This window comes from Hypanus sabinus, chromosome 4, assembly GCF_030144855.1.
Source record: "Hypanus sabinus isolate sHypSab1 chromosome 4, sHypSab1.hap1, whole genome shotgun sequence".
NCBI classification, from domain to species: Eukaryota; Metazoa; Chordata; class Chondrichthyes; order Myliobatiformes; family Dasyatidae; genus Hypanus; species Hypanus sabinus.
Window position 1 is genome coordinate 50,881,588 of NC_082709.1, and position 288,358 is coordinate 51,169,945.

General features: G+C 40.6%; 1 protein-coding gene across 1 annotated transcript; it reads left to right on the forward strand.

Annotated features, from left to right (window-relative positions):
• Positions 1 to 6,844: 6,844 nt before the first annotated feature.
• On the forward strand, positions 6,845 to 183,685 carry LOC132392750 (collagen alpha-3(VI) chain-like). The gene is made up of 52 exons (XM_059967060.1): positions 6,845 to 7,096; positions 35,773 to 35,870; positions 37,097 to 37,705; positions 48,813 to 49,412; positions 52,975 to 53,583; positions 57,701 to 58,300; positions 59,437 to 60,003; positions 63,920 to 64,516; positions 67,153 to 67,749; positions 70,621 to 71,217; positions 72,954 to 73,550; positions 76,126 to 76,722; positions 82,144 to 82,740; positions 93,066 to 93,668; positions 95,530 to 96,132; positions 99,648 to 100,250; positions 101,705 to 102,307; positions 104,370 to 104,704; positions 106,484 to 106,562; positions 107,079 to 107,227; positions 107,324 to 107,416; positions 109,971 to 110,024; positions 112,806 to 112,877; positions 113,001 to 113,027; positions 114,365 to 114,409; positions 114,510 to 114,563; positions 121,096 to 121,158; positions 121,828 to 121,893; positions 122,135 to 122,188; positions 123,767 to 123,802; positions 127,622 to 127,684; positions 127,794 to 127,856; positions 129,012 to 129,074; positions 129,187 to 129,249; positions 133,703 to 133,753; positions 135,676 to 135,711; positions 135,803 to 135,865; positions 146,001 to 146,063; positions 148,279 to 148,311; positions 148,707 to 148,743; positions 148,857 to 148,868; positions 148,949 to 149,442; positions 152,411 to 152,495; positions 157,099 to 157,788; positions 160,953 to 161,046; positions 161,143 to 161,180; positions 163,970 to 164,224; positions 167,508 to 167,567; positions 169,424 to 169,594; positions 169,713 to 169,766; positions 180,682 to 180,852; positions 182,718 to 183,685. The coding sequence occupies exons 2-52, from the start codon at positions 35,801 to 35,803 to the stop codon at positions 182,756 to 182,758; spliced, it is 12,876 nt and encodes a 4,291-aa protein (XP_059823043.1). The 5' UTR covers positions 6,845 to 7,096; positions 35,773 to 35,800; the 3' UTR covers positions 182,759 to 183,685.
• The last annotated feature ends 104,673 nt before the right edge of the window (positions 183,686 to 288,358 follow it).

Sequence of the window (288,358 nt, forward strand, 5' to 3'; positions counted from 1 at the left end):
ATGAGCTTCTGTCACACTATAGTTAGATAGATAGATAGATAGATACTTTATTCATCCCCAAGGGGAAATTCAACATTTTTCCAGCGTCCCATACACTTATTGTAGCAAAACTAATTACATACAGTATTTAACTCAGTATAAATATGATATGCATCTAAAATCACCCTCCCAAAAAGCATTAATAAATAGCTTTTAAAAAGTTCTTAAACAGTTTACTAAAGTGCATTGAGTGGTAACTTAAGCTCAGTCCTAACCCCGGCACTTTAACATGTCTTGCCCCTGGTGGTTGAATTGTAGAGCCGAATGGCGTTGGGGAGTAATGACCTCTTCATCCTGTCTGAGGAGCATTGCATTGACAGCAACCTGCCGCTGAAGCTGCTTCTCTGTCTCTGGATGGTGCTGTGCAGAGGATGTTCAGGGTTTTCCATGATTGACCGTAGCCTACTCAGCGCCCTCCTCTCTGCCACCGATGTCATACTCTCCAGTTCTGTGCCCACGACAGAGCCCGCCTTCCTTACCAGCTTATTAAGACGTGAGGCGTCCCTCTTCTTAATGTTGCCTCCCCAGCACGCCACCACAAAGAAGAGGGTGCTCTCCACAACTGACCGATAGAACATCTTCAGCATCTCACTACAAACATTGAATGACTCCAGCCTTCTGAGGAAGTACAGTCGACTCTGTGCTTTCCTGCACAGGGCATCTGTGTTGGCAGTCCAGTCTAGCTTCTCGTCTAACTGCACTCCCAGATACTTGTATGTCTTAACCTGCTCCACACATTCTCCATTAATGATCACTGGCTCCATATGAGGCCTAGATCTCCTAAAGTCCACCACCATCTCCTTGGTCTTGGTGATATTGAGACGCAAGTAGTTTGAGTTGCACCATATCACAAAGTCCTGTATCAGTTTCCTATACTCTTCCTCCTGACCATTCCTGACATACCACACTATGGCCGTGTTATCAGCAAACTTCTGCACATGGCAGGACTCTGAGTTATATTGGAAGTCTGATGTGTACAGGGTGAACAGGACTGGAGAGAGCACGGTCCCCTACAGCGCTCCTGTGCTGCTGACCACCGTGTCAGACCTCAACAGTCTCCCAACCGCACATACTGCGTTTTGCAAAAGCTCCCTGAGTTTCTGGCAGACTTTCCTTCTTGAATTTAGCATGGCTGTGAGAATTAAGAGATGCCATGTAGAGCACAGTAAAGGGCGAAGAAGAAGATGGAAGTATTCTCAACAGAAGACAGTATCCATGCTCTTTGTTGAAAACTTCATAAGTTCATCTACCTGACCTTCAGCAGGATTGACAGGAGGTTTCTTCATGTAATTCTGTGTAAAATTTGCCAAATGCAGTGTCCATAATGACAATTTCAAACCAGTTGCATTATCTCTGACTATTGTTGTGTCCATACATCTTATTTTTTTACTTAGGTTTGTTACTGCAAACTGATATTCTCTATACAAAGAGAAGCAGCAGACAGGGCAAGCATGAGGGTAAGGTGAAATAGGGTATTTATTAGTCGGAATCTGAAGAACTGCCCAGCTCCTGCTAATAAATAGCATGTTTGAATGGCACCTAATGAGGAAATCAGCCCCACCCGACAGTAACTGAAATAAATGAAACCCTCTTTAAAGACAGTTAAATAAAAATCTGATTTAACATCAGCTGAGGGGAAGGAAATTCTCAGTTCTGTGACTCATCCAAAAGATAGAGCATGAAGTATGGTTATTATCAATATTCTCATGAGACCTCAAGAAGTGATGAACTGAAGTAGTCTGCAAATTTTTGTGCTAGATCCATTTTTTGTGGATTGGAAAAAGGACCATGGTGAAATATTTTAATTGTAGGATTTGGATTGTAATCAGCTGTGGATTTTCTCGAAGTATGTAAAGTAATAGTTGTCCTGCAGATGAAAAGTTAAGCAGAATTCACAGTGAATAGTATTATTTGGTCTTCCACTTGAAACATGAGCAGTGAATTAATTTACATCATTTAAAATTTTTGGCTTTATTTCTTATTCTTAGTGCTTGGCAAATGCAACAAACAATTCTTTAACCCTTAAGGGAGTCTCAGCAAAGTTAGGCTGTAGTCATTTTCAGCATGGCAGGAAGAATCAGCACGGTAGGGGAAGGTCCTAATTGCCAAGCTAGTCTGGAAAGTTGGATTGCATGGGGCCCAGGCAGAGATAGCTAATTTGATTCCTAGTTTGCTCTATGGTAGGAGGTAGAGAATGATAGTGTTAGGTTATTTCTTGGACTGGGGGGCCTGTAAATAATTGTGTCCTGCAGGGGCCGAGGCTGAGAGCTTTGTTCATTATGTACAGCAATGACAGGGATATGAATGTACAAGGCACAGTTGTTGAGTTTAGGGATGATATTAAAATAGGCAATATCATAGTGAAATAACTATCAAAATTTGGAGATCTTGATGGCAAGGAGTGGGCTGAAGTTTGGCAAACATCTTTCAATTCAGGTAAGGACTCTCTTCCTAGGAATATAAGAGTTTAAGGGGTGACATAAAGAATATAAAATCATGAGGGTTATAGACAGGGTGATTTTTTACCTAGGAAAGAGCGACTAAAATCTAGAGGGCATAGGTTTAAGAGGAGAAGTGAATGAACTAGAAAGCATCTGAGGGGCAACTTCTTCAGAGGTTGGTGCATATATGGGAACTGCCAGAGAAAGTGACTGAGGCTGATACAATAACCATTTTAAGGATGTTGGAGGGATATAGAGGGATAAGGGTCAACTCAGGAAATAGGACTAGCCTGCTGGACACTATAGTCAGCATTGACAAGTTGGCCTGAAAGGTCTGTTTGCATGCTGAGTTACTCCATGGTTCTAAGCTAAACATGCAAGTACTGGCTCTTTATGATAGCTTGAATTCAGTTGCTCTACATTGTTGGTCTTAAGTTTGCTGACAACACCAGAGTCATCATCACCAAAGGTGGTGATGAATCAGCACGAAGGAGGGAGATTGAAAATCCGGTTGGATGGTTCCATAACAACAGCCATTCACACAGCACCAGCAAAACCAAATGGCTGATTGTTGACTACAGGATGAAGAAACCATAGGTCCATGATTGGAGATGGAGAGGATGAATACATTTAAATTTATTGATATAAATCAGTCAGCAATTTCCACTGTCCACTTAGCAGCCATAACTAAAAAAACCATATAGTCAATTTGCTCTACTAATTCACAAGTTGCACTACATTCCACTTCTCCAACAGAGAAAGCAGAGATCTTTGATGGACACCACATTGAGAAGGCTATTAAAAAGGAAAACTTTAATTTCTAGAGACATCCAAACAGAAGCAAAGAAGATGTGTTTTAATTAAGACTTAAGTTTCATTAGTCGCCCCCTAGGTATATCAGGAAAAAATGTCGAATTTCTGTATTTCATAACTGAACTTATAATGATATGACAAATCTTATTGCCAAATAACTTCTCTGACAGTGAAAGGTTAGTGCTACATGCTTGGGTGTTACATGCATTCTTTCAGTATACATTGTTGGAGAGCTTCTTATATTTTTACTTTCTGTCCCTTATCTACAACATATCTTTAATTCTCATTAATTTTTTGATACTTACTTTTACAAAAGCCAGGATGTTCTAGTCAGCGGTTAGAAGAAAGCTGTCAAGCAATGCAAATCTCTACCCATTTGATGATCTTTTCACTTTTGGTTTCGGAGTCAAGAGTTTTCAGTTGGGGTTGGCATGTCATGACAATTGTCACTGTCATAGAGTCAAGTTGCATGGAAACAGGCACCTTACAACCTATTAATATTAATCCTATTTTCCAGAGATTTGTAAAAGGTTATGAGAGACTCTGTTTCCATCATTGTGACGTGATGCATTCCAGGTATCAACATACTCTGTATGAAAAAGGATCTCCTTGGTTCCATGCTAAATCATTTATCCTACATCTATTACTCTGGTGTTATCTACCTCTGATGTGGAGAAAGAATTCTTGTAATCAACTCTATTTATCCCTTTGTAATTTTGTATACCTTGATTCTGCCCTCAAGCCTCCTCCACTTCAATAAGAGCGGACCTGGCTCCTCCAATTTTACCTCATAATTCAAATGTTCCATCTCATGCAATATACTGGTGAATCTCCTCTGCATTCTTCTCAGTGCTATTACGTCTTTCCTATGGTGTGCAGAACTCTAAATGAAGATCGACCAATGATTTATCACAATTTGTTCAATGTATTGACTAATAAAAGTCAATGTCATATATGCTTTCTTATCTACCTGGCCAGTCATTATCAAAGATCCTTAGACTTGTACACCAAGTCCTTTAATTCCTCCCTAGGATTTATGGTGTGTATTCCAACCTTTTGTGATGTGATTAATTTTGATAGGTAATTAATATTTTACATAGATCAAATTAATTTTATTTAATACATATGTTTAATATGTTTCAGAAAACAAAATAAAGAATGACACGCAGGTGAGACTGAGTTGGAAAAAAAATGTTATTGTAAAACCAGGACACTTGCAAGTACAAGTCAGATGAATGACAGCTTTAAAACATATTTTCAGAGCAGACCAAGTCTTCCATAGCAATTAATTATTAATAAATAATTAATATTCAATTTCATTTCTACAATGCAAAGTAATTATTTTTCATCACAAACAGAGCATCAAAGATAAAATCTTGTGACAAATTACTGAAGTTTCTGAGTTAATTGTAGAGTATGTGGCAGTGACAGCTGCTAAATAGGAACTGATGAAAAGCCCTTCCAGGTATTTGCCATTATCAACAATAATGGATGGCAGAATCTCCTAAATTTCATTAAGAAATAAGACTCTTACTAGGAAATGGTTATCACAGGAGAGCCCAACTTTAAATACATGGACGGAAATTACAACAGACACTTACAAAACGGAGAAGATAACAGCATCTGTTAATCATAAGCTAGAACAATTTGATTCATACTGAGAAAAATAGTTTAACTACATAATGCCTCATAGGCCTGATTTTATTCTCACAAATCAATGAATATGTTGTAAAACAATCACTCCCTACTTGTAACACGAGTGAATCTGCAGATGCTGGAAATAAATAAAAACACAAAATGCTGACAGAACTCAACTGGCCAGACAGCATCTATGGGAGGAGGTAGTGACGACGTTTCAGGCCGAAACCCTTCATCAGGAGGGTTCTCTCTACTTGTACATAGTTTTTTTCCTTTTGCTTGTTTTTTTTCTTTCCATTCTTTTCTATAAGTGCGTACCTCAGATAAATACTTCGTGGAGATTTGTGATATATATGATTATATGATATATATGTACAGTTTGAAATACATCTTATGGAAATGTTTGTTTGATGATGAACTTCAATAAAAAATAAATTACAAAAAAAAGAAATAAGAGCAAATGATGATCTTCATGTCTTGCTGTCGTGGATTCAGATTCATATATTAAACTTAAGAATTTTCATTTCTTGCGTTAGAAGTTATCTGAGTATTCTTCTGCATGAACTGAAGCAAGCACCACTCTTCCTTAATTCATATATAGAGAAATTTCTTTAGCCAAAGGGTGGAGAATTTGTGGAATTTGTTACCACAGGCAGCTGTGAAGTCCAGGTGGTTGGGTATATTTATTTAAGGCAAAAATTGATAAGTTCTTCATTGGACTGGGCATCAAAGGTTACGGGGAGAAGGCCAGGGAGTTGGGCTAAGGAGGGGAAAAAAAGGATGATCCACGATTGAGTGGCAGGACAGACTCAACCGGTCAAATGGCCTAATTCTGCTCCTCTCTCTTGTGATCCACATACTGTACACACACACACACTTTCTCTCTCTCTCTCTCTCTCTCTCTCTCTCTCTCTCTCTCTCTCTCTCTCTCTCTCTCTCTCTCTCTCTCTCTCTCTCTCTCTCTCTCTCTCTCTCTCTCTCTCTCTCTCTCTCTCTCTCTCTCTCTCTCTCTCTCTCTCTCTCTCTCTCTCTCTCCCTCTCCCTCCCTCCCTCCCTCCCTCCCTCCCTCCCTCCCTCCTTCTCCCTCTCCCTCCCTCTAGAGGGCACCATCTAAGTCAAACGCTAATAATTTTAAACTGAATACATGCATCTGTATTCTGCAGAAGTCACTGGCCTAACCTAAAACAGTGGATTGCGAGAGTTACTCTTTTACTGTCAATCCCAAGATGTTGGCTGTTGTCTCTGCTTAATCTTACTGTTAAAAAATTATTTCACATGTGCTAATTTTCATTCGCTGTGTCTCTGGCCATTGTGAAATTCCAGCTAATTGCTTTTGAGGTATTTGGCAATCTTTCTTACCGCTTACAGGATTTCCCTGTTTTGCTTCAGTGAGAAATATGGCCAAACCCGGGTTCAAATTATTAACATATATCAAAAGTGTAACACTGACGATACTAATACCGGGGAACACCAGTCCTTTAGGTAATCCTTCATCATTACTCTTTACTTTCTGCTGGCTGTACAAATCTGCGTACTTCGCCGCCACTGTTCCCTTAATCTCACATCCTTAAAATTTGTAATCTTTTGTAAGTTCTTTCTTTTTATTGGTCTTCTCGTCCGGCAATTTCATCGAATTTTAAATCAGAACCATTCATAAAATTCGACAATTGATATCACTGGGCAACTTGATGCAAAGCGGCGCATATTCGGCGTGATTTATAGCAGGAGAAGACCGTTGAAATATTATGATAAATGTTTTTACTGGAAGAAGTCAGGTTAATAGAACAAGGGCACCGTAAACGCCAAAAGCAAGAACTATCAAGGATTTTAGGGGGAAAATAGGTTTGGAGAGGCGCCCAATGACCTCAGTCGGTTGACATTTCAGACTCTTTGGTCTGCTTTCAATTTGCGAATTTGGTCGATTTGCGGGCGTGTCGCTGAAAGTTGGAGATCGCCCAGCTCTGAGTCGATCCCTCCATCGACTCAGCTCTGAGCTGCTCTGCAGGTAGTCCCAGATTCCAGTCCCACTTTCACCAAAACGTAGTCTCCACATAAAGAAATCATCCGTGCTGCAAGAAGCACCGCTGGGTGACAACCGGCTTCGCACTGAGATGCCCAGAAAGTGAAAACTGAAGAACGCTTCGACTCTCCCACTACGAGCTGAGGTAGGGGTCAGTTTCAGCAAACCGTAATCGCTTGGGCTCTGAATTACTTTGCTTCTCCTGGCGTTATTTGAGGGTAACTCGCTCGTAATGTATGAGTTTAGCAAAAAAAAAATCGATTTATTAATAGTTCGTATTTTATTTCAGTGCAGATCGAATTGTTCAGGAACTGCTTAACTTTCCCATGAGAAATCCCCCGTAAGTGTTTGGTGTGAGTGTTTAATTTCCCATTTAGCTTTAACTTCGAGTTGGGAGTTTTCTCTGCGAGGTTGAGCTGTCTGTTGTATTCTGCTGACACTAGGATTATTTTATACACAATTACCACCTGATTTAATTCGTGTTATAAAGCCATGCATTTTTGTTGTTCAACGGCCCACGAAAGCATTACTTACTCCCGCCTGTTGGCTTGAATTAACCTGGTTTAATTCTATCGGATTGCTAGGCGTTGCGTGCAGGCTGGAAAACGGTGGCTTCGGTGTAAGGAGACGGGGACCCTCCGGCAGACCGCGGAAAAGGCGGGGAACAGACAGGTCGAAAGAACAGAGGGGGCGGGGGGACTAAATGAGGAGGGGGCTCTGGAGGAGGGAGACGTGCTGAGAAAGAATAGATATAATTTGTCTATCGCAGTACCGGAGAGGAGGGGGGTGGGAGCGAATGAGATGGAATGAACAAAGTCGAGTTTGGACTTAACCATTACGTGTTGCTGACAGACCCCTTAAGTAGCCTCGACATAGGAATAAAATTGCTCTGGCCTATTGCACTCTACGCCTGCATTTACATGAGACTTCCCACCAGTTTTTTTCCAGGTGCATTCGCTCAGTTTTGTGTTTTTTTCTTATCTCGATACATTCCAGCCACACAATCTTCGAACTTCAACTATTTTCTTGCCGTGCACTCGTTGTAACCTGAATGATAAAAGGCAATTTCACATATAATTTCCTGCAACCAATTAAAACAAACAAATCCATCTGGCTTCTTGTTCTGTAGTCTCGAGTTTTGTTTCCCCTTTCTTTGCGATGTGACATTTTCCGCGTGCATCATGCGAGATTGATACCAGAATTCAGAATGAGAGCAACTCGGGATTAACCCGCATCCCAATGAGTTAACAGGGTTTTTTTTTGTTTTCTTATAAAGCAAGCGCCGTTTGTAAGATTGAATGAAGCCTTTAAAGGGGGTGGTGGTGATGAGGTCGCCCCTTCAGAATGTCCATGAAGGTTCCCAGCCATCCAGCTCATTGTATAACAAGCAGAATATCAAGTAAATCAAGGCAATTGGATTTGCTGTGGAGTCCAGAAGACGTCTTGCCGCTCATCCAAGCGGCTTCTTCAGTTCTGATCCGTGTTTATAATGCAGAAAACTACCCACCTTGTCTTCTAGACAACACAGCAAGTCCAGTGGCCTTGATTTACTACTGCTTGTCGTAGCTCCTTCAGGTTAGGAACCACTGAGGGAAGTGACTAGGTCGGTGGTGCAATTCCAGATGGCAACGGGAGCTCTCACGTTGACGCAGTCCCCGCCTTCGGGGGCCACAGATAGAGGTGCTATGGGCGATTCATGAGGTGGGGGTGGGGGAGAGAAAAAGAAACGTCCACAGGTCAGAGAACAAAACGGTAAACTTGCGCAGGATTTCCTTAGACTGAGGTCGGGAAATAGTAAAGGCACAATATACTGTTTTCCTCGGCGTTTCATGAACCGCAATTATTTGTGCTTATACCTTTTTCAGAGTGCAAGGCGAAGCTTTGTACTGAATCGTCGTTGATATTGTGTGGGTTTTATCACTGAGAATCCATGGCGGACGGGACATCTCAGCAATCCCGCAAACCTGGTTAATGATCTTCACACTGAGAGTGGAAGCTAATGGTGAAAATGAAAAGGGCGGGGTGGCGGGGTTTATGTACATCTGCCGGGTTGAATAGCGGCCCCCGTGAAATAAATGTTGGATTAACCGTTTTAAGAAATAATAATGTTTTAGGCGGCAAAACTGGTGTGCCGTTTTTTTTGTTTTAATAAATCACGTTGATCGAGCTTCCACGGGAATTGAAGGATTAGCGGAGAATAGTCTTATCGGAGTAGTGTGAAGAATGACTCTAGCGCGAACTAGTGCTGGTTCCATACTGAATATGAAGCAGGGTTACAAGAATGTATATGATATATATATATATATATATTTACACACACACACACGTTTATGTTTTTTAGAAAGAAGCAAGGAACTTGGATATCGGGGGTAGAAATTTGGTGTCAGACGTGTTGGCCAACGAATGGTTCGATTATTTTAATGATCTTATCTTGTCCTATGTTGGGGAACTGTAACTTCTCAAGGGGAAGAACCGGTAGTAGGATCGCAAAATACTTACTGACTCTCTTAAGGAGAGGGCTCTGAAATGGATTCTGGTACTTCAGTCTCTACTTGTTCCGGCAGCAGCCGCCATTTCTGCTGTTGTTCGGACATAGATTAGCAGAACACGGTACAGGCCCTTCGCTCCACCATGTTGTCCCGACCTGTAGTGGGCTCCATGCTCTTGCCACTCTGTATAGCAAAGAATCTTACATTCCTTCAATCACCTTAAAATTGTGCCCACTCATTTTGGTTAATTTCCGCTCTGGGAAAAAAGGCACTGGCTTCCAACTCTGTATATGTGGGTAGAGATATAAAATATCTATATAATATACCTTATAACTACACACTTAATTGTATTTCTCTTCTCCACCACTACCACCAGATGGATAGAAGTTAATTGAACTGTTCCTGGGCTAAATTAGATTCATTGCTGAAGAGGAATTACTTGCAAACAAAAGTAACAGAACATGCTGGGAGTACTTTGATCATCCAACACCCGTGAGGATAGAAAATAAGCTATATTTCCACATACACGACCTGATTGGGGTATTTCCAACATCCTGTTCGTGTTTTAGTTTTAAATCACCTGAGGCATTTTGTCTATTCTTCTAAAATCCATATCTTAATACTTATTTATAAATAACGCATTCTAATCTACGTCCTCCAAATATCCCCTAACGTTCTCTTTTCCTAGTCTTTAAGTAGGAGTTTGCCAACTGAAATTCACAGGTTTGTCTTAGTTCTCTCTGAGACGGTCCCTATTTACATTCTTTGGCAAGAAATACTGGCGATTCGTCGGGCCCCTTAAGGTTCTTACTGCTTTCGGAACGGTGATGTTTTTAATACGTGCAAAATAAGCTCAATCGATTCTATCACGGCAAGTAACAAGATAAAGAAGAACACTAATTACATTCCCAGACTAATAGAGGTGGAAATGTCGAATGTGCAAAGTGCATTGGGCCGCTCTTACAGCCGAGTTGATTGTCATTAAGTTGAAATAGATATTCAGCTTGTTGAATGCAAACGGCGTTGCGATGCTGTTCACGTGGGAGCCGTACAGTCTTCAGATGTGGCCAGGTCTTGAGTATTGTGTTTACCTCGGGCAAAATACTAAACCCCCAAAGTTGTGTAAGCAGATGGCTCGTGATGGAGAACCGGTTGAAGAATCTTCTACCATCAACCCCCCAATTAAGTAAATGGGGACACGTTACAATAGTATAAAAACATTTCAATTGGAATAGGGAGGTATGTTTGCAATCCCCAAAACCACAAGTGCAGATATGTGGATGGTGATAATTTCCCATTGCATTAGGTAATGAACAATTCTAGCGCTGAATGGTATTTGCAAGGGGATCTTGGTTTTCTCTCTCTTGGTGAGTCAGGTGGATCGAATGAAGACAGCAATGCGAGTTGGAGTGTGAAAGGGGTGTGATTTGGCTATACGGAGACTCTAGGGAAGTGGACGGTGTGCATTTTGGCGTATTTGCAATAAAATATGACCACGAAGGAAAAGACCACGAAATAATTGATACGATGGAACAAGAATACATTTTCTTTTAACATGGGGAATCAAAATGGAATGTTCAGAAGGATCGAAACAATACTAGTTTTTTTCATGTAGGTGCATACGCCAGTATTCCGAAAACTTCCCTTCCTAATATTTTCAAGTCATTTAAGAACCATTTGATATGCAAAAAAAGTAAGTTGCACCTACCAAGCCTGTAAATAGAGTGAAATATGCAGGATACAATATATTTTACTGTAAATGGTCGGTATGGAACGGGTCTAGGCTGCACTGATAGGAACCCGAAGCCCATCCTGTCATTTTATTCTACATGTTAACATGTTGCCTGGATCTGGCCCACTCAGCCTTGGGAATCCCATCCGATCTACCATCCAGAACCTTTTTTGTGGATTACGCTGCTAGGGGCAATACTTTCTGAACTACCTTTGTCTCGTTAGAACACATTATAAGATTCACCCCTCAGCATTTAAGTTGAAATTCCAAGATTTTGCAAGCTGTCTCGTATTTCTGACTGTGATTCCCAATACTATGCGTGCTTGCTTACTTTTCTCCATTGCCTCAGTTTGTTCATCCTTTAGTCAAGAATGTTAATTAAACACACGGACCTTTCATGAATATTGTCCATAGCTCATCCACATTAATTTGATCCTCAAGTGATTATCTCTGTACAGCTGCTCATCTCCAACATTTTGTGTGTATTTTAGACTTCCAGCATTGTAGTAGTTTGCTTTTATATTTGCATTTTGTGTTCGTTTTACCCACCCCCATTCTATTCTCCTGAATTCTTAATACTGCACTGCTTTATTATACAATTTATTAGAAACCAGGCAGAAAGTTTATTCATCTATCTTTGCATATAAAGTGCTAAAATATGGGAAATCGGCTTGCCTGTGAGGTACCGAGTTTTTATTTATCCTAGGTACATCCAAGGTTTTTTCAATGGAATGGTGAATCATGGTTTCTTTCCAATTTTCATTGACTCATCATAGTAACTACTGTATATTGTATGATGTATGACAAAACTACTTACATCATATTTGCACCCAATGGAAATGGTTGCATCAAAATATTTAACTGTTAATGACATCCTTGTACATCTCCCAATTTATTGCAAGCCTTTACATAGTTGTGTGCTTCATTTAATACAAGTAATTTAGCTTCATCTGAAATTGATAAAATCTGATTTCAAAAAGTGTGCTGAAAAAGAGATTTGTGTGCAAATCCCCATTTATTGATAATGTCCTTTGTAAGTTAACAAATTAATATTTATTACAAATTATTGCCTTATGTCATCATGATTCATTCATTCAAAGTTACATTTGTTTGTGCAACTTTGTCAGTGATTTCCACTAAGCATTAACTAAATGCAGGACTTAAACCATGGAAGAAAAGATAATATGCATGTATTCATCTGGGAAATATGATCTCAGCTTCTTTGTGGATATTTTAATTTTCTGCTCATGGTTGATTTTGCATTTTAATATTTCCATATACTTGGAGTTTTGTTTTCTCATGTTAATAATATAAACCTGAAGGTGATACTTGTGTGTTCCAAAATTAATTTTTGGTGAAAGGATGAGGTGAGTCAGTGGTGGGTGCAGGCAGAGGGATGTAAATAAGTTTATGCAGGATATATAGTAGTCTTTCATCATTTTAATTGGAAACAAATGTTTTTATTGTGGCCATGTATATATTTAATAAAACTATATTCCATTGCCCATGATTGTCTTCATACATATAATCTTTTTCAAAATTTTAAAATCATGTTGGTATCCTATCAGTGGGATTAGAACATTTCTCTATTTCCTTGTATTGAAAAGAGTTTCTTACATACATGTTAAAACTCTTCCTTACACTTATCTACCTGTATGCTTCTATTGAATGTACCTTACCATTATTAGAGAGTCTGATTGTATTCAGGATGACTTTTGCACTCTCCTTCTATGGTTTCTGAGGCCAATGTAATACATGAAAACCTCACTGCAGTACTGAAATGATGAGGTGGGCAGCTGGGTGGATTAGGAGCATATGGGCTTCAGATGAAATGACTCAAATATCTTATTGTCAATCTGAATGCTCCTTCTCTTTTGAACATTTTGACTATTACTACACTTATTTAAGGCTATTTTGAGAGCATTTTGAATCTTCTTTGTATACCTCTCTGTATTTCATCATAACTCAACCCAGTATGTCTATTTCAAGAGCCACATATTGGGCTTGTAAGCAATATGGCCTGACCATTGGAGCTAATTGAGTGTTGTTGGTGTTATGGTGCTGGGGTTGTTGATCTGGGAAAAGAACTGTTGATTTCCTTCTCCTGCCAATGTGTAGGAAACCAAGTATCTCAGTTGCATGGTATGCAAAGAGTTTTATGCCATGTTTGAGGTCTTGATCTTAAAATGCTCTTTTCCTTGTATAGGCAAATACTGCTAGTAAGTTGAAAGCAAAGGTAAGTTCAATTCCTGAGGGCAGTGTTAGTGAAAAATGACTCCTTGGATTTTTCCGTCATACAACATGTGTTTGAACAGATGAACTATAATCTTCAGAGGGTGCTGTTGTAAGCCAGGGACAGATTGGTACAGAATTTCTGTTGTATGGATTTTAAAGTGTAAGACCCACTTTTTAGTATGCTTCAGTGTATCAGTTGACAATAGATGAAGTGGGCAGGTCTCTCTGAGACAACCAAAAAAATCCAATCCTTCTCAGTTCACGGAATTAAGAGCTAATGTGAGATCAAAATGAGCCAATGTGCAGTGGTTACTGCCCCTCATCCTTGGAAACCTTCTGTGGCCAACAGCAAAGAGAATCTCCTATGGTTACTATGAACAGATTTGTCTCCCTTCTTACGGAAGTTCACAATTATGTCTCAAGAGACCCCCTGGCATGTCTTCCTCTTCTCAGTGAAAAACAAAGTTTTGAATTTGTAATTAAAGTTTCTCTCCACCATCTTTAGAATTTTGGTTGGGCCACCACACTCTCCTGACATTTTACTGTTTATCAGTTTGAAAATGGCCTTTTGAAGAAGTGGTGAGACCAGATCAGATATTTTTGTTATGGAGTGAAATCATAGGACTATAGAATTGCACAACACAGAAAAAATCCCTTTCAGACCACTCTTCACACTCATCCTATTTAATTGCATTAAATCAATATCCTTCTGCACTCTTCCACTCCAAGAACCTGTTCAAACATCTTTTAACTGTTGTTATTTTATCTAATCTATAACCTTCTTTGGCAGCTCATTTCATATACCACTGTCTCTGTGGGACTGTTAGATCTTTTTCAAATTTCTCCCCTGCTTTGGGAGGGGGTGGGGTAGTGCAAGAAAGTGGAACTCTATCCTATTTATGTCCCTCATGATTTTATAAACCTACAGTACATAAGGTCACTCAGCTTCTCACAGTTCAGTGAGAACAACCCAATCAATCCAGTACAATGCAACCCCCTATTTCAGGCAACATCCGAAGCAGTTAATGTGATGTTATTACAGCTTTGGTTATTGGAATTCAGAGTTCAATTCCAGTGTCCTTTGTAAGGAAGTTTAACTCACGTTCTTCCTGTGATTGCATGGGTTTCATCTGAGTAAACTGGTTTCCTCCCACAGTCGAAAGCTGTACCGGTTAGCAGGTTAATTTTCCTGTGATTAGTCTAGGGTTCAGTAGGTGGATTGCTGGGCCATTTGACAGAAAGGGCCCATTCCATAATGTATCTCTAAATTCAGATTCAGATGCAGTTTATTGTCATTTAGAAACCACAAATGCAATGCAGTTAAAAAATGAGACAACATCCCTCCGGAATGATAGCACAAAAGCATATGACAAAACAGACTACACCAGAAAATCCATATAACGTTTGGCAATCCCCAATCCAGAGTCCGGAGAGGCTGCTGCGTATTAATATCACGCTACCGTCTTAGCGCGTTCCCTGGAAAGGAGCTCCAATCCAATCCAAATAAGACCAAAAACTAAAGCTACAAGACCTGCACAAAACCACATAGTTACAACATATAGTTACAACAGTGCAAACAATAGCATAATTGATAAAAAAAAAACAGACCATGGGCACAGTAAAAATAGTCTAAAGATGTTAAAAGACCATAAGTTCAAAAGAAACCACCACACAGTTTCCACAAGTCCACAGGGTCCTGATAGACTCGTCATCCCACGCCAGCGGCAGAGGGAAATACCCCCGCTATGGACTTCCACGGCGCTACCTGACTCAGCCTCGCAGACGCAGCACACAATGAAAGCTCTCTGTCCGCAGCGGACTCCGAGTCCGTCGAACCTCCGAGCCTCCAACCATCCCCTCTGGCACAGCTTCTCCGAGCACCATCCTCTGCCGAGCATATTAAGACGCCCCCGCCAACGGCCATCGACAACGTGACCCCGAGGACTGGGAGCCTGTTCTTCCCAGCAGAGTCCCGGACCTCACAGCAGCAGCAGCAACAAAGAAGGTCTTCCTGGAGATTTCCCAATGTTCCTCCATGCTCCCACGTCCGTTTTTCATCTGATTATGATTGCGCACGGCACCCCACTGCACAAATAACAGATAATCAGCTCTGGAGTGGCTGCTGCAAGCTGTGTTGCGCCACCATCTTGTGTGTGTTGTATAAATGAATAATAAATAAAAAATTCTTATGAATTCCATCAAGTGTCTACAACATGATGTCCCAACTCTCTTATGCAATGACTCAGCCAAGGCAAGCATGCAAAATGCTTTTCTCACAGCCCTATTCCCCACCCCATTGCTCCTTTCAGTGAACAATGAACTTCCACCGAAAGGTCTCTCTGTGCTGCAGTGCTTCAGAGGTTCCTGTCACTTACCCTCAGTTTTTACCAGGACTTTAGTTCCCAAAATCCACTGCTGAACATCTGTTGGAACTAAATTCCACCTTCTACTGTTCTGTCCAACTTCCTAGCTGATCTATCACCTGCTGTATCCCCAAAAAACCTTCTTTGCTGCCTAGGACTCTAATCCTCATGTCCGATGTAAGCTTACTGATCAGACTGCCTACACTCTCATCCAAGTCATTTATATCTATTGGACACAACAAAACTTCCAGCACCAAAATATGAAGTATACCACTTATTACAGATTTCCATCAGAAAAATACCCATGCAGTAGTATCCACTGCCTCCTATTATCAAGCCAAATTTGGATCTAATTTGCTAGTGGACCTCTGAACCCTTGTTCCTCATCATTCTGGACCAGCCTACTATGTGAAACCTCATTGAATGCCTTAAAAATTCATGTAAATCTTATCTACCACCCTGCCTTCATCAATTTTCTTAGTTACTACTTAAAAAAAAACCTAAAATCTGTTCCCTTATTGTGTTACTCTTGAGAAATTCTACCAAGTGATCTTCCTCTTTGGCCTGAATGTCTCTATGTCTTTAATAAGTTTGCATTCATTCTTGGCTCTTGATGGCCTGGGCCCATAATGTTTCCATTGCAGATGGTATCAACTGTACTCAAGAATGCATTTAAGTTGTTGGATCATTTTTGTTCTTTCCAAGTTCAAGTTCAAGATTAAGTTCACTTATCATTCACCCATAGCCGGTAATCAGTATGGCTACCTTAATGGAATATCTTGCCTGACAAATATGTTGGAATCCTTTTAAGAAATAGCAAGCATGATAGACAAAGGAGAAATAGTTGATGTTCTGTACTTAGATTTTAAGAAGGCCTTGGACAAGGAGCTACACATGAGGCTGCTTAACAAGCTATGAGACCATGGCATTACAGAAACAATTTTAGCATGGATAAAGCAGTGGCTGGTTGGCAGTAGGCAAAGAGTGCATATAAAGTTGTTGGCTGTCAGTGACTTGTTGTGTTTCATAGGTCTGTGTTAGGAACAATTCTTTTTACAGTACATGTCAATGATTTAGATGATAGAATTGATGGCTTTGTTGCAAAGTTAACAGATGTTATGAAGATAGGTGGAGGGGCAGGTAGTTTTCAGGAAGTAGAGAGGCGACAGAAGAACTTAGATTAGGAGAATGGGCAATGAAGTGTCAGGAATGTATGGTCATGAACTTTGGTTGAAGAACTAAAAGCATAGACTATATTCTAAATGGATTAAAAAATACAAAATTCTGAGTTGCAAAGGGACTTGGGAATCCTTGTGCAGGATTCTCTAATGGTTAATTTGCAGGTTGCGTCTGTGGTAAGGAAGGCAAGTGCAAAGTTAGCATTCATTGTAAGTGGCCTAGAATATAAAAGCGAGAATGTAATGGTGAGACTTCATAAAGCACTGGTGAAGTCTCACTTAGAGTAATGTGAGCAGTTTTGGGACTCCTTATCTAGGAAAGGATGTGCTGAAACTGGAGAGGGTTCAAAACAGGTTCATGAAAATGATTCCAGGATCGAATGGCTTGTCATATGAAAAGCATTTGATGGCTTTGGGCCTGTATTAACTGGAATTCAGGAGAATGAGGGATGATCTCATTGACACCTACTGATAGTGCGGATGTGGAGAGGATGTTTTCTATGGAAGGAGAGTCTAAGACCAGAGGACACAGCCTCAGAATAGATGTCGTTGATAGATTTTTGATTGGTCAGGGCATGAAGGGATATGGGGAGAACGCAGAAGTTTGGGGCTGAGAGCAAAATTGTAACAGCTATAATGAAATGGCAGAGCAGATTTGAAGGACCAAATGACCTAATACTGCTTCTATATCTTATGGTCTTAAGTACTTATACATGAATATAGCCAAACAAAACACTGTTCTTCCGGGATCAAGGTGCTAAACACATTACCAACAGCATATAGCACATAGCACAAATAACACATCTGGCAACGATTTCACAAAAAAACATACAGTCACAAAGAAAAAGATAATAAAGCCCAAGTCCCTGACTGCCATGACTGTTCTTGATGGTAAGTATTCCCAGTCCAGTTTGTTCTTCCACAAACGAACACCAGAGGGCAGCGCCGAGTGAACACTGGAGGGTAGCACCAATGGGAGGGGCCCCAATACATGATGGATTCAGGTGCACTCACAGAGGCCCCTGTCCTCTCCCAAATTGTCCTGGCATCTCTTCCCCTGGGTGGCTTCAACAGGTGACACTGCCGCAGGATGGCCTGGTCCTTGCCACAACCGAGCCTCTGCTGTCAGTCTTGCCAAAGAACCAGTGAACCAGACTTCCAGGATTCTTTATTACCAATGCCCAACAGTGCATTGCATTCACAATAAAAATGTCCAAGATTATCACTTGCAGTGCACACCATCTGACGGTAAGCAGTAAGTCCAGCTTCATTGTTATCAAGAAACTCACTGATGGGATAGTCCTGCAGTGCTTGATGTTTTTAGTATCCAGTGGTAACTTGTGATAATAAAATGAGATGTACAAGATGAACAAATTCACCTTTGACTAGACCTGGAGTGACTGTTGCACCACTACCTCCGCTCGCCAAATGCTTTATATGTCATGGGTTTTCTAGTGGATATTAGTTTTCAAGTACTTAGAAACATAGAAACATAGAAACATAGGAGCCCTACAGCGCAATACAGGCCCTTCGACCCACAATGCTGTGCCAAACATATACTTTAGCAATTACTAGGGTTACCCATAGCCCTATTTTTTAAGCTCCTTGTACCTATCCAGGAGCCTCTTAAAAGACCCTATTGTATCTGTATCCACCACTATTGCCGGCAGCCCATTCCATGCACTCACCACTCTCTGCATAAAAAATCTTCTCAGTACTTACTTCCAAGCACCTTATAACTGTGCCCTCTCGTGTTAGCCATTTCAGCCCTGGAAAAAGCCTCTGACTATCCACACGATCAATGCCTCTCATCATCTTATACACCTCTATCAACTTGTATAGTTGATTCTCTTCCCTTGAAGTGTCCTTAAGTTTGCAATCTGGGAATTGTTTTGCTTATAATTAACTAGCTAGATCTCTTGGCCATGCTCTTCCAACCAGTGCCGATATTTCCTTCCAGAGAAAACCAGAGATTCTTCACAGGAGCCAGTTATAGTGTACATCATAACTGTGTATGTACATATGAATCCTGGTTCTTGTTGAGGGAAATTGTTAAGCACTGCCTGAGAAGAGCCAGTTTTGCTGGGTTCCTCAGACATTCAACATTCATCTTGTGGCAAAAGATCAGTTGTCATTGGAGTGAGAGCCCTAATGATTTCCAACCACAAAATGATTGGTTCTGTTCTCTGTTGGACCATTGCATAAACTGTTTTTTATGCAATTCCTATTTAACCCACACAGAGAAGACACCAACAATATTTTTATTGAGGAGGCTCCAGAGTACAAATTTCTGCTTTTACCAATAGCATTACTCCTTAATGTATACATTTTTAACTGCTGTTTACAGTGCCTATAAAAAATATTCACTCACCCCCTCCCTTTTCGTGTTTTATTGTTTTACAACATTGAATCACAGTGTTTTTAATTTAGCTTTTTTGACACTGATCAACAGAAAAAGACTCTTTCATGTCAAAGTGAAAACAGATCTCCATAGTCATCTAAATTAATTACAAACATAAATCTCAAAATAATTGATTGTATAAGTATTCACCCCCTTTTAGTATGACACACCAAATCATCACTGGTGCAGCCAATTGGTTTTAGAATTCACGTAATTAGTTAAATGGAGATCACCATGTGCAGTCAAGGTGTTTCAATTGATTGTAGTAAAAATACACCTGTTTCTGGAAGGTCCATCTGCTGGTGAGTCAGTATCCTGGCAAAAACTACACCATAAAGACAAAAGAACACTCCAAGCACTCCACGAAAAGATTGTTGAAAAGCACAAGTCAGGAGATGGATACGAGAAAATTTCCAAGTCACTGGGCATCCCTTGGAGTACAGTTAAATAAATCATCAAGAAATGGAAAGAATATGGCAGGGCTGTAAATCTGCCTAGAGCAGACTGTCCTCAAAAACTGAGTGACCATGCAAAAAGGGGACTAATGAGGGAATGCCACCAAGGGACCTATGACAACTCTGGAGGAGTCACAAGCTTCAGTGGCTGATATGGGAGAGACTGCATGTGTTGCCCATAAAGCATTACTTTAGTTTATTATATGTTGGCTTTAGTAATTAGTTTGTAATCGTTTTCTAGTTAAAGTTAAGTTTGTTGAAATTAAATTTGTTGTCTGTGATATATCGTGGCATGTGATGACATCACACCCGGTTTCGCTGCATCTTGTGGGAAAATGCCGGTTTGGAGCAACAGGAAGGAGGGGGCTTGTGTGTGCAGGATCAATGTGAGAAAAGTTTTCTTTCTACGCACTAGAAACATCATAGAAACAAAGCCGTAAGTTCATAAGATAATCGATATGTTGAAGTAAAAATTTTAACGCTGATTCTGTTAAAAAGTAATGATGGTTGATAAAGTTTATGTTCTTTGTTATTTAAGGAGTTGCGGATAGTTTGTGTTGAGGTATTTAAAGCAGTTGATGGCGTAGGTAGATTCTGACTGTATGTTGTACTTTAATGTAATACAGTTTGTTGTTGTTTTACTTTTCCAAGTATTTATGATGTAAATGTGATGCCAAGAAGGAAAAAAAATACTGTATATATTTTGTATTGTTTTATCAACATTTTTCACCATATATTAATGTGGAAGAGTGAACTGTAAATGGTTAATCTTACTGGAATCACGCCTCATTGACTCCGGTTTATACTTGGTGTTTAGTTCAGAGTTTTTACACCTGTGCAGGAACACTACACTGCACATACACCAACTGTTGCCCAGGTGTTTCACCAGTTGCAGCTTTATGGGAGAGTGACAAAGAGAAAGCCACTTTTGAAAAAAAAACTCACATGACTTCTTGGCTAGAGTTTACCAGAAGGCATGTGGGAGACTCTGAAGTCAGCTGGAAGAAGATTCTGTGGTCTGATGACATCAAAAGCGAGTTTTTTGGCCACCAGACTAAACATTGCATATTATCAAAAACACACCATCTCTACTGCGAAGCATGGTGGAGGCTGCATCATGCTGTCGGGATGCTTCACTGTAGCATGCCCTGGAAAAGTAATGAAGGTAGAGCGTTAAGTGAATGCTTCAAAATATGGGGAAATTCAGAAGGAAAACCTGATGAACTGCAACTTGGGAGAAAATTTATTTTCCAACAAGCTAGACCCCAAGCATAAAGCCAAATCTACACAGGAATGGCTTAAAAACAACCAAGTTAATGTCTTAGAGTGGCCAATTCAGAATCCAGACCTCAATCCAACTGAGAGTTTGTGGTTGGACTTAAGAAGTGTTGTTCACATATGATTCCCATGCAATCTGACAGAGCTTGAGTAGTTTTGTAAAGAAGAATGGTGAAAATTTTGGTGTCCAGACGTGCAAAGCTGATAGAGACCTATCCACACAGACTCAAAGCTGTATTTGCTGCCAAAAAGATTATTCTACTAAATACTGAATTGAAGGGGGTGAATACTTATGCAATCAATTATTCTGTGTTTTATATTTGTTATTAATTTAGATCACTTCGTAAATAACTGTTTTCACTTTCACACAAAAGTGTCTTTTTCTGTTGAAGAGTGTCAAAAGAAGCCAACTGTGAATCCACTGTGATTCAATGTTGTAAAACAATAAAAAATGAAAACTTCCAAAGCGGTGGATCCTTTTTATAGGCACTCGATATGAGGAATTCTTTACTGTCCTATTTTTGAAGTGGTATTAATGCTAAATTAATTACACCACTACAATAATGCAAACAGAATCTGAAGTATGATATTCATAGCTGTAAATCTCATACAAATATCATGTCTCACCCATGAATAGCTAAAGATTTGAAAGGTAGATAGAGTAGAACCAAGCATAGTGGTTATGGAGAAAGCTTTTTGCTTAGCTACATGAAAAAGAAGCTTCCTGATAATGGCAGCAGAGTGAAACATCCAACTTGTATCAAGAAGAACACCAAAGCCATCAATAACATTTATGTTTGTTGATGGCATCCAAATCTGCAGATAGTGGATGACTATGTTGAATTATCTGCTGTCATCTTGATTATTAACTACAGAAAACCCCAAAATACTCAGACCATGATTTTTTTTGGCTGCTGCCAACAGACAGAAGGTATAAGAACCTCAGGGCTCACACAGCCAGGTTCAAGAGCATTTACTATTCCCCTCAGCCATCAGGCTGCTGAACAAAAGGGGATAACTGCAGTCACTTGCCCATGCATTGAGATGTTCCCACAACCATTGATCTCACTTTAAGAACTCTTTTGTTTTGTTATTTCATGTTTTTGTTATTTATTGCTATTTATTATTATTTGCATTTGCACAGTTTGTTGTCTTCTGCACTCTACTTGATCTTTCCTTGATCCTGTAATAGCTACTGTTCTCTGGATTTGTGGAGAATGCCAACAAGAAAATGAATCTCAGGGTTGTATGTGCTGACATATATGTACACTGATAATAAAAAAATACTTTAAACTTTGAAAAGGCCAAGGGTTATTGCCATATTTATCCTTCAGTGCTCACTTTTGCAAACCATTGTGAAAATAATATTTAAAATCTAATCACACCATGTTAAGAACCAAAATGAACCTCACTATATATCTCCATGCATAGACCCAGTGTTTTGCAACACTTGCCAAAAAAAAGGTCAGCATACGTATGCTATTCGATGTTGATTAAGGACTTCAGAAACAAAAGCTTTTGAATGTTGTACTATTTGTTCCCTCTCCCATTATTTCCTTTTATACCTTCCCCCACATTTATTTAATTTATATACACAAAGCTAAGTAAAGCTCTGTGTAATAATCTCCCAAGTTGCTGCTATAAATGGTAAGTGCTGAACTTCAGCCATGATCTTCCATTCACATTACTTTACCGTGCTTTTCACAATCCTCTCATGACTTTGGTACGATATCATCTAGATATTTTTATTTCATGGTTTTCATTGGGAAAACTGCCATGCAGCCTCTTTCTGCTGAGGATTCTCACAATGTTAGCTTTCGTTGGTACCACTGGCATTTTGGAATTAGCCTAATGAGCTTTTGCTCAAAGGGCACTTGGCCAGGATTACCAACATTTCACTATTACAAAGACTATTTGATGCATTTCCTGAAAAGTAAATTTGATCTTAGAACGTTTCTCTTTTAGTGCAGTGGAAACGTAGTGTCAATAATTTTGGTACTGACATGACATAAACAATTTACACAGTGTAATAGAGCCCTCTCTCAATTCATGTTGTGGATGGTGCTGTTGCCTTTAGTTAAAGGCCGTGACTTTATACACAAAGACTTTAGAGAACTGTGGGTCATTTCCTGCAACTGCACTGAAGTAGGCCATTAAAAGGGAGACTACACCAGAGGCACACTTGCAACAATCCCATTTATAATTGATAAAAGGTGGGAAACTTGGTTCAGATTATAACAAATAATTAAAATCTTAACTACAATAGTGGAAGGTATGAGCAAGAACATGGCCTCTTCCATTTGTTCAAGGGGTGAAGCACAGTAGCCAGATTTGGCAGGAGCCTGTTATAGTAATTGATAAATCCTAAAAAGACCTCAAATGTTACACATCCTTTGGCATTTGAGCATCCACCACTGCTTGAATTTTCTCAGCACACTTGTTTAATCCTTATTTGTCAATGGTGTTACGAATGTAAGTGCTACTTGGTTTAAAGAATGCATACATGTTGCACTGTGCTCTGAGCCCGTAATCCTCTAACCTTTTTAACTTTGCCTGGAGATTTTGGTGATGTTCCTTGTCATCCTTACTGATAATATTGATGTCATCAAGGTAACACTGAGTGCCTGGGCAACCTTACAGCACCTGCTCCATAGCTTTCTGCCAGAGTGCAGGTGCCGATGCTTCTCCCAAAATAAGCCTATTATAGTGATAAAGCCTTTTGTGAGAGTTTATGATTAGAAACACTTTGGACTCTTCATTTTTCTTCATCTGTGGGTAGGTCTCAGCTAAGTCCACTTTGCTGAAGTGCTTTCCTCCAGAGAGGTTTGCAAAGATCTCCTCTGCCCTGGGCAGAGGGTATTGATCTCCTTTCATCACTAGGTTGATAGTGATCTTAAGATCACCACAGATCCAGACAGACCCATCCTTCTTGGCTACTGGGACCACTAGAGTTGCCCATGGGCTCCGCTCAATCTTGGAAAGAATTTCTTCATACTCCATGTGATCTAGCTCACTAGCTACTTTATCATGGGTGCTATAAGGAACTATAGATGAGCTTTGTAAAGCTTGGATGTGGCACTTTCATTCAACACTATTTTACCCTTGAATTCTTTGAGTTTTCTGATGTCACCCTTGAACACTGTTACGGCATCATCTGTACCTTTCTTAATTTTCTTTCAGTTGACAGGAGATTTGGCATGCAAATGGTAGATGGGTCTCCAGTCTAGTTGTAGTTGTCTCAGCAGGTCAGGGCCCCTTATTGCAGGCCCTCCTGTTTTTACCTCATACAAGCTCAATGTGGCTTGTTGATTGTTGTATTTCACTGTTACAAATATCATTCCCACGGGAGTTATCTTTTCTCGAGTATGTTCTCAGTTGGATATCTTCAGTATCTTTGAAATGCCATTCAAGCATACCTTATGGAATGACTGAAACAGCTGAGCCAGGGTCCAATTCCATTTTGATTAATTTGTCATTCACTTCTGATGGAAGCCATGTTGCTTGTCTATTGTTAGCTTTGACATCGTAAATCTCAAGGCTACTCAGTCCTGTGTCACTCTCATTATCAGATTTTTCATTAACAACATGCAGATTAGTAATCTTCTTGAACTTTTATATTTTTTGATTCCCTGTGCAATCCATTTGTTTTTATCTACCAGACATGCTCTTTCTATGTATCCTACTTTGTTGCATTTTCTGCAAGTTTCACCTTTAATCCTGCAATGATCTGGTGTGTGTGAGCCTCTGCCACAGCAGTAGGTTAATTTGTTCAGTCAGACAGACCACCATCTTGACTCCACATTTTCATTCACACTTTCTCTCATTCCTGACTGCAACTCAATTGTGCTTTGGTCGGAGCTTTCTATTGATACAGTGATTTCAATTACTCTTTTAATTGTGAGTTGTATTTCAGTTAGGAGCCATTTTTGAATGCTTTCTTGTAAGATTTCACAGATTAAGTGATCTCCTAATGCATCATTAAACCTATCACTGAGCTGACAATGATTAATTTCTTCAATTCAGCCACATATGCTGAAATGTGCTTCCCCATGTTTTGATTCTGCTTCTGAAATATAAAGCGTTCTGCAATCACCACTGGTTTCGATTCTAAATGTTCCTGCATTTCTTTCATGATATCAGCAAAGCTCACTTCAGCTGGTTTGATTGGAACAGTTCAACATCTAAACGAGTTGCATGCCTTTTTCATCCAATGCACTCATCAGCTATCCCAGTTGCTTTAAAATATTGTTGAATTCAGTCAGTATAAAATAACCAGTTATCTCTTGTGCAATTGAAGGTGTCTGTCTTTCTGATGTAGCCAGTTATTTCTTTTTAAAAGATTTATGAGTATTATTCCAAGGTATTCACTATCCCTTTTGCTGTGCTTCAACAGGTAGGTAGTCGTCTCAGATTTGTTTAAAATTCCTCGTTGCCATCTTTATGTTTTGTAACTCTAGAAATTAATCGAAAGAAAAATATGGAGTAAGTAAATCTACTTTGCTTTTACTATTAGTGGGGTGTGAACGTACAGTATGACATGCTGGCGTAATGCCATATGCCATTCACATACTTTTACATATAACCTATAATGCATTATGTAATTCCTTAATCAAACAATATATTTACAATGTTAGTAAAATATTAAATACTCAACAGTCCACAACAAAGGTAGGAGTTGTAATAAGTGCCACAGAACAATAGATTGTTTAACACTCCCTCATCATGGAATTGGAGAGATCTAATGTATATCTCAGATCTCATATCCAGTAAGCTCAGATGAGGCTGAAATAAATAGCATTGAAATAGAAGAAAATGAGAAGAATGGGAAATTAGGGGAAATTATCAGGCAAACCCCTTTCTAAAATTAAATATGATGCAGGATACAAAAGCAGACAGGGAACAAAACGGAGTCAGATATGGGATTATATTTACTTCTAGTAATTTGCTTTGTTGATGAGTAGATTTAATTATTAGTGTCTTCTTAAGTGAGGGAGAAACTTGTCAACTATTTAATTGCCTTTGCTTATTTTTGATTTTATTTCTTGAGCAAAAGACTCATGGTGGGTGCAGTAATGCATGTACAGTATCCTTAAAAGGCAAAAAACTCAAATGGAACATATCCCAAACTTCTGGGAAAGGAGCTGTGAGATATAGACAAAAAAAGCAATGGAATGAATGTTGTTATTATTATTTAGATTTAGAGGAAGTCTGCTACTTGCTTCTATTAATGTATGCCACTCAGAAAGATTTAATTGTGAGTTTAACATTTTTGGATAGCAAAGAACATTTGGAAGAAATTAAACTGGTTGGTTGGTGGTATTTGTGAGCAGAACTTCAATGGAATTGCAAATGTTGGCCATATCTTTCATCTGTTGTACACACTTTTAGTCAGGTAAAGTTGCAGGATACTGTGTAAACAATCAAAATCAGAAGATCATCTTACAGTTGAGGGATTAACAATGTGACTAACGGATATTGGTGATTTTAAAATTCAATTCTGTTTCTAAGGTTGGTTTAGAGTGATTTCAACAGCCTTAAAGATTATTATATTTTATTTTTTGTTCAAGTTTCCATGCACTGACTCCTGTTGGATGATGCAATATTAAGCTTGCTTTCTCTAGCTTTGTGGCAGGCTCATGGGCTAAGATGAAATGAGATGAAAAATGTCCCTCCGCTAATTGTTAGGTTCGGAAGAAATGAAGTTGGAACATTAACACAGAAAGCCTGACTAGAAATAATTGGTTTAACTCTGCATGGAAACGGGAAGTTAGGACTCAGCCATGTTGTGCTGAATTTTCTTTGCTTGGCTAATGCAATTTTTAATGAATAGGTTTTTAAGGTGCATTGGTAAGGATGGCTGTGATATGCAGCTCTTACAACGAATTGCATTTACAAAGCATCTGGGCAAGTATTTAAATTGCCAGGGCAATGAGGCTATGGAACTAATATGGGTAAATGGTAGCACAAGTAGTTGTAATGGCTGGCATGGACATGGTAGGCTGAAGGGATTGATTCTGTGCCACATGACTTTAACTCAGTTAAACAGAGTTTACAATTTTACAACTTTAAGGAGAGTCTACCTGAGCACTTATACCACCTCTGGAGATGGAACAAACATAGGGAAATGAAATTAGTATGGATGAGTGTTCATTGGTAGGCGTATAGTTCAATGTTCCCCTGATGCCCTGTCAATTTACAAATCACTGACTATGATCATTAATAATTATCCTGACTATTTCTTTATCAGATAATGAAACTCTTAACTGTCAAGTCCTGAAAGAAAAGAAACTGGTATTTTTGTGACACAAGAGCATCTGCAGCCACTGGTAATCTAGAGCAACACATATAAATTATTGGAAGAACTCAGCAGATCAGGCTGTGGAGAAGAATATGCAGTTGAGTTTCAGCTCTTCTTCAGGACTAGTTAGTATTTTAATAATAATTATATATTCATAATTCATCAGCATTTTAGTAATGATTATGAACTAAATTTAGCAGCTAAATGTTCTTAAGTGTTTGGCTAATGGAACCTAGAATGTAATTTAGATCAATTTAGTTCTCGAAAGAGAAGAAATATTACTGGGATTCTAGATTTGAGTGCAGTTGCATTTGAAGTAAACAGACTTAGGCCGCACACAGCAATCTATGCTAAACCAGTAACTAAGAAAAATATTACAAGGTCACTGAGAAGCATTAGTATTTACTGTCAACATGTACAAACAAGCTGGAGGACCTCAGCAGGTCAGGCAGCATCTGTTGAAATGAGCAGTCAACGTTTCGGGCCAAGACCCTTCGTCAGTCCTGATGGTATGCTTGTATATGAAATGCTGATGTTTATTCTCTTAAATCCAATGCAAAATAATTGTGATATTCATATGAAAACAGAAGGAATGTCCATTAGAATCAGGACGGTTACTCAAATTTATAGAAACTCTGCTTTTATTACGCTGGTGGGTTACTGATGAAATTGTGGTTTACATTGAGTCCAACACTTTTATAGCCTGACTGTAATTTATTGTACCTTATCATTGAATTTTATAATTTGCATTTTAAGTTAATATCACTTGAATTATCTTTGAGAAGTCCGGGTAGAGTGTCTAAGCATAAAATGAATTGCATCTTCCCTGCAATAAATTAAAAATATCATCATGAAAATAAAAAGTTTGTAGATGTTTAAACTTCAAAATATCCTTAGTAATTAAGGATTGAGAAAACTGAAAAATTGAGAAAAGACTGGATCACAATGGGCAGGTTCTCTGCCACTGGTGTTATTAAGGAATAGTGGAATCTCATGGTCTCCTGGATATCATGTTAGAACCCTGCCATTCCTCCATATGAGTCATTATCACTTTGCTGTACTGCATTGGCAAAGGTTGTCACACATTTCAAAATTGGCAGGTTAAGTTCCATTGTGTCTACGTGGCATCACTGTAAATGAGCTTCTAGCATTAAATATCATTTTTGTTGAATAGTTTCCATAACTCACAGTGGGTTTTAAATATGGTTTGAATCAAATACCTTTCAGATTTGAATTTGAAAGGCAATTGTATTTATTTTTCCAGCTTGCTTTCTTTCTCCCTGGATTGCTGTTGGAGTTTAACTCCATGCATAATAAAAACATTCCAGTACATTGTCATTCTGTGAAAATGGGCTGTTGATGACATAATTTCTGCAACAACTTCTGTTTTCTAATGTTCACAAGTTTATGCATTTCTGAGCAGGAGTCTCCTCACAACCAGATTAAAATTCCTCACTTTAGCATACATCAACTGAGGTCAAATGTAGTGGCCTAACTGAGACACTGAACTCTAAGCTACTTTAGCTGGATTGGCTCAGTACATCGCTTGCTAATGCAGTTGCCCATTAAGGTAAAAAGGGAATGTAGGAAAGTTTAATGATCACTAATGACAAGGATTGTATTTTGGACCTGCAGGAGCCTATGATGCAGTACTCAGTCAAAGTATCCTTTAATTGTGGAAATTCAGGATGTTGTCTGAAGCATTATGTTGAAGATGGGCAATGTTCAATTTCTGAGGAATTTTGGGCCAAGCTTCAGTTGTTCTATATTTCTTACGCTTCTCGTTACAGGCAAGTTGGAATTGGTGGGAAAAAATACTCGCGGGATATCCAAAAATTAAAAGAATCGGTTATTGTTTTTGAAGGCAGTTCTAAAGCAGTGAAGTAGTCCCAAATTCTAGTCATGAATGACTCTGATTTATATTTTAAAAAGAGCAACAAAATAGGAAAAAGCATTCCAAATTACTTAAGGTGGTTTCTGTTAATTGGGTATGGATGTGGTTAATAGTAACACTAAGGTATTGAGTCTGCAAGGAGTATCCCAAAACTATAATACATGGACCGCTCACGGTGTGAGCATTTCTTGAGCTGTCAATGGAAAGAGTTCAGAAACACTGTCTTTCCATTGTATTTTGACCTCTGCCCCCTACTAATCTATTGACATAACCACCATCTATTCCTCTGTGTGCTAATCTATTTGCATAAAAAATAAAACCGTTAATCATTGAGTGATTGAATTACTCATATGTACAACTAGAACATGCTGGAATTTGGGCAACACGTAGAATGAAAAATAGAATCATTGTTTCAAACTAACAACCTCCTTGACTAGGTCTGGTGAGAGCTGGTTAGCTTGAAAATGTATCTTGCTTCTCTCTCCAAGTATACTGCCGAGCACATATATATTTAACTTTAGATTTACAATATTGCAATTTTGCTTTCATGTTAATATAAAATAACATGAAAAACACTTACTGCATGTATAATATAGAAACTTGCATTATCCCAATTAACAGCTTAGGGTAGAAATGTATTCATTTTTTAATGCTCAGAATATCTGCATTTCCCTCTTCACCATATATTTCAGATTTTGTTACTTTCCTGTGAAATGGGCCATTTGATCCATTCTGTCTGTGCTAGTTGGCAGAGCATTCCTATTTCCCCACTAATTTTTATCTGCAATCATCTCTCCCTTCTTTTCCATTCACTGCCCACATTTAGAAGGTTGGACAAATACAATATAAGCAGCAGGAATGGACCATTCAGTCTTTCTGACCATATCTAGTCATTTGTTTAAATCAAACCAGATCCCTGCTCGGCTCCCTTTTTCTCTGCATGCTATGAGACTACAGTATTTGCAAAGAAAATCTCTCAGGTATATCTTTGAGTGCTAGAACTGAACTGGCCTTAGCATTCCATTGGGAAGTGAGTTCCAATTTTTTATTGTCTAAGTGGTGAAGTGCAAATACACCTTCTGGTTGATGATCCCAGTTAAATTTGGGGATAATACAAAGGTACTTGTGAAATGTTTATCAAGATGTGGTTAAAACAAGCAATTTTAGACCTTCATATTGCATATGTTGAAAACAGAGCAGGCTGGTGGAAGCTCTGCTGATATATAGACTTGATTGGACTAGCCTCCTGAGAGTAGGCTAGATGAAAAAGGAAAATTGACAATAAAAAAGACAGATAAGTGGTTTAGAAAAAAGTATTCATCAATGCTCACATAGAATTTTCAGAACACTAGACTGAAATGAGACCCAAGGTTTTGGTTCACAAGGCTAAGTGGTTCTTGGCTCTCTTCTGTCCCTGTAGAGTTCGATAAAGCTTTCTTCCCTAAATGTTCAGCTATTTCATTATGTTTCCCTTTAAGTCATGGGCATTAGCCAAGTATAATACTGCAGGAAGCCATTAATATGTGCCATGAATGCAAACTAAGTAGCTCTCAATTGTAAAAAAGTATAGGACAAAAGCATGCTTTATTGATAGAGGTGTTGGCATTTTAAAATAAAATACCAAAAATGTAGTAGGCAAGTGTTCTATCTGATGGGATCTCTGTTAGCTAGACCAGGAGGGTTGTGTGTTTTGATTTGCTGTCTGCAGTGATTCTTTTGATCTCAGCTGATGTGGCAAAATGGACTTTGCCTCTGTGACTGAGAGGTAGGAAAAGAAAAAACAATAACTGTAGGATTTGGAGATGTAAATGCATCAAATTGCTGTGAATTTAGCCCAAATGGTTTATACTCTGTAGCAGCCTGTAAATGAAAGTGTGTACTCCTTTTACTCCCTTCCCTTTGTGCATACAGTGCCACTGACCTCAACTTTTGCCCAAAAAAGTTCCACACTCTAACCACTCTCTAGTTTGAGTAGTTATGTTGAAACACTCATTTTATTTGATATCTGTTATCAGAGCAGTCCTTTGAAGTGTGATTCAATAACTTGCCTTTCTTCCAACATGGCTGCTTAATTAAGATGAGTGGAAGGCACACATCAACAGAGCAGCATCTCAAACTAACTAACCTCCTGGTGGAGGTTATAGTTAGTGAAGAAATAACCTAGCGGAGAGGAAACTGGAGGCAGAAAACAATCATCTATACTTTTATCCACATTGGATTAGGGAGACATAGCTTATCCCTGGCAGTTCACTGTGAATCCTTTTTCTCTGGTGCTCTGTTAACTGTAAAAACGTGCTTCTTTAGTGATTCTTCTCTCTGATTTTTCCCTTTCTAAAAGTCAGCGGTTCATGGAGTTGAGATTTTCATTCACTGCTCCTGTTCCCGGCTTACCTCATATCGCCTCTACAGTGTCAAAGGAGAAACTAATTCTCTAACACAGAACTGTGCAGACAGACCTTTGCCAAATGGTATTTTTGTTTCCTTTCCCATTTGGTTAGTTTCTAGTTTTCACTTAATCCACAGTTTCTGGCCAAGAACTATAAAGGCATTGTAAAGTAAATGGAGGGAATCGTGGTGCTAAGCCGTTACTGTGGTTCTCACTGCTATCAGGAGGAAACACAGGTAATAAATACAAGGCGTGATTGATAAGTTCATGGCCTAAGGTAGAAGGAATCAATGCTAGAAAACCTAGCACATTTATTTTTCAACATAGTCCCCTCCTACATTTACACACTTAGTCCAGTGGTCGTGGAGCATACGGACCTTGGACTTCCAGAAAGTGTCTGCAGCAGGGGTGATTGATAAGTTTGTGACCTCCTGTGGAAAGAGACGAGTTATACAGCTTTTGTTACATGTACATGCAGGTCAACTGTTTGAGTGATTATGCAGAAAGTTTGAAGTTAATAACTCATCTCCTTCTACCTAGGCCGCAAATTTATCGGTCACCCCGATGAGTTATTAACGACTGCTGGACTAAGTGTGTAAATGTAGGAGGGGTCTATGTTGAAAAATAAATGTGCTAGGTTTTCTAAAATTGACTCCTTCTACCTTAGGCCATGAACTTATCAATCACCCATCGTATTGGAAAACTTAAAGCTGTCTTCATCTATTGGAATATGTAGGACCATGCCTGTCCATCTCAGATTTAAATATTATAACTGATAAAAATTTATTTAGAATTTGCAGATGCAAATTCCAAAGTAGAAAAATAGAGGGCTATGTGGGAGGGAAGGATTTGAATGATCTTAGAGTAGTTAAAAGTTTGGTATGACATCATGGGCTGAAGGGCCTGTGCTATGCTGTAATGGTGTGTGTGTGTGTGTGTGTGTGTGTGTGTGTGTGTGTGCGCGCGCGCGCGCGCATGCCTGCATATGTGAAGAAATGTTTCCAAACATCACTTCTGGAAGGTCTTGCTGTAGTTTACAACAACTGCAATCTTACCAACTCTCCTGCCAATAAAAGTGGCATATGGTGTACAGTAATAGAGAGAGCTGGCACAAAAACAGGGCATACAGCTCACTGAGTTGGTGCCAACCACCAACCACCTGTTTACACTAAGCCTACAGTATTCACTTTATTCTTCACCCACATTTCTTTCACATCTCCCTTGATTCCACTGTTCAACTCCACTCTGGGACAATTCACAGTGGCCAGCCTGCTTGAGGTTGAGATGTGGGAGGAAATAAGAAAGTGAAAACTCCACACAGTTTAATGAACAGTTATTATTCTGTACAGGACATTTTCTTCCTTTGTCATCACCTGTCCTTTGTGAAACTGCATAGAATTTAAAACCATAATAGTTGTGCTATCTTCTCTACCAGATGATTGCCTAGGAACTGAAGGGAAATCTGCGGCTAACTTCCTATTCATGCTATCACATTTCCTTCATTAATTTATCATTACAGTATTTTGGTGGGAATAGATTCTTCTGTTTATGCATGCTATTTCCTCAGAGCTTTATTGAGTTCGCCAGACAAAATATCCTTAATGCAATTTTCCCTGTCTAAGTGGGCAATTATTTTGTCACCAACAAAGATCTCTATAAAAACTAAGCTTCTTAAAGGAACAGATAGGGAAGATGCTGTGAAATGTAAAGTTTGAAATTATGAGACGTAATTTTAGGTTAAATGATCATCATTCTTTTTCTTTTTGTCAGGGGTTTTGAATCCTTGCAACTCTCTAACTCAGTAATTGAACTTCTTCAAGGGTGACATGGGTAAATTTTCAGATATTGAGTGACTGAGAAGATATCGTCATTTGTTGGAAAACTGGGTGAACTCACAGAGCAGCCATGTTTGTTAGGTAGCTCAAGGGGTCATATGGTCTAGTCCCATTTCCATGTCTTGTTTTAGCCTGGTTATAGAAACCAGGCTTTGGCCTACAGTTTTATGGACTTCAGAGTCCTCATGAAGAGCCTCAACTCTTTATTTGTTTCCATAGATGCTACCTGGCCAGCTGAGTCCCTGGAGAATTTCCTGTATGTCACTCTGAATTTTCTAGCATCTGCAGAATCACTTGTGTTTATGGAGCTGCTTTTCCATTTGTTCGTGAAATAATGGTCTTCTCATTTTCTGGCACTAATAAAGATGCATGCAACATTGTGGCCAAAATTTCAATTTTTACCCAAACTTTTTAACAATAGTATGCCATCAGAGTCAGATGCCTTTTGCTTTGCTTTGTATTTTGCCAACTTTTCCACTTACTTCCCTTGGCTTCAGTGCATAAGAACGTCAGCATAGAAGAAATGGGAGCAGGAGTAGGCCATCTGGCCCGTCGAGCCTGCTCTGCCATTCAATAACATTGTGCTATTCCCTTCCATTAAGAAAATGCACAGATGTGGCATTTTTAATGTATCCTTCAGGATTTGATGAAGTGCTGTTTGCTTATTGTTTTCCCAACAAAATCGTGACACTCCATATATTAACACTCGGTGGGCACTTTATGAGCAGTACCTAATAAAGTGGAAAGTGAGTGCATGTTCATGGTCCACTGCTGTTGTAGCACATCCACTTCAAGGTTCAACGTGTTATGCATTCAGAGATGCACTTCTGCTTATCTCTGTTGTAACTCGTGATTATTTGAGTTACTGTTGGCTTCCTGTTAGTTTGAATCATTCTGCTCTGACCTCTCTCAATTAACAAAGCACTTTTGCCCATGGAACTGCAGCATACTGGATGAATTTTTGTTTCTCATACCATTCTCTGTTAACTCAAGAGTCTGCTGTGTTTGAAAATCCCAGATCAGCAGCTTCTGAGATACTCAAACCACTCTGTCTGGCACCAACGATCATTCCACGGTCAAAATCACTTAGATCATATTTCTTCCCCATTTTTATGTTTGCTCTGAATGACAGCTAAATTTCTTAACTATGTCTGCATGTTTTTATGCATTGAACTGCTGCCAGAAGATAGGCTGATTAGAAATTTGCATGAACGAGCAGGTGTACCTAATAAAGTGGCTACAGAGTGTAACCCAGCAGGTTAAAGCTACTTCTGTAACGAAAGAAAACAGTTAATGCTTTTAATTTTCGGCCCTTCAGTAGAACTGACATATTGAATCCGTTTGGAATATCTTTTCGTGTCAATTACTGAGATTTCATCTGACAGAGTGGCATGCTATTAACTCAAGTGGAAATGTCATTAGAATGTCTTGTTATTCTCATTATGCCTGAATATTTACAATTTGTCAGCTTGGGTTAGATGTCTTCATGAGAGATTGTGTGCAACATCCAAGCACTCGAGCCTATGTGCAAACCAGTTTTAATTCCTACAGAGTAACACTCAGATTCATTCTAGGACCAAGTAGTTCATTCTTTTACAGCACAATTGGATGTTGCCCCGGATTTCAGCATCTGCAGCCTCTCGAAGTCCATTCTTTGGATTAATAACCCCCACACTCAAATGAAAATCAAACTCTCGATCATCTAGTTGGGTTGCTATACAGCTAGATGTTCAACGAATAACACTTCTTTTTACCTCTGATATTTCTCTCGAGTTTTGCCCAGGATATTGACCTTTGATTCCAATGAGATCACAGTCAGAGTCCTGGAAGAAGAGTTTTAAGTCGCAAGTGTTATCAGACTATCTCGCAAAGCTGACGATATACAACTCGGACTGACCCCTTCTTGACTTCTCTGCAAAACTAAGTGAATAATATTCAAGCAAAGGAAATTTTGATGGCTATTTTAATTAAGCTCATTGATAATTTGCAAATGACTGAAGTTGTTCCGTATTGCTCACATTTTAACTGCCCACTCCTCCCCCCCCACTGAGGTAGATAATGATTTGTGGATACCATGAGTATGCTTTTATATCTTCACTAACACTGACAGACAATGCTATGTCAGGAAAAGGTAATAATATCTCTACCATGCAAACTAAGTTTGTTAATTGGATGTTTATGGTAAATTATTTCTTTGCAAAATTTATAAATGTGAAGGATTTATCTGATTTGGGTGCAATTTTATTTCCTGCTGACTTATGTTCATTTCCATTACAGGTCACAGGCCCAGCATATTGTTGCAAAAATGACCAAACTGCGTGTAGTGCCTTTAGTGGCACTCTTCAGCCTAATTTGCTTTACTCAAGCACAGAATGGTAAGAATTACGAAGATTCAGTAGGGTCACTTAAGGGTGATCAGCCAGCTCAATATTGATGAGTGTTGGCATTAAACCTGAGTCTATATAACCCATTATTTTTCAAGAATCTTTCAAGTAATTGTTATTTTAGATTATTTAACATTGATGGGCAATGTTACAACAGGAAATGACAATAATGTATTTGATAATGCAAAATGTTTCTGCTAAATGAATGTTTGATGACAATGATTTTATTTTGAAATGATCCAGTATGATGTTTAGTGGATAAGGATTGTAAAACAAGTGAGGAATATCTTGGGATAGATAGTTCCCCCCACCGCCATGATCATTGCTCTCCCCTCTGTGCCTTTTCAATTATGTTGTCATCACCCTGGAGGCTGTTAACCACACTTATTGTGATGGGTAGCTATGGAAGCCGATATGGGGCCAGACTGCAAAATGATTGTTTTTAGGGTTACAAGTGGAGACCTGGGAGCAGGTTTCTCCATCTCCCCTATCATTATGTTTTGCTATCCTTTGGGTCTATATCCAGGCAATACCTTTTTGAAACAAGCAACTGGATAAACTCAGAATTCATCCTTGTTGATAGTGCTGAACACAGTATATGGTCATATTATCAGTTCATACTCTGCTTATGAAACTTACTCCACTGAAATCAATGAACTACACTTTGGAGGCAGAATACTATGTAGGTCCTACAATATGACGTGTTTAGCACTAAATACGAGGAAAGAATTTTCAGGCGGGCTTTTCTAAAGGGTGATTTTATAATAAAAGTTCTGTTTATTTCATCTGTCTTTGCATTTGATTGTTTGAAAGCTTATGTTATTAAGGTTGCAGAGAAATCTTCCACAAGAGCAAAGGATTCCCTGGTGTGAGCTAAACCCTCCACTCTTGCCTCCTCCCTTAGTTGGGAGGTGTGGGAGGAGAACAGGGGATGGGTCAAGAGTTTGGGAACTGAAGGAAGATGGGGAGGGAAGATGAGAGTTTAAGATTTTGGGAGTGGGAGAAAGGTGGGAAGGAGGGAGGGTGAGGGATCATGGGCATTGTAGTTGGAAAGAGGTGAACCGAGCACAAAACCTTGGGCAGTTTAACCTTACAAAGAAAACATCAAACCGATCTGTAATAACATTCTGTAATGGTGCAGAATAATATTGTCAGTGTTTAGAGAAAAAAATGCCTCGACATTTAAGACAGTGCTAAACAGCTTTTCTTTCTTAAAGATGACAGAACAATTGCTGCTGACATAGTCTTTCTAGTGGATGCCTCTTGGAGCATCGGCCAGGAAAATTTCCAATATGTGCGGGAGTTTCTGTTCAGGGTTATAAAGGCTTTTGATATTGGAGAAAACAGATTTCGTATTGGCCTGGTGCAGTACACTGAAAAGCCTCAAGCAGAGTTCCATTTAAATACATATTTTGCGAAGCAGGACATCCTATTTCACATATGGAACATGTCTTATAAGGGGGGTGGCACAAAAACTGGACTAGCTCTAGAGTATCTAATCAAGGAGCAGCTCACTAAAGCCAACGGGAGTAGAGCGGATGAAGGAGTGCCACAAATTATAATAGTTTTAACAGACGGACGCTCTCAGGATGACGTAATCCCCGCGTCTCAGTCACTTAAGTCAGCCAATGCCTTAATTTTTGCTATTGGAGTTCAGCAAGCAGTTGAATGGGAACTAAAGGAGATTGCGAGTGCACCTCACGAGAGGTTTGTTTACCACCTCGATGACTTTGCCGCACTCGAGGGCATTGTAAACGGCTTAGTGATGAGTCTGCACATGGCTGCAGCACACCTATTATCTGATGGGATAATAAAAGACACTACAGGTAAAGAGTTAGCTGGTAGCAATGCTCCTTTGCTTATCCTACTCAATTTTTTTTTAAATATAAGGGAAAAATGTGTTCCCTGATGGTTCAGTCGCTAAGAGCATGGTTTATTAAGAGACTGAGCTATACAGACCAGAAAGATCCCAGATTCAATCCATTGGTCTGTGTTGAGTTTGCTGATCTCAGCCAGGGATCCAGTAAGGGTGCAACAATTGGCCTCAGCACCCTGGGTGAGGGAGGGGCAGAAAATCAGCATGGGCTCCCACTCCTGATTGCTACGCTGGTGGCACCTGGTGATGAGTGGTCAAGTGTGTGTGGATGGTGAGACCCTGGATGAACCAGTGTTTGATGTCTGGACTTTCACACAGAAGTGGCCACTTGGGCCAGGTTACCAGAGGATTTCCTTTACTCTACAAGGAGTCCGAGCCATCAGGAAGGGAGAAAAATTGGAGTGGGACAAAAATAAAATCAAACTTCAACATAGATTCAGATTTTGTGATACCTCTCAAATGAATTGGATTCTTAAATTAATAAGCAAAGAGCAGACCTACTACAGAATAAATGTCCTACTAACATCACTGGCCCTCATCACTGTATGTGTTTTTAATTAAACACCCATCATGCATCTATATCAGTGGCATGCTACAAATTAATAACCTATCACAACTAAAATGCACTGCCAATGTCAGAGCCAGGAAGCAGAGATACCATCAGTTTCTGTCTAGTAGCTTGAGGAAAGTGACCTGCCTTTCTGCATACAATAGTTATTTTCAAGAAATATACAGTATTTCCATTCTAGACAGGAATCTTTCTGAGGTGTTTTGCCAGAATTATATGGGAAAGATCAGCAGGGTTTTGGCTATGTGACATTTACAAAACTTAAAATTAATGTTCAAGTGAGTTAAATGTTAACTAAAGGGATCATTTCAAAAATTATATTGGGACAACTTTGTGTGTGACAAATATTGTAAGTAATCTCTCTAATGGGTTTGGAAAACTTCAAAATGGAAAAAATTAGAGTAAGTCAAACTGAATCGCACAAAGGAAGATTTAAGGAAAGAGATGGATGAGATAAAATGAATTGTTTAATATTCCTATGTTTTTGTTATATTTTAAAATTTGATTTCCCAATCATGAAAAGCTTCTACATTCCAAAGTAAAATTAAGAGAGTGGGAAAACCAAATAGAATTCAGGCACTATCAGAAAGAGATAAAGGAAAATTGACAACCAAGATCTCTTCTTTTCCTTGGTCCTGCTTTAAATCTATTGATGCACTTTTTTTTGGTAAAATCAAAGATATTTGGTTTTACATACATCAGGCAGGCACACCACACCAACAGCTGTATTTGCTTGAGATATCAAAATGCTCCATTGCAACAGACGTACAAATATTAATTCTCATTTGTATGCATTGGATGTTCTCAAATCTTCAGATGTCAGAACAAATTTAAAGGGCAAATCAGTGATGCTCTGATTTTGGGAGGTGCATTTAAGGTTGCTGTTGAAATTGCTTCAGGTAGCTGCCCTAGACCTTACTGTCACATAAAAGGTATCAGTCCCTTCCTTCATCCTCTGACAGATGAAGTAATGACAAGGCATCTGCCTGTCTCATTGATAATGAATTGAATGGAGATTATATCCCTAGATATTGTGAAAATGTAGGGCTGGGAATGTGAAGGAGTAATGATGAAGGAAACCTGAAAAATTAAAAATAAAATGACGAGAATTCAAATGCTGAAGAATGAAGTTTAGTCCCCAAATAACGTGATATTTTACTTCTGGAAAACTATGATGTGAAAAGAAATGGTAAAATGCAAGAAACTTTGGAGCCAATCGAAGAGTTAGGAAATCCTTTTGTCTTCTCAGTGCTTGATCTATCTGTTGCTATTAACATTCAAGAGCTTTGCTTCCACCATCATTAAGCTGTGTGCACACCATGTACTTTTACACATTTGCTTGTGTTGTAAGAAAGGCTGTGAAACAATGCACAATGTTAATCATAATTTAAAGGTTTTAACTTATTCTGCATTCTTTGATTTAAAACAGAAGTGAACATATGGTGATATGATGCACTTCAGAGTGTGGGTGCATTGATGATCGATGCAACGAAATGGGAGTTGAACCACGATTCAGTTTCTATTTCACTCTGTTCATGTTCACAGCCCTGTTAAACAGAGGAGGTACCAGAATGAGGTTTTTGCCATCTTTCAGTGGTGTGGAGAGGGAGAACAGAAGGGAAAGATTAAGCCTTCATCAACCACGGCAGCAGCTCTGCCAGCTAAAGATTGAATTCCAAACTTCTAAAACTGGAGATGAATTAAATGAATTGTGTGCTTCAAGGATCATCACAATGCAGAGAAATCATGTTAAATACTCCAAGGAAGGGTCATTTCCTTTGCTGTTATCTGACCCCTTCATCTGAAATGTTCATTGTTGGCACACATCACTGTGCTCTTTCAGATAGCTTTCAATGCAGTTCTTCATTAATCAGAAATGACTATCTTGGTTTGTATATCAGTTCAGCCCTTGGCTAACCAAACAGACATACAGTACGTGCCGTCGTAGAAACACCATGGCCCTGTATTCTTTCACCATTGAAATCTGGTTTGAATCCACATGCTAATGATGAACTGAATATCAATTTCTGCATTCCAATCCAGCATCCTCAACCTGAAACATCGTTTTTTTTCTTTTTCCATAGACACTCTTTGCCCAGGGATTTTCCATCATTTTCAGTTTTTGCTATTGAGATTATTATTCAACATAGATCTCTCCAATCTGCTCTATTTTGTAGATGCCCTAACAGACCTCAATAGAGACCACAGCTGGTTGAAGGAAATCCACTCCCCTGCACTAGTATATGTACATCAGGTTAACAGATGAGGTCAAGATTTAATTTTAACTTTTAAGCTATTAATCAGACAAACATTGTTGAAATTGCAAAAGGAGTAGTGATTATAAATGTGGAGATTTCAATAGTGTTTACAGAGGGGATGTTTGAATTTCAATGTTTGAAGTAAGTACAGGCTTGTTGCTCTGCAATTAAGATAACCCAAACACATTTTCTATGCTTCAATTTATTGGAGCTTTCTGTCTGCTATTAAATTTTTGAATTCTTTTCACTGAATCCAGAAAGAGAATTCATTTTATCAATGTCAGTGTCCTGCTTAGGTAGTTAGGTTAGAAGATTTAAATTATAATCTCATCAAGTGCAGATCCAAGATCAGGGAATGTAACTCAAATAAAGATTCATCATACTTTTTGCAACTAATGCAAAAAATGATTTGTTGCGCAAAAGGTCACATTTCAGATAATGGAAGGATTAAGTTAATATGAATGAGATTACAATTTCCATCCATAAGCTTCAAGCCAACAGTCACGGAATGTGTCTGATATGATGATTAGCTGCTTGGAAGAGATACTTGTGGTTCACAAAGGAACAGCACACGCACAAAACTATGGGAAGTAAGGGAGGAAATGGGAAAAGCAGGTACCAGAACTATTCAACAGAAATAACTTGTATGTCATAAATTAGGACAATGTTGCTCCAGCCATTCAGTAAGCTGTTCCTCCCTCTTCACATCATTCTGAATGGTACTATCCACTGTTGTCACCAGGGGTACCTTGGTACTAATTTAAATTCAAGAGCTATTGTGCAAGCCAATACATTTTAAAATGCTGCCCTATTTGGATACTTCATGAATCAAATAGAAAACCTTTTCTGTTTCTGTCACCAAAAAGATTTATGAAAATTGACCATTATGTTCACTTACAGAGCAGTGACTACATTTTAATTGTAGTTCATTACTTGTGATGGTGCTTGTGGGGTTGTTTGGCAAAAAAAAAGGTACTATATATATATGCTAGTTCCACACCACAGATCTTTTTGAAAGAAACATTTTATGAATTGTTTACCTACTCTGTAGCTCCATGAAGTGCTACTGCATGTATTCGTCAGCTCTCAGTGACAATGCTGATCAAAACATGGCCTGAGCAGAAATTAATCTGTTAGAGTACATATGGAAATACAGATGCTGGCAATGATATAGTCAAATTTGTCTTATTTTTCTTCACCCCCCCCCCCACCCCAGAGGGCTGCAATGTCTTCCTGTTTTTATAATCAGTCTTTGTGGACCATTAGCTTTGTTTAAGTAGCTGATGACAACATGGGGAAAGTGATTAAGTACAAGAAACAAAGTTAACAAACAACTTCATTACAATGTTAATCACCGCCCAAGTTTCTAGGTGTAAAATTTATGGACTACATAGCCATATAATGCAAATACCAGAGTGTGTACCAACTATTCAGTAAAACGAACACTCATTATTTTGACATATTTGCTACAAGGCACATTCTATTCTATCAATATTTAAGTATGCTAAATTGCAGAGTGGAGCTGGTAGCACCTTGAGTCTTGAAGCCACCCTAAAGGGCTTGTCCCTCTCAGAATCTAGCCCACTAGAATAGTTAATATTTGCAGCTTATGCACAGACATTGTGCAAAAGGCTCATTAAGGTCCCAAGTGCAAATTAGAGCCAAGTCCCACAATGTACACTCATTGTGCCATTTCCTAGCAGTGCACAGTCAATGACAGTTGCTAAACCTCAAGTGTGTGCATTGTTTACCCTGCAGGCATGATACATGAAAATATCATCATACCAATGGCTACTGATAACAGAAATCTTAAGATATGAGGCACTGTGGCTTTGGGATGATTTCCACTTCTGACATGAAACGGCACACACTTAATGTTGGGTGTGCTCCTTGTGATGTTCCAAACATTATAATTGGAGATTTGTGTGGGACTTGTCCACAATTTTCAATTCTCTCTGCCAACATGAGTCCATAATTGGTAAATGCACTTTCAAGGGTTGGCAGCAAGTTCAGCCCAAGCTCAGTGTGGCATTCAGCCACAGGAATACTATAAGATCATAAGACGTTAGAGCAGAATTTGGCCTTTTAGCTATCTGCTCCGCCATTTGATCTTGGCTGATCCGGTTTCCTCTCACTCACATTTTCCTACCTTCTCCCCATAACCTTTCACACCCTGACTTTGCAGAGTCTATCAAACTCTATCTTAAATATACCCAATGACCTGTCCTCCGCAGTCACCTGTAACAACTAAGTCCACACATTCACCATTCTCTGGCAAACTAAATTCCTTTTCATTTCTGTTCTGAATTTCTGAGTTTGTGCCCTCTGGACCTAGACTCCCCCACTATAGGAAACATGCTGTCCACATCCATTCTATCTACACCTTTTAACTCAATCAGTTTTAATGAATCCTTCTCATTCTTCTAAATTCAAGGAAGTAAAGGCCGAGAACCATCTCAACCATTGTATACATCTACATGAAACATTGTCATAGGAAAGCAGCATCCATCATCAAAGATCCCCACCACCCAGGTCATGCTCTCTTCTCACTGATGCCATCAGATAGAAGGTGCAAGAACCTCAGAACTCAGGTTCAAGTATAGTCATTACCCCTCAAGCATCAGGCTGTTGAATAAAAAGGGATAACTACATTTGCTTGCCCCATCATTGAGCTGTTCCCACAACCAATTATCTCACTTTAAGGGCTCTTTATCTCATTGTCACATGTTCTCATTATTGATTGCTATTTATTTATATTTGCACTTGCACAGTCTGTTGTCTTCTGCACTCTGGTTACTCTTTCATTGATCCTATTATATCTTGTATTCCATAGATTTGCTGAATATGCCCACAGGAAAATGAATCTCAGGGTTGTACATATGTACTTTAATAATAAAATGACTTTGACTACCTCTGCAGCATCATTTTTCAGTCATTATCTACTCTCATCTTTCTGTTTATATATCTGAAAAATCTTTAGGTCTCCTCTTTGTTATTATTGGCCAACTTAACTTCATATTTCATCCTTTCTGTCCTTCTGGCTTTTTTAGTTGTCTACAGCTGGTTTTTAAGAGCTTCCTAATCCTCTAACTTCCCACTAATTTTTGTTCCTTTATATGCCCTCCTTTTGGCTATTATGTTGGCCTTGATGTCCCTGATCAGTCATGATTGTCTCATCTGGTCTTTGGAATAGATTTTCTTTGGGATGTATCTATTTGGCACAATCCATATTGCTCCAAGAAACTCCAGCCAATGCTGCTCTGCAGTCATCCCTGCTGGTGTCACCTTCCAATCAACTTTGGCCAACTCTGCTATCATGCCTCTGTAATTCCCTTTATTCCACTGTCATACTAATACATTTGACTTTTAGCTTCTCCCTCTCAAATTGTGGGTGAATTCTATCCTATTATGACCACTCTCTCCTAAGGGTTGCTTTACTTTAAGCTCTCTAATCAAACCTGGTTCATTACACAACACCAAATCCAGAATAGCTGATCCTTTAGCGAGCTCAACCACAAAGTTCTTTAAAAGCCACCTCCTAGGCATTCTACAATTTCTTTCCGTTGGTATCCAAAATCAGCCCCAACCTGACTTACCAAATGTACCTGCATATTGAAATCTCCTATGACTATTGTAACATTGTCCTTTTGACATGCATTTTCTATCTCCTGCTGTCATTTGTGGCCAATGTCCTGCTCACTCTTCAGAGGCCTGTATATAACTCACATAAGGGTCTTTTTCACAATTGCAGTTTCTTTAACTCTACCCACAATGATTTCACACCCTCCAATCATTTGTCACCAGTTTCTAAGGATTTGATTTAATTTTTTACCAACAGAGTCACACCACCATTTCTGCCTACCTGCCTGTCCTTTTCATACAAAATCTATGCTTAGATGTTTTCATCTATAGTCTTGTTTCAGCCACGACTCCATGATGCCCACATTGTCATACCTACAAGCAAATTCCTAACTGTGCTACACAATAATCTACCTTATTCACTATGCTGCATGCATTCAAATGCAATACTTTTAGTGCTGTATTTGTCACACTTTCTGATTTTTTCCCCATTACACTGCAACACATCCACGCTGACTGCAATTCTGATTGCACACTGCCTCTGATTGTGTGCCATCTATCCCATCCTCAGCTCTATCACTTAGTTTCCCACCTCCCCAACAGTTTTAGCAAACCTTTTCACAGGGATATCGGTCCCCCTCAGGTATGGTGCAACCCGTACATTTTGTACTGGTCATACATTTCCCAGAGGAGATCCTAATGATTCATAAATCTGAAATCCTGCCCGCTGCTAAATCATCTTTTTCATACCCTCATAGGAAGCAATCCAAAGATTCCTACCCTGGTGATCCTGCTTTTTGGCTTTCTACCATGCTCCCTAAATTCTCTCTTCAGGACTGCCTCCCTTTTCCTACCTGTGTCGTTAGTGCCAATATGTACCAAGACTTCTGGCTGCTCACCCTCCTGCTTTAGAATGCCATAGACCCGATTCACAATATCAGCAGAAGGTAACATACCATACTAATGTCCCTATCATGGTCACAGAATCTCGTGTCTATATTTGAACTATGGAATCCCCTATCACTATTGCAGTCCTCTTCTCCCAACTCCTTTCTGAGTCATAAGACTCAGTACCAAAGACTTGGGCTCTGAAGCTTCCTCCTGGTAGGTCATCCCCTTAACGGTATCCAAAATGGTTCATTGAGGGAAACAGCCATGGGAGCACTCTGCACTAGCTACCCATTTCTTTTCTCTCTCCTGACAGTCACCCAGGTACCTGCCTCAACAACTTAGGAATGGCTACTTCCTGTAGCTGCTATCTTTCATCTCCTCAGGTTCCCGTATGAGCCAAAGGTCATCGAGCTGCAGCTCCAGTTCCTTAACTCGTTCTCTGAGGAGCTGCAGCTTGATGCACCTAATGCATATGTGGTTATCGGGGACTCTAGAGGTCTCTCAGAATTCCCACATCTCACACAAAGAACATAATACAGCCCCTGGAGACATTCTCACAGCTCTAACTATGAACTAGCAAAAAAGTATGAAGAATGAAGAAGAGGAAACTTATCAGATATGTACCTTGCCCAAGCCTCCCCACTCTAATACTGGTCCACTCACGCAATAGCCGCTCCCCTTGTTCCTATTTTATTTTTTTTTGCCCTCACTAATGAATCACAGTTTGTTTGGGCTGTTGGAAAACTCAAAGAGAATGCTCCTTTTTTAAAATCTCATTCACAGACCTGTGAGTTGCCTCTGCTCTCTCTCCTGATTCGATTGGACAACTGGAAAATACATGGCCTACATAACCTCTTTTTGTGTCACTGGTTGAGCTCCTTTGCTATAAAGATAAATATATGAAGAGTAACTATCCCTCTGTCTTATAATTTCTACATAAATCTATAGTTTTATACTTTTCTATGTTCACGAACTGGAAGAAATGACATTTTTCTACTGCCTGTCAAATAGGCACATAAAATACAGGTTTAAACAGTTGACTGATCCAAGTGCTAGTCTGTCCTGTCAATTATTCTTTGCTACCAGGACCAATTCATTCACAAAGTCCTAAATGGCCTGCAACATACTTATGTGATTTGTTGTCACTGAGTTTGGAGTCTGCAAATTTTCTCTGCTGTACATGAAACACGTTGAAGTCCTCAACTGGTATAGAACTAGAGTTCAAAATGAAGCTATTTGATCCATTAAGCTTTTTGTCAATACTACACACTCACCTCCCCATCTCCAAATCTTTTCCTCATTGCCATATCAATTTTCCTTTTGAAAAGAAGCAATTAAATCTGCTTCCAGATCTGTTCAGACTCACACATGTCAGTTAATTCAAACTTGTTTCTCAGTTCTTGCACCAATGGAAACAGTTCATTTTTTTTTGCTCTTCCCAGAACCCTTGACTTTGAAGACACCCAACAAATTAACTCAAAATGCTCTCTGCTCCAAAGAGAGTAATCTCAGTTTGTTTTATCAGTTCACATTTCTTGTGCCTGAACAAATGTCATTGCTGACCCGTTTACTCCTATGGGCTCAAATATATCTGACTTCTTAGTAATGTGTCATTTCGTCTTGTACCTTTTAGAGTCTCTTGTTCTTACAAAGCTTCTGTACCTTCATCACAAATTCCATGATGGTTGCAAATCAACCTAACAAATTTATTCTGATTTTCCTCTGTTAATCCATGCTTGTTCAGGTGATTATTACTTTGATCAGATTATTGTTTTCAGCATCTTTCCCACACCTGAAGTAGTAATTAGATTGTATTTACTTGAACATGCAGGTAATGTTTACGAACTTCTAGTCCTCTGCAACATCACAATGCCTAAGAAGGACAGAGAATTACAGCTAATACCTGCACAACTGTGACCCATATTTTCTCAGCGACTTTGAGCAGCTGACATCCATTTGTATTATCAGCCCTTGATCAATGTTCATCTTCTTCATTACACCTATGGACATGGGCAACGTTTTCTCCTTCATGAAAACAGATTATCTGAGTTTGCAATGCGCCGATAGATGGATCTTCTGAACACACTTCATAAATTCTTCTCCACTTCATTTATACTTTTGCTATCCCAAACTATATCATGACAGTTGAGGCTCATATTATCATATTCTATCATTTTGCATCTGTGCATAATTTTCTATGTGTAGAATTGGCATAGAAGTTTACTGATAACCTCTGTTATTTCTGAACTAGAGCACTATTCATAGATCCTATGCTTCTCCCTGGAGCATTCTCCTTCCAATGTTTTCTCCTATCAGAACTTCCATATTGCTATCTCTCTGTCCTTTACTCACTTTCCTGCAAATCTTGTCTGTACCCAGTCTTGTCCTAGTTTGATCAAGTTCCATGTAATCTCCTTAGAGTCACAATCCAGCCTGTAGCTCACCAACCACTTTTATCATTTACATAATATCCTGCATTTTCACCTCCTATTTTCCCCTGTTCTCTCCAAACTATTCTCAATTTGACTGTGTTGTTATCCAAACTGTACTTTGCTAATGCCTACTACATCCTGATTCCCGTTTCCCATCTCCACCCACACCCCCATCCCCGGCACTCCTATCACATTAGTTAACCCCTTCTACATGGCACTATTAACCCCTACAGTTTGGGGTACTAGTCTCATTTGGAACTGCAGCTCCTGTATTGTTAGAGGGCCACAGTTATCACATGTGCGTGCCATTATTGGTCCAATACAGTTTAGTAAAAGCGTTAATGCACTAAGAGCGGCTAACTCTTTCATCTCATCAGCCCACTTCCACTACTTGAGCTATTATCCCATGAGATTCTTCCCTGTTGTGCATTATCAAGCTTTGTATCAATATTACATTTCAAAATGGGGAGCAGAAGTGTCTACTAGTCAAGCATGAAATGAAAAAGCAGCAATCAACAGAGATGGAAATAATTAAGAGTAACGCTACAGAAAACCTTCCAAAAACGTCATTGCAAAATCTTTTCATTCTCCCAATTCAGAGGGGTTATGTGTTCCTGTCCAGATTTCAAATTAGGGGTTCTCCATTGTTCTTTACAGACAGCACTCTGTATTGCTCAGTTGATGTTAACTTCGTTCAGTGTCTTCATCTGACTTTCCTCCTCAATAAATGTCATCCAGATATACAGTTCAAAAGAAGATAAAAAGCTCCCGGAAGAGAAATGCAAAAAAGAAAAAAAAATGAAATGAATGTTGAAAATTATCCTGCTGCTTTATATTTTGAATTGTCACTTCTAGTGAGATTTTCATTCTCTGTTCAGCCAGTCGCCAGAGCACTGTTTTTAAGCAGCAGTTCCACTCCAATTTGTTTTTTTGTATTTTTGATATTTCCTCTCCCCCTCCACAATTCTGAGAGCTGAATGGATACTTCTAAATAGCTTTTTTAAAAAAATATATAAGCAAAACTTAATTAATTAAATATACTGCAAAAAAACCTTCCGGATCAGTTTGGTGGGGGAGGGGCTGGGGAGGGGCTGGGGAAATGCACAAATGAATAGCAATCTGGCCCAACAGTTGTAAGTATATAAAATAGTCAAAAAATGCAGAATGAAGCATAAACCTGGCAGACTGACCGACACCGCTTTATTTTAATGTTCTGTTCACTGTGATGAGTTTGATGCTGAGTTTTGGAGAGTGCTCAGCTGTTAATCCTTGCATGGAGGTCACCTGTTTTAACATGTTCACCTTTTGCATTTGTCTTTCTCTTTAAAGCGCAAGAATCGGCTGACCTAATTTTCTTAATTGACGGATCTGCCAGCGTTGGAAGTGTCAATTTTCAATATATTCGCGATTTTATCGTAAATTTGATCGACAATCTCGAGATCGGCCCTGACAGAATCCAAATCGGTGTGGTACAATACAGCGATGAGCCCAACACCGAGTTCTATTTAAATACATACTCCACGAAAACGGAGGTTCTGGATGCTGTGAAAAGACTTCAACCGAAAGGCGGAGAAGAAATAAATATTGGCGCTGCCGTACAATTTTTAGTCGACAATCATTTTATCCAGTCGGCCGGCAGCAGGGCATCAGAAGGGGTCCCACAGGCTGTAGTCATTATCATTTCTAGTGAGTCCAGTGATGATATAAATCAGGCAGAACTATTATTAAAGCAAGGTAGTATATATTCATTTTCTATTGGAGGTAGAGATGCCGACAATAATGAACTTGCTCTGCTTTCAACTGATCCATCCTTTACTGCCTTGATCACCGAATTCCGTGATATTGGTCAATTGCAGCAGCAGTTTTTACCAATGGTCTCGGCAGTGGCCCGAAAGGAAATATTTCTTGAACCTCTGGTGCAGAATGAAGGTATGTATGATCCAAATTTAGTCCCAACTGTTTGCAACCTAACAGGCATACAGGAGCCCCATGGTCAATTGGGAAGATTTTTGTTAATGACACTGCAGATGGCCACACAGAAATGTTACCAGCTTGGAACATCAGACTTTATGGATGGTCATCTTGTTAAAATTTAAGTAATTGAAAGTTATTGGAGATTCTGCAGGTGGGTAAATGCTGACAGAGGGGTAGAGGTAGGTAAAGAAATATTTATTTTAATAGGTAATTTGTTGCAATAGAATGTTTAACACCAGGCTGAACCAGAGATTTAATGGAGTAAGATGTTGTAGGGTGGAGTTGGGAGTGGGGAGGCTCATGTGCAGAAGAGCATAAATCCAACGGGCTGAGTGGTCTATTTTTCCATCTTAAACATTGAGTTGTGGAATACTAGCACCTTTGATTAAGGTAAAGTATGGGATGTGAAATATGTTAAGAAGTCAAAATCAATGCACTTTGAGGGCTTAATTGCTTCAAGTTCCTTTGTACATCTAAGATGATTCTTTCATTGAAATTCCCAGGTTCTTTGCCATGTGCTCTCAAAGTCAATGAGATCAATGACACAATTGTTTTATTTTTATATATCTTAATACGTCAGGCCGCTTTATCGGTGATTATAACATATTCTGCTCTGAATATTAAATGGGCTGAGACGGGCAGCGTGTTTGTGGAGTTGGTTTTCCCCCAGGAAAGCAAATTGGAATAATTGATTAGGGAGATACATTCTTCCAGGCTTCCTTCCCTAGTTGGTGGTTGAGGGATATATTTGGTCATACTGGGAAGCTGCTAAAGGTAGGTATCCTCCTTACTAATGCACACCCTTCTAAAGGGGCATGTTGCAATTTAAATTTGGGAATCTTCTCATCCACTGTGAGCTTCCTCATAGAGTATTCCACAAAACTTCCACATGTTATGTTGTCTTTCTTTCCAATGGCTCTAGCACAGAAAGATTATGTTCAGGTTTGCTGAGAAGAAGCATCTTGATTTCAACTGATTTGACAGTGGGCTTTGAAATCCAGTGTGAAACTATAGAAAAGATGAGAACTGATTTGGAAAAAACTGCCTTTTTTGTTCAAAACTTGATTTAGAATAGAATTGACAGAGAAAGACTCATCCAAAGGAACATTTAGGGAGTGGATGCTTGTCTTTCTGTCAGTAACAATACAACAAATTCACCCAAGCTCAATATGATGTTGGAATGCTTGCACTCATTCTGCACCATACTCCTATTGATGGCAATATCAGTTGCCCAGAAGCCATTATTGGAACTATTGCTGTGTATACTTCACCGAGACATGCAGTTGCATGTACAAAGTAGACTATGTCGAGGAATCTGTTTGCATCCAGACAGCTTCAGATGTGTGGGAGGACCACACAAAGTTTTTCCTCCTGTAGTTGGGCACAACTTCTTTGCAATTAGCAGTCCACCGCTAGGGAATCAGAGGATGAAGATTCAGGCCATTGGTGGACTGAACTGGAGAAAGTGGTTAACGGCATAATGGGTAATGGCCAGCTATGGTTTAAATGAGGAATCAGCAGTGGTAATGCAATGTTAACAGGCACTTATTGAGGTTTTGGGATACTTGGCAGCACATGGTAAAAAAGGCCAAAGTCAGCATAGTTTCCTTAAGAGAAAATCCAATCTGTTCAAATCCTTTGAGGAAATAACAAGAAGGATAGAAAAGGAGAATAGGTGGATTTTCAGTAGGTTTTGAAATGGAGCCACAAATGAGGCTTCTTAACATGCTAAGAACCCATGGTATTACAGAAAAAATACTAGCTAGCATGGGTACAACATTGGCTGATGGGCAGGAGTCAAAGAGAGGGAATAAAACTAGCTTTTTCTGACTGATGTGGTCTGCAAGTGTTGGTGTTAGGACTGCTTCTTTTTATGTCTTAGTGTGTCAATAATTTGGTTGATGGAATTGATGGCTTTGTGGCCAGATAATATGAAGAAAAGTGGAGGAGCAGAAAGTGTTAAGGAAGCAGGGAGGCTGTGGATGAACATAGGTGGATTAGGAGAATGAGCAAAGCAATGGCAGATGGAATACAGTTTTGGAAAGTGCATTGTCATGCACTTTTGGTAGAGGTATAAAAGTGTAGACTATTTTCTAAACTGGAAGAACATTCAAAAATCTGAGTTGCAAAGGGATTTGGGAGTCTTCGTGAAGGATTCTCTCAAGGTTAGCTTCTAGGTTTAGCCAGTGGTGAGGAAGGCAAATGTAATGTTAGCATTCATTTCAAGAGGGCTAGAATATAAAAGCAAGGATGTAATACTGATTCTTTATAAAGCACTGGTATGGCCTCGTTTGGAATACTGTGAGCAGTTTCGGCCTCCTTATCTTCAAAAGGACGTGCTGACATTAGCGAGGGTTCAGAGGAGGTTCATGAGAATGATTCTAAGGTTGAAAGGCTTTTCAAATGGGAAGTGTTTGATGGTTCTGGGCCTGTACTCATTGAAATTTAGAAGAATGAGGTGGGAGCTCATTGAAGCCTGTCGAATACTAAATGGCCTAGATAAAGTGGATGTGGAGAGAATATTTCCTATGGTGAGGGAGTCTGGGGCCAGAAGGCACACTTCAGAATAGAGGGACATCAATTTAGAACAGAGATTAGGATATATATACACACAGTATATTTTTAACCAGACACTGATGAATCTGTGGATTCATTGCCACAGGCAGCTGTGGACACCAGGTCACTGGATGGATTTAGAGTGGAGGTTGACGGATTTGATAAATCAAGGATCAAGGCATGAAAGGTTATGGGAGAAGGCAGAAGAATGTTGTTGAGAGCCATGATCAAATGGCAGAGCAGACTCAATGGGCCGAGTAGCCTAATTTAGCTCCTATATCTTATGGTTTTATGGTCTTATTACACTTCATTCCACTTCCACTTCATTCTGGGGGCACTTTAGGTTTTTGAAGGAATGGTTCAAAGTTGAGGTGATCTGATGATATAATCATATTTGGTAACTTTGTTTATTTTTCTTGTTTATATTTATCATCTTTGTTAAACACTGAAGGAATTCACAATTTTCTCTCATGGGATATGAAGATTTTACGAGTAAGTTAAGCAGAACTTTTCATCCCAAAATCTGGGTTTGAACCCATAACCAAAGGCTGTGAAAAAATTCTGCGTGAGAATGCTATTAAATCATTCATTTTCAATGAAATTCTCATGGGAATTAGTAAAATTCAGGCCAATACAGTAACAGGAGTTTCACTGCTTATGGAATTTTACTTGAAAATAAACTTAGAAGCAATCTATTTTCTATCACCAAGAAAATCGTGATGAACTCAAACTTCACAAGAATAGCCATTAAAAACTGATCTGTTTGCAATACAGTTTTGGGCTGATCAAGTTTTTCAAGAGAAGAGGATATATATTTTTTATTGAATAATTTAACTTTCAAGGAAATTTCAAGGTTGTATAGTTAAGTCCAAAGTGAATTTGAAGTTAACTTGTTTGTTCTTGTTTATTTGTAGATTTGGGAATATCTTCAAAATCAAACTAACTTAAAACTGTTTTACAGTTCCGGATAGGAGGAGGGACATTATATTTCTGATGGATGGCAGCTCTACTGTTGGACCTGCAAACTTTTTGAAAATGCGTGAATTTATCATAAAAGTAATTAACAGATTTCAAATTGGACCAAATGCGGTGCAAGTTGCTGTCGTGCAATACAGTGATGTTCAAAGAACGATGTTTAGCCTAAATAGTTACGCTAACAAACGTGAAATAGCTCCTGTTCTTAAAAAGCTGCGACCGATTGGTGGACCCTCACGTAACACTGGGGCTGCACTGGACTTTGTCCTCAGAGAACAATTTACCGCATCTGCAGGGAGTCGAAGAAACCAAAATATCCCCCAGATTCTGGTGCTCATCACTACTGGACCATCTGAAGATAATATTCGCTTCCCTGCATTCGAGTTAAAGAAAAACGCTATAATAACGTTCTGTGTCGGAGTTCAAGTGGAGGAGAGTAGCGAACTGTATGAAATTGCATTTGGCCCACATTTGGTGCTTGAGGTACCTAATTTCCAGGTTCTAATCCAGAAATCAAGAGAGGTTGCAACAACGTTATCCTCGTTAGGTCCTCCCATAGTGATTACTGAGGAGCCTACAGTTATCACAACAGAAGGTATTGGCATCTTGCATGTCATTTTGTTCCACTAACTTTATGTTTACAGTCCTATTGCTGTTGAGATGAAATACATTATTGTCTGCTTGGTGAAAAGAAACTGACATATTAATTTGATTTGAAGATGAAATGGAGTGATGCTTGCATTGAGAAGGGCGAAGTCACAGCAGGATGTCCATTCCATTACCAACTTGTTTTCATTGCTGAGAAGTGCACATATAAATAATGGAAGGATCTGTCAAACATGGGGACCTTTCAGCCCATAAGTAGTGTATAAAACATTGAACAAAATAATTGTGATCTCCTTTCTTTTGTGGACAGCAGTGCTTGAAGCCTAGTATGGAATTTAGCTGCTTCTGATAATCAGTTTTTTCTGTTTGTTTCAGAACTGGTCATTTGTCTTGTAAGATCATTAGCTCACTTTTTTCTCTCACCATGAATGTTGCCTGACCTTTCAAATACCTCCAGCGTTTCCCACTGTAGATTTCCAGCAGATGCAGTACCTACATCTCACAGCTCCAGCACCATAGCTCATTCATTCTCGTCCACTCTCCACCATCCCCCTTGTCTCCCTCACCCCCTTTATCTCTATCTCCTCCATTTTCATCTCTTTTTCCACAAGGGTCAGCCATGATTCCCAAATGTTAATCATCCTCTCTTTGACAGCATTAATCAAATTTGCATCAGGATAACATTGATCTGTCTATCATAGACATTCTGTTTGCTTTCCCCATTCCTCCCCTACCGTGCAACTTAAACACACACTTTTTTTAACTCACTTTTCCAGCTTAGATGAATTATTATTAGAAATAAAACATTAGCTCTATTTCTCTCTCAACAGATGCAGCTTGATCTGAGTATTTTCAGTATTTTCTGTTCAATAGAAAGAAACAGCTGGATTACCCATCTTTGAAGATTGTAACATTGAATGTAAAAACATGCATGCCATATTAACTAAAATAGAAATATCCAACAGAAAGAATGTACTCAATTGGTCTTCTCTTCCAGGAATTTGGTATTAGCATGTCTTTGTTCTGCTTATTTTTGAGCATCCTTCTTAACTACCCACCTTTGAAGTTTGATTGCATCCACCTTTGTTTCTTATGCTCTTGGCACTTAAAAATTGCAATGTTTAATTTTACATTGCAACCTCTTTTATTTCATTTTAAAAGTATAGTTGAATCGCTTCACACTTACCCCCTTTCAAATTCCATCAGCCCTACCTTTCCATTTCACCAGGCCTTCAGAATTTTGTGAATGTGCTTACATTTTAACTAGCCATAGATAGCTATGGAGGCCAAGTTATTGGATATATTTAAAGCAAATTTTGATAGGTTCTTGATTGGCAAAGGTGCCAAAACATATGGGGAGAAGGCAAGAGAGAGGGAAAATAAATCAGCCATGATCAAACTCAATGGACTATATAGTCTAACTCTGCACTTATGTCTTATGGTCTTATAATTCTAAGCTGCATGTCATCTGCAAATTTTGTTCTGTAAGAACTAATATCTATGCTGCTGAAATACATCAAACATTCTGGATTTTACTCTGCATTCTTTTTCAAATGCCTTCCCAAACTCCATAAGGTTATATTTCCCTCATCAGGCCCCTCCATTATTTCATTGAGAATGTATTCAAACCGATCAACCATATTTAACATATCTAAGAGTCAATTTTTTTCCCTAAATCATGTTCACCAGCAATTTTTGTGACATTGATGGATGTTTGATTTAACAGTGCAGTAATTTAATCAAGGATTGATGTCATTCTTGGGGAATTATTTTTCAAAGCAGTGCAACATGTGAACAGTCACTAAAGCTTCCATAAGGAAAAAAAGGGATGGCAAGAACACACCAATTACCTTTCATTTGGAAACTAATAACTTATTTGCCTCTATTTAAAAGATAAATATAAACACTACACAAATTAATTCTGAATATTACATCTACAATTAGTAGATACATGTGTCCCATGGTCTAATGGGAGTATTGTATCACTTGGCTTTCTTGCTATATATATATCCCATAGACCAATGTCTATCTGCTGTCATTGAGGTCTCCCTCTTGCATCTAATTTGGATGGCTGGTTGTGGGATTTTATAGCTGTCATTCAGTGGTGTCTCCTGCTCCACTAAGGGAGGAATAAGAACAAGATGACACAAAAGGATGTCACTGACAGACCCATCAAAGCTCACCAAAGCTCACTCCATCACAAAATCAACCTCCCCTCGATCTATAGGTCTCACTGCTTCAGGAAAGTAGCCAACATTACTAAAGACGCCTCCCACCATGGTCACTCTCTCTTCTCCCACTCCCATCATGTAGAAAGTACAAATCTAGAATACGTACACCACCAGGCTGAAAGACAGCTTCTATCCCACTGTTATAAAACACTTGTATGAACCACAACATACAATAAAGATGAACTCTTGATGTCTCAGTCTACTTCATTGCACCTACTTCTGCTTGCAACTTACCTGTCGACCCGCACTGCATTTGTAACTGTAACACTATATTCAGTATTCTGTTATTCCAAATCAGGTTGCATAGCACTAACATACTGTATGTCATGAAATCTGTTTTGTGACAGCTCATGTTTTGTAATATATTTGTATAGGTGGCATGCAAAACCAAGTTTGTCACTGCATCTCTTGACAATAATAAACTAATTATCAATTACCATTCTCTATCTTCCAACACAAGAAAATAAGACATGAACAAGGCTTCAGGTCCTTCAAGCCATTTAATATTGATCATGGCTGATCTAAGCTGGCCACAACTCCTCTTTTTTTACACCATTTACCTGTACCTTCCTGTTGCTCAAATCTACTAAATATTACCCTCCTCTATTTTTAATACTTACAAAGAACCAGCTTCCAATACCTGCTGGGACACAGAATTCCAAAGCTTCATTACCCGTTAAAAGAACAAATTTCAACTCAATGGGCTAAATGGCCTAATTCTGATGCTATATCTTATGATCTAATGGACATACCTCAGTTTTAAATGACTGTCCCATTAACTTGCAGCCATGTTCACTTGTTCAAGACTCACCCATTTGTTAAAACATCCCAGCATCTACCCAGTCACACACATTTAGAGATATCAATAATAGACAATAGACAGCAGATGCAGGAGTAAGCCATTCAGCCCTTCTAGCCTGCACCGCCATTCACTGTGATCATGGCTGAGCATACACAATCAGTACCCAGTTCCTACCCTCTCCCCATATCCCTTGACCCTGCTATCTATAAGAGCTCTACCTAACTCTCTCTTGAATGCATCCAGAAACTTGGCCTCCACTGCCTCCTCGGGCAGAGCATTCCACATATCCACCACTCTCTGGGTGAAAATGTTTTTCTGCATCTCTGTTCTAAATGGCCTACCCCTTATTCTTAAACTGTGGCCTGTAGTTCTGGAATCACCTATCAGCAGGAACATGCCTCCTGCCTCCAGTGTGTCCAATCCCTTAATAATCTTAAATGTTTCAATCAGATCCCCTCTCATCCTTCTAAATTCCAGTGTATACAAGCCCAGTCCAATCTTTCAACATATGACAGTCCCGCCATTCTGGGAATTAACCTTGTGAACCTACGTTGCACTCCCTCAATAGCAAAAATGTCCCTCCTCAAATTTGGAGACCAAAACTGCACACAATACTCCAGGTGGGGTCTCACCAGGGCCCTGTACAGCTGCAGAAGGACCTCTTTACTCCTATACTGAATTCCTCTTGTTATAAAAGCCAGCATGCCATTAGCTTTCTTCACTTCCTGTCCCATATCAAGGGGACGGGTTAATTGTAACTTAGAGTAGGTTATTGACAATTATTATCTGTTCATGTTAAAAATATAAAGAAGAAATATTAATTTTATAAAATTGCACTGGTTTTACCCTTTTGTCAAAAATTCTTGATATCTTCCTGTTAAATTTCATTTTAATGATTAGGAAACAACATGGCTTCTCTGAATGGGACAGAAGTACATACAAATTGGCCTTCAAGTCTGTTACATAAATTGGCTGCAATAAACATCTGATATGTCAAGTTACCTTTCCAGGTGTTAGATAACTTCGATTTTGTACAAAATATAATAGATCACAAAGTATCTTCTTTTTTTCAGTTGTGACACAAGCATTGAATCAGAGAGACATTGTGTTCCTTATTGATGAATCAATAAACGTTGGCCAGGCGTACTTCCCATTTCTCCGTGATTTCATAGGACACATAATTGAAGAACTGAACGTTGCAAGAGACAGTGTGCGAATAGCTGTGGTACAATTCGGTAGTGATGCAAGACTTGCATTTTCTCTAGACCGTTACAACACAAAGTCTGAAGTTTTGACCCATGTACGTAGGCTTCGGCTGAGTGGTGACAGGATTCTGAACACTGGGGCAGCACTGGACTATGTACGTGAAAACATCTTTTCCAGAGCCGCGGGGAGTAGGATAGAGGAAAACATTCCCCAGTTATTGGTAGTTGTTACAGCTGGAAGGTCTGAGGATGATGTTAGACGACCTGCAGAAGCTTTGGCACGAGGAGGCATTCTTACTATTGCTGTTGGAGTGAGGAATGCAGATGTGGAGGAGGTAAAGCGTATTGCATTCAGTGGACAAACGGCTTTCCAAGTAGATGCTTTTGACCGTCTAAGTTCCATCCAGGATGCTGTGGCATCATCTGCCAGATCATTGATTCATGGAGGAGTCACTGAAGTACCTTTAGGTATATTGTTTGTCAAAAAATGAGTAGAATTTGTTTTCACACCTTGACATGTTATTCAGAATGCCAGTTTTCTTAGTGGATAGTGCTAATTCATATTAATGTTAAGCTATAAACTTGCATACTTATGACCATTTTCAAACAATACCTCCAAATAACTAGTTTCAGTAGGCAAAAGGTTTTAGAATCCTACTACTTTTTTGAGAAATGCATACTTTGCTTGGACATTTTAGTTTTCAATATCAGAATATGCATTTTTAAGGCTGTAACTATAAGAAAACAAGGTATCTGTGTTAATGAGTCAGGTTATATTATTTGAAAGCAGGTTTATGTCCTATTAAGGGCTTCTAAGTCTAAATCTCGAGTTCTAGTTTAAAAAAAAGCAGCAGCAGCTGAGAAATTCCTCTGTCATTTAGTTTAAGCCCCTGCAGATTGCTTGGCACCTGCACTTTGTGTTCTTGGAGAATCCTACTATTGAAACAGGTAATTCAGTTTATATTTGTACTACTTCAAATCAGAGCAATGCCATGTCCCAGTTCCCTCCCTTACTCTCTCTCAGCCATTTAAACTGCTAGTACAGTTTTGTGATGTAGAAGTGATTGGAGGAATCCTACGTATCTCCAAGCAGAAAGTGAAAACCCCACGTAGATACCATAAGATTACAATTTAATCCATATTGTCAAAGATGTAAGAAAGCAGCACTAATTGCTGCACTGCTTCTCAACAGCCCTCTTCCTTAGTTTTTGAATTTTTCTTCTAGAGCCTGAAACAGAAAAAAAATGAACACAAAATATGGCTGTGACTGTGAAACCTGAAGGTCCAAAATCAAGCAACAGGTTTTATAATATCATAGCTATCTTGTAATGTCTTCAGGGGCAGAGTTTGTCTTTATTCCTGGAAAGCCCACATATAGTTGGTAGAGCCTGCATAAGTTATGGTAGCATTGGTGTGTTATATTCTGCATTTTGAAATTTATTCCATTAAAGCTAATTCAGAGTTTAACTACATTCCAAATACTTCCTACAATTTAAATATTTTAAATTCATGTTTCTTCATTCTATATGTTGATTTACTGTTATTTGCAGATTTTACTGGTAGATTTTCATAATGTTTCTATCAATTTTAAAATATTATTTTAGCATTGAAGAGGGACGTTGTCTTCCTAATCGATGGTTCTGATGGAATGGGGCAATCATTTTATCAAGTCCGCGAATTTCTGATAAAAGTGGTCCAGCATCTTGAGATTGGACCTGACAAAGATAAAGTTGCCGTGGTTCGGTATAGTTCTGACCCAAGTGTTGAATTTGGCCTTGATACTTATTTAACTAAAGATGATGTTCTGGAAGCAATTCGAAGACTCCCAGTAAAAACAGGAAGACCCCTTAATACGGGTGTGGCTTTGGACTTTGTTGCTAGGGATGTCTTCAGTGCATCTGCAGGCAGCAGAAGAGATATTGGTGCTTCACAGATTCTGGTGCTCATCACTGCTGGGAAATCTAGGGATGACGTTAGACCAGCTGCAGGGAGGGTGAAACTAGCTGGTATTGTGCCCATCACTGTCGGAGCCAAGAATGCAGACACGTCGGAGCTCCAACACATTGTGCATGACCCAGCATTTATGTTAATCATGAGGGACTTCCAAGATCTATCAGGCGTTCAACAGGATCTTTTATCAAAAATGAGAACAGTGGTTATTTTTGAGGAAGGTAAGAATCTTTGGTAAATTTATTCCATAATATTGTGTAAGTAGTTGTGAGAATATCCCTCTCCTGTTGCTTTCAATTTCCATAAGACTTCACTATAAGGTTTGAGAAAGGTTTCTATGGAATTTAGGACCGTAGCTATCCTACCTCGATGAATCATCAGAGCTGTAGTTGTTGGATATCTGAAATAAAAGGAAAAGAATTGCTAGAAAAACTCAGCAGGTCAGCTGCATCTGTGAGAAATAAAACTGAGTTGACTTTTCAGGTTGAAGAATCGTCAGAAAGCAAAGCTGGAAAGTATTTAAATATTCAAAGGTAGTAGTAAATGCAAAGTGGAGAAGCAAGTGTTTCTGCAGATGCTGGAAATCTTGAGCATCACACACAAAATGCTGGAGGAACTCATCAGGTCAGGCACCAGTCAAGGGATTGAGCTCAAGAGCCACAGGTAATGTTGTAGCTCTATAAAACTCAGGTTAGGCCACACTTGGAGTATTATGTTCAGGTCTGATAGGAGGGATGTGGAAGGGCACAGAGGAGATTTACCAGAACGTTGCCTGGATTGGAGTCCTATGAGGATACTTTGAGTTTTTCTCTTTGAAGCGAAGGTGGATGAGAGAGGTATATAAGTTGATAAGAGGCATAGATCGAGTGGTTAGCCAGAAACTTTTTGCTGGGTGGAAATGGTTAATATGAGGCATCATAATTTTAAGGTGATTGGGAGTAAGTGCAGGACAGATGCCAATGGCAAGTTGTTTACATAAGGAGTGCTAGATATATGAAATGCGGTGCTAGTGGAGTGATAACGGCTGATACATTAGGGACAATTAAGTGACTCTCAGAGAGGCACAGGGATGAAGGAAAAATAGAGGGCTAAGTGGGAGGCAGGGGTTAGATTGATCTTAGAGTAAGTTAAAAGGTTCACACATCATTGTGGGCTGAAGGGCCAGTACTGTGCAATACTAGTCTATATTCTATGTAAAGCAGTTAAAGAATCGTGTGGAGAAAGCTGACTTCTGTACTGAAGGTGCAGACCAGTCGTTGAATGGTGGAACAGGATAGGGGCAACATAACCTTTGTTTCTGCCACTGTGTTAATACCTGTTTAGAAGCAGATATAGCATGTCCTATGGACAAACTTCCATACCATTATTGCAGAAAAAAGAGGAATGTAAGTATAGGATGAATTGAGCAGCAGTGCTTTTCTCCAGCTTGTTTTCTTCCCTCTACCCACCTTCAACACCTCTCCCGTCCACTACCCATCAATAGAATATGTGGCCCAAGAAGTCATCTGAGAATATTAGTGAGATATATGCAAGCATACATTTCACCAGAGCTCCCACATCAGTTACATAAGAAGTGTGATTACATTCACTTTGGAGCCCTGCTTTCTCTTGGGATCATCATTTGGACAGGTTATGATGTTTAGTACCACATCATGATGACACCATAATAATGATCCAAGCATATGCCATTTTTCTGTCTTTTTTTTTTACTGACACACCAGAATGAACTCAATAGGACCAATGCCTAGACCTCAACGAGACTATTCACTCATTCCTTTTGCATACTTTGGTAGCATGAGATCAAATGATTTTTACGAAAAGGTTTCATGGACCCTGAAAAAACAGCATTCTTTTCTAGAAAAGAGTGAACAGTCGACATTTCGGGCCAAACTCCTCCTTCAGGACTGTAGTGAGGTTTGTTCAATCAGCCTGCTTCTCTGTTTCACATCACCATGCCAATGACACAAGGAGGATCAATACCTAGACACCAGTGACTGACAGAACCAGTTGAGACATCGGGGTTGTGGCCACTCCTCATACCAGCAGTAGTTATGAATATATTTACAAACTGTATTTGGAGCCACTGTTGCAAAGGAGCTTGGATTTACATAGCAGCCGAAAATAAAAGCAGGTGTAAACTATTTAGTAATTTGAGCCTGCTCTGCAATTCAATGTGATCATGACTAATAATTCCCATTCCGGATTCTCTTCCAGCTTTCTACCCATATATCTTGATCTCTGTGGCCCCGCAAGCAATGCATCACTCCTTAATTTGGGCTCGATACCTTTCTGTGCTTGAAAATTTCACTGATTATTCACCTTTCCCTTGCGAGATAGAACTAGTAGTTGCCAATGAGTTTTTATTACAACAAATCAAAATATTTTGAAAGCTAATGGGGCATGTGTAAGGAAGTTTTATAGGGAAAAGTTTTGTTTTTACAGAGAGACTGTCAGGAGGCTAGAAAGCACTGTTAGGGTAATAGTGGAAGCAGGTACAGTAGGAGGCTTTTGGGTACCCATTTGAATGTGGAGGGAGAGACTTAGTTAAATTTGGCATTGTATTTAGCACAGATATTATTGGCTACAGAGCCTGTTCCTGTTCTGTATTGTTCTATGTTCTATATTCAAATCCTTTCAGAAAAATTCCTTTCTTTCTTTTCTTTTTAAATCTTTTTATTAGTTTTAAACAAACATAAATGAAACATGAATACAAAATGTTTGAGAGTACATAATTAATAGTTTAAATAGACATTCAGATATATAATAATAAAAAATTCAGAACATTAATGAACAAAGAAGTAAAAAGAGAAAAAAAAGAACCCCCCCCCCCAAAAAAGAGAGAAAAAAAAAACAACAAAAAAAAAACACTAACCAACCAACATGGGCCATTGAATAATATTAAGTACATATATAGTAGTGCCAATAACTCTGACCTCCATCCAATTAATTAAGGATAATATAAGTAAGGTTTAGGAAAAGACAATTCAACTCATGTGAAAATGTTGAATAATCTTTCCAATAATTTTGTAAACAAGGACAAGACCAGAACATATGAGTCAATGAAGCAACATCAGAATGACATCTATCGCAGGTTGAGTTAAGATGAGAATAAAATCAAGCCAGTTAAAATTCCTGTTCAAAGATAGAACTGGTATAGCACTTAAAAAATTTAAAACAAATATTCTTAAGTACTTGTCAAATATAATGTGGCAGATGTGAAAAATTAAGTTAATTTAACATAGGAGGAATGCTGGGAAAAATTACACCTGTTGAATGGATAAAATAGCATTCTATTCATTTGAATATACTCTGCTTGTCAGAATTGGGAGCAGAGTTACATTAAAATATACTCTCCATTGGATTTAGAATTATGACCACAAGACAGATGACAGAATTTGGTCACTTAGCCTATGGAGTCTGGTCTGCCATATCGTCATGGCTGATACATTTTCTCCCTCAGCCCCAATATCCTGCCTTCTCCCCATATCCCTTAATGCCATCGATTAATCAAGATCAATCTACTTCTACCTTAAATAACCTAATGACTTTGCCTCCATGGCCACCCATGACATTGAAACCCATGGATTCACGACTCCCTGGCTAAAGGAGTTCCTCCTCATCTCCATTATAAAAGGATGCCTGTCTACACTGAGACTGTGTCCTCTGGTCTTAGGCTTTACCACCATTGGAAACATCCTTTCCACATCAACTCGACTGAGGGCTTTCAACATTCGGTAGGTTTCAATGAGGATACCCCTCGTTCTTCTAGATGTGGGATTGCTGATTATATAAGCACATAGATGACACTGGAATGAGGGCTACCAGCGAATTAAATAAACAGCCTCAAATGGTTACTTACATTTTTAATTGACCATTTTTAGGTAAGTTAAAGAAACAAGACCTTGAGCGTAACTGGCAAAACTAACCTTCAGTAGTCCATTTAGTAACGCCATCTTTTTGGTGATTGTACGTTCTGTTCTTATTTTCAGATTTATCATCTCCTAATTTAGTAAACACATGCGTTATTTTTTAATGAAAGTATGAAAATTAGTTTGTTCAGATGTAAAAATGTGTAAGATAAATCTGCAGCTTTTACAGAAAATGGCTATCTGAATTTTTTTCTTCCATTTCCTACAGAATCTGTTAGGAGGGATGTTGTGTTCCTTATTGATGGATCAGAAAACGTCAGGCCTGCTTTCCCTTCAATTCAGCAATTCATTTCCAGAATGGTTGACAATCTTGATGTTGGGAGTGACAGAGTCCGAGTTGGTTTGATTCAGTACAGCGAGGACCCCACTGTAAACTTCTACCTGAACTCCTATACAACTAAAGAGGATGTGAAGCGAGCAATAAGTAATACTGGGCCAAAAGGAGGCCAAAGAGCCAACACTGGTAAAGCACTGGACTATGTCAAACAGACCATCTTCACTACATCAGCTGGAAGCAGGGTGGATGAAGGTGTACCCCAGTTCTTGATCCTCCTCACTGCCAGCAGGTCAGCTGATGATGTTGGTCAGGCAGCCTTGGAACTGAAAGAGGCCGGGGTAGCACCTTTCGCTATTGGTTCAGGAGATGCAGATGTCATTGAACTGACACAGATTTCACTGTCCCCTGATTATACTTTCAAGGTACCTGATCTACGGAATGTGGAAGTACTACACCAAAATCTGGAGATGCCATTGACACGGCTGAACAAAGATCAGATAATTCAAATCACAAAAAAGATGACAAGAGGTGAGAATGCCATTTCTATTTTAAGGAACAATATTTCGGATCACAGAATATAATGAAATAAAGTATAAATGCTCCAAACCTCTCAACAGATCAAGCTGTATTTATAGAAAGAAAAACAGAGTTAACGTCTCAGATCTGAATGTTAACTCTGGTCTTCCTTCCACAGATGTCTGACCTGTTGTGTGTTTACAGCATTTTCTGTTTTTATTTCAGATTTCTCAATTTGCATTTTAATTTTTACAGAATGCAATGATAATACCAGCTCAAACATACATTATTAATGTGCCAGAATAAATTTAATTGGTATGAATATTTACCATGATATTTCAGGGCTATACTTCCCTTTGAATGACTAATTGTTAATTTGTTGAAGTCCAAAAATTCTAGCCGGATGATTCCCCCATGCCCATAATCTGCACATCCATTAACAATCCAAGTGATACAGAGCATCTTACTTTTTTTTCTGATGTGATTGCTACTACTAGTGATTTTTTTTCTTTACCAGAAACCCAGGTTTAAGATTTCAAGCCAACTCTGGAGCTTTAAATACCGCACTATTGTGCCACATAGAGAGGGAAAATGTTAACACAAAATCAATTACTTAGTTTATGGTGTAATGAAAATAATGATTAACGGTTGGGTTGCTTGTCTTAAATACTTCTCAGTGGCATTGGTTATATCCTGGCAGACTAAGGTTTTGTAAACCTGGCATTGAGAAGCTGGATAAATCATTAGAAATTCAAATGCCTCTTAAATTACTGAAGGTCAGAAATTTTGCTTATCTCTCTCATTATTTTATCTAAACAACCTCCTAGTACGGTATCTCCAAAACAGTTAGTTGCTTATAAAAAGTGCCCCATCAAGAGTGATTAATTGGGTAATTTTGCTTCAAGTATAAATTTTGAGTATGGTGATACATCATTAGTTTTCATTCAATGCCAATTGTAATTATTTGTTAAATTATATAAAACACCTTTTATTACCTTTGAAACAATTCTGTCAATGACATCATTATTGTTAATTAGAATGTATTAAGAATGAAGTACCTGTAAGATGGAACAATAACTTACTTACGTCTATTGCCATATATTATGTTAGATGTGCATGTATTTGCTTCAATAACACTGTACAAAGAGAGAAAAGTGCACTTATATAATGCCTGTCTCAAACTCTGGCAGCATTGAAGTATTTTGCAGTTAATTGACTATCTTGTGTTGGATGTTCAATAGTTGAACAGTTCCATTTAATCAGAGAAATGTTTGCAATATACATCCTGAAATTTTTCTTCTTCCCCAACATCCACAAAGACAGAAGAGTGCCCCAAAGAATAAGTGGCAGTAAAATCATTAGAAAGCCAAAGCCCCCACTCCACTTCCTCGCACACACAAGCAACAGCAAAGCATTGACTCATCCCCTCACCCCCTTACTCCAGCAAAAAACACCAGCACCCTCCACCCACCAAGCAAGCAATGGCAAAGCCCCTGAGAAAGACAATGATCTGCAGAACAACAAAAATTAACTGTTCATCTGACAATTCAACATACCACACACTCTCTCTCCTCAATAAGGAGACAGAGAGGTGTCCCCTTTCACAGCAAGAGGGAAGATATAACTTGCTGATTTTCAATGATAAAGTCTAATGCGTTCCTTTTTACTGAGTTCTCTGACTGGAGAATTGGCAGCAAACTTTCCCCTCCAATGACACAGAGAGAGAGGGATGGAGGGAGGGAAAGGGAGAGAGGGAGAGGGAGAGAGAGAGAATGTGATTGGCCAAGTACAGAGGCTGATCTGCCAAGTACAGAACAGCCGATTTGCTGTTCCTGAAGTTCCATTTTCTCCTACGATTCTTCAGTCGGTGGCATCTGCTTAGAATTGGCTTGTCCCCAGGGCTGCGAAGCTTCGGAACCCTGAAGGCGGGCTCATTTTCTAACCTGTGTCCTTGGGATTTCAAAAAGTGGCCCGTCCTGAGCCCCCAGAACTGAGTCCCTCCACCACAAAGAACCAAAGACTAAGTGTAACTCCAGATCAGGGTCTCTGACAGAACCCCATCCACCATGAAAAGCAAAAAGAGAGACATCAGAGGTAGAAATTAAGCAGTTTCCGCAGATGAGCTCAAAGGAGTCAATGCCACTGTAGCTCTGTCCTCTCACTATTACTGATATAATTGCATTCTAAATTTACAAAGATCTCCTGATCTGAAGTCAATGGTATTTATGCAACAATATTATTTATGAACCAAGATTTCATTTGTTTTTTTTAGAAAGAAAATGCTTTATCTTTCTCTGCATGAGTAGGTCCCAAAATCACATTATGATAAGAATCAGATTTTTTTTATATAAACTGAGGGACTGAGTATTGAACAGGCTATTAAAAATAATTTCCCTCTAGAATAATATGGTAGATTCTTTTGCATCCATTGATAGAATAAATGAAGACACAGTTCAATGTTGGACTTTAAAGTCCATGCAACATTCCCTGAGTATGGCACTGAACTGTCAGCCTAGAATTTTATGATCACTTCTCAGGAGTGAATATTGATTTATTCTAAAGAGAAAATACAAATGCAAAGAGCCAAATGACTTCCTTCATTGCTTTAAACAATTTAACTTTTACTGTGTATTACCTGTTCCCCACAGATGCTGCTAAGAGGGATGTTGTGTTCCTTATTGATGGATCAGAAAACGTCAGATCAGCTTTCCCCTCGATTCAAAAATTTGTTGTCACCGTGGTTAACAATCTTGACATTGGAAGTGACAAAGCCCGAATTGCTCTGGTTCAGTATAGCGAAGACCCCAGTGTAAACTTCTACCTAAATAGCTACACAACAAAAAGGGATGTGATAGATGTGGTAAATAATCTCAGGCAAAGAGGAGGGCAAAAAGCCAACACTGGTAAAGCACTGGACTACGTCAAACAGACCATCTTCACTACATCAGCTGGAAGCAGGGTGGATGAAGGTGTACCCCAGTTCTTGATCCTCCTCACTGCCAGCAGGTCAGCTGATGATGTTGGTCAGGCAGCCTTGGAACTGAAAGAGGCCGGGGTAGCACCTTTCGCCATTGGCTCAGGAGACGCAGATGTCATTGAACTGGCACAGATTTCACTGTCCCCTGATTATATTTTCAAGGTGTCTGACCTACGGGATGTGGAACTTCTACAGCAAAATCTGGAGACCCCTTTGACACAGCTACGCAATGAAACGATAATTCAAATCAGGAGAATTGCTCTTCAAGGTAAAACAAAAATCTCATTCCTAGTTAAAAGAAGACAAGCTTCAAACATTTATAATGAAAAGTTATTAATTTGATAGAATAAAAATCATAGTTATGCAAATTCATCCTTTAGTGCATTTTAGAAGTGTTAAATATTTTTAGAAGTGTTAATAAGGATCACCAATGTGATCCTCCAACTTAACTGGGTTATCATGAAGCTGTGGAACATCTAAAGTCTAGAGAGTAAGTTTAATAAGTTCTGAATTCCTCCAGAATTTTGTGTATGTTGCTTTGGATTTACAGTATTTGCAGATGTTGTGTCTATAATTTAATAAGTTATAGTATACCATTTAACAATGTCATGAATCTCAAATTTGAAGTGGTTGTGATGTGTACAAATCCATGCAAAACTGATCTGCAGCAGCTTCACAAGCACATACCATCAGATAAGCAGCAAGCACATTTATCTATTGCTGCGGACAAGTTTTTACAATCAAAGCAACATAGGGACCAAAGACGAATAATTGAGACCTACACACAAGATTGCAAAGTAGAGGAAGTGATACCTTATAAACCCTGTGAACAGGGGAAGAAGAACCAAGAAAGGGATGCAATAATTTGACCAATTTGTGGTGCTGTGGGGGAAAATGAGTTGGTCTGCAAATCTGCATTCTGATTGTTGACAATGTGAAAGGGATGTTGTCCAAGCATCGGATATGAGGCATTACAGAATCTAAAATATTCTCATTATGAAAGGTACACTGTTTATTTGAAAGAATACTATTCAAATTATAGTGGTATAATTTTTCCCACTCTCCTGACTCATACATTGTAATTGGTAGAATGGCTGGTGAGTAGATAATGTATCTGGCATTCTAAGAATCAACTAAGAATCACTCTCTCATTTCTTGTTTCTATCCACTTCTCTTTATTATATCCTTGCTTCTCTTTATTGCTGTTATATTATTTAGTTAGGCCATCCTTGCCAGAAAACAGATTCCTGGCAGGACTGGCATGTGAGAAGAGATTGGATCAATTTTATAATCACTACCATTCAGAAGATTCAATAAGAATCTCAGAAACCTCCAAAATCCTAGCAGGAGAGGAGAGACTAGATGCAGAAAGGACATTCCTGATGCAGGCTAGTCCGGGACAAGAGTCACAGGACTAAAAATAATGGATAAGCCATATAAGAATGATACTCTCACAGAGCATGATAAATCTCTGACATAGAAAGCAGTTGTAGCCAAGCTAATAAATGAATAAAAATGGGTTAGATATTGTTAGATAAGAGACAGAAATCTGGGATAGGATACTGAATTTGGATGATTAACCATGTTCATATTCAATAGCAGAGTAGATGTGAAGTGTTAAATAGCCTACTTCGCCTACACTCAGTGGCCACTTTATTAGGTACACCTGGATGTTAATGCAAATATCTAAGCAGTTAATCACATGTTAGCAACTTAATGCATAGAAATATGTAGGCATGGTCAAGAGGATCAGTTGTCATTCAGACCAAATATCAGAATAAGGAAGAAATGTGATCTAAGTGACTTTGCTCTAAATGACTTTGATTGTAGGATTATTGTTGTTGTAGACAGGATGGTATGAGTTTCTCAGAGAGTGCTTATATCGTAGGATTTTCACGCAAATGTTTCTAAAGTTTACAGAGAATGTTGCAAAAAGCATGATATGTCCTGTAAGCTGTATTTCTTTGACAAAAGTGCCTTGTTAAGGAGAAAATTCAGAAGAGAATGGCAAGACTGCTTCAAACTGACAGGAAGGCAACAGTAACACAAATAACCATTTATTACAACAGTTCACAGCACATCAAACCATGAGGGTCTTAGGCTATAGCAGAAGACCACAATAGTAAGTTCTACTTGTGTACCTAATAAAGTGGCCACTAAGTACATTTTCTAAGTCTTTATGATATATTCACCACAGCGCTGACTATCCTCATCAACATCAACAGATATGCACATCACTGCTTCATTACAACTACACATTTTTTGCTTGTTGACAAAGATCAAACTTAGCATGAACATCTTTTGCTGATGGTAAGAAACATTTTTCAATTTTAACTGTTATTTTCAGGCTAAGTATATAGATGTAGATCTTATGCAGAAATTCAACCTGAAATATCAACTATTTATTTCTTCCCACAAATGCTACTCGACCCATTGAGTTTATCTAGTAGGCTGTTTGCTGCTCCAGATTCCAGCATCTGTAGCCTCTTGAGTCTCTAAACTATATCTCCAACACTCTTATCACAGTCCTCCATTTCCCCTCTTTTATCTTCTTTCAAATGCTTTACCTTGGTACCAGTCTCTCTGTCAATCCCATTTAATACTTATCCTAATTAACCTCTGCAATGGGATGCTGGCCTGAGATCCAAGGTGTCCCTCTTGAATATGTGTGTCTTGACTGAAAATTGCCCCAAATACTTGAGGAATCTAAAGGCTGGATTTCTGCACTGTATCATAAACATGCAATAACCTCCCACGTACAAAATTGATCAAAATTCACCTACACGTGGTAGGTCACTATAATTAAGAACATGACTGGAGGATCTCAAGCTTCCACATTATTAAGACTTTGAGTTACTCCTGAACTATAAGTTCTAGATAAACTCCTTCTATAAAAGCCTCTGAGATTACCCCTAGCCAGCAGAGAGCTGAGCTTGTCACATGGGATGGAGTTGAGCGGGACATCATTGGAATCAGAGAAGAAGCAAAATCAGAAAGTAAAAAATAATAATAATCTAAAGACATACATCTAAATCAAATAGCAAAAATTGTCTGTGCTTTATGCAGATGAATGAGCACTGCTTTATTTATCCAACCAATATCAAGAATAAAACAAACCTGTTTGTTTTCTGTTTTGCAGAGGCTGCTAAGAGGGATGTTGTTTTCCTCATTGATGGATCAGATAATGTCCGACCTGCATTCCAATCAATTCAAAGATTCCTCTCCAGAGTGGTTGACAATCTTGACATTGAAAGTGACAAAGTCCGGGTCGGCTTGGTTCAGTACAGCGAAGACCCCACTGTAAACTTCTACCTGAACTCCTACACAACTAAAGAGGATGTGAAGCGAGCAATAAGTAATATTGGGCCAAAGGGAGGCCAAAGAGCCAACACTGGTAAAGCACTGGACTATGTCAAACAGACCATCTTCACTCCATCCGCTGGAAGCAGAGTAGATGAAGGTGTACCCCAGTTCTTGATCCTCCTCACTGCCAGCAGGTCAGCTGATGATGTTAGTCAGGCAGCTTTGGAACTGAAAGAGGCCGGGGTAGCACCTTTCTCCATTGGTTCAGGAGACGCAGATGACAGTGAACTGACAGAGATTTCACTGTCCCCTAATTATATTTTCAAGGTGTCTGATCTGCAGAATGTGGAAAGACTAGAGAAAAGTTTGGGCACCCCGCTGACAACACTGAGCAAGAAACTCATAATTCAAATTAGAAGAGTATTTCTTGCAGGTAAGAATATAGTTTGCAGTTTAAAGGAGAAGTATAATATATTATATAGTATAATGATGTATTATTAATTTGCTAGAATTATTAGCTGATATATAGTAGAGTATTTTTCCCTTAGTAAAAATAGTAAAAATGGTTGCTGGAAATTCTTGGGTTTAGGTGTCTCAGAAGTAACAGGAAGGGATTTAAAAGTGGTGGAGGAGTGGTATTGTCAGTCTCGGTTGCTATCACAGTTGCAGAAAGGGAGGACATCATGGAGGGGTCATCGACTGGATCAATATGTGTTTAAGTCAGAAGCAGGAAGGTAGCAATCACTATTGGGAGAATTCTATAGATGCCCCAAACAGCCCCCCCCCCCCCCACTCCCACAATAACAACAGAGACGCAGAGGAGCAGATCAGGAGGCAGATTTTGGAAAGGTGCAAAAATAACTGGGCTATTGACATGGGGTCTTCTGCTACCCTAATATTGACGGGCAGCTTTCACGGCTTGTACATTGATTATTCCAACTTTCTGCAATTTTTCCTCTTCTTGAACATACTTAACACATTATGCCCCATCTAATCCTTTCGCACTGAGGCAGTCCCTGTCAATATCAATGAAGTTACAGAAGTAATGATGGAGTAGGTGAAGAATGATAAAGTTATGAAAGGAATGAAACTGTAAGGCAGGAAGAGTAGCAACGTGACAAATTGAAGACCCAGTTTGGGAGGAGGGAGAGTAGTCAGTAGCTGCATTATTGTTAATTGCAGATAAAAATGGAAACAATCTTAACTTTTGAATTGTTGAGACTAGCAAGCCTTTGCTTTCAATGAACTATGTTCAAAGACTGTAGGAAGCTTCATTCCTGCCTCTGTGCTTGTTCATAACTTTTCAAATCATTTTGTAGTTCTATTGAAAGGTGTTTAAAGAGGAATAAAGATAGATGGCAATTTTCAGATCGGATATCCCTCAAGCGAGTTAGCATCAGAAATCAATGATTTTTCATGAAAACATTTAATCCTAATGTCAGACCAATTTGCTCAACAATTTTCATCCCTCCTGTTACTCCACTTTAACTCATGCACCTTTCCAATTTGATCTGGGTCCTCATTATTGCAATAGTCACTCAATGTGACTGTAGCTTACCAGCCATTTTTCTCTTTCCCTCTCCACTGGGACTACATGAACTCTTGTTTTGCTTTTTCCAATATGACCTAAACCTGCAGCAAAGTTCCTGTGTTTGTGCTATTACAATTTTCTATGAAGTCAGATATGTAGCTTGTACCCTTCTCAATGTTTGTTAACTAAAGTAATTTCTGCTGCATCATAGGCTCATGAAGCAGTTTGTGGTTATGGATCACCTCTACTTACCATACTTCAGTCATTTTGTTTATGGTTTAATTCTCTCTATAATCTTTCAATTTGGGACCTATCTCCTGCTTGGCAATGCTACTTAATGCTACATGAGGATGCTGGTTGTGTTCTGCTCAGGTCCAACTTGGTGTGTCTTATCAGAAAATTGGTTTCTGTGTACAGAATCTAACGGTTGCAATTCTTTCTTATGTCTGAATTTGCCTAGGAGAGGTAGCAAGGAGACTAAGCTGGAAAATAATAAAGATAATAATAACCTAACAAGAGAAGTATAATTTGTCGAACAATATTATTTGAGATTTGAGTACATTCATAGACAGTGCTGTACTTATCCAGCCAATGGTTAGGTACAAAACATAAACCTGTCCCTGATTTTTTTTTTGCAGAGGCTACTAAGAGGGATGTTGTTTTCCTCATTGACGGATCAGAAAAAGTCCGACCTGCATTCCAATCAATTCAAAGGTTCCTCTCCAGAATGGTTGACAATCTTGATGTTGGGAGTGACAGAGTCCGAGTTGGTTTGGTTCAGTACAGCGAGGACCCCACCGTAAACTTCTACCTGAACTCCTACACAACTAAAGAGGATGTGAAGCGAGCAATAAGTAATATTGGGCCAAAGGGAGGCCAAAGAGCCAACACTGGTAAAGCATTGGCCTATGTCAAACAGACCATCTTCACTCCATCAGCTGGAAGCAGGGTGGAAGAAGGTGTACCCCAGTTCTTGATCCTCCTCACTGCCAGCAGGTCAGCTGATGATGTTAGTCAGGCAGCTTTGGAACTGAAAGAGGCCGGGGTAGCACCTTTCGCCATTGGCTCAGGAGACGCAGATGACAGTGAACTGAAACAGATTTCACTGTCCCCTAATTATATTTTCAAGGTGTCTGCTCTGCAGAATGTGGAAAGACTAGAGCAACGTTTGGGTACCCCACTGACAACACTGAACAGGAATCAAATAATTCAAATTAGAAGAGTATTTCTTGCAGGTAAGAATATAGTTTGTAGTTTAAAGGAGATGTATAATATATTATATAGTATAATGGTGTATTATTAATTTTCTAGAATTATTAGCTGATATATAGTAGTGTATTTTTCCCTTAGTATGTTGACCGCTTTGGGTACTGTTGGGTGAGTACCCTAGCATGGGGAAACCACAGCGAGCTGGTCTCTAGCACTGGGTCTTGCAATGTGCCTCGGTATGGAAGGAAGGAGAAGAGGAGAATGGTGGTGATGAGAGATTCAATAGTTAGGAGAAGTGACAGGAGATTTTGTGGAGGTGAAGGAGACTCCTAGAAATATGTTGCCTCCTAGGTGCAAGTATCAGGGATGTATCAGATTGGGTCCACAGCATCCTTAATGGGGAGGGTTAGCAGTCAGGATTCATGGTACATCTTGGTACCAACAATTTAGGTCGGAAAAGAGATGAGGTCCTGTAAAGAGAATATAAGAATCTAGGTAGAAAACTGTAAAGCAAGAGCTCAAAGGTAGTAACCCCTGGGTTTCTGCCCGTGCCAGTTAGGGTAAGAATAAGATGACTTGGTAGATATCCATGTAGCTGAGGAATTGTTACAGACAGCAGGGTTTCATATTTATGGATCATTTGGGATCTCTGCTGGGAAAGATATAACCTGCACAAAAGAAGTAGGTTACACCTGAACATGAGGGGGACCAATATCCTTGTGAGTGAATCTGTTAGGGTTGTTCAGGAGGGTTGGCAGGGGTATGGGAACCAGAGTGATAGGTCAGAAGATGGAGCAGCTGGTGTACAGGTAGATGCAACGTGTAGAGAGCCTGGAAGAAGGATAGGTTGTGTATAGGGCATAATTGCAGTCTGCTGGTTGGGTTGAAATGTGTCTATTTTAATGCAAGAAGCAGCAGGAACAAGGGAGGATGAGCTTAGAATATGGATCAGTATATAGAAGTATGATATTTTGGCCATTATGGAGACTTTGCTTTCACAAGGGCAGGAATGATTGCTGGATATTCTGGGGTTTAGGTGTCTCAGAAGTAACAGGAAGGGATTTAAAAGTGGTGGAGGAGTAGTATTGTCAATCTTAGTTGGTATCACAGTTGCAGAAAGGGAGAACATCATGGAGGGGTCATCGACTGGATCAATATGTGTTCAGGAAGGTAGCAATCACTATTGGGAGAATTCTATAGATGCCCCAAACACCCCCCCCCCCACTCCCACAATAGCAACAGGGACGCAGAGGAACAGATCAGGAGGCAGATTTTGGAAAGGTGCAAAAATAACTGGGCTATTGACATGGGGTCTTCTGCTACCCTAATATTGACGGGCAGCTTTCACGGCTTGTACATTGATTATTCCAACTTTCTGCAATTTTTCCTCTTCTTGAACATACTTAACACATTATGCCCCATCTAATCCTTTCGCACTGAGGCAGTCCCTGTCAATATCAATGAAGTTACAGAAGTAATGATGGAGTAGGTGAAGAATGATAAAGTTATGAAAGGAATGAAACTGTAAGGCAGGAAGAGTAGCAACGTGACAAATTGAAGACCCAGTTTGGGAGGAGGGAGAGTAGTCAGTAGCTGCATTATTGTTAATTGCAGATAAAAATGGAAACAATCTTAACTTTTGAATTGTTGAGACTAGCAAGCCTTTGCTTTCAATGAACTATGTTCAAAGACTGTAGGAAGCTTCATTCCTGCCTCTGTGCTTGTTCATAACTTTTCAAATCATTTTGTAGTTCTATTGAAAGGTGTTTAAAGAGGAATAAAGATAGATGGCAATTTTCAGATCGGATATCCCTCAAGCGAGTTAGCATCAGAAATCAATGATTTTTCATGAAAACATTTAATCCTAATGACAGACCAATTTGCTCAACAATTTTCATCCCTCCTGTTACTCCACTTTAACTCATGCACCTCTCCAATTTGATCTGGGTCCTCATTATTGCAATAGTCACTCAATGTGACTGTAGCTTACCAGCCATTTTTCTCTTTCCCTCTCCACTGGGACTACATGAACTCTTGTTTTGCTTTTTCCAATATGACCTAAACCTGCAGCAAAGTTCCTGTGTTTGTGCTATTACAATTTTCTATGAAGTCAGATATGTAGCTTGTACCCTTCTCAATGTTTGTTAACTAAAGTAATTTCTGCTGCATCATAGGCTCATGAAGCAGTTTGTGGTTATGGATCACCTCTACTTACCATACTTCAGTCATTTTGTTTATGGTTTAATTCTCTCTATAATCTTTCAATTTGGGACCTATCTCCTGCTTGGCAATGCTACTTAATGCTACATGAGGATGCTGGTTGTGTTCTGCTCAGGTCCAACTTGGTGTGTCTTATCAGAAAATTGGTTTCTGTGTACAGAATCTAACGGTTGCAATTCTTTCTTATGTCTGAATTTGCCTAGGAGAGGTAGCAAGGAGACTAAGCTGGAAAATAATAAAGATAATAATAACCTAACAAGAGAAGTATAATTTGTCGAACAATATTATTTGAGATTTGAGTACATTCATAGACAGTGCTGTACTTATCCAGCCAATGGTTAGGTACAAAACATAAACCTGTCCCTGATTTTTTTTTTGCAGAGGCTACTAAGAGGGATGTTGTTTTCCTCATTGACGGATCAGAAAAAGTCCGACCTGCATTCCAATCAATTCAAAGGTTCCTCTCCAGAATGGTTGACAATCTTGATGTTGGGAGTGACAGAGTCCGAGTTGGTTTGGTTCAGTACAGCGAGGACCCCACCGTAAACTTCTACCTGAACTCCTACACAACTAAAGAGGATGTGAAGCGAGCAATAAGTAATATTGGGCCAAAGGGAGGCCAAAGAGCCAACACTGGTAAAGCATTGGCCTATGTCAAACAGACCATCTTCACTCCATCAGCTGGAAGCAGGGTGGAAGAAGGTGTACCCCAGTTCTTGATCCTCCTCACTGCCAGCAGGTCAGCTGATGATGTTAGTCAGGCAGCTTTGGAACTGAAAGAGGCCGGGGTAGCACCTTTCGCCATTGGCTCAGGAGACGCAGATGACAGTGAACTGAAACAGATTTCACTGTCCCCTAATTATATTTTCAAGGTGTCTGCTCTGCAGAATGTGGAAAGACTAGAGCAACGTTTGGGTACCCCACTGACAACACTGAACAGGAATCAAATAATTCAAATTAGAAAAGAATTTCTTGCAGGTAAGAATATAGTATGCAGTTTATAGGAGACATATTATTTTATATAATGATGAACTATTAATTGTCTAGAATTATTAGCTGATAGATAGTAGTGTATTTTTCCCTTAGTATGTTGACCGCTTTGGGTACTGTTGGGTGAGTACCCTAGCATGGGGAAACCACAGCGAGCTGGTCTCTAGCACTGGGCCTTGCACTGTGCCTCGGTATGGAAGGAAGGAGAAGAGGAGAATGGTGGTGATGAGAGATTCAATAGTTAGGAGAAGTGACAGGAGATTTTGTGGAGGTGAAGGAGACTCCTAGAAATATGTTGCCTACTAGGTGCAAGTATCAGGGATGTATCAGATTGGGTCCACAGCATCTTTAATGGGGAGGTTTAGCAGTCAGGATTCATGGTACATCTTGGTACCAACAATTTAGGTCGGAAAAGAGATGAGGTCCTGTAAAGAGAATATAAGAATCTAGGTAGAAAACTGTAAAGCAAGAGCTCAAAGGTAGTAACCCCTGGGTTTCTGCCCGTGCCAGTTAGGGTAAGAATAAGATGACTTGGTAGATATCCGTGTAGCTGAGGAATTGTTACAGACAGCAGGGTTTCATATTTATGGATCATTTGGGTTCTCTGCTGGGAAAGATATAACCTGCACAAAAGAAGTAGGTTACACCTGAACATGAGGGGGACCAATATCCTTGTGAGTGAATCTGTTAGGGTTGCTCAGGAGGGTTGGCAGGGGTATGGGAACCAGTGTGATAGGTCAGAAGATGGAGCAGTTGGTGTACAGGTAGATGCAACATGTAGAGAGCCTGGAAGAAGGATAGGTTGTGTATAGGGCATAATTGCAGTCTGCTGGTTGGGTTGAGATGTGTCTATTTTAATGCAAGACGTATCAGGAACAAGGGGGATAAACTTAGAATATAGATCAGTAAGTAGAAGTCATATTATAGGGGATTATAATGGTGAACTTGCTGGAATCATAAATTAATATATAATGTTCCCTTTTGACTGTGTGACATTGAATCATACATACTCCGCCTGCTATTGCAGGTGAGGACATTTATGTGATAGCAATTTATGTTGTGGAATTTTGAGAATGAAGAAGGTATTTCTGATTTAAAGTTAGGACTTTGGGTTGCATGATTTACAATGGAGCAGTAGTTGTATTGAAAGTTGGTAGGGGATTAGCTCTCTGATCCTAAGATTTCCCGGCTTTTTGCCAAGTGATCCAAAATACTGTTCTTTTGATTGGTGATGCTATACCTGTGAGGAAGAAAGGCAAGAATCATGTGTGCTATTCTTTCCAATTATTTATATTTGTTTTATTGTTTTAATTATTTTAGCCATTTAAATTATTTATTTCAATAGTCATAGTTTTTTATGTCAAAGCCCATCGAGAGCTTTAGTAATCTTGACAGAGGTATAATTGGGGATGCCTGTGGACATAGATAATCCTGCCCCCTCTGTGTCTCCTACTTGTGTCAACTGAGTCCCTGCAGTTGCCATGGGCTTTACTGCTTAGCATTATGACTATTCATTTTGGGATGCAATCTGGGATGTAAAGATGAATGTCAGGGAATGGTGATTGCACTCAGAGGGCGCAAGTAAGGAAAAGTCCATGTTTTTGAATGGAGCAAGCAGGAAAGACAGGAATTTAGGGAATCAAAATAGAAGGCAGATAGCTTAATAATAAAACCAGAATGTTTAGCAGTGAAGCTGGCAAATACAATAAGTGGCAAAAATTTGGGAATCTCTTCCCCGAACAACTGGTTAAGGCAAAGTCAATTAGTTATAGAGTTATGGAGACACACAGCCTGGGGAAAGGCCTTTTATCCCATTGAGTGAACAAGCACCCATTTCCACTAATCCTACACTGATCCCACTTTATACTTCATGTGTATTTGTTAACTATCCCCAAATTTTATCAAGCATTAAGTAATAGGGCAACTGAGAGTAGTCAATTAATCTACTAACAAATTGTTCAATCTTAAAACTTTTAAGGAAGACCACTAGGATAAGTAAGGGGAGTAAGCAGTCAGTACAGGGTTTCCCTGTTGTCATTCCCCTCAGCAACATGTATACCCTTTTGAATATTGCTGGGGGTATGACCCATCTGGGCAAAGCAGCAGCAACTAGGTCATCAGCACTGCGGTGGGCTCAGAGACTCTGAAGGGAATGGTAAAGTCGGGCAGAGCGGTAGTGCTAGGAGACTTGATAGTGGGATGAACAGCAGATTCTGTGGCCAGGAAAAAGAAGCCAGGGTGAGTTAGTACCTCCCAGGTTCTAGGGCTCAAAATGTCTCAGAGCAGCTGCTGATGTTTCTCAAGAGGGTGAACAGCTAGAAGTCATGGTGCACTTTGGCACCATTGATATAGGTAGAAATGGGGAAAGGGTTAATGTGAAATGAGTATAGGGAGCTAGGGTAGAGGCTGAAGAGCAGGATCTCCAAGGTAGTAATCTCTGGCTTATTCCCAGCACCATGTGCTTGTCAGGGCAGGAATTGGATGACAGTACAGATTAACAGATAGCTGAGGGCTAACAAAGTTTGTTCAGGGGGCAGGGTTTCAGATTTATGGATAATTGGGATTTCTTCTAAGGAATGTTTGACCTGAACAAAAAGGAAAGGTTACAACCGAACCAGTGGGGGGCCAATATCCTTGTGGGCAGGTTTGCTAGAGTTGTTGGCAAAGGTTTAAACTACTTGACAGGGGGAGGGGAACTTGAGTGATCAGGCTGAGAATGGGATAGTTGGTTTACAAGTCAACAGATTGTGTAGTGAGACTGTGAGGAAGGACAGGCAGATGATAGAGCTTAATGTGCAGTCAGTGGGATGAGGTGAAGTGTAACATGGGGAAAAACCAAAAAGGATGATGAACAAAGCACTGAAGATGAATGCACACAATATACAAAATAAGGAAGATGATCTTGTGGTGCATTTAGAGATTAGCAGGTATGTTGTTGTGGGCATCGCTGAGAGATAGCTATAATGAGATCATAGTTGGCATCTTAACAGCCAAGGATATACCTTGTATTGAAAGTACAGGCAGGTAGACTGAAGGGGTGAGTGACTCTGTAAGTTAAAAATAAAATCAAATCCTTAGAAAGAGGTGACATTAGTTCAAAAGAGTTAAGAAACTGCAAAGATAAGAAGACCCTGATGGGCATTATATAAGGGCCCCCAAATACATGCTGGGATGGGGAATATAAATTTTAATGGGAACTAGAAAAGGCATGTAATAAGAGAAATATTATGAAAGTCATGGGGGATTTCATCATGCAGATAAATTTGGAAAATTTGATTAGTACTGGATCCCAAGAGAGGGAATTTGCAGAATGCCTATGAGTTGGCTTTTTAGAGCAGAGCAGCTTGTGGCTGGCTGAGCACACTAGCGGGAAGATTATTCTGGATTTGGTGTTGTGTAATGAACAAGATTACAGGTAAAGGAATCCTTATTAGATAGTGATCATATTATGATAGAATTCACCCTGCAGTTTGTGAGGAAGAAGGTAAAGTCAGATGTATTAGTATTATAATAAAGTAAAAGGGAGGCATGAGAGAGGAGCTGGCCAAAGTTGTTTGGAAGGGGACACTAGCAAGGATGACAGCAGAACTGCAATGGCTGGGGATTTCTGGGGCAATTCAGAAGGCGCAGGATAGATACATCTCAAAGACAAAAGTAGTATTCTAAAGGGAGGATGAGGCAACTCTGGCTGACCAGAGAAATCAAAGACAGCAGAAGTGCATTATAGAGCAACTATTAGTGGGAAGTTAGAGGATTGGGAAGCTTTTAAAAAGCAACAGAAGGCAACTAAAAAACTATAAAGAGAGAAAACATTAAATATGAATGTAAGATAGCCAATAATATGAGAAGTTAAAGAGGTGAGAGTGGATACTGGACTGCTGGAAAATGAAGCGGAGAGGACTAGAATATATATAAGAGCAAAGATGTAATGCTGAGTTTTTAACATGGCATTGGTTAGATTGCACTTGGACTAATGTGAGCAGTAAGGACCCCTTATCGAAGCATTGGAGATGGTCCAGAAGAGGTGAATATATCGACTTCTTTGTCATGGACAGTTGTGGGGGCTAAGGTGTTGAATATATTTAAAGCAGAATTTGATAGGTTCTTGGTTATTCAAGGTGTCAAAGGATCCAGGCTAAAGGCAGGAGAATGGGATTGAAAGGGATAATATATCAGTATAGTGGAATGGCAGAGTAGACTTCTTGGGCAAGTGGCCTAATTCTGCTTCTAAATCTTGTCATCTTATACCTGTACACCTGCTTGCTAATACAGATATCTAATCAGCCTATCACTTGGCAGCAACTCAGTGCATACGGTCAAGAGGATCTGTTGTTGTTCAGACCAAGCATCAGAATAGGGAACGAACGTGATCTAAGTGACTTTGTTCCTTACGTGATTGTTGGTACCAGAAGGGATGGTTTGAGTGTCTTGGAAACTGCTTATCTCCTGTGATTTTCACACACAACATTCTCTGGATATACAGAGAATGGTGTGAAAATCAAGAAGACATCCAGTGAGCAGCAGTTCTATGGGTGAAAATGTCTTGTTAATGAGAGAAGTTAGAGGAGAATGGCCAGACTAATACAAGTTGGCAGGATGGGGAATTAACTCAAGTGACCATATGTTACAACAATGGTGTGCAGAAGGACATCTATGGATGCATAACATATCAAACCTTGAAGCAGCAGAAGACTACGAACATACACTCGGTGTAGGAGTTACCCGATAAAGTGGTCACTGAGTGTGCATACAGTGATGCACCATCAATAACTCACTCTGAGATGTAAGGCGAGATATCGGCTTTTATTGACTGGAAGAAGAAACAAACGGTGAGTGACCACCATACTACATCCTGGAGACTGAGAGGCCGGGCTCAGGCCTTGATGGCCTTTATACCGGGGTCTGTGGGAGGAGCCACAGGAGCAGTCAGCAGGGGGCGTATCCCGACAGGTATATGTAGTTCACCACATACAGTTAACATTTACAAATTTGCTTTATTCTGAATATTAATGGCTCATTGTTCTGCAACACCATGGTTACGTCAGTAAGTTAGAAGCTTTTATTTATGGTTTGGTTAACAACAGGTTGTAAACATGTTCATGAAGAGTGCTTCTTGCTTTTGCTTAGGGAACAAGAAAACGCTCTCCTCAATGGGGCTCAGAGGTTTGGAATACACAATGAAATTTTATTACTATTTAATACTTTTACTTTCTTCTAGTCTTGTGTCCAACTAACAACCTCTAAATCTTACCTTAGCTCCCATCTTCTTTCATCTAATAACATCCATGGCACAGCTGCCTCCTCTAATCTCAAATGCCAGTCTTCAATCACAATCACAAAGGCGTCTCCCATTGGTTTTTATTTCTTGGCACATATTTTGTATTCAGTATTACATTTTGTTCTTTACAGATTCTGAAAAGAGAGATGTGGTGTTCCTTGTTGATGGGTCAGACAATGCCAGAGGCACTTTCTCCTCAATTAAAACCTTCATCAACAAATTTATCGACAATCTTGATATTGAAGGTGACAAAGTCCGTGTCAGTGTTTTACAATTCAGCGAAGATCCGAGTGTTAATTTCTTTCTGAATGTCTATGAGACAAAGGATGACGTGAAGAGGGCAGTTAGTAACCTCCAGTATAAAGGGGGGAGACAAGCCAATATAGGTAAAGCCCTCAATTATGTCGCAAATAATGTCTTCACTCGTTCTGCTGGGAGCAGAGTGGAAGAAGGTGTACCTCAATTCTTGATCCTCCTCACCGCCAGCAAGTCCACTGATAATGTTGAAACAGCAGCCCTGGCACTAAAAAGTGCTGGTGTAGGTTCTGTCAGCATTGGTTCAGGAAATGCAGAGGACAGGGAGCTCAAAATGATTTCAATGTCTCCCAAGTTTACTTTTAAGTTTGACCAGCTACAGGACTCAGATACGCTAAAGCAGAATCTCCAGAGACCATTGAAAACACTGAACAAAGAACAGATAATCCAAATCTTGCAAGATGCTCCTAAAGGTAAGAGGAAAGAATTTTCAGTTATATTCATACTTAGATCTATTCATGTGCAGTATTTATAGTGTATAACATTCCTTTATCATGCCTTCAGCTAATCCAACTATTCCATGTCTCCTCGAACTCTTCTTTGTCCATTATCTCAACATTCAAAGGAAATTTATTATTAAATCATATATATGGCACCACATACTACTGAGATTCCTCTTTCTTGCAGGCATTCACACAAACAAATAAATACGGCAGAGTCAATGAAAAACTACACACAAGCATGTAAGGGCTGCAAACATCCACTCACCATCACTCTCCCCGTGTTCGCAATGAAATTGTTATATCTATACTCTGGAACTGTTGGTATGATCAGTTCTTATTATCAATAAGCATTTGGGCTTAGAGTTTATTCAAGTGGAGGCAATGTCAGAAATAAGCACATTAAAAAAATCAGAGCAGGAATTGGCCATTTGACACTTCAGGCCAGCGCCAATGTTGAAATGTATCATGGGTAATCTTATATATCAACACCATTTTCTCATCCTGTCTTGAGAATCTTTTAAAATCCAGAGGTTTTTGACAGGTGTTTTGAATGGATTCAATGTAATTGCACCGCCACATCCATCCAAGATTGACATTCACCATCCTCTGCATCCTTTCATTGGCTTATCCCTTACTGTACTTCTGAGAATGTTTTGTTTGTTATCCTTCTAAACTCTAAAGCAAACAGTCCAAACCTACTCAACTTCTCATCATGTGACAAATCTGCCATCTCAGGAATCAGTGCGACACTCCCTCCATAGCAAGTGATCCTTCTCATCGGAAAGAAGACCAAAGATATGCACAGCGCTTCAGAAGTGGTTGCACTGAAGCCTTATATTATTATAGTAAGATATCCTTACTTGTATACTCAAATCACTTGGAAAGGTGGCAAGCAAAACTTTGTGAGCTGAAGAGGTTGCACTGTTCTGTAACATTCTGTTGTCCATGCTCTATACAGGCCAAAAAATACCATTAGGTCCTTAACTGCTTGCTGCACCTGCAGGTTGGTTTTTAGTGATATGTAGAATACTTCCAGATTCTCTTGAACAACAGTAATACACAAAAACTCTTTTAAGTATTTCTGTCCTTTATGCTAAAATATAAATATTTCAAGTATGATTACTGAATTTCTTTGAGAAGAAATTGGTGAATAGGTTTCACCTGGAGTCTATTCTGACTTTTGTATTCTTAATAATATTGATGTAACTGCTTGTTAAAGAATTATTTCTTTGTTCATCCCTTGGACTCCCTTTGTTGTTGCCCTTTGCAATATTTCTGTGGATGCACAATACCTTTTACCCTCACACCTGTGCTTAGATCACCTATGAACACCATGCTTTTGCCTTCAAATTGATAGAATTATCCTGGTCATGACGGATAGAGCAGTTGCATCTTATTTTCAATTCTTATCTAATCTCAGCCATGCCCATGAACTTTGATTTTTTCTCTTCCATCCAATTTCAAGGTAATATTTCCTTGTACTTTAATATGCTTTAACATAACCCCCAAATAATTGCTACAAATCTGTAAAAAATATGGCTAATTATTTTTAAATAAGTTGTTTCAGTAAACAAATATCATATCTCATCCCATCACAATCTGTAGCTAAAGCTGCCGGAGAAAATGCAGTTTGAGTGTGTACAGTCTCCTTTGAGTTCCTTCATTACATGGAAATGCAAGCTATCAGGCATCAGTGGTATCTATACAAGGTCGACAATGGAGAGATTGAAGGGAAGGCAGAGTTAGGTCTAGTAAGGCTGAAAGAACGGACAGGCAGGGCCAGGCTCCTTACTTTCCCAATAAGCCTTGTATGGGGTACCTTATCAAATGATTTGTTGAAATCCATACACACTACATCTACTGCTCTACCTCCATCAATGTGTTTAGTCACACCCTCAGAAAATTCAATCAGGCACGTGAGGCACGACCTGCCTTTCGCTAAGCCATGCTGACTATTCCTATTCATATTATGCCTCTCCAAATGTTCATAATCCTGCCTCTCAGGATCTTATCCATCAACTTACCAACCACTGAAGTAAGACTCACTGGTCTATAATTTCCTGGGCTATCTCTTAGTTGGGTCATATTCTGCATGGAGATCGGTGACCAGTGGTATCTCTCAGGGCTCTGTTCTGGGACCCCTATCCCTTTGTTGAATAATGGAACAACATCCGCAACCCTCTAATCCTCCAGAACCTCTCCCGTCTCCACCGATGATGCAAAGATCATCGCCAGAGGCTCAGCAATCTCCTCCCTCCCTTCCCAAAGTAGCCTGGGGTACATCTCGTCTGGTCCTGGTGACTTATCCAACTTGATGCTTTCCAAAAGCTCCTGCACCTCCTCTCTCTTAATATCTACATGCTCAAGCTTTTCAGTCCACTGTAAGTCATCTCTACAATCATCAAGACCCTTTTTCATAGTGAATACTGAAGCAAAATACTCATTAACTACCTCAGCTGTCTGCTCCGGTTCCGTACATACTTTCCCACTGTCACACTTGATTGGTCCTATTCTCTCACAACTTATCCTCTTGCTCTTAACATATTTGTAGAATGCCTTGGGGTTTTCCTTAATCCTGCCCACCAAGCCCTTTTCATGGCCCATCCTGGCTCTCCTAATTTCTTTCTTGAGCTCCTTATTGCTGGCCTTGTAATCTTCTAGCTCTGTATCATTATCTAGCTTTTTGAATCTTTTGTAAGCTCTTTTCTTCTTGACTAGATTTACAACTGCCTTTGTACACCATGGTTCCTGTACCCCACCATCCTTTCCCTGTCTCATTGGAACGTTTCTTTGCAGAACTCCACGCAAATATCCCCTGAACATTTGCCACATTTCTTCCATATATTTCCCTGAGAACATCTATTTTCAATTTATGCTTCTAAGTTCCTGCCTGATAGCTTCATAATTCCCCTTACTCCAATTAAATTCTTTCAGAACTTGTCTGTTCCTATCCCTCTCCAATGCTATGGTAAAGGAGATGGAATTGTGACCACTATCTCCAAAATGCTGAACACACCTAACAAACTCCTCTCCATCTGAACCCCTTGCTCTAGGGATGTGCCAATCAATATTTAGGAAATTAAAATCTCACATCACGATAACTGTATTATTATTACACCTTTCCAGAATCTCTCTCCCTACCTGCTCCTTGATATCCCTGTTACTATTGGGTGGTCTATAAAATACACCCAGTAGAGTTATTGACCCTTTCCTGTTCCTAACTTCCACCCACAGAGACGCCATAGACGATCCCTCATTAAAATCCTCCTTTTCTGCAGCTGTGACACTATCCTTGATCAACAGTGCCACGCCCCCACCTCTTTTGCCTCCCTCCCTGTCCTTTCTGAAACATCTAAAACCTGGCACTCGAAGTAACCATTCTTGCCCTTGAGCCATCCAAGTCTCTGTAATGGCCACAACGTCATATCTCCAAGTACTGATCCACGCTCTAAGTTCATCCGCTTTCTTCATAATACTCCTTCCACTAAAATAGACACATCTCAAACCATCAGTCTTAATGCATCCCTTCTCTATCATCTGCTTATCCTCCCTCTCTCACTGTCACCAAGCTTTCTCTATTTATGAGCCAAATGCCTCTTCCTCCATCTCTTCAGTTTGGTTGCCACCCCACACCCCCAGCAATTCTAGTTTAAACTCTCCCCAGTAGCCTTAGCAAACCGCCCTGCCAGGATATTGGTCCCACTGGAATTCAAGTGTAATGCATCCTTTTTGCACAGGTCAGCCCTGACCCGAAAAAGGTCCCAACGATCCAGAAATATGAATCACTGGCCCCTGCTCCAATCCCTCAGCCATGCATTTATCCTCCACCCCACTCTATTCCTATTCTCACTGTCACGTGGCACAGGCAGTAATCCCAAGATGACTAACTTTGTGGTCCTGCTTCTCAGCTTCTTTTCTAACTCTCTGTTGTCTTTTTTCAGGACCTCCTCCCTTTTCCTATCTGTGTCGTTGGTACCAATATGTACCACGACCTCTGGCTGTTCTCCTTCCCACTTCAGTACATCTTTGACGCGATCAGAAACATCCCAGACCCTGGCACCTGGGAGACAAACTACCATGCGAGCTTCTTTCCTGCATCCACAGAATCACCTGTCTGACCCACTAACTATAGAGTCCCCTATCACTGCTGCCATCCTCTTCCTTTCCCTACCCATCTGAGCCACAGGGCCAGACTCCGTGCCAGAGGTGCAGCCACTGTTGCTTTCCCCAAGTAGGCCATTCCCTCCAACAGTACTTAAGGAGGAGTACTTATTGTCAAGGGGTACAGCCGCAAGGATGCTCTCTAGCCTCAGTCTCCTGCCTTTTCCTCTCCTGACTGTTACCCACTTATCTGTCTCTCCAGCCTCTGGTGTGACTACCTACCTATAGCTCCTCTCTGTCACCTCCTCACTCTCCCTGATCGGACGAAGGTCATCAAGCTGCACATCCAGTTCCCTAACGCGGTCACTAAGGAGCTGCAGCTTGGCGCACCTGGTGCAGTTGTGGCTGTCCGGGAGACTGGGAGTCTCCAGGACCTTCCACATTTGACACCGAGCACAGAAAACTGGCCTCACACACATACTTCCTGTCTGTATTCTACTCAGGCAACCTACCTCGCCTCGACCCATTAACATCTCTCCCTCTACTCCGTTGCCCGCTCCTCCAATGACTGCTCTATAAGGTGTCTTCTGTTAAACTCTTCTCACTGGTCACGTTGGCTGACGTCTGCACACTTGCACAGTCGTACCCTGATCAAACCGCTGAAGAAATAACCCTGTCTATGTTTCTATGTTTCCATGATATTTCCATTATGAACTCTGTTAATAATTTGGTTTATTATATCTCCTAAGGATTACAAAATGGGGAGCATTTCCAAAAGTACATTCACTTGTGGCTTGTTCAAAATTCTAACTCCACCCATTTCCATTCAACTTAGTCATAGTGTCAGAACTCATGGCTACAATAGAGACAATTAAAGGGGTAACTTTCCATGTAATCTAGGGTGAGTCTCCAACTTCCATCAGATCTTTGAACACTGGACATATGGATGAATTATTTGTAGATGCAATATCTCACAAAATTCTGTGTTAACAAACTCTGAATAATTTCCTCTTTATATGTGGCTGCTTGTTTCAGAAATCCATATTCCTTCTGGGATTTCTTAGCAGGACCTTGTATACACACCTCTCCTTGCATCCTGCCACAGTTGTGTGTATGTTTAGGGAATAATGCCTGGAATTCTAAAATAATTTGTCTGGCCAACGAGTCCTTTTTCATATCTTTAGCCTTTATGTACAAATCTCCAAATGTAAATATCCTGTCCTCATACTGTTCTTCTGGAATGTCAATAGGGATCTGCTCTCTATTAAACTGCCAAATCATATAATTAATCAGATCAAAACTCAAACCTGCTTTCCTCATAAAGTCACTTCCCAGAATATGTTCTTGAGCAGTCAACAAATTGATGAGCACAACTGAATGGGGCACACTCCAACTGTATGTTCAGTGGCGTAGTCAGCTCCCCAGTAAATCTAACTGAAATAAAAGTATCTTGTATTTCCCAACTTGGTGCATTGAATGTAGATGTATTTAGGGTGGTTCAAGGCCTCTGTGTCCCAAAGAAATTTTGTAGAGTGGCTTCCTACTCTAAGACTGTGATGGCTCACAGTGCATAATGAATGTCCTAATCTAGCTTCTACAAAGGGTCTACTCACACCATCCCACCTTATGGTGCACACCAACATCACTAAGGCTTGACAATATCATAGTGTACGTACGTACTAGGTAACTCTGGATACTATCATGCCCTCATATTTGCATCCTGGATATTACATTGCTGGTAATGCAATGGACATTCTAGGGGTGATGGAGCATTTGTTACATCCTGACCATTCCTAACCCATCTGGGTTGTGGGCAATCCCTACCAAGATTACCTTTGTATTTGCAATTGTAACATTTCTGCGGGGATCCAGATTTCAGATCAGAAGGAATGTAGGCTATCCAACTGCATCCTGAACCAACCCCTCTAATAGGTAGTGCTGTCGCGTGTGACAGTGATGTACTCTGATAGGGAGCCCCCCTCCCTTCATTCTACCACTGCACACCTTATTCTCTTATAGGGAGCATTTTAGAGCCGATGTCCCCTTAGTGCCTTCTTCCTTTTCCCAAACTCATATCATCGTTCTGAGAACCCATACTTCAGTGTGTGTGGAATCTGTGGGATCAAACATGCCACACATCTTCTGTTCTCCTCAGTACACGATGCCAAGGTCTTCAGCCAGTTACTACTCTGTTGTTGAGTCAAGTTCCGCCTATCCAATGAGGGACCATAAGCACTCGAGAAAACCGCCTCGACGTCTTCACAAATGCAGTGCGCGCGCTTCCTTTTCTGAGTGTGCACTTATGCAAACTCTTCAGCAGATCTCCTTGATTAGTTCCTACAGCTTCTAATATAGCCTGCTGTAAATCACCCTGGATGCCATGCTCCTCTGGCAGGGCTGAGTGCAACACTCAAGTTAGACACAGAGGGGTTAACTTCCGCTCCTCTGCTTCAGCTAATCTGTGAATTATCCTGTGCTGCTGAGTATGGTAGAAAAGTTCAAGGTTTGTCTCTCATCTCGAACTTTGATATATTCACAGCTATAGAACTCAATTGGGCCATGTCAAAAGAGGTAGAATACAGGGTAAAATTTGTCATCCTGGGCTTGGTATCTCTAGATCTCTCTCTTTTACTCTATGTGTAATAGGGGCAGGGAATGCTGAAGGTTCCACTTTCTCTTGGAAAATTCCACGGGGAGGAGGGTCACTTCTCCAATTATCCTCACTATTATAGTGTGTCACCTCATACTGACTTCTCAATTTCTCTACTTCCATAACTGATTTTTTACACTCCTCTTCTTCTTTCTTTCTTTCTCGTGTCATGTGTTCACACCGAGCCTGAAACTGACTTGGCTATCAAATTCACCTGAACCTGCTCCCTCGGCATTTCATTTTCTTTCTCTCTCTCGCTTTAACTCTTCCCTGTACACACATAATTTCTGCAAGATTCTGTTTTTCTCTCTTCACTTTCATCTTCCAGCTCACATCCCATTATAACACCTTTTTAAATACCTGATAATTTTTGATTTCTTTTCTCTAACTGCTTTCCGTAATGCATCCCCCAGGATCCTTGACCTGTTGCTCTCAACTATTCTTATCCACTCCTTATAATCAAAGCATTTTCTTAATATATAACTATGAAAGTAATCTCTCCAATCCTCTGAAATGCCTAGGTTCTTTTCGTTTTTCTTCTCTTTTCCCATTTTATTATAACCTAATTGGTGTTTCAACTTGAAACTAGGACCCCAGATTTCTATTCTGTCTTTTTGAGCTAACTGCAGGACACCAAAATCTGTTGACAATCATAATTGATCTGGGTTAGACAATGCACGACGCAACTCTGAATTGATCAAACCACATACTGCCAGTTGGACCTTCGGCATTTATAGCAGCAGTGAAGCTCCTCCATCTCTGGTGGTGTTCAGAGCTTCCTTCATCATGTCAGTAGCTTCCTGTCAGTTTTCACCACTGTCAGACATACAAGTCCCATATAGAGGCTCTAGAATACCATTGCACTCAGCTGCAGATGGATTCTTCATTGCTGTTCCATAACAATTTTGTATTAACAGTCAGGGTCATTAGTCCTGAGTTGAACCCCAAACCTGGAGGACCAGTGGACCATTCTTAGTCTGTCCTATATCCTTTGACCTGTTTGGCATGGGTGATCCTACCAAGAGCCAACACATAAAGCCCAGGTTCCAGCCAACATAGCTCTCCAGGTCATTGAGGCACACAACCTCCAAACCATGACTAAGATGTGGTCCTCTTGGAGGTAATTAATCAAAGCCTATATTTTATTGTCTCTGCTCAAATATTAATATAACTATATTGACCCTGGACTATCAAATTAAAACATGAATCCTATTGTTCTCTTTGTACCAATGCTCACTCAGACTATTTCTCGAATTTATAACATTGAGTTAGGGATCCTTCTTCTCCAAGAACATGATATGGAGTCCTTCCTTGCAACAGTTTGTCTCCACATTCTTACCACTTAACATTTGAAGCCCCTCATTCCTTATGTTCAAATGTTGTGTTTTTGATTTTATTGGCTCTGGCCAATTTGGCTAATGTGTATCAGCTTTCCATTGGCTCTTGTCAAAGCCAACATCATTTTATTGCCCTTATCACAAGTAAGAACTTGTAATTAATGACTCTATTCTGAATCAGAGCAGACCGACCAGTTATGAGGCTTGGGTTGTTCAGGTCAAACACAGATTCCCCTATTGATAAACCTGCATGTTTTATCTTGCCAAAAGAAAACTTCACAAATATCTTTTTATTTGGAAATTATCTCCAGCTCAGCAGATTATCAGGAGTATCATTGTGTCCACTTGAAGCACTTTGAGACACCCATTCTTGAGCAAGTCAGCTCATAAAATGGAAGTTACAGAGCTCCATTCCTTTAACCACATGATCACAAACAAAGACAATTGTTGCGTCTACTTCCACTGTCCTTGAGTCATTTTCTTCCATATTTTAATTTCTTCTTGGCCAACAATGATGTTTCCAAGCATCTAAATTCTTTGGACCTCTTGGTGGTAAAAATTGCCGATTTGAAAGACACTTTGGTTGTCTAACTTTTTCTCTTGTCTCTTCATATTGGCCATCTCCCCTTTATCTTTCAGTTCAGGTTAAGGGTCTGAAGCCTGACTGTCTGAGTTCTGTTAGCACTTTGTTTGCTATTTACTTAGTAATTTCAGTCAGAGCTGACAGAATGATTTTCATTAATCCTCACTGCCATTCCTCCCCATTGAAATAAATGGGTAAGATTCACCTATACTGGTTCAATGTAGAGTAAGATGAGTGTATTCCTCATCTTAAGATGATGGGAAATTGCTGTGGGAGCTGGTAAGACATCCACAAACTGTTGGTAAAAGCTTCAGAAGTGGAAGAAGTGCTTTTCTGATGTGGGATTATACCAAGTTATTATAATCAATAAACATGAACCTTACTATATATTGATGGTATGGTAAACCCCACCCATGGCATTCCAATGTGTTTTACATAGGGGAACAAAAAATTGTCACTTTCAATTCTCATCAGCAACAATTATGTGTGCAGATTTGTCCACTGTAGTTTCTAACAAAATATCATTCAATAGATGGGGAAGTTAATACTGAATCTGAGGCTACATTCCAGTAATGTACTATTGCTGCAAATGATATATTTTTTGGCCTTCCGATGACAAATACACCCAGAATTAACAAATAATTAACCTGTTAATTTACTAGATTTTGCCAGTGTAAGCAAGAAAAAAGTTAGCGCAGATTTGTGTCATCTCTTCTTCAGAAGATACAACATATTCCCTTTACTGGTATAAGGGTAGGGAAGGGGAGCCATAATTAACAAGAAGGGAAGTAAATCATTCAGTGTTTTCTCTCTGACCGGAGAATCCTTGTACATGAAAGTTGGTTTGAGCTTCCACACTTAAGTGCTCTGCAGATGTTCACTGCTCAGAGATGCATATAACTGATCCACATGACAGATAAACATAGAGTCAAATTATCGGGAAACAAGTCACTTGGGTTATTAAGTCAATACCAGACACTCATTTACAGTTGCATTAATAATGAACTAATCTCATAACGTTATTCAATCCACAGTTCTATTAAGGTTTCCCAAATTCTGCAGCCCAACTACACACTGAGGGCCAATTGACCTGGCAAGCAACTGAGGCAGGAAACCAGAGCACACACTAAGGATGTGCAAGTTTCTCACAGGCATCAGGACAGAACTCAACGTTGCTGGAATTGTGAAGCAGCAGCTATGGTGTCTGCACCAGTGAGCTGAACATCTATTGAAGCCTACGCAATTGTTACCTCTGTGTTTTTCAGTACTATTAATAGCCAATATGAGAAAATCAGGGGAAAGCAGATTTCATGCTGGATCCAAATTCATCTGCAGAGAATTAAATCTGATTCCTTTTCAAGACATCCTTGAAAACCTAAACAAATCATGTACATATGAGGATATATGTATATACACACATAATGTAAATAGTAGCTGCAGAAGATGGGACAAATATCTGTCATCCTTCTTGCCCAGCCAAGTGAAATGCCCCAATATTGTCTTAACAAATTCCGGAATTAATCAGATTATTTGGAAATCCAATTCTTATTTGTTCAATGTTGCAGGGTTTTGATTTCATTCCATTTAATGCAAAATTAAGCAATTGTTTATTTTCTGGATTTAGATGGCGACAAGAGGGACGTTGTCTTTTTACTCCATGGGTCAGAAAATATGAGAACGACCTTCCCTTCAATACGTTCTTTCATTTCAAAAGTAGTTGACAGTCTTGAAGTTGGCATTGACAGTGTCCGTGTTGGTGTTGTACAATACGACAGTAATGCCAGAACAGATTTCAAATTGGACGCTTACTCCACCAAACGTGAAGTTCAAGATGCCATCCGTAATTTACGGATTAAAGGCGGGCGGGGCATCAGAACAGGATTTGCACTACAATACGTTAAGGACAATCTTTTCACTAGGGCTGGTGGTAGCAGGATTGAAGAAGGTGTGCCTCAGTTCTTGGTGCTTCTCACTGCTGGTAAATCAGCCGATCGAGTTGAAGTGGCATCAACGACATTGAAAAGAGCTGGTGTAGCACCGTTTGCTATTGGACATGGACGTGCAGATGACGAAGAGCTCAAACAGATTTCACTGTCTTCTCAGTTTGTTTACAAGATAGCTGACTTGAGGAATGTATTGAATATACCACAAAGTTTATTGGAACCACTGATAACTCTGGATTCTCGCAAGATAAGAGAAATCTACGAAGGAACTGAGGAGGAAGCCAGTAAGGCTTTTTTATTTTATAATTTTAGAGTTTTTATGTCATGTTACAGCTATAAGTCATAGGTCATTTTGCCCATTTTCATGGTTCAGATCACCATACGACACAATGGATGTGGTAGCATAAGAAAGTGCAGAAGATATTCGCCAGGTGTCTGTTGCCTAGAATGGAAAACTTTAGTTACAAGGGAAAAATAGGATGGGCTGAATTTATTGTACATAGAAGGCTATATATGTAACAGTATTACTGCTTCTGGCGCTGTCATAAATAATGTGTTAGCAATGGTTAAAAGGTCAGCACAGCTTTGTGAGCTGAAGGGCCTGTACTGTGCTGTAATATTCTATGTTCTGTTTCTCTGGACAGAGCAATCAGAGGAAGTATTAGAATTGTTTTTAAAGGCATTAAAAAGGTAAGGTATAGAGGGAAACAGGCCTAATGTAGGCAGGTGGGGTTAGCCTAGGCAGGTCTCATGGCCAGAATGGATGGGTGACACACAAGCCTCGTTTCTGTCTGCAGGGCTCTATGACTCTAAGAAGCATTGCAGAGAATTGCTATCGCAATGCGGTTCAACTATATGACTCCATCTAGAGGTGTGACATGAGCTGGGGGTTGGTGTGTTTCAGTAGCTCTGATGAAGGTCAACTGCTCAACTTGCAACCATTTTTTTGGAAGCACAGTAGTACACCTGAGAGGGATGGATGGAAGTGCAGTCGAAAAGAGGGTTTTAAAAAATTGTTGAGATCCATTAAAGGCTACAGGAAAACAAGAAGTTACAGGGTGTTTGAAATATTTGCAGAGAGGTTTAAGACCTGCTGAAGGTTTTCAACAACTTCACTAAAAATGTACATGATAGCAGAAATCACAGGATGCAGAATTATGCCCACAATGTGAATATAGAGATGGTTAAAGTCAGCAGGAATGAGTTGTAAAGGAAGAAAAAGATTTACTTTAAATTGTCAAAATAAGAGGTCGGAGAACTTAACATTGGACTGGTAATGGGCTATAGTATTTTTGAGCAACTTGAAATAGGAAATTGTTTAGTCCTGGAAAATGATAGAACTGTTAAGTTTCAGCATAGGCAAGAGATTTGAGCATAATCATGCTTGAACTAACGGTGGAAGTAGGCAGTGAGAAGATGAAAAGATGGAGTTATATCGGACTCTGGTCAGACCCCACTTGGAGTACTGTGCTCAGTTCTGGTTGCCTCACTACAGGAAGGATGTGGAAACTATAGAAAGGGTGCAGAGGAGATTTACAAGGACGTTGCCTGGATTGGGGAGCATACCTTATGAGAATAGGTTGAGTGAACTCGGCCTTTACTCTTTGGAGCGACGGAGGATGAGAGGTGACCTGACAGAGGTGTACAAGATAGTGAGAGGCATTGATCATGTGGATAGTCAGAGGCTTTTTCCCAGGGCTGATATGGCCAGCATGAGAGGGGATAGTTTTAAGGTGCTTGGAAGCAGGTACAGAGGAGATGTCAGGGGTAAGTTTTTTTTACGCAGAGTGTGGTGTGGAATACCGGCGACAGTAGTGGAGGCGGAAGCGATATGCTGAATCCAAATTCATATGCAGAGAATTAAATCTGATTCCTTTTCAAGACATCCTTGAAAACCTAAACAAATCATGTACATATGAGGATATATGTATATACACACATAATGTAAATAGTAGCTGCAGAAGATGGGACAAATATCTGTCATCCTTCTTGCCCAGCCAAGTGAAATGCCCCAATATTGTCTTAACAAATTCCGGAATTAATCAGATTATTTGGAAATCCAATTCTTATTTGTTCAATGTTGCAGGGTTTTGATTTCATTCCATTTAATGCAAAATTAAGCAATTGTTTATTTTCTGGATTTAGATGGCGACAAGAGGGACGTTGTCTTTTTACTCCATGGGTCAGAAAATATGAGAACGACCTTCCCTTCAATACGTTCTTTCATTACAAAAATAGTTGACAGTCTTGAAGTTGGCATTGACAGTGTCCGTGTTGGTGTTGTACAATACGACAGTAATGCCAGAACAGATTTCAAATTGGACGCTTACTCCACCAAACGTGAAGTTCAAGATGCCATCCGTAATTTACGGATTAAAGGCGGGCGGGGCATCAGAACAGGATTTGCACTACAATACGTTAAGGACAATCTTTTCACTAGGGCTGGTGGTAGCAGGATTGAAGAAGGTGTGCCTCAGTTCTTGGTGCTTCTCACTGCTGGTAAATCAGCCGATCGAGTTGAAGTGGCATCAACGACATTGAAAAGAGCTGGTGTAGCACCGTTTGCTATTGGACATGGACGTGCAGATGACGAAGAGCTCAAACAGATTTCACTGTCTTCTCAGTTTGTTTACAAGATAGCTGACTTGAGGAATGTATTGAATATACCACAAAGTTTATTGGAACCACTGATAACTCTGGATTCTCGCAAGATAAGAGAAATCTACGAAGGAACTGAGGAGGAAGCCAGTAAGGCTTTTTATTTTATAATTTTAGAGTTTTTATGTCATGTTACAGCTATAAGTCATAGGTCATTTTGCCCATTTTCATGGTTCAGATCACCATACGACACAATGGATGTGGTAGCATAAGAAAGTGCAGAAGATATTCGCCAGGATGTTGCCTAGAATGGAAAACTTTAGTTACAAGGGAAAAATAGGATGGGCTGAATTTATTGTACATAGAAGGCTATATATGTAACAGTATTACTGCTTCTGGCGCTGTCATAAATAATGTGTAAGCAATGGTTAAAAGCAATGAGCTGAAGGGCCTGTACTGTGCTGTAATATTCTATGTTCTGTTTCTCTGGATAGAGCAATCAGAGGAAGTATTAGAATTATTTTTAAAGGCATTAAAAAGGTAAGGTATAGAGGGAAACAGGCAGGTGGGGTTAGCCTAGGCAGGTCTCATGGCCAGAATGGATGGGTGACACACAAGCCTCGTTTCTGTCTGCACGGCTCTATGACTCTAAGAAGCATTGCAGAGAATTGCTATCGCAATGCGGTTCAACTATATGACTCCATCTAGAGGTGTGACGTGAGCTGGGGGTTGGTGTGTTTCAGTAGCTCAGATGAAGGTCAACTGCTCAACTTGCAACCATTTTGCATTGACGAGTTATTCATTTAGCTCCAATGTACTTTTCTGGAAGCACAGTAGTACACCTGAGAGGGATGGACGGAAGTACAGTTGAAAACGGGTTTATAAAAAATTGTTGAGATCCATTAAAGGCTACAGGAAAACAGGAAGTTACAGGGTGTTTGAAATATTTGCAGAGAGGGTTAAGACCTGCTGAAGGTTTTCAACAACTTCACTAAAAATGTACATGGTAGCAGAAATCACAGGATGCAGAATTATTCCCCCAATGTGAAGATAGAGATGGTTAAAGTCAGCGGGAATGAGTTGTAAAGGAAGAAAAAGATTTACTTTAAATTGTCAAAATAAGAGGTCGGGGAACTTAACATTGGACAGGTAATGGGCTATAGTATTTTTGAGCAACTTGAAATAGGAAATTGTTTAGTCCTTCTGGAAAATGATAGACCTGTTAAGTTTCAGCATAGGCAAGAGATTTGAGCATAATCATGCTTGAACTAACGGTAGAAGTAGGCAGTAAGAAGATGAAAAGTACCCCACTTGGAGTACCGTGCTCAGTTCTGGTTGCCTCACTACAGGAAGGATGTGGAAACTATTGAAAGGGTGCAGAGCAGATTTACAAGGATGTTGCCGGGATTGGGGAGCATGCCTTATGAGAATAGGTTGAACTTGGCCTTTTCTCCTTGGAGCGACGGAGGATGAGAGGTGACCTGATAGAGGTGTACAAAATAATGAGAGGCATTGATCATGTGGATATTCAGAGGCTTTTTCCCAGAGCTGAAATGGCTAGCACGAGAGGGCACAATATTAAGGTGCTTGGAAGTGGTACAGAGGAGATGTCAGGGGTAAGTTTTTTTTATGCAGAGTGTGGTGTGGAATACCGGCGTTGGTGGGGGAGGCGGAAATGATACGGTCTTTTAAAGGAGTCCTGGATGGATGCAGGGAACTTAGAAAAATAGAGGGCTATCGGTAAGCCTAGGTAGTTCTAATGTAGGGGCATGTTCGGCACAGATTTGTGAGCCGAAGGGCCTGTATTGTGCTGTAGGTTTTCTATGTTTCTATGAAAACCATACTGCTTTCTTGTCTCATTCTTAACATTAGACCCTGTGACCCTCCAAGCACAGAGTTTTCATCAAATATCTGCCCTACTCATTGAATGTTGACAAACCACACCCCAGTAATACCCTTCCTATGTTCACTATTACTTTTCACCCTCTACCTAGGAATTTCAACTCTTCCAGTCTTCAACCTTTCTATGTCCACCTGTAGATCCTCAGCAGTTGATCTATGCTTTGACTCCTCTCGGAGCCTCCTGGCTTCTTTGCTTTGAGTGTTGTACTGGCACTCAGTTTACTAATCCAACCTGGCAGATATCAAAGGAAGTGTTTTTTTTTGATAAGCACAAGCATTTAACACTCACCTTAGTCTGCAGATCCACTTGACTTGAGGACATTTAATAACTGCCGTTGCTGTTCAGATGTACTTTCTGCAGAAAAGAATACTCCCTCACTTCTTTCTTACTCTTGTAGAGTTATTCAGAATAGAAACATGCCCTTCAGCCCAACTCATCCATGCTGAACAAGCTAGTCCTGTTTCCCTGTATTTGGCCTGTATTCCTTTAAACCTTTAACATTTCCAGCATTTCATCATGTAGCTGATTCCATCTACCTACGATGTGTGGAAAACTTGCTTCTCAGATCCTCTTTAAATCTTATCTTAAAACTCTCTTAAAACTGTGGCTTCCCATTTTAGACACCCCTAACCTGGATAAAATGCCACTTAGCCTCCTTCATTTCAGGAAAGCAGTCCAGCCTATCCAGTTTATCTGTATTTCTCAAGCATTCCAGTCCTGGAAGCATCCTTGTGAAACTTTTCTGTACTTTTTCTGGATTAATCACAACTCTCCTATAGTTTCACAACCGGAAATGCACACAGTTTCCCAGGTTTTGTTTCTACTAAAGTTTTGTCGAGTTGTAATTTAACAAACCGACTGTTGTACTTGTCCCCTATCTGATGAACAAAGCTTGCCAAATGCACATAATCTCAAGGTAGTCTGGTAACATATACAGTACATACCTTGATATTGAATTCACTTTACTTTGTAGGCTTTGTTCATCTAATACCTCTCAGTATATTTTATTTATTTTTAATTTAGTGATGCAATGTGGAGATGCCCCTTGCAGCTCAATGAGCCACAATGCCCAATAACCCACTCCAGACTAATCACAGGATAATCCACAATGACTAATTAACCTACCACACAGCATGTCCTTGGACGGTGGGAGGAAAGCAGAACACCCGGAAAAACTTCCTACTGACAGTGTAGGAATTGAACTCTGAAATCCTACACCCTGAGCTGTAATAACATGGTGCTAACTGTAATAGCATGGTGTCCCCTATCTAATTCAGCTTCACATTTTATCTGCTAGGCTCACCTGTAAATTGCCTTGGGATGCAGTGTGATAAAGATGCATTTTTGGGGTGCAACCTGTTGTTTCCCTTTGCAACTTTTCTATTGATAAAATCATTTAGCCCTCTATTCTGTTGTGGCTTGCAGATCTCGCTACTAGCAGCTGAGATTTTTGATTTTTTTCCATGTGAATTTTGTCAACATTCAGTATCTTCCTTGCAGATATTGATATAATTTTGTAGTTCCTTGAAAATAATAATAATACGCAGAAGAGTGCTCACCTTTCCTAAATTTTAGTGGCAACTACGCATGGGGAACTGTCTACAGAATATGTGTGCTCTATGCACTTAAAAATACCAATGTCAGTAATTTCCTGAAGCTAAATTACAAAATATATATTACTATAGATATTGTGAGTAAAGCCATCAACATTTTTTTTGTGATGCACATTGCCAACCATATAATGTGTACAATTCTTTTACAGGTGTCGACCCTAACAAGAAGGACATTGTGTTCTTGATTGATGGATCTAGCAATGTTGACTCTAAAGATTTTGCCCATATACGTGATTTTATCCTGAATATAATTAATAGTTTTGATATTGGACCCAACAAAGTTCGTGTTGGTCTGGTCCAATACAGCAACAATCCAAAAACCGAGTTCCAATTGAGGCAATACACAAATTTAAATGCCCTTCAAAATGCTATCAGACGAATTAGGCCGAAAGGAGGTTCACCACTTAACACCGGGATAGGTTTGGACTTTGTCTTGAAAACCCATTTCACCAGGCAGGCTGGAAGTAGACAAAATGAAGGAGTACTCCAATACCTGATACTCATTAATGGTGGAGAATCCAGTGACAGTTTCCAGCAACTCTTAGGGACATTACGCAATTCTAAGATCAATGTTTTTGGTGTAGGGGCAAAGAATGTAGATGAAAGAGAACTTCGAGAAATTGCAACAGTTAATTATGGTACCTATGTAATAAGTAGCTTCCAGGACCTTAAACGTGTGCAAGATCCTTTGAAACTTCGTTTGCAGATGGAAGATCCCATAAATTTTGAAACACCAGAGCCTCCCACTCAAGGTGTGTATCAAAGGCTAGGAATCACTGTCGCTAATATTAGTTGATTTTCTTTTTGATGTTGCAACATAGACATTAATCAGTTTCCACTGCGTTAACACTGTCACTAAAATAACAAGAACTGAAGGTTGTGTTATTTTTATAAGACCATAAAACATAGGAACAGAATTAGATTATTTGGTTCGTTGACTCTACTCCGCTATTCCATCATGGCCAATTTATTTCCCATCTCTACCTTATTCTGTCTTCTCCCCATATCCTTTGACACTCTTACTAACCAAGAACCTATCAACTTTCATTTTACACATACCTAATGACTTGGCCTCCTCAGCCTTTTGGGGCAATGAATTCCACAGATACACCACCCTCTGGTTTATAATATGTCAAAAAGTGAATTCAGAACTGTATACAGTCTTGCTATATTATTGAAAAGGATAGGCTTTCCTATTAGCAAAATATTCAACAATTTGAGTTGATGGGGGTTATTTTAATCCATGATGATTTTGTATTTACAAATCAATTCTTCGAATTTAAGTAAGAATACTAAAGCATAAATTACCTTTGCTTCAAGCAAAATAAAACTGAGCAAACTTCATTAGGGATCTTTATTTTCTGTCATATTTTGTAGATTGTGGCAACTTAAGAAAACTTTTAATGATCAGCAGTGTTTAGTAGGCACCTCTTTTGTCTCTTGATGTATTTGCTCCTCTGCTGTTTATGACTAATCTTGGGTTTAGTTGCATTCAGCATTTTCTTTCTTGTATTTGTCTGTCTTCCATCTAATGCTAACATTGAGTTGTTTTTTTTTTACCAAAGCTGTAGAAAGCCTTTAAGTGACATAGCCTTTTCACTTCATACATTTGTCAGTTAACAGCGTTGAAAGAGAGTAACAGGAAAAAATACTTTATTACATAATGAGCAGATTGGAAGTTCGGTGCTTTTAGTGTTAATATGTTATTTGCAAAGTATATGTTATTATAAATGTCATACATGTTGTGAGTAAAGAAACCATTTTTTGTGATGCACATTGTCAATCAAATAATACATAAAATTCTTTTGCTGCCTGTCAACCAAGAGGCACAACAGTTAGTGTTCAGAAAGGAATGCAGTAGCAAATGTATCTGATGAGAACAAATTAGATCTTACTATCATACTTCATGGAGTGCCTGCTCACAGAAGTTATCTGGGTTCATGCATGAATGAAAAACTGGATATTTGTGCATGATACATAATAAAACACACTTTGTGCATCAGATACCCAGCCAAATAAACTTGACATCTATGGACAATAGGTAAGAAACTGTGCAGAGACCGAAAGTAAACTTTAAGCAGCATGATTCATGGCACTTAATTGTCAACTGCAAATAAATTCATATAGTTTGAAAATCTATCATGCATAGTGACAAACATTAATGTTTCAATTTTCAAATTTTAATGTCTTCCTTCTTTTTTTCAAGTTTTGCCACAGAAAAAAGCTGACATTGTATTTCTGCTGGATGGCTCCATTAATATTGGAAGGCAAAACTTCCCTCGCCTCACTGGGTTTATTTCCGGCATTGTTGACGCTATCTACATTGGTGATGGATCAATCCAGGTGGGAGTTGTCCAGTACAATTCCGATGCCATTAATGAATTCTTTCTCAACTCATTCAGTACAAGAGAAGATGTTCTGAAGGCTATTGAAAATATACAGTTCAAGGGAGGCAGAATCTTGAACATAGGAGCAGCCTTGCGCTTTGCTAAAAATACACAATTTGTCAAATCAGCAGGGAGTAGGATTGAAGAAGGAGTCCCACAAATTGTTTTCCTTCTGATAGGTGGAAAGTCTAGTGATAATGCAATAGCAGCTGCAAGAGAGTTAAAGAATGCTGGCATAAAAATCATCACTGTGGGAATGCAGAGGGCACTCGAAGAAGAAATCAACCAAATAGCGAGTGAATTACCTGGTGTATTCAGAGTGTCTGACTTGAACAAACTTTCTGAACTAACTGAACAAGTCTTGCTGACCACAACTGACCTCATTGATGGTCCGCTCTGTCCAGCCGGCATTGATGTAAAAGGTAATGACAAAGTATTTACTTTGGGGCAGGATATAAGCAAATCAAAAACTATGACTGTGAGGTAAAATATATTACTTTTCTGGGTGCAGTGCCCTCAACAGATGGGAGAAGGGGTAATCTTGTAATGCACTGTCCAACTGGTATTCCATGCACAGTCCAGATTTTCCAACATTCCACTAATGCAAGTGATTGATTATTACATTTATCTATATCTTCAGCCCAATTCCTTCGGTGTCAACTGTGTAAAAAAACTGTTCATGTCCGAGTCTCCAATATGGTAGCAGTCCTTCAAAGGAACAAAATTTTGGAGAGCGAATACCAAATCTGGGTTATTGAATTTCTGGTTTATTGCCTATTGTGAGACAGTATGTGGTGGATGATATCTTGACCTCCCTGTGAGCTTTCACATGACTTGGAAATATTATGATGGAACAAAATTCTGCAGCTTTGGACTTGAAGAGTCCCGCTTGAGCCTGGCACAGGCATATTGGAACAAATGCTTATATTCTGGGTTGTATACTTTGAATTATAGAAATCTAACAGCTCAGAAGGGAGCTTTCAGTCCACACCAGTTTTTGGTAATCTACTCTATCCCATACCCTATCTCTTCCCCATAGCTTTGCAAGTATCCCTCTCTCTCAAATGCCCTTTTAATTTATTATCCCTCTCAACACCATTCTCCGGGTTTCTCCCCATAACCTTTGACACCCTACTAATCAAGAACCTATAAACATCTGCTTTAAATATCCCCAAGGACTTGGTCTCCACAGCCATATGTGGCAATGAATTCCACAGATTCACCACCCTCTGGCTAAGGAAATTCCTCCTCATCCCTGTGTTAAAAGTCCATTCTTCTATTCTGAGGCTGTGCCCTCTGGTCCTAGACTCCTCCACTATAGAAAACATCAACTCCACATCCACTCCATTTCGGCCTTTCAATAGTCAATGTATTTCAATGAAATCCCCTTCATTCTTCTAAACTCCAGTGACTATGTCTAGAACCATCAAACGCAAGTCATACATTAACCCTTCCCTTCCCAGAATTATTCTTGCGAATCTTCTGCAGACCCTCTCCAATGCCAACAGATCCTTTCCTAGATAAAGGGCCCAAAACTGCTCACAATACTCCAAGTGCAGTGTGACTAATGCCAGTCAATGGTACTTGAATCATTACTACATTCTACATTTAAAATTATTTTCTTTTTTTCATGTACCCATGGTATGTTTTGCACAACATTTAAAATCTTAGGAAGAGAGAGCAGCAACCTGCTGGTGGACTTTATGGGGTTGAACAGCAGTTGTGAAAGGCTGAGGGTCTGGAGTGAAAGAATTGCAGATGTTTATTGTTCCAGCATCCAGAATCTGCAGTTAAGAGTTATCAATTAGGAAAACAAATGGCCAGCACCTGGAATTCTGTGCACATGTCTCCGTAAAAGTGATAGGGGCATTGTTTCACCAATCATCAAATAGTGGGGCATCCTGGATGTATGCTCTCTGGAGGTTAAAAGAATGAAATGTGATCTCCATGAAGAATACAAATTTTTAATTGGGTTTGCCCAGATATATCTAGCAATAACATTTCATTTGCCTGTGCTGTTTGCATATTTATTATGGTAAAAATTTTATTTTGAGATGCATGCTAGGATAGATCAGATTTGCAATGTTAAGAAATGACCCTTAGAAAGGTGGCAAGAAAGTGTAAAAATTTGACATTTTTCCCCATGGTGAATCTTTGTTGTGCAATAACATATTTATTTGAAGGAAAAATCTTGCAACTTCTTATCTGGGAGAGGATTTCAAGCCATTTCACAACAGATATTTCTCCTTTTAGCAGAAAGCTGTAACTACAGAAAATATTGACCAGTCACATTGAGGAATTATCAGAACTTTCACACAGCAGATGAATATACCTAAGCAAATTGAAATCTCTGCAAGAAATTTCAATTTTTTAGTTACTGTTGTAGAGCAGATTAGGTTTGGGGTGATGTAATGCTCTCACACATTCTTAATTTTCTATCCTCCAATTTAGGTGTAATTTTATAAATTATTTTGTTCTCCACAGAATGCGACGTTGATGTTTTATTGGGCTTTGATGTCAGTTCGGCTAATGTATTTGAACAGGAGCCAGGTTTTAGAAGCAAAGTAGGAGATATTTTGTACAGTATCTCACAGTTGAGGCCTATTAGCTGCACTGGAACACAGCAACCTTCTGTAAAAATAGCAGTCATGACTCTTGGAGAGGATGGACGAACTCGTACCATTGACTTGGGGGCATACCGACCTGAATTAATGACTAATTTCATCGGATTAGCAGCTTCTGGTCCAACTCTCTTGGGAACAAGAACCTTAACTGCATACAGTGATGTATTTCAATCTGCTAGTTCTGGCCGAGTAAAGGTAAAGCTTTTAGATTTTACATTTTCATTTTCAGATTTCATTTAAAAATAAATCATTATTAATGGCAGTTTGCAAATGTTAACTGATAGAGGTCGATGTTCTACTTCTGTAATGTTGCTACATATTTTTAAATAGTGAAATAGTATTTCATGTTTTCATAGAAACATAGAAAACCTAGAGCACAATACAGGCCCTTCGGCCCACAATGCTGTGCCGAACATATACTTACTTTAGAAATTATCTATGGTTACCCATAGCTCTGTATTTTTCTAAGCTCCATGTACCTATCCAGGAGCCTCTTAAAAGACCCTATTTTATCTGCCTCTACCACTGTCGCCAGCAGCCCATTCCATGCACTCACCACTCTCTGCATAAAAAAAATTACCTCTGACATCTCCTTCATACTTACCTCCAAGCACCTTAAAACTGTGCCCTCTCGTGTTAGCCATTTCAGCCCTGGGAAAAAGCCTCTGACTATCCACACGATCAATGCCTCTCATCATCTTATACACCTCTATTAGGTCAATACACCTCTATCAGGTCAATGCACCACCATCAGGTCTATTTTTGTTCTATGATGAGGGCGGCCACGAGCAGAAAGCATTCAGATGAATCTAAATGATTGTCGGTCATCAATACAAAAAAGCTGCTAAAATTGTATCCACCAAAGCTAGACTGTGTCTGGTGCTGCTTCATTCATATTTTGTTCAGTGTTATTCCTGGGATGGCATGTCATCTCTGTCATGTAGACCAAAACCAATTTGCATCCAACAAGTCACTCAGTTACACATCACAGAAACAGGCCCTTTGATCCACCTTATACAAGCTGACCAAAGAGCCTTTACCCAAATTTGACCCATTTCCCCTTGAGCCTTTCCTATCCACGAATCTATTCAAATGTCTGTAAAACACTGTAATGTTTTAGGAACAGCTTCTCCCCTGCCACCTTCAGATTACTGAATGGTCCATGAACACTACCTCGTTATTCTTCTTCTGCACTGTATTTGTTTTTATTTTAACAGTATTTTTTTAAATGTCTTGCACTGTACTGCTGCCACAAAACATCAAATTTCCTAACTTATGTCAATGGTAATAATCCTGATTCTAATTCTATAAATTTCACCTGTTTCTACCACTTTCTCTGGCAGCTTCATACCCTATAGCGTCACAAAAAACTTGCCCTTCAGGTCTCATTAAGTTTTTTCCCACTCATCTTAAGCCTACACCCTCCAGTCTTAGACTGGAATAACCTATGGTAAAGACTGTAACTATCTACCTTATTTACACCTCATGATTTTATAAATCTCTATCAGATCACCCCTCAGCCTCCTTCACTCAAGGAAAAACAGCCTATCCAGTCTGTCCCCATAATTCAAGCCTTCCAGTCCCAGCAACTTCAGCACTAAACCTTTTTTCACTCTCTTGCTTAATCTCATCTTTATTACATTGAAGTGTACAGAATTGCATGCAGTATTTCAGATACAGTCTCGTTAACATCCTGTACATTGTGTAATATGATATCCAACCTGAGTACTCCAGTGCCTTTTCTGATGCAGGCATGCATGCCAAAGGCCACCTTCACTACTTTGTCCAAAATTTTAATTATATTCTGTGTAATTATTTACTTTGAATTTTTAGCTCTGATGACTTACTTAGTGTAATCAAGGGCATTGTTATCTTGCTTATTGATTTTAAGATTTAAACAATATATGTAAAGTCAAATTTAATCAGAATACCATTTAATCTTAAAATGTGAGTTTTGTTTATTTCCCCTTAAAGGCCATTATCCATTTTACTGATGGCATAGACGAAGACTTTTCTTTATTAAAGAGATATTCTGACACTCTAAGGAAGGAAGGTATAATATTTTGTCTCTTATTTAGAAGTTTCAATTTTGTTAGTGAAAACTTACAACTCTTGGCACTCTTCTGCTTCAGAAGAAAAATATTCTCAATTTTCTCTGGAGAATTGGGCTGCTAATAATTCAGTAAATGGTATATCACAGAGCCTCCTAATTTGTAAAATTTATGCATGAATTTAAGCACCGTATTTGTTAAGGGGATGGAGCAGCAATCTTCGATGAGAAATGCTTTTAACCAAAAGCAGGATAATTTTTCACCGTAACTTGCTGTTGAGATACAGCTTCACAATCAGGTTATTTGGCTACTAGGAGATCAAACATGGCACTACTTTTGCTTTCTACAAAACAGTAATTTAATTCACTCATCCTGACATGCCATAGAGGTATAACTATTTAAACATTAGTAAGTTCTGGGGAATCTTGACAGTTAAGCTGCGAAAATGTGAAAATACTTCTATTTGGTTTAACAAAAACAAAACATCTTTTGTTCCTGTTATCCCATGTGTCTAACAGGAAAAGTGCATTCTTTGATCCTGGTATCTTTGGAAAAAATGTCTGGATCTGAAGATCTTTCTTTGTTGGAATTTGGACGTGGATTTAGATACAGGAGACGCCTTTCTATCAACCAACATGATTTAGAATATGAACTGGCAGAAGAACTTGTAAGATCAACAGTTTGGTTCCAAATTTTCTTTGATTCCAGAAGATGTTAGTGCGGTCATCCTATTAAATGCTTAAACTGTGTATTGTTTTAATAGGATAACATTGCAGAGAGAGTGTGTTGCGGTGTCTCGTGTAAGTGTGCTGGCCCACCAGGTGACAAGGGTTTTCAAGGATCACGTGGACAAAAGGTAATTTTTAAAAATCTTCACATATCACAGCATTTTGATAACTTAAGATAAATAAAATAAGTTTTTGTTTCTTTTAGTGGTCTTTCCACTGTTCAATCTTGAATTGTTCACAATCAGTGAATTTGCCACGGGTACCTTTCAGTATATGATGTTCATTTAATATAAAGTTTTGTAATTACATCCAGTATTTGAATTTGGGATCAGATCCCCTCTCTCCCTGCTCCAAACATAAGAGAGCCAGAACTGATAAAATTACTATAACAAAACCAAAATGAAGTAACAGATTTCTTCAAAAAATCATTAGGTCTGAAAGGAGAGGACTAGTCCCTGAGAAGAATCTTTGGTAGTTGATTAAATCATGCTTGTGTCTTTGTGGAATTATTGGCAATGCTTTCTTTTTAAAATTAATGATACCACGGGGAGCTTGGTTTATAATGACAAATCGGGAAGCTCATTAACTCAACTCATTAACCATTTTGTTGTGATAAACACAAAACAGACCGGGCGCCACAACCCGGAGAGTGAACCCAACCAGCCTCATACAGATGGGGGAGGTGACCATCACACACCCTGGTTACATTTAGGGTGACCCACAAATACAGAAGCAAATAACTGTATAACCCAAGCTACAATGTAGCAATAAATGAAAGGGAACTTTCCACCGTAATCCCACAAATGCGCCTTCACACAAGAACAGTGCTGGTCACAATACTATTATTTAAGAACAGAAATGAGGGCCTTTCTAAAGGCACCTTAGCAGTCTGGCTAGCTAAATGCTGTTTTAATAGCTTTTAAGCCGACATGTTTGCTGGGTGACAAGGACAAATCACTCACTATTCCATGTTGTAATGTTGCAAAACAATATGTCACAAAGGAAAGGAAAGGATGTAGCATTGTTTATGAAGGAAGAAACAAAGCAGGTGCTGGTCACGATTTCGATGCGGCGGGCAGAGATATGGGATTGTTCGGTATGAATATTGAATAAAGAAGTAAAAAAAGACATGGGGACAGCAGTCAAAAGCTCCTAAGTAATAGCCACCTGATAGGGCAAAATACAAATGAGAACTCTCGAAGACACGCATAAAGGGATACAATTACCAAGTGTTTTTAATTTGTGTATTGATGGGACAAACTAAATTGGCAAGGGTATTGAAGAAGAAGAATTTGTGGAATGCATACTTCTTAGCCTACCAGATTATGAAACCTATTTGGAAACAGGCTACTTTACATTTTGTCACATGCTATGAGGAAAGATTAGTAAGAAATCTTGTGGTTAGGGATCCGATATGAAGTTATGTAGTAGAATTTCAGGCACAGTGTCAAGGTGAATATCCAAAGTTCAAATCCAGTGTCTCCAACTTAATGAAAGTACAAAATCCAAGTTCCAGCAATTTGTCTTCTTGCTTTCCATAACATCCTGGGATACATCTAGACAGACTCTGCTGATTATTCCACCTTTTATTCATTTTAGTTCTTCCTCCTTAATAACAATATTGGTATGTTCCAGGACTTACTGTTCACTCCCCTGAACTCACAGGCTTCATAACTTTCTCCACGGTAATATAGACAAGATGTATTCAGTAAAGGCCTTGCTCATTTCCTGTGGTTCCACGAATTGACTATCTTTATTATCCTTAGGAGGACCTACTCTCTCTCAAGCTACCATTTTAATACAACTATGGCATCTTTTATAACTCTCCTTTATCTTATTTGCCAGGGATAGCTCATGGTCCCATTTTTTCCTCCTCACATCTACAGCCCTTATAGTCCCCCAGGAACTTGCTTCCTTCTTTTTTTCTGACCAAATCCTTATTATTTCTTCTTAACCAGAGTCCCCAATTTTCTCTCACTTCTGAAGACTTTCCTCTTGCCATATATCCTTTTACATGCAACCAGCCGATCCTGATTAATTTTCTGCAAGCTCCTGCCTGATATCACCAAAATTATGCTTTCCCCTAATGATCTCTTCTAAGGGGGCTTTAAAGGGTGCGTGTCAAATTGTGTGATTTATAGAAGAGTTTCAAGATAATGGGGCATCATTTAAAACTAAGGTAGTAGAAATTTCTTCTCACAGATGATAGTGAACTTTACCCCATCGAGCTACAGAAGCTAGATCATTGGAAATACTGATAACAGACCAGGGAATTGAGGGCTATGTGGATCTGGCATGAGAGATGGACTGTTGTAGATCAGCCATTATCCATTGAATGGCCGGACAACCTGGAGTAGCCAGGGGGCCTACTCCCACTTCTGCTCACACTTTCTTGTGCTCTTGTGCTTACAAACAACAATGGAAGATAATATGCAGGATATCATGAGCTGGAAAATAGTCCATGGTACAATGACAGGCATGATTGAAAGACAGTATCAATAAACATAAAGATTCATTTCTGATGAACATTAACTGTAATTCTCTTTGCACAGATGCTTCCTTAGCCGTTGAGTGTTCCAGCATTTTCAGTTTTTATTTCAGATTTCCAACTTTTACAGGTTTTTGATTTTCAAATAAAGAGGAATTCTCTTTACATGTTTTTTTCTCTTCTTTCTTCTCCAGGGTTTACCAGGAACTCAAGGTATTCCGGGTTATCCGGGTGATGAAGGTGGAACAGTAAGTAAATTGAGGATTTATTATAGTCTTCACATCATAAGATAAAAAGTGCTTCTAATTACCTATTTTAACATCAAACTACACAGATGCAAGTTTTCATCTTTTCAGTTTTCTTTCAGAAAAACCTATTTCTCATAGTTGCTGCATAAGCCTCCACCTAGCTAGCAAACTTATCTGCCTTCCCAGCTCAGATAATGACTGTTGCATTAAACGCTAAGACACACCATTAACGGGGAACCAATGCTACATACAGTTGACTGTTTCAAACTTACAATTCTTAATACCAACTGTTGATAAACTATCTGATGTGGAGATTATCACAATCAAAAGTGAGATGTCCATACAATGTACACACAACTGAGGCTTTACAAGGCACTGGTCAAACAGCAGTTGGACTACTGTGAGCTACTTTGGGCGCCTTGTCTAAGAAAGGATGCACCAGCATTGGAGAAGATCCAGAGAAGCCTCATGAGAACACTCCCAAGAATGAAGGGTTTAATGTATGAGGAACATTTGATGGCTCTGGGCCTGTATTTGCAGGAGTTTTGAAGAATGATGAGGGATCCCACTGAAGCCTGTTGCACACTGCATGGGCTAGATAGAGTTGATGTAGAGATGATTCTTCCTACAGTGAGGAAGTCTAGGATGAGAGGGCAAAGCTTCAGAACATAAGGATGTCCCTTTAGAACAGAAATGAGGAGGAATTTCTTTAGCCAGAGGCTGGCAAATCTTCGCAATTCATTGCGACAGGTGACTGTGGAGGCCAAGTTATTTGGAGTATTTAAGGCAGAGGTTGATGGTTTGTTGATGAGTAAGAGGGTCAGAGATTACGGGGAGAAAGCAGAAGAATGGGTTTGAGATGGATAACAAGTCGGCCATGATGAAATGACAGAGTCAGGTTTAATATCACTGGCATATGTCATGAAATTTGTTATGCAGCAGCAGTACATTGCAATACAAAATACAAATGTAAAGTACAGTAAGAAGTATATCTATATTAAAAACAACGTTAAATAAGTAGTGAAAAAGGAGAAAAATAATGACGTAGTGTTTATGATTTAAATGTCCACTCAGAAATCTGATGGCAGAGGGCAAGAAGTTGTTCCTAAATCATTACTTGTGGGCCTTCAGGCTCTTGTATCTCCTTTTTGAATGTACCAATGAAAAGAGGGCATGTGCAGGGTAATGGGGCCTCTTAATGATGGGTGCCAGTTTTTTGAGGCATCTCTCCTTGAAGATGTTTTGGATGCTGGGGAGGCCAGTGCCCATGATGAAACTGGCTTAGTTTGCACATTTTTGCAGCAGCTTTTAATCCTGTGCAGTGGCTCGCCATACCATAGAGCAGCCTCAATGGGCTGAATCGCCTAATTCTGCATGTATGTCTTAAGTATGGTTTTACTGGGATAACGAGAAGAACAGGAAATTAATATGACAACCACCGCAGTCTGCAGTATGCTACCTGAACATAGCAAGGAGGAATTTTAGAGTACATGTTAGTTATTTTTGGGACCTGTATTATAATGAACCAATTTGAGAGCTGGCCGCTTTAAGTGGGCATTGTGCAATGCAAAATAATTAATTAATAGTTTTGAATGAGATCCCATCGAGAGAAGCAAACATAACATGATGTAGAGCACCACACACAAAATGCTGGAGGAACTCAGCAGGTCAGCAGCACCTATGGAAAAGGTCTTGAAGAAGAGTCTCGAAATGGTTACAGTTTTCTCTTTTCCATAGATACTGCCTGGCCATCTGTGTTCCTCCAGCATTTTGCGTGTGTTGCTTTGGATTTCCAGTATCTGCAGATTTTGTCATGTTTATAATATGATGAAGTTCTTTTTTAAGATGGACACTGATGAGAGAATTTCTAAGACATAGAGTTCTAAATCTACAGGAAGGAAATGAGAATGATATGAGGCAAAAGCTGGCTAAGATAGATTGAAGAGCATTAGTTATGATACTGATGGTGTCGTGGTAATGGCAAGCATTTCAGGAATGTGTGAATGAGCTATAATAATTGTTAATTTTTGTTTGGGACAAAAATAAAATGCAGGGGAGGACAGATGGCTCAGCCACTGTCAACATGCTAAATAGACATAGCATTGAATCTGGTCTGAAAAATAGGCCTAAGGATTAGGATCAATTTCCAATGATGGGAAGCATGGGTCAAAATTTGAGGATATGAGATAGGGCACTTGAGGCTGAAATGAAGAGAAATTTCTTCACTCAAAGAATAGTAAAATTCTCTCTACCATGGAAGGTAGTTGAGGGAAAATCATAAAATATGCACAAAGAATTATTAGGTACTAATGGCTAAATAGATCGAGGTCTATAGTGGGAGAGAATGAATAGACTACTGAATTTGAAAGGCAGCCATTTTTGTTTTGATTCACAGGGCAGGCTTGAATTCATCTGCAAGGTTCCTCTTTGTTTGTTAACTAGGCAACCTCCCCAAAAACTCAGCAGTCTTTTATACCTCTCATCTATCAGCTGTGCTTCTTAAGGCCTGGGAATCCTAGATGCTGAAGGCTGAAAAGACAGGCAAATGTGCCTTGACTTTATCAGGAGGAGCCAGACTTGGGACTTCCATATTGACTTGACACGATTAACATTGTGATATCAAGTGGTTCCTTCACCAAATTAGACAAGACCTCTGCATGAATTTTGTTTACATTTTTCCTGGTCTCTACAACTCTGCTCCTTTCCCTCCTTCTTATATGTGTTGGGTCCAACCATGCTGAAACATTTGAATTATTTCATGTCTTTTTTTGTTTCCAATAGGGTGACAGAGGTCCATCAGGTATAAATGGAACTCAAGGGTTCCAAGGATGCGAAGGATACCGTGGGTTTAAGGTAAAGTGTTAGAAACATTTGGATTAGATGAGATTTAATTAACTTTTTAAAAAGTGATTACATTTTCTGTACAAGTAAACACATATAAATACATATTTTATCTTCTTTTTATTATAAAAACAGGGTACCCGTGGATACCCCGGTGAAAAGGTATGTAGTGACTTGATTTAGAATATAGTTCTATATTAGCATGTTAACAGGTGACATTTAAGATATTCTAAAATATTGGGGTTTTAGATACCTTTCACAATACTACAAAATACTTAATGTCGGCTTCCCAAATGAGGAATGTTTTGCTGCCACTATTTGGAACAGTAAGTTACCCTTAGAATAACAAAATAGTAAAAAGAAACAGAAAGGGCTTTGATGAGACTGTGTGAAAGAGAATAAATTGTAGAAAACAGGGAATAGGAAGAATGGAAAATTGACTCCAAACTGGTCTGGACTTGATGGACCAAATTATTTACTTCTGTGTCATGATAAATGTAGGATAAAGTAAAGAATGGTGGAGAAAGAAGAATCAAGGAAAGGAGTCATAAAGTGGAAAGGCTGCCCTGCTGAAGGCCCAGGTGACCACAGTTATACAGTAGCAACAGAATACAAATCAGTATTTGTGCTTGTCAAATTTTTTGGCGTTCTGGTAGGGGCAATCCCATTAAGCAGAAGATGAACATTTTAACTGTAAGTTATGGTGAGTAAGCAAGTGCAGAGGATGCACAAGTAGGTTAAATGAATGAGAATCAATACAGGGTAGTGTGAATTTCACACCAGGTAGAGGATGGAAATATATCCAAGGGAAGTTGAAAGAGGCAAGGACATGGCTAAGACTATCATCAGATGCTGCCCTGAAATGGAACTCTGTGGTCTTTGCATTGAAGGTTGGAACGATATGAATTGTACAGCGAGTTCACTAAGTAATTTGGACCACCACAGCATCAAATATTAACAGCTGATTTTGGATTTTTTTAAAACTTTCGCAAATGGATGAAAAATAATTTCCACCCTCCATCACATGCCTTGGGCAATATAATTTCACAGGCAAGTAGCCTGCCAAGTTTCTGACCAACCAGACAAAGTAAATGAAGATTTGAAGGAAATAAAGCAGTCTAAACAAGGGAACATAAATTAAATAGTAGGAAGTTCAGTTTTGTGAACATTCCATTTGTTATAACAGTACATTTCTCAGATTTTATGTGCTAGGTGTGTAATGGTCAGGCTTTCAGGCAGTAGTGCGCATGCTAAATATAAGGTAGTGCACAGTAAACAGAACATACTGCCCAAAAATAAGAGTTATAGGATGAGATACTGATGAAGTCTATCAAAGTTCAGTTGACTTAAATTGCAACTGTTGTGTTTCTTGAAGGGGGAGAAATTTAGATGTAATAAAAGATCAAAAGGAAGGTAATCTTTCATTCAGGGATATTCGTATTGAACATTGTAATCATTTCCTGTTCTAATATTTACAATTTTCATTCTGCTTCCTCCAGGGTCAAAGTGGAGAACTTGGTCTTGATGGAATAGATGGAGAACAGGTATATGATGCATTTATCACTGTTAAGTTACCACTCTTTTAGACTTTTTTATAACGTCCCTTTGATCAATGTGATACTTAACTCTACATGTATTATTCAGGGAATACATGGAGTAATTGGAAAGCCTGGAGAAAGAGGGAGTCCAGGAGCACTGGTAAGTCAACTACATCCCATGTACCAATGACACAAAACTGGTTGTAATCTATTAAGCAGGTTGGCATTTAAGATGATAAGACATAAGAGCAAAATTAGGCCATTTGGCCCATTGAGTCTGCTCCACCATTCAATCATGGCTGATCTTTTATTCCTCTCCTTGGCTCCACTCCCCAGTCTTCTCCCTATAACTTTTAGTGCTATGTCCAATCTAGAACCCATCAATGTCTGGCTTAAATAAGCCCAACGGTCTGGCCTCCACAACTGTCTATAGTAACAAATTTCCCAAATTCGAAACCCTCTGGCTAAAGCAATTTCTCAGCATCTTGGTTTTAAAAGGACACCCCTCTATTCCGAGGCTCTGCCCTCTCATCTTAGACACACCCACCATGGGAGACATCCTTTTCACATCTACTCTGTCTTGGCCTATCAACATTTGAAAGGTTTCAGTGAGATCCCCCCAAATCTTTCTGAATTCCAGCGAGTACAGACCCGGAGCCATCTAACGTTTCTTATATGATAACCCTTTCATTCCTGGAATCACCTTGTGAACCTCCTCTGAACCCTCTCCAGTGCCAATATATCCTTCCAAAGATGAGAAGCCCAAAACTGTTCACAGTACTCAAAGTGAGGTCTCACCAGTGCCTTATAAAGCCTCAGCATCACATCCCTGCTGTTGTATTCTAGACCTCTTGAAATGAATACTAACATTACAATTGTCTTCCTCACCACCAACTCTACCTGCAAGTTAACTTTTAGAGTGATCTGTACAAGGACTCCCAAGTCCCTTTGCATCTCAGATTTCTGCATTTTTTCCCTGTTCAGAAAATAGTCCGCACATTTATTTCTACTACCAAAGTGCATTCCCGTGCATTGTCCAACATTGTATTTAATTTGTTACTTTCTACTTGTTACTATCTAAGTCCTTCTGCAGCCTACCTGTTTCCCCAACACTTCCTGCCCCTCCACCAATTTTCGTGTCATCTGCAAACTTGGCAACAAAGCCATCTATTCCATCATCTAAATCATTGATATACAGCATAAAATAAAGCGGTCCCAACACTGACCCCTGTGGAACATCACTAGTCACTGGCAGCCATCCAGAAAAGGATCCTTTTATTCCCACTTGCTGCCTCCTACCAATCAGCCAATGCTCTAACCATGCCAGTAACTTTCCTGTAATACCATGGGCTCTTAATTTGGTAAGCAGTCTCATGTGTGGCAAATTGTCAAAGGCCTTCTGAAAGTCCAAATATACAATATCCACTGCATCCACTTCATCTATCATACTTGTAATCTCCTCAAGTAATTCTAACAGGATCATCAGGCAAGATTTTCCCTTAAGGAAATCATGTTGGCTTTGTCGTATCTTGTCCTGTGTCACCAAGCACACCGTAACTTCATCCTTAACATTTCTCTCCAATGTTTTCCCAACCACAGAGGTCAGACAAACTGGTCTGTAATTTTCTTTCTGCTGCCTTCCTCCTTTCTTGAAGAGTAGCAAGACATTTTCAATGTTCCAGTCCTCTGGTACCATGTCAGAGTCCAATAATTTTTGAAAGATCATTACTAATGCATCCACAATCTCTACCGCTACTTCCTTCAGAACTCTAGGGTGCAGTTCATCTTGTTTGGTGACTTAAGTACCCTTAGGTCTTTCTGCTTTTTGAGCACCTTCTCCCTTGTAATAGTAACTGCACTCACTTCACTTCCCTCACATCCTTCAACACCTGGCTCACAATACTCATTTGCAAAATACTCATTTAGTCATCAGCCATTTCCTTATCCCCTGTTATTATTTCTCCAGCCTCATTTTCTAGCAGTCCAATATCCACTCTCATCTCTGTTTTATTTTTTACATACTTGCAAAAGCTTTTACTATCCAACTTTTGTATTGTTTGCTAGCTTGCTTTCATATATCATCTTTTCCCTTCCGAAGATTCTTTTAGTTGTTCTCTGTAGGTTTTTAATAGCTTCCCAATCCTCTATCTTCCCACTAATTTTTGCTTTGTTTTATGCCCTCTCTTTTGCTTATACACTAGCTTTGACTTCCCTTGTCAGTCATGTTGTACTATTTTGTCGTTTGAGTATTTCTTCATTTTTGGAATACATCTATCTTGCAACTTCCTCATTTTCCCAGAAACTCGGGCTGTTGTGCTCTGCTCTCATCTCTACCAGCAACTCCTTCCAGTTTATTTTGCCAACTTCTCTCTCATACCACCACTCTAATTTCCTTTACTCCACTGAAATACTGCTCCGTCAGACTTTTCTCCCTATCAGTTTTCAAGTTGAACTTAATCATATTGTGATCACTGTCTCCTAAGGGTTATTTTATCTTAAGCTCCCTAATTGCCTCTGTTTGATTACGTAATCAGTATAGCTGATCCCCTAGTAGGCTAAACAACAATCTGCCCTAAGAAAACATCTCGTAGGCATTCAACACTCCCTCTGCTGAGATCTGTTACCAACCTCCTCATTTTCCCAATCAACCTGCATGTTAAAATCTCCCATGATGATCATAGCATTGCCCTTTTGACATGCCTTTTCTATTTCCCTTTGAAATCTGTGGTCCACATCCCAGCTACTGTATATAATTGCCATCACGGTCCTTTTGCCCTTGCAATTTCTCAACTTAGCCCACAAGGATTTAACATCTTCCGATCCTATGTCACATCTTTCTACTGATTTGATGCCATTCTTTACCAGCTGAGCCACATCACCTTCTCTGCCTACCTTCCTATCCCTCTGATATAATGTGTAACCTTGGACATTCAGCTCCCAACTACAACCATCAACCATTGAGGCATAGGTGCTATTGAAGCGGTATTTTGTAATGATTATTATTTCCAGCACAAGTTTAGATGTACTGTTAACAAATGAATGTTTTATTTTTGAATGGGGCACGAATGCACAAGTGCGTGGATTTTGGCCAGTGAGAATAGCAGGACGAGTTTAAAAGGAAGACAGATTTACAGAGCGGGCGACAGAGTAGGAAGGCTTTGGCTCAATGGGGATTAGGCGATAAAGGGTCGAGGCCAGGTAGGTTGCCTGAATATAATACAGACAGGAAGTACGTGTGTGAGGCCAGTTTTCTGTGCTTGGTGTCAGATGTGGGATGTCTGGAAGACTCCCAGCCTCCCGGACGGCCACATCTGTACCAGGTGCATCGAGCTGCAGCTCCTTAGGGACCAGGTTAGGGAACTGGAGATGCAGCTCAATGACTTTCGTCTGGTCAGAGGAGGTGACAGAGAGGAGCTATAGGCAGGTAGTCATACCAGGGCCTGGGGAGACAGATAAGTGGGTAAAAGTCAGGAGAGGGAAGGGCAGGAGTCTGAGGCTAGTGAGCATCCCTGTGCCTGTACCCCTTGATAATAAGTATTCCTGCATGAGTTCTGCTGGGGGGATGGCCTACCTGGGGGAAGCAACAGTGGCCATGCCTCTGGCACAGAGTCTGGTCCTGTGGCTCAGAAGGGTAGGGAAAGGAAGAGGATGGCAGCAGTGATAGGGGACTCTATAGTTAGGGGTCAGACAGGCGATTCTGTGTATGCAGGAAAGAAGCACGGATGGTAGTTTGCCTCCCAGATGCCAGGGTTCAGGATGTTTCTGATCGCGTCCATGATATCTTGAAGTGGAATGGAGAGCAGCCAGAGGTCATGGTACATATTGGTACCAACAACATAGGTAGGAAAAGGGAGGAGGTCCTGATAAAAGACAACAGGGAACTAGGAAAGGAGTTGAGAAGCAGGATATCAAAGGTAGCAATCTTGGGATTACTGCCTGTGCCATGTGACAATGTGTATAGGAATAGAGTGAGTGGCAGGATAAATGCATGGCTGAGAGATTGGAGCAGGGAGCAGGGATTCAGATTTCTGGATCATTGGGACCTCTTCTGGAGCAGGTGTACAAAAAGGGCGGGTTGCACTTGAATCTCAGGGGGACCAATATTCTGGCAGGTATGCTTGCTATTGGGGAGAGTTTAAACTAGAATTGCTGGTGGGTGGGACCCGAACTGAAGAGATGGAGGAAAGGGAGGTTGGCTCACAAAATAGAGAAAGCTTGGAGAGAGTGTAAAAGGGAGGATAGGCAGGTGATAGAGGAGGGACACGCTCAGTCCAATGGTTTGAGATGTGTCTATTTTAATGCGAGGAGTATCATGAATAAAGTGGATGAGATTAGAGCGTGGATCAGCACTTGGAGCTATGATGTTGTGGCCATTACAGAGACTGGGATGGTGCAGGGACAGGAATGGTTACTTTGAGTGCCAGGTTTTAGATGTTTCAGAAAGGATAGGGAGGCAGGCAAAAGAGTTGGGGGCAAGGCTTTGTTAATCAGGGATAGTGTCACTGTTGCAGAAAAGGAGGAAGTCATGGAGTGATTGTCTATGGAGTCTCTGTGGGTGGAAGGTAGGAATAGGAAGGGGTCAATAACTCTACTGGGTGGTTTTTTTATAGGCCACCCAATAGTAACAGGGACATTGAGGAACAGATAGGGAGACAGATACTGGAAAGGAGTAATAATAACAGGATTGTTGTGGTGGGAGATTTTAATTTCCCAGATGTTGATTGGCATCTCCCTAGATGGGGTGGAGTTTGTTAGTTGTGTTCAGGAAGGTTTCTTGACACAATGTGTATATAAGCCTACAAGAGGAGAGGCTGTACTTGATCTGGTATTGGGAAATGAACCTGGTCAGGTGTCAGATCTCTCAGTCGGGGAGCATTTTGGAGATAGTGATCATAATTCTATCTCCTTTACCATAGCATTGGAGACAGATAGGAACAGACAAGTTAGGGAAACGCTTAATTGGAGTAAGAGGAACTATGAGGCTATCAGGCAGGAACTTGGAAGCATAAATTGGGAACAGATGTTCTCAGGGAAACGTACTGAAGAAATGTGGCAAATGTTCAGGGGATATTTGTGTGGGGTTCTAAGTAGGTACAGTCCAATGAAACATGGAAAGGTTGGTGGGGTACAAGATCCATGGTGCATGTTGTAAGGAGGATAAGAGGTGACTTGATTGAGATGTACAGGATAACGAAAGGCATTGATCATGTGGATAGTCAGAGGCTTTTCCTCTGGGCTGGAATGGCTAGCACGAGAGCGCATAGTTTTAAGGTGCTTGGAGACAGATACAGAGGAGATGTCAGGGGTAAGTCTTTTACGCAGAGAGTGGTGAGTGCATGGAATGGGCTGCCATCGGCGGTGGCGGAGATGGAAATGATAGTGTCTTTTAAGAGACTTCTGGATGACAAAATGGAACTTAGAAAAATAGAGGGCTATTGGTAAAGCCTAGGTAGTTCTAAAGTAGGGACATGTTCGGCACAGCTTTGTGGGCCGAAGGGTCTGTACTTTGCTGTATGTTTTCTATGTTTCCATGTTTCTAAGTACACTCGCTATATTATGAAATCTTTGTTAATGTTTATATAATATTTGTCTATTCATCTGCACGTGCCATTGTTTCCTTTCTAGTTATCTGTGTTTTTTTCCCTTCATGAAGGTGAGGAAATTGGCTGCAGATTGTTATCCATTCTATGTTATCCTCTGAATTCAGTGACTTGCTAAGCCTATTCACAGGGCTCAATAATATTTAGAACAATAATGCCAACACTTAGAGAAATTTGGATGGGTTCATGGATGGGAGGGGTCTATTATGACAGCACCTCACATACACACAACCTCTCACATCCAGATCTGAATTTGCCTGCTGAATAATGTTTTTTTCAGAGGGAATGCAGCACTTTTAGGACAGTAGCTTATTTGACTACCTCTTGAAGTCAATCCGGAATGGGAATTAACTGCTAGCCTTGCCAGGGTTTTCCAAAACTTCTTTAAATTAATGATATTAAAATATTACTGGATCTATGTCACATGTAATTTAAATCATGCACAAATGAGAAATGGTCTTTCCTTTAGCATTTCAATGAATGGATTCCATTTTTATGAAAAACTTCTAGTCACTATTGCTAAAACTGCCCTTTAGTTCCAAATTTAGATTAGATTACTCCTTGGAATTTTAAATACTGCAACTGCATTGGTGGGATTTAAACTTCAGTCTTGTATCCAACCTGTTGTATGCAGGTTCAGTAATATAATCATTCTGCTGCTGAGTGGTGATTGAAAGAGAAAGGTAAAAAAAAAGTACTGACAAGATGTTAACAAGAACTAATGGAGATGCATTGAAATATAAATAGTGCTATGTAAAGTCAGGTTGGATATAAATTAAAGACAGCCAATGCTGGGGTCTGGAGCAACAAACAGCCTGCTGGTGGAAATTGGTGAGTCGAGTGAAGAGATAGAAGGGAAGAGCGAAGACAATCTTGGAGAGAGGAAAAATGTTCACTGTTTAGGGGTTGAAATCCTACACCAGGACAAGTGAGCCAAAGCATCAATACGTCCTCTCTTCCCACAAGTGCTGCTTAACCCACCGAGCTCCTGCAGCATTTGTTGCCTCATCTTGGAATAGATATTACTAGAGGTGAGTGAATGAAAAAGAAAAGACATTACAAATTTAACTGTCTGGCCCATTTTCTTTGCAGGGTACAAAAGGAGCCAAAGGTGCAAAAGGAGAAAGGGGTGATATTGGTTATCGTGGTGATCCGGTAAGTTAGTCAGGTGCTTCCAAACCCTTTCTCCACCTGTTATATTTTCATGCATGTTATTACAACATGGAATAGCAGTGGCAGGTCATTCCAAAGTAAGATCCATTCATTTAATTCAAACTATACATTTGTCCCAATGTTTAGTCATAGAATAACCTAGTTAAGTTTATTTTTAAGAGATTTTGAACAGAACAGGTCAGTTAAAATGATCGGTAAATTATTAATTCAACAGTTTCTACCTTTCAGAAAAGTCAGACGGCACTGCTGATATGACTTACAACTATTTATTGAGTAACTTACAGCAAACAGCAAGTCTCATTGCCACAGATAGAATCAGAAATCCAGTTAATTTGCACTCTTGTGAAATGTACAAACTTGTAATTAAATTCAAGGTTCCGTTCCTCAAGTGAGACAATATTTTCTGCAGTTGTGGAATTTCTTGTGCCAACTAACAAATATAACATACTAGAATTGAGAAAATTAACAAAATTTTGCTGCCTACTGATGGAATTTATCTGTTTGTTATTTAAATAGAGAAGTTTAATTGTTTTATATATGAGAAAATATTAGGAATTATTGCTATGATCCCAACTTAGTTGTATAATGTTTTAACTTTAAAAAAAGGTGATGAATGGAACTGTTTAATCTTATGAAACTGTGATCTTACAGGGTGAACCAGGAAGCAGCAATAACCAGAGAGGACTCAAAGGGCAAAGGGGTGACTTGGGCTTGGTGGTAACGTATACATTATTTGAAATAGTTTTTTTTTCCAGTGTTTTTTTTTAATGTGTAATTGTGTTAGATATTAACATGAGTAAATTAGTTACAACCAAGTGATCAGAGGTGTAGGCGGTCCAAGGAGCCCAATGGCTTTCACCTGATCCTATTTCTGTTACTTAGATTAAACCAATAATGCCAAATGAACTCTAAGACAAAAGTGAATTTACTGCAACTGTTTGATTGAAATTTAATTTAGGGAGAAACTGGTGATGATGGACGCCCAGGGGAGCCTGGCCAAAATGGAAAAAAAGTAAGTCAACCACTTCATACACAGCACCTGGCATAGTAATGGAATAATTATTTTAAGAAAAATAAACTTTATTCAATGTGTTTGAACACATGAAGATCAATGGAAACAATATAAGCTGATGTAGGGCAGAGCTAAGAGATGCTGCGATGTTAGGGTCCTGTCTTACCGATTAGACTTTGATCTGCTCTTTCCTGTGAAATTACCCTTTCTTGCAACATATCGAGGAAATGCAGGGGTATTCATCCTCTGCCAGCCAATGCTCATCAAAACTGATTTCTCGGACAAGGTCTCACAGATACTTGAGCAGCTTGTCCGGTACAAATGGGCATTTCAACTCTACGATAATAATTATGTCCCATGTTTAAGAAAGGTGCTATGTACATGGAAATGCATTTTTAACTTACTTAAAATAATCGATAAATAAACTGTGGGAAATCGTAAGTTACTTGCACCTTTAGTCTGCCTACGTTTTTGAAATTCTAAGGTGATCCACGGGGTTAGTCAGCTTCATCATGGGTACTAGCCTCCGTAGTGTCTAAGGCATCTTCAAGGAGTGATGCCTCGGGAAGATGGCATCTACCATTAAGGGCTCCCACCAGCCTGGACATGCACACTTCTCATTGTTACCTCCTTCCTGTCTCATTGTCAGGAAGGAGGTACAGAAGCCTGAAGGCACACACTTAGCGATTCATGAACAGCTTCTTCCGCCCACCAACTGATTCCTAAATGGACATTGAACCCATGAACACTACCTTACTACTTATTAAAAATTATTTCTATTTTTTGCACTACTTATTTTAACTTAAATGTAATTGAGGTTTTTTTTTCTATATTTATTATGTATTGCATTATACTGATGCTGCAAAGTTAACAAATTTCAGGACATATACCAGTGACATTAAACCTGATTCTAATTGATTCCCCATCAAACTCACTTATGCATTATTTGTGATCAAATTACGGCTTTGCGATCCTAGTTGTTTATTTATTTAAATAAATGGAGGAAAACTAAATCCAAGCTATAGTGAATTTCCCAGATATTATTCCATCCCCTCGGCTCCAGGACCATGCAGTCATGAAGAAGGACAGTAATTGCTAGACATTTCATACGGAATATTGTACAGTTTGCATTCAGATCCAAATTATCACTTGAATTCTTGTATTGGAAAATTTACCATTGAAGGTTGCTGTTTATTCAGCAAGTTAGTTCCCTTTTCATATTAGTGTAGCTATTTTAGTAATGTTTAGCTTTTGTCTTTATCAAAAATAACACTGCTAATATAATTCTAATAGTAATTTCTTCCTGTTCTCAGGCTTAACTGATGATAACTAATTATCTCAATTGTGCAGGTGTCTAATTTAATAAAGAACAGTTCTGAATTTCAATTTTACTGTTTCTGTCTCTTTTTTTAATTATTATGCTTCTTTTCTTTAGGCCAAATATATTTAAATACTAAGTCTGAAATTTTCAGTTTTGTAATATTAGCTTGATTTCACTGTGTGTTATCGCTTTGTTAATAGAACAGACTGTTTATTGATATGTGTCTTCAGTAACATAGCCTCGTTCTCTCATTACAGGGAGTTCAGGGCCGCAGAGGATCAGCCGGAAAAAGGGTACGGTTTGCATTTTTGTTTCTTGCTAACAAAATGATGTTTAATACAAACTACTGGACACTGCAAAAGCAAAGCAGACTATGATGGATAAGATTGGATGGCAGTGAATGGAGACCTGATTAATTGGTTAATCCTCCAGAGGATTTGTCTAACCACATTGGGCTGAGAGAAATGTGTTTGAATGAGGAAGCAGTGCACGATGACGTTCTCTTCATTAGTGACCAAGCTGTAGAAGTAGAGAAGCCTAGCCATAAAGTCTGAAAGTTTGACAGCATGGGAACAGGCCCCTTAGTCCACGTAAACCAAGATGGTTTCCTGAGCCGGTCCTATTTGCATGCTTCTGCCCATACCCCTCAAAGCCATACCATGTCCAAGTAGCTTTTAAATGTTGTCAATGTACAATACTTGCCTTAACTACTTCATTTGTCAACTCATACCATATACTGAGCAGCCTCTGGGTGAAAACATTGCCCCTTTGGTTCCTTTTAAATCTTACCCCTCTCAGCATAAACCAATGCCTTCTAGTTCTCCACTCCTTAACACCTGAAAAAAAAGACTAACTGTATTCCTCTATCTATACTCCTCACAATGTTGCACACCTCTATAATATCATCCCTCATACTCCTGTGTTCATTTGAATAAAATCCCAGCCTCCTGAACCTCCCTTGATAACTCAGATCTCGAGTCTGGGTAATAGAAATCTCCTCTGCACTCATCCCAGTTTAATGGCATCTTTCCTAAGGCAGAGTGAGCAAAATGGAACACAATATTTCAAATGTGACCTCACCGATATTGTATATCACTGCATCATATTGTCCCAAATTCTGCACTCAGTGCCCTGACTGATGAGGACAGCACAACAAAAGCCTCCTTCACTACCCTGTCCACCTGTTATGCCAGGTTTCAGGGAACCTGTATTTGTACTGTAGGTCCTTCTGTTGAATAACACACCCAAGCCTTAGCATTCACAGCAAAAGTCCTAATCTCATTTGTCTTCACAAAATGAAACACCTCACACTCATCTGAATTACCCTCCACTTGCCATTCCTCAGCCCGCTTATTCAGCTGATCAAGATCTCTTGTTATACCTGATGATAACCTTAACTGACTATGAAAGCACAATTTTGCTGACAACCAACTAATTGATATAGATAACAACTAACAACAGCCCTAGCACCAGCGAATGGCAAACACCACTAATCACAGATCTCTAAATTGAAAAAAACACCAACCACCATCGGTCCCTGTTTCCGACCATCACGTCAATTGGGTACCATTTAATTAGGTCTCCATGGATCCCATGGAATGTCACTTTTCCGCAACAGCCTATCACACGGAATTTTATCAACTACCTCACTGAAGTCCATTGTGACCACGTCTACTGCCCTGCTCTCATTGAACTTCTTCCAAAAACTCAAATCAAATGTGTGAGCGTCTCTCCCTCTCTCACATGCACAAGGACATGCTGACCATCCCTAACTGACCCCTTTCCAAATGCCTGTATATCTTATTCCTCAGCATCCCCTCCAGTAACTTACCTACCACAGATAAAAGGATTGCTGGTCTGCAGCTTCCATGTTTGCTTTTGCAGCCAGTCCAAAATAAATACAGGACATTCACTCCTTCCAGCTTGAAAGCACTTCACCTGTCGCTAACATTGATACATACGTATCAGCCAGGGATACCACAACTTCTTCCTTAACTTCCAACAATGTTCTTGGAAATAATCTTGATCAGGCTCTGGAAATTTATCTGTCTTTATATGTTTTAAGACACCTAGCACCTCCTCTTCGGTAATGCCGACTATCTTCAAGACATCCCCATTAACCATATTGTTCTAAGACTTCATGAGTTTCTCCACTGTAAAAACAAGAGAAGTATTCATTGAGAACCACATCCATCTCCTGCAGCTCCACACAAAGATCTTCATTTTGTCTTTGAAAGCCCCTATGCTCTCTCTGTTTACTCTTTCTACTGTAATATAAAATATCTGTGGATTCTCCTGAATTTTCTCTGGTAAAACAATTTCCTGCCTCATTTATGCCCTTGTGATTTCCTTAAGTACCTTCATGGTAAGTTGTACTCTTCCATAAATTCACTTGATTCCAACAGCCTGTGTCTGACTTATTTCTCCTTTTTCCTGACCATACCCTCAATGTGTGAAACCACATCTCAGCTGAGGATCAGGGCCTTCAAGAGTCAACAGGTTGTTAAGAAATTTGGTGAACAGAGAGAGAATAAATGAATGCTGGCTGATTTCTGATTACTAAGTCAGTGTTATATTCTGTACTGCAAACCTCTGACCTAAGCCCTCCCCCAACACAATACAATAGTGCATCTAACCCTATACTAGGGAACTTCTGTACAGCTGCATGTACAGGATTCCCTTACACAATAATACAGATATGTAGTCTTTCTTCTCCCCAGCACTGTGTCAGCTCCTTCTCACAACTCTGTGATCCCTTTGATCTGATTTTGGAAGTTATCACTTCCCATATCCACGTTCATTATTCTGACAGATTCAGGTCTGAATTTCTCCAGTTATGTCTCTGTCTCTGCCGAATCAAAGTTTTACCTTGTTGGTGCAGAGCCACGCTGACGTAATATTTATGACCACTCTACAAAGTCAAGTATACTTCATCCACTTCCAGATATCTCTTTTTCCATTGACCTAGTCCAACAAGATGATTTCATAGATGAGGTCCTAATGAAGGGTTTTGGCCTAAAATGACAATTGATCATTCCTCTCCATAGATACTGCCTGACCTGCTGAGTTTCTCCAGCACTTTGTGTTTGTTGCTTTCATAAAATAATTCTTACCTACCAGAAATTCCTATTTTCTGCACAATTTCCCTCTTACAAGCTGTTTTAACTCTACGATTCCAGGAGTATCAGCTTCCAACCCCTTTGTGATCTACATGCTGCCTAGTGGCAATATAATTTTTCGAAACTGAACCAACTATCATGTACACATTGCTTACATTGAACAGACCTCTGGCATGACCCTTCTCATTATTCTGTCCACTCATACTGCTTTGCTGCATATTGAACGTTGATGTGACAGAGTTCTCTGTCACCTTTGGGCATTCCACCGCATAACCTCTATCCCTATCACTAATCTCAATTATCTCAGTTTCACTGTGATAATTTGTAGTCATGATGTTTGATTCTCCCTTAACTGAGGCACTATGTAGTTAATATCTCCATCGCAAAATATGCCTGCGTCTTCCTCTGTAACACCAAACCTCCACTGCCTGTTGAAATCCTCAGTCTTGCCAAATACAGCTATTTAATTTCCCATAGCCTTTCTCCTTCCCTCCAACGCAAAATCCTGAAGCTCGCGTTGCATAAACGCACACAGTTATACATGGTGATCATCAGCTGACATTGGATCCATTGTCCAGCTCATTCACTTATTAAATTTACTGTGTACTTTTCTTCATAATTTCAACCCTCCTGTCTTATTCTTCTCAATAATTCTTGGAGAGTCTGCAGATCTCCAAGAGTGGTTGAGGGATGTAAATCTCCACTACTGGTCTCTTCCAATAAATGGGTGAAGATAAACCAAATTCTCAGTACTTCAGGAATTTCCTTGCCATGGCCAAGAAAAGGAAATGATTTGACATCATATGGATAATCATGGAATGAACTCAGAAATGGGTGTGAGAAAACTGAAGAGAAGTGTTGTGTAGTGACAGGTTTCAAAGAGTATTTCAATCTACTTACCCACTATCAATATAATCAGATTTGTGAAATCATCTAAAACTCAATTGTTTTCACATGTTTCAATTTGTATTTTGTTTTATCTGATATATGTAGGGCGGTAAAGGAAATCCAGGGACTATTGGACCTCCAGGACCACCAGGATTTAGAGGCATTCAAGTAAGTAAAGTACTTAATAACATACGATTCTTGTTGCTCAGTTCCCAGCATCTTCCTTGCACGGACAATACGGAATTCATTGTAAGAAAATCTCTGTTTATGTAATTAGGGGGACCCTGGATCTCCTGGAGCCCCAGGACAGAAAGGTATAACAGGCAGTCGTGGTCCAAGGGTAAGTGTTTTTCTTGCTGATTTGCCAAGCATTTATCCTAACCCAAAATAAAAACAGAAAATGCTGGAAACACTCAGCACATTAGAGAGCATTCAATGAGGGAAGTAAAGCTGATATTCTGGTTGATGATCTTTCACCTCGTTAAAAGTCACTGACTGAAATGTTAAGCTTGGTTCACTCTCCAGAAGGAATATGACCAGCTGAGAATTTCCAGTCTTTTCTGTGGTGTTGGGAACATGAATGCTGGAAATCTCAGGGCCATTGTGGAAAGGATATGTTGGTTCTGGTGATATTGATCCATACACAGGTCCTTTGGAAGTCAAGAATGAGGCATAAAACTTGGTGATTGCTGTCATTTTATTAAATGTTGCAAGAGCAAAGAACAAAGAAAAACAGACAAAGAAATGGAAGTTGTGGTCATCTCATATTCAAACTAGAGATAACAGCATCACAGTGATGCACCATCAATAACTCTGAGACGTGGGTTAAGGTAGGCTTTTATTGGCTGGAAGGAAGCACAAGCAGCAAGTGACCACCACACAACATCCTGGAGACTGAGGAAGGGGCTGTGCCTCCAATTGCCTTTATACTAGGGTCTGTGGGAGGAGCCACAAGAGCAGTCAGTGGGCGGGGGGGGGGGGAATGTCCAGACAGGTATATGTAGTTCAACACACACAGATAGCAAATTAACCTGTAAAATAACTATGTAGATATAAGTGGCTTGATAACTGCTGCAGAAAATACAGCTTTAGCTCTAATACAATTAAGAGCAATTACATTTGCATTGGTAATGATATAAAACTGAGAACAAGCATAGGAAATATAAACTGCAAAATAAATGCAAAATCATGACAATTCTACACCCTTATTGAACAATAGCTAAGTGACCAGAATTGCATACAATACTCTAAATTCAGCCTTACAAACATCTTGTATCACTTCAACATAACCTTCCAATTCCTAAAAGTTCTCCTTATGATCTGTGATGTCGCATTCAAATGGATCTGTATTCTCAGATTCCTTTGATCTCCCATACATATCAGTGCCCCACCATTCACTAAGTGGGAGATCAGTGTATATATTTCTTTGGTGATGATAAAAATAGCTCTCTTATTTCAATGCCCTCAGTTAACAATGTCCTTTGTTCTTTCCTAGGGAATATCTGGTCCTCCAGCACCTAGTGGTACAAGGGGCAAAATAGGATTAAATGGAAGAAAGGTGTGCTCCTCTTTTAGAACCTCATTTAAAACATTTCATGGTGGAAAGAAAAGAACTAATGAAAGATAAGGGTGGCTGACATCTTGTCTTTGTTCAACCTTTTCTTGTGCAGGGTGAACCTGGAAATCCTGGAGATAAGGGTGAAATTGGGCCTACTGGACCACGTGGAGAAATGGTAAATGTTGTCTCTTCAAAGTATGAAACTCTGATTTGTGTACCGCACAAATGGAAATGGCACAAAAAACAAAATTAGTGTGTTACCATCCATCATTAAGAAGTTGAGAGGATCTCAGAAACAGAGCTCAAGTTAACTCCCAAAACCTACTAAATGGCATCTGATGACTCTTCACAGTGAGTTCCTTTGATCTGTACGGTTAGACTTTGTTGCACTCTCTCTCTGTTCATCTAATTCTGCTTCCTCTTTAAAATTGGCGGATACTGTTCTGGAAGAATCATGTGCTTAAATTGTATTGATTTTTTTTGTCAGACTGAACCTGGCCCTCAACTTAGCTTTATAAACTGCATAACTTTACCCTTCTCTCTTGCCATTTGCACTAATCCTACTTTCACCTCTTGTTCTCCTCCTTTCCTATCATGACCTGATGCATGTTCACTTTTGCCATGACTATTCCCTTATGCTGTTCCTAACTTAACCTTTCAATTGCACCCAAGTCTTCCAGTTTGTGACTCCCACATTTGATTTTATCACCCTCATGCACTTTATCAGTTAAGATTTGTATACCTCTTCATCAGCAAAGGCATAGAAAGATGACGACCAAATGCTTGTAAATTGAATTAGAAATGAAAGGTGCTCAGTGGTTTGTATGGACAGGGAGGCTGCAGGATCTGCTTCCGTGTTGTATAGTTCGATGATTCCTTTGACCAATCCAGCCTAATTAGAATATCTCTTCTGACACCTGAGTAACACATACAAAATTCCAGAGGAACTCACCAGGTTAGACAGCATCTATGGACGCAGGAATAAACAGCTGACGTTTCAATCTGAAATCCCTCATCGGCTCCGTTTATTACTCTGTCACCTCCCATAAATCATTCTCTTCCTGTGCCCCTGACCCCTGGGCCCGCTAGCTTTGTTCAGTGCATAATCTGACCTTTACCTCCAGTGGGTAATTAATTTGCACTCACACACCATTCACAAACTGACAGTGACACAAGTACATAACTATCCAAGATTTAGAGGATATGGTCAAGCGCAGGCAGGTAGATCCAGCTTAGATGGAGCCATTGGTCTGAAGTACCTGCTTCCCCACCTTGTGATGTGGTGATCTTGGGGACTATCATCAATGTGTCACAGTGCACCCTATGTAGGAGAAGAGAATAGCAAAAACAATTCCCAAATTTTATGAACTGACAGCCCTATCACCTTTACTGTGACACATTCAGATAACAATATTACAGATTTCATAGAGTAATTTTCCTAAATTATCCTATCATTTTGATCCCCAGTATGTAACACATACTAGCTAAGTTGCACAAAACTGGAATTAAAGGTAATCCCATTACCAATGAACATGAGTCCAGCAGTTTGTCATGCAAAAAATAACCCAAATGGTTCATTAATTCCCATCAGAGAAAGAAATATGCCATCTTGAACTGGTCTGGCTTAAATTCAACTTCTGACTGAGCATAGCCTGAAAGAATTGGTTTGAAGAATAATAGTTGACATTGTCAACTACATCTGCGTCCCTTGAACCAATTAATCCAAGTATCTTACACAGCAAAATGAGATAAAGAGTAGGATGAAAATGTTGGCTCCAACAAAGAAGATGTGCTTAAGGTGAGATGGGAAAGTTTAAAGAAGGTGTGAGGTGCAAGTTTTATTTTCTACAATGGCTGGAATGGACTACAAGGAGTGGTGATGTAATTAGATATGATAGTGGTGTGTAAGAGGCATTTAGCTAGATACAGGGATTTGCAGGAAATTGAAGAATATGGATCATGTACTGGCAGAAGAGATTTAGTTTAATTTGCCATCATGTTCGGCGGAGACATTGCAGGTTGAATGGCCTGTTTTGGTGTGGTACTTTGCCATGTGTATGTTCTAATATCAACTTTGCCATGTAACCTGCCTTTATTTTGTGTGCTGCACAAGGCTATTTTTTCTCCTCTGGCAGCTACATATGAACAAATTCTTTTACTATATATAGAAAGCATTTGATAATTTATAAGCCCTATATGGCAGCTGCAGCACTCTGCAGTACAGAGTTTATATGACAGCAAATATCTTTCAACATTTGGAAAGTCCATTGGATTTTCTTTTATTAAATCAACCAACATTCCTGTCCACTTACCATATGTAACAGTGTTTTCACTCTTTCTAAATCCATCTTCAACCCAGTGCACCCTAGTTAAGTTCTTTTTTAATAATTCAATTGATAACATTAGTGCTTTTAATTTCATGCATTTTCCCGTTACTGTGCATTCACAATTGAGTGAGAACAGTTTATTAGCCTTTAATTAGCCTACTCATAAATGGAAATACACAAGATTTAATATTTGGTTTCAGCAGACTTCCTCTGTTCTCTTGGGTAATGTAAAAGAGTTTGAGGGACTGTTTTGAAAAAAAAAGCAGTGGAAATAGCCTCTGAATATTTCTGGAACTCATCATCAGGTATGTATCTGTCACCTTGCTCTGCAAAATTGCCCATTTTAATTCATCCTTTATCATATTGTCTTCACCAGAATTGCTTCAATGAAAGTGATGTATATAAAAATACATATAGCTCTAGTCACTGCTTTGCAGGAAGGATATGAGGTCAGTAGGGAGGGTTCGGGGTGGGGGGGTTGGATAATATATGGAGAGTTTGTCAAGGCCGTTGAATTATGATCGTATTGACTGTTTAGTTGAAGCTGTTCCTTTGTATCAAATGAGACTAAGAGGAAGATTAATTTAGGTGTAGGGTGTGCAAGAAGGATTATTCTGCCTGACAGTAAAAGGGGCTAAAGATTTTAGTTAACTGATGCAAAATTAGAGACTAGTTGCCTAAACACTCATTGATTATGTCTTTTTTTAAAAAGTACCTGAATGAAAACTTAATTACTTGATGAGCCATATCTGCAAGAGCTGTAAAATTGATTTGCTTTAAAGAGTATTTTTTGCTGGCATCGATACAATGGGCAGAATGGACTATATCTCTATTTTATAATTCTCTGATGTTCTAAAAGGAACATTCTTTTCACTTTTATACCATTGGCCTTATTAATACTCAAGTTTTAGTCTGTAATTGACTTAATTAATTCCAGCTGAGATAGCAGCGTCCTCTGATGCTAGACGGTGCAACAAAGTAGCTTTGATCATTATCAGGATGCAAATTTACATTTACATCCCACAGTAATTAACAGGCGTGAAGTTTAAATTCAAGTAAATAACTAAAGCTAGAATAAAGAAAAAGTATAAGTGAAACTACCAGAATGTTATTAAAAACCTAGCAGGAATACTAATGTACTTGAGAGAAAGACCTGCAGACATATAGCTTCAAATCCACTATATCAGGGTCCAGAGGCCAACAACATTCACAGTGTGTAAACTAATGAATAAAATAATAAGAAACAGGTATTCTGCTATCATTTGCGATGAACTATTGTGTTAAGCAGATAAAGGAGTCCTAGCTGTGTTATAGCTGACCCAATAGTCAGCTGAGAATGTTATAAATGCCTGTGAAGCTCACCTCAGCATGAATTATTGTACATGAAAGAGAGGGGGCGAATCATGGAGATCCAGCCAAACAGCATTCTAATATCTGCAGGCAGACCTTTTGAAATGTTTAACTGTCAGCATACACGAAGAACACAAACAGATCTGGTAATTGTAACTCCAGATTTTTTTCTCAAAACATGCCCTTGGCATCACTGACAGCTCTCAGCGCCCTTTCCTGAGTCACATACTGTGTTCATGAACCTTCCTTTCACTATCCAGATAAACGTAAAAGTAGCTTTATGCCAACTGTTAATGGGAACATTGATTTAAGACAATAAAGATAGAAGATCTGATCTGAGGAATAAACTGCTGAATAGCTTTCAGCAGGAATATTCTGGGCCCATCACTTGAGGAGAGGTGAATAAATTTTCAAAAAGGTTTGGGGGGAGGGGGTTACTGGGATGTTACCAGGGATGAGTAATGAAGTTGACTAAGTCAAAAGTCAGAATTGTTCTTGGAAATTTTAAAGAAGTAGTAACAGAGCATGTCAAGGCAGTTTAAGGCTTTGAGATAGTAAAAAAGCTGTTCCCTTGGGCTTGTGGGTCAACAACCAGAGATCATGAACTAATAATTAATTGCAAAAGGTTCTGGAATATACAAGTAAAATTTTAATTTTACTGCTCAGAATTTTCAAAATCTGAATGCTTTATGAAAACGTGATAGAAGAGACAGTTATTGACAATGAGGAACTTCCCGAATTACAGATGAAAAGTAAAGAGGTGGGACCACACAGGATTGGTCTAGCAAAGAGCCAGGAAAGAAATGGTGGTTCAAATACCCTCCTCTGTGTAATTTTATGTTTCTTTATCTTCCTTTATACAGCAATCTTTTGTTCTTGTATGTACCAAGCTACAATAGTGTATGTTTTTTTGGAGTTCCACCAATTTTAATGCACATTTTTCTGCTCAAGGGTGAAGATGGAGCAAACAACATGGGTAAACCTGGAGTCAAAGGCAGAAAGGTCAGTTATTTTCAATGGTATTGATCTGCAGTTGTGCAAGGTATTGATCTAACACAATTGCAGTATCTCAGAGTATTATGGAATGGAGTCATACTGTATGCTAATTCATGAAAAGAGAATGCTACTTTCATATTTCTGATAAAGGATTTGGTTATTCAGGTCCTGTAAACTGTTGCAAAATTTAGTTCACCCGGCTATTTCAGTTTGATCAAAGAATATGCGTAAACACAGAGCGGAATTTCCAATTTGTACATAACAATGAAGAGAACAAGACTGATAGCAGCTACTCTGATCCTCTCCTCAGTTAAGCGTATGAGTAGAAACTGGAAAGGAGCTGAGATCAGGTGGGCCATCAGGGTAGGAAGGAAAAATACCATCATGAGCAAAAGTATGAACAGCTGTCTAATACAATTCATGGAAAGCTTCTGAGAAAAATTGTTAACTGGTCAACTGTACCACCTGCACTTCCTTTTCATGGACTGAAAAAGGTAGAAGGTGACTTGATAGAGGCATATCAAAATCATAATGTATAAATAGGATAGATAGTCAGATTGATATCTAGAAATGGGTGTCAGAAGAAGTGGTGACGTTAAAGCTATCACTAACCCTCAACCATCAGGCTCTTGAACCAAAGAAGAAAATTTCACTGAATTTCTCTTGCCTTATCACTGATATTTTCCCACAATCTGTGGACTCAATTTCAAGGACTCTTCATGTTCTCAATAATTATTGTTTATTTATTTATTATTATTATTTCCTTCTTTTTGTATTTACACAGTTTGTTGTCTTTTGCAAACTGATTGAACACTAAAGTTGAAGCGGTCTTTCATTGATTTGATTATGGTTATTATTCTATTTTGGACATATTATGTATACCCACAAGAAAATGATCTCAGGGTTGTATATACAATATATGGTGTCGTATGTGTACTTTAATAATAAATTCACTCTGATCTTGGAACTTTTACTGGTGTGGTATTTAGAGCCAGACCTATCAGTAGGGTGTGGAAGGCTATGGTTCTAATGGGAATTAATATATATGAGCAAAACAGTTGGAATGGAAGTCCTGTTTCTGTTCTATATGTTTCTATGATTCCAAAATTTTGAAATTATTTCAATTATCAAATGTTAATTAATTATAAAGTAACTAACTGATGAGTTTAATAGTGTACTCACGAGTTTAATAGTGTACTCAGGTGTGCAGACCAGGTAGAGTACATCCCAAGTTTATGAAAAGTCTGAGCTGGGTTTATTAATCCAAGCTTGGTAATACTGCATCAGGGTCAAAAGTGAATAGTCTTAATTCTCAACTTCAGCCATCTTGCCAGAACTCCCTTCCCCATTTCTAACTGGTAGGTGAGCACTGAGTGCAATTAATTTACTTTGGTATGGCAGGTTAACAGAATAATTCCAATGGGTGGGGTATAGGAGGAGAGTTGTGTAAATTGGATTGCATCCCAGCAGCATCATAAGAAATAGAAAGTGGTAAATTGGATTATAATTGTCACATTTACTGAGGTATGGGGGGGGGGGGGGAAATGGTTTTGCAGGCCAACCATAGCAATAATTTCATCATAACAGCACATTGAGGTGGTGCTGGGAAATCAATAACAAAATGCAGAATAAAGTGTTGCAGTTACAGAGAAAATTCAGTGCAGGAAGGCAATAAGGTGCAAGACTATGACGTTCTGATGATTGGCAAACCTGTCAGTAGATTTAAAGGAACATTATGACTCGAAGAATTACTAATAGAATTCAAATTTTAAAGAATAGAACAATCATTATAGAAGTACTGAGTAGATTTACAAAGAGCAGCTTTCAACGAGAAGCCACACTCATGCGCCACTTTGCCATCTTGAAGTTACAAGGAAAAGAAAATTCTATGTACCAATGTATTCTTGAATATGTTCCTTACTTTACAGGGTGAACGAGGTTCTGTGGGACCCCTGGGAGTTAAGGTAAAGTGAATAATTAACTGGCTGTTGAGCAACATTTTTCTTATTTCCCATGTCTGAAGCTCTTCAACTGAATGTTACATTCCTGAAACAGGGCAGTCTTGGAACTGAGGGTGAATCAGGCAAAGATGGTATGAAAGGAAACAGAGGTCGCAGGGTGAGTCCAAATAAAAAAAAGAAAGTGGAGTTCCTTATTTTGATTATTTTTTAATTTGGAAAAATGCAGCTATTTATTTTGTGCTTAAGAATATTCAAATATTTATTCTTTTTAATACTCAGCTATGTTAAAACATAATTGTTGGAGTTGCTGGGATGTTGATAACAGAGACATTCTGTTGTACTTCCATAAGATTATTAGACCTAGGAGCTGAATTTGGCTATTTAGCTGTAACACTTACCCAACAGGCTGGTATATGTCTAGGGGAAAAGGAGATCCAGCCACTCACCAACCCCACCTCCCGTACATGCAGGTGCTGTGAGAATCAAGTTTATGCCGTGCGTACACACACAATATCAAACTCACATCAGATACCGTTATGGAATACACTCTAAAGATTTTACTAAAACTAAAAGAGTACTATGCAATACAGTATGTATGAAGGAAAAGAAAATAAAGTAAAAGGTGCCAACTTATCAAAGTTCAGCCAGTTTAGTGCACATCTTTGGAGCTCAACCATCAAACCATTTGACCCCTCGTCACTTCCCTGCGACCTCCACATCCTCACACCTGGGACCACCCCGGTGGTAGACCGAGCAGTGCAGCGCACTTCCACCTTCCTCGGTGTCTCCTTCCCGCCTCTCCTGAAAAGACCGCGAAACCCCCAAGCTCCCAGCCTCACAAGACAAATAACATTCCCCATTGGTTAACAAATGAATACAATCCCCATATCAACAAGTCTAAAGCTAAACAACTGCGAGAGAAAACACTTAACAAACATAAAAGCATTATAGCAAACCAAAGAAGCCATTTTGATTACATACACAGTACATTGTACATTCTTCCCCCCCCCCCCCCACCAGCAAATGTCATGCCCTCATGACATTACCAGAGTTTCCCAAGGCTTCTTGCAACACACAAAACCCAACCCAGGTGCAGAAAGCAGCGACATAACTACCTAGAGCAGTAGAAATCATGCTCGGTTCTCCTGGCACCACATATGTCAACCGCTCTGCGGGGGCACCCACTTCTCTGAGATCTGCGTACCCCTTCTGCCGACCCTTCCGCCTCACTGGGCTCCCTCTTCACCTGCGAGCCCTCTGCCTTGGTCACCCCAGGTCTACCTGTCAGATCCTCACTCCCTCCCTCATGGGGTTCCCCCCTCACCTGAGAACTCTCTGTCTTGTGTTCGGGTTCCACCCTCTCTCCCCCCAATGCTGGCTGCCTTTCCGTCTGATCATCAACACCTTCCCTCCTCTCGCCCAACTCAGTAGGGGAAGGGCCAGGAGCCTCCTCTTCTGGTACTGAAACGCCAGCGAATGGGAACAGGGGCCACTCATCTGAGTCGCCATCTTTCAAATCGGTATCCATTCCCGGGTTAAGGACCCGTCTCGGCTCTTCAGCAGCGGGCTTTTCTCTTGCTCCGTGCCCTCGCAGAGTCCTTGTACTAGGTGCAACATCCCACTCTGGCTTCTTGTCCACTTGCACCGCTTGGCCCAGGGGCAGCAGGTGATTCCGATGGAGTACTCTGATAGGCCCATTCCCATCCTCAGGTTTCACCCGGTAAACTGGCAGATTCGGCATCTGGCTTTCTATTACCTAGGGGCTGGCCGCCCATCAATCTGCCAACTTGTGCTTACCAGGGAGTCCCAAATTCCGTAAAAGGACTCGGTTGCCCGGCAATAATTTGGCAAACTTCACCTTTTGATCATATCTCATCTTATTCCTCTGATTTTGTTTGGTAGCCACTGCCTCGGCCAACTCGTACGTCCTCTGTAACTCCCTCTTCTTATCGGACACATACTTTAGATAGGGCTTCCCGGGTAATTCAACCACTTCAGCCCCAAAACACAAGTCAATGGGCAACCTCGCTTCCCGCCAGAACATCAGATAATAAGGTGAGTACCCTGTAGCATCATTGCGAGTACAATTGTAACAGTGAACCAATTGTCCAATATGACGACTCCACTTAGTTTTCTGCCCAATCTCCAACATCCTGAGCATATTCAACAGGGTCCTGTTGAACCTCTCTGGCTCAGGATCACCCTGTGGGTGGTAAGGGGTAGTCCTGGATTTCTCAACCCCAAGCATAGTCAGTAATTCATGGATAAGGCGGCTCTCAAAGTCCCGCCCCTGATCACTATGGATTCGCCTGGGAAGGCCATAATGAACAAAATACTTCTCCCACAACACCTTCGCCACTGTCGTCGCCTTCTGATCCTTAGTGGGAAATGCCTGAGCATAGCGAGTGTAATGATCGGTGATGACTAAGACATTCACGGTGTTGTTGGTGTCAGGCCCGATCGACAGAAAATCCATACACACCAGGTCCAGAGGTCCCGCACTCTGCAAGTGCGACAGTGGAGCCGCCAACGCTGGCAGGGTCTTCCTCCGGATGCAACGACTGCATCCTCTACAGTATTCTTCGACCTCCCCCCTCATCTGGGGCCAGTAGAACTGGTCTTTGAGTAATCCATAGATCTTTTCCACCCCCAGGTGTCCAGAATCATAATGTAAGGCCTGGAGTACAGCCTGGCGATACTCCTCCGGCAGGACCAGTTGCCAACTGCGGGGTTGGTCCGGAGGCGTCGTTACCTGGTACAAGATTTTGTTCTTTAACTTCAACCGAGACCCCCCCTTCAACAACAGAGGCACGAATGGGTGTTTCTCCTTCTCAGCCAACGCCACATCCCCCTTCTCGACCGCTCTCCACACTGTGCCAATGCCCAGGTCATTTTGCTGAGCAGCTGCCACTTCCCCCGGACTCAGTTCTGGCAACTGTTTAGTCCGCAGTGCGGTCAGGTCACAGTAAGCTAGGGGTATGGCGTCGTCAAAAACCCCCAAATGGTCCACGGCTCGTTCCAGCCTTCCTCTTCCCTCGGCCTTCACAGTGATAGCAAACTGACACATGGCCTTCACTCCAGGGGCAGGGACACTCTCCCGCTCCTCGTCCTTCTCCTGTTCCCCTGGTTCCCAACATGACAAAGCATCCGCATTAACATTCCTGCTTCCTGGGCGGTACTTCAGGCTGAACTCATATACCAACAAGGCCGCCAGCCACCGATGTCCTGTGGCATTAAGCATAGCTCAAGTCAGGATATAAGTGAGAGGATTGTTATCTGTTCTCACCTCGAACTTGGCTCCGTACAGGTAATCACCCAGCTTGTCCACCACCGCCCACTTCAGCACCAGGAACTCCAACTTGTGAGTGGGATAGTTTCTCTCCAATGGCGACAAGCTTTGGCTGACAATTGCTACCGGTCTCAATGCTTTGCCATGCTCCTGGTACAGAACAGTCCCTAGACCCTCTCAGCTGGCATCCGTGGGCAGCACATATGGCTTCTGGGGATCGGCAAAAGCCAACACCGGGGCCTGGGTCAGTGCCCTTTTCAAAGAACGGAACGCCTCTTCACATCGATCATCCCATCTCGAGCCAAAAGGTTCCGCCGGGTTCCAGTATCCTCCAGCGTCTTGCCTCCAGTCCCCTTCCTTTTCTTTCCCACCGGGGGAGAGCCACACAACAGCTGAGTCAACGGGTAACACATTCTGGTGTATCCTTTCACGAATTGGCAGTAATACCCACAGAACCCCAAAAATGAGCGCATAGCGCCCACTTTCTGTGGTCTCAGCCAGGTGGTCACGGCCTCTATCTTGGTTGGATCAGTAGCCACTCCCTCTTGCGAAATGATATGGCCAACATAGCTGACCTACGACTAGCAGAACTGGCATTTGTCCAGGGAAAGCTTCAGTGCTTCCTCCTTAAGCCGGCTTAATACCTTTAACAGCCGCTCTTCATGTTCTTCCAAAGTCGATCCAAACACTATCAAATTGTCCAGGTACACCAGCACCTCCAACAGATTCATATCCCCCACAGTCTTCTCCATGAGCCCCTGGAAGGTGGCTGGGCCCCCCAATATACCTTGGGGCATTCGTTCGAACTGGAAGAACCCCAGCGGGCAGATAAAGGCTGTCTTCTCTTTATCAGCCGTACTCATCGGGATCTGGTAATACCCACTTCTTAAATCCAGCACACTGAACCACTTCGCACCACTCAGGCAGGCCAACGCATCCTCGACTCTTGGGACAGTATATTGATCAGGGACAGTTCGCCGATTCAACGTCCTGTAATCAACACACGTGCGCACCCTCCCATTCTTCTTCCGTGCCACAACTATTGGGGACGCATAAGGACTTCGAGACTCAGCTATGATTCCAGCTTCCTTCAACTTGCACAAGTGCTGCCACACATCCCCAACATCTGCTAGGCTAGCCGCCGGGATCTCTCTCAGAACGGGGTGTCCTCCGTCACCCAGATGGTGTGGCGAGTGCTTTTGGAGCAGCCCACATCAAACTCGCCCCGAGAAAAAACAGCTTCCATCTTCAGCATCTTCTCCACTAGCCTGCGTTTCCACTCCGGCGACACAGGAGAATCCCCAAAGTTAAAGGCTTCAGCAGTCAGCTCCCTTCGATGCCCCGATCCCTCCCTGTTAGGGATCCTCACTGGTGCGCTAGACATTACCGTCACTGGGAACAGATGCGCCAACGGCATTCCCCTCTTAAAGGTGATTTCTCTTGCCGTGGTGTTCCTGACACTTATAGCTATACGCCTCGCATGTACCACCCCTGGTCTCTGCACTTCGGGCCTCACCAGCGCCCCCGCCGGAAATCGTGTCTCCCCTTCAAGATCGTCCGGGGCGTCTACTAACAGGGCTTCGCCCGTCGGCACTCCAGGGAATCTGGGAGTCCCCATCACGAGTGCTTCCTCCCCTGGTCGAATCACCTTGGGCCTCGCCTGCGTAAACCACACCATCTCTCGTTTACACTCCGGGTCCAGCCCTTGGGGGGGCAACCCCTTCTTCAAATACCGCTCGAAACACTGGATGCACCGAGGGTCTCCAGAAAATGTTCCCCCCCCCTTTCTCTTTACAAGCTCCCAGGAGCCGTCGCACAACAGGGAAGTTAGTCCCCACCAGGAGGGCAGCATCACCAGTTTCCACTGGGTCAGGACACACTAACACCAATGTCTCAATAGCTTCGGACACTCCCACATCGGCCTCCGAGAACTCCAATCTCACCGATAGGTACCCATCGTACGGGTAGTCATCCTCGCTCACACCACAAATCTGCAGGGCATCAAATGGGGTTACGGGCAAATGCTTTAGATATTTGTTGTAGAAAGACCGGTACAATAAGGTCACCTGCGATCCTGTATCAAGAACGGCTTTTGCGTAAACTCCCTCTATCCGTAGACACACACTGGCACGGGGTCCTACCAGCCCATCCGGAATAGAAGCGTGGGCACCCGGTGGTCCCCTGGCTGATCTCTGTGAACATGTCCCTCCAGAGGCTCCAGTCCGTTCCCTCACTGAGCCTCTCCTAAGTTTCCCGACACCTCTCCCTTTTTAGTCGTGGGGGGCTTGCCCTCCGCGGGACTCCTTGTCTGTCACAATCCCATCGAAAGTGTCCCTCTTCTCCACAGCTATAGCACACCCTTGTCCGCCCACAGTCCCGCCTGAAGTGCCCCTCTTTCCCACAGTTAAAGCACACGCTGCACGCTGCCCCTTCTCTTCCAAGATGGCCCCCGCTCCCAACCCATTGCATGGGCCGCCCCCGGGAATGAGTACCATCCCTGTTCTTCCCCTTCAGAGGGGGGTCCCTACTCCCCGGGGGGTTGTCATTCCTCCACCCAGCCACCACTTCCTGTATCACTGAGGATCACTCCCGGGGGCCCGCGCCCCTTTTCCGCCCCAACGCTCTCTTCCTCTCGCACCTCTCTGATCAGTTGCCCGAACGATGGAGGGGGGCCTTTCCTATAAGCCTGCCGGATAGTCCACGCCACCTTGTCCTCCTCCAGAGAACCACTGAATATCTGACTCATCCTCACGCTAGCCACATCAGGCGCCCTCACTACTCCCCGGCACCGCAACCCCGTAAGCATCCCCTCCATCCGAAATATGTACTCGGAGAGCTTTTCCCCTCTCCATTGTTCCAGGCGTTGGAACTCAGCTAAAAGCAGCCAGGGTTCCCCTGACAACCCAAATGCTCCCTCCAAAACTTCTATGCATTCCTCCACTGAAACCCCAGGCTTTTTAGCTTTCAACTCCCGGACTGTTTAGGCTGCCGAACCCCTCAAATTTCCCAACAATCGCTGCCTCTTCTCCTCCTCCGAGCCTGACCACTCCTCTAACATCAAAGACGTATGCTCGATCCAGGTCTCATAGTCCACCTCCCCATCCGGAGTAGGCTTGGCTCCGGAGAACACCCCCAGCTTCAGCCGTGGCCTCTCGGCCACTCCTACCAGGGAATTAAGTGCGGCTGCCAGGCCCTCCTCCAACCCCCCTTTACTAGAGACGGGCACCTCTCTGGGGGCCACCTCTAGCTCTAGCTTTGCCTCCGGTGTCTCCTCATCCTCATCCTCGGAGAGGGTGTGGAGCCCCCTCGGCCCCGCCTCCCCCGGAACATTGACCGTCGCCGGCATTTCCAATATCATGACGTCAGCACTCGTACGAACCAACACCCAGCTAGACTCTACCTCTTTACCACACCGTCTAGCTACCAATTCTACCTGCCAATACCTTTTACCTAACTTAACTCCCGCACTGATGCATCTCCCGAAACACGAAATCCACTCCGCTCACTACACAGGCATACTGCACCGGTACATCTTCCAACTCACACCAGCTAACAATCTTATCTCTGTCCATCTCCGCTCTGCTGCCTGTGCGATTCCACAGCCCCTGACAATCCAATCCGGGATGAGCACCCCACAAATGTAACACTTACCCAACAGGCTGGTATATGTCTAGGGGAAAAGGAGATCCAGCCACACACCAACCCTGCCTCCCGTACACGCAGGTGCTGTAGGAATCAAGTTTATGCCGTGCGTACACACACAATATCAAACTCACACCAGATACCGTTACGGAATACACTTTAAAGATTTTACTAAAACTAAAAGAGCACTATGCAATACAGTATATATGAAGGAAAGGAAAATAAAATAAAAGGCGCCAACTTATCAAAGTTCAGTCAGTTTAGTGCACATTGTTGGAGCTCAACCATCGAACCATTCGACCCCTCGTCACTTTCCTCCGACCTCCACGTCCTCGTACCTGGGACCACCCCGGTGGTCGAACGTGCAGTGCAGTGCACGTCCACCTTCCTCGGTGTCTCCTTCCAACCTCCCCTCAAAAGACCGCAAAGCCCCCAAGCTCCCAGCCTCACAAGACAAAATAACATTCCCCATTGGTTAACAAATGAATACAATCCCCATATCAGCAAGTCCAAAGCTAACCAACTGCGAGAGAAAACACTTATCAAACATAAAAGCATTCCTACTCTAGCAAACCAAAGAAGCCATTTTGATTACATACACAGTACATTGTACATAGCCCATCAAGTTCGTTCCACCATTCCATCATGGCTGATTTATTAACCCTTCCAAACCATTCCCCTGCCTTCTCCTTATAACCTTTGATGCCCTTACAAATCAAGAATCTATCAATCTCCCTTTTAAATATAGTCAATACCTTGTCCTCCACAGCTGCCTATGGCAATGATTTCCACAGATTCACCACCCTCTGGCTAAAGAAATGTCTCCTCATCTCTGTTCTAAAGGGATGTCTTCCAATTCTGAGTCTGTACCATCTGGTCCTAGATTCCCCCATGATAGGAACCATCCTCTCAATATTTACTCTAACCAAGCCTTTCAATATCAGAGTCAGAATTGGAATCAGGTTTATTATCACCGCACAGGTCATGAAATCTGTTAACTTTGCGGCAGCAGTACAATGCCAAACATAATATATGTAGGAAAAAACTGAATTACATTAATTATATATATATATATATATATATATATGTACATTAAATAGCTAAGTTAAAATAAGTAGTGCAAAGTACAGAAATATATAAAAAAATTAGTGAGGTAGTGTTCATGGATTTCAATGTCCATTTAGCAATCAGATGGCAGAGGGGAAGAAGCTGTACCTGAACTGCTGTGTGTGTGCCTTCAGGCTTCTGCTTCTCCTTCCTGACAGTAGCAATGAGAAAAGTGCATGTCCTGAGTGGCAGGGGTCCTTAATGATGGATGCCACTTTCCTGAGGCACTTACTTGAAGATGTCTTGGATAGTGCAGAAGCTAGTACCCATAATGGAGCAAGCTAATTTCACAACAGGCTTAAATGATATTGCATCCTCACCCTTCTAAACTCCACAGAGTTCAGGCCCAGAACCATGAAACATGCTTTAGCATTATATCTGTGCATTTATTTTCTAGTCCTCTCAAAATAAATGCTAACAGTCATTTGCCATCCTTACCGCTGACTCATCCTATATGAGGTCTCCCAAGTCTATCTGCATTTCTGATTTCTGAATATTTTCCCCATTTCTAAAATAATCTATACCTTTATTCCTTCTACCAACGTGCATGACCATACATTGCCCTACACTATCTTCTGCCATTTCTTTGCCCTTTCTCTTTATCTGCCCAACTCCCTCTCTGGACTTCCTGCTTCCTCAACACTCCCTGTCCTTCTACCTATCTTTACATCATCTGCAAACATGGCACCATGCCATCAATTCCATCATCCAAATCATTGACATATAAACATTGACATTGAAAAGGAGTGCTCACAACACTGGCCCCTGAAGAACACCAGTAATGACTAGCAGCCAACTGGAAAAGATCCCTTTATTCACACTCTTTGCCTCCTGCCAGTTAGTTAATCTTCCATCCATGCTAATATCCTTCCTAAAATCCCATGTGACTTATGCTGATTTAGCAGCTTCATGTGTGCCAACTTGTCAAAGGTCTTCTGAAAATCCAAGTAAACAACATCCACTGACTTTCTTTTGTCTAGTCCTCAAAGAATTCCAACAGATTTGTCAGTCAAGATTTCCCCTTCAGGAAGCCCTGCTGAGTTTGGCCTATTTTATCATGTGCCTCCAAGTACCCCAAAACCTCAGTCGTAATAATGGACCCATCATCTTAACAACACTGAAGTGAGGCTAACTGGCCTATAATTTCTTGTCCTTTGCCTCCCTCCTTTCTTAAAGAGTGGAGTGACATTTGCAATTCTCCAGTCTTCTGGAACTACTTCACAATCTATTGATTCTTGAAGGAATCCCACATCCAAAGATTCGGGTGTTGGTAGGTTATGTCACTGTAAATTGCTTTTAGTGTATAGATAAGTGGTAGAGTTCAGGTGGTGGGGAGTGGGGAGCATAGACGTGTAAATGGAAGGGTTATTGACCATGCTGTATCTCTCTATATACTTTGTGTACTTTGTGTATAAAGAGCACAAACCATAATGTGCATTTGTTACTCCTCTCTGGTAATAAAGCACAAATGAGATCAAACAAAATGTTTGTCCAGATCTGGGCTGCTACTCCAAGTTGATTCATCTAGTTAGGAAAGTTTCCAATTCCACTACTACCTTATTAAATAAATGTGTTTCTCATCTCATACCAAACAAGAATAGGCTTTACATCAGAATTGCTAAATTACACAAGAAGCTTTGAAACAATAGCAAATGATCTCACTAGCATGCCCTCAGGGGAAAGTCACTTTTGCTGGACTGTCCATTGGCACATTTATAATTTTTCCATCGTTACTTTAATGAATTATAACTCCAACAAATAGGTATGACATTTCATAAGGTGTTTACAAGATTTTATATTGCGTATGAGATGTTCAAATGACAGTCACATTTCATATCATTTTCTATACCATTTCTATATCAGTCACCACTTGTCCCTTTCACTTACTGAACTGGAGATTGCATGATAGATTGGGATAGCATTTGGGCCTTTCACATCTGGAAATATCTCCTTTATAACTCATTGCAGAGATCTTGCATGAAGCGTATTTTTGAAGTGTTGACACACAATGTAAAATAGCACTTCATTCACTGTTGATTGTACTCAAAGTGTATGGAAAATGCAAGAGGTACTATTGGGCTAGATGCATGAGGCCTGATGAGTTGTAGGTGTGGCAAAGTGGGTCAATGAGGCTAGAACTGTTAACCTAATGCCTAAACAAACTATAATAGAGCTGGGGATGCCAAGTGCTGGCCCATGGTGACTGTATTTTTTCTTTCATAATTTCAAAGTGAATAGTCATTTTCTACTTCAGGGTTATCCAGGAGCAGCTGGAGAAGATGGATCAAAAGGAGATATTGGTTACCCTGGTCCACAGGTAAACTTGCTTTTGAATTTAAATGGAGCAGTAACTTCCTTTGCCAAATGATAGTTTAGTGATGACTAACTTTTAAAGTGAAGCAAGTCCTAAGTGTGTGGCTGCAGAGTTCTCATTGCTAGAAAGATTAATACAAGAGATTCTGCACATGTTGGAAATCCAAAGTAATGCACACAAAGTGCTGGAGGAAAATAACAGGTCAGGCAGCATCTATGAAGAGGAATAAATAGTCAACATTTTGCCCCCGAGACCCTTCATCGTTAACTTGGATTTTAGTGCAGACTACTTTTCTTAGGAGGCAGTCCCTCAGGTTTGAGGTTGACTTATTTCCACGCCAGTTTTGCAAGCCCTGACATAGGTGAGAAGGCCTATTCTGGATCGTTGAAATGTTCCAAAGGTGGGACAGACGATACTTGATGGGGCGGGTGAATGGATTGTTAGGGAGGTTCAATTTTCAATCGGTGATCTTTTTTTGAGTTCCATTTGTTCCTGACATGGAAAGCTGAGTGCCTTCTCTATTTTGGACAGCCAGGACTGGTACATCCAACAAATTGATGCTGATGTCACAATATAGCAAGGAGGACATCCTTGAACTTATTTCCTTGTCCTCACTGTGTATGTAGCACAAATTGACTTAGAATGACAATTTGTTTAGTTTTTTTTGGGCTGCACTCCTTTTCCCCTTGGTCCAAACTGGCATTCCATTCTGTTCCTATTTACTTGTTCAGTTTTTATTTAGTGATGCAGTGGCCTTTCGAACCACGCCACCCTAGCAGCCCCAAAACTCTGATTTAACCCTAAGCTAATCACAGGACAATTTACAATGACCTGTTACCCTATCCATTTCATCTTTGGACTATGGGAGGAAACCAGAGCACCCAGAGGAAACCTGTGTGTTCCATAGTGAGGACATGCAGGGACTTCTTACAGAATGGCAGCAGAATTGAATTCTGAACTCTGGAACAGCCTCAGTTGTAATAGGATCATGCTAACTACTATGGTAACTTGGCACCCTGAAAGAGAGATACAAAAGCTGATCAGATTAACAGTGAGTCAGATGACACCAAGCAAAGCAATATTATTTCTGACTACATAAAAATGACAAGTGGAATACAGGTGATACAGGTGAAGAGGTCCATCCTTCTGAGCTAGCTGTGTGCAATTAGATGTCAGTGCTGGGGATATTGGCCTGAGAAAAGATGCTGATGTTGTGTGGCTTCTACTAATCAATAGATTTTGAGAGTTTTGTTACAGTCTTCTCTGTGTCTGTCTCACTCAACTAGCGACTTGATTGTAAAGTTAAATTCAGGAATGTTGGTCTGCATTTGGGAATACAGGATATTGTTATATTGTACCTGAATACCTTGTGCAGGTACTCCATAGCTCAACGCCAATTGTCCTGGGTCAGCCACAACATCTGTATGCCTGACACCCGCCTCCCTAAACAACTCAAGGATACAAAGTGGACTCCTGGAAGGCAGAAAAAGTGGTTCAAGTACAATATCACGACCTGCCTGAGGAAGTGCCATATCAACCTGAACAGTTGGGAGAATTCAGTACTGGATAGGAAAAGCTGAAGAAGGACTGCACGGCTCAAAGAATATTTCCACCGTGCCACTGAGACTAAGCAGCTTCAATGTAAGAAGAGACTGGGAAAAGCTGAATCAGCTACATCCACCTCCACTTCACTCCAATTGCAACACTGCAATTGGACCTGTGGATCACGTATTGGCCTCTTCAGTCATCGTGAGACAAGTGACCAGATCAACCACCAGGAGAAGAATCATACTCAGCTACGAGTGACCACCGATGATGATGACCTGATGTGAGATATCAGTCCACATCCGTGACAGTGTTTCTTGTTTCATTTGGTGGGGAGAAATGCAAACCCATCTCTTCATTCCAGGCTGCTTAAGTCATTGACAGCAAGGTCTTCTTTTTCTAAGAGGTTGTCTCGATTGTCAGATGTAATTATGACAGAACTTCTGAGAAAACTTCAGCAAGTGGCAGGGCATTGTAACAGGAAATTGGGACTGCCTCTGCAGCTACTCATTCACAAGGGAGTACTAGCACAGCTTTCCCCTTCACTGCCTTCAGATCAGGCACAACTTCCATGTGGAACATACATTAGCAAATATATTTTAATAAAGTATCATACTATGAACGCTTCTATATGAATTCATATTAATATATTAATATGCCCTTTGCTCTTCAGGGTGCAAAAGGACCACAAGGAAGATTTATTGAGGTAAATAAAATGTTTAATATTCATTTGTTTATTGAGATTCAGCGTGAAATAGGCCCTTCTGACTTTTCAAGCCACACTGCCCAGCAATCCCCTGATTTAGTCCTAGCCTAATCATGGGACAATTTATAATGATCAACTAACCGACCAACTCATATGTCTTTGGACTGTGAGAGGGAACTGGAGCCTCTGTAGGAAACCCACACAGTCATGGGGAGAACATACAAACTCCTTACGGGCAGTGGCGGGAATTGAACCCAAGACGCCTGTACTGTAAAGTGTTGTACTAACCACTATGCTCCCATGCCACCCCATGGTAAAATGTTGTCAACTGCATCATATCATTTAAATTTTGTTGTATAGTCGTTAACACTCTTTTCCATTATTTCATTTTATAGACATGTAGTCTTGTCCGGATGATCAAAGAATCATGCCGTAAGTATTTTGTGAAGAATATTTATTTCTGTGAAGCATATAAATTTGGCTATTTAAAAATTGTAATTCCTGCTAACATTCACATTGTTTCCTTTTCTGTTGTTCCCTTGCAGCATGCTGTCATGGTAAGTTCCTTTCATCAGATGAGTGTTCATATTTAGATTACACACTGAAGAACTGAAATAGAATTATTTCCTTTTATCAGATGTCGTGCAGTGCCCTGCCTATCCAACTGAGCTGGCCTTTGTGATAGATACTTCCACCACTGTTAATCAGCTCAATAGAAATAAGGAAGCAATTCTCAAGATAATTCAGAATCTGAACATAGTTGAGAGCAACTGTCCTAAGGGAGCCCGTGTTGCCATCCTGACGTACAATAGTGATATTGTCACAGAGATCCGATTCAGCAGTGCCCGGAATCGGCGAGACCTGATCGAGCAGGTTGAAAACCTACAGTTCGTGCAATCGCGGAAAGCCTCAAGCATTGTTGATGCAATGAACTTCGTGGCAAGGAACACATTCAAACGGGTGCGAAGTGGGTTTTTGATGAGAAAGGTAGCCTTGTTTTTCAGTGATGGACAGACGAAGTCCAAAGACCTCAGAGACCTCAACGCTGCTTTAACAAAACTCGCTGATAACAATATCATCTCTGTCTACCTCTCCCCAAGGGAAGACAATGTACTCAACAGGGCACTGCAGGTGAGATTCCATACTTAATATTTCCTTATGCTCTTTCATAAATGATACACACTCAATAAAATAAAAATCTTCAGTGGGAGACCACTGCCTCTTAACAGTGGAAAATCTGAATTTTGATTACCGTATTTAATTTGTCCCAATTATTTTCTAGTGCCTATTCAAATACTTTCCACTCCTTGGCATCTACTTTCATCATTATGGATAGCTAGAATAAATAATTTCTCCCGGTAAATAATTGTTCATGATTTTGTAAGCTGAAGAGAATAGCCCTTTATCTATAATGCCTACACTTAGAAAAAAGTTGCAAATTACTGGGGTTTCTTTGTTTATCTTTTACAAACTTGACTTACTAATGTTGTGTTTCCTCTTTTATGGATCATCTGGATATGCTCAATATGATTATCAGATAAGTAATACATTCAGCAACCGTACTCCATCAACTGGACGGTCCCTTAATTTTATTTAACCATGCTATTTTTAAGCTAAAAGCTGTTAAATTATATTCCTTACTTTTCCACTAAATTATATTACTGTGACATTTGTTATTTTTTAATTCTCTGATCATGCTTCTGAAACATCTGATCATGCTTCTCAGATGTTTAACCACCTACAGATCAGTATTTTTTCATCGTTCTAAATGTTTAATGTCACCTCTCTCATGAAACTAAGAACTGGATATCCATGGGTAAAAAACTTTTTAGCTATTTTTCAGGTGTAAGAATTTATAAAAAGCTCAATAAACAATCTGATGAGATCACCACTTGCCTTCAAAGTTAGAACATTTGGTGAATTGAAAAGGCTTACATGTTTTTAACTTTTTAACCAAATTAGTATTTCCTCCTATCAGCAGAAGATTCACTGCTTTGACTAATCCAGTCATTTGGTTTTGGGACTGTTGATCCATTGATGAGATCCAAACAAAAATAACATGCCATTCATTGTTTTGCCAACTTCTCATCTAGACTTAAATAAAAACTAACCAAGTACACATTTTCCAAAATAGCTAAACAAGGTAGCTTCCAAACATTTGGTGTTTTATTGCATTAGCCTTCTAAAGAGATGCACTTTATTACACAATAGCGTCCTTAGCAACAGGAGAGGCACCAGAGGATTGGAGGATAGCCAGTGTTGTTCCACTGGTTAAAAAAGGCTCTAAACAGAAACAGGAAATTATGGGCTGGTGAGTCTGACATCAGTTGTGGGAAAGTTTTTAGGAAGTATGCTAAGAGACCAGATATGATTAAGGATATTCAGCATGGGTTGGTCATGGTAGATGTTGTCTAACCAATGTTATAGAGTTTTTTGATGAAGTTACCAGGAAAGTGGATGAAGGCAAGGCAGTGGATGCTGACTACATAGACTTTAGGAAGGCATTTGACATGGACCTGCATCAGGGGCTGGTCAAGGAGTTTCAGTCACTTGGCATTCAGGATGAGGTAGTAAATTGGATTAGACATTAGCTTTGTGGGAGAAACCAGAGAGTGGTGTTAGAGGGTTGCCTCTTTGATTGGAGACCTGTGACCAGTGGTATGCTGCAGGGATTGGTGCTAGGTCCTTTGTTGTTTGATCTGGATGATAATGCGGTTAAGAATCAGCAAATTTATGGATGACACAAAGCTTGGGGCTTTAGTATAGTTGAGAAAGGTTATCATGGCTTGCAGAGGGATCTGCATCAGCTGGAAAAATGGGCTGAAAAATGGCAGATGGCATGTAATCCAGACAAGTGTTTGCACTTCAGAAGGACAACCTACTGGTTGGCTGGTGGCACAGTGACATCAGCGCCGGACTCCTGAATGGAGATTCCCGGATTTGAATCCAGTCGGGCCGTTCCCGAGTATGCTTTCCATCATGCTGGGTTGAGTGTTAAGCTCGCAACCCGACCTCATAAAATAAAGAAAAATACTACAAAATGTCTGTGTGAGGAGTGGCACGCCACACAGTCTAATGTTCTGCTCCTTGTAAGCATGAAAATGCCCAACGCTGACCTCTCAGGCCTGAGTTGACATCATCATCAGGACAACCAGAGGAGGTCGTACAGAGTGAACAGTAGGGAACTGAGGAGTGTGGTAGAACAAAGGGATCTGGGTGTACAAGTCCATAATTCAATGTATTGAGTACAAAAGTTAGGATGTTATGGTGGAGTTTATAGGACATACTTCTAATTTGGAGTATTGTCTGCAGTTTTGGTCATGTACCTACAGGAAAGATGTAAAGAGTGCAGAGCAAATTCACAATGATGTTGCTTGATCTGATGGACTAGAGTTATAAGGAAATATTGAATAGGTTAGGACTGTATTCTTTAGAATGTAGAATATTGAGAGATTGGATAGAAGCATACAAAATTATGAAAGGTATAGATAGGGTAAATGAAAGCAGGCTTTTTTCCACTGAGTTTGGGTGAGACTACAACCAGAGGTCATGGTTTAAGGTTGAAATGTAAGAAGTTTAAGGGGAACAGGAGAGGAAACTTCTTCACTCAAAGGGTCATGAGAATGCAGAATGAACTGCCAGCACAAGTGGACCATACGAGCTTGATTTAAATGTTTAAGAAAAGTTTGGATAGGTACATGGATGGTAGGGATATGGAGGGCTATGGTCACAGTGTGGGTAATTGGGAATAGGCAATTAAAATGGTTTTTGGCATGGACCAGATGGGCCATAGAGTCTGTCTCTGTGCTGTACTTGTCTATAACTGAATGACTCTTATACATTTAATGTACAAAAGAACATCATGTTGCAATAATCTCAGTTACTTTGCAAACATGCTCTCCATGAAGAATCCTTGTATATACATGGAAGTAGAATTGAAATTCTCTGACTCAAATAACCAGATACAGTATTGGGTGTTGAGTCACAATGATGATAAGATTAAATTGTTTTAGTTGTTAATATCTGGTGATAATTTTTTTGCTTTATACATATTTTACTATGATGAGAGAGATGAGCTTCTGATTCTATGTTTTCCCAGAGACCTGTCGGCGTTAAAGAAGCCTTTGTTTTCCGTAATGATAATGCAACACTCAACAAGGTGTTGAAGTGCTATGTTTGTTTAGGTGAGTATCAACTTTCACTATCCTTTCAGTTACTTTAAACGTATTTGAAATATTTTGATGTTCACGGCAGCTTTATCATAAGATAAAATTTTTACCCAAGTACATTTTCATCAGCAGTTCCCATCCCTAATGAAAATATTGATTCATTCAGAGGGCTACTGGGAAGATGCTTATTTGCAAAGTGTAGGGTACCACTTAGCACAGAGGTCAACACTGGAAAGCATTACACATAGTCGAATTGTATGTCTTGTATGGAATTGAGTACATCGCATCGTCACCAGAGAGCCTTTGATTGGCAGATTCATTGCGTAACAGAATATACATGTGCTTTTAAAGGAATATCGTCCTGCAATAGAAACAAATCAAACATTACCACTAAATTCCATAATGTTGCAATGTAAAATTGAGATCTTGCCAGTACTTTTTTTGTGTAGCACTGGAAATTTAACTCTTACGTACAGTTCATATTCTATATGTTCACAATATGGTCTGGGTCAATTTTGACCTGGCCCAAGGATCCCCTCATAACAAGTGTCTATATCAAATTTTGAACCATAGATCTAGTTAGAATATATAAATAACCTATCTGACATTAATAAATGGGTGATTAAAAACCTTAATTAATGTTTCAGAGATCTAAAATCCATTTCAATAGATACGGGTCAGATTTGAACCAGAACAGCCTCAATGTACAAAATTCTGTAGCACCTGTACAAAAGTATAACAGTTTTAAATATTTTCATTTTTGCACATTTTGGGTCACTTTAGAAAAAGCCATCAAATTTCAGTTAAAAGAAAATGGCATTTAGAGTGTTTTTACTGCTGTTAAATGTCAAAGTGGGTCAAATTTGACCCGAACAGTATGTAAGGGTTAAGGATGTAGAATATTTATCATATCTGTAAGCAAAAGGATTATGCGTCATCTCCATAGTTACTATAATTAAATGATCTTTTAAACATTGGCTTTCTTTCTTGCAAATTGCATGCTTGATTCCTAGGATAGGGTAGGTTAAGGACATCAAGGGAGGAGTGATATTCCTGAATCTTGTCTCGCCCTAATTCACGTAAATAAACTTCACATCGTTAAATAGCAGAATTACTAATATATGGGCAAAGATACATTCAAATTTAGTAATTTAGCTCTCTCATATATTGGACTCATTTGCTTCAAGAATATATTCTCTCTCTTTGGTCAGTGAGTCTTTCTGTATTTACTTTATCCTTTACTTTCTGTAATTCATACAAGAAATACTTTATTGCACAATGAAGGAATTTGTCTACGTTCTTGTAGCTTAAGTCTCATTTGCAAGCTTTTTGGCCTTGCACCTTCTTCTATTGATGGGACAGGTGTTTCAGGTGAACGACAAATTTAGATATGGTACCTGTGGGGGCAGATTGTACTTGACAGAGTGCGAACTTGGATGCAACGAAAAGATCCTAAGCTATAACTAAAGAAATTATTAGTAATGAAAGGTGGGATGGGGGTAGTGATAAAGAAAATGTAAATGACACTTGAAAGTACACTCAGTAGCCACTTTATTAGGTACAGGAAAGCACCGAATAAAGTGGATAAAGAAGTGGAACCCAGTGTGGCCTTCTGCCGCTGTAGCCAATTTACTTCAATATGCACTATTATTTTTACACATGGCTTTTTGTGTTACTGTTACCTTCCTGTCATCAAGAACCAGTTCTCCTATGACATTTCTCATTAGCAAGGCATTTTCACCCACAGAACTTCCATTAACTGGGTGGTTTTTGTTCTTTGCACCATTCTCTGTCAAATTTAGAGACTGTTGTGCATGAAAATCCCAGGAGATCAGCAGTTTCAGAGATAGTCAAACTACCCCTTCTGGCACCAACAATCATTCCTGGGTCAAAATCACTTCGATCACATTTCTTCACCATTCTGATGGTTGGTTCAAACAACAACTAAACCTCTGCCTGTATGCTTTTATGCATATAGTTGCTGCCACTTTAGATTTTTGCATTGACGAGCAAGTGTAAGGGTGCACCTAATAAAGTGGCCACTGACCTTACTGACTAATGGAAATATTCAGAATTGTGGGAGTGTAACATTCCTTGTGCTTCCCTCATAAAAGTATTCAAAGACCATAAGACAATTAATAAAAGCAGAATTAGGCCAATTAGCATATCTTGTCTGCTTAACCATTTGATCATGGCTGGTTTAGTTCCCTTCTCACCCCATTCTCCTGCTTTGTCCTCATAATCTTTGTTGCCATTACTAATCAAGAATCTATAAGTCTCTGCTTTAAATATACCCAATGACTCAGATTGCACAGCCATCTGCGGCAATGAATTCCATGGATTCAAGAATCAAGTACATTTATTGTGAAAGAATGGGTACATTAAACAGCCTTGAGATCTGTTTGCTCAGAGGCAGCCACAAAGCAAGAAACTCAAAAGAGCCCAATTTAAAGAAAAGAATAAAAATAAAAGACCAATCCTCAATGCACGAGAGAACAAAAAAAAATACAAGTCATGCAAACAACTGAAATGAACAACAGCATTCCAAACCAAGAATAAGTCCTCAGATAGGTTAGAAGGTTAGTTAGGAAGATTCAATCTTTTAGTGTTAATATTGAAGTAGTAAAATGGATTCAACAGTGGCTGGATAGGAGATGCCACAGAGTAGTGGTGGATAACTGTTTGTCAGGTTGGAGGCTGGTGACTAGTGGTGTGCCTCAGGGATCTGTACTGGGTCCAATGTTGTTTGTCATATACATTAATGATCTGGATGATGGGGTGGTATATTGGATTAGTAAGTATGCAGATGATACTAAGGTAGGTGGCATTGTGGATAATGAAGTAGATTTTCAAAGCTTGCAGAGAGATTTAGGCCAGTTAGAAGTGGGCTGAAAGATGGCAGATGGAGTTTAATGCTGATAAGTGTGAGGTGCTATGCTTTGGTAGGAATAATCCAAATAGGACATACATGGTAAATGGTAGTGCATTGAGGAATGCAGTAGAACGCAACGATCTAGGAATAATGGTGCATAGTTCCCTGAAGGTGGAATCTCATATGGATAGAGTGGTGAAGAAAGCTGTTGGTATGCTGGCCTTTATAAATCAGAGCATGAGTATAGGAGTTGGGGTGTGATGTTAAAATTGTACAAGGCATTGGTGAGGCCAAATTTGGAGTATTGTTTACAGTTCTGGTCACCAAATTATAGGAAAGATTTCAACATAGTAGAGAGAGATTTACTAGAATGTTACCTGGGTTTCAGCACCTAAGTTACAGGGACAGGTTGAACAAGTTTGGTCTTTATTCTTTGAAGCGTAGAAGGTTGAGGGGAGACTTGATAGAGGTATTTAAAATTATGAGGGGGATAGATAGAGTTGACATGGATAGGCTTTTTCCATTGAGAGTAGGGGAGATTCAAACAAGAGGACATGAGTTGAGAGTTAAGGGGCAAAAGTTTAGGGGTAACACAAGGGGGAACTTCTTTACTCAGAGAGTGGTAGCTGTGTGGAATGAGCTTCCAGTAGAAGTGGTAGAGGCAGGTTCGATTTTGTCTTTTAAAAAAAAAATTGGATAGGAAAGGAATGGAGGGTTATGGGCTGAGTGCGGTTCAGTGGGATTAGGTGAGAGTAAGCATTCGGCACGGACTAGAATAGCCGAGATGGCCTGTTTCCGTGCTGTAATTATTAGATGGTTATATGAACCCGGACCAGGTCTAAAATTTTGCTTCACCTTATTAGTGGCCATATAGCACAGCAACTGGGTCAGTCTTCATAGCCTCAACGCAATGGAGATGACCACCCTCTGGCTAAAATTTTTTCCTCATCTCATCTCTGTTGTAAAGAGATGTCCTTATATTCTGAGGCTATGCCCTCTAATCATAGGCTCTCCCACCTCAGTTTATTTATGTCCTGCTGACTGTAGGGTCTGTGAACTAACCTTAGAATAATTGAGACAGCTCTTTGGCTCAAACTTTTAACAGTGATTATTGGCTCACTGTGGAGGGCTTATTCTGCGGAAGTAAGATACATACTTATAATCTAAAATTGGTTTCTGCCTGATAAGGAAATGGTAAAATTTTTGAATGTGCCAAGGAAGATTAGTAATAATTTTTCAGATTTCTCTTAAAAAGGATACACCTGGTGTTCATTCTACTTTAGCAGCTTATATAAAAACTAGTAGTGCAGATATTGCACAGGTCTTAATCTGTGTTTAGTACATTGTGCAGACTCAGTGGGCTAAATGGATGGTTTCTATGCGGAATCTCTCTATGACTCTATGTCACTAAATTTACTTTAGTAAATTTTTCTGCATATCAGTGACTGTTAAGCACTGTACTTGTTTACATATAATGTTGGCAATAAACACCTCCAGCTCAGAGTAATGTGCATATTGAAATTTGCTACCTGGCTGCATCAGAATTGTATACTTCAGTGTACTAAATTAGTGTCTGATTTGATCCCAAGCTGACAACCATGTTAGATGCTAGGTCCATGTGCACAGTTATTGTTGTTGATATAAAATCTATTGCAATAAACTACTTTTTCAATTTATATAAAGGACATTTTCTATGGACCAATTAATACAATTATAAGAGTTTAATATCTAACTTCTCTTCTATAGATTTTTGTGAAGTTGATCCGTTCTGTGACGGTAGTCTTTACCGAACTAGAAGGTCAGTGACGCCTGCTAATGTGGACGTGGATTTGGCATTCATCTTAGACAGCTCAGCCACCATCAATCCAAATCAATTTATAGAGATTAAGAGGTACATTTCCTTTTTGACGGACCAGTTGGAGATTAGCAAAGAACCTGCAACATCCAACCATAAAGCCAGAGTTGCCTTAGTTCAGCATGCTCTGTACAAATCTCAAACAAATAGTAGCCTCGATCGTGTGAAAGTGGAATTCACACTCACTGACTACCACTCTAGCCAGGACATCAGAGAATACATCCTGAACAAGATGACACAGCTTGAAGGAGGAACAGCAACAGCTCACGCTGTCGAATGGACTATAACAAATATTTTTGAAAAAGCACCCCATCCAAGGTCATTGAAGCTTATTGCCCTACTGACCACAGGAGATATCTCTAAAGCTGAAAAAGAGCAGCTGAAGGCAGTCATCACAGATGCCAAATGCAAAGGCTTCTTCATTGTTATATTCAACATCTTTAACAAACCTCATGAGCAGGATCTTATTAACCTGGCAAGCGAACCTCAAGACGTATACTTCAAGCCCATCAACAAAATCTCCGAGCTCCACAATGAAGACTTACTGAGGTTTGCACAGCAGCTCCCTGAGTACATCAATGGTAAGTTGCAGCCATTCCCTCACTTCCTCTGTTTGTGTAGAGAATCCTAATGACCCGTAGATGCTCCTCACAAAATCAATTATTCATAATTCCCTGGCAATCAATTCACTACTCCAGTTTTGCACTAATTATTTTGTAACTTATAGTAATTGTTTGGGTTGTACACAACTGCCACAAAACAAAAGATTTTATGACATATGTCAGTGATAATAAACCTGCTTCTGATTTGGAATAGATACCACTGAATATTATTCAATACAGTACTGATGAATGGAAAATAAAAATGTAACATTAACACAGGAACACAGTGGAGCAGCTACCAGAGCTACACACAAAATGCTGGAAGAACTTACAGGATCAGGCAGCATCTGTGGAGGGAAATGGGTATTTCAGGCCTAGACCCCTCATCAGATAGAACTGCTACCTCACGGACCAGTCTTCAGTTCTGATCTCAGGAGGAGTCTGTGGTTGGACTTGCACGTTCTCCTTGTGATCCTGTGGGTTTCCTCCCACATCCAAAATATATGCACTGTTAGGTTAATTAGCTGCTTAAAATTGTTCCTAGTGTATAGGTGAGTGGTGGAATCAGAGGCAGTTAATAAAGTGTAGAGAGATTTAAAATTAAGGATTAATTATGATTAATATATATGAATGGTTGATAATTGACACAAACTCGGGCTGAAGGACCCATTTCTATGCAGTACATCTCTATGACTCTCAATACCATCTTGTACCCTAAACTGTAAATAAAGATTCCAAAAAGATTCAAGATTCAAAAACTTTATTGTCATTCTAATCGTACATCAGCTCTGCAGGGCAGAATGAGACAGTGGTTCCCAGGAGCAGTGCAATCATAACATAACAAATGCAACACTAAATAATAAACATAACAATAAATAGTAAAACACAACAGTCACATGTCAGTTAAAAACAAGTTACAAGTGTCAAGTGCAAGTTAAAAGTGTCCAAAGGAGAGTCAGGTAGAGCAGCTATTTAGCAGTCTGACTGCCTGTGGGAGGAAGCTGTTCAGTAGCCTTGTGGTTTTAGTTTTGACGCTCCTGTAATGTTTACCTAACATTTCAGAAGACAAACCAGGTTGTTTTTGATATTGGGCTTTGAATTAAGTTATATAAATTATGAATTGTACAAAATAATGCATTTTACTTTTAGATGTTTTGGAGTTCAGTGTAAGTACCATTTTAGTATTACAATGCCATCTGATAGGATAGATAGATAAACAGATAATTTATTGATCCCAAAGGAAATTAGAGTTAAGAGATACAACAAAATTGTATAGTATTGTAATTGATTACAGTTGTAGATTTTTTTTAAGGTCAGTCCTTTAAAATGGTTAGCACCCAGTATTGTGCCAAATGAAAGATCCTCTATTGCCTATCGATGATGAAGTTGAAAAGTTACCTAATGCCATTATCAACAGAGGCTGATACTAAATATCACAGCCGGAAACTGTTACATGATTCTATCAGTTAAATGTGGTGCCTATTAGTCCATCCCAGGTTTAATGCATTCCATGTGCTTGGCCTTATGTTAAGACAACTTCACTATTGAAGACCTGAAAACATCTATGTTAAGTCCTTCGTATTAACCCTAATAGTGTTAGTCTTCACTGCTTGTTGAATTTAGTTTATGTGTCTGAAGTTACCAGGGACTGGTTGTAAACCCTAACTCCAAACCGCTAAGCGTATCTCATGTAGCACTGAACTTAAGAAAAAAAAAGTAATGTTTGAGTTTTACTTAAAAAAAAAGTAGGTACATGATATCGTACCTCAGCCCAAGACATCAGTGTTAATTCCTCGCCATAAATACTACCTTACTTGCTGAGTTCTTCCAGCACTTTGTGTTTGTTAAAAGATACCAACTAAAATGAAGGATAATCAGGATTGAAATGACAAATAAATGATGGAGATAACAAGATAAATGTACTTTTAACACAACAACCTATAACTTTCAAATTATTGTACTAGAGTTTATTTCAATACAATTTTGACAGTGAGGGTATAGTTTAAACTTAGAAGAATATGAAACATTTTCTGTATATGTTTCAATGTAAGTGGGCATAGTTACTTTTCAGAAGCTTTGTACTGTTTCAGATATTAAAAAAAAAAATTCTCCATTTCTTGCCCCCACTGTGGTCGGGGCACTTTCATTGTGCGCTACATCTGCGAGGACAGCGTCATGGAAGTCCATAGCGGGAGTATTCCCTTCTGCCGCCTGCATGGAATGACAAATCTATCAGGACCCTGAGGACTTGTACAACTGTGTGGTGGTTTCTTTTGAACTTATAGTCTTTTAACATCTTTGGACTATTTTTACTGTGCCCATGGTCTGTTTCTTATCAATTATGGTATTGTCTGCACTGTCGTAATTATATGTTAACTATAACAATATGTAACTATGTGGTTTTGTGTAGGTCTTGTAGGTTTGGTTTTTGGTTTGTTGGGTGGTAGAGTTGGTCCCCTGACCTGGTGTGTCTGGGTAGTTTTGTTTTGTCTGGTGATTTGGAGGTCCTTTCCGGGGAACGCGCTAAGATGGTAGCGTGATATTAATACACAGCAGCCTCTCCGGACTCTGGATTTGGGGATTGCCAAACGTTATGTGGATTTTCTGGTGTAGTCTGTTTTATCGTGTGCTTTTGTGACATCATTCTGGAGGAACGTTGTCTCATTTTTTTTAACTGCATTGCAGTTGTGGTTTCTAAATGAAAATAAATCGAAATTCAATTCAATTCAGATTTCTCCCAAAAATGCTCTCTTGTGTGAAATGGGGTACCTCTTAGGTACTCCTTGTTTATACCTTAGGCAAGTAGTTAGACAATGTATAGACCAGGCAGTGCACTAGTTAACGGTGAGAAACAATACTGTCTCCACTTTTATTTTCACTCAGCAGTTGGAGTTTTCTGCAAGGATCCATCTGTGCTTCTTATGCCTGGAAAATATTTTTGAGCATTAAAGCCAGCTGAAGTGATTCTAAAACCATCCAGCTGAAATCAAATAAGATGGCTCAGATGAAAAATTGAATCACCAGCTTCTTTTTGTCACTTTAGTTCAGCACATGTTTGTATACAAAGCCAGTGGAAAAATTAGTGGGGTTGCTTTCTTAATGCCAATGTGAAAATACCTGAAAAAAAATCTCTTTTCTTCTAGCTGAGAATGCATTCCACTTGTCCCCAGAGCTGAAAAAACAATGCGGATCATTCCAAAGTGACCAGCCAATGTTTATGAACGCCCATCAGCAGGTGTAAGTAGATACAATCCAGGAACTCTTTGCAGCTCATATTTAGAACTATTCCAGCAAAATAACTGAGTTTTTCCCCTTCTTTTTGCATGTGTCTAGCACAACCAATGTTCCTTTGGCTGCAGACAAACTTATGGGTAAGTTATTGCTGCTGCTATTTGGTGCTTTCTGACAGAGTCTGCTTCACTTCTCAGTAAGATCAAAGATCTGATTTCCAATGGACCTGCCCGTCTCCTATCAGACACTTTGAAAGCCAAATGTCTCTCTTTGTTGTTCTGATCAAATTTCATTCCCTCAGTGTTCCTTTGGCCCTTCAATGAAACCACAAAGAATTAAAAAAAAACACATTTTAATGTAAAAAAAAACACGAAATGCTGGCAGAACTCAGCAGGCCAGACAGCGTCTATGGGAGGAGGTAACGTTTCGGCCCAAAACGTCGTTATTACCTCCTCCCATAGATGCTGTCTGGCCTGCTGAGTTCTGCCAGCATTTCGTGTTTTTTTAAATTTATCTCCAGCATCTGCAGATTCACTCGTGTTACATTTTTATGTATTCCTTTTACTTTGGTTAATAGCTGCAGCTGATCTATGTTCATATGCAGCTAGATTTTGTAGGCCCTTTTTGCATTTTTTCTCTATACACAATAATTTGAATGGCAGCTTTGTTTATCACTTAAAGCACAGATTGTTCTTGTTTCCTTCCTTGCTAAAGATAGTATTGCATTCAGATTGGTTCAGGTTGGGTTTGGTGCTGGGCCCTCTGTTGGCTTGGTGCGGCTTAGCAACATGAAGCTCTTTGGTCACTGACCTCAAGCCAGCCCCAGACCAAAGTCAACATGTTGCATCTGTATGGAGAGAGAAAGACAGTAAACATCTCAGGTGAATGTGGAGAAAATCCATTTCATCTCTTATTATTTTACCTCAGTTACATTTTAAGTGGCTGACACTCATCTTCCAGGAATGCCCACCGAGAAGGACTGTATCTCTACTTCTTCCTCCAACAAGCCATCCATTTGTCTCTTTTACTTTCACTTGGATGAAAAGTCATCAACTTAAAGCTTTAACTTTATTTTCCTGTCACCATACTTGCTGCCTGACTCAAGTATTTTCTGTTTTTTTTTAAATTCCACAAGCCAGTTGATCATTGCAAATGCGAAACTCCAATAGTGATGAAGGAACATTAATGTGGGGTGCAGAAAATTTGCACAATCACCCACAACCCTTCTGATCCTCCATCCTTCCCTCCCCCAATGCCACTACCCTTTCTCCACACCTCTAGGAGCTAAAAGTACCATGGCCATGTTCAGAGAGTCCAGTTCAAAGACTAGAGAATGGTTTTCCCTCTGTGTTTAGCAGTTCGATGACATCAATGGAAATCATGGTATTAATAGCGTCCCTAAAGCCTTGAGCAAACCTGCCTGACTGCCTAGAGCCTAAGAATCATGTGGTTATGGTGAAGTGAGGAGACAGGGATTCACAGTTTTCACCAGAATCGCACAAGAATTTGTCAATGGATAAACTGCCATGTAGATTGTGAATGTATTACTGAAGAAGACTGTGGCAAGTTTAGATTGTATTATTTCACAACACTAGATTGATAAGAGAATGAGCCACACAAGGTTATGGAAAAAAGATTCCAAATTGACTGAGTTGTAAAGCTCTAATCTTAATTTAGTTTATTTTCTTAGTAGTATTCCGATCTCTGATTCAGAATGTTAAGACCATAAGGCCATCAGTTATAGGGTGTCAGCACATCCTTCCTTAGATAAGGGGCCCAAAATGGCTCACAATGCTCCGGGACGCTTCACTAGTGCCTACAAAGATTCAGTGCCACATCTTTGTTTTTATATTCTAGTCCTCTTAAAATTAATGTTAACATTGCATTTGCCTTCCTTACCACTGACTCATCCTGCAAATTAACCTTTAGTGAATCCTGCATGAGGACTCCCAAATCCCTTTGCACCTTGTATTTCTTAATTTTCTTCTCATTTGGAAAATAGTCTATGTTTTTATTCCTTCTACCAAAGTGCGTGACCATACACTTTCTGACACTGTATTCCATTAGCCACTTCTTTGTACATTCTCATAATCTGTCCAAGTCCTTTTGCAGTTTCCCTGCTTCTTCAACACTAACCAGCCTTCTACTTATCTTTGTATCGTCTGCAAACTTGGCCACAAAGCCATCAATTCAGTCATCCAAATCATTGACATATAACGTAAAAAAGAAGCAGTCCCAACACTGAACCCTACAGAACACTACTAGTCACTGGCAGACAGTCAGAAAAGGCTCCCTTTAATTCTACTCTTTGCCTCCTGCAAATTAGTGTATGCTCTATCCATACTAGTATTTTCCCTGTAAAATGCTGTGCTCTTATCTTGCCAAACAACCTCATGTGTGGCATCTTGTCAAAGGTCTTCCGAAAATCCAAATACATAGTATCCACTGCTTTCCCTTTGCCTGTCCTGCTTGTTATTTTCTGAAAGAATTTCAACAGATTTTTCAGGCAAGATTTTCCCCATGCTGATTTTGGCTTGATATATTATTATATTATTATAGCCAGTTTCTTCAACCACCTATCTCAACACATCTAATGCTTTACCAGTCCATCTCCCTGGTGTAAGCATGAGCCTGACTGGATGGAAGTTATGGTGGGTGAGCAGGTATGGAAGTAGAGTATGGAAACATAGGTTGAGTTGGTTTAGAATGGGGAACTGCCAAATATTCAGTAATCTGCTTTGATTCATCTCTGGGTACAAAGGTTTTTCAAATAAACATTTCTTGAGTTGGGTATAAGCTATGCAGAAAATGGTCTTAAGAGTTTGAATCTTTTTTATGCTCAATATTTTTGTTTTTTTATTTCAGAGGGGCATTGGCATGTAAGGTTGGCTTCTAAATTTTCACTTCTGTCTCTGTTTTGCTGCCACAGAACTGAAATTATCTGCCTCCAGTGTTACAGAAGACAGTATCGTCCTACAGTTCTCTCAGACTGAAGCTCAGCGCGTAGATAATTATGAAATTACTGTGGTCGATGTGAGCCAAGACATCCTTGTTCTGAAGCAGAATGTCAGTGATCCTGAAATTGTTGTAAAAGATTTGGAAAATGGACAGCAGTACAAAGTCATTGTGTTAGGATTCTCCCAGTCCGAAGCAAAATCTATTTACAATGGTGTTTTTACAACAAGTAAGTTATAGCAAAATCCAAAAAATGTGGATTTCTTTTTCTTATGACTATTTTTATGTTAGTTTTGCAGTCGTATAGAAATAGTAGTTCACCTAATGTACAACAGAATAAGGAGACACCATTTTAGCATACCGTGGTTAAGTTAAGTCAATTAACTCCAACCAACACTCTCAGATAGAAATATTCCCACTTCAGGGTTTACCATATTTGCTTTTGAAATTTGCAGTTTAATCTGCTGTTCTCATCATTTTAGACATTGCACCACAGGCAGGTCTTACAACTTGCTTCATTTAAGTGCTTTGTATTGTTTTTAATTATTCTGCCAAGAACCAGAAAACCCCGTGTAACATAGATGAACAAGAATACCAGATTCCCTGTTATACTCAACAGTGTTAGGGTCTGAATGCTATTACCTCTTACAACAGGGTTTCCAACCTGGGGTCCATGGACCACTTTGGTTAATGGTAAGGTTCCATCTGTAAGGTACTCTCAAAGGTTGGGAACCCCTTTCTTACAAAGTGAAATCAAACACCGTAGGTGAAAGACAGCTTTGCTCCTAGATGAGTTCCAAGCCTTCAATGCTCACTCTGGCCAAGCAAAGCTCGGAAGAACTTCCACAAGCTCCCATTACCCCAATGAGATGAGAGCACCTTTCAGGAGATTGAACCCAAGAAAAGTATTCAGCCCAAATGAGGTACCTTGCTGAGTACTACAAACTGTGCTGATCAACTGGCTGGAGTGTTCACCGGTATCTTCAACCGCTCGTTTTGTCAGTCTGAGGTACCCACCTGCTTCAAGCAGGCTTCAGTCAAATTAGTGTCAATGAAGAACATAGTAATGGCCTCAATGACTACCACCCAGTAGCACCTACATCCATGGTGATGAAGTGCTTTGAGTGGTTAGCGATGTAACTACTCGACTCCAATTTGTCTACCATCACAGCAGTCCACAGCAGATGCCATTTCATTGGCTCTTCACTCAACACTGAAACTTATGGACAGTGAAGATGCATTCACCAGGATGTTCCCCATTGACTACATCTTGGCATTCAATACTATCATCCCCTCAAAACTAATCAATAAACTTGAAGACCTGGGTCTCAATACCACCTTGTGCAACTGGACTTTTGATTTCCTCTCTTGCAGACTCCAGTCAGTTTGGGTTGGCAGCAACATCTCCCCTGCAATCTCCTTCTGCACAGGTGCACCACAAGTCTGTGTGCTTAGCCCCTGCTCTACCCGCTTTGCACTTATGACTGTGAGGCTAAGTCCAGCTCCAATGCCATACTTAGGTTCGCTAACAACACCACTGTTGTAAGCCAAATTAAAGGTGGTAACGTATCAGTGGAGAGAGCTTGAAAATCTGGCTAAGTGGTGCCACATCAACAACGCCACACTCAGTGTCAGCAAGAACAAGGAGCTGATTATTGACTTCAGGAGGAGGAAACCAGAGGTCCATGAGACAGTCCTCACTGGGGAGTCAGAGATGGAGAGGCTCAGCAACTTTAAGTTCCTCAGTGCTATCATTTCAGAGGATCTTTCCTGAGTTTAGCACATATGAAGAAAGTGCAGCAGAGCCCCTTGTTCTTTAGAAGTTTGTGAAGATTCTGCATGACATCTAAAACTTTGATAAACTTCTGTAGATGGTGTGGTGAAGAATATATTGACTGGTTGCATCATGGCCTGGAATAGAGACACCAATATCCTTGAATACAAATTTGTACAAAACATAGTGGATACAGCACAGTCCGTCATCAGTAAAGCCCTTCCCACCACTGAGCACATCAATATGGAGCTGTATCCATCATAGAGGAGTCCACCGGCCAGGCCATGCTCTCTTCTTAATGCTGCCATCAGGAAGAAGGTACAATAGCTCAGGTCCCACACCAACAGGTTCAGGAATAGTAATTACCCCTCAACTATCATGTTCTTGAACAAGAGAGGTTAACTTCACTCAGCTTCATTTGCCCCATTACTATGCTGTTCCCACAACCTATGCACTTATTCTTGTAAGCGGAACAAGTGCTACACCTGCCCCTACATCTCTGCTCTTACTACAATTCAGGGCCCCAAACAGTCCTTTCAAGTGAGGTGATCCTGCATCCTGCACCTGTGGGTCTGTTGGGGTCATATACTGTGTCCGGTGCTCCCGGTGTGGCCTCTTGTATATCAGTGAGACCCGACGTAGACTGGGAGACTGCTTCGCCAAACATCTATGCACCATCTGCCAGAACAAGCGGGATCTTCTATATTCTGTTTGGTTAGCCTCCAACCTGAAGGCAGGAACATCGATTTCTCAAACTTCCAGTAATTCCTCCCCCCTTCACAATTCCACATCCCCTCGTCCCTCTCTCATGTTATCTCCTTGCTCAGCCAGAACTTCCTTCTGGTGTTCCTTCCCAACCCACCTTTTTTTCTTTCTTTCATGGCCTTCTGTCTCTTTCGCCAGGCAACTTCCCAGCTCTTTGCTTTATTCCTCCCCATTCAAGTTTCACCAATCACCTGGCATTTCTCGCTCCCCTCCCCTCACCTTTTGAATCTACTCCTCGGCTTTTTTTTCTCAAGTCCTGCCAAAGGGTTTCTGCACAAAACTGTACTTCTTTCCACAGATACTGCCTGGCCTGCTGAGTTCCTCCAGCTTTTTGTGTGTGCTGCACACGATCTATGCACTCACTTTGAAAGACATTTCATCTCATGTTCTCAATTTTTATTGTTTATTTATTTATTATTATTATTGTTGTGTTTGCACACTGTTTTATTTCACTAATTGGTTGTTTGCCCATCTTGTTGGGTCCGGTCTTTCATTCATTTTATTGTGTTTCTTAGATTTACTGTGTATGCTTGCAAGGAAATGAATCTCAGATCTTTATATGGTGACATATATGTGCTTTGAACTTTGAAGTTCCCATAATGTAGTCATTGTAAAAATAATCCTGAGATGATTTGATTTGCGCAGTTAGCCCATAGATACTGCTCGCTGTGAAGTGAATTCAGAACAAGCAACTATACAAAGCCTTTAAGCTGATCCATGCAAGAGCTTTTCATTCAGTCAATAATGCGATCCACAACAATATTTGTCGATTAACACTAGATACTAGATACTCAGCAAATAGCTCAGAACCATGTTGTCATCAGTAAAGAATAATTAATAAGTTATTCTGTAATAAATTAAAATAATTACTTGATAGATTTAAGATTATTTTCCATTAATAAATGCAGGATTTACTTTTATGATGAGATCTAATTCTTGGTGCAAAACTTCCATGTTTCTGGTTTAATTTTAGAAAAACCACTTGCAAAAGATGCCCAAGTCATCTTGGAGCCCCTGGAGGATCCTGAAATAGGTAACTATTCAAAAATGGTGCTTGAAGATTGTGCAATGTTTCAGTGAAAGAAAAAAAAACGAATGTAAAAAGGCTAATTCATCTGATTTGTGTTAAAGTTGAGGAAAATATACATTTTCACATTACAAGGGATATAATTAGATGTTCACTGGAGTTCAATGTAATGTATTTGTATGTGTAGGCCTCCGTTAGTCTTGATAGACCATGGATTTGCACCTTGGAAAGTTTCCAGGGCACAAGCCTGAGCAGGGTTTTTTTTAAATGGAAGACCGGCAGTTGCCCAAGCTGAAAGTCTCCCCTCTCCACGCCACCAATGTTGCCCAAGGGAAGGGTATTTGGACCCATATAGCTTGGCACCGGTGTCATCGCACAACAATGTGTGGTTAAGTGCCTTGCTCCAGGACACACGCAGCCTCAGCCAAGGCTTGAATTAGCAACCTTCAGATAACTAGACGAACACCTTGACCACTTGGCAACGAGCCAACGATGATGTATTTAAACATTAATGAATGATATATCAGGGTTATACAGTATATTATATTTGTGTTAAGTTGCATAATACATTAGAAGCAGATGTTTTAGAAATAATGCATGCAATAAAGGATTCCTGTAGTGAGAAGGATACTATATTTAGTGAATTGATGGGAAAGTAGGCAGTGGTAACTAAATGGCAGGAGACTTGCTGTATCTTTAATATTTTCTTCATGTCAAATTTTGCACCCTTTTACCCCAAAATTTATAACTTCCCACACACAGTTTCACTAGGTGATTCAAACTGAACTAATTCAATTATATATTATAGGGCTACACTTATTCAGCTAGATGTGACTCATTGTACACTCTGTAATCATGCTTTTAAATCTGGGAAATAAAATGGAAAGCAAAGTTTGACAGAGCATGCTGTATGGAATTCAGGAAAAATACACATTGTTTAAACGTAAAAGCAAGAAGCATTTGATAAGACACCATGCCTGACTAGTGAGAGTAGAGCCAGATTTACCAGTCATATGTCAGCTTAGGTTAGGTCATGTTTTTATTCTAATAAAACGTTTTGGTTTCAGGTAAGATGGAGATCCCAAGCTTGCATTATGCAAGACTTTTCCAGGCCAACATAACTTGCTCAGGAAGAAATTAATATAAATAAAAATGTGTTTTATTTGCTTGTATTTGACATTAATCCTCTAAAAGATTAACAAAATCTCTGAGGTTGTTATATTTACAGTGATGGTCAAGTTTGAAAAAACAACTTTTCATTTTCAGGCTTCGATTGGAGCAGGTTGTAATTTTGTATGAGTAAACCTTTACAAGGGAGGTGACTCATGCGATTACTTCAGCTGTTTCTGGCATTTGGTGGTGCAAAGTGCCTTTCTTGTTGCTAGGAAAATTTCAGTATTCTAGTGAACCAATTTTATGGCTTATGTAGATTTCACTAAGTTTCCATACAAACCTGTTTTGTGATCTGCCATGATAAATGACAATTTTGTCACGGGCAACTTGGAACCAGAATGCACAAAAAATACCATTCATGTAATCCCAGTCCATCTTTTGCTTCTCACTTGCAGCAGCTTTCCACATGCTGCGAGTGACCCATTGTGGTCCACAATGCAATGAATTCTTACTTTCGCTCAGCGATGAGATCTTTTCTGGATGAGTTCAGTGTTAATGTAAAGTGCCCTCCCTGTTGTTATTTCTTTTGCTTACAGCTTCATGTACCATCAATGCCACTAGAATAATGAAGTAATCTTTGAAGTGTTGGTGTTTCGTGCATTACCCATACATATATGATTTTTCAACTTGTGGTACATACTTTTACCAAATAGTTTGTTTAACGTTCCCATTTTGCACAAATTTAACAGATCGGTGCATGCTGGATTTTGACGCTGGATCACAGTGTTCTGAGTATAGTGCAAAATGGTTCTTTGACAGCAAAAACAACATCTGTGCTCAGTTTTGGTACGGCGGCTGCGATGGTAATGGTAATAGGTTTGACACAGAGGCCGAATGCAATGCAGAGTGCGTGAAATCAAGTAAGTGATTTAGCGATGAGGGATAATGTCATATTGATACTCTCGCAGTCATTAGAGTGTAAAAATTAACTGGGATGAAGATTAAATAAAGATGAACTTTTCATGATTTCTCCCACAGTACCAGAAGCAAGCATATCAGAACCCAAGCCTGAAGGTATCATGTCAAGTAAATGTGCGTAAACTTTAAGCTGAATTTATAGTTATCCAAATTCATAGCTATTTGTGGGAGTCTAAACTGAATTCATTTATTATTGTGTGAAAAGCTGCAAAGTAGATACAACAGAATAGGTGGAGAATGGTTAGGAAGCTTGGTTTTTGAGGAACAAGCACAGAGGGGGATGAAGAAGGAAGGCATAACCCAGGAGAAAAGATTGGACAACGAGTTGCAGTGAGGACAAGAGCCCAGGGAGTAGCAGAGAAAGATGAAAGATAAAGTGGATGATAAAGGAAAGACACTTCAGATTAGTGAGATACAAATATGTAGTCTCAACATATTCAGTAGCCGTAATCTATTTCATTTTTTGTAGGACGAATTAAGAATAGCACCTATGAAATTCTTAAATAAATAGGGAATGATGATAAAATTACGATCTTCTTCTTGGAGAAATCATAGTTTACCACATGATATCATCTATGAAATGCTCAAATTTATGATAAATATAGTCATTTTAATCTGGAATGGCAATGAAGATACAGCTGTCTCTAACTGATGCATTGGATTACAGATACATGCTATAACAAATTGTTGACTGATTTGACTGACGGCATAAGTGAACATTTCAGATTTAACACTCGGCCTCAAACTATAAGGAGGAGTGAGCATTGAGAACAGAATGTTTGATTTGAAAACATATTTGCAACTCTAGTTACACAGTTATGTCCATTCTCTCAATTAATCCCTGGCTATCTGGTAGAAAATTCAGTGTGATTAGTGTGTCTCTTTGGTTTGAAATCAGCTTTTAATATACATAAGCTGTTATAACTTGTATCCAGCTGATTCAAGGTTTGTGAGCCTTCAGAATGTTTTGGGGTGAATGCTCTTGGTACAGTGTCTCAGGACAGGATGAATAAGGGGATCTGAAAGCATGCAGTTTCTCCTAGCAGGTGAAATTAGTGACTTGCAAAGAGAAATGAGAAATACGATTTATTGTGTAGAATTGCATTTCCAAATGCATGATCCACGACATATACTGCATTTTATCTGGCTAATTATTTCTGCACATTTTTGTAGTGATTACCATGTAATTTTACCATTATTCCCTGTTTAATAATGTCATAGGTATGCTTTTTCCAGTCTGTCCTACACAAGGGGAAATAGCTTTGTGGCAAAGAATAGCTTAGCAGATTGCAGTATTTGCTTCTCACTAGATTGAACGTTAATTCATGTGGTCAAACAAGCATCAAGTGCAGATCATCAGCAAATAGGAGCACACAAACTTTTCTACATTAGGAAAAGAATACCTGCAACTGTTTTGAATGTTTTTCCATAGTTTCCGTACTTCTCACCAGATCAAGGCACTGATCTTTGGAATTTTCTTAAACAATAGCTGCTGCAGTTTGGTTTGGTGAATCAGTAGTATGATAGCAATAGCGCTTGCCCCACTGCTAAGCAGAAAGATGTGCTAGATGTCATGGAGCACGCAAGGTTGTTTAAATACCTAAAACAAGATAAGATCTATTTCAGAGTGCTATGGGAAACAAGGAAGTAGATTGTTGGGGCCCTGACAGAGAATTTTGCATCTTAGTGAGGTGTCAGAAGACCGCAGGATAGGTAATGGTTTCCCTTTATTTAAGGAAGGTAGTAGGGATAAGCCAGGTAATTTTAGGCTGGTGTCTTATGATAGTGCTCAGAAAATCATGAAAGAAAAATCTTATGGAAAGGATTTATGTGCATTTCAAAAAACAGGAGTTGATCAGGGATATTTAAAAATACAAACACGAAGAAATCTGCAGATGCTGGAAATTCAAGCAACACACACAAAATGCTGGTGGAACGCAGCAGGCCAGGCAGCATCTATAGGATGAAGCAGTCGACATTTTGGGCCGAGACCCTTCGTCAGGACTAACTGAAAGTAGAGATACTAAGAGATTTGAAAGTGGGAAGGGGAGGAGGAGGTCCAAAATGATAGGAGAAGACAAGAGGGGAGGGATGAAGCTAAGAGCTGGAAAGTTGATTGGCAAAAGGGATACAAAGCTGGAGAAGGGAGAGGATCATGGGATGGGAGGCCGAGGAAGAAATAAAGTGGGAGGGGAGCACCAGAGGGAGATGGAGAGCAGGCAAGGAGTGATTGTGAGAGGGACAGAGAGAGAAAAAAGAGGGAGAAAAAAGAGGAAAAAGGGCTAAATGATATATAGATAAATAGATAGATAGATAAGGGATGGGGTAAGAAGGGGAGGAGGGGCATTAATGGAAGAGAAATCAGTGTTCATGCCATCAGGTTGGAGGCTACCCAGATGGAATATAATGTGTTGTTTCTCCAACCTGATCATGGCTTCATCTTGACAGTAGTCAAGATAGACAGCTTTGTGTGAGGGAAATTGTCTCTCTCTAATTTGATGGAGTATTCGTTGAGGTAGCCACAAAGGAGATTAATGAAGGCAAGGCTAAAGACTGTAGGCATTTAACCTACATTTTGCATGATGGGCTGGACCAGAATGTTAAAATGTATGGCATGCAATGTGAGCTGGCTAATTGGATCCAAAATTGACTAAAACGTCTGGCAGCCATGTACACTCTACCCCATCATCAATGGCCACCCTGGTGATACTGTACCGCCCCTCCATCACTTTTCCTGCAGCTTCTTGTCTCTCTTACCCAATTCTTGACAGAGTCCTATGCTCGAAACATTAATTGTGTCTCTTGTCACAAGATGTGGCTTGACATTGTAAGCATTTCAAGCATTTTCTATTTTTAATTTAGACTTACATTTTTTGTTTGTTTTCATTAATGCTACCCCATTCATTTAATTTTTGCAGAAAATTATTTATAGAAATGACTTAATAAATTTATAATTTCTAAAGTCTTCCATCTACTAGTTTATGCACACATATTCAAAATTTTATGAACTTTTCAAAGCTTCAGAGAAGATTCCAACTCACTTTCTGCTTTTGCATCAAGGTCTAGTGGCCTATGAACACTTGGTCTTATGATTTAACATTTATCATGTTGTTAACCTCTATTTGGGCTAATCGTATTTCCAATTAAATGTTTGCCTAACTTTCTTGTAAATGTCCACCTCCTCCTAACTGAATTGTTTGGAAAACAAAGTAAAGTTGTAACATAATGTAGGATCTTCTCTTTTGGTTGGGAGGATTGTCAAGTTGTCATGGAAATCTTGAAATGTGGTTGGCGATCACTATTATTACTAATCAACTGGCTACATTGAAAATTTCCATTGAAGGGGAAGGTTTTGATATAGACCTCAACTATGGATCGCAGAAATTACAACCATGTGTGTGCAATGAAACCAATTCTCAATGGACAACAAAATTGTTTGCAAGAACGGAAATGGAGTGGGGGGGGGAGTAATTCCTATAACTGTTGTTTTGCAAAGTGGCTGGTTAAAATGAATCTACACTTTACAGTTGCAAGTATTTGACTAAGGTGCCTTCAAAACACAATATCATCTAGTCCGACCAAGCAGAAAGAAATGGTAACAGCAAAGAACTGGTTGTCAGTTGTGATAGGGGGATGAACAACAGAGATATATGGACAGTGAAGAGTGCAGGGATGGACACCAGCAGCTCAAGACTACAGTGATAGAGGCACAGTGCAATACTGCTTCAGAACAAATGAAACCTTCAGTGTTCCAGCTCCAATGCCCTTGACCTTTCTTGATGTCTGAGGTCACAGGTTTGATAGGTACTGAAGAAATTTTGCAGTTATTGGTGTGCATTTCCTAGATGGTGCACGCTAGGAATGAATGGTGAGGGTGGTGGATGGTCACAGTCTGGGATAGAGGGGGCTGAGCAGTATGGGGCAAAGTACCAGAGAGGATGAAAATAAATAGTGCCCCAATGAGGGGAGAAGGAGATTTGGGGAAAAATGAACTTTTTTCTCTGCAGTCACCAAAATGCACACATAAATAGAAAGGAATTGAGGACAGGTCAGATCAGGCAAGGTAGTTTGCAGTCTTTTAAAAAGAGCAATAATATACTGTATACTGTATCAATACATTTCATTTCTGAATCCTCATTTGTGAATTGTTTGTAGAAAAGGGCTGTGATATTAAATCCTTTGAAAAACAATCTGCGAAGTTAACAATGCAGATTCACCACTGGTGCTGTTTCAGCTTGAGCAACATCATTATTTGTGAGGCAGTATTCATCGCCCCCAGCCGGAGAGGTTCTGTGCGCTCCAGAATTGTTTTGCGCAGCACGTCAGCTCATGGACTAGGAAAGCTGAGAGCTCTGGTCCCTCATTCATCGGTTCAGCGGCAGCTGATGGTTCAGAGTCTTGAAGGGACAAAATCAAAATTATCAGGAGACCAAATTCCAATTATGGAAGTTGTGTGCAAATTTTCAAAGGTAAAGTAGAAGCCAAGATAACATTAAAATGTCTTGTTTTTTTCAGTCAACTCAGTCATTCTCCAGAAATTTTGATATTTTGATATCCCTGTTTTTCTCAATCTCAAACCCAATTTGGGATCAACATTGCTTTTTTTAAAAAAAAATCTTTTTCATTTTTCTTTTATTTTCATTTTTATTAATGTCCAGCACTAGTCTTTAGATTTCTATCAAGATCTGCAATCAGGATGACATTTAGTCTCTCAGCTTTATTGAATGGGAGGGAATAGGACCTTATGTCAAATTGAAAAATTGAATTGAGTTGAATTGACTTTATTTCTTAAATCCTTCACATACACGAGGAGTAAAAACCTTTTCATTTCATCTCCGTTTAAATGTGCAATGTGAAATCATAGTAAATTGTAGTAATTTATAATAACTAGAACAATCAATATAACACAGAAATATACTCAAATCAACGTGAGCTTAGCAGGCTGATGGTCTGGTGGAAGAAGCTGCTCTGTTGGTTCTGGCTTTTATGCTGCAGTTCTGTTTCCTGGTTGGTAGCAGCTGGATTAGATTGTGACAGGCGTGACTCAGTTTCCTTTGGGCCCTTTTTACACACACTCTACTCTATGGAGGTTGGAATTCTCCTTCAGTTTCCTCCATCTTTAAAGCTCCAGCTTGATTCCAGATGTAACCAATTTATAGCTCCCACTGCAGAACTCAGACCTTCAAAAATGCAAAGAGGCACTTCCTGCTATGAGAATTTGAAATTAGCCAGCATATTTCACAAAACACAGACCATCAAATACATGGTGCTTCACTTCAAATTTAGTTTTTAAATTAAAAACTGTGTTGTGTTGCTAAGTGTTAGTTCACAGTGGAGTGAATTGTGAAGTAATTTCATGGGTCATCCAGTACAGCTCCTACTGGAGGAGTATTGCAAGATTAGAAATGATGTTGTATATTGGCAATTAAAACAAAATTTCATTTTAAGTAATAAAGTACAGATTCTTTTCAATATTTACTGTTTTACACCATTTCATTGCTGCATAACTTGCTTGTTCCAACCAGAAAGCAATACTAACTCCATCCCCATTCTCACCGTTGTAAAAATAGGCACAGCTGTTGGAAAACCAAATATAAGAATACTGCTATCATCTTCTTTGTCTTCTTCTGGTTATTTTGCTTTTATCCCTTAAAAAGTCTGTACCATCTGCAGCCTCTGAACTGATATAATGGACGGACACCAGGTTGTGGATATACTAAGGTAACAAGCAGTCTGTCTTCATGAATGACAGATATATATTATTCATTTCTCTGAAGATGTTCTTGGACTTACTTTATACTTTATTATAGAAAGTAGATCTCAGAGTCCTTTTTACCAGGAAACAAATTACATAGACTGGGCATCAAAAAGTGCCACATCACGCTGTTAATGAAGATGGATTAATAACCGATTGTTAGACCAAAGTTACCCTGAGCCACAATTTCTTGGATCACATTGAACTTAAATCTTATGGCTACCAGTTTATTATATAATCTGTAAGTGACAGGCTGCCATCATACTATAAAAGTACAAAAGTGCTTATCTTGCTTTTTGTTACAAAACAAAAGAATTTACTTCACTAAAGTCCTTTAGAGAAGGAAATATACTGTCCATACCAAGCCTATCTCGAGACCCAGCTGAGGATTGGCCCCCAACTCCCTTCCAAAGTGGTACAGCAGGACACTTAGCTGTACAAAAAAGCTGTCACAAAACAAACTCATAACCTATGACAGTATGAGAAGGTACCATCGCCTCAAGGACTGTTCTCATCACATTTAAATTCAATAAAGAATGGGTATTGCAATCCTTACCTTGTGTACAACGTACACACCTACACAAAAAACAGACATCTTTGAACATTTAATAGGATATGTTTCTATTATAATCGCACAAAGATCTCAACAGAAGCACCATTTCTCAGTGTGTGTGTGTGTGTGTGTGTGTGTGTGTGCGTGTGTGTGTGGGGTGGGGGAGTAGCTTAGAACTTTTTAGAACTTTTTTAAACGGTCAATAGGGCAACAACATATACTTAATACAGAGAGAATTTCGTACATGTAGAACTGTTACAGTAGAGGAAGAGGCCCTTCAGCCCACATTATCTCTGCTGAATACTATGCAAATTAAACTAAATCTCTTCTGCTTGTATATGATCTATGTCTGTCCGTATTAAAGTGTTCATCTATCTACCTCTATCATATGTGTTTCCATCACTACTCCTTGCAACTGGTTATGAAAAAACTTACCCAACTCATCACCCTTAAACTTCGCCCCCCCCCACCTTAAATGCATGTCCTTATATTTTACATTTTCATCCTGCCTGTACACCTTACCTCTGCCTCTTAAAATTTTATAAACTTTATCAGACCTACCGAATGTTGACAGGACTAGATAAGGTGAATATGGAGAGGATGTTTCCTCTGGTGAGGGTATCCAGAACTAGAGGGCACAGCCTCAAAATTGAGGAGAAAACATTTAGAACAGAAGTAAGGAGGAATTTCTTTAGCTAAAGAGTGGTGAATCTGTGGAATGCTCTGCCTCATACTGTGGTGGAGGCCAAGTCCGTGGGTATAATTTAAGTGGAAGTTGATTGATCCCTGATTGGTTGGGGTGTCAAGGGATACGGTGAGAGGACAGCTGTATGGGGTTGATTAGGATCTGGGATCAGCAATGATGAAATGGCGGAGAGGACTTGAAGGGATGAATAGCCTAATTTAGCTCTTATGACATATAATCTTATGGTTTTATTCTCCAATCAGCCTCCTATCGCCAGCCTGTTTGTACTCCTTCCCCTTTCCCCACATTTTTATTCTGGCTTCTGTCCCCTTTTTTTCTAGTCCTGATGAAGTGTTTCGGCCCAAATCATCAAATGTATGTTTCCTTCCATAGGTGTTCCCTGACCTGCTGAATTCCTCCAGCATTTCCTATGTGTTGCTCAAAGTTTTAAGTTAAGCATGCCATACATCTCCTTATCAACCCTATCTACTTCCTCAGGCTCTTACAGTGAGTTCTGTACTTGGACCCCAAGATCAGTCTGTACATCAGTGCTGTTAACGGTCCTATCATTAACTGGAGTACCTTACATAAACACAAAAATAATTGATAGGTGCTAATGGAACAACTTAGCAGCAATTTTAGTAAGTATTTTCCCACCAGAAGAAACATTGCACTGACAGCTAATTAGAGAATCTGCTTGGTTGCCAATTATCCAAGGTCACACCTACCACCCAGGATTTTTTTCCATTCAAATTAATACAAACCAAACTCAGGAACAAACAAACTCATCATATTAGTTGCCAAAGGAGAGTTAAATTGAACTCTGATAAAGAAGCAATTGAAGAAAATTAAGGAAGTACAAGAAATGACTCAAGTTCAGATGATGGAGCAAGTATGGAATATACCTTCGAGGGACATTAGATCTTGTTTGGAGCTAACTAGATTTGGCTCAATAATCACTGGAAATATATTTGGGAAAATCTTTCTGTTGCCTATCTCAGTTGTTACTATGGTGATAACCAAAGATCTAATACATTATTTTAAACAAACAAACAAAATTTTACAGAAGTGTTCCAGAAACAGCAGCCAGCTGTCCCTTTTAGTTAAAAAAGAAAAGGAAATCAGTTCTTATAGTTGGTAGAGCGCTGGTGAGATTAGGAAATCTTTCTTACATGTGCAGTTATACTTTGATCTCAAATCAGTCTTTATTCCCAGAGAGTATTACATTTTCCTGATCATTAGAGGTAACAAAAACATTAATCATATTTAGTGGCAGTTCTTTGGGTTTGGAAAAAGAGTCAAGATAAATTACATTCAGGTTTGCTTGAATTATAATAGTAAACGTAAATCTAAATATTCTTAGGGGTAGTTCTTATTGAAACATTCTATAGCTATCTCTAAACATCTCAGCTGTACGAAGTTATTGAATTAAACTGTGGAGAGACAGTTCATAATGCAGCTGACTATGCCACAACAGCACCTGAGAAATGTTTCAAGTGCCATGAAAAACTGGAAGCATAGAATGATCTGTGTTGTTATCAATTTCTGTAATAATGAAGCAAACCTACAATAACTTCTTCTAACTTCAAATATCCAGCCACAAAGGCATACAGCATGAAAACAGACTCTTAATCCAATGCAACCAACAATTATCTAATTACAATAATACTATAGTCTTCTTCCCATATTCCCATCAGCTCCCTCAGTTTCTACCTGTCATTTACACACTTGGGGCATTATATAGTGGTAAATTAACCTATCAACCTGCATACCTCTAGGTGTGGGAGAAAACAGGAGTACTTAGAGGATGCGGGGTGGCATGGGGAGAATGTGCAAACATCGCAGAGACAGCTCTGGATGTCAGGATTGAACCTGGATCATTGGAGCTTTAAGACAGTGGTTTTACGGTGTCACCACTCCAAACTCTTTCAGTTATCCAAAGAGGAAATTATCCTGTTGCTTGTTTCCTCGTCTTTAATATCTCCCAGTCTTCTCTATTCCAGACAGGAGAAAATGCATTAATGAAATGATTACACTCAAGAAGTGTAATAATTTAATTAATCCATTTTGTCCTTTTCTTGTATTATTTTGACTGTAATGGAAATTATCATTGGAAGCAACACAGAAGTGCATCAATCAGCCTAATGTGTCTATGCCTGTCAACACTAACTCTTCTTTGCTAATATTATTTTCAGCATCACTGTATCTACAAACACATTCCGTGTACCTTCTAAATGCATTTTGAACATTGCAATTGTACACTGTTTGCCTCTACCACTTCCTTTGGCAGTTTCCATATAATCACCTCTACTCTGGGTGTGAAAAGTTTACCCCTCAGATTTCCTTTAAAACTTCCCTCTCTCACTTGAAAATTATTCCATTTAGTTTTGGAGTTCCATCTTAAGGAAAAAAGTATGCACCCTAGAAGGAAGTTGATTATCCACTCAATCTGTACCCTAATAATGTTATAAACCTCTACCTACACCTTAGTCTTCCAAATTCCTGAGAAAATATATTACTTCCATCGATAATCCATCAGGAAAATGACTTAATTCACAGGAACCTTTGGATAACACTGTCAAAAATATGTCTTATCCATCCCACTCCATCTATTCTGCACGTTAAAACTAACTTGTTTTTCTTCTCTATTTTCAGCTCTGTTAAAAGGTTTCTTGAACAAAGCTAGCTGTCTCTGTTTCTTCAGATGCTACCAGATTTATTTTGTTTACAGTATTTTCAGTTTTTAATTCAAGTACAAGAGTTGTTTACGATGATTTACCCTTGATTTTTCCTAATCTCAATTTCTGACTCAGCAGTGGCCTCAAATATTTGCAAAGAAAAGTCTTGGATTCCTATCATAGGTCATTGAGAGCAGAAAATGTAGAGACCTTGGCACTCTTCAAACATGAATTATCATCAATTACCAAAAAGTTTCTGCTAATAGTCATTTTTAATACTTTTAATAGGCATCTCAATGAGGGTAAATCTTTCTTCCAGCTTCAGGATGAGAAAGTATGTGTGGATGTGTAAGAGGGCAAGAATGCAAGTGGGTGAGACAAATAAATGAAATGATGACATTTCAAAGCTGTGGCCGAGGGAATGGGTATCCCTTTACAATTTTCTTATATAGTGGAGAGGAGATCAAGATGTAAACCCTAAAAAACATCCATTAGAGACTTAAGAATAATTTTTTCATAATTTATACTTACTTCATTGAGAAATTGTGTGTCCATTATTTCCATTACCCATTACCTTGTTACATGTAATGTTCCTGGGAACAATTCTGAATCAAAATCATTCATTTCAAGGGGGATAAAATGTAAAAGCCAGGATATAATGCTGAGGCTTTATAAGGTATTGGTCAGACTGCACTTCGACATTGCGAGCAGTTTTGGGCGCCTTATCTAAGAAAAGATGTGCAGGTATGCTGGTGTTGAAAAGAGTACAGAGGAGGTTCTTGAGAATGGTAGGAGTTCATTGGGAAGGAGTTAATGTATGAGGATCATTTTGTGGCTCTGGATCTGTACTCGCTGGTGCTTAGAAGAATGAGGGACGATCTTATTGAAACCTATCAGATTTGAAAGACCTAGGTAGATGGATGTAGAGAAGACATTTCCTTTGTGTCTATACCTCAGTATAGAGGGACGTCCATTTAGAACAGAGATAAGAAGGAATTTATTTATCTAGAGGATGGCAAATCTGTGGAATTCATTGCCATAGACAGCAGTGGAGGCCAAGTAATTGGATATATTTAAAGCAGAGCTTTACACAGTAGATTCTTGATTATTAAGGTCTTGATTATTAAGGGTGTCAAGGGGAGAAGTCAGGAGAATGAGGTTGAGAGGGATAATAAATCAGCCATGATGGGATGTTGGAGCAGAAATGATGGGCCAAATGGCCTAATTCTGCTCCTATGTTTTATATCTTATGGCCTTACCATAACTGTTTGTGTAAATGATCCTACCTCCAAATAAAACAATTATGTTGTGTTACTGTGTATAGTTGTTTAACATTTGGTCATACAACACTTTTACAGCTAAAGACATATGTCAGTTACCACGGAATGAAGGAACTTGCCGGAACTTTTCCCTGAAATGGTACTATGATGTAAAGACTGAAACTTGCACACGATTCTGGTACGGTGGATGCAATGGTAATGAAAACCGATTCAACACACTAGATGAATGCTCCAAGACTTGTATCCAAGGTAAATAACACACAGAGCAGATTGGGACAGCATGGCAGGAGACACAACACACCTATCCGGAGTCCATCTATCCACCTACCCAATTTCCCTCGGGATCAATAAAGTATGTCTGTCTGTGTATTTTGTTGTACTGAGCCTGGCCAAATACAGAAGGATAGAATTATAGAGAGTTAGTCATGAGGAAACACAAAAGACATACAACTCCTTCTCCTGTGTTACAATGCAGGGTTTCTCCTTACCTTGTCACCTTCCTCAATGAGAGTGGTAAGTATCATTTCCTTTGCCCCTATCCAGGTTGTTGAATTGAGGCAAACTTCCCTATGAAACACCTTAAACATCAATTTAAACAGCCTGTTGCAAAGTTGGGAAAATTAATTCTGCTTGATAAATACTTTGGCAAGTTCATTGCAAAAGGAAATGAAAACTGTTAATATTACACTTGCCCACCAAGGAGAAGTTAAGTTTGTATTACACAGGCTCCTTTTTCATGAGAAGTTATTGGTAGAAGGAAATGCAAGAATCAATGGAATGAACATATACTGTACTTTAGATTCACTTTGACAAACCCAGTGCAATAATGGAATTTCCTACAGATTCAGATCTACAAACCAAGGTTCAGAATATTCAGCCATTCACATTCTCAGCCATGCATGTGAGATACTCCCTCCTAATGGGCATGATGGAGACTTAAATGTTAACATATTCAGTTGGTTATAGTGCTGAAGGCTGAAGTACAAGCCATACTTTAGTGATGATTAATTTTCTTCAGCGTGGCTGCTCCAAGTAGAATCTCCTGTAGGAAAAAAAATAACACTTGTTATAGCTTGCCCCATATGAACAAAAATATAGTAGTGTGTTTTGAGTAGGAAAGAAATTAACAGGACAGCAGTAGTATAAGTGAACTAAATTGTTGTAAACATTGCATGATTAATTGTATTCAGTGACTGTGCTTCAGTCAGAAGGTCAAAGAAAATCTAAATAAGGAAATAATGGGACTAGTATTCTTGCTGGGAGATTTATTCATGCTGCTGGGGAGGGCTTAATGTATTTTGACTGAGGGCTGGCGGGCATAGCAGTAAGGAGAAAAAATAATGGATAGAGTACCAGATGGAAAGAAAGTGAAAAATAGATAGGGTATCAAAAAGAAGGAGGCAAATGTTGGTTTAAGGCAAGAAGTAATCTTTTAAAGGGATTTGAGTGAGATTTTTATTACTTTTTTTAAACATACACAGTAGTTGTGGAGCTGGTGGGGTCAGATGCAAGCATTACATTGAAAAGACATTTAGACTAAGCATAGAAGGATATGGTCCTAAAGTGGTCAAATTGGATTAATGTAGATGGATGAAAAGGTTAGCATGGTTAGGATGGGTGGAAGGGCCTATCTCCATCAGTGTAACCTGTCATGTCTCTGACTTATATAAATTGACTGTCTCTCAAAGATCTATGAATTATAGTTAAGAAATAGTTTTTGATTTTTACAAAAGTATGTGAAGGAGCAGGATTTTCCAGAAATCTCTAGAGGTCTTGAAAAATAGCAAAAGAGTTCATCTTTTATGCTGTTGATAAGTAAAGTCTGATCCATCCATTCAAGATTAATCATTTAAAGCACATCAAATTAATCCATTGGAAAAAAGTTAACTAACAGTTGACCCCATAGCCATGAGTTTGAGTGAAGGGCATGTTCTGGGAACCTGCTTAAGGAACTTGGCTTCAGTACTTATTCAGTCTCCTTAGCTTCTAGGTTGGCAGCTCGTTTCACCTAATAATACATGTCTTTGCTTTAAAAATATATGGTTATGTGTTATCTCAATTTATGAGCTTTTCTATGGAACAGAATTCTAACTTTTAAATGTACTTATTTTAAGGACGAGTTCAAACCAGAATGATAAGCACAATGGGAACGTAAATGAAGTGGCCGCTCCACTGTACCTATACCTCTGATAGGGGTGAAATCTGCAATCTGCCATCAATCCCAATATGCTAAGGGTTCACAGATACCTTGCACTGTACTGGTAATAGCTTTCAATAATCGAATGTTGGAGACTTTTGGTCTTCAAAACCTGCATGTTACAATGGTGCTAAAGTTACATCTGGGTGTTAAACTTGTATGGAAGTAATCTGTCTGCTGTTTCATACATATTCAGCTTATTCCTCTGTCAGTTTTACATTTTTCATACTTAACATGAATTTTTCTAACGTTCATGTCACACACTTTTGTAAAAAATTGTTGGTGATTAACACTACCATAAATTAAAATGCACAGAACAAAATCTTATACAATTCACTTGAAAAAAAAATATTACAATTTGCTTCCATTGTATGTATATGCTTTGATTTTTTTTTAATGGAGGGAACCTATTTTGTCACTGAACCATCAGCAGATTTGTCTCATACCTGCAAGATCTGAACAGATTCAACACATTGCTGCATAATTGCAAAAGTGACCTTTACTTTTTTAATAAAGAAAGTTCTATACATTTTGTTTTAAAGAGTCACTAGTTTGTTAAAAGTTTCTCTCATTATTGCTCTCCTTGAGGAAACAATATATATTTTTGTATACTTTGAAAAATTCTTGATAATTTGGGATTGTTTTAAATTATGTACAGATGTGCACTTCTCTGCATTTGCAGTTATTTGGAACCATTAAAAAAAACTAAGAATCGTTTTAGAAATTCAACAGGGATTACATGTTAAACCAAACAAGTTTCAAGTCCAGGCTTTAATGTAAGGATCATTTTTAAGGTTTTATTTTTATGACAGTTATATTGTATGTCTTTAATGAAGAAATGTATGAGAGACTTTCTAATAAAATTGGTCTGAAATTTGGAATGTTTACATCTAAATGTTTTCACTTATTTTCCACACAGAACTCTTTAAATCAACCAATGTGGTAACTGTTACAGGATCTAGGCTAGATGTCCAGATTTATTTAATTAATGTATTGATTTAGAGATATGGTGCAGAATAGACCCTTCGAGCAGCACAGCTCAACAACCTCTAATTTAGCCATAACCTAATCACTGGACAATTTACAATGACCAATTAACCTACTAACTAGCAGGGTCTTGGTCTGTGGGAGGAAACTGGAGCACCCAGAGGAAGCCCACGCACTCTGAGGCGGGATGCAAGAATTGAACTCCGAACTCCAATGCCCTGAGCTGTTGGAACGTCGTGCTAACCACGATGCTGCCCATCGCCCACATTGTACATCTGTTGATAATCTCAGTCACATTCATGATTAGTTAAAGGAGAGAAAAAATCCTTTATATTGTCTCAAACAAGAATCTCAAATGAGATGCAACAGTAACTGAATGCACAGCACTGTTCCCTTTAGGCTACAATATTCCACCCATTGTAACATCATATATCACATTCCAAATTAAATCAGCAAGTCAGGGATTGTATGGGTGATATTCAGGTATGATTAAAATTAAATATATTTCAAGAAAAAAAATTACTGTGTAGAGTTCGCCTCTTTTAAATAATATTCCAGCACTGTTAGCCCTATCTCCCTCCAGCAGCCATTTCCAGCTGTCACCCTCTTCTCTATCTGCCTCCCAATATATTTTCATCTCCCTCTCGCTCTCTTTCTATCTGCAGCTCTCATTCACATGCTACTGCCTTGAAATACTACCCCTACTCCCCTCCCCCACCTCATGCATCTTGCCAGTCATATTACACCTTCCCTCAGTGCGCCAATCACCATGTCTACGCCCACCTGGACAAGCCAGCGAGCACTGTGAGGGTCATGTTTTTTTTTACTTCTCCTGTGCATTCAACACCATCTGCCCTGCTCTGCTGGGTGAGAAGCTGAAAGTGATGCAGGTGGATGCTTCCCTGGTGTCATGGATTATTGATAACCTGACTGGCAGATCACTTACAACTCTGTGTAGTAAGAGAAGTAAGACACAGTAGTAAGCAGCACCTAGGCTCCACAGGGAACTGTCCTGTTTCCCTTTTTCTTCACCATCTACACCTCGGACTTCAACTACTGCACAGAGTTGTGCTATCTTCAGAAGTTTTCTGATGACTCTGCCATAGTTGGATGCATCAGCAAGGGAGATGAGGCTGAGTACAGGGCTACGGTGGGAAACTTTGTCACATGGTGCGAGCAGAATCATCTGCAGCTTAATGTGAAAAAGACTAAGGAGCTGGTGGTGGACCTGAGGAGGGCTAAGGCACCAGTGACACCTGTTTCCATCCAAGGGGTCAGTGTAGACATGGTGGAGGATTACAAATTCCTGTGGATACGAATTGAAAATAAACTGGACTGGTCAGAGAACACTGAGAACACAAGAAGGGTCAGAGCCATCTCTATTTCCTGAGGAGACTGAGGTCCTTTAACATCTGCCAGACGACGCTGAGGATATTCTACGAGGCTGTGGTGGCCAGTGCTATCATGTTTGCTGTTGTGTGCTGGGGCAGCAGGCTGAGGGTAGCAGACACCAACAGAATCAACAAACTCATTCATAAGACCAGTGATGTTGTGGGGGTGGAACTGGACTCTCTGATGGTGGTGTCTGAAAAGCGGATGCTGTCCAAGCTGCATGCCATCTTGGACAATGTCTCCCATCCACTCCATAATGTACTGGTTAGGCACAGAAGTACATTCAGCCAGAGACTCATTCCACCGAGATGCAACACTGAGCGTCATAGGAAATCATTCCTGCCTGTGGCCATCAAATTTTAAAACTCTTCCTTCAGAGCATCAAACACCCTGAGCCAATAGGCTGATCCTGGACAAATTTCCGCTTGGCATTATTTACCTATTATTATTTAATTATTTATGGTTTTATATTGCTATATTTCTGGTGCGACTGTAACAAAACCCAATTTCCCTCAGGATCAATAAAGTATGTCTGTCTGTCTGTCTGAACTCCCTTTTCACAACTTTCCTTATCCTCTTTATATTGACAGTGTACCCAATGAAGGGTTTTGACCCAAAATGTTGGCAATTCCTTTCCTCCCACAGATGATGCTCGACCTACAAAAAAATGGTAGTGTATGTTTCTAAAATTAAAGCAGCACCTTTTTATTTCTTTTTTAAGAAAGTATTATTGTTAAAATAATAGTTTTTCAAAATGGATTTACAATTGAACCATATATCAGGGACAATAACTAATGGAAGTCATTTGTCTCATGAAAAAGTCCAGAAATTTTGAAGTCACTATTAATATATATCTTTTTTAAAATATCTCTCTTTAAGGAGCATTAATAATTCTACAAATGTTGGAGAAAGAAGTCCATCAAATTCATTCCTTTTCACAGCTCTCAAGTAATTAGAGGAAGGACACATCATTCAGACTGTCTTGGCTTCATGTCCCTGTCATGCAACATTCTCTTGGTTGTTCAGTGATTTCAGGACTTGACTCCACTACTTTTGCTTGGGAATTTATTACATTTCCTGATATCATCTAAAATTTACCTCTGACTAAATGCAATATAATATAAACAAATACAATCATGTTACAGATAAACCCTTTCAAATGGCTAAGGAGGTTATATTCATCTAGCTACATTGTTGAATATTCTAAAAGCTTTGTCTTGTTTCTCCTTCAAAGCCCTTTATTTTGGCAAGCAGAGATGAATGCAGAACAGTGGTTATTCATACTGTCCTCTAAGCTCAAAGGGCAGTCAGCAGGATGAGTTGAAGTGTAACGTGGGCAAAATTGAAAGGGTTATGAATGCTTATTTTATACACACAATAAGGTAGAAGATCTTGTAACGCAATTAGAGACTGGCAGGTATGGCACTATGGGCATCACTGAGTCAGGCTGAAAGAACATCACAGTTGGAGGCTTAACATACAAGGATACACATTATATCAAAAGTGTAGGAAGATAGGCAGAGGGGGTGGAGTGGCTTTCTTGGTAAAAAATGAAATCAGATCTTTAGAACGAGATGGTATAGGATTAGAAGGTGTAGAATCGTGGACAGAGTTAAAATGTAAGGGTTAAAAAGACTCTGATGGGAGTTATATACAGGCTCCTGAACAATATCCAGGGTGTGGTATATAAATTTCAACGTTAAATAGAAAAGGCATGTAATAAGGGCAATGTTGTGATAGTCATGGGATTTCCACATGCAGGTAGATTGGGAAAATCCGGTTGGCGCCGGATCCCATGAGAGGAAATTTGTAAAATGCCTACAAGATGGCTTTTTGGACCAGCTTGTGGTTAATGACAATTCTGAATTGGGTGTCACGTAATGAAACAGATTTGATTAGCGAGTTTAAGGTAAAGGAATCCTTCGGAGACAGTGAACAGAATATGATACAATTTTCCCTGCAGTTTGAGAAGGAGAAGATAAAGTCTGCATTATCAGTATTATAGTGGAGAAAAGTAAATTATAGAGGCATGATAGAGGATCTGGCCAAAGTTGATTGGAAGGGGACACTAGCAGGAATGATGGCAGAACAGCAATGGCTGGAATTTCTGGGGCAATTTGGAAGGCACAAGATGGACACATCCCAAAGATGAAGCGGTATTCCAAAGGGAGGATGAAGCAACCACGACTGACTAGGCAAGTTATACACAGCATCATAGCAAAAGAGAGGGCAGATAATATAGCAAACATTAGTGGGAAGTTAGTCTATTGGGAAGCTTTTAAAAACCAACAGAAGGCAACTAAAAACCCATAAGAAGAGAAAAGAAGAAATATGAATGTAAGATAGCCAATAATATAAAAGTGGACGTCAATTTTTTTCAGATATATAAAGAGTAAAAGAGAGGTGAGAATGAATATCAGACTGCTGGAAAATGATGCTGCAGAAGTAGTAATGGGGGAGAGAGAAATGGCAGATGAACTGACTAAATATTTTGCGTAGGCTTTCACTGTGGAAGACACCAGCAGTATGCCTGAATTCCAAGAGTGTAAGGGCGCAGAAGTGAATATGGTTGCTATGACTAAGGAGAAAGTGTTTGGGAAGCAGGAAGATCTAAAGGTAGAGAAGACACCTAGACCAGATGAACTATACCTCATAGTTCAGAAAGAGATAGCTAAAGAGATTGTGGAAATATTAGTAATTATCAATTGAGAATCACGAGATTTGGGACTGGTTCCAAAGGACTAGAAAATTGAAAATGTCACTCGACTCTTTAAGAAGGGAGAGAGGCAGAGGTTCGAAATTCAAAGTATATTTACTATCAAAGTAGGCATGCTGCACACAGCATTGAGATTTGTCTTCTTGCAGGCAAATGAAATGTTAGCATTCATTTCAAGAGGACTAGAATATAAGGGTAAGGATGTGATGCTGAGACTTTATAAGGCATTGGTTAGACTGCACTTGGAGTATCATGAAAAATTTTGGGCCCCTTATCTAAGAAAATATGTGCTGGCATTGGAGAGTGTCCAGGAGGTTTACAACTGATTCTGGGAATGAAAGGGTGGATGTATGAGGAGCATTTGTTGGCTGTAGGCCAATACTCACTTGAGTTTAGAAGAATGAGTGGGGATCTCATTGATGCCTATTGAATGTTGAAAGACCTAGATGGAGTGGATATGTAGAGGATATTTCTTTCAGTGCGGGAGTCTAGGACCAGAGGGCACAGCCTCAGAATAGAGGGACATCTATTTAGAACAGAGATGAGGAGGAATTTCTTTAGTCAGTGCCCCTATGGAATTTATTGCCACAGGCAGCTGTGGAGGCCAAGGATTGAGTATATGTAAAGCAGAGTTTGATAGGTTCTTGGTTTGTCAAGGGGAGAAGGCAGACATATGTATTTGAGAGGGTTAATAACTTAGCCATGATGAACTAGTAGAGCTGACTCAGTGGGTTGAGTGGCATAACTCTGCTCTTGTCCAATTTCTAAAAATGGTCTACTTCAAAAAAATGCAGCAAGACTTGCAGTTTGCTTTAACAACCAACACAGCTTAAAGATGTGCAGGAAAAAGCCCAGAAGAGCCCCCACGGAGTCTGGTACCAACATAGTATGCTCACTATGTTCACAGAACAACACAAACAACAACAGCAAAACAAGCCTCTGTTTGTTTTGCACGTCACACAAACACACAGCCACACACATCTCTAAACCCAGCACAGGCTGTCTCTAGTCTAACATATCGCCTGTTTCTTTCCCTCCAAGATTTCCAGCATCTGCAAAACGTCTTGAGTTTACACTCACTGTGAGTTTATTGCGATTCCTTGTAATTTATTTGTTGTTGTACAGAAGCTAACTAACACCTGCATTCAATCAGAATTCTCAAACTCCTACTATCCCTCAGCTCACGCAATCGGAGTATTATTGTACGCACACACCTAAGCATTCAAACAGAGCAAAGTCTTTCGGTCGCACATTGAACAATACAGCCTGACTTCAAAGATATTCTGAATTCTCAACCTAGTGGGAATGAACTCATGGTACTCTGCAAACTTGGAGCCAAGCAGACATCAAGCTGCATGATATTTTTCAGAGAAGTCACTCTTTTTGAGGTTGGCTCAATGAGAACAAACACAGCTGTGGATTTACTTATTCTTCTGGTGTTTCATAAGAATGCATTCTTGTGTCCTTTCTTAAAGCTTTCAGAAACAACTGGTCTGACAACCAAGAAATGTCATCTCAAGTCATCCAACCACTGACACTTTGCCATCTATAGGATATTGCTACGCATAAAAATGTCTGCTACTGTTTCTAAATTGCATGAGTAATCCTAGTCTTGTTTGTACAGAACCATGTAACCTCAAGAGATCACGAAAAGGGGCTATATGAATACCAAGTTGTATTATATTACCCGTCAATTGTTGGTCAGTCTTGTGAATGGGTGGTAATGCAGTACTTTGAATGGAAACACAAAAAATGTGCTAGAAAACAGTGAAAAATTAATATAATCCAAGAAACAGATTCGTAAAACCCACCAAAGATATCTGCAGTGTTCTTTAAATCTGTTGCCGGCACACCGTTTTGCCTAGTAACACTAGTTACAAAATTAAACAATTAAGAATACAATGTGCAATATTACAGTGCAAAATAATAATAGCAGTTGTTGCACAAGGTAACCATGTTTGGACACAAATTCCATGTGTGCAAAAATCTGTGATAGAATTGTAGGCATAAAATTGGCCTGCATAAATGAATTGATAGATCCACAGATCAGTTGGCATCACATGGGACTCCAAGAATCTTATCCATTAAATTTCCGCTTCTGAAAGTATTATTGTGTACAGTCCTTTCCATGGATGTTTGATGTCTGGCTGTTTGGTAACAGATGAAATTAAGAATGTTGTGCTCTTGTGCATTGAGGTGGGGTGAGTTTGCATTTTAGAGAGACATTTCAGCGGAATCACTTTCTGTCCCACAAATGTCTGCAATAACGATCACAAACAATAAAGTGGAGCCTTTTCATCTGTATACAAAATTTTAAAAGTGGAGCCCCCATAAATCTGGGTCAATTCGAGTTTGTGGTGATAAATCCAGACCTACACAATAAGATTTTAGCTGTATTTGTGAATCCCTTTCCCAATCCTTATTGGGAAGTAATGCGAGCACTGAAGATTTCAGGAAGCACATTCCAGATGTACACTTGGAACTGCTTACTGCCATTTACTGCTATTTGCAGCAGCATGAGTCTGTCTCGCCAGCTGGATCCGAGTTTGCTCTTTCCCAGCCCAGTTATTATTTTACTCTTGTCTGGTGAAACCAGACAGCTGACAAAAGCCAGCTCTGCAAGTTTTTTTTTTTGCCTTGCTTGGAACAAAATATTTGAAAAAGAAACAATTAGTAATATGTGGAACTTGTACTGGCTTTCATCCACTTCAGCAGAGATTCACAGAAGCAATCGCCACTTGAAAATGGAAAGGCTCACTTCAAACAAGAGATACTAAAAGAAAAATCTGACTGAATTAGAAATTTGGAAAAACTCGGGAAGATAGAGTTAATGATACTTAGGCCTGGTCACCATCTGCGGTGAATAGCTGGATCAATGGTTAAATGAGAACTCTGAATTTCTTTGCAGTTCCGGCCATCGTGTTAATTTGCTGATGATGCCTTTTGCATTCTGATGCAGAAACTCTGGGAAATGTGTTTAGCCTATACTAAAGGGAACATGATGTAGAAGATAAACACATGAGATTCTGCAGCTGCTGGAAATCCAGAGCAACACACGCAAAATGCTGGAAGAGTTCAGCATGATGCAGAAGAGGTGGCTTCACTTGGCTACCAGATACAAAAGACACCAATGGTCTGGATGCTCCGTGAAAGTCACAAGTTTAGTTTTAAACCTCCCGGTAGCATGTTATGACTCAATCCAGATATCTGACTTTAAAGCTTTATTGGAGTTATATCCAAAGGCAGAGACTATTTGTAAAGAAGAAAAACATTTAAAATTATAGAATTATGGAGTGAAAAACTAACAAAACTGGACTTCATTGAAAATCTACACTGGATTTTGGTGTATATCTCTCAGGAATGAAATCGGCATCCTTATCTGTTCCAGTCTGTATCTGACTTCATTCAAACCAAACTTGATTAACTCGCAGATGGCCTCTGAAATGGCCTAATAAGCTATTCAGTTTAAGGGACAATTACGGGTAATGTAGCTTTGCCATTGAGGCCCACGTCTCAAGTGAATATAAATATTTCGACAGGGAGCATTGCAACTGTGTAGGGTGGTGCAAGGTCATCATGAGCAGGCAAATGATTGGCCCCCATCTGATCAGGTGCATACTAATTTTCTGTTACTTATCATTCCAGCTGTATGCAGGGAATAGAAAAGGACTCTTTTATCCCAGTGGTTTCCTGGTTACAAGTAAGACCAGCAATACCCAAGATCTGCATGCGACCCCAATGTTTCTGCAGACCCCAACCGATTTCACGTTGCTGGAATGTCAAACTGGAACGAGAGCTGAGCATTAAACAAGATGCTAGGTGATATCCCTAGTTGAGCTATGATTGAGCAAAGAACCTCCATTTAAGTGCTCCTTTAATACTTAAATCCTGGTACCAAACCATGGCAGCCAATTAGCAGGATGGTCCTGAATCCTTAAAGGGGCACACGAGCTATCCATACTCCAGCCAGTTAGTTTGTCGGCATTCTGGAAGCTGATGTGGTTGCGCGCTAATGATAACAGTTATCTGTCTGAAGGTAATCGTTGAGACAACACTGTGCCCACTCCAATGTCTAAGGTGTCCACATGCAGGATAAAGTGAAGGACCAGGTTAGGTGAAATCAAGATGGGAGCTGATGTGAATTGTTGTTTGAGTTCTGCAGAAGCAGCCTTTTCTTCGGTTCTCCAGACAAAAGGGCCCATGGATTTCTCCATCAGAGCTGTCAGCAGAGCTGCCACGGAGCTGAAGTTCCTGATGAATTTCTGATAAAAGTTGGCAAATCCCAGGAATCATTGGACCTGTTTCACATTGGATAGAGGTGGCCAATCTCTAATGGCCTGGATCTTAGTGGGGTCCAAATTGAGATTGTGATTAGAGATGATAAAACTCAAAGATGAAACAGTGATCAGGTAAAATTCAGACTCCTCCAGCTTGACATAAAGTTCATAGAGTAGAACCCTCTTTAAAATTATCCCCGACATGAGTGAAATGCTCCGCCAAACAGTTCCAGAAGATTAGGATATCACTCAAGTAGACAAGGGTATAATTATGGAGAGTATCCTGGAGTACACCATTTATAAAGGCCTGAAGTGCTGCAGGAGCTTTAGTAAGAGTGAAGTGCATAATCAGGTACTTGTAGTTCTTGTGTCAATGTATTGAATGTGGGTTTCCACTCATTGCCCTCCTTTATACAGACCAGATTATATGAACTCTGCAGGACTAGCCTCGTGAATACATTAGCATCTTAGAGAAACTCAAAGGCCGAATTCATGAGTGAAAGGGAGTAACGATTCTTGACCACTATGTGGTTTAGCCCTCTATAATCAATGCATGGCTGCAGGCTCCGAGAGGCCAAATCAGAGCACAAATCATTGTTCTTATCCTCAGTCAATGGCAACAGAATGTTAAAGATGGTACTTGTGCCCTTGGGAACAGGGGTCTGCATTTAGTCGGGACTTGGCAGCTGGAAGGCTTAGGCTTAGCTGCAAGAGTTCCTGACTGCTTCATACCTTCTTAGTCTTCACCTGAACTAGAGATTCCCTCTCTCTAAATCCAGCACGCACCCGACTAGACAGGGTTGGGACTTGCACAGTCCCATTGGCCGGAACTGACTTGTCTGTCTTTGAGGGCAGGGCTAGGTCTCCAAAAGGTTTCAGGTTACCTCACACTGAAGTTTGCCCCCTTGTTGGCCATGTGTCTCAGGAGACTCTAGGGGTTGAATCCTGACACCACAAACACTGCAAACATATCCTCTTACAATGACTGAACCAGGCAATGATTCTCCCTTCCTTCTAGTTCATAGAAGGATTATGCTGGGACAGCTAAGGGTACCCTAGGATCAGGGCGCTGAGTAATGAAGCTAATGTCTTCCACATGATCCGCATTCCTCATCTGCAAGACAAAAGTCAGTTGCTGGATCTGCCTGGAACCTGGCTGATGGCTGTTCAGGATGGTTGTGGGTATGGATGGGCTCAACTCTTGCAGCAGCATGCACATCCTATGGGTGACCTCTGTGCCCAGGAAATTATCAGCTGCCCCAGAGTGTACAAAAGCCTTCAGCCTTCTTCAGTGCTTATTCCAGGACATCTCATCTTCAGCATGACACCAGAACTTGTGGGATTGGGAGTAGTGGCTACTACCGTCACAGTCCTCCTGATTCAGGACAGTCTTAGCAGTTCCTGGACAGCTGCTTCCTCGGGCATTCAGTCCACGGGTGAACTGTTTCCCTGCAGTAATAGAAGCAACCTCTATTCCGACAGCAGGATGTCTCATTGGTGGAGAGTCCAGTTAAGCCTATTTGCTTGGGGTTGACAGGATCTTGAGCTGGAGATGGGCTGGTCATGGTCTGAAGTCAGGGAGTGAAACTGCAATATGTCGAGGTTGGGCTCAGGCTAGCCCTCTTTGACTCTGAAAGTAGTCCCACTTACACTCTGCTTGACAATTCTTTCTTTCTTCTTTCTTTTTCAATCTTTTTATTAAATTTCATATATATAAAAAAACATAACATAATAATGAATAGGTGATAAATGCATTAGACTTGAAATTAAATTAATAATAGGATAACAATATCCTTTTAAAATATCAACAGGAAAACATAGTACATTATCAATCAAGCCTATAATAATTATATGAAAAAAATGAAAATAATCATCAAAAGAAAAAGAAAAAATTATGAAAATACAAGCAAAAAATATATAATGAGAAAAAAAATACTAAACTAAACTAACATGGGCAATAATAACAGTTTATTGACAATTGTTGAGTTGAATGTACTGGTGCCAAAGCATGGCAGCCAATTAGCAGGATGGTCCTGAATCTTTAACGAGGCCATGCCAGCTGGCCATACTCCGGTGAAGGTCGTGCATCAGATTTCCAGAAGCTGACGCGATGGGTGCATACTGTAACAGAAAACAGCTTGTGCTTGAGGCTATTAGGGAACCAGCTATTCTGGATTGCATATTGTGCAATAAAAGAGAGTTGATGAGAGAGCTTAAGGTAAAAGAACCCTTGGGTTAAGTGGTCATAATACAATCAAAATCACTCTGAAATTTGAGAAGGAGAAGCTAAAGTCAGATGGATCAGTATTACAGTGGAGTAAAAGGAGTTACAGAGGTATGAGAGAGGAGTTGGCTAAAATTGATAGGAAAAGAACACTGGCAGGCTTGATGGCAGAGCAGTAATAGCTGAAATTTCTAGAATTGATTCAGAAGGCATAGGATATATACATCCTAAAAAAAGAAGTTTTTTAAAGGAAAGAGGAACGAAAATGGCTAACAAGAGATATCAAATCAGCATAAAAGCAGATGTGTAGGCATATAATAGAGCAAAATTTCATGGGTATCTAGAGGATTGGAATGCTATTAAGCACCACCAACAGAAGGCAAGTACGCAAGTCATTAAGAAGGTAAAGATGGAATGCAAAAGTGAGCTAACCAATAATATTAAAGAGGATACCATAAGTTTCTTTAAATACTTAAAATGTAAAAGAGAGGCAAGGGTGGCTATCGAGCACTGGAAAATGACGTTGGAGAGGTAGTTATGGGGTAGAAGGAAATTGCAGACATACTGAATAAGCAGTTTGCATCATTCTTCACTGTGGAAGACACTAGCAGTTTGGTGGAAGTTCCAGAGTGGCAGGGGTCAGAAGACTGTGAAGTTGCCATTATAGGGAGAAGGTTCTTGGGAAACTGAAAGGTCTGAAGGTAGTTAAGTCACCTGGACTAGATGGTGTACACCTCAGGGTTCTGAAAGGGGTGGCTGAAGATATTGTGGAGGCATTTGTAATGATCTTTCAGGAATCACTAGATTCTGTAATAGTTCCAGAAGAATGGACAATTGCAATTGTTATGCCACTTTTTCAGAAGAGAGAAAGACAGAAGAAAGGAAATTAGAGGCTGGTTAGTCTGACCTTAGTGGTTGGGAAGATATTGGATGATGATGATGATGATAACGACGTCGACTCAGGACTGAGAGGCCAGCGTTGGGCATTTTCATGCTTACAAGGTGAGGAACGAAAGACTGTGTGGCGTGCCACTCCTCACACAGACATTTTGTGGTATTTTTCTTTATTTTACGAGGTCGAGTTGGCAGCTCAATACGCAACCCAGCATGGATGGAAAGCATAAGATATTGGAGTCAATTGTTAAAGATGTGGTTTCAGGGTCCTTGGAAGCACATGATAAAATAAGCCATAGTCAGCATGAGTTCCTCAAGGGAAAATCTCGCCTGAAGAGGTAAAATACCTGATAAATTTCTCTCTTTCTGTTCTTACTTGTTCATTCTTCACCTCTTAGAGCATTATAGTTTAGTGCGAATAGCTCCAGGGACGGTGTTTTATACTCTGTAGAATGTGGGATGTGGAAAATCTGGGAGTCATCCAATCTCCCGGATAAACACATCAGCACCAGGTGCGCCAAGCTGCAGTTCCAGAGAAAACATATTAAGGATCTGAGGCTGCAGCTCAATGACCTCCAACTGATGTGGGAGAATGAGGAAGCGATAGACAGGAGCTACAGGGAGGTAGTCACCCCTAGGTTGCAGAAGACAGATTGCTGGGTGACTGTCAGAAGGAAGGGAAATGTACAGCCATGGCAGAGTACACCTGTGGATATTCCCCTCAATAGTATACAACTTTAGATACTACTGGGGAGGAGCCACAGTGAGGGGGTCTCTGGCACTAAGTCTGGTGCTGTGGCTCAGAAGAGCTGGAAGGGGAAAAGGACTGCACAGTTGATAGGAGATTTCACAGTGAGGAATAGAGATGAGACTCTGTGGGCGTGATAGGCACGTGATAGGCACACCTTAATGGAATGTTTCCTCCCTCGTGCCAGGATCAGGGATGTCTCGGTTTGGATCCATAACATTTTTAAGAGAAGGGTGAGCAGCCAGAAGTCTTGGTGCGTATTGGCACCAATGACAGAGATAGATAAGGTGAGGAGGCCCTGAACAGAAGTATTAGAGAGCTCGGTAGAAAGCTAAGAAACAGGACCTCCTGGGTAGTAACCCCTGCATCGTTTCCTGTGCCACATGCCAATGAGGGTAGGAATAGGATGATTTGGCAAATGAATGCGTGGCTGAGGAACTGATGCAAGAGGCAAGGGTTCAAGTTTATGGATGATTAGGAACTCTTCTGGGGAATTTATGACCTGTAAAAAAAGGTGGGTCACACCAGAACCAGAGTGGGTCTGTTATCCTTGTGGGTGGGTTGGCCAGAGTTGTTTGGGAGGGTTTAAACTGATTTGGCAAGGGGTTGGGAACCAGAGTGATAGTGCTGAAGATGAGGTAACTGATTTACAAACAGAGGCAATGTGCAGTGAACAGAGGCTGTTGATAGGACAAAATTGCAGACAACAGGACGTGCAACCTAAAAGACAGAAAAGATCAAAAAGGGTGTGATTCACCATCAATAACTCTCTGAGACGTGAGGCAAGATATCGGCTTTTATTGATTGGAAGAAAGAACAAGCAGCAATTGACCACCATGCTACATCCTGGAGACTGAGGGCAGGGCTCAGGCCTCAATCGCCTTTATACTGGGGTCTGTGGGAGGAGCCACAGGAGCAGACAGTGGCGGGGGGGGGGGGGGGGGCGTGTCCAGACAGGTATATGTAGTTCACCACAGGGTGAACACAGGACTAAAGGTGCTATATTTGAATGGACGCAATGTACAGAATACACAGAGTTTCAGATTGTTATGCACAATGTCATAGGTATCTCAAAATCATGGCTAAAAGAAGATTATAGCTGGGAGCTTAACTTCCAAGAATGCACATTGATTGAAAGAACAGACAGAAAGGCTTTGGTGGCATTGCTCTGTTGACAAAAAATGAAATGGAATCATTAGAGAGAGGTGACATTGGGCCAGAAGGTATTGAATCATTGTGGATAAAGCTAAGGAACTGCAAGGGTAAAAAGACTCTGATGCAAGTTGTATACAGACTCCCAAACATTAGTAATGATGTAATCTAAAAATTACAATGAAAGAAAGAAAATGCATGCCAAAAGGGCAATGTTACCATAGTGATGGGGATTTCAATATGCAGCTAGATTGGGAAATTCAGTTTGCTGCTAGGTTCCAAAAGGGCGAATTTCTTAGTTGAGCCCACCAGAGTATCAGCTGTTCTTGATTGGGTGTTATGCAATGAACTGGAATTGATTAAAGAGCTTAAGGTAAAAGAACTCTTAGGGGAAAGTGATAATAATATGATCAAAGCCACCTTGAAATCTCAGAAAAAGAAGCTAAAGTCAGATGTATCAATGGATTAAACAAAATTAAAGAGGCATGAGAGAGGAGCTGGCCAGAATTGATTGGAAAAGAACACTGGCAGGGAAGATGGCAGGGAAGCAATGGCTGGAATTTCTAGAAGCAATTTGGAAGGCACAGGATACATCCATCCCAAAGAGGAAGAAGAATTCAAAAGGCAGGATGACACAACTATGGTAACAAGAGAAGTCAAAGCCAACATAAAACCTAAGGAGATGGCATATAATACAGATGGCAACTGTAAGTGTCATTAAGAAGGTAAAGATGGAATACAAAAAAAGTTAGCCAATAATATTAAAGATACCAAAAGTTTATTCGGCTACTTCGAGTGTAAAAAGGAGGGAAGAGAGGATATAGTACCATTGGAAAACAATGTTGCAGAGGTAGTATTGAGGACAAGAAAGTTGTGGACATACTAAATAAGCATTTTGCATCATTCTCCTCTGTGGAAGACACTAGCAGTTTGCTGGAAGTTCCAATGTGTCAGGGGTCAGAAGTATGTGAATTTGCCATTACTAGGCAGAAGGTTCTTGGGAAACCGAAAGCTCTGAAGGTAGAATAGTCACCTGGACTGGATGGTGTACACCTCAGGGTTCTGAAAGTGGTGGCTGAAGATATTGTGGAGGAATCTGTAATGATCGTTCAAGAATCATTGGATTCTGTAAAGGTTCCAGAAGACTGGAAGATTACAAATGTTCCTCCACTCTTCAAGAAGGGATAGTGGCAGAAGAAAGAAAACTACAGACCAGTTAGTCTGACTTCAGTGTCTGGGAAGATATTGGAGTCAATTATTAAGGATGAGGTCTCAGGACACTTGGAGGCACAAAATAAAATAGGCCATAGTCAGCATGGTCTCCTCAAGGGAAAATCTTGTCTGACAAATCTGTTAAAATTCGTTGGAGAAATAACAAGCATGATAAAGGAGAGTCGGTTGATGTTGTGTACTTGAATTTTCAGAAGATCTTTGATAAGGTGCCACACATGAGGCTGCTCTACAAGCTACAAACCCCTGGTATTACAGGAAAGATTCTAGTATAGATAAAACAGTGGATGATTGGCAGTAGGCAAAGAGTGGGAATATAGAGAGCCTTTTCTGGTTGGCTGCCAGTGACTAGTGGTATTCCACAGGGGTTTGTGTTGAAATGCTTCTTCTTACATTATATGTCCATAATTTGAATGATCAAGTCAAGTCAATTCAGGTTAAGTCAAGTCAAGGAAAGGTTATTGTTATATAACTATATACGTGTATAGAACATCTATAACCATATAATGTATGGTGGCGAGTACTTGGTCTATAAAGACAGGTGAGAAAGCTCATTAAATTCAACAACTGTTTTATTGTGATATACACAAAACAGACTGAGCACCATGACTCAGAGAGTGAACGCAAATAGTCTCATACAGATGGGGAGGTAACCATCATACACCCTGGTTATTGTTAGGGCTACCCACAATTATGCAAGCAAATAACTGTATAACCCAGCTAAAATGTAACAATAAATGAACTAGAACTTCCCACCATAATCCCACAAAAACAATAAACAGTGCTGGTCATTAGAAATGCAGGGACGGGCTGTCGACCATGCAGCCCACCCCCTCCCCACTGGACTGGCACAGTATATAGAAACGAGACTGTTTCTTTGAACCACAAAAGCACAGTAGTGCACATAACACACATAGCACATAATAACTTATGAAGGGAAGGATAAAACCTACAGATGAATCACACAAAAATAAAAAAAACTAAAGTGCGTTAATATTAGGTATTGTAAGGTACAGACTAGATTAACCAGTGACACTTTGAAGGAGTTCAGAAGCCTAATGGCCTGGTGAAAGAAACTCTATATCTTTCTAGCCATTGTAGTCTCCTGCCTGATGGCAGAAAGTCAAAGAGGATGCTGGATGGATGGGTGGGATCTTTAATAATACTAAGGGCCCTGCGTACGCAGCACTCCTGATAAATGTCCCTATTGGATGGTAGGGAGCCCCATGTGATCCTCTCAGCAGTTCTCTGTAGTTTGTGGGGACTTCTGGTTCAATGCTCGTCTGCTCCCATGCCAGGTAGAGTGGCAACTTGTCAGGATGCTTTCAATGGTTCTTCTGTAAAAAGCAGGTAAGGTGAGGGCAGGGTGTGTATTCTTGCTTGCCTCAATCTTCTTAGGAAGTGGAGGCACTGCTCTGCCCTCTAGTTCAGGGGTATTAAGGGACCAGATGAAGTCATTTGTGATGTGAACTCCCAGGAACTTGGGGCAGAACCCCTCTCTATGGAGCAGCCATGTATTCATAGACGGGGATGGTTTATCTGCACCTTCATGAAGTCGACAATGAGTTCCTTGATCTTCTCTATGCTCAGGCTTAAGTTGTTCTTCTCACACTAATCCAGCAGTCATTCCACTTCCTTCTATACTCCATCTGGTCATCATTCTTGATAAGGCCACACACTGTTGTGTCATCTGCAAACTTTTTGACACAGTTTGAGCTGGACCCTGTGACACAGTCATATATCAGCAGCGTGAGCAGCAGAGGGCTGAGCAGACAGCTTTGGGGTGTACTAGTGCTCACTTTAATGGGACTAAAGATGTTGCTGCCCACACTGACTGACTGTGGCCTTACTGCTAAGAAGTCCAGTATCCAATTGCTGAGGGAGGTATCGAGACCCAGCGAGGACACTTTCCCCACCAGTTTCTAGATGATGGAATTGATGGCTTTGTTGCAAAGTTTGCAGATGATATGAAGACAGATGGATGGGCAGGTTGTTTTGAGGAGGTAGAGAGGCTGCAGAAGGACTTCAATTATGAGAATGGGCAAAAAAAAAGGCAGATGGAGTACCGTGTCAGGAAGTGTATGGTCATGCGCTTCGGGAGAAGAAATGAAAGGGTAGACTATTTTCCAAATGGAGAGAAAATACAAAAAAAAAGGTGCAAAGGGACTTGGGAGTCTTTGCGCAGGATTCCCTGAAGGCGAGAGAGGGAGGCAAATATGAAGTCAGTATTCATTTCAAGAGGACTAGAATATAAAAGCAAGGATGTAATGTTGAGTCTTTATAAAGCACTGGTGAGGCTTCACTTGGAGTATTGTGTGCAGGTTTGGGCCCCTTATCTTATGAGGAGGTTCATGAAGATGATTTCAGGATTGAATGGTTCGTCTTTGATAGCTCCAGGCCTGTATTCACTAGAATTCAGAAAAATAAAGGGTGACTTCATTGAAACCTACTGAATGGTGAAAGGCCTTGAAACAATGGACATGGAGAGTATGTTTCCTATGGTGAGTGAGCCTAAGGCCAAAGGAGACAGCCTCAGAATAGAGGGGTGTCCTTTTTGAATGGAGGTGAGGAGGAATTTCTTTCACCAGAGAGTGGTGAATCTGTGGAATTTGTTACCACAGGCAGCTGTGGAAGCCAAGTCTTTATATATATTTAAGGCAGAGACTGAGAGATTCTTGCTTGGTCAGGATATGAAGAGACATGGAGAGAAAGCAGAAGATTGGAAGGAAAATTGGATCAGTCATGATGAAATGATGAAGCAGATTCAATGGGCCATATGGCCTAATTATGCTTCTTTATCATACGGTCAAAATCACTTAGATCTCATTTCTTCACCATTCTGATGTTTGGTTCCAGCAACAACTGAAATGTTGTGTATTCATTTCCATTGATGCTGCCTGATCTGCTGAGTCCCAACATCTTTTGTGTGTTGTGTTGGATTTCCGGCATCTGCAAGCTTTCTCGGGCTTACGATTAACTGAACCTCATGATCATGACTACATACTTCTATTCATTGATTGGCTGATTATTTACATTTAACAGGTCTACCTAATAAAACGGCCACTGAGTGTATATAGCATGCATTAGGAATTAAAGATATTTCTCTAGTTTGAGCACCGGATTTTATCCCAGGGAAACAGGTTCTAAATATAAGTCTGCCAATGATGCTCTTGTAACATTTTCTTAAAAAGTTGGTAGCAAGTTGGCTTCATAATCTTCTTTAGATTTTCATGGAGCTGTCAGCAGAGTTCAAATTAAATTCAATGTCATATTAAATTTATGTTACCATAAACCACCTTGAGATTTGTTTTCTTTCAGGCATTAGCAGGGAAAAAAAGAAAGGAGTCTACGAAAAATCAGACAGAAGCAAAGACTAACAACTAATGTGGCAGTGGATGGGGGCAAATGGACAAGAATACTGAGAAATTAGTCATAAGGAGTCCATGAAAGCACGTCTGTAGTTCATAGCATCAGTTCTGAGTTGTGGTGAGTGAAGTTATCCACTCCTGTTCAGGAGCCTGATGGTTGTCGGGTAATAACTGCACCTAAACCTAGTGGAGTGGGAATTAAGGCTTCTGCACATCTTGCCTGATGGCAGTGAAAATGGAGCACAGCCCCAGCTGGTGGAGGTCTTTGACGGTGGATGCTGCTGTCTTGTATCAGCTCTCCGTGTAAATGTACACAGTGGCAGGGAGGGCTTTGCCACTGCACCCACCACATTCTGTAGCCTATTCCATTTCTAGGCAGTGGTGTTTCCATACCAGACTGTGATGCAACAAGATGGGATACTCCCACTGTGCACCTTTAGAGATATGGCAAAGTATTTGGTGACATGCCAAATCCACAGAAACTTCTAAGAAAATAGAGGCACTGTTGGGCCTTCTTTGTGATGTGCACTCGTCCCAGGGTAAATACTTCGCTATTTATATTATCTTTAAGAAATACCAGTTTTAAGGATTTCACCACAGAACATTACCCTAGTTTCAATAGTTCCTGAGAACTTCTGGGTAATTTAACTTTATATTCAATGGAAAGACTTGAATTTATGTCACCTTTCACTTCTTTTCAGTGTGCCCCAAACTATTGTGGATTTCCAGCAATCGATGTATCCTCCATCTAACAGTTCCAGAATTTTATATCACTGGCTCTTGCTCTCATTTGTCTTCTTTATTTACACTTCCCTGGATAGGTTACTGGCACCTTCCCTGGTCTTTTTGCTTCTCCCTAGCACCGCAGGTCAAAACATAATTTTGTTGTCAAGAAAAATTAACTTTCTCTCTCCACTGATACCACTTGACCTACTGAGTATCCTAGCCCTCCATTCTTAATACATCCAAAGATACGTTTAGGATTCAGTCATTACTGCAGTGTACAAATCACAGCAACAATCCCACGATGAATAAGGTGTCTAAGGTGAAATAAGCCATATTTTGAGCATTTGTTGAGTGGTATCAGTCAAGATGCCAGGATCTTTTAACCTGCTGCTCAAATCAAGATCACAGGATTTTTCATCTCTACAAGAGAACGAATGGAATCTTGGCTTCACATTTCACTTGAAAGCCAACAAGTCTGATCTTGCAGCTCCCCCCTCCTAACACAGAACTATAACAAAGCATCAATCTCAATTCTGTAATGACGTCTCTGAAATGGGATTTGAACCCAGATATCTTCAGCCCAGATATGAGGGTGCAATTATTTAATTTCCTGTAGGATATTAGGGCATTGGATATGCTTTCATGGAAACTATTTGAGAGTTCTCTTTTAAATTTGATTTCAAAAGCCCAGCAGCCGTTCTTAGGATATTACCCAGCTTCTAACATTTACCATGAAATATGACGCAGAGTTAGAGAGGCAGATGTATCCTAACGAAGAGACCAGGTTAATGGATACTAAGCTTGAGAGCAAATCTTCCAGAATGCACAATGTAAACATGAATAGAATGATTTATAAAGCTCTGTGTATACAATGATCTTTCATCCATACAACTTGCACAAATACATAACAGCACTTTCTTTTAAACAGAGATGGAGCTAAATAGCAATGGAAAGTCAGACATTATTCATAAACATCAATAGTTTAGCAATTGTATATGCAATGGAGCAGACTAAGTGTTTGGAGTCTATACCTTGTCATGAATTGTTCTGGACAATTGATAATAAGACCCAGCATCTGAGCCTAAAGCTATCCAGAAGAACACAGGAGCAGATTTGGACTGTTCGGCCCATCAAGCCAGCTCTGGCATTTCATCATGTCTAATACATTTCCCCCTCAATCCTATTCTCCCACCTTCTACCCTTAACCTTCCACACCCTAACTAATCAAGAACCTATTAAATTCTGCCTTAAAAACTTGGCCTCTACAGATACCCATGGCAGTGAATTCTACAGATTTACCACCCCCTGGCTAAAGAAATTCCCCTTCATTCAAAATGGACATCCCTCCAATCTGAGGCTGTGGTCTCTGGTCCTAGACTCCTCTACTATAGGAAACATGCTCTCCACATCCACTCTATCTAGGTCTTTCAACATTTGATAGGTTTCAGTGAGATCCCGCCCACCCACCTTCCCACTCTTCTAAATTCCAGCGAGTAAAGGCTCAGAACCATCAAACATTCCTCATACGATAATCATTTCATTCCTCTCAAATGGCAGCCTCTATTAGGAAAGAGGCCCAGAAAGGACCACAATACTTCAAGTGAGGCCTCACCAGTGCCTTGTAAACCCTCAGCATTACATCCTTGCCTTTGTACTCTACTCCTCTCAAAATGAATGGTAACATTGTATTTTCCTTCCTCACTGTGTTATGTGTGTGTATATAACAGAGAACTTCAGTTCACAGTGTGCAATGCAGATAGTTCATCTAGAACTGGAAGTTTCAAGAACCATGTGTTCAAGCTGAAACCATTCTGTAAGTAAACAATACAGTTTTTTTTTTACCCACAGTTTGTCTTTTATCAAAAACAAATGTAACATGGTATCAGAAGTTGGATGTATGGTCTTCAAAGTGAACAGGATTATGATTCCACTGTTGCTATGCAAGGATTCATGGAGGGCATCTTGGTGAGGAAAAATGTAAACAAAGAGCTCATGAAGTGATATACTGACCAAGAATGAACCATCAGCCATGTCACGGTTTCATGTGGGTTATGCTTTACTTACAGACCAAATCAGCAAGCAGAACTGCTTACACCATACCCTGTACCAGACAGACCATACTTCAAAGCTAGGGTGAATTAGTTTGAATATAAAGGGAATAGTCACACTGTTGTAACAGACTTACCCAGACATTGCAACACTGCAATCAACATCCAGCAAAGCGGTCATCACCTTCCTGAAAGCTGTGTTTGTGAAACATGGAGTTCCACGTGAAGTAGAATCAGAAAATGGTCTACAATTTGAACAGTCCTGACAAAGTGTCTCGGCCCAAAACTTTGACTGCTCATTTCCATGGATACTGCCGGACCTGCTGAGTTCCTTCAGCTTGTTTGTTCGCGTTGGTCCACAGCTTGAGCTGTGAATTTGAGTCCTTTGCCAATGATTGGAGGTTGCAAAATATAGCTTCAAGCCCAGATCACCTAAAATCTAATGGCCTAGCAGAGAGTTGGGTCAAAGTAGCAAAAGGTCTCATGGAGAAAGTGCAAAATGAACAAGAGGGTTTCCACAAAAGTCTGATGATTTACAGAAGTGCAGCACTGTAGAATGGCCTTTCACCAACCCAAATACTGATGGGTTGATGGATAAGCACTGACCTTCCAGTGTATGAAAACTTTTAGACACATAAAGGAGCACACAAGATCAAACTGGCTGAAAAGGGAAGAGAAACAGTAATAGTATCATGAAAAGACAGCTAAAAGCCTACCAGTCCTGAGGTTGAATGTGAGTCCGAGATCACGATTTTGATACATGTTCCATGCAAGCATGTGTGCAAAAGGAAGTTGCACCATGTTATCACCAGATCCAGCCAGAGCAAAGGACACTTCCACATGGGTCTACACAGCTGTGGCACATTACACCAAAGGGACCAGAAGAGGTAAAAAATAATTTGTTGATCAGAATTCTCAGAAAGACATGAATATTAATGCACTAAGTAGAAGCAGTATGCATGTGGAAGCATATAGTAGACCAAAAAGGATCATCAAACTACCAGAGACAGATTGAGAGTTATGAGTGAATAAGGGATTGCATTTGTTCCTTACAACTGATGTAAGTATCTTTGTCGGAATATATTGTTTCTTGCAGGTTTATAAGGACATAGTATTGTGTTTTTTTTTATTTAAAGGGAGAAAATGACTCTTATTATATGTGTACATAATAAAGAACTTCAGTTCCGGTGTGCTATGTGGACAGTTCACCCTGAACGGGAAGTAATGTTGGTGAATGGGCGACCATATGCTCTTGGCAGGCTGAAGTGTCCCAAGTACAATGTGGTCGAGCTGAAGCCATTCTGTAAATAAACAATGTGTGAGTTGTTTTACCCATGCAAGTTTGTACTTAAACAAGAACAAAAATAGCACTCACCACTGACTCAACTGTAAATTAATCTTTAGGTTTGCATGAGAATCTGCACAAGGATTCTCATGTCCCTTCGGACCTCACGTTTTTGAATTTTCTATCAAAGTGCATAAACAACCACTTCCCGACACTGCATTCTACCTGCCACTTCTTTTCCCATTCTCTTAATCTCTCTAAGGGTTGAGAAGCAGGTCAGTAATAAAATGTTCTAATGCAAACCCACACCAAGTTTGTCTTTATTAACAACAGACATAACATTGTGTCAGAGGACAGCATGAGATCTGAACACAGAAAATGAATACCGTGTGCAACTGCGAAAGAGACTGTGTGAGTACAAAAGGTGCTACGAAAGTGAGGTCGGACACAAGTTACGATAGAGAGAACCTGGCCAGTGAAGTAAGAGAGCATGTTGTTCCCAAAGCTCACCAGTCACCAGACTCCTGGAGAGAGATTCAGGGGAGAAGCTGAGAGTTCCTCTCATTGATAAGCTAAGTGCTTCTGCACCAATGCAGCTTACCAGCAATGTAACTGACAACATTAATGCTTCAAACAGCAATTCAATATATACTCAGCTGCTCATGGAGTGGGGGGGACTGATGAAAAATTGAAAGCATCTATTTTTCTGACTGTAATTGACGAAGATGCTTTGGGTAGCGATAACAGCTTTCACATTGGACACTGATAACAAAATTTGAGGAGTATCTTGTCCCAAGTGAAAACATGATGATTGAGAGATATTTGTCTTTCCTTATACCAGCTACGAGGTGTTAGCTTTGACCAATACTTAGCTGAGCTTCACACACTGAGTAAGTCCTGTGAACTTGGAGATTGGAGAAACTCATTAGTTAGAGACAGAACAGATTGCGGAATTCCAGATAATGGACAGAGAAAGACTGCTGCAGTGAAAAAGATTTGATGCTGGAAATATCTGTGAATACGTGTAGCACAGCAGAGATTATATACGCACAAGCTGAGCAGCTGCTTAGGGCAGGTACAACAGTGCATGCAGTGAAAAAAGCATTTCTCAAAGCAACAGCAAAGCAAAGAGGAAGGCTCAAACAGCAAATCAGATTCCGATTCAGTTTATTGTCATTTAGAAACCACAAATGCAATGCAGTTAAAAAATGAGACAACGTTCCCCAGAATGATATCACAAAAACACATGACTACACCAGAAAATCCACATAATGTTTGACAATCCCCAATCCAGAGTCTGGAGAGGCTGCTGCGTATTAATATCACGCTACCATCTTAGTGCGATCCCCGGAAAGGAGCTCCAATTCCACCAGGCAAAACAAGACCAAAAACTAAAGCTACAAGACCTGCACAAAACCATATAGTTACAACATACAGTTATAACTGTGCAAACCATAGCATAATTGATTAAAAAAAAACAGACCATGGGCACAGTAAAAATAGTCCAAAGATGTTAAAAGACTCTAAGTTCAAAAGAAACCACCACATAGTTTCCACGAGTCCTCAGGGTCCTGATAGACTCGTCATCCCACACCGGCGACAGAAGGGAATACCCCCCACTATGGACTTCCACGGCGCCGCCCAACTCAGCCTTGCAGACGCAGCACACACCGAAAGTGACCTGACCGCAGCAGACTCCGAGTCTGTCGAACCTCCGAGCCTCCGACCATCCCTTCCGGCACAGCTTCTCTGAGCACCATCCTTTGCTGAGCGTATTAAGACAGCCCTGCCAACGGCCATCAGCAACGTGACCCCGAGGACTGGGGGCCTGTTCTTCCCAGCAGAGTCCCGGACCTCACAGCAGCAGCAGCAACGAAGAAGGTCTTCCTGGGGATTTCCAGATGTTCCTCCGTGCTCCCACATCCATTTTTCATCTGATTATGATTGTGTACGGCACCCTGCTTCACAAATAACAGATAATCAGCTCCAGAGTGGCGGCTGCAAGCTGCGTCATGCCGCCATCTTGAATTATGAAATGCAAATAATGTGGAGGTAGTCACATTTCAAAGAAGTGTCGTGCTTATGGAAAGTCCTGCAATAATTGTGGGAAGAATAACTTTGCAAAGTGTTGCAAAGCTGGCTGTACAGGTGTAGGTGGTTGATAAGGAAATGATGGAATTCTTTGTGGATTCTGTACAGACTGCAGGTTCTGGTAAAACTGAATGGGTCATTCCTGTCACTGAATAAGACAGTAATTCCATTCAAGCTTGGCACTGGAGCCCACAGCAAGATTTACTCAGTAAAGTTAAAAACAACAGGCTAAACTGGAGAAAACATTCCAGTAGAAGGGGGCTGTATAGTGTCAGGGTCTGGTTCGGTCCGGAATCTGCGTTCCGGGTCTCGATCTGGTCCTACTACTCCAGACTCCGGGTCTTGCAGCTGTCCCTCCCGGCCCCTTTGAGCCTGTTAAGATAATCCTGGATCAAGGAGGCACACCTGTGGCCAATTCAGCTGCAGGTGTTTATAAGGGGCCGTGGGACAGAGACTGGGTGAGTGGTTGTTTTGATCTGCATCCTGTTAGCTCTGAAGCTGGTTTGTCTACTCTGAAGTCAGTTTAACCTACTCTACACCTGGTTTGTTTGCTCTGAATCCTGCTCCATATCTTGCCTTTTGTCTGTTCTGCTACTGGATCTCTATTCTGCTCTGCAATCCACTCTGTACCTGTTTTACCTGGTTTGTCATGCTTTTCCTGCTCCTCTCAGGTGTGCTGGCCCTGCTGCCCCATCTTATCTGTCTTGCACATGCTTTCGGTTGCCTTTACCAGTGTACCTGGTGGATCACTGTAGTTCTGCTGCTCACCCTGGACCCAGCTTCCTACTCGTTGCCTCCGTCGGGTGGATCTGGCTGGACTGCTGCTGCCCGCTGGGGGTTCTGCCCCTTCCTACCCATTGCCTCCGTCGGTTGGGTCCATCCGGATTGCCACAGCCCAGTGGGGGTTCTGCCCCTCCTACCTGTTGCTTCTGTCGGGCAGCTCTGGCTGGACTGCTGCTGCCCGCTGGGGGTTCTGCCCCTTCCAACCCATTGCCTCCGTCGGGTGGATACGGCTGGACTGCCGCTGCCCGGCGGAGGTTCTACCTTTTCCACCTATTATTCCCTAAGGTTTGTGCCCCGCACCTGCCCAAGTGTCCGCGACTAGCCCAGGCCTCGGTGTTCCCGCCTGGGAGGCGGCCCTGCCCGGGATTCCTGCGGCCCGCCATGAGGAATCTGTCTGCCTGCCTGCCCCGAACCGTGGGATCCTCCTGCCTGCATTAACCCTTAAATGCCATGGCATCCCCATCCTGTCCTCCCCCTAGTACTTCAGTGTCTGCGTCCTGCGTTTGGGTCCGTCCGGACCCTGTTCCTGACATATAGTGACCTTCAAGCACAAGGGATAGCACCTAAAGTCACCGCTGCTGATTGTAGAAAAGAAAGCACAAACAATATTAGGTCTGAGTGCATGTGAAAAGCTCAACCTAGTGAAAATAGTTTTCATAATGGTTTCAGACCAAAGATGACCACACCACACTCATGGAAGAGTAAGCAGATGTCTTTGAAGGTCATGGATACTTACATATTGTACAGCAAATTCATATCGATGAGACTGATTCTCGTTGTACATGAATGCAGGAACATTCCATTTCTACCTAGAGACAAACTTAAACAAGAACTAACCTGCACGGAATGGATGAATGCCAAGCAAAAAATTGAAGACCAACAGATTGCAGGAGCACGTCATTTTATAAAAGAAAAAGGGAAGATTGCAGACATGTCTATACCCAAGAGATCTCAATAAAGCCATCAAAAGAAAGCATTTTAAATTGCCAGCATGGGAGGAGATCATGCCGCAGTGTGCAGGTGGCAAGTGGTTTAGCGAGCTTGATGCATGAACTGGGTTTTGGCTGATGAAGCTTGATGAGGCAAGTTCAAAACTCTACTTTTAACACACCACAGGGAAGATCTTTGTATGGGATTCTGTCCACACCAGAGGTCTACCGTAAAACCATTCACATGATCTTTGAGGTTATCAGCAACTGGAGGTCCACCAAGAATGAATATGATACGTGACTGAGGCAAATACTTGTCATGACACGGAATGTCAATTTGAAATGAAAAAGAAATGTAAGTTTGGTGTTCAGAGACTGATCTTTGTTGGATCTTCAGATACGCAGACCCACGAAAGGCATCAGCCATTGAAAACATGGAGAGGCCCCAATACAAAGAGAAACTAAGATGTTTCTTGGGTACGGTGACTTACCTAGTAAGTTTCATCCCTCAACTGTCAACTGTGTCAGCACCACTTTGGTCACTCCTTGAGCAGAAAAGTGAGTGGATTTCTTCTCACAAGCAAGAAGAGTGTTTCCAGACATTGAAACGAATAACCGAACAGCCTGTGCAGAAGTTCTATGGTCTGGAAAGGTGTATTAGGATCTCAGCTGATGAGTCCTGGCATGGCCTTAGAGCAGTACTACTGCAGCAGCAAGATGACACATGGTAAACTGTGGCCTATGCATCAAATGTTAACAAGTGTGGAAGCCAACTATGCACAGATAAAGAACTTCTCACCAGCACATAGAAAAGCACACCAGCTAAAGAAGAGTTCCACAAAAGTTTAATAATTTAGAGAAGTGTACCACTACAGACTAGACTTCCATCAGCCCAAATGCTGATGGGTTGATGCATGCACACCATCCTTCCAAAGCATGAAGAACTGTTGACAACTAAAGGGTTGAGGAATGACTGGCGCATGGATGTCGGCGAGTTAGACAGGTGGGAAGAGTATAAAAGGAGATAATTTTTTTCTTCGGCAGTTTGATCGAGGAATGACTATGCAGGTGTGTGGACGTCAGCGAGTTAAACCAGAAGGCAGAGTATAAAAAGAAGACTTTTTTATAGAGCGGGTGTTGGAGGAGTAGGCGATGGAGGAAAGGGAGTCCGATTAGGAGGGCTTTGGTTCAATGGGATTTCGACGATAATGGGTCGAGGTGAGGTAACTTATTTTTGAAGAGTAGGAAGTATGTCTGTGAGGCCAGTGTTCTGTACCGGGTGTCAGATGTGGGAAGTTCGGGAGACTCCCAACCTCGTGGTCAGCCACATCTGCACCAGGTGTGTCGAGCTGCAGCTCCTTAGGGACTGGGTTTGGGAACTGGAAATGCAGCTTGGTGACCTTCGTATGCTCAGGGGAAGTGAGGAGGTGATAGAGAGGAGCTATAGGCAGGTAGTCACACCAGGGCCTAGGGACACAGATAAGTGGGTAACAGGCAGGAGATGAAAGGGCAAGAGGCAGATATGAGAGAGTACCCCAATGGCTGTCCCCCTTAGCAAAAGGACTCCTGTCTGAGTACTGTTGGGGGGGGATGACCTATGTGGGGGAAGCAACAATGATCGCGGCTCTGGCACAGAGTCTGGCCCTGTGGCTCAGAAGGGTAGGGAAAGGAAGAGGATGGCAGCACTGATAGTGTACTCTATAGTTAGAGGTTCAGACATGCGATTGTGTGGATGCAGGAAAGAAACACAGATGGTAATTTGCCTCCCAGGTGCCAGCATCCGGGATGTTTCTGATCATGTCCATGACATCCTTAAGTGGGAAGATGAACAGCCAGAGGTCATGATACATATTGGTACCAATGACATAGGTAGGAAAAAGGAGGAGGTCCTGAAAACAGACTACAGGGAGTTAGGAAGGAAGTTGAGGAGCAGGACCTCAAAATTCGTAATCTCAGGATTACTGCCTGTGCCACGTGACAATGAGTATAGAAATAGAGTGAAGTGGAGGATAACTTCGTGGTTGTGGGATTGGAGCAGGGGCAGGGATTCAAATTTCTGGACCATTGGGATCTCTTTTGGGGCAGGTGTGACCTGTACAAAAAGGACAGGTTGCACTTGAATCTGAGGGGGACCAATATCCTGGCAGGGAGGTTTGCTAAGGCAGTTCGGGAGAGTTTAAACAAGAATCATTGAGGATGAAGAACCAAACTGAAGAGATGGTGGAAGGGGTAGTTGGCTCATAACTTGAGAAAGCTTGCAGACAGTGTGAGAGGGAGGATAAGCAGGTAATAGAGAAGAGATGCACTCAGACTAATGGTTTGAGGTATGTCTATTTTAATGCGGAGTATCATGAACAAACCGGGTGAGCTTAGAGTGTGGATCAGTACTTGGAGTTATGATGTTGTGGCAATTACAGAGACTTGGATGGCTCAGGGGCAGGGATGTCTACTTAAAGTGCCAGGCTTTAGATGTTTCAGAAAGAACTGGAAGGGAGGCAAAAGAGGTGGGGCTGTGGCACTGCTGAGCAGAGATAGTGTCATCCTGCAGAAAAGGAGGAAATCATGGAGGAAAAGTCTCCTGAGTCTCTCTGGGTGGAAGTTAGGAACAGGAAGGGGTCAATAACTTTACTGGGTGTTTTTTTTTTCATAGGCCGCCCAATAATAACAGGGATATCGAGGAACAGATGGGGAAACAGATCCTGGAAAGATGTAATAATAATAGAGTTGTCATGATGGGAGATTTTAGTATCCCAAATATTGATTGGCATCTCCCTAGAGCAAGGGGTTTAGATGGGGTGGAGTTTGTTAGGTGTGTTCCGAAAGGTTTCCTGACACAATATGTAGATAAGCCTACAAGAGGAGAGGCTGTACCTGAACACACACAAAATGCTGGTGGAACACAGCAGGCCAGGCAGCATCTATAGGGAGAAGCACTAGTGACGTTTCGGGCCGAGACCCTTCGTCAGGATAACCAAAATCTCTTACTATCTTTCCTTTCAGTTAGTCCTGATGAAGGGTCTTGGTCTGAAACATTGACAGCGCTTCTCCCTATAGATGCTGCCTGGCCTGCTGTGTTCCACCAGCATCTTGTGTGTGTTGTTGTTTGAATTTCCAGCATCTGCCGATTTCCTTGTGTAGTCTGTACTTGATCTGGTACTGGGAATTGAACCTGGTCAGGTGTCAGGTCTCCCAGTGGGAGAGCATTTTGGAGATAGTGATCACAATGCTATCTCTTTTACCATAGCAGTAGAAAAGTGTGTATGGAACTGGAGGAGATAGCAGAGGTAATTAATGAGTACTTTGCATCAGTATTCACTACAGAAAAGGATTTTGGCAATTCTATGGATGACTTATAGTTGACTGAAAAGTTTGAGCATATAGACATTAAGAAAGAGGATGTGCTGGAGCTTTTGGAAAGCGTCAAGTTGGATAAGTCACCAGGGCCAGACAGGATGTGCTCCAGGCTACTGTGGCAAGCGAGGGAGGAGATTGCTGAGCCTCTGGTGATGATCTTTGTATCATCAATGGTGACAGGGGAGGTTCTGGAGGATTGGAGCGTTGCGGATGTTGTTCCCTTATTCATGAAAGGGTGTAGAGTTAGCCCAGGAAATTATAGACCAGGGAGTGTTACTTCAGTGGTTGGTAAGTTGATGGAGAAGATTTTGAGACGCAGGATTTATGAACATTTGGAGAGGCATAATATAATTGGCAATAGTCAGCATGGCTTTGTCAAAGACAGGTCATGCCTTACGAGCCTGATTAAATTTTTTGAGGATGTGACTAAACACATTAATGATGGTATAACAGTAGCACATATGGGTTTCAGCAAGGCATTTGATAAGGTACCCCATGCAAGGCTTATTGAGAAAGTAAGGAGACATGGAATCCAAGGGGACCTTGCTTTGTGGATCCAGAACTGGCTTGCCTACAGAAGGCAAAGTGTGGTTGTAGATGGGTCATGTTCTGCATGGAGGTCAGTGACCAGTGGTGTGCCTCCCAGATCTGTTCTGGAACCCCTACATGATTTTTATAAATGCCCAGAATGAGGAAGTAGAGGGATGGGTTAGTAAATTTGCTGTTGACACAAAGTTTGAGGGTGTGTGAATAGTGTGGTGTGCTTTCAGAGGTTACAGCAGGACAGCAATAGGATGCAAAATTGGGCTGAGATTGGCAGATGGAGTTCAACCCAGATAAGTGTGCAGTGGTTCATTTTGGTAGGTCAAGTTTAATGGCAGAATATAGAATTAATGGTAAGACTCTTGGCAGTGTGGAGGATCAGAGGGATGTGGGGGTCTGTGTCTATAGAACATTCAAAGCTGCTGTGCGGGTTGACTGTGTGGTTAAGACAACATACGGTGCACTGGTCCTCATCAATTGAGGGATTGATTTCAAGAGCCGAGAGGTAATGTTACAGCTGTATAGGACCCTGGTCAGACTCCATTTGGAGTACTGTACTCAATTTTGATCACCACACTTCAGAAAAGATGTGGAAACTATAGAACGGGTGCACAGGAGATTTACAAGGACGTTGCCTGGATTGGGAAGCATGCCATAGGAGAATAGGTTGAGTGAACTTGACCTTTTCTGTTTGGAGCGGCGGAGGATGAGAGGTGACCTGATAGAGGTGTATAAGATCATAAGAAGCATTGATAGTGTGGATAGTCGGAGGCTTTCTCCCAGGGGTGAAATGGATAACAAGAGAGGGCACAGTTTTAAGGTGCTTGGGAGTAGATACAGAGGGGATGTCAGGGGTAGATTTTTTATGCAGAGTGGTGAGTGCGTGGAATGGGCTGCCGGTGACGGTGGTGGAGGCAGATACAATAGGGTCTTTTAAGAGAGTCCCAGGTAGGTACATAGAGCTTAGAAAAACAGAGGGGCTGTGGGTAACACTAGGTAATTTCTAAATAAGTACATGTTCAGCACAGCACTGTGGGTCGAAGGGCCTGTATTGTATGCAGGTTTGCGATGTTTCTATGTTTCTAACACAAGGTCAAATGAAGTTGAAATGTTCAACAGTTGAAATTTTTTTTTAAAAAGTCAAGCAATGGAATGTAGATATCTTTGTTGGAGAGGCTCATTGTTGCTTGCAGGCTTATGAGTATTGTGTTACTTTCTCTTTCAAGAGAGAAGATGGGTGCAGTTCCAGGTGGGCAATGCGATGGATGTACCTGGAACGCGGAGCTCTAATGGTGTCCTGGGGATGCATACACAGGGTTGTGCAACAGTTCTGTAATAAAATGATCAAATGTAAACCCACACTAAGTTGGTCTTTATTAAGAACAAACATAACACTTCTGCAGTCTCTCAGCTTCGTCAGCACGACTTACCCTCCACCTATCATCGTACTCTCTGCAGACTTGGCCACAATGCCATCAATTGTGTCATCAAATCCACTGACATTTAATGTGGGGGAGGGGAAGGGAGAGCAAGCTTATTCAGCAGTCCTATGTATGGTACCTTGTCAAGGGCCTTTTCAAATTCTAAGTACACAGCATCAACCAATTCTCCATAGACGATCTTGCTTGTTATTTTTTTCAAAAAAATTCCAGCAGATTTGTTAGGCAATTTTTTTTCTTTGATAAAACCTCACTGACTATGACCTATTTAATCATATACCTCCAAGTACCCTGAGACCTCATCCTTAAAAATTGACTCCAACATCTTCCCATCACTGAGGTCAGACTAACAGACCCCTAAGTCCCTTTTCACTGCCTCTTTCCCTCCTTGAAGTGTGGAGTGACTTTTGCTATTTTCCCATCTTCCAGAATCATTCCCAAATCTAGTGTTTCTTGAAAGATCATTGTTCATCACTTCACAGTATCTTCAGCCACCTATTTCAGAACCCTGGGGTGTACACCATCTGGTCCAGGCTACTCATATACCTTCAGACCTTTCCGTTTCCCAGGCACCTTCTCTCTAGTAATGTTAACTTCACACGCTTCATGACCCTTGACACCTGGAGCATCCAGCATACTGCTAGTGTCTTCCACAGTGAAGAATGATATAAGTTACTTATTCAGTTTGTCCGCCATTTCCTTGACCCTGCATTACTACTGCTCCGACATCACTTTCCAGCGCACTGACATCCATTCTCACCTCTCTTTCACACTTTGTGTATCTGAAGAACCTTTCGGTATCCTCTGAACAAACCTCTTGTATTAGTTGATAAAGAGCATCCTGATGTCCAACTGTTCCAGGGTTGAGTGAAGAGCCAATAAGGTGGCATCTGCTGTGAACCTGTTGCTCCAATAGGCAAACTGGTGTGGATCCAAGTCTCTTCTCAGGCAGGAGTTGATAAGTTTCCTCACCAACCTCTCAAAACACTTCATTACTGTGGATGAAAGTGCCTTTGGATGATTGTCATTTAGGTAGGTTACCACATGCTTCCAAGACACCCGTGTAATTGAAGCCTGATTGAAGCAGCTGGAAACCTCAGATTGCCAAAGTGACAGGATAAAGATCTCAGGCGAGGCACCTCATCTGGCTCGGATGCATTGTATGGGTTCACCCTCCTGAAGGCAGCTTACACATCAGCCTCAGAGATGGAAAACCACAGGATCATTGGGGGCTGAAGGAGATTGTGATGGTTCCTCCATGTTTTGATGGTGAAAGCAAGCGTAGAAAGCAGTAAGCTCATTTGGAAGTGAAGTCCTGCGGACTCCTATGTTGTTTGATTTAACTTTATAAGAGGTGATAGCATTCAAGCCCTGACACAACTGTCGAGCTTCCTTCACTGATTCAAGTTTAGTCCAATTCGCCACTTCAGCTGTGAGGTGGCTTTCTGGAGGTTGTACCTGGACCTCTTACTACGTTCTTTGTCACCAATCTTGAATGCCACTGATCTGGCCCTGAGCAAACTGTGGATTGTATAATTCATCCAGGACTTCTGGTTGGTGAAGATTCTGAATGATTTTGTGGGGACACACTTATATATAAATGTTTTAACAAACCCCCGTGCAACCATGACATATTCATTCAGATCAACATGGCCCAGTCCACTGACACAAGGCAATTCCATAACTGCTTCTTTACAGCCCAAGACCACCTCTTAATTTTCCTAATCTCTGGAGCTTTGCTCTTTAGTCTCTGCCTGTATGCAGGCAGAACAACAGCCAAGTGATCTGATTTACTGAAAAGTGGTCTGGGCATGGAAAGGTAGGCATTCCTTATCTTAGTATAACAGTGATCTAGTGACTTCCAGGTTATATGCTGATGGCACTTGGGCAGGGTTTGCTTCAAACGTACCTGGTTGAAGTCCCTGACTATGATCGGAATATGTCGGGATGGACTGTTTCTTGGGTTGGAGACAGCATCATGCAGTATCTGAGGAGTCTGATTATTTTCTGCCACTGGTGGTACATAAACTGCAGTCAGGATTATGGAAAAGAACTCCTTCGGCAAATAGGATGGATGGTATTTGACCATTAAGTGTTCAAGGTCAGGGGAACAGGAGTTCCACAGTACTGCAACATTGGAGCACCAGAGAGAGTTTAATATGAAACACTCATCTCCACCTTTTGCCTTTCCAAATTAGCAGTTCAATCCGTTCTGTCAGTTGAGAAGCCTTCGGGTCTAATTGTTTTGTCTGGCATTTTGGGAGAAAGCCATGTCTCACTCAGTCATAGAATATAATAACTTCTCATTTCCCTCCAATACAGCAATCTTGTGCTCAGGTCCTCAAATCAGGTCCAGCAACTGTACATTTGTTAACCAGATGCTGAGTAGAGGAGGCATCGTCCCTTTGTGTTTCAGCCTGACTTGGATTCCACCCTCCTACCTCACATCCAGCAATGGCTATGAACCATTTTCCACCTGAAAGTGTTGTACCTGCTTGTTCACTGAATTATTCAGAAGATTGTGAAATATGAGGATCATTATGTTTATCTAAAATTACATTTCTTAGAGGAAAATTGCATGCTGCAGATTGCAGTGAGAGTAAATCAAAAGAAGGGTACTTATAAGTATTGTGCATAGTCTGCAGAAGGTCACCGTGGTTCACTGACACCATCTTACTCCTCTGTAATACTGATACATCTGACTTTAGATTCTCCCTCTCGCATTACAGGATGAAGTCTGATTAATATTATAAACATTTTCTCCTAAGGATTCCTTTACATTAAACTTCCTAATCAAATCTGATTCATTACAAAACTGAATTTAGAATAGTCATTTCCCAGTGGGCTCTTAAGAGCTATCTAGTAGTCATTCTCCAAATTCTCCCTCTTGGGATCCAGCACCAGCCTGGTTTTCCAAGTCTACCTACCTGCATATTGAAATCCCTATTGACTATCATAACATTATCCTTTTGATATGCAACTTTCAAATCTGGAACCTCCACCACCAAAGGCAGCTAGGTCATGAGAACACCATCACCTGTATCAAGATGCACACTGCACTGACTGAAAAATACTTTGCCTACCTTTCTTCATTTTTGGTTCCAAAAGATGAACTCCCTACCCAACAACACGGCAGGAGTCATCCACTAGTAGCTTAGCCCTTCAAAAAGGTGTCTGAAACCTTGTCGAGGGCATGCAAGGATGGACAATAAATGCTGGCCCTAGCAGCATTAACAGGATCCCAAAAAATGAAACTATCCCCACAGGCATCAAACCTGGTGCAGGAAGCAACTGACAGAGATATATATATATATATATAAATATTTGGGATAAGGCAATGACATCCTACAGTTACCATCAGGCAAAAGGTACTGAAACCTTAAGTCCTATTTGACTAGATTCATGAAACTTTCTATCAACCATTCAATTCTTGCACCAACTATTATAGCCCAAATGTCTATTTTAGCAATACAATAACAAGTTTGAACTAAAATAGATATTGCAAATTTTGTTCTAACTGTTCTTTCTTGTAAATTAAAGATACATTACATACAATATTTTGTTCTTTTGAGAGTGCTGCATATCTATGTACCTGTGATGCTGTTGCATATAAATAAGTTTTTCATTGCACTAGTGCAGTCATATTATAATAGTTATTATAAAAAAACTTGATGTTGAAGACCTAAACTCCAGAACTAGTCAGGACCCATTCAGTTGTTCCAGTGTAGTTGGTACATAGGCATCCAACCAACAATGTGAAAAATTGTACAGTAATGTGTTTTTTAATGAACAAGACAAGTACAATTTGACTAAATACCACCCAGAAAAGTTGCTGTCATCACCACCATAAGGAACAGTGTTATCAACAGTGTTGTCAACAGTGCTGGCACTAACTCATGAATAACACAAATAACACATCTTCCCTGGGACCGCTTGACTCCACATGTTATCATAACATTGTAACATGTGTTGACCAAAACATGCGTGGAAGCCCAAAGTGACAACTCTTGTTATGATACCAGAACAGAATTTGTGTCAGCCCACTGCTGATAATACAAATGTTTGGACTGCTGGATTAGCATTGTAGAGTCATAGAGAAATGCAGCAGGCCTTCAGCCGATCTGATTCATGGCAACCTCTGTTTCCTCCCTCCTAATCCCAGTTGCCTGCATACAGCCCATAAACTTCCAAACCCTTTCCCCTCCTTGTACCCATCTCTTAAATGTTGCAGTTGTACCTGCCTTGACCATTTCCTCTGGAAGCTCATTCTACGTACTCATGATCCTCTGAAAAGAAGTTACTTCTCAGTCTCTTTAAATGTCTCCCCTCTTGTGTATCTATAACCACCTAATTTTGGACACCCTAATCCTGGGGAAAAGACTACATCCATCCACTGTATCCATAATCTTCATGACTTTATAGACTTCAATGAGGTCAGCTCTTGCTCTCTGATACTTCAAGGAATAAAGATCCATGTGGCCAAACTCTCCCTATAATTCAGACCCTCTAGTCCAGGCAGCATTCTCATAAATCTCTTCTGCATCCTCCTCTACCTTGGAAAGGACTTTCTATAACAGGGTGTACAAGAGCAGTCTTGCCAATGACTTGTACTCTTGCAACATAATGTCCTTACTCCTAAATCCAGTACCCTAACTGATAAATGCCAGCATGCTGAACACCTTCTTCTGTCACGGTCCTGACCACTAATTCCCCATTTTCTCCTAATTCCCTTTGATGGCAGCACACCTGGCTCTCATCAAGACCTACAGCATAAAAACCCTGGCTTTGCATCCACCCATTGCCAGATCGTTGTTTTTGCCAGTGTGGTAATTAACATTCCCGGCTGCTTAGGATTGTGTATTCTAAGTTTTACTTCAGTACCGAGGTTTACCTGTGTAACTGTGTCTCTCTGTGTCAAGAAAAGTATTGTCTACCACTTGCCTTTCTATGCTCAGTGTCAAGAAAATTTTTTGCCGGCTGAGTCCTGTATGCCATTCAGTGCCAGCAACGCCCTGTATCAAGATAAGTTCTGTCTGCCTCCTGCTTTCCTGTTCATCCTCCTGCATGCCGTTCAGCTCCAGCCACTCTCACGCCCTCGTCTGCATCCTAACTCAATCTCCGTGCCAGTGTCCTGCATTTGGGTTCGCCCTGTTCTTTGCAACATCTTCACTACCCTATCTACTTGCATGGCCACTGTTCATGAATTGTGCACTTGTTCTCCCAGATCCCTCTCTTCTACAACACTTGTATATGTTCTACCCTGGTTTGAATGTTCAAAATGCATCACCTCACAGGTATCCAAGTAGAAAGCCATTTGGCATTCCTCAGCCTATCTTCTTAACTGACCGAGATCTCTTTATAAGTAATTGTGACTTGATTCACTATCAACAAAACTCCTCAATTTATCATCAACAAACTTACTAAATGTGCTATGTACATTCACATCTAAATAATGAATAACAAAGATCCCAATACTGACACCTGGTCCATCCGACTAGACACAGGCTTCCAGTCAGAGAATTATATCCCAGAGTCTTGAGAAAGGTTGCTAAAGAGATGATGGATGCATTGTTCATGACCTTTCAAGAATCACTTGATTCTGACATGGTCCTGGAGGACTGGAAAATTGCAAATGACACACCACTCTTTAAGAAGGAAGGAAGGCAAAATAAAGGAAATTATAGGCCAGTTAGCCATACCTCACTGGTTGGGAAAGTGTTATCTACTATTGAGGATGAGGTTTTGAGGTACTTGGAGACTAATTATAAAATACAGTGGCATGCAGAAGTTTGGGCACCCCTGGTCAAAATTTCTGTTATTGTGAATAGAAGGTGAACTGATCTCCAAAAGTCATAAAGTTAAGGATGAAACATTCTTTTCAAAATTTTAAGCAAGATTAGTGTATTATTTTTGTTTTGTACAATTTTAAAGTAGAAAAAAAGGGAAGGAGCACCATGTAAAAGTCTGGGCACCTCAAGAGATTTGAACACTCAGATAACTTTTCCCAAGGCCTCAGACCTTAATTAGCTTGTTCACAATCATCGTTAGGAAAGGCCAGGTGATGCAAATTTCAAAGCTTTATAAATACCCTGACTCCTCAAATGTACCAACAATCAGCAGCCATGGGCTCCTCTAAGCAGCTGCCTAGCACTCTGAAAATTAAAATCAATGATGCCCACAAAGTAGGTGAAGGCTATAAGAAGATAGCAAAGTGTTTTCAGGTAGTTGTTTTGTCAGTTCATAATGTAATTCAGAAATGACAGTTAACAGGAATGGTGGAGGTCAAGTTAAGGTCTGGAAGACCAAGAAAACTTTCTGAGAGAACTGCTCGTAGGATTGCTAGAAAGGCAAATCAAAACCCCCGTTTGATTACAAAAGACCTTCAGGAAGATTTAGCAAACTCTGGAGTGATGGTGCACTGTTCTACAGTGCAGTGACACCTACACAAATATGACCTTCATGGAAGAGTCATCAGAAGAAAATCTTTCCTGCATCCTCACCATAAAATTCACTGTTGGTAGTTTGCAAAGGAACATCTAAACACGCCTGATGCATTTTGGAAATAGGTCCTGTGGACTGATGAAGTTAAAATAGAACTTTTTGACTACAATGAGCAAAGGTATGTTTGGAGGAAAAAAAATGTGCAGAATTTCATGAAAAGAACACCTTTGCAACTGTTAAGCATGGGAGTGGATAGATCATGATTTGGGTTTGTGTTGCAGCCAGTGGAACACAAGGAACTACACTCAAAAACTTCTATAGATGTACCATGCAGAGCATTCTGATAGGCTGCATCACAGTCTGGTATGGAGGGGCTACTGCACAGGACCAAAAGAAGCTGTAGAGGGTTGTAAGTTTAGTTGGCTCCATCTTGGGTACTAGCCTACAAATTACCCAGGATATCTTCAAGGAGCGGTGTCTCAGAAAGGCAGTGTCTATTATTTAGGATCTCCAGCATCCAGGGCCTGCCCTTTTCTCACTGTTACCATCAGGTAGCAGAAACAGAAGCCTGAAGGCACACACTCAGTGATTCAGGAACAGCTTCTTCCCCTCTGCCATCCAGCTCCTAAATGGATATTGAACCCTTGAAATCTACCTCACTTTTTAAATATATATTTCAGATTTGTGCACAGTTTTTAATCTAATATACATATACTGTAACTGATTATTTATTATTACAATTTTCTTCTATATTACAATGAACTAATGCTGCTAACTTAACAAATTTCACGACACATGCCAATGATAATAAACTTGATTCTGATTCTGAAAACTACCAACTGTTGATGGGACTAGATAAGGTGGATGTGGAGAGGATGTTTCCTGTGGTGGGGGTGTCCAGAACTAGAAGGTACAGCCTCAAAATTTAGCGACAACCTTTTAGAATAGAGGTAAAGAGGAATTCTTTTAGCTAGAGAGTAGTGAATCTGTGGAATGCTCTGACATAGACTGTGGTGGAGACCAAGTCCGTGGGTATATTTAAGGTCGAAGTTGATGGTTTCCTGATTTCCTGAAAGGATATGGTGAGAAGGCAGTTGTATGGAGTTGAGTGGGATCTGGGATCAGCCCTGATGGGATGGTGGAGCAAAGAGGATGGTAGGGAGGATATTTGTTGAAAGATTCATTCATACCCAGCCACCAATAAGCATTGCCTGCAGTCTTTTTCCTTACTATCTCTTTAGCCAGGGTTCCTTGAACTTGGCATATCTATGCTTCACCTTAATGGGAACATGCTACCCAGATGTGACCTATTGAAAAGCCCCCCACTTGCCATCTGCTCCTTTGCTTTTAAACAAAGTCGTCAAATTGATCCCAGCTGGATCTTCCCTAATGTTATCAAAGTTATGCTTCTCTAGGACTTTAACCTGTGAAACTGTTTGATTTTTTTTCCACCCAGATCTATTTTAACACTAATAGTATTATGGTCACAGGACCCACAGAGATCCACCTCAGTTACTTGACCTGTCTCATTATCCAAGAGGAGGTCTAATATTGGTCCTTCCCAAGTAGGCTCCGCTAGAAATTGTATGAGGAAACCTTCAAATGTACCGCATAAACTTCAGCCCATCCTGAAAGCAATCATGATCTATTGATCGGCAGAGCAAGAATGCCGGAAGACACAGTTTGCCTCTTCATTCTTATTTTCTCTTTGAGTGAAACCGGCAGCAAACTGGTGCCCTCTTATCCATGCACCATCCATAAAGCGGGCTGTTGGCACCTTCTGGCAATTACGCAAGCAACTACTGATCCTGATCTTTCCCACCATCCATGTGCAAAATTCCCACGGAGTAGTCAGGGATATACTGTATATCATTTTGTTCAGAGTGTGAAACAGAATAAGACCTCAGAAGCCAGGGCCCAAGCTGGTTTATTGCTGCACCAGAGAAGAGGATGGTGGCCAACAGTACTGCTTTTTTCCCCAGTAAGGTTCCACTTCCTTAGTCAAGGCCAGATTGCTCCTGGCTGTGCACTTCAGCTCATAGTTAAGAAATGAGTCTACCCTCCAAACAGTCAGGATCTTTACACAGATGTGAAAAAGTTAGTTCTTTTTATAGATGCTGAGTAGTAGCTAATGGAAAATAAAATAACATAACTGGCTTGCTCATAAATGATTTTGGCTCCAGCTGGACACAGTAAATCTGCTTTCCACATGTTAAAACTCAGTGCCATGGCAATGGTCTTAAACTCACAATCTAATCATCTGATAATAGTGTGTATCGGAAGCTGAAAAAAAAAGAAATTCTGAGTTGGGTTTTTGTTCAGCTTTTAAAAACAGATTTGTTTCTCTCAAAGTCTGCTTTCTCATGCGGGTGGATATATTTAGGAATCAGGCCCCACTAGCTTAGAGAAATGAGTCTAAATTAATAAAACTGAAATATTGTTTTTCTGATCATTGTAGACTTTCTGTCTGTATTAACATTCAGTTCATTAGAAGCCATGCCCTGTGTTGTATACTAACCTGCTTTTTAACATTTGCCAACTTGCCTCTAGTACAAAGATTTCTACTCTAAACACCTACTTCAGAATCAGAATCAGGCTTACTATTACCGGCATGTGACGTGAAATTTATTAATTTAGCAGCAGTAGTTCAATGCAATTCATAATTTAGCAGAGAGAAAAATAATAAAGTACAACATAATAATTAACAAGTAAATTAATTACACATAATGAAATTTTTTTTTTAGATGTGAAAAAAAAGAATACTGTATATTAAAAAAAATGAAGTAGTGTCCAAAGCTTCAATGTCCATTCAGGAATCGGATGGCAGAGGGGAAGAAGCTGTTCCTGAATCACTGAGTGAAGCTTCTGTATCTTCTACCTGATGGCAACAATGAGAAAAGGGCATGCCCTGGGTGTTGGAGGTCCTTAATAATGGACACTGCCTTCCTGAGACACTGCTCCCTAAAGATGTCCTCGGTACTTTGTAGGCTGGCCCCCAAGATGGAGCTGATTTACAACCTTCTACAGCTTCTTTCAGTCCTGTGCAGTAACCCCTCCATACCAGACAGTGAAATCAAATAAACTGCTTTAATTATCATTTATTGATCCCCACTGCAATTTAGATGCCTTGCTAATATGTTAATGATGCCTATGTAATAAGCTGTCCTGTATTTCATAGGCAAAATGCCACACATTTCTCCTCCACTCCATGGTGTTTAATGTTTTTTCCTGACGTTAGTTCAGATCCAATGACAAAATCAGCTGCTTATTGCTTTCCGTTTGGTCCAGATAAGCTGGTTCAAAGCAGGTGAAACAGGTTCAGAATTATTAACACAGATTGACTAACTTATATGATGTGAAGTATGTTGTGTCACAGCAGCTGCACAGAGAAAAGCCATTACTGTAAATTACAAAAAGAAAATAGTAATGCAAAAAAAGGAACAGTGCAGTAGTCATTTACAAATTTGACAGCAAAGGGGAAGAAGTTGTTCCTGAATTACTGAATGTTGATTTTCAGGCTCCCGTACCTCCTCCCCTGGTGGTAGTAATGAGAACAGGGTATGTCACAGATGTTGAGGGTCCTTTGGCATGGATGCTGACTTCATGAAGCACTACCTCTTGAAGATATTCTCAATGGTGGAGAGGGTGGTACCCTAAATATTTGAATTTAGAGGGATATTTTCAGACAGGAATCAAAGAGTAGATGCTGAAATTGTTATAGCTGAAGTGAATACACACTCTGGTCCCACCAAACCCGTGAGATTGAGATAGCTCTCCCACACCAGACCCTGGTTAGTGTGGATGCTGTGTAATTTGCTACCCTGTTACAACTCAGTACCAATAAATAACAGACAGCACACTGTATACAATTATATGAATCTTAACTAATGGGTTAGTAAAGAAAAGAAAGAATAAACAAAAAGGACCCAGTATAATCAAACAGTCAAATATGCACAAGTTGGAGTTCAACTGTTTCAAAAGTCACACATATTCACTGATCCTCAGTAGATCCCAGTGACTTCACTCCATCGAAACATGGTCCCCTGCTGGGTTGAATCCTATGAGTGGTTCTCTTCAGCATCTTCTCTCTTTGTCACCTGCCAAAGAAAAAAAATACAACACCAACCTTAGTGTCTTGGTGTCCCTCATAAAGCCTCCTAGTTCCACCATCCTAATTGGATGACACACATTCCTCTTCATTCCTTATCTTCAGCAATAACACAAACAGGCTGAAAGCAGAATAGATTGCTCTTACAGAATTGCCAAAATGAAATACATACAGCATAGCAGTAAAAATGTGAAACATTGTTGTACATATATCCAGAAAATTCTGTGCACATAATTGCTGGAAGGATGTTGGACTTCACTGACATTAAATGCATAAAATACCCATGTTAAGTTGCACAAAATAGTACTATGTCTACAATGACAGATAGAGCACTAATCTGGGCCTTAACATGAAGTGAGGCATGAGCTGAAAAGCAGCTTTTGTTTAATTGATTCTTCTGAAAGCTTAGTTGTGTCAAGGTAATAAGAAGAAAAAGAAAGTATTGCTGAAAGTGGATGAAGGCAAGGCAGCGAATGTTGTCTTCACTGACTTTAGCAAGACATTTGACAAGGTCCCACATGGGAGGTTGGTCATGAAGGTTCAGTCACTCAGCGTTCAAGCTGAGATAGTAAATTGGATTAGACCTTGACTTTGTGGGAGGAGTCAGAGACTGGTGGTAGATGGCTGCCTCTATGACTGGAGGACTGCGACTAGTGGAGTGCAGCAGGGATCGGTGTTGGATCTGTTGCTGTTTGACATCTATATCAACAATCTGGATGATAATGTAGTCAACTGGATCAGCAAATATGCAGATGACACTGAGATTGGGGTCATAGTAAATTTCAAGGAAGACTCTGAGGCTTGCAGGGGGATTGGGAACAGCTGGAAAAATGGGTTGAAAAATGGCAGATAGTGTTTAATGCTGACAAGTGCAAGGCCTTGCACTCTGGTTGGACCAATTAGTGTAGGTCTTATACTGAGAATGATAGGGCACTGAGGAGTGTGGTAGAACAGACGGATTTTGGAATACAGGTCCATTATCCATTGAAAATGGTGTCACAGGTAGATAGGGTCATAGAGAAAGCTTTTGGCACATTGGCCGTCATAAATTAAAGCGTTGATTACAGGAGATGGGATGTTATATTGAAACTGTATAAGACATTGGTGAGGCCTAATTTGGAGTATTGTGTGCAGTTTTGGTCACCTACCAACAGGAAAGATGTTGGGTGATGCTAGGAAGATTGAGAACCTTGCAGAATTTTACCTAAAGTGTGATCAAATCCTCATGCAAGTCCCAAAACTAGATAGAGAGACCCAATTAAATAAATAACACAAATGCAAGATATTTGTTCATTTATTTATTCAGAACAATGGTCCAACATTACATGCACTTGCCGGAAAAAGTGTGCGAACTTTTACTTTCAGTAACAGGCCTGACCTCCTTGTACGGAAATAACTTTAACCAAACATTTCCGGTAACTGTTGATCTGTCCTGCACGTCAGCTTGAAGGAATTTTAGGTCATTCCTCCTAACAAAGCTGCTTCAACTCTGGGATGTTGGCAGGCTTCCTTGTATGAACTGCTTGCTTCAGGTCCTTCCACAACATTTCTTTTTGAATAAGGTCAGAACTTTGACTTGGCCATTCCAAAACACGAATTTTCTTCTTTTTCAACCACTCTTGTCTTTTGGATCATTGTCTTGTTGCATTATCCAACTTCTATTAAGTTTCAGGTGATGTACTGTTACCCTGACATTTTCCTGTAAAAAGAACCTTGATACAATTTTGAACTCATTGTTCCCTCAATGATTGCAAACTGTGCCAGTCCTGAGACAGCAAAGAAGCCCCTGATCATAATTCTCCTTCCACCAAGGTTCACAGTTGGATGAGGTTTTGGTGTTGGTGTGCAGTGCCCTTTTGCCTCCAAACATAGCAACGTGCATTTCTGCAAAAAGTTCAACTTCTGTCTCATTGGTCCACATGACAATTTCTTAGAAGTGTTGTAGAATATCTGTGTGGTCTTTTGCAAACTTGAGATGTGGAGCAATTTTTTTTTGGAGAGCAGTAGTTTCCTCCATGGCATCCTTCCATGGACACCACTCTTGTTCAGTGTTTTATTTATAGTGGACACAGGTACAGAAACTATAGTACGTTCTAGAGATTTCTGCCGGTCTTTTGCTGTTTCCTTTGGGTGCTTTTCATTTCCTTCAGCATTGCATGTTGCAGTTTTGGTGTGATCTTTGCAGGATGCCCACTCCTAGGGAGAGTAGCAAGTATTGAGTTTCCTTCATTTGTAGACAATTTCTCTTACTGATGAACACTCAGGTCTTTAGAAATGCTAATATAGCCTTTTCCAGCTTCATGCACCCCTACAATTCTTCTAAGGTTCTCTGGAAGTTACTTTGATCGAGGTATTATGCACATAAACAGATTTTTCTTGAGAAGACTAGGCTCTGTCAGTAACCTGACTTTGTGTGACTTTTTTACAGGGCAGGGCACCTCGACAACCCACACCTCCAATCTCATCTCATTGATTAGAAGTCCTGACTCCAAATAGTTTTTGTAGAAGGCATTGTCCCAGAAGTTCACATACTTTTTCCAACAGATATTTGTAATATTGGATCAATTTTCTCAATATATAAATGAACAGATATAATGTTTTAGTGTTATTTATTTAATTGGGTTCTCTTTATCTAGTTTTAGGACTTATGTGAAGATCTAATCACATTTAACTCATACTTATGCAGAAATAGAGAAAATTTGACTCAGATCACAAACTTCCTAGCACCACTGTAAATAAGTTGAAAGAGTACAGAAAAAATTTACAAGGGTTTTGCCAGGTCTGGAGGACCTGAATTATAAGGAAAGATTGAATCAGTAGAGACTTTATTCCTTGGAATGTAGAAGAATGTAGAAGATTGAAAGGAAATATGATAGAGGTATATAAAATTATGAAGGGTAAAGATACGGTAAGTGCAAGCATACTTTTTCTACTGAGGTAGGGTGGGACTACAACCCGAGGGAGGTCCTGAGCTAAGAGTGAAAGGTGAAATTTTTAAAGGAAACATGAGGAAAAATTTCTTCACTCAGAGGGTTGTGAGAGTGTGGATAATTTGTCAGCACATGTGGTGCATGTGAGCTCAATTTCAACATTTAAGTGAAATTTGGATAGGTACATGGATAGTAGGGGTGTGGAGGGCTATGGTCCTAGTGCAGGTTGATGGGAGTAGGCAGATTAAATCATTCTGTCATGGACTAGATGGGCCAAAAGGCCTATTTCTGTGCTGTACTTTTCTATGATTCTATAACTTTATAGATATATAGTCCACAGTCCGTGTGGAATTTGTTTTCTGCTATGGTTAGGGATTTATAATTAAATCAAAGTAAGAAATTTTTGTAAGATGCAGAATTAAAAATGAAGGTAAAGAAACTAAAGACTGCAGATGCTGGAACTTGGAGCAAAAATAAAAACCTACTGGAGGAACTCAGTATGTGTGGCAATACATGTGGAGGGAAACACACAATCAATATTTCACCAGATGAAGGGCCCTAACCCAAATGTCATCTTCCCACCTTCTTCCATAGAAGCCTCCTCATCCATTGAGTTCCTTGGGCAGTTTTTTTCCCACTCAAGTTTCAAGGTAACACAGCAGGGATTCACACAATAATAACGGAGGAAAGGAGAGACTGAAACAGGTAATAAAGAATACAAAGGGAGTGTACATGTTTTCTGCAGAGGGAGCAAAGGCTGCTGGTGAACAGAAGAAAGAGAACGGCAATGAAAAAAAACAGAAAGGAAGCTGAAAAGATTAGGTGATGATGAGAGAATAAAGAAGTGGTGTAAGAAAAATGTGAGGTACAGTGGATGAGAGTATAGTGCAGGGAAGAATGACTTCACTGGTAAAGATGATATTTCTCATCCAGTAAATTGCGATTAAAAATGACTGTTCACGAATTATTATCTTCAAGTGAGTAAGAAACTTTGGGAATTATAATATTGTGCCTGGATTATATATTTTCCTGGCTCTATGACTATTGTGATCTTTACTGCCCAATATCTAATTAAACCATAAAATGGCTGAATTATGCCAATATATTGTGATCTGATTTTTTTTTTGTCGACATCTTTCTCCATACCTTTGTTAAGCAGGCAGAGAAGTGCTCCAGAAAAACTGATGTAAAAAAAAAATCAAATGAGTCATTTTTATTAATAACTTTAATCATTTACACAAGATTTATCTAGCTTCTACCTATCTTTATTTTAAAAAAAGAAACTCTCAGAATTTCCTCTGTAGCAGGCTTTCAGCATTGTACCTCCAATATTGACGTCACAAGAAAGAGTTCAAAAGAATGTTCTTTGACCTTGGCCCTTAACTCTTCATTGTCTGACAGCACTCAATCAGAATGACATTCTAACCCCTTAACTCACAAGTGCCAACATTATGTAATTATCCAACTGAGCCCTTGCTGGGTGAATGATCTTCATTCAGATCCATAACGTAAACAAAGCTCTTACAACTGAAATTAGGAATCCTCCTAGTTTTGAAAATCAGATTCATCCCATATATATCAATTAACAAAAGATGAAACAACCTCAATGCAAGTCATTAAGCATTTCTCGCTCTCCATGTATGCTGGCTGATTGCTGAGTATTTCCAAAATTTTCAGTTTCAATGTATACTTGCAAGGAAAATATTTTAAAAAATCATATCTGTAATCATTTACAGTATCTTTGCTTAACATTTCATTGAAACCTTGCCTTGGTAACATTACCTTGGTATTAAAATTGTGTAACAAAATTAAACTGCTGGAAGATCTCAATGACTAAGACTGAAACACTTCATCAGGACTGGTGGCAAGCCAGCATTGAGCACAACCTGTAAAATACTGTAAAGCAATTTCCAAGCCTGGATATTCATCTCCCCAAAGTCCAGTCTTCTTGCAGTATGAAGACAAAGCCTTGTCTATTTCTACCACTACTTTGAACATGATTTTTGCTTTCTTTGTTCTTTCTCCCTGATGCACCATCAATAACTCTCGGAGACGTGAGTCGAAATAGGCTTCTATTAGCTGGAAGAAAGCACCGTCAGCAGAAGAGACCACCACACAACATCCAGGAGACTGAGGGAGGAGCAGTGCCTCCAATCACCTTTATACAGGGGTCTGTGGGAGGAGCCACAGGAGCAGTCAGCAGGGGGCGTGTCCAGACAGGTATATGTAGTTCACCACACTCCCCCATTACATTTGTAACAGTTGAGACTTCATCCCTTTCCACTGCCTCTTCCATGATGGACAGCCTGTGGTTTAGTGAAAGCTTATTTAAATGCAGGTAGTGCATTGTCCTTTTTGGAACTACTTCAAGGATATATAGAAGGATTATAAACTTGGGGCCTGGATCAATACATGGAGTTACAATATTTTTGCCGATACAGATATCTGGCACACAAAGGACAGTATAGGCAGCTCACCTTTTTCCTGGGTTTTGTTGTTTTAGGGGTGGGTAAAAGAGTTGGAAGGCTTGCAATACTGATAAAGGAAAATTAATTAGCAGAGAGGGCATTTAGAGGGCTAATCCACTGAGGTAGTTTAGTTGGAGCTCATAAATAGAATAGCTGCAATCTTGCTGATGGAATTATACTACAGGTTCCCCAATAGCTGCTGTGAGGTGGAAAGACAGATACGTAAACAGATTATGGAAAGGTGTAGGAACAACAGGCTTGTCATAGTGGGAGACTTTAAATTCCTCAGTATTATTTGGAATTTCCTTAATACCGGAAGGTTAAAGGAGAGATGGATTTCTTCAGTTCATCCAAGATGGGATCTTGAAACTGTATGTGGAGAGTCCAACTAGTGGAGAGAATGTAGTGGATATGGCCTTCAGAAATGGCTTTGGTTGAGCTTGTGCAGAAAATGTAATAGATAAGGCCTTCGGAAATGGCAGTCATAATAGTGGGTGAACGAGGGGAGAAAATGTAGTGATGAGGGATGGGTGTTCTTAATGATGGATGCTATCTTTTTGAGGCATTGTTCCTTGAAGATGTCATGGGTGCTAGGGAGGCTAGTACCCATGATGGACCTGACTGAGTTCACTCCACAGCTTCTATCAGTACTGTGCTGTTGCCCCCACCACACCCCCATATCGGACAGTGATGCAGCCAGTTAGAATGCCCTCCACAGTATATGAACTGTACCCAAAACTCCTGATGAACTACAGACGTTGTCATACTTTCTATGTAACTGCATCAATGTGTTGGGTTCAGGAGAGATCCTCAGAGATGTTGGCACCCAGGAACTTGAAAATGCTCACCTTTACCACTTCTGATCCCTCAGTGAGGGTTGGTGTGTGTTTGTTCGTCTTATCTTTTCTGAAATCCACATTCAATTCTTTGGTCTAACTGATGTTGAGTGCAAATTTTGATAGGACAAGACATGAACTGAGGGGTGTTGATTGGGAGCTACTGCTGTTGGAGAAGTACACAACAGACATGTGGAATTTGTTTAAAGACCAGCTGATCAGAACTCAAGGCCAATATGTATTGGTAAGAAATAAAGACAAGGACGATAAGGTAATGATGACCTGAATCTTGTCCTAAATTTAGTCAGTGAGGAGGACATTTAGTATAAACTGGCATCAAGATGACATAATGAGTGCAGTGGATAGAGGGGAACAGGTGGGTGTCATATATTTGGATTTCCAGAAGGCATTTGATAAGGTGCCACACAAGAGACTTATAAATAAGATATGGATACATGGAGTTGGAGGAAGTGAATTGGCATAGATAGTTGATTGGTTAACCAACAGAAGGCAGAGAGTTGGTATAAATAGGTGTTTCTCCGGTTAGCAGTCGGTAGTGAGTGGGGTGCCGCAGGGGTCGGTGCTCAGCCCGCAGCTGTTTACCATTTACACTGATGATTTGGAAGCGGGGACTGAGTGTAGCATAGCAAAATTTGCTGATGACACTAAACTGATTTGAAAAGCAAATTGTGCAGAGGATGTGGAGAGTCTGCAGAGAGATATAGATAGGTTAAGTGAGTGGGCCAAGGTCTGGCAGATGGAATACAATGTTGGTAAATGCGAGATCATCCACATTAGAAGGAATAATAGAAGAGTGATTATTATTTAAATGGTGAAAGATTACAGCATGCTGTTGTGCAGAGGGATTTGGGAGTACTTGTTCATGAAACAGAAAATGTTGGCTTGCAGGTACAACAGGCTATTAAGAAGGCAAACAGAATGTTGGCCTTTATTGCTAGAGGGATTGAATTCAAGAGCAGGGAGGTCATGCTGCAACTATACAGGGTACTGGTGAGGCTGCACCTGGAGTACTGTGTGCATTTCTAGTCTCCATACTTGAGGAAGGATATACTGGATTTGGAGACAGTGCAGAGGAGGTTCACCAGGTTGATTCCAGAGATGAAGGGGTTAACATATGAGGAGAGATTGAGTCAACTGGGACTGTACTCTCTGGAGTTCAGAAGAATGAAGGGGGATCTTATAGAAACATACAAAATTTTGAAAGGGATAGATAAGATAGTAGAAAAGTTATTTCCATTGGTAGGTGAGACTAGAACTAAGGGACATTGCCTGAAGATTCAGGGGAGAAGATTTAGGACGAAGATGAGGAGGAACTGTTTTTCCCAGAGAGTGGTGAATCTGTGGTATTCTCTGTCCAGGGAAGCAGTTCTTTATCTAATATATTTAAGATACAGTTAGATAGATTTTTACATAGTAAGGGAGTTAAGGGTTATGGGGAAAAGGCAGGTAGATGGAGCTGAGTTTACAGACAGATCAGCCATGATCTTATTGAATGGCGGGACAGGCTCGGTGGGCCAGTCGGCCTACTCCTGCTATTATTTCTTATGTTCTTATGTAAGATTGGGACATCTTTGCTGGCCAAATAGAAGGAGAGTGACAGAAAGGACACTTGGGACGATTGGAGAGCTTTAATGCATCAAGTGGAGAGGTGCCATTGCGTTTGAACAGTAAACTGCCACAAGAAATCCACTCAGGTCAGGAGAAAGTGTAGGAGTGATATGGAGGAGAATGGAAAATAAAAGGTTCCTGCATTTCCACAGATTTTGCCATTGACTCATTTGCTCAATTGTTGTGTGCATGGAAAAATAAAATCATATTTTGCTCAACATTCAACACACCATTGGGATTTAATAAACAAATGGAGAAGTTCTTGAAGTGTAAAAGCAGGCAGTACATTTAAATTGCTAATTTGCTAGGAGGAAATTTTACCCAGCTGGATGAAGTGCTTTCAAACTATTATCATTCTTCTCCAGAGAGTTGAAGTATCTGGTGCTTAAAGCCAGACAACCACTGTTTAGTTTCAGGAGATTTACTTATTTTGAATCCAAATATATCAAAGGAAACCTTCCCAGTAAGCAGCCCTCTCAAGGCATCACAGCAAGTCACTGTTGCCTGTCTTGTCTTACCAGATGTGACAGCAAAACATCTTGAATCTATACTGGCTCCTTTTTAAGATATCAGGCAATTAAAGACCTTGCCCAGTATTTGCAAACAGAAAAGGCAGAGAGCATCCAAAAGGTATGTGTATTATTTTAAAAAAAGTCATGCTATAATCTTACTGTTTATTTTAAATATGGAAGGCATGCCTTGAGAGAAGTCCAGAGAGCCAATTTGTTTAATAGAGCTTAAAAAAAAAAGCTGACATTGCATCTTAAAAAAAAGTTGATATGTTTCTTCCTTTCTCGTTTTGCATTTTCTTAATTCTGTGCAGTGATCCATTTAAAGGCAAGGTTCTCTCACATGTTTTTGATGTCTCAGCTCTCCGTGGACTGTCACGCACAGTGGGAATGTTAAGGTCCAGTCAGCAGTGTTCAGACGGTGACAGTAGGGATGCTGCTCTTGGGTTCAACAATCCAAGCTTGGGAAAGGACAAGCAAGATAAACAGACTCTATTCCTGCTCTTCATTATCATTCATAGACCAAATAAAGAACTGTAATGCTAAACCATCAGCCTACAATACCTTTGCCAACCATGACCTAAAATAAAACAAGTCCCATACACAAAATGCTGTTTGAACTGGGCAGATTAGGCAGCATCCACGGAAGGAATAAGCAGTCAATGCTTCAGGCTGAGACCTTTCATCAAGACTGGAAAGGAAGGGAGAAGAAGCACTCCCTCCTCCCCCCTTTTATTTTCTGCCTCCTTCCCCCTTCCTTTCCAGCCCCGATGAAGAGTTTCAGCCCAAAACGCCAACTGTTTATTCCTCTTCATAGATGCTGCCTGATCTGCTGAATGTGTGCATGCTGCTCTGGATTTCCAGCAACTGCTGACTGTCTTCTGCTTCTATTGTGTGCACATGACCCATATCCCTTCAACTTCATATATCCATCTAAATGCTTCTTAAACAGACTTTCATGCCTGCTTCCCTCACCAGCTCTATTTAAAAAAAAATGCCCTACATATTTCTTTTAGGCTTTACCCCTCTCGTCTTAATTTGACATTTCATCTCTGGAAAAGAGACTCTATTGATTCAACGAATCAGAATCAATGAAGCAGAGGCATATGTTGTGAAATTTGTTAACTTAGCAGCAGCAGTACAATGCAATATATGGCAATATAGAAAAAAAATCAATTACAATTACAGTAAGTATTTATATGAATATTAAGTAGTTAAACTAAAAATAGTGCAAAAGCAAAAATAATTTATTTTTAAAAGCTGAGGTAGGGTTCAAGCTGTACCTCCTTCCTGTTGGTAACAATAAGAAGAGGGCATGTCCTGGGTATTAGGGGTCTTTAATAATGTGGGCACCTCTCTGAGGCACCACTCCTTGAAGATGTTTTAGATACAATGGAGGCTACTTCCCGTGATAGAGCTGTCTAATTTTACAACTTTCTGTACCTTATTTCATTCATCCTGTGCAGCAGCTCCTCCCCCCCCCACCCCCCCATACCAGGCAGTGATGCAGCCTATCAGAATATTCTCCATGATACATGTATAAAAGTTGTTGAGTGATTTAGGTGACAAACCAAATCTCCTCAAACTTGCAATAAAATATAGACGCTGTCATACCTTCTTTATAACTGCATTGATATGTTGGGATCAGGTTAACTCCTCAGAAATCTTAACATCCAGGAACTTTAAGTTGCTCACCCTCTCCACTTCTAATCCCTCTGAGGATTGGCTTGTTTCCCTCATCTTACCCTTACTGAACTTGACAATCATCTCTTTGGTCTTAGTGACACTGAGTGCAAGATTATTGCTGAGACACCACTCTGCTAGTTGGCATATCTTGCTCCTGTACATCCTCTCGTCTCCATCCGATGTTACAATGAAGTATTCTTTGCCCTAGATAGTCTATTAGGACTGAAGATGATTCTCTTAGGTTTTGTTGGTTTTGAAATGATGTGGGGCTAATGTGGGAATGACCAACTCTTCCACAGAAGGAGAGCTGATAGCAAGTGGGATGGGCAGGATCTTTTCACTGCATGTACACATATATGTGGTTTACAGGGTCACAAGGTATTCTGCAGAAAGAGATGACGGATTGGGTTGTTCTCACTTTCACTCCTTGAACAATGGATTCCTCTCCTGGTTATCCCCATCCAAAAGATGCTATTACCCACCACCTTTTTCTTCAAATTAGTCATTAGCAACCCTCTCTATTTCACTCAGTGTTGCAATACTGAGATTAAAACAAGATCGCAAGCCTATCGCTGCGGGGATAATCCATGATGACGCAGATGTCCCTGGTCCTTTGATTTGGCTTGGCTGCTGTCCACACCAGCTGTTGCACAGACTGGACAGACTGAGTGATGCACCATCAATAACTCTCAGAGACAGAAGGCGAACGACAGGTTTTTATTAGCTGCAAGAAACGACCACACAACATCCTGTAGACTGAGGGGGGAGCAGTGCCTCCAACCGCCTTTATACAGGGGTCTGTGGGAGGAGCCACAGGAGCAGTCAGCAGAGGGGCGTGTCCAGACAGGTATATGTAGTTCACCACACTGAGGTCTCAATCCAGTGGTAAGAGGGATCAAGGACAGTGGGGGCCAAGGTGTGCAATTTGAATTTTAGAAAGTGTAAGGATGGATCTGGGATTGAAGGTCCACAATTAAGCATTACCAAGGAGTAGAGAAGTTTGTGGAAACGAGAGAAGCTAGAGCCAAGTAAGGGGGTGGCACAGTAGCATAATGGCTAGCACAATGCTTTACAATGCCAGTGACCTGGGTTCAACTCCCGCCACTGCCTGTACTGCACAAAGCCATGCTGGCTATTCTGGTGTACGGGGTGGGGGGATAAGTTCTACCCATGACTGCACAAATTTCTTCCGGGTGTTCCGGTTTCTTCTCACAGTCCAAAGATGTACCGTTTGGTAGCTTGTAGTAAATTGTCATTTGTCCCATAATCAGGCTAGGATTAAATTGTGGGATTGCTTGGCAGCAGGGCAGAATAGGCTGGAACGTCCTACTCCATGCCGTATCTCAATAAATAAATAAATAATACTGGATTCAAATTAAAGGCATGGAAGTTCCATGTACCAAATAGACAATGGTACTCACGGCATAAACTCAATCTAATTAATGCTCAGCTTGCCCACATTTTCATTGACATTTGCTCAGTCAAGTATCCTGTGGGACCTGTGGATCAGTCATGCACACTCCAAGTGGTAACCAAGCACATGGCATTGCCACTGAATGCCACAACGCATCTCCCTGTTCTTCAGGTCAGATGTATAGATGGCAATAGAACAAAAATTGTGAAAGTAGACCAGACTGCAGAAGCTGTAATCTGGAGCAACACACAATCTGCTGGAGGAGTTCAGCAGGTCAAGCAGTATGTATGTCGAGCGGTTAGGGGAGGGGGGAAAGAAAGGAATTGTTAACATGTTGGGCCAGAACTCTGCATCAGAACTTTGCAACTAGAAATGTAGTCCATGACATCACTGATTTGTGTCCCCAGATACCTTTTACTATGACCTATAGGATATTCTGTTGTATATTTAAATCACATTCATAGGTAACAAAATAGCAGGGACTGAGCCAAAATATGTGGAACAAAGTACATCTATCTAATTGCAAGAAGAATTACTGGTAGCAGATTTCTACCATTGAACTAAAGCATGGGGACTTTAAACTTGACTTATCCACCTTGGAGCAGGGTCAACTCCTGAAAGAGATGGAAAGGCTTGGAACACTGCTCATCACTGGGTTTAAAGATGATTAAGGCAGTGACTGGGAAACTGCCTTACAGCAGACACACTGCCAATTAAAATGTTAAGGCATTCATCAAGAGTTCATTGAACTGAACTGGTGCCATGGATTTACAGGCTCCATAAACTCAACAGAAACACTGGATGGAGGTCTGTGGATCATCAAACTTGACAGTAAATTCTGCAACTTCACGTCTTCCTTCATTGAGAAAAAGAGTTCAGAAAGTGTGTGGTAAATTTCTGTGCCATCAGCTGGACAAGTGTATGGAACTTAAGAATGGCAGCAATCTTCACACCAATGGTTATCACACCACAGTATTCATGGCATATTTAAAGACTGCAGTGTATGCAGACAGAGGCTGTGTTTTGGGTGTATCTGAACTTGTGTCTCAGGTTATGCAGGCCCATGGCAGAACCATACAGGCTGCTAAAATTTCTGAATAATATTTGACCATCTTTTTTTGTGCACTACTATATAATACCACTTATCATCACATTTGAAAGCTTTGTTTCCACCACCATTGTGAGGAAACATCTCCAAAACTTCATGACCTTCTAAGAAGAAACAAAGTCTCCTTTTCTTGGTTTTAAATTGGTGACAACATCTTTTCAAACAGTAACTCCTTGTTCTAGATTCTCCCACAAGGGAAGCATACTGTCTATATCAAAACTGATAAGATCAACTAGTCAAGTGGGCTCTCATTCAGCAGACACAAGTTGAGCCTGCCTGACATTTGCTTATCCCCTGCCAATTTCAGCTCTCAGCTTCATGAAGCCTCTCTGAATGGCTGCCATTTCACTTATATTTTGCCTTGCATAAGGAGATCAGTTCTGTGCCCAAAAAAATGAATGTTTCATGGGGTTCGGTGTGTAAGTGACGGACCAATCAATCCAAAGAGAGAGAGAGAGAGCTTTGCGCATGTTGGGGAGAAGAGTTTAAAAAAGGAGTGCTTTACAGGTCCTGGCGCATTGACATTAGACCAATTGATTCACAATTCATTCACAGGAGCAAATAAAAGTAAAGCAGGTTCAAAGCAGAGCGGCTATTGTGTGAGCGGACCAGTGTGGGTGTGGGAACTTGAGGCTTTGGTGAGGAGGCACAGGTAAGTGGCAGGTAAAACCACTTTTGTAGTGGTTTAATTAAAAAGTCACTAAATTACAGTTAATTAAATAAAGTAGGGATGATGCAGGAACAGGTAATGTGGTGTAGCTGCATGATGTGGGAGCTGGTGGACCCCATTGTAATTCCTGGTGACCACATCTGCAGCAAGTGTTGGCTGCTCGAGGAACTCAGGCTCAAAGTTGATGGCCTGGAATCTGAGCTTCAAACACTGCAGCACATCAGGGAGGGGAGATTTGCCTGGATTCTCTGTTTCAGGAGGTAGTCACACCCATTAGATTAACTGCCTCAAATTTGGTCTGTGGTCAGGAGCAAGGACTGTGAGTGAGATGGGTGGTAGGATCCAAGAGACAGTGCTGGAGGAGCTTCAGTCCTTGAGCTTGTCCAACAGGTCTGAGATTCTTGCTCGCTGTGTGGATGAGAGTGGGGGCTGTAGGAAGGATGAGCAACCTAACTGTGGCACTGTAGTTCAGGGAGCCATTCCGGAGGGGGAAAATAAAAGAAATCTAATGGTAATTGGGGATAGTCAGGGGAATAGAGTTCAATGTCATGATGATAGAGCTTCCTGAAGGCTGTGCTGCCTGCCTGGTGCCCGGGTTTGGGACATCTTATCTGTCCTGCAGAGGAATTTTCAGTGAGAGGTGAAAGATCCAGCTGTCATGGTAAACGTGGGTACCAACGACATGGGTAGAACAAGGAAAGAGGTTCTGCTGAGGGAATTTGAGCAACAAGGGATTAAATTAAAAAGCAGAGCCAACAAGGTAGTAATCTTTGGGTTGCTACCTGAGCCACATGCACATTGTCATAGGGTCAAGAAGACTAGAGAGTTCAATACATAGTTCAAGGATTGGTGTGAATTCATGGCAAATTTCCACCATTATTGGGAAGGAGGGAGCTGTACTAATGGAATAGACTCCACCTGAACTGTGATGGGACCTGGATCCTAGCGAATTGCACAACTGGAGCTGTGGATAGGGCTTTAACTAAATAGATGGGGGGGGTGGGTTCAACAGTTTGGAGAAGTATGGATAAAGTAAAAAAGAAAATTGTGGATAAAGATAAAGAAAAGGCAAAAGATAAAAAAGAGAAAAGTAAGAGTGGAATGAAGAAAAGTCAATTGCAAACGAGTTAAAAGATTACAAGTTTTTAAAAGTACAATGAGTGTAAGGGCATTTTATTTGAATGCACATAGTATTCGAAACAAGGTCAGTGAACTTGTGGCACAAAGTTCACAGAAGGATAGGCAGGAAGGTAAGGGAGGTGGGGTAGCACTCTTAATTAAGGATGAGATCAAGGCGATAGTGAGAGATGATACAAGATCTAAGCAGCAGAATGCTGAATCCGTCTGGGTAGAGATTAGGAATAGTAAAGGAAAAAAAAATCACTACTGGGAGTTGTCTACCATCCACCAAATAATAACTTTACAGTGGCACAGGCCATAAGCAGTGAAATATCTGAGGCCTGTAAGAATGGAAGAACAGTTATCACGGGGAACATTAACTTCCACATAGATTGGGTGAAACAAGTTGGCCGAGGCAGTCTTGAGGAGGTTTTCACAGAATGCATCTGTGACAGCTTTCTTGGACAGCATGTTACTGAACCTACAAGGGAACATGCTATCTTAGATCTGGTCCTGTGGAATGAGACAGGTAAAATTAGCAATCTTGTAGTGAGGGATCATCTTGGAAAGCGATCACAGTATGATTGAGTTTTTCATACAAATGGAAGGTGCAATAGTTTGATTAAAAACCAGTGTATTATGTCTAAACAATGGAGACTACAATAGGATTTGTCTAGTGTAGACTGGGAACACAGGCTATATGGTGGGACAGTTGAGGAACAGTGAAAGAGTTTCAAAGAGTATTTACACGGTGCTCGACAAAAGATTATTCCAGTTAAAAGCAAGGATAGTAAAGGTGAGGAGAGCTAGCCGTGGATAACTAAGGAAATAAAAGAAGGCATCAAAAAAGCTTGTGCATACAAAGTCGCCAAGAGTAGTGGGAAACCGGAAGATTGGGAAAAGTTAAAAAGCAACAAAATACCACTAAGCAAGCAATAAAGAAAGGGAAACTAGATTAAGAAAATAAACTAGCACAAAATATCAAAACTGATAGTAAAAGTTTTTATAATTATATAATGTGGAGAATAGTGGCTAAAGTGAATGTAAGTCCCTTGGAGGATGAGAAGGGGGATTTTATATTGGGTAATGAGGAAAGTGCCAAGGCTTTGTATGACTATTTTGTGTTGGTCTTCACAGCAGAAGACAAGTTTAACATGCCAAAGAGGGATGTTATGGATGTGATAGGAGATGAGGACCTTGGTAAAATAGCTATCATTAAAGATGTAGTGCAGAGCAAATTTGTGGACCTAAAGAGAGCCAAGTCCCTTGGTCCTGATGGAATGCATCCCCGGGTACTGAAAGAAATTGCAGAAGTTACAGTAGAGGCTTTTGTGATGACTTACCAAAATTCTCTGGGGTCTGGGCAGGTCCTGGGGGATTGGAAGGCATCGAATGTCATGCCACTATTCAGAAAGTGATGTAGGCAAATGGAAGGTAACTATAGGCCAGTTAGTTTAACATCTGGAGTTGGGAAAAATGATTAAAGCTATCATTAAAACTGTTGGCACGTGGCCTAGTGGATAAGGCATCGGTCTAGTGATCTGAAGGTCACTAGTTTGAGCCTCAGCTAAGGCAACGCGTTGTGTCCTTGAGCAAGGCACTTAACCACACATTGCTCTGCGACAACACCGGTGCCAAGCTGCTTGGGTCCTAGTGCTCTTCCCTTGGACAACATCGGTGGTGTGGATAGGGGAAGGCTTGCAGCTTTGGCAACTGCTGGATCCATCAGGCAGATGCAGCATGGATTCAGCAAAGGCAGGTTCTGTTTGACAAACTTACTGGAGTTCTTTGAAGATATAATGAGTGCAGTAGATAGAGAGGAACAGATGGATATTATTTACTTGGATTTCCAAAAGGTGTTCAATAAGGTGCCACATAAAAGACATCCATAAAATAAGGAGGCATAACTTTAGGTATGATGTATTACCGTGGAGAGAGGATTGGTTAACTAATAGAAAGCAGAGAGTTGGGATACATGGGGGTTACTCTGGTTGGCAATCAGTGGTGAGTGGTGAGCCACAGGGGTCAGTGCTGGGCCTGTCACTGTTCAAAATACACATTAACAATCTCAAAGAGGGGACTGAGTGCAATGTATCTAAGTTTGCTGATGAATCTAAATTGAGTGGAAAAGCAAATTGTGCAGAAGATACGGAGAGTCTGCAGATAGATATAGATAGGTTAAGTGAGTGGGCAAGGGTCTGGCAGATGGAGTACAATGTTGGTAAATGCGAGGCCATCCACTTTGGAAGGAAAAGCTGGATGATGATTATTATTATCATTTAAATAGTAATAAAGTGCAGCTTGCTGCTTGGGAGACTTGGGAGTGCTTGTGCATGAATCACAAACAGGTGGTTTGCAGGTGCAGCAGGCTATCAGGAAGACAAATGGAACATTGGCCTTCATTGCTAAAGGGTTTGAATTTGAGAGCAGGGAGATTACATTGTAACTATACAGGGTACTGGTGAGGCCACCGCTGGAGTACTGTGTGCAGTTCTGGTCTTCTTACTTGAGGATGGATATACTGGCTTTGGAGGAAGTCCAGAGGAGGTTCACCAGTTTAATTCCAGAGACACTTCTCATGCTTTGAATTTTTTCAATGATTTTAAGTTCCCTGGCCCCCACCGCCTTATTTACACCATGGACGTCCAGTCCCTATATACCTCCATCCCCCACCGAGATGGTCTCGAAGCTCTTCGCTTCTTTTTGGATTCCAGACCTAACCAATTCCCCTCTACCACCACTCTCCTCCATCTAGCAGAATTAATTCTTACTCTCAATAATTTCTCCTTTGGCTCCTCTCACTTCCTCCAAACCAAGGGTGTAGCCATGGGCACCCGTATGGGTCCCAGTTATGCCTGCCTTTTTGTTGGCCTTGTGGAACAGTCCATGTTCCAAGTCTATATGGGTATCCATCCCCGTCTCTTCCTTCGCTACATTGACAACTGCATTGTCGCTGCCTCCTGCACACATGCTGAGCTCATTGACTTCATTAACTTTGCCTCCAACTTTCACCCTGCCCTCAAATTTACCTGGTCTATTTCCGACACCTCCCTCCCCTTTCTTGATCTTTCTGTCTCCATCTCTGGAGACAACTTATCTACTGATATCTACTTTAAGCCTACAGACTCTCACAGCTACCTGGACTATTCCTCTTCCCACCCTGTCTCTTGCAAAAATGCTAACCCCTTCTCACAATTCCTCTGTCTCCTCCGCATCTGCTCTCAGGATGAAGCTTTTCATTCCAGGACGAAGGAGATGTCTTCCTCTTTTAAACAAAGGGGCTTCCTTTCTTCCACTATCAACTTTGCTCTCAAATGCATCTCTCCCATTTCCCACACATCTGCCCTTATCCCATCCACCCGTCACCCCACTCGGGATAGGGTTCCCCCTGTCCTCACTTACCACCCCACCAGCCTCCAGGTCCAATGTATAATTCTCCATAATTTCCACCACCTCCAACGGGATCCCACTACCAAGCACATCTTTCCCTCCCCCTCCTTTCTGCTTTCCACAGGGATCGTTCCCTACGCGACTCCCTTGTCCACTCATCCCCCCCCCCCATCCCTTCCCACCGATCTCCCTCCTGGCACTTATCCGTGTAAGCGGAACAAGTGCTACACCTGCCCTTACACTTCCTCCCTCACCACCATTCAGGGCCCCACACAGTCCTTCCAGGTGAGGCGACACTTCACCTGTGAGTCGGCTGGTGTGGTATACTGCTTCTGGTGCTCCTGGTGTGGCCTTTTATATATTGGTGAGACCCGACGCAGACTGGGAGACCGTTTCGCTGAACACCTACACTTAGTCCGCCAGAGAAAGCAGGATCTCCCAGTGGCCACACATTTTAATTCCACTTCCCATTCCCATTCTGATATGTCTATCCATGGCCTCCTCTACTGTCAAAATCAATCCAAATTCAGGTTGGAGGAATAACACCTTATATACCGGCTGGGTAGCCTCCAACCTGATGGCATGAACATTGACTTCTCTAACTTCCGTTAATGCCCCTCCTCCCCTTCTTACCCCATCCCTGACATATTTAGTTGTTTGCCTGTTCTCCATCTCCCTTTGGTGCTCCCCCTCCCCACCTTTCTTTCTCCTGAGGCCTCCCATCCCATGATCCTTTCCCTTCTCCAGCTTGGTATAACTTTCACCAATCACCTAATCACCTTTCCAACTCTTAGCTTCATCCCACCCCCTCCGGTCTTCTCCTATTCGCATTTCCCCCTCCCACCACTACTTTCAAATCTCTTACTATCTTTCCTTTCAGTTAGTCCTAACGAAGGGTCTCAGCCTGAAACATCGACAGTGCTTCTCCTTATAGATGCTGCCTGGCCTGCTGTGTTCCACCAGCATTTTGTGTGTGTTGTTGTTTGAATTTCCAGCATCTGCAGATTTCCTCGTGTTTGCTCTTTAATTCCAGAGATGAGGGGTTCGACTTTGAGCAGATATTGAGTTGCCTGTGACTGTACTCACTGGAATTCAGAAGAATAAGAGGAGATCAAATAGAAACATATAAAATTCAGAAAGGGATAGATAAGATAGAGGCAGGAAAGTTGTTTCCACTGGTAGGTGAGACTAGAACTAGGGGACATAGCCTCAAGATTCAGGGGAGTAGATTTAGGATGGAGATGAGGAGGAACTGCTTTTCCCAGACAGTGGTGAATCTGTGGAATTCTCTGTCCAATGAAGCAGTGGAGGCTACCTCAGTAAATATATTTAAGACAAGGTTGGATAAATTTTTGCATAGTAGGGGAATTAAAGGTTATGGGCGAAAGGCAGGAAAGTGGAAATGAGTCCATGGCCATATCAGCCATGATCATATTGAATGATGGAGCAGGCTTGATGGGCCAGATGGCCTACTCCTGCTTCTAGTTGTTATGTTCTTATGTTAATAGTACTTCAGCTGCCATCTCAGCAATAACTTGGTACAGGATTGTAGCGTGTAATGGTTTGATCCCATCCTCTGGTTCTGTCTGTGTAGAGTTCTCCTTGGTTTCTTCAGTGTGCTCCATTTTCCTTCCACATCCCAAAGGATTGGGTAGGTAATTGGCCACTGTAAGTCATCCGAAGTGAACAAGTGAGTGGCAGTCTCTGGGAAGATTGGGTTCTTGATGGACTTTGATTATGTGTTTTTTTTTAATGGGTTCTATTGTGTTTCTTTGCTTTGTGTCTGCCTGTAAGAAGACAAAACTTAAGGTTGTATATAGTATACATGCTTTGATAATAAATGTACTTTGAACTTCTGCAGTCACACCTGGAGTTCTTGTAGGGTTCTTTATCACTGGTCTTAAATGGGACAGATCTAGATCTCAACACACTGTATATCTCTTGGTTCATTCAGGGGTTCTGGTTTCAGAAGACTTGGTATGTTCTCAATGACACACCACTGCCATTTGAGAATGAGAAGATAAACTCTAATGTATCTGTTTTATACTGGAGTATAGAGAATTGCAGAGGCATGAGAGAGGAGTTGGCCAAAATTGATTGGAAGGAAATACTAGCAGTGATGGCGGCAGAACAGCAATGGCTGGAATTTCTTGAAGCAATTTGGAAGGCACAGGATACATACACCACAGAGAAGGAGATGTATTCTAAAGGCAGGATGATGCCACCGTGGCAGTGAAGAGAAGTCTAAGACAACAGAAAAGACAAAGAGGGAACATATATTAGAGCAAAAATTAGTGAGAAGTTAAAGGACTGGGCAGCTTTTGAAAACCAACAGAAGGCAACTAAAAGAAATCATAAAGAAGGAAAAAAATGGAATACAAAGACAAGCTAGCCAATAGTATTAAAGAGGATACAATAAGTTTTCTTCAGATGTATAACATGCAAAAGAGAGGCAAGAGTAGATATTGGACAGCTTGAAAATGATGCCAGAGAAGTAGTAATGAGGGACAAGAAAATGGTGGATGAACGGAATAAGTACTTAGCACTGGTCTTTACTGTGGAAGAATTTAGTAATATGCCAGAAGTTCGAGAGTATCAGGGCAGAAGTGTGTGGTTATCATCACTAGGGAGAAGGTTCTTAGGAAACAGAAAGGTCTGAAGGTAGGTTAAGACACCTGGACCAGGTGGTGTTCTGAAAAAGGTGGCTGAAGAGATTGTGGAAGCATTGGTAATGATCTTTCAAGAATCAATTGATTCTGGCATGGTCTCAGAGGACTGGAAAATTGTAAATGTCACTCCACTCTCCAAGAAGGGAGAGAAGCAGAAGAAAGGAAACTATGGGCCAGTTAGTCTGACCTCAGTCACTGGGAAGATTTTGAAGTCGATAACTAAGCATGTGAGTCATGGGTACTTGGAGACACATGAGAAAACAAGCAGTCGTCAGCATGATTTCCTTAAGCAGAAATCTCGCCTGGCAAATCTATTGCAGTCCTTTGAAGAAATAACAAGCAGGATAAACAATCGGTGGATGTTTTGTACTCAGACTTTTTCAAAAGGCATTTGTAAAGGTGCCACACGTGAGGGTGCTTCACAAGAAAAGAACCCATGGTATTACAGGAAAGATACTGGCATGGATAGAGCATTGGCTGTTTAGCAAGAGGCAAAAAATGGGAATGAAAAGAGAGCCTTTTCTGTTTGGCTGCCAGTGACTAGTGGTGTTCCACAGGACCGCTTCTTTTTATGTTATATGGCAGTGATTTAGATGACAGAATTGATGGCTTTGTGGCCAAGTTTGCAGATGATATAAAGATAGGAGGAGGTGCAGGTAGTTTTGAAGAAGCAGCAAGGCTACAGAAGTACTCAGACAGATTAGGAGAATGGGGAGAGAAGTGGCAGATGGAATACAGTGTCATGAGGTATATGGTGAGGCCTCACTTAGAGCATTGTGAGCAGTTTTGGACCCTTTATCTAAGAAAGGATGTGCTGACATTGGAGATGATTCAAAGGAGGTTCACAAAAATGATTCTGGGATTGAAAGGATTATCATATGAGGAGCATTTGATTGTTCTGGGCCATTACTCAGTGGAATTAAAAAAAAACAATGGGTGACCTCATTGAAACCTATCGAATGTTGAAAGGCTTCGATAGAGTGGATGTGGAGAGGATGTTTCCGATGGCGGGGCAGTCTAAAACCAGACGACACAGCTTCAGTATAGAAGATGTCCTTTTAGAAAGGAGATGAAGAGAAATTTCTTTAGCTAAGGGTGGTAAATCTGTGAAATTTGCCTCAGGTGACTGTAGGGGCCAAGTCATTATGTATATTTAAGGTAGAGATTGATAGATTATTGTTAAGTTAGGGCATGAAGGGATATTGGGAGAAGGCAGGAGATTGGGGCTGAGAGGGAAAATAGATCAGTCATGAGGAAATGACGGACCAGACTTGATGCGGCAAATGGTCTAATTCTGCTCTTCTACGTTATGGTCTTAATAGCTCACTCATGCAGGTTTAGATGAAGCTGGTGACAGCCACTCAGCTCTCAAGATAATTCCCCTATATAGCTTGTCCTATAAATGCTCCTCACCTCCCTTGACCACATCTTCACAGTCCTCACCACTGGCACTCCTGCCCTCAATCTTTAAATCTATCCCAGAAGTAGTAGTACAGCCAGGTGATCGAACTTGCTGAGGCTCAGGCACAGGATGGCACAGTAATTGCTTTTGTGTGTGGTTTTACAGTGATTGAGAGTGTTGGTTTCTCTGCTTCAGCAAATTACTTGTTGGTGATGGTTGGTCAGAGGTTTGGATCGGGACAGTAGCACAGTGGTTAGCACCAGCATTCTGGATTTCTCCAGGAACACCAGTATACTCCCACATTCCAAAGGCATACAGATTGGTAGGTTCATAGCTCACATTGGTGTAGCAGGCTCATGGGCTGGAAGGGCCTGTTCCTATGCTATATCTCTATATAATAAATAAAATTTGCTTCAGGGTAGCATGGCTGAAGTCCCCTACAATGATCAAGATAGGATCAACCTTCAATTACCCTAGAAATAAACAATTATGTTCTAGTAGCTTTCCTAGTTACTCTCATAGCTGAATGCTGATCTTTTATGAATCCGCACTGCAGAGATCTGTAATCTTTAAATTAAATAATACCTTTTTTAATGTTTCTGCCATAAGAGAACGTCTCATATTTTCCTATTTTATACCTATTTGCAAAATCTTTGCCAATTCATTTACTATATCAACATCGCTTTTCAGTCTTCATTCTGTGTTCTCACTATAGAGGGAATCAAACAACCCATCAAATGTATGAAAGCTTTCCATTCCCACATCTCGTTCCTGTATCCTGGTCTTCTCAACTAGAGTCTATTCTACAATCAATAAAATAATGAGCCATCATATTGGATTCCTGAATGTTTCAATCAAACTTCTTTTCACTTTTCTAAACTCCAAGCCTAGGAAATTCACAAATTCCACAGAGACAGCATCAGTGACCATAAACACACCAGTGGCCAACACAACTAACAGCGATGTCCTACAGACAGTCCACTAAACTACTTAGTTGACTTCTTCTTATAAACATGATTCTATTCCTAAGCGTGTGTGATTGGAGCCTGTGATTTACATTTTGATGGTGTGTTTTCTGGGCCGATTGAGCGATCAGGTTCTTTGCTGTCTTCGAGGGAGTTTGGTGAGGTTGGGAGCAGAGTGTGTGGCTTAGAGGTGGGGCACAAGTCCATGATCTGCTCCATTGCTTCTCTCTTACTGAGGTGTCGAGCAAGGTTGAAGTCAATGAGGCAGAGAGCTGAGGGTGGGTGTGTGTTTGCCGCTATCTTTCTGCATTTGACTGGTCGTCCTCTCCCTCTCATTAGCTACTGTCGTAGGAAAGTGCAGGAGTCTTGAGTTCCACGTTACAAAGATTGATTGGCAAAGTTCATGGCTGTGGATTCATTTTTCAGGATTTTAAAGTTCATGCTGCATGTGTTTCTGGATTCTGGTTACCTCTTTTTGCTGTTTTTGAGTGGCTTCATTGGGGTGCTTCTGTACAGACTGGAACACTTCAGCGAAGGCTGGCTTTGAAGCTTGAAATTGGCTAGTGGCATAGCACTGAACTGAACTAAACTAAAAGGAATACTCCTGGACTCCTGGTTTGATGTTTGATATTTTATTTTATTTATTGTTCACTTGTTTATTGCAGTTTGCACAATTTGTTCTTTTTGTCCTGCATTGAGTGTTTAATATTTTCCTTGAATGGGTTACAAAGTGCTTTTGTTCTATGGCTGCACATGGAAGGATGAATCTCAGAGCTGTATTCCGTATACGTACTTTGATAATAAATGTACTTTGCATTTTGAACTTTAGAACCAGTGGAAATATATGGCACTATGTGCTTTGCTATTGAGCCACTCTTCAAAGCATACTTTAGTTTTAATCCATGTTTGTGTCCTCAGCAAAGTTAGCACTATGCCTTCAGTTTTGGCTCCTAAGAGTTTGGCAGTCCCAGCACTAAGTCTTGAGGCACCAGGAGACTCATTTCCGTATTAGTCAATCTATTTTCTAATTCTGCCAGTATGATACTTCTCAACCTCCTCAGGAAGGTGGCATCTGGCACTAAGGACCCTCATCATTCAGGATTTTCCCTCTTCTTGTTATTACATTCAGAAGAAGATACAGAAATCTGAAGACACACACTCAACAATTCAAAAACAGCTTCTTCCCCTCAATCATCAGATTTTGGAACAAAATATGAACCCATAAAAACTCCTAATGATTCTTTTTTGTACAATTTATTTTGTAATTTATAGTCATTTGCACTGTGCTGCTGTGGTGAACTACATATACCTGTCTGGACACGTCCACCCCCCCCCCCCCCCGCTGACTGCTCTTGTGGCTCCTCCCACAGACCCCTGTATAAAGGCGCTTGGAGGCACTGCTCCTCCCTCAGTCTCCAGGATGTTGTGTGATGGTCTCTTGCTGCTGATAGTGCTTTCTCGTCCAGCTAATAAAAGCCTATCTCTCGCCTCACGTCTCCAAGAGTTATTGATGGTGCATCAGCTGCTACTGGAAAACATAAATTTGTTATATAAGACAGATATAATAACTGATTCTTCTTGAACCATAAGCTTTTTATTTTCTGCAGTAAGCTTTGATTTAACTCCTCATCAATTTTCTTCTCCATATTGAAGGATAGTACATCCGTCAGTTTTCCTTTAGACATGGCATGTTATTTCATCAGAGAACTCTGTTTTCAGACAGAGGAAAGGAAATGTTGACATTTCAGACATAATGGAGGGGTTGAACATGTAATATCAACAATTCCTTTGCTCCTACAGATGTTTCTCAACTCTCTGAGCTTCTCCAGCATATTGTTTGTTGCTACATATCAGATCAGCTTCATGATGGATTACTCTCCGCTTACTAGAATGAGTGCAGTTTCAGCATGGTTTAAGCAAGCCAAGACCACCTAGGTTCCTTGATCAGTTCCATCCTCTAGCTTCACATGAACTTCTTGTACCACTCCTACAAACCACTCCAACAGATCTTCTAAATATGCCGGCAGGACAATCTGTAAACACTTTAAACCATTTTTATATTGTTGCTTACATTGTAAATGCATGTTGGTATTTATCCATTTATGCACAGTTTATTCCATAACCATACATTAACCTCTATTTTTATATAATTCTTTATAATTGCTGAATATCATTTTTTTTGTTGCATGCCACACCCTGATCAACACACCACAGCAATTTCTTAATACATATAAATGTATATGGCTAATTATGTTGCTCCTTGATAATTAAGAGACTAAACCTCTGGCAATTTGGTAAATTGGATCCTAAACTTTCTTGGTCTTGGTATGAGTGAGGTCTGTGACCAAAAGCATTCCACAAGGATCAGAGCAGGGACCTCTTGCTTGTAATCTATATTAATGATCTGGGTGAAAACATGTGTGGTTGGATTAGTAAGGTGTAAATAGCCCAAAACTTGGTAGAATTCTGCATAGTGAGCAAAGTTGTCAATAGAGCCGCTGGGAATGTGGGCAGTGAAATAGAAAAGAGTTTAATCTGGAAAAGTGAGAGGTGAAGTATTTTGGGAGGTCTAACATAAGAGGCAAATACACTGTAAATGGCAGGACCTTTTGTGGATCCAAGTGCATAGTTAACCTGAAAGTGGCAATACAGCTAGATAGTGTGTACAGAAGACATATGGTATGCTTCCCTTTACTGGTTGAGGCACTGAGTGTAACAATTGTCAGGTCACATCATAGCTGTACATAACTTTGATCTCACCAAAGTTTGAGTCCTGTATACAGTTCCCGTCACTGCATTACAGGAAGGTTGTAAAGGCTCGGGATGGGGTGCAGAAGAGGTTCACTGGGATGCTGCCTGGATTGGAGTGCATCAACAATGAAAAAAGATGGGACAAACTTGGATTACTTATTCTGGAGCTATGGACTCTGGGGATTGAGGGGGATGTGACAACAGAAAGTTTACAAAATCATGAGAGTCATAAATAGAAAGAGAATCAGTCTTTTTCACCAGGGTGCAAAGGTCAAGTACTCGAGACTTGAGGGGGAAAAGTTTAAAAGCTAAGTTTTTTAAAGATTACTTATACACACAGAGAATGGTAACTACTAGAACTATGCTGCCAGGGAGGTAGTGGAACCAGATATAACTACAACGTTTAGGCAGTGGCACAAACAGGCAGGGAATAGAGAGATACATACTATGTACAGGCAGACGGGATTCATTTAATTTGGCATCATGGATGGCATAAGCGTGGTGGCCCAAAGGACCTATAGTATTCTATGCTTCTGTTTTTACAAGCCTCACTTAGAAAGAGCACATAGTTTCATAATCATCACTGAGTGATCCAGTTCCTGTGCCGTCTCTTTTTCGGTGTGTTTCACCTCTGGAGCTTCCAGAATAATACTTCCAGCTCAGCATTCTTCCTGTCAGGTCACGCATTATTCAGTCGTGACATTGAGAATTTATTGTTTGGCTACTGGTGAATATAGCAGTGAATAATTCAAGAATATCCATGGAGATACTTTGATTCCTGGCTTTTTTTTTACCAGTGGAAAGCAGTGAGAACCAGATGCTTAAGTTCTGTTTAGAACTCATCTAAGTCACAACAAAAAAGATAACATATTGTCAGGTTCTGGAGAAGTGGTGGAAGCTTAATTAGTTCCATTGTGGGAAGTGGATGTCATTGATTAGAACAGCATTTGTTTTCCATCTCTAGTTCTCAAGAGGATCCTTCTGAAACTTCCTTTGGAATTGCTTATCTCTGTGTGGCAAAACTGTTTCCAATACACCACAAGGTAGTGAACTGCAGTTTGATCCAGTCATCCTGAAACAACAGTAACATACTGTACACTCAGTTGCCACTTTATTAAGTACACTTGCTCATTAATGTAAATAGCTAATTAGCCAATCATGTAGCAACAACTCAATGCATAAAGGCATGCAGACATAGTCAAGAAGTTCAATTGTTGTTCAGACCAAATATCAGAATGGGGAAGAAATGTAACCAAAGTGACTTTGACTGAAGAATGATTATTGGTGCCAGATGGGGTGGTTTGAGTATCTCAGAAATTGCTGATCTCCTGGTATTTTCTTGCACAACAGTCTTCAGAGTTTACAAAGAATGGTGTGTTTTTAAAAAAGGAAATCCAGTTAGCAAACAAGAGAAAATCTGCAGATGCTGGAGATCCAAGCAACATAAAAAAATGCTGCAGGAACTTGGCAGGCCAGGCAGCATGCATGGAAAAGAGTACGGTCGATGTTCTGGGCCGAGACCCTTCAGCAGGACATCCAGTGAGTGGCAGGTCTGTGTGTGAAAATGCGTTGCTAATCAGAGAGACAGAGGAGAATGGCTAGACACATTCCAGCTGGCATGATGGTGCCAGTAACACAAATAACCATGCGTACATCAGTAATGTGCATAAGAGCATTTCTGAAAGCACAGCATGTCAAACCTTCAACTGAAAGGGTTACAGAAGCAGAAGGTCACACCAGTTTCAATTCCAGTACCTAATAAAGTGGCCACTGAGTATATGATCAATCTTCATCTTGGAAGTCTTGATACTGTTGTACTCCTCTTGTTTTCAATCCTGATGATGGAGGAGGTTACAGGTTTGGGAGGTGTTGCCAGAAAGCAACAACAATTTTTCAAACTCAGAATATGTTTCTAAAGTTCAATAAATATATAATAAAGGAGATATTTCTCCTCCAAGAGGACCACAACCTTGTTGTCGGGGTTAGAGGCTTGCGTGCCTCAATAACCCAGAGAGCACTGATGGCTGGAGTCTGGCCTTTATGATTTGATTCTTGGTAAGGCCACCCATGTCAAACACGCCAAAGGGTAGATGCCAGACTGAGTGGTCCACCAGTCCTCCAGCTTCTGGGCTATCAACCTTGACTGGTAAAACAAAATTGTTACAGAAACAGCAATGAAGGATCCTTCTACATCTGAGTGCGATAGTATTGCTGAGTCTCTGCCTGGGACTCATGTGGCTAACAGTAGTGGAAACTGAGAAGCTACTAACATGATGTAGGATGTCTTAAACCCAGCCAGGGATGGAGGGCCTTCATTGCTGACTGAAATGCCACTGGTATTATGAGCAGTAGGTAGGTACATAAGAATTTTCTAGGAGCAAGTAAATATAAATTAGAGACCCATGCTCATTGGAAAATTTCAGCATTCATTATTATTCTGGAGTTATTTAGGCCCACTATTGAGAAAGTGTAAAAAGGTTAATTATTTAGCGTCTATGTATATGTATTGCCTGGCAAACAGCTGAACAATTACATTTTTGGAGTGAGATTTTCTATAAAGATTTTGCCAGATTCTATATTAATTTAAAATAATATACTAAGTTCCCTTCAGAGACTACAGACATACAGCTGGCAGGATGAAGGAGTGTTGGATACTGTTCACTACCAATAGAACAGTTAGTCATATTTTCCTACTGGGGACTTACTGATATCTTCAAGTTGTTGAAATGGATAACTGAGAGACTTTTGGAACTAACGTAGAGCTACGTACTGTATATCTTTTATGCATGCTATGCAATGAGCTCTTCTAGACAACATTCAGTTCTGGTTTGCTGTTATTAAAAGATACCAGTTTGAAACCTAAAAGCCAGTGAGCACAAAACGCAGCATTCCCAGCAAAAAAAAAAAAAAAAAAAATTGTGTACAGTTTTGGTCTCCAGGTTTGCGGAAGGACATTCTGGCAATTGAGGAAGTGCAGTGTAGATTCACTAGGTTGGTTCCTGGGATGGCAGGGCTGTCTTACGCAGAGAGATTGGAGAGATTGGGCTTGTACACGCTGGAATTGAGGAGATTGAGAAGGGATCTGATTGAAACGTTTAAGATAATTAAAGGATTTGATAGGATTGAGGCAGGAAATATGTTCCAGATGTTGGGAGAGTCCAGTACCAGAGGGCATGGATTGAGAATAAGAGGTCAGTTATTTAAAACAGTTGAGGAAGAACTTCTTCTCCCAGAGAGTTGTGGAGGTGTGGAATGCACTACCTCGGAAGACGGTGGAGGCCAATTCTCTGGATGCTTTCAAGAAGGAGCTAGATAGATATCTGATGGATAGGGGAATCAAGGGATATGGGGACAAGGCAGGGACTGGGTATTGATAGTGAATGATCAGCCATGATCTCAGAATGGTGGTGCAGACTCGAGGGGCCGAATGGTCTACTTCTGCACCTATTGTCTATTGTCTATTGTCAAACTACCAGCTAATCGCATCTGTCCACCTCAAAACGTTTCGGCATGGAATGTTGCTGAATCGTTTGTAGTCTGCAGATGCATAACAATCGTCTGCTTCAACTGAAAGTGTGGTGAACTACATATACCTGTCTGGACACGAGCCCCCCCCCCCGACTGCTCCTGTGGCTCCTCCCACTGACCCCGGTATAAAGGCGATTGAGGCCTGAGCCCAGCCCTCAGTCTCCCGGATGTAGCATGGTGGTCAATTGCTGCTTGTTCTTTCTTCCAGTCAATAAAAGCCGATATCTCACCTCACGTCTCAGTGAGTTATTGATGGTGCATCAATTTTATTGACTGGAAGTTTTAAAACATGGAAAGTATTTTACGTCTGGAAAAATTGGATTTGGACCCCCAAGCCCCTGAAGCAGCTCTTGCCTTTGAACTCTGGCTTGTATGCTTCCAATCATACTTGGAAGAGGTTAGTGCGACTGAGCCCGCTGTTATGCACAGAATTCTTCTCTCGAGGGTCACCCCGAAAGTTTACTCACTTATCAGAGACCTGCCGACCTACCAAGGGGCACTAGATGCCCTCAAAAGACAGTACCTGCGGACGGTGAACACTGTCTACGCAAGACATCGCTTAGCGACGCGACAACAGCAACCTGATGAGACAAGCGCTGCATTTCTCCGAGCCCTACAGACACTCGTGAGAAATTGTGACTGCAAAGCTCTGACGGTGGAACAACATGCGGAGCTGCTAGTACGAAACGCCTTTGTTACGGGAATTAGGTCAGTGTATGTGCGCCAGCGGCTGCTGGAAAATGCCGATCTTACCTTACGCTCGGTGATCAAGACAGCCGACACGCTGGAGGCTGCTCTGCACTATACTGACGCTGTCCAGCTGCGCGATCCCCCGCCAGTCCCATGGACACCTCAGACCCTGCCGCCACCGGTTCCCGCAAGCGAATTCACCAACGTCTCTGCCAGTCACGATTCCACAAACTCCCTGAACCTGACCACAGCTGCTGCCGGTCACAAGTCTGTGCAGTGTGACTTCTGCAGACTCAAAAAGCATGCCTGAAAAGGCTGCCCGGCCCGAGAAGCGACCTGCTCCAGCTGCGGGAAGAAGGGCCATTTCGCCAGGGTCTGTAAGTCTGAACCACGAGCGGGGTCAGGCAGCGCTGCATGTGAGGCATGGGGGCCGCCATCTTGGTCGCCGCCATCTTGCCTGCCCGCCTCGTGCGAGGCATGGGGGCCGCCATCTTGCCTGCCCGGATGGGGGCGGCCATCTTTGTCGGCACCACCTCACCCCACCCCTGACCCACCGGTGCTTACTGGACACCAAGACGGCAGTTGAATTCTGGCCTCTGTAACCCTCAACCAAAGTGTCCCACACCAGCTTGCAAGGTCAATGATGGACATCCTGGTGGAGGGGCACAGGACTAGCTGCATGTTTGACACGGGCAGCACTGAGAGTTTTATTGACACAGACACGGTGCAACGCTGCAGACTCGTGACACGGCCGATAAGCCAGAGAGCCACCATGGCTTCTGGGTCGCATTCCACAGACATCCGGGTGGGTTGTGTAGTGACATTGGTGGTGCAGGGCACAGAATATCGGAACTTTGCGCTACTGGTCATGCCTCAACTGTGCGCGCCTGTGCTATTGGGGCTGGACTTCCAGAGCCACCTCGAAAGTGTGACTATGGCATATGACGGGCCCCTCCCACCACTCACTGTCAGGAATCCTCAGTTTTGTGGGACTTCGTCATATACCCTGCTACTGACCACACACACACACTGACACACACCTCCCACCCAGCACCATGCCGACAGCTGCACTACTGACACCACTTGCAGCCTCTCCACCCTCAAGATCGGTCCCCCACTGCTCTTCGCCAACCTGACCCCCGATTGTAAACCTGTGGCAACTAAAAGCGGGAGGTACAGTGCGGGGGACAGGGCCTTCATTCAGTTGGAGGTGCAGCGGCTGCTCGGGGAGGGGATCATTGAGCCAAGCGCAAGTCCTTGGAGGGGCCGGGTGGTTGTTTTTCGGAACGGGCAGAAAAATAGGATGGTCGTGGACTATAGTCAAACCATCAATAGGTTCACGCAGCTTGACGCATACCCCCTACCCCGCATCGCAGATATGGTCAACCAGATAGCTCAGTACAAAGTGTATTCGACAATAGATCTGAAATCCGCTTATCACCAGCTCCCCATCCGCCCAGCGGACCGCCCCTACACCGCCTTCGAGGCGGGCGGCAGGCTCTATCACTTCCTGCGCATCCCATTCGGTGTCACAAATGGTGTCTCTGTCTTCCAGAGGGAAATGGACCGGATGGTGGACCAGTGCCAACTGAAGACCACATTTCCCTATCTGGACAACATCACCATCTGTGGTCACGACTGGTCTAATCACAACGCCAACCTCCAACGATTTTTCCAAGTGGCCAAAGCCCTGAACCTTACTTATAATAGGGACGTGTGTGTTCGGGACTACCCGCTCACTACCCTTGGGTATGTCGTGGAAAATGGGGTCATTGGCCCTGATCCCGACCATATGCACCCCCTCTTGGAACTCCCTCTTCCCACCACCCTCAAAGCCCTCAGACGGTGCCTGGGCTTCTTTTCCTATTATGCCCAATGGGTCCCCCATTACGCAGACAAGGCCCGCCCCCTGATCAAGTCCACCACTTTTCCCCTCTCTGCCAAGGCCTGTGCGGCCTTCCGCTGCATTAAAGCGGACATTGCCAAAGCAACGATGCATGCGGTGGACGAGACTATTCCCTTCCAAGTAGAGAGTGACACCTCCGATTTCGCGCTGGCTGCTACCCTCAATCAGGCAGGCAGGCCAGTAGCATTCTTTTCTTGTACCCTTCAAGGCTCTGAAATTCGGCACTCCGCGGTGGAGAAAGAAGCCCAGGCCATAGTGGAAGCTATTAGGCACTGGAGGCACTATCTCGCCGGCAAAAGGTTCATCTTGCTGACCGACCAGCGCTCAGTTGCATTCATGTTCAGCAACCAACAGCGGGGCAATATCAAAAATGATAAAATTTTGCAGTGGAGAATAGAACTCTCCACCTACAACTATGATATCCTGTACCGGCCTGGCAGACTCAATGAGCCCCCTGGTGCCAGTACACAGCTCGACCAGCTATCACTTCCTGCGCATCCCATTCGGTGTCACAAATGGTGCCTCTGTCTTCCAGAGGGAAATGGACCGGATGGTGGACCAGTGCCAACTGAAGACCACATTTCCCTATCTGGACAACATCACCATCTGTGGTCACGACTGGTCTAATCACAACGCCAACCTCCAACGATTTTTCCAAGTGGCCAAAGCCCTGAACCTTACTTATAATAGGGACGTGTGTGTTCGGGACCACCCGCACATGCACATCTTTGCCACCCGGGGGTCACCCAATTTTACCATTTCGTGAAAGCCCGGAACCTGTCGTACTCCCTTGAGGACATCAGGATGATGACCAGGGACTGCCAAGTCTGCGCTGAGTGCAAACCGCACTTCTACCGTCCTGAAAAGGCACAACTTATCAAGGCCACCCGCCCCTTTGAGCGACTGAGTGTTGACTTTAAGGGCCCCCTTCTCTCCATCGACCGCAATGTCTATTTTCTCAACATTATCGACGAGTACTCGCGGTTTCCCTTTGCCATCCCCTGCCCCGACACCACTACCACCTCCGTCATAAAAGCCCTGCACCAGCTCTTCACTCTGTTCGGATATCCCTGCTATATCCACAGTGATAGAGGGTCCTCCTTTATGAGTGACGAGCTGCGCCAGTACCTGCTGGCTAGGGGCTTTGCTACTAGTCGGACCACGAGCTAAAATGCCCAGGGAAATGGACAGGTGGAGAGGGAGAATGCCACAGTGTGGAAGGCCACACTTTTAGCCCTTAAGTCAAAAGGGTTGCCAGTCTCTCGATGGCAGGAGGTCCTCCCTGAGGCACTCCACTCTATCCGCTCTCTGTTATGTATGTCCACCAATGCCACCCCACATGAGCGCCTATTCTCTTTTCCCAGGAAGTCTGCCACTGGGACCACCCTACCAGCTTGGCTGACGTCCCCAGGGCCAGTGTTGCTCCGGAAACATGTGAGGAGCAATAAATACTCCCCGCTGGTTAAGATGGTTCACCTTCTACATGCGAACCCCCAATATGCTTACATGGTCTTACCCGATGGGCGGGAGGACACGGTCTCCGTCCGCGACCTGGCGCCCGCAGGCGCAGCAGACCACTACCCCGAACACTCCATGGTAACTATGAACCCTGTACCCGAGCTGACACCACGCACACCAAGCCCTACACAGACTCCTCACGACACTCCTATACCGGGCGTCTCACATGCGCATATACCAGGCGCCTCGCACACACATGAGGGATCACTGACGCCTAGTGGGCTGACACCTCCAGTCAGGCCGGAACCTGCACAACCACCGTCTCTGGTGCAATCACCACCGGCACCTGTGCAATCTCAGCCGGTGCTACGTAGATCGCAGCAACAGATTCAACCACCTGATAGACTTAACCTGTAAATACACTTGTAAGAAACTTCGCCCCATGGGGACTCCCTTTTAAAACAAAGGGGGGGTTAATGTGGTGAACTACATATACCTGTCCGGACACGCACCCCCCCCACCCCCGCTGACTGCTCCTGTGGCTCCTCCCACTGACCGTGGCTCCTCCCACAGACCCCGGTATAAAGGCGATTGAGGCCTGAGCCCTGCCCTCAGTCTCCAGAATGTAGTATGGTGGTCAACTACTGCTTGTTCTTTCTTCCAGTCAATAAAAGCCGATATCTCGCCTCACGTCTCAGTGAGTTATTGATGGTGCATCAGAAAGACACATGCTGAGGGCTTTATAGTCTTCTCTAAGGGGGAGTGTGATGTACAGAGTCAAGATAGCATCATGTTTTCTATGCGCAAGTATATAAGCAGGCTTGCAGTGATTCAATGTGTTTCTCCAACACTCTAGTTAAGATAGTACTACCAAAGATGTGATACAATTTACTGGTAAACCGTAAGGCAAGAGATTTGACTAAAAATGTTACTTATAACCGTTTCTGAAACAAATTGTAGTGAACTATCGTGCAGACAGCGAGCAGGCAAACGGAAGCGAGGCTTGCTTGGGTCACGAGAAAGGTGCAATGTGTTAACACACAGATGGAGACAGGATTTGTATCGCTACCAGAGATGGAGTGAACCATTTGGAAAAGAATCAATGTGGAATACTTACAATGCCCGCCCACCTAATCCGGGTGTGAGTTTGGATCACTCCAAGCCCCGAATCCGATTTGGTGAGATTAAGAACAGCTTCGGCAGGGGGGTCGGATGTGTCACCGCGCCTGGATTTAGGTCTTGGAGCATGACACTACTCAGTGCTTGGACAATTTAAACTTCGGCCCAGGTAGTCTGGAAGTCCAAGGTTCAGGTTGATTTCACTCGCTCTCCCGTGAATATTTATCCTCTTCTTCACTGTGCTGAGGCAGTGAACTGATCCGGCCACTGTGCATTTCTGCCCAATGGTGTGATGAACTGAGGACTGAGGCCTGGGCCTTCTCTGGCTGCTCCAAGAGTGGATCTGGGATTCAGTCTGGTTTAGAACACTGTTATCTTGCTTCTATTTCTTGCATGATATGTGATTTTTTTTCCCTCTCTTTCTCTGCTCAGTGGCTTTTGGCCTTTTCAAAAGTTAGATTATTCGGGTTTCTTGCTTCGTGGCTCTCTGTAAGCAAATTTCAAAGTGTACAACTTATATATTCTTTGATGATAACTTCACTTTGAATCTTAGAATTGCACCAAACAAGATCTAGTTCACATGGGATTCACAAAGGGGTACTGCTTGCATGTAGCCTTATTTTGCCCTATTTCTATTGTTCAGGATCATTACATATAAGTCTACAATGCAACATTAGTTACCAAAACACTAACACAGCAGCTGTCTGCATCCTTAGATGAGATGTGGGATGGGGAGTGGAAGACCATAAGACACAGGACCAGAATTAGGCCTATTGAGTCTGCTCTTCCATTTGATCCTGGATGACTTATTTTCCATCTCAAACCTATTCACCTGCCTTCTCCTCATAACCTTTGAAGCCCTTACTAATCAAGAACTTATCAACCTCTGCTTTCAATATAACCCAAGACTTAGCCTCCACAGTTGTCTGTGGCTATGAGTTCCACAGATTCACCACCCTTTGGCTAAAGAAACTCCTCATCTCTGTTCTAAAAGGATATCCTTGTTTTCTGAGGTTGTGCCCTTTGGTCCTAGGCTCTCCCACTAATGGAAACATAATCTCCATGCACACCCTGTCTAGCCTTTCCAGATTCAGTACCCTGTCTGTTTAATATTCAGTTTACCACTGCAAAATATTAATACTATGGGCGTAAAGAAGGGAGAGAAAATACATGTTCATCTTATAGTACTATCAGGAGGAAAACAAGTATACCACACACTGATTCAGACATGAGAATATTTTGTCTTATATATCTTGCCTGTTGAATTAACAGGATAATCTAAATTCCTCTTGCTGAGCTTTACATGCACCCAGTCCTGTCAGGATTTAGCCTGTGACCTGCCACGGTACCAGGATGGATGCCAAGGTGACCTGCCTCCAGGTATGCACAGCCTTTCTGTCACCAAGACATCCGAGTTGACTTTTCTCCTGTGAGATGTGGCAGCTCACTGTGCAACCCCACTGCTCAATCAAAACCTTCTGCAGCAAAGACAAAATTAAGTTTGGAAATGTATCTCATGTGCCGTTCCAATAAGTCACATAGGAGAGCTGTGTGCAAGTGATGTAACGTCTTGAAGTGTGAGCCAATCAACATAAATCAGGAAGCCAAGGAACACTACATATAGTTTAACATACGTAGTGTTTCCTGCAAGTTACTAGACAATGCTTGACTTCAAATTTGAATTTTTTTTGAAAATCATGCACGTGTACAAATTCTAGAGTATTATCGTTTAAGAATAATTTCATTTCAATGACAAATGGGCGAAAGTGCTAACCTGATCTTATATACGTCAAAATGTTTGCTGGTGCTGCTTTAGCTGATTCAGACCAGACATTCAAATTGGTCTTACACCAGTGAATGGAAGGTTAAATAAATTCAGCTCTGGTGACTACCTGCTGGAAAGTATGTGGATGTGTGCATGTATATATGTGGTTATTGGGTGTGGACAGGATCTGACTTGGCTGCCATATAATCCCACAGCTGAGCAGGCTGCCAGCCCCCACTGTTTCATCTCATACATGTAGGAAGACTATTTCACTGAGATTTTGGAGTGTTTCCAGGTCCCATAGGATTTACTTTCAAACACATGGTCACAGTTGTGAAACTCAAACATATTAAATGCAGTTATTAATTTGCGCACACTGGTATCAAAAATGCTGATATTTTACTTCACATTTTATTATCACCCAAAGTAAAGAAAAACGACTGAAATAATCCTTATATTCCTTACCTGTTAGAATTATTACCCTTAAAATGTTTCCTTTAAAAAAAGTAGCTTCAAAATCTTCACTTAATTTACCAAGTGATTCATGATAGGTCATGGCTGAGAAATAATTGGTATATTTGACAGGGCAGGATAAAACCCAGTTAAACTCAGAAGCGGTGTCAGGGAAGGTTAAAACAGAGGTAAAGGGAGCAAGCTTACCAAGACAAAGAGAGAAGATTGGAGATTTCCCTGCCTGACGGTTCTTAGCCTCAAACTTTGGCTCTATGACAGGACCCCTAATACTAGGCCTCTTGACACAAAAGTATATCATCTGGAAATTAATTGTTAATTACTGCTTTATATTACCTGGGGATTTATCAAATCAGTAATTCATACTGTTAAGTGAAGAAAACACTTCTGATAATTGCCCTAATTTGGGCAGTAAGGCTCTCATGCAAGCGAGTTAGCTGCAGACTGGCCCATTCACTAGCAATGGACACTTCCTCCTAGTTGTGATTTTGAACATTTAGAGAAGGAAAATGATTGGAGAGAAAAGGGATGAAATCAATTTAGATATTTTTGCTGGGTGACGACGCAGGTCTGTGGAACAGTGGATAACAGAAACAAATTGAGTTAAGAAGGTAACTTTTTAAAATCAACAGAGTAGAATACAGAAAACTTCTTTGAAATGCTTGAACTTTTGGATTTATTGTCACCAGTACTACAGATAATGTGCTATTCTTGCCTATTGCTTGTAACCCAATCTGACCACACGACGATGTTGCTAGATGCAGAACCACTCGACCTTCAAGTTTGTCGCTAATACCACACTTATATCTGCTGGATGTCAGCAAGGCAAAAGAGCTGATTCCTGACCCGAGGAAGTTGGTGAAGGATGTGTGGACTCAAGTCACAAGTCTGTCCTCATCAAAGGCTTTGTGCTAAATGTGGTTTACAGCTTCAGCTTCCTTGGCATCCACGCCACTAGCAAATACTCCTGGTCTCTCTGTACTGATGTGGTGATCACAGTAGTACATGAGTGTATGGACATCTTTAGGTGACTGAAAAGATCTGGAACGTCCTCAAAAGTATCCACCAATGCCTCTACTTCCTTGGGAAGCCAAAAATAAAATTGGTCTCTGTCAACCCTTACCAATTTTTATCAACGCACCATAGAAAGGATCCTATCTGGCTGCATAACAGCTTGGTAAAGCAATTACTCTGCATGTGACCTCTAGAAACTGCAGAGGGCTCTAGACATAGCTCAGACCATCACTGAAACCAGCCTCTCCTCTGTGACTCTGCCTACACTTATTGCAGGACATTCACACTTCTCCTTTCTCCCACCAGGCAGCAGGTACAAAGCCTGAAAGTGTGCAGCTTCTGTGCTGTCGCTAACAGTCTTGAATGGACCTCTTACACAATGTGATAGACTCTTGACTTTATAAACGACCTTATTATAATCCCGCACTTTATTGTATACCTGCACTGTAGTTTCTCTGTAGTTTTTACTCTTGTTTCTGTGATACTATTGTTTTACCATGTTCTACCTCAATGCACTGTGTAATAATATGATCTGCATGAACAGTATGCAAGATCAGCTGTTCACTGTATCTTGAGCCATGTGAGAATAAGCCAATTCTGACAGGTTGCACTTCAGTCTGCTGTGGCGGCTGCTCTGCACTGGATTGATGCAACCTGTGAAGAGCAGTAAACACTGTCCATTACTGATCGTTACTTCCTTCCATCCAGTCACTCTTCCTGGTACTTTGTGTTAGAAAGGCTAATAGTGTCGTTAAGGATGCCTGCCTCCTTGGTTATTCTCATTCCTCTCATCTACCTTCTGGAAGAAGATACAAGAGCCTGAAAGCCCAAGTGAACTGTCTCCAGAACAGCTTCTTCCCCACTGCAAGCAAACTTCTAAACCATTCATCTCTTTCACATCACCTTCCTGGCAGTGCTGCCCTGTTCACTGACGCTTAGTTCTATCTCAGCTATTCCATTATTGCCATTTTTTGTGACAGGTTTTTCATTTTGCACTACTTCAGACATTACTTTGGCCCATTCTGCTGTTCTTCACTCTTTGCTGCATTTATTGCGGTGCATGGGCGGGATAGCACCTCTAGATGGGGGGCTTGTCACATTCCTTGGAGTGGCTCATCACCTATTGGTCCCCACAAATGCCCAGCTCTCACCTGTGGCTCCTCGTAGCTGTTTGTATGAGACAGCAGCCACACCCTGGGCAAAAAGTTACATCTCCATCAAAATGTGCAACGTGCAATTTATAGCAATTTGTAATAAATAATACTGTATGTATAACAGGGCAGTCAATATACAGGATATAATGTAATACTCCTTGTGTATATGAAGGATGTAAGTAATAAAGTCAACTCAATTCAGGCAGGAGGTGTTATTTCCGATCCCTGCAGACTGGAATCTCAGTGAGAAAGTCAAGGATCCAGTTGTAAAGGGAGTTACAGAAGCCCAGGATTTGCATCTTGTTGATTGAAACTGAGCTGATTAAATGTTTCTAACCATTTTCTAAGATTCTGAAGAGCTTCCCACAGATTTCTACCTGCTCACCCTCACAGCACAGGCAATTTACAGCAGTGGATTAACCTACCAGCCATGTGCCTTTGGAAGGAATAGGAGTATGCAGATGAAATCCACACTGTTACAAGAACATGCAAACTCCACACAGACACGCCCGGGATGAAGATCGACTCCAGACAGCAGTTCTACTAGTTGCACTATTGTGTCATAGGCAACATGACCCCCCACTGCTCCAAAAATCAGCTTCAGGAGCAGCAGCCTTTTTTTTCTGTGTAGATATGTTGAAGCCCTTGGGATCGTACTGTTGACAATTTCAGGCAATTACTTTGTGTTCCATTCTCTCCACAGATGTGACTCTACTGATCAGTTTTAATTTGCTTTTTCCCCCTCTGTTTCTAATAGCTGTTTTTTAAATCATTACTTGGATCTGCACACCTTAATCAGAAATACAGCTTATATACAGTATGCATTCTCTGATGTTAAATTGAACCATTTGATTTGTCTCTGCACTTTATCTCCCCACAGCCTACCATGCTTGTTTACTCACTTTCCAGTTCTCAAAGGAAAGTTCATTGACTTGAAGCAATGGCTCTGTTTCTTTGGAGCCACAAGACATTGCAGATGTTGCAATCTGGAGCAAAAACTGCTGAAAGAACCCAGTGCTGGGATGAAATTGTCACTGTTTTGGGTTGAGAAGCTGCATCTGTTTTTTTTTCTTACACTTCCTGAGTCCTTCCATAATTTCACATTTTAATTTTGGATTTCCAGTGACCTTTGTTCTTTTTTTTATGATCGAGTGAATATTAGTTTAGTTGCAGGTTTCAACAGCACAAACCTGTCCCAAAAATTCTTAAGGTCCACCTGCACCTACATCAGTAGTGAGATCTCGGTGCCACCAATTGTTGGGCATCTTATTTAGTGGTGGTCTCTGCATTAACACATTTTGTATAGGTATTGAGAAGAAGTGACGATATTAATTGTGAAAGAACCCAAAGCTATTGCTTCTGAATAACGTTTGCATGTTTTCTGTCCTCATCCACACCCTGCTGAGACTGGTTGAGCACCCTCTGACAACTCTCTGTGTGTTGGTGGAGACAATGGTTTGAAACATTAAGGACTACACTTTCAAAGAGTTTCTTCGGTTATGAAAGGCTTCAAAGAGTTGTGAGTTCAAAGATGGTGCTGTGGAATTCATATTTTCTCCTCTGAGAATTTGCAAACGGCCTAACCATTCAGAATATGAATGGAAGGCAAAAGCAAGGCCCATGTGATGACAATCAGGAGCAAATAATCACCCTGTTTATCCCTCAGCCCCCTTGACTATCTGTTCCTGGAGTTCCAATGGCAGATATAGATCCTCACATTCACAATGGACCCGAGACAGAATTTTGATGGCTTTTACAACTCCTGATGATCTTGATAACCTGGTATGGAATGGTAGGCACAACTAAATGTCTCAATAAGTTTTATAGAACAATTTGGTGAAGGTATCAGAAAGATAAACCCACTAACGATTCATTGCGAACATCAGCTTTTGTGCAGATAACAAATGTACAAAACGTAATTCCATGTTTAATTATTTTGTTATTAAGCCATTCAGCGAATGGGGAATAACACATTTAATGTAACTCCTGTTTACTTAATTCATTCATCATAACTTATTACAAGAAGTTTGATCAATACAAGCAAATGTAGGTTTATTTTTCATTTTAGATTGATAAAGAGCCAATAGCTGGGTGCCTACATTCAGAACTAAAAGGATAGCAGAATGTTGACTTCAGCCATTAAAATAAAACTTACTTGTTTGTTTGTTTTGGACATAAACCACTTAATGTGTGGTCTGTGGAGTGTTTATGTTTGAGCTTGTATGTATTAATATGGCATCAAAATATTTATCACCAGATTACATGTTATTTCTCCATCAAAAATATTCCAGCTGGTCATTTCCTAAAGGCTAAGCGATGATGTGCGGCTTTGATCTTTGAGCCGAAGAATGTCTGTTTTCCCTATAATTAGGTGCTGACTAATTAGATTTCAGAGATGTAGGAGAGAGTAGGCATATTTGAGAATGCTGTTCTGATAGTGGGTCACTAATTACCGGGGACATTTAGTGTTCTATAATTTTCATTTGATGTGTAATATTCAAACATCATTGGTGTTCTGCATGATATCTCTTGTCCATTAAACCAGATTATTCAGTGGTGTTTTTCATAAACCTTCTATATGAATGTTGTTACAGAAGAAATAAGGGAAGGCATATGCCATGCCTCTCCCACCCCAACACAATTCTCAAGCTTCCTTTACTATTCACTTGATCTATAAATAACAGCAGGTATAGGCCATTCAGCCCTTTGAGCCTGCTCTGCTAGTCAGTATGACCATTGTTGATCACCTACTTCAATACCATATTCTTGTCCTCTTCTCTTTTGCACCAAAATATTTCTTAAGTATTTCCTGTGGGTCTTTCAACCTTCTGTGGTAGATGATTCGAGAAGTTTTGAGTGAAAGGAATTCCCTTTATCTCAATGTAAATTGCTTGCCTGCAATCTAAGACTCTAGATGCCTTGCTCTAGACATCACGGCCAAAGGAAACATTACCCCCACATCCAGTCCATTATGGAGTCCATAGTTATACAACCATTTGGTCCAAATGGTGTAAGCAGACCAAAGTACCTCATTCAAGCTTATCCCATTTGCCAGCATTTGGCCCATAACCTTCTAAAACATTTCATTTCATGTAGCTGTCCAACTGTCATTTTAATGTTGTTATTGTATCTCCCTCAACAACTTCTGGCAGCTCATTCCACATGTATATCACCTGTTGTGCAAAAATAAATTGCCCCACAAATTCCCATGCGAACTTTGCCCTCTCACATTAAACCTATGTCCTCTGTTTCTTGGTTCACATACCCTGGGAAAAAGACTGAAAATATTCACTCTATCTATGCTCCTCGTGGTTTTATACACCTCTAAAAAAAATCACCCCTCAGTTTCCTATGCACCAAAGAATAACATTCTGGATTGTCTACCTCTGTCTTAAATCCTTTAATGACTTAAACCTTGAGTCTTGGCAACATCCTTGCCAATTGTTTCTGCACTCTTTCCAGTTTATTTATATTTGCCTTTAGAAGGGTGATCAACAGTTCTGCTGTTGCAGTCTCAGCAACGTTCTGTATGACTTCCCAACTTTTATGCTCAGTACCCTGACTTCCGAAGGCCAGTGTCAGGCAACATTGTATTTATACTCCAAGATCCCTTTGTTCTGCAGCAGTTCCCAGGGCCCTACCATTCTCAGGGGAAGTGCTAACTGGGCTTGACTTGCCTAAATGCAACACCTCACTCTTACCCAAATTAAAATCCATTTGCCACTCCTTGGCCCACTCACTTAGCTGATCAAAATCTCCTTGTAGTTTTTAATAACTTTCTTCATTGTCCACAATATCACATGTTTTAGCATCATCCACCAACCTACTAACTGTGCCTTGTATATTATTATACAAATCACTGATATAGATGACAAACAGCAGGAGGCCCAGCACTGATCCACAGGCACACCACGTCACGAGGCTCCAGTCTGAGAAACATCCTTCCACATCTCTCATAGCTTCCTACCATCAAGCCGATTGTGTACCCAATTGCCAGTTCTCCCTAGATCCCCTGTGATCTAACATCCCACAGAAACCTATCATGAAGAAACCTATCAAAGGCCTTATTGGTTTATATAGATCACATCTACCAGCCTACTTCATTTAACTTCAAAAAAGCTCAATCAAGTTCATTAGACATGATTTTCCACACACAAAATCATACAGGCTAGCCCTAATTAATCCCTGTCTTTCCAAACGCATGTGCACCTTTCTGGGTCTTCTCCAATAACATATACACCATGCCACAGATGCTAGACTTACTGACTATAGATACCAAGCTTTTCCTTGACATTGTTCTAAAATAAAAGCCTCAGTATTCATTAGCCTCCAGTCTAGTGATACCTCATCACTAGCTAACAAAGACGCAAATATTTCAGGAAGTGCTCCAACAATTTATTCTAGAGCAGTGTTCTTGGAGCTCTGTCAGAAGGTTGTAAATGGTCATTAAGTACCGCCTCATTCTTATAAATTCCTCTGGATTTCATATTTTTAACTTATCAATCAACTGAACAGCCAAGCCAACTGTGATAGGGAATTCTAAATCTTTGCAATCCTTTGAATGAAGAAAAAATTTCTTCTTATCTCTGTCCTATATTTATCATGAGTTTATCATTCGTAACTGCAACCTTCCCAGGCAATGAAAGAACTTGTCACCATCTACCTTGCCAAACCCATCCAAGGAATTCTTCTTACGGGCACCTGCCAGTGTCTTTTACTGGCAAGACACTGCGACATATTGCAAGCAGCAAAACAGAACTATTAACTATTCTTTTACTACTTTTTCTGGACTACAACCACTGCAATCTGCAGCCTCTAATTTCCCTGTGAAAGCTGTGCTTTTGTATCATTTGTACGACCAGGTATTTTCTTTGATATCCTGATTGATTCGGTGAACTAGACCCTCAAGAATGCACATACCTCCAAGATGGCCATTGCTGGAACTGACTTCGAGCCAAATTGAAACTTCAGGCCAGATCAAAGTGGCAGGGCCCAGGTTCAAGAGAAAAAACAAACCAATCTTTAACCAATTTAAGGACCAAGCCAGATTAAAAAGATTAACGGTTTGAGGCCGAGGGTGAAGGATGAACCAGCTCCCTAGTCTTGTGTCAGCTCTGAACTGGCTCTGCAGCCATCAGCAATGCAGTGGGAAGGCAAGAGACTGGGGCTGAGAGGAATATTGTATTAGTATTCATAGTGAGTTAAGGAGAGTGAGAGAGGTAATTGATTCAGAAATCTGTTAGCAGTGAAACTGAGTTAAATTTCACCTGCCATTCTTTGGCCCATGCCCTTAAATCCATTCTGGCATCCTGCTCTGGTTCCATGAAAAAAATTTTGGGTACTACATCCATCAAATGTCTTCTGTAAACCTGGCCTGTTGACTTACATTTGTCCTCACACTAATTATGTAGCTAGTCCAGTTAAGTTTCAGCCCAATATTCAAAAATAGTGATGTGGGTAGTGGCTACAATCTCTCTTCCTGGAAATGGATATTATTTAACATTTGTGTTATTTAAATATTAGACTCATCACTTTATACATTTTATATGCAAGCGAACAAACTTGATGAAATTCTGAGAAGATCTGGAACAAAAAGCAGATTTCTTAAAATAAATTGACCAACATTTTGGAGTGCAAAAGTGCATGGAAAGATTCCTGTCTGGCCGTTTAGCAGGGTCGAATCATTTTACAGCAGCATTAATTGACTTAAAAATATTTTTGAAAAACAGAAATTAGATTGTATGAAGCTGAAGAAAGGTTAATTGGCATCTTGGTTGGCACAGACATTATGGGCTGAAGGACTTGATTCTTTGCTGTACTGTTCTATGTTCAACGGCAAAGGATTTATTTGGCTCACAAATGATAGAGCTGGACCATGTAGGATCAAAGAGAATCATCTTGAATTTGAGGATGTTAGATGTGGAGACCGCCTTAGATTTAATTAGCAAAGGTTGAAGTGGGGCAATACATTTTCAATAGACTGAGTGACTATTCAAGGTAGCAGGGTAGCACTGCAATCAGCTTAATGCTTTACAGCGGTAGCTGCAAGAGATCAATTCCCACTGCTGTCTGTAAGGAGTTTGTACATCCTCCCTGTAACTGAGTGGGCTTCCTCCTGGTGCGCCGGTTTCCACCCACATTCTAATGATGTATGAGCTAGGGTTAGTGAGTTGTGGGCATGCTATCTTGTGCAGGAAACGTGACAACACTTTCAGGCTGTCCCCAGTATATTCTCAATGCAAAGGACACATTTCACTGTATGTTTCAGTGTTTGTTTGTTTGTTATGTGCCATGTCGTTTGACATGGATAGTCATCGTCTTTCCATGACCAAGATTGCTCTTGGCAATTTTTTGAAGTGGTTTTCCATTGCCTTCTTCTGGGCAGTGTCTTTACCATATGGGTGACCCAGCCATTATCAATACTTTTCAGAGCCTGGCATCAGTGGTCACATAACCAGGATATATGATATGCCCGCTGATCATATGACCATCCACCACCTGCTCCCATATCTTCACATGACCCTGACTGGGGGGTTAAGCAAGTGCCACACCCTGCCCAAGGGTGACCTGCAGGCTAGCGGAGGGAGGGAGTGCCTTACACCTCCTTTGGTAGAGACATATCTCCACCCTGCCACCCATATGTTTCAATGTACAGGTGACAATTAGTGCTAATCTTCTTTATTTGAAAAGTGGTGACTGGTATAGTGACAGCAAATGAACGTGATGCAAAAGACTCAAAGGACTAGTGAGGAGGTGGATTCTGAAGATTAAAAATGCCAAAAGTTATGATTCAGACCTAAGGATTGCAGCGGACGCCCTGAGGATTAGGAGATGAGCCTCGTTGTTGGAATTATGAGACCAAATCCTTTCTATTGGTATATTAAATCAGTGAATGCTACTCTGCTCCCCAATGGTGCTGGTTCTATTGCCAGCACTTCTATGCTTCACCCTCTCTAAAATGGCTTTTCTCTTTGGTGACAGAGGTTGGCGGGAGCTGTGGGCATGTTGCATCACATTATGCAAGAAGTTGCCACCTTAGTCGAGATTTCTGATTAAACTCCTCCAGGAATTAACTCTCTCAATGGTCGAAAATGATGAGATACTTGACAAGTCAGACAGATACATACACAGCCTGGTCTGCTGAGAACCTTCAGCATTTCCTGTTTTTATTCCAGATTCTCAGCATCTGCACTTTTTATGCTTTTTTATTCAAGAACAGCATTTTAACAGCTGTGCACTTTCATTTTTTTTGGATTTCAAGAAATGAGCTGTCCATTGCACAATTCTTGGGAGACACTCCTTTTGTTTAATATTGTGACACCACCATTAACTAAGACAAGGGGAATTACACATAAGTGACTTGGAACAGGATTAAGCTAAAATGGCCACTTGAAAGATTAGCTCAATAAAACATCATTATTTATACATAAAAGTAAATAGATGTGTCTGGTAAACAGAACTGAATGAAAATGATGCACAAGCAACTTCGAAATCACTCAAGGCCATTTTTTCATGAAAGAACTGACGCACACATTGAAGAGAATTGAATGCTTGTTTTTCTTTTGATGATGCTCCTTTGGAGAATGATGTTAGCAAGCACGAACAGATCAATGCAGCAGATAGCAAATGCACTTTAAAGTGTATCGCATTGTAAATGGAGCATTCCTACATCACACGCCACAAGCTCCTGCTGCAAGATTAAATTATGCCAGTGTTTCCCTCAAGCTAAACGCAGCATATCTTTGTTCTAATTCCACTTCTCAGAGAGTCCAGTTGCTAGCACTTCAAATGAGATAATTAAGAACAGTTGAATGTTGAGATCATAAGAATATAAGCAATGCAAACAGGGGTATTAAAGAGTGTTAATGTGAAATTGATGTGCGTAGATTTTTTGAAGTTGTTTGATCATGTTCCATAGCTTGTCATCAAGCTCAGAGATCATGGAATAAAAAGGTCTGTAGTGAGATAGAAATTTGACTAACTGTCAGGAAATAGAGTAATGGAGATGCTTGTCTTTTGCAACCTGGAAGGGGGAGCTCACTGGAGGGTCTAGTTGGTTGGTACTAATGTGTTGATGTATTGATTCACATTTTGATATGGATTTTGGAGTACGTGGCATAATTTGTGGTTGCTTTGGAATTCAGAGGCATAATGAATTGTATCCACTGGGTGATCCAGTTTCCTCCCACATCCCAAAAATACATAGTTCAGCAGGTTATCTGGCCACTATGAATAGTCCACAGTGCGGAGACTAGTGGTGAAGCCTGGGGAAAGATGATGGGAATGTGGGGAGATTAAAATGAATGGGGGAAGGATTAGTGTAAATGGGTGTTTGATGGTTGGTGTGGACTCTGTGGGGAACAGGAGCTATTGTATCTCCCTATGATTCCAATAGACTGCAAAGAGATATTGAGATGCAGGCAGAATCAGCAGATAGGTGCCAGATAAGGAATAAGAAGCATTATATTTTGTTAGGAAAAAAAAGAAGATTGATTATCATCCATCTTGATTGATTACAAGCCTATATTCCCGCTGCCTTAACAGTAGAGTTTATTTTGTCCTTACCTACCTCTCCATGAGCGTCTGCATCCAACACGTTATCGTCCACAACTTACGTCATCTCCAAAAGGATCCTACCACCAAATATCTCTTTGCCTTGCATCCAATTTCTGCTTTCCACAGTGATCACCCCCTCTGTGATTCTGTTGTTCATTTGTCTGTCCTCACTAATCTTCCTCCTGGCACTTATCGCTGCACCTGTCCATTCCCCCCTCCCAAAAAGGGCTCTGAGCAGTCCTTCCAGGTGAGGAAACACTTCACCCATGAGTCTGCACGGGTCATTGATTGTGTCCAGTGCTCCTAATGTGGCCTCCTCTACATCGGAGAGACCCTTCATAAATTGGTGTTTTGGTAGGCACCTCCGCACCATCGGCCACAAGCATAACTTTGCAGAGGCCAAACATTTAATTCCAATTCCCATTCCTGTTCCTACAAGTTCGTTCATGGCCATGCTCAGGGTGGAGGAGCAACGCCTTATATTTTCTCTGGGTAGCCTCCAACCTGATGGCATGAATACTGATTTCTCCTTCCAGAAACAATATGCTTCCCTCCCCTTCCCTCTTCTTCTATTCCCCACTTTGGCCTCTTACCTCCTTTCCCTTCTCTGTGGTCCACTCTCCTCTCCTATTGGATCCCTCCTCTCCAGCCTTTTATCTTTCCTATCCACCTGGCTTCACCTATCATCTTCTCCTCCCCCCATCTTTTTATTCTGGTGTCTTCCCTGTTCTTTTCATGTCCTGAAGAAGGGTCTTGGCTTGAAACATTAACTGTTTATTAGTATCCATAGATACTTCCTGACCTGCTAAGTTCTTCCAGCATTTTGTATGTGTTGATTACAAACTAGAGGGCACAATTCTAAATGGGTTACAAGAATGGTGAGGTTTCAATGTATATGTGTGCATTTAATTGAAAGTGGAAGGGCAGTTTGAAGAAGTGGTTAACTGCGGCTCTGGGACTTTATGAACTGAGTTTTCAAGTGCAAGAGCAAGTTATGATGAACTTCTATAAAACACTGGTTTGCACAATTGTAGAATTGTTCTGGGCACTATATTTTAAGGAAGATATAAGATATTTAGAAGCAATGAAGGAGAAATTTGCTAAATTGATTCCAGGCTTGTGGGCGAATTGGAGACGACAGGGTTGTTCTGGAACTGATGTAATTGTTTAAAGTCATGTAGAATATAGAGTGGCTAAAGAGACACTGTTCCCATTGGAGGAGGAGTTGAGAGGTAGGGGACATGGGACAAAGATACCATCAAAAGAGCAACTTCTTGAATCAACTGTTTGGTCTGGAATTACTACCATGGGAGTATGCAGGCAGATTCAGTTTTTGATGGACACTGTATATTTAAAGAAAGTGATTACTTTTTACATTGTGCAAACTCGAGGAAATCTGCAGCTGCTGGAAATTCAAACAACAACACACACAAAATGCTGGTGGAACACAGCAGGCCAGGCAGCATCTATAGGGAGAAGCGCTGTCGACGTTTGGGCCGAGACCCTTCGTCAGGACTAACCGAAAGGAAAGATAGTAAGAGATTTGAAAGTAGTGGGGGGAGGGGGAGATGCAAAATGATAGGAGAAGACCGGAGAGGGTGGGATGAAGCTACATTGTATCTTGATCTGTGGAAAAATATTCCAACTACTTTTAACAGCTACGTATTTGAATATTGCTCAGGATATTACTGCAATAGGCATTAACTTAAACTGTGAAGCAAAATGCAGCTTTCTCAATTGATAGATGGGGCTTAAGACAGAAAATTACAAATCACAGCTGCTTTCTATTTCAGCTGGAAAGAAACTTAAAGTACAGTACTCTCAAGAAAGTAATGAAGTTAGCATTATTCAGACACTATGATAAACACAGAGAAGGTATAAAAAGGAAGAGAAGTTAAATGGCAAAAGGTCCCTTCGGCAGAACAGGGCCATAAAATAACATTTTATTACAAAGATCAATATTAATGTTATTCTAATGATAAATATTAACATGTTTCTTTTCTTTTGCATTTCTTCTTTTATTCTGCAATTTCCTAGTGCATACTAAAGCATAGTTCAGGCAAAGACATTCCTTACTCAAATGAATAATCTTCATTGTGAACAGGGAGTAAAACAAATGTTTTTTTATGCCTAGGGTGGTTTGAATTTTGGTTTAAATGCTTTCTTAAGCTAAGGGCATATTGATACAAGTATTCCAAGCCTTGATGTTAAACTTCATTGTAAAAATGTTTTCTGAACCAGTCTAATGTGCCTTTGCAAATACACTCAAAAATGTGAGTATTTTTTCAAATCCCAAACTTTTTCATATTCAGAATCAGAATCACATTTAATATCACCAGTAATATGTTGTGAAATTCATTGACTTAGCAGCAGCAGTACAATGACATACATTATAATATAGAGCAAAAAAGTAAATCATTTACTAAGTATATATGTTGTATATTAAATAGTTATTAAAAATATTACAGAAATAATATAGGTGAGTTAGTGTTCATGGGTTCAATCAGATTTAGGAACTGGATGACCGAGGGGAAAAAGCTGTTGCTGATTTGCGGAGTGTGTGCCTTCAGGATGCAAAAGTCCAGATTTTATTGATTAACAAGAGAAGCCATAAAAGCAATCACATTTGTCAGAGTATCTCTAAGGGGTTTCAACATGGAACTAGCTGTGATTAAAAAGCCTAACCTTTGTGACATCATCTGCAAAAGATCTAGGACCACTGTGAGCAGGGTGACCAACAATGTATCTCCACACCCAAACAGATTGAGGGAACATAATGAGACACACAATCCAATGTACGTTTATGTTAGATTGGGGAACTCAAAGCCAAATCATGTATGGAAAACAAACAGACAGATGATGTTGTCTTCAGTGAGTTCACCTCTTTCAAGTCTTCCCAAGTTTCAAGTTGCCATTGAGCCTGTGTGAATCCGTTCCTCATGTGGTTAGGGTATAAACAGCTGCAAGGTTTTTAGACGAGACAAAATAAACAGCAATCAGTACATAAAAACAGAAGTCTCACAAATGTCCTGAAACATTAACACTAATTTTCATTCCTCAGCCTCAGTTAACCTGCTGAATGTTTACAGCATTTTCCATTTTAATTTCAGTAACCAGTGGTACTCATGTAATACATCAAGTATTTGTTAAGTGAAAACAGCCCATTGAACCAGAGCCAATAGTCGACAAGGCTTGACCTTTGAAGCTTCTTGGACATGGGTGATGTCTTCAATCAGTTCACCTCTTTCAAGTCTTCCTGTGTTGCCATTGAGCCTTTGTAAATCCTTTCCTCGTGTTGTTAGCTTTATTTCTCAAATCCCCCACAAACAGCACACGATGTAGTCTCCTAAAAATGGTCCTTTTCAAATTGAAGTGAAATTAAAATATGGTGAAAAGTGTCATTGACAAAAAAGGTATATAATATAACATTATACTACAAAAATAATTGTTAACTTGTCTCTAATGATCAAATATATTACTCACCCCACTTATTAGCTCATGTGATGTTCCATTCAGGACCTTCAGGTTTCCACTGTTTGCTTCCTTAGTTTTATCCACTCCAGTCTTCTCAAGATTGAGGATGACCTACTTATGTTCCAGTTTTAAAGGTCCTTAGGACCAGTGGGGGAACCATAGGTGAGGCAATTGGTGCCTGACAGGCCTGGTGGGTAGACAGTTTGTGAGATAGAGCATGCCTTCTGTGACATCTGCAATGTCTTTATGTGCTTCGGATACAATGTTAAGATTGTGGACTTCTTTCTGAAGATCTTCACTGCCAAGTTTTAGGATTTCAGCTGAAGCCCCGCCTGCTCTTATGATATTATTTTTGATTTGGGATATGGTTTTCTTGACTTCTTGATGATCAGATATGGCAGTAAGATATTCACCCCATTCTCAACGAGTGGATTGTCGAGTTTTGCAGCTTTGAAGAACCCACACAGTCTGGATACAGGGATTTGTTAAGTCACCTGTAGTCCCTCTCCATTCTTCATTGTTGTTATAGCTCATGAGTGTTTTACTAGACCTTTGCCTAAGACTGTAAGAGACAGGAGCAGGATTAAGCCATTCAGCCCATTGACTCTGCTCTGGCATTCCATCATGGCTGATCTCAGATTCCAGTCAATCCCAAAGACCTGCCTTCTTGCCATATCCTTTGATGCCCTGACCGATCAAGAAATGATCAACTTCTGCCTTAAATATATCCACAGACTTGGCCTCCACCATAGTCTGTGGCAGAGTATTCCACAGATTCACTTCCGTGGCTAAAAAAAAAATCCCTTCTTACCTCTGTTCTAAAAGGTTACCCTTCAATTTTGCGGCTCTGTCCTCTTGTTTTAGATAACCCCACTATAGAAAACATCCTCTCCTACATCCACCCTAGTCCTTTCAACATTCAGTAGATGCAGATGTCTTCATATATATCATTTTTCTTTGAGTAAATATGGGGCCTTCGATCTAGCTACATCTATATCTCCTTGGTTATTCTCAGTAAGCCAATTCTGGTTCCTTTTTGCAAAGAAGCCAGGAGTCTCTTGAAGGTGCTAGTTATAGTGGACTTCTGGACAGGCTACAGATACTACAGCTCTTGTGGGTCAGAAATTGACAGTTTGTGGGAACTCTTGACAGCTTTGGCATTGGCCTTGTTTTTCACAATATTCCTGTTGACGCTGATGTTTTGGGGCCAGGTTGATGGAAATAAAAGAACAGAGCAGAGAGTGGTCAGTCCTACAGTTATTAATGCATGTTGTGGTGTGGGTGATGTAGACATCTTTGCAGTGCCTTGCCTGGATGATGGTGTCATCAAATCGAGGCCAAAGCTTGGGCCAAGAGTTTGTGTACCAGTCTTGCTGCTTGCCTTTACACTGGTATCTAAACTGGCCTTGTCTGATCCTGGTATTGTTTTAGTTATACTTTACACAAATCCCTCTTTCTCTTCACCCTGCTTCAGCATGCTTCACCATAGCTTGAAAATATTTTAACAAATTAATGCATGCTTATATTTCATTAAAACAAAGTGTTCTCACACAGCAGAAGAGTAAGGGTGTAAACAAAAAAGAGATAGAAGTAAAGTTGTTGAAAATGACAGTTAATATTTTCTAATGTGCTGACATGGGAGCTTTAATTCTTTAAGGGTGGCTTCATATCATAGAGTTAAAAGTAACGGTTTGCTGCACCAGCAACACAGGTTCAATTCCAGCCATTATCTGTAAGGAGCTTATACATTCTCCCCATGACCACGTGGGTTTCCTTGGGGTGCCTTGGTTCCCTCCCGGGTTCCAAGGATATACGGGTTAGTAGATTAATTGGTCATATGGGGGGTAATTGGGCAGCAGGGGCTCATTGGGCTGGAAGAGACAGTTATCATGCTGTATCTCAAAATAAAATGAAAATATTTAAGTTCTCATTCCTAAAAAGATCCTTCAGCTGTCATAAATGTTACATACAGCTGAAATTAACTGACACTTGAATAGACAGGTTTTAAACTTTTCTAGCAAGATTAATTTGGTCTGTCAGTCTATTTTATATGTTGAAAACCTGATATACTGATACAGTACACTCTCTGATGGATCATTGTTTCACTTGCACCCTCCTGTTTTCCCTGTTTATTTACATTTAGTCAATTTACATTTTGTGTTACTGACAGAGCTGAAGGCCTCAGCATTCCCATTTGCTATAAAAATCTAGGCCAACATAAACACTGACTCTCGCCAAGGTCAGTTGGAAAATCTTAAGAACTTCTGTAAATTTCAAAAAAAGCACCAACACTTAGAAAAGATTAGAATTGTTTCAAGGGTTGCCAACTTCTAGGTCCCAAAATTGGAAAGAGTAGATGTTTTCTTTGGTATCATGGGTAAATCACAAAATCTATCTGTGGTTTTGTAGCATTCAGTATCTCTGCTTGCAATATTTATTCTCCCACCCTTTCACATGCAGGGTATATATGCATTGGAATTATTCGGTGCCTACCTGTGATATCAATCACCAAACTGTATGGATTTCTCTCTGGACCTGTCACATACAGGAATCTCAGATAAAGTGTGAACAAAGAGTTTGAAACAAAGTCTATAGAAAAGAATGTGGTCCTGCACCAACATTATTAGAGGGACCTTGGCAGTTTTGTTTGGATCTGAGTGGGAGGTGAGCTCACAGCATAGACATTGACTGGAGGCCGGGGCTGGAGCAAGTTAGCCAGCAAGGAGGCAGAAAAGATTCCCAAAGATGTTTGCTGGGACTAAAGGAATTCAGTTATAAGGAGAGACTAGATAGGCTGGGTCTTTATCCTGGAGAGAAAGAGATGGAGGAATGAACTTATAGAGGTTTAAGAAGTCACATGGGGCATAGGTGAGATGAATCGTCACAGGTCTATCCGGGGGTAGGCAAGTCTAAAATGAAAGGGCACAGGCTTAAGATGAGAGGGAAAAGATTTAAAGGAAAGTATATCACACAGAGGGTGTTGGGCAGATGGAACAATTTGCCAGAGAAAGTGATAGATGTGGGGTCAATTACAATATTTAAAACACATTTGGACAGGTAATTGGATAGGCACGGTTTAAAGGGAAATGGTTCAAATGCTGGTAGATGGGGTTAGCTTACAAAGACATCTTGGCCTTGGTCTTCATTTGACCTATTCCCATGCTGTATATTTCCATGCATCTATGACTCTGTCTGGAACAAATTTAATTTTGCTTTCCTCTGCAACTATAGAAGCCGTGGAGTTAGTTCCAGTTGTGATAAACAGGATTAAGAGAGATTTCCAATAGCTTTTACACATGGATTTAGCCAGATTGAGAACTTGCCAGAGGTTGTGGACATGTTAAACTGTATGCATGAGACATTACAGATATCACATGCGTATGCAGACATTTCTGGAAGGAGAATCCTTCTCCACCATCAGTAATCCCTTGCACATAGAAGACTCATATGTCTCCTTCTCTTCAAAGCCACCCACTGTACTGTGCCAGGAAATAGGACTAGGATGCTGAGGATATCTTTTAAGTCCATGGATTTTGAAACACAAGTAGCCAAGCTAACTTACAACCAGAGCCTTGTGGCCGTCAGTAAAGTTAGACAGACAAGGAGAATGGTCTTCGGGTAGAGTTGATAGTGCTTAGATTGCTACTGAAATAGCCACCGGGGGGAATGAGTCTCTGTTTTATTTCCTTTTGCATTTTCCACTTTGCTAAAAAGAGGCTATTCATTGCAAATGATGCAGAGGAAAAAATGAGGCATAATGACACGGATAAGAGATCCTCTCTGTAGATAAAGTCAGAATGCATTTAATTGCTCTTTGATTATCCTCTCCACTGCTTCCCGGCTTTCAGAAAGTGTGATACAATGTCCAAATGCAGCCATATATGCCAGAATTCAAATATGAACTGGTAAAAGTCAAGACGCAATCTCATGACACAAGCCCCAGGCAATCACCAAATCCGACAACAGTGTTCCTATCCTACTGTGGCATTGTGATGCTAAGGATTGAGTGAACGGAAGATGTTCAAGTTAGCTGTATATTGGAAACAAGAGATTGCAGAATGAGGGGATGTTTGAGAGAGGAGTAGGTACAGGCATACATTCATCTGCCCTAATCTCATATCCAATGCTCCTATGGACAAATCTCTGTGGTGGCCAGTCTCTTAACTTCGAGACCATTCAACATACGAATGTAGCAGTGGCTGCTGTTGCTTTGGCTTTAATGCCTGCACTTCACACCCAAGAGAGTAGTGCACTAAAGAGACTGTTGCAATATGATCGCCATGTTTCAATGTTTTATGTGTGTTGGAGTAAAGGCAATGTTTCAGAAAAGGATACAGATAGCTTACAGCCTGTTTTAAAACTTCACTCAAAGGGCTTTTTTCTCTTTCACTGCTGAGGAGATAATAGTAGGACAACTGGAAAATTGTAAGACCAGGGGAGTCAACATAGTCTGCTGAAAGGGAAATAATGTTCAACAATTTTGAGAATGTAATAAATAAAGTGGATAAAGTAAAATCATTAGATGAATGTACTTGGATACCTGGGAGGTATTGAATAAAACTTCTTGGGGTTTTGGAAAATGTACTGACATGGTTGTGGTGGAAGAGACAGCTAATTAACAAAACATAAGATAAACAGGATAGAGATCAGTAGTGGGGCCTTGTATGTGTTGCATCTATATTAATAACTTGGATACAAGGACCAAGTGTACTAAATTAGCTACTTATAGAAAGATTTAGAGTACAATGGTTAGTAAGTATTGAAGAGGACACCGAGAATTAGTAATGGCATTTAAATAGATCAATGAGAGGGCAAGAATTTGGCAGTTAGTGTGTAATGTGGGAAAACATGAAGTTCCTGTTTTGGAGTTCACACACAGATATGGCAAACAATTAGGATAGCTAATAGTACATCAACATTTATTGCAAAGGATATGGAAAATGGAAGTAGAGAGTTTCAAAGCAACTTTACAGGACACAAAGGACAATTTACCTGATTTACTGTGCATGATTTAAGGAATGATATACTTGCTTGAGGATCAATACAGATAAGATTTCAGAGAAGAAAGAGCTGAGGTATGAATGAAGAAATTTACTGAACAGATTAGGCCAATATTCACTGTGGTGTGGCAGAAGGAAGTAATCTTACGATGGGGTAACCTTTAGGACATGCACTTAAGTTGAGAGGGGGAAGTTTAAAGGAGATGTATGGTTCAAATTGTTTTTACGCAAAGGATGGTAGTTGCCCAGGATGGATTGCCAGGGGTAGCAGTGCAAGTAGATAGTAGGCTTTAGGATAGACACATGAATATGTAGAGAATTGAGGTATTTGGCTGAGGTGTAGGCAGAAGAGAATTATTTAAATTGGGCACCATGTCTGGCACAGACATTGTCGGCAAAGGGCTTGTTTCTGACCAGTAGTTCTATGTTGTAAATTTTCAGTGGAACACTTAAGCTTCCTAGGGATGTTAACAAGGTGGATGCCCAGGGTATTTTTCCCATCCTGAGGATATATGGAGGGTATTTGGGGGAATTGTTTCAGAACAGGAGTCTGTCTGTTTCTGATGGTGATGAAAAGAATGTGGAGCTGGAATTATTGAATATACTGTCAGTGGAAAATAATGGGCATCTGTGCTACAAGGTCATCAAGAGATATGAGAAAAGAGTAGGAAAGTAATGTGAAGGCCAAGGTTGGATCGTAATGATCACATTAAATTCACAGAAGCTTCATGGGTTACCTGGTTGATTCGTAATCCTATTTATTATGTTTCTTATCTTCTCACAGTGTGCTGAGATATGAAGTTTAGTCAATTTTATGTATAAAGGCCACAAAGCTAAATCTGACCCTTTTAATGCTGGTATACAGTATTTAGAATTCATTGATTGCTATCACATGGTAGTTTACACATAAAGTATTCACACCGAAGTTGAGCACAGTCTGCAAAGATAATCTATTGATTCATTCACAGTTTGTAGGGTGGCAGTTAGCATAACCCTTTACAGCACCAGTGACACGAGTGCAGATCCCACCTGCTGTCTAAGGAGATTGCAACCACATGGGTTCCTCTAGTTGCTCCAGTTTTCTTCAACGTACAGGTTAGTTGGTTAATTGGTCACATGGTTGCAATTTGGTGGTGTGGGCTTGTTGAACCGTAAAGGCCTGTTGCTGTCTTGTATCTCTGATGAAATAAATAAATAGATCTTGTGTGTAGAGAAATTAAGTGAGTTTAATAACATCTTGACATTATTCACAGCTCTGCAAATGAACTTTATGAAAGGTTTCTGATGATCACTGCAGATATTGTGTAGTGTTCTCAATTCTAATGATTCTCTGTTCAGCACTCACCAAAGTATCTGCTGCCGCCATCAACGGGAATGTTTTGTAGGGTGTTGATTAGCAAAAGGGAAATGTTATAGGTGCAAAAGTATTACAGATCAATGAAAATAGTGATTTATTAAATATTTTGGAATTACATACATTCAGTTTGCTACTCTACAGCTTATTTATTTAGTGAAAAAATAAAATATGATGCTACCCCTTAGTGTCAGACAAAACTAAAAGTAGAATACTGGAAGAAGTGAATCAAAGAGTCAAGGAGACAGTGCCAATTTTAAACTCTCATAGTTCATAGAACTAGGGAGGAAAGGAAATGTGGGGAAATACGTGTTAAGCGTGGGACTTGGTGCAGTAAGTCGAAATGCCAATATAGTCAGTTAGTCCTCTCAGGAGACTGCTTGGAATTACAGAGAAAATATAGACGAGAAATGACCAAGTGACAGTTGAACAGTGGTTACAATATAAAAAAAGACTGAACTAATAAAGTGGACTAAAAATGTTACGAATGGTGAATAGTCTTCTTTGCATTATGTCCAAGATGAAGGAGAGACACGTCCATTTCAAAAATAAGGAAGCAGTTTTAAGTCAATGAGCAGATTGAACGATGGAGTACTGTGAACTGTTGACCAAGGAGAGAAAAGGATATTTTTCAGGGAAGAAACTCACTGGACAATCTTGACATGGTTTTGTCAAAATGGCTATTTGGATAGCCCACTTATTATCTTGGAGAATTATTCAGCCAAAAGAAAACAATGAGGAATTGAAATTGCTTTTGGCTATGAGTAGATCCAGACCACTAAAGTTATGAGTGCAATTCACACCCACATTCATGGTGACAATGATACTGGACTTAACTTAATGAGGGTATGATCATGTGATACACACAATGTCTGCTGGAATAAGTCAGGTAATAGAGTTGAAAACAATGTTGACCTGGTGCTAAACCTTCATTTTGGAGCAGAGCCTTTGTTTATCCAGTATTTGAATTCATGTCAAACAGCAGAGATTTGGTCTTTCTTTATCTGAAGTGATCATCCACTCCTTTCTGCCTCATCAGTGATCAATTTTCCTCAGATTGATGCTTTGACTTCCAAAGTGTTTAAACATTTCTAAAGCTATTTCCAGCTGCAAACATCTTCATGAAGAAAGCATTACTTATGGATATGGAAATACCATGATTTCTCATATTAAGTAAAATACAGAAGTGTCACATTGCTTTTCAACAACTATAATGCGCTTTGGGCAAGGTCAAAGAGAACTGTGCATTTGCAAGAGATGTGATTATTTAATCAATTATGGGACAATTGGGATTAAATGCTTATAATAAGTAACTTATTTTTAAAATTAAGCCTGTAATCCCTCAGCTACCCCTCTTGCTACTGAGTGGCCCCACCACTTTTTTGCTTTAAAAACTCCCAACACCCGCACGAAGGCATTATTACCCATTTGGAAACCATTGCTTTAGATGGAGTCGATTGTTTCCCTCAATCCATCCATGATTCTTGGTTGTCCTGAGAAACAGAAAGATCTCTCTCTTTCAGTTGAAACCCATCGCACTGCTCCCAAACGGAAGATTCACTCATTCTTATTGACAGAGCTCTCAAGAGAGTGGTCCCTTCCTGAAAGGAGCATGATTACAATGTGCCTGACCTGGGCATGAACAGTTTCAGAAGGGATAATGGTACCTAGGTGAATGGGAAGGAGGATGAAACAGACCTACACATGATCTTTGTTGTCCAAGACTTCCAGATGGAAAGATGCAGCTAACATGACAGCCACCCTACTCATACAGTAACCAGGTGCTAATGCAGGGAACAGATGGCATCAACTCTCGTGCCTTCTCATGTTATGGCTAACTTGAGAGGGCACAGTTTTAAGGTGCTTGGAAGAAGGTACAGAGGAGATGTCAGGGTTAAGTTTTTTATGCAGAGAGTGGTGAGCGCGTGGAATGGGCTGCCAGCGACGGTGATGGAGGTGGATACAATAAATTCTTGGATAGGTACATGGAACTTAGAAAAATAGAGGGCTATGGCGACCCTTAGGTAATTTCTAAAGTCTGTACATATTCAGCACAGCTCTGTGGGCCAAAGGGCCTGTATTGTGCTGTAGGTTTTCTATGTTTCTATGTTAACTCCAAGATTTTTTTGTGTGGGAAATTACATGCGTATCTTCCTTCCCAGTGCTTTGAAAGAGTATTAAATTTGCAGAGAGACCCCCTGCTTTCATTAATGTTGAGGCTGGTTATGGTTATCTTTAATTCAAGAGTCTTCATACCTATACCCTCCTGTATCTGGATTATTTGGACTTGTTGGCATTAACAGTGGATATTTACTTCCAATTCCATCAGAGAGTATGGCTGAAGAGCCTTTAGTATCCTTGCAGAAAAAGATTGGTAGTTTTTTAAGAAAACCTTTGGAGATTACTCAGTGCTATATAATGTCAGAATTGCTATGTTGTCAAGTAACTTGCATTGCAATCAACCTGTGAGGGTTAACTGTGCATAATTACTCACATACCCATTTTCAGGAACTATTAAATTTAGTTCCCATTAATTCACCATTGTGATTTAATTTAAAATTGGCTTATTAAAATTTTGGGAGGCTGTCAAATAAGTCAGCCTTTGGACTGTATTAGATTTTATTTCAGATACAGAGTTCATGAAGTGTTAATGTATTTATGCAGTGTAGTTCAAGAACCCTACTTGAGTTGAGAGCAAACATCTTACTTTCATGATAAAAGCACATTAATTTCTTTTAAGTGAAGTGAATAAGCTAACTAAATCTGTACATGGCAAAATGAAGCAATGCATATTTCAGTGAAAGTTGATCATGAATTGTTTGCTTTGTAGAATGATAACCTTTCTGTATTTCAGAGCCTGCTTGGAAAAAAAAGTCTTCCTTCCCTTAGGTTGTCTCTCAGAACAAAGGATGTCTTTGTTTTGTGGATTCTGTAATGGCTGATGAGTGACTGATCGAGGGTCTGATTCAGGCACGCAACACCAGATTGTACATGGAGTTCCAAAGAATAAAATGTTCTCAATCTGATTTACCAGTTAACTGACACCTGCACTAAATAACTTCTTGCAGTATGGTGTTGAGCTCCATTTGATGTCATGAGAGTCCAATAGCACACCACAAGTGCCTTGCTGGGCAGAAGAACTCACCAATGACTATTTTTGGTGAAATTTTTGCCAGTTATGGGCATACCCCAAGCAAATCCACATGGATCCTAGTGCAAGATTTTCCCCATATTTCACCCAAAGTATTAGGATTGGGCTAGATCCATATATGGCCTCAATTAAAACTAACGTGAGGAGAAATCTATTTTTTCACTGAGGTGTTAATCTTTGGCATTAACCTATGGAAAATCTATGGACTCACTTTCAAGGTCACCATATTATCTATTTATTTGTAGTAATTTTAAGCATTTGCACAATTCGTCTTCTCTTACACATTGGTTATTTGTCAGTTTTGGTGTGTAGATTGTCATTGATCCTATTGTATTTTTTTGTATTGTAAAAGCCCACAAGAAAAGTAATCTCCAGTTAGTTAATATATGGTGACATATGCGTACTTTGATAATAAACTTACTTCGAACTTTGAACATCAAAATAGAACTGAATCCAAGAATTAGATCCTCCTCCTGTTCTACCTCTGGATCTTTTTTAATCTATTGCTGATTCAATTACTTACTCCTTTCAAATCTCCAACAGGTCAGACACTTCAATTAGCATCAACAAATATATTACTCTGCATATCGCATTTCAGCAATTATGAACAAGTTCTTCTCAAAACTTTAATCCTAGTGAAAACTTCTGTCAATTCTGCAGCAACAATTAGCTCTGTACTTGATCCACTCAAGGGACAGGGTGACATCACAAATGGGCTAGAGTTCTATCTAATTGTGACTATAGGCAGATGCAGATTTCACCCAAACAATTTTATATTAATAGCAGTCACAGCTCAATGTATGGTTTGGGAAACACTCAAGTCTTAAGAGTGATAAACGCAATACCTTAAAGATGACTCAAGTTTAAAGAGGTGCACAATAGGTTTTGGAAGGGCTCAAAAGATACCTCAATTCCTGGGCAGCCGTTGCCTCGGCTGAAGAGTCAGGAATTAGTTAGGAAAATATGAAAAGAAACAAAAGCTAGAAGGGCCTGATACCACATGGTATCTCTAAATAAGTAAATAAATAAGAGTAAGGGGATGCCTAAGAGCAGTGGCTGCGATGTCACAGGAAAATCCAATGAAAATGGAGAGGAAGCTTTTTTAAAAATCAAAACATTGTCAAAATGTGAAAATATGCAATGTGCAATTATAGTAATTTATAATAAATATTCTGTAATATGTACAACAGGATAGACATTATCATGTAGAAATACAGTTACGTCAGTATGCATTAAGCAGTCTAATGGCCTAGTGGAAGAAGCTGTCCTGGTGCTTGTCAGTCCTGGCTATTATGCTGTGGTACCATTTCCCAGATGGTAGCATCTGGAACAGTTTGTGCTTGGGGTGACTCAGTTCTCCAATGATCCTTCGAACCCTTTTTACACACCTGTCACTGTAAATATCCTGAATAATGGGAAGTTCACATCTACAGATGCACTGGGCTGTCCGCACCATTTTCTGCAGAATCCGGCAATTGAGGGAAGTACAGTTCCCATACCAGGCAGTGATGCAGCCAGTCAGAATGCTCTCAATCATGACCCTATAGAAAGTTCTTAGAATTTAGGGAGCCATACCAAACTTCTTCAACTCCCTGGGGTGAAAGAGGCAGTGCTGTGTCTTTTTTACTACACAGCTGGCATGTACAGACCACGTGAGATCCTCGGTGATGTTTATGCTGAGGAGCTTAAAGCTGTTCACCCTCTCAACCCCAGATCCATTGATGTCAATAGAGGTAGCCAATCTCCATTCATCCTGTAGTCCACAACCAGCTCCTTTGTTTTTGCAACATTGAGGGAGAGGCTGTTTTCTTGACATCACTGTATCAGGGTGATGACTTCCTCTCTGTAGGCTGCCTCATTATTATTTGAGTTTAGGCCAATCAGTACAGGGTCATCAGCAAATGTAATTAGCAGATTGGAGTTGTGATTGGTGTCACAGTCTTGGGTATACAGAGAGTAAAGGAGAGGCTTAGTACACAGCCCTGAGGGGCATGGAAGCATATTGTCTGATGGTTCTCATTTCGATGTCTGTGGGAACTTTCTATTTGCAAATTGGCTGTCTCATTTCCTTTCTAGAACAATGATTGGAATTTATCAGTACTTCTTAACTGTAAAGCATGTCGGGGAATGTCCTGAAGTACATTAGGCTTGGAGGCAAGTCCTTGGAGCTCCCCTTACAATAAAATGTGCTTGTAAGAAATATACAGCACCATACCACAAAAATTTGAAGTTACTTTTATCCTAACCACAGAGTTCTTCTTTGAGTGTTCTGGCCATCACTGAAGTTGAAGGCTACATTGTCTACATATTTGAGGGTTACATAACCTTGCAACTACAGCTTTCAAATATCTGAAATCTTGGTGGTGAGATCCCGCTTCTCCACAGTGTAGTACTTTCCCATGTCTCATTAACTTTCATTCTGTAATCAATTACAGTTCCAGTCCTTAAGAACTTTTGTTAGGTTTTCTGGGATATTTCAAGAAACCAGCTATTACTAATAAAAGTTAGGCTTGCCCAATAGGAGCAGAATTAGACCATTCAGATCATCAAAACTCCTCTGCCATTCCATAATAGCTGATTTATTATTGGACTCAACCCCTTGCTCCTGCCTTCTGCCCATAACTGTTGACACCTAAC

What these genes read in the sequence shown, in the direction of transcription:
- LOC132392750 (XM_059967060.1), top strand. Translation starts at nt 35,801, where the DNA reads ATGACCAAACTGCGTGTAGTGCCTTTAGTGGCACTCTTCAGCCTAATT. An exon ending in CTTTACTCAAGCACAGAATG is followed by an intron (nt 35,871 to 37,096) that starts GTAAGAATTACG and finishes TCTTTCTTAAAG; the next exon opens with ATGACAGAACAATTGCTGCT. An exon ending in CTGGAGTCAAAGGCAGAAAG is followed by an intron (nt 133,754 to 135,675) that starts GTCAGTTATTTT and finishes CTTACTTTACAG; the next exon opens with GGTGAACGAGGTTCTGTGGG.